Here is a 288358-nt window from a genome sequence, read left to right on the forward strand (position 1 = left end):
GCTTAGGAAATAAAAGTGTCAGTGAGCCAAATTTTCAATAAACTAAAATGAGGCTATGAGTCTGTGCACAATGGACCCCCATCAGCTAATATTTCATTGTTTCACCCAAGATCTCCTAAAGGCAAAGCATTGGTGCTAAAGTATATTTGTCTCACTTATTGTTGTGTATTATTCCCCAAAATATAATGATCTGATGATCTTATAAGCCACTTCAGTTCCTTTCAGCAGAGAGTTATTCTTCTTGCCGATTTCAACGCCCATATTGACATTCCTACATGTGAACTGAGAAATGCCTTCCTGTCTTTACTGAACGTTTGAATTGGCACAACTACAACTCGTACTCCTACTCACTCTGGTGGTCACATATTGGACTTGATCAATACACCAGTGGTTTGGGGCTCTCTGATCATAAAGCAGTACTTTTCACTGTCTCATTATCTCGCGCTCTCCCCTGACCTATAAATGTCACTTTTCTTTCAGAAACCTTAACATATCTGTCCTTCTGTCCTGGCTGAATCCATTTCTGTCTTCACCTATTCCATCAACACCAGATAGTCTTGTTGACTATTATAACTCAGCCCTTCGTTCACCACTAGATAAAACATAAGGAATTTTCCTTTAAGCGTTCAGCTCCAGATTATAATTTTCATAATTTTAGTCTATGAAAGGAGCTGTCCAATGTCTTCAGAGATGTCACACAAGACTGTCCTCACCGCGCACATCAAGGCTTCCTCTGACCATCAAAGGGCTTACAGGGAGGCACTAACTGCAGCCAGGAACACACAATATGGCAGATAAGCAGAAAGTGGCCATGACAATCCAAGGGTTTTGTTCTCTGTAGTTAATAAACTTCTTCAACCTGCTTCTGGCCCAATCACCTCATCTACTGAAGTCTTTGAAAAATTCCTCCACTTTTTCTATAATAGAATTTAAGATGTAAATAATTGAACTAATATAAATCCATCACCCATTTATATCTTTCTCTGTCTTCCCACTCTATCCAGCTCCTTTCTATATTTTCACCCAAGCAGTAGAGTGTTGTGCCGTGTTAGCCATAGAAGGATACAGGAGCTTGCATTTGAAATCAATTTAGTCAGCCAATAAAACGTCTATTTTCACCGTCACATGACCTGCTTTTTAAAATGACTTGTGTACTGGACCCCATCGCTTCTTAAGTCCTGCCTTCATGCCATAATCCTGACTGTTAGGACAATAATAAATACATCCCTTGTCACCGGCTTTGTGCCAGTCACTTTTAAGATCGCTTCTGTAACCCCAATGTTAATGTTGACAATCTTAACTATTTTCAGCCTATTTCTCACTTACCTTTTCTGTGAAAAGTTCTTGAGCGTGTTGTAGCCTCCCAAGCCATCAATTACTTAAGTTCTAATAAAATGATGGAACCCTTTCAGTTTGTATTTCAGAGCACAACACATCTTTGAAACTGCCATTTTGGGTAACAAATGATTTGCTTATGGCAGTAGACTCTGGGAAAACAACCATATTAATTCTGTAATTCTGTTACTTCTTAGTGCAGTTTTTGATAGTCAGGTTTGACCTTCTACTGTCCACAATGGAGAACATTGGTAAGGATATTCTCTGGCATTGCCATCCAGTGGTTTAAGTCCTATCTGACTGACAGGCAAGAGTGTGAATCTTGGCAATAGTAGATTCAGCTCTGCGCCAGTCACAAAAGGAGTTCCTCAGGGCTCTGTCCTCGGTCCTCTGCTCTTCTGTCTCTATCCTTCTCTTTGGCCACACCATTCATAGCTATGGACTGCATTATCATTTTTATGCAGATGATACTCAACTTTGTTTCAATGTTAAAAGTGAAACTTCGTCTGAGCTTTCATAGCTCAAAACTTACCTCACCAACCCACCTGTTCAGGAAATCTTTTAACTTAACCTATCACTCTGCCCCTTCTTTCTGTTTCCCTCTACGTCATGCTGCTTAGGATCATTTGTGTGCGTGTTGTATCTCAAATTATGTGATTTGTTCAGACATTTCTTTTACTGTTGAATTTAGTATCACTAGCCAACCTGCGGCATAACGTACGCTGCATAATCAGGCCTGTTTTTTAATAATTTTTAAGCACAGGGAGAAAATTAACATTTGAAAATTCAGTAATGTAATATATCAGTAAGAAAAGCAACATTGTAACAATGCACAGAACGAACCAACACACAACCGTCCGTGCGGCGCTCAGGCGCGGAGGGCGGAATGGGAGGAGAGGAGAAGGACGTCCACTCCGCTCCCTCCGTCATGCTAGTCTGCTGATTTCTCGTTCAGTATGCACTGCCTGCTCATGTGCCCACCTCCAACTTGTCACTCGAGTCGTTGTCGTCTTTGAACAGTCCAGATGCACCTTTGACTCACGTAGAGTTTTCATTGCTCTGTGCGGTTTTGGCTGCCTTTCTATATATAATCCACCAAGACACCCGACCACGGTAGTAGCGAGGTGGGAGGGGGGTGTGAACAAAGTGCAGGAGCATCTAAGAAGACGCATGTTTGTCGCGGATACGATTTGCTGTATGTAGCGTGTAAAACAGTTTGCTATGGTGCATGCAGTCGTGCGTTGTAACCGAAAACTCGCTTTTTAAAGACTGCTTACTTCATTGTGTATACGACTGTAGGTGAATGAAAAGATGTAACTCTGGAGAGGGCAACATACAATACAGCGTTTTACACGCTGCATACAGCGATTCACATCCGCAACAAATTGTTTTACACGCTGCATACAGCAATTCACATCCGCAACAAATATGAATCTTCTTAGATGGTGCTGTCGCATCCACCCATGCTCTCGAAGCACACACACTGCCTGGTCATGTGCCTGCTCGGAAGAGCAACTGACAGAGACCCGGCCACCAAGTCTAAGACCATGGGAAACCCCTCGGAAACTGTTTTACACGCTGCATGCAACGATTCACATCGCGACAAATTGTCTTACACGCCGCATACAGCGATTTACATCCGTGACAAACATGTCTCTTCTTAGATAGTCTTGCCACGTCCACCCTCGTTCTCGAAGCATACACACCGCCTGGTCATGTGGTGCCTCTGTGTGAACAGGTCAGGCACAGAGAACGTCAGCTGCTGAGAGAGCGTCTTGACTGTTGCAAGGCCTGCATTGGTGAAGCAGGTGAGACGGTAATGAAACAGAGGCACAGGGCTTATTGGTTTTTAAAGGCTGCTTCCTTCATTGTGTTTTAATCTCAGTTTTAAAGGATTGTTTTAAGGATCCCATTGGATACCCCTCGCAAACTGTTTTACATGCTGCATATAGCGATTCACTTCCGCGAGAAACATGCCTCTATGAAGAGTCAACATGGCTCAGAGTTGCATGTGGACTCTACGACAGACAAACATAAATGACGCCAGTTTTCCTGTGTCATCGTGTCCGAGTTGGTGGGCGTGGTTCTGCGAGTTGTCATCGTATCCAATGGTCTTAGAGTTGGTGGGCAGGGCTCCTTCCTGCGTGCGTCTCACTTGTCGGCGGCTTAGTGAATCCATGCCCCTTCCGGTGTGCTTTCCATGAGTGTCTTGCCTTAATGAATTATATATATAGATACTCTGATTTATTCCTTTGTTTACTCTATTTAATGCTTTGCCTATCCTGTATTTATTTCTTTTTCGGTCTTTGAAGAAAATATTTGTATCTTAAGCGAGTCAGTGATGTGAAATGCTTGGTTTAAATCTAATAACATAATTACAGTAGAATTTCCAACATTAGTCTTGCCATTAGCAATACAATACCAGTAATTAATCAAATAATTTGGAGAGGCTCCATCTTTGTTTCCTTGTCTGTTATAGAAGGAGGTCTCCAACCTTTAGAGTTATGTCAAGGTAACTGAAGCTCACTCATTTTAAAAAACAGAATAGATACAATTAATTTAGAGACACAAGATTTATAGAAATATAATTACTGCATATATACTGTATGTTGACACATAAGACAGGACACACACAGACATGACAAACATATAACACAGAAAGGCCCACTGTGTATCTGCTGTTTAGAGTTCTAATTTATCTTAGCACACGTAAATAGTTGTACAATACCAAGTCTTAAGTGGAGTTGTTGCTGTTGGTGGTAAATCCTCAGTTTCCTCTCTTCCTCCCCCTCCCAACCTCACCACCTCTGATGTCACTTCTGGTATCCATCCACCTGGATTTGCGTCTTCCTGCCTTGCTGGCACTTAAGCAGAAGTGTCACCATCTTGGATAGTTTAATTTGAGGCTCACGTCCTTAAGGACATTCTTTTCCTGAAAGGCTGCATTATTCACTTCCCCTTTACAATATGCGGGTTGTCATTGTGTAACCCTAAACCTTTTTCTTTGTCTTGTCTTCTTCTACAATACGTATACTTTGCCATTTTGTTTCATTTTTATTTTATAATGTTTTTGGATTGTATTCTTGTTTTTGTGACTGGGATTACTTTAATATGCTGTAAAGACTAATGATTCATGGATCCATTTACATAGGAAAGGTGGGTGCCTTACACTGTAAAAGAATGATTCTTTATAAAGAAGAAGCAATAAGCCTTTTAATAATATTTAAATTTACATCTGAATACACATTTGAACAAAAATCATTGCTTTATCTATTTGACCTTAAATAGTGATTCAAACTCGAAGTCCCCACCAGACACTCCAGTTGCTCCTTTATTTTCAAGCCCCCTGTTTGATTCTTTCTGTAATTTTTTGTTTGTCTCTGCTTTTCTAGCTTGGAGCCTTCAGTCTTGGAATGATCCAAGCAGTTGTTTTGTGTGGTGTTTCTTTAACAGTGCTGTGCCTTGACGCAGTGAATTTTGTGCCATAACTTCTATGTACAGTGGAATCTCAAATTACACAAAACAAACTAACACTAATTCAATTTTACCCAAACCAGTGACAAAATAAAAATTTGGGATATACAAGCGGGACTTTGGTTAAAAAGAAGTTCAATAGCTACGGACATTTTTAACCCGCTTCTGTATGTAAGTGGGGTATGCACTAAAAATGTTCAACCTTGGGAAAAATATCAAAAATAATGTATCTAAAAAAAAAAGTTCAAAATTACCAGAAAAAGAAAAATAAGGCAAAAATACTGTACTGCAAATAACAAAACATAAATAATCATGGGGGACTTTTACTACCCAAATATTCACTGGGCTAGCCTTACAAACAACAAAGTCTGACCGCTGTTTATACATGTAATGAGTGCCTGTTCAACGTACCAACACAGGGTGAGGAGGTCTTTCAAAATGTTTAATAGTTTGTAATCATCAGGGTAGAATTGAGGGCATAGAGGTGTTTGAAACACTAGGGTCAAGTGACCATAAAATAATACAATTTTTAGTGTTTTGAAAGAATGCAAATGCAAAGAACTTGCAAAAGATTTAACTTTGACAGAGCAAATTTTGAACAGATGTGGCTGCAAAGAAAAAAAAAAAACCAGATGACTAATGACTCCAGTGCAAATCATATGGTGTATGAGAACATGAGTGCAACCATTAAGAAAAATATTAGGAAGGCTAAAAACCAGTTGGAGAGGAATAGAGCAGATAAGGCGAAAGATGACCAAAGAGATTCTTTCAGTTCTTTAGCATAAAAGGACAGTCAAGGAAGAGATGAAGTACATCGAGAATATTCAAGGAAAATTAAAGAATACAGATAAGGAAATAGTAGATGCTCTAAACTTGCATTTTTGGAGGTTTTCCCATGAGAGGAAGTGGATAACCTCCTATTGGAAAAAGGAACTACTAAGGAGTTACTGAAGAATATGGAAATTGTAGAGGGTTAAGGGTTTCTCAGATTAAAGACTGAAATGAATATCACATGGACCAGATCATGTTTATGACAGAATGTTAAAGCGGTGAATTAGTACAGATATGAATCCTTGATGCATATTTTTAGGAATTCCTTGCTCACTGGTTTCAGAACTAGGTCATATTTTACTGTCATGTTGGATTTCCATGAGGAAGCAACAAAAGGCTACGACCAGAGTTTTGCATACCAGATGGTTTACCGCGGTGGGTTGGCACCCTGCCCAGGATTGGTTCCTGCCTTGTGCCCTGTGTTGGCTGGGATTGGCTCCAGCAGACCCCCGTGACCCTGTATTCGGATTCAGCGGGTTAGAAAATGGATGGATGGATTGTTTACCTTGTCTTTCATAAAGAATTTGCTAAAGTGCCACATAAGAGGTTGAGAATTAAACCCAAACAAGTATGAATTCAGGAAGTGGTGTGTAGAATGGATGCTGAATAGACTAAAATACAAGAAGCTGAGGGTGATGGTGCAAGGAACCTTATCACAATTGGCTGTTGTCAAGAGTGGCGTTCAGCAGGGTGCAGTGCTAGGGCTACCATTGTTTTTAATATGTAAAAATAAAATGGATAGGAATATTAGTAAATAACAAGTTATTTAGGTTAGCAGATGATAACAACCTTGGTGTATTGGCAGATACTCAAGAATTCATAGAATCATCACAGACAGACTTGGACAGCTGACCGGCTTAGGCAAATCTGTGGCAGATAAAATTTGATATCAGTAAATTTAAAGTATTACATGTAGGAAATAAAATGTTACTTTTGAATACATAATAAGATGAAAATTTAAAGTACACCTTATGAGGATTTCGGAGTCATAGTGGACTTGACAGTATCAACTGCTAGACATTTTTCAGAAGCCATTAACAAAGCTAACAGTATGTTATGTTATATAGTGCCCTGATGTGTAATGGACTGCTAAGGCCTCATTTGGAGTATTATGTTCAGTTTTGGTCTACAGACTACAAAAAAGACAGACTGTTAAAAAAAGTCTAAAGAAGAAAGAATCAAATGATGTAGCACTGTGGGGGATGAATTATGAGGAAATATTAGAAGCGCTAAGGTTTTTCATTTTAAGCAAATGGAGATTAAGAGGAGACATGATTGAAATGTTTAAAAATTATGAAGGGAATTAGTCCAGTGGATTAAGACAAGTTAATTCAAAACACATGAACACTGTTGGAAATGTTATGAGGATTTCTACATTCCCAGAACCACAGACACAAGCTGTAAGTGGCAGCATAGTGTAGTGAACAGTAGGACTGTCGAGACTTTTAAAACAAGATCTTATTTTTGAAGAATTGAGTGGATAGGATTGGCAAATTATGCTGGGGTGAATGGCCTGCTCTTGTCTACTTTTTTTAATGTTCTAATTTAATCTAAAGTCAAGAAACAGTTATGTCCATTATGTCAACTTTATGTTTAAATATCCCAGTTTTTAATAATGACACGTGACCATAAAAAGTTAGTGGGTTCTCATGCCATATTTATTTTTTATAAGGTTGTGAGATGCATGTGGTCATTGCAAGTGTCACCTTGCCTGCCAGCAAATGCACTCCCTGAGACGACATGGCTATGATGTGTATTTGGGATACTGGGAATGACAAGAAGTATCTTCTACCAATAAGTTGTTGATTGAGCGGCTTACCTGTGTTAAAGCATGCTGAGTGGCTGCCATTTACTTTAGAAGATGTCTCTTGCACAAATGCACAAAGTCACAAAGTATGTGTAATATTCTACTGCATTATGTTTTACCATTAGTGATGGCTGCTACATATTCATATACTGTAGGTCAAAACAAGTTCCATTTCTAATAAGGTGAAAAAAAATTAAGCAACTAAAATCAATCATAGAAATCCACTTAAAAGGGAAAATAAGGGACTTTTATACCATTATGATGATTTAAAACGGTAGTAATCCAAGACCCATCCATATACCAAGATTAAAATCAGTATAAGTGCATTTTTTTTAAGATGGTACAAGAAGGGCCTCTCCCACACCTACTGTGTCTTACAGCTTCATGTGGTAGTGTGAAAAAGATGGGGCTGCACCTCTGGTACTCTCACAATCACGATTGCTCCCACTGGAAGAAGAAAGAGAGAGGGACATTCTACTCATGTTTCACTCTGTCTCATCCAGAGCACCCCATAAACAACAGCATATGCTCCTAGGGATACTCTTGCTTTGTGTCACTCTCTCATCCTGGTGTGCAGTGCTGTGAGAAACAGCAAGATGTGCACTTCTTGAACTCGTATTTCCACACACTCATCACCTCTAGAAGTGAGAAGTGCACCACTTGTGCTTTCTCGTGATTTCTGTCAACTGCAGCTTTGCTTTTTCTGATCTTCTGCTGTAGCCTTGCATGTCAAGCCCAAGTCACCTAAAGAGCATTGTAGCTGAACATAGTATGTTGCATTTAAAGCTACTGATGTAAATGCATTCTGCACATATTAGAGGGCACAGGTGTAACCATGATTGCTACAGGCAGTGTAACACGTGGTCTACATGAGAATTTCCTGTATATTTGGTACTGTGGAACTTATCCCTTGTGTGACAAGAGGTTCTACTGCATCTGCTATAAAGCACAAGAACACGTGCCACACTCAAAAGATCTGTAAAATGAACAAATTGCATCACACTTACTTGAATACAAAGACAATATTGCCAAAAGAGGTCCTGCCATCAAGTATTTTGAAATGAGGAGCAGAACGGTTCTGTACCTTTATTAGTAACAAATAATACTGAAGTTATTTAAAATGTGTCAGCTGGTGTGTTTTTAAATGACAGGACTGTGTAAATGTCTTTTTGCAAACTGTGCACTCAAAGGGTCTTTGTCCAGTATGAATAAGATAATGTCTTTTAAACTTTGATGGGGAATTGAAACTCTTATGGCAAACAGCACACTGATAAGGGCTCCTGTTTGAATTCTTTTCTGTCACCTTTGCATCACAAGCCTGGCACTTATGTAGCAGAAGTTCCCTTTCTGTGCCGAAAAGCTTGGCACATTGAATACAGTGCATCCTCCGATTAAGACTGGTTGAACACAAGTAGTCTTGTGTGTATTTGGATTGTGAACTGAATCCAATGTCTTCTTGCTGCTCCAATAACATTGCTTCATCTGCATTCTCCGTTAAAGGAGATGAAACACCTTCAAACTCCATCACACACACAGGGGTCTGTAGTCCACCTGGAAGGTGATCTTCAGCCGTGTGACTGCTTTCATCATTAAACTCAGTTGGAGGTGCAGCCTCAAACCATTTTGCATGGATGCGCTGATGCACTTTCAAATGAGCAGCCTGTGTGAACATCTTGTTGCAGACTGAGCACTCAAAAGGCTTCTCCCTAGCATGAATTAGGTGGTGTCTTCCAAGTTTTGATTGTGAAGAAAAGCATTTTTGACACTCTGAGCATTGGTAAAGCAAATCATTTTTACACTTCACTGAAGTTTTTGCAACATTTAAATCTGAAGTTAAAGTTTTCTTCTCTAGGAAAGAATGAGGAAGGCATTTATCATTTACCTTCTTGTCTGTCTCAAGAGCTACATTGGATGAAATAATTTTAGAGTTTTCTGAAGCTTGTCCCGTTTGCTCCTGAAAGGAGGTTTCTAATAATCCATTAAAATCGGAATTGGCATCCTTTGAATTTGATGGACTTTCTTCTTGATGACTAAAATGCGCATTATTAAAATCTGTCTGTGAATTGCAGCAGACTTTCCATTCTGTGTGGGTGTTCAGATGGTTCTGTAGGTGACAGAGTTGTCGAAACAACTTGGTGCATATGTAACATTTAAAAGGTTTCAAACCAGTATGAATGAGAAAATGTCTTTCGAGTTTGGAAGGGGAGTTGAATGTTTTTGAACAAACAGAGCATTGGTATGGCTTTCCTCCAAAGGATTTATGGCTCGTGCCTTGGCTATAATTTGACATTTCAGCAGGGGGCCCTTCACTTGTCACACAGGATCCACAGCTGGCATCCATCTCTACCTGTTTTTGGCTTTGTGTGTGTTCTCTAGAATTCAACATAAACGATTGATCTCCAGAATTATATAACTCCGCATTTAGAGGGCCAAAATTAGAAGATCCACTTGCTGATATACATTCCCCATGAGTGCGTTGATGCATTTTTAAATGTGACAACTGACGAAATGCTTTAGAACACAAACTGCACTCAAAGGGTCTTTGACCAGTATGAATTAGGTAATGCCGTTCTAGTCGAGATGGAGCATCAAAACATTTCTGACATTCTGGACATTGATAACGTTTTTTGCTGCCTTGGACATTTTCAAGGTCTTCGGAAGCAAGCATCTGGTTTGCTAAAATCAATTCTCCTATTATACTCCCACTTTCATCAAATCTCTGACCATCAACTGCACTTTCTTTGGAACAGAAATAACCAACCTGAAAGTGCTTCTCATTTTGAATGTTCAGTTCATTACCAGGCCAGCAGCAGTCAGGCTTCTCAATCTGTTGCTCACTGCCTGTACCTGTACTGGCCACCAAAAGCCTCTTCTGCAGACTGCAATGTCTTAGGATCCTCTTTCGGCTGTGACTTTGCTGATGCCTTTTTAAATGTGTTAACTGGCGAAATTTTCTTCCACAGACAAAACATTTGAAAGGCTTCTGTCCAGTATGTGAAAGATAATGCCGGTTAAGTTTGGAAGGGCAGTCAAAAATTTTGAAGCAAAAGCAGCACTGATGCAGTCGCATTCTTAAAGACATTTTCTCGGTCTCACTTTGATGCTGTGGGGTCTCCTCCTCACAAGTCCTGATCAAATTTGATTTCAGACCTAACTTGGCAGTTCCAATTAAGCTCTGCTGGTCTGTGTTTAGTTTTTCCACATCCAATGAAAGGATGTCTTCCACTAAAGGTGGTAAATGAAGTTCATTTAAATCTTGAGGACTACAAGTCTCTAAATTATCACAAAGTCTACCTTTGCTAGCAGGAGGAGCGATGCGTTTCTTTAGCACTGTCAGCCTGGTATGAAGACTACCACTTCTTAAAGCCCTTAACTCCCTATGAGTGTGATGATGAGCTTTTAAATGTGATGCTTGTCTAAATGCCCGATGACAAAAACTACACTCAAATGGCCTTTGGCCAGTATGAATGAGGCAGTGTCTCTGCAACTGTGATGGAGCACTGAAACACTTTTGACATGTTGAGCACTGATAGACTCTTTTAATGCTGCTGGCAGCATTTTGGCTTTCAACGTTCTGCTCCTCTTGAACCATTGCTGATGTGAGGCCCTTTTCATTTAAACTTACTAACTCGGGCTTACTTTTTTCAGTGTTATTCTCATGAGGATCATGAGGCGGAGAGGCATCAGAGAGGCTGCTGATGCCAGAGCCCATTTCTTGGCTTCTGCAATTTATAGACTTTTGTTGTTGTAATAAACTTTTGAAGGTCCGCCATTTGTCATGTGTCCGCTGATGAACTTTCAGGTGAACAGCCTGTCTAAACTGCTTACCACAAGAAAAGCACTTGAATGGCTTTTGGCCTGTATGGGTTAGATAATGTCTCTGCAGCTTAGATGGACAGTTAAAACATTTGCAGCAGAAAGAGCACTGATGTGTCCTCCTCTTCATCATTTTACTGTGCCTGCGAGGCTGCTCATACCCATGAATGGAAAACAACTTTCCAGATGGTAAATTCTCAGAAGTCATACAACTTGTCTCATTTTCGGAAGATTTGTTTTGAACATTATCCATATTAGTAGGCTGCTTTGATGTTTCTACATCGTACTCTCCAGAGTCTTTTTCTGGCAAGAATTCATCAGATATCACCCGAATAGGATTCTCCTTAGTACAGGTCTTCTCCTGTGACACTAGGATTTTCATATTTGCTTCTTTTTTTAACAATGTCCGAGATAAATGGGAAGTTGAATGAGTACGTTTATGGAGTTTTAAATGTTCCAGCTGTCTAAAAGTCTTCTGGCAATCAGAACATTCAAAGGGCCGCTGGCCAGTATGTATTAGGAAATGCCGTTGAAGTTTATACGGGGAAGAGAAGAATTTGAAGCACACAATGCATTGATGAAGTTTCTTGCTGGTCTTAGCCATTGGCTTTTTATTAAAGCAGTCAGTTTCTTGCCTTTGTTGGGATAACTCATTGATAACACAATGCTCAGATGTTCTTGGGGTAGTCGCATTCGTATCATTAACAGTCCAAGGATCAGTCACCTCCTCGGGTTTTACAATAATGTTGAGGTCAAGCTGCTCCACCTGCAACAATTCATTGCTTACGTGATCCTCATAAGGACATAGCGTAAAGGAGGAACCATCTGTACTGTCTTGCTCCTTTTTACAAGCATCGGCATCTGCAGGAAACTTGCATAGCAAGTCGTGACTTTCAGTACAGCCATCCTGGGGGCCAGCAAGGCTGCATTTGTAGAAAGAAAATTTAACATCTACATTACTTTTTGAATGTTTTACTTGATGCTTTTTCAAATGAGCTGCCTGCCTGAAAGCAATTCCACACTCTGGACATTTAAATGGTTTTAAACCAGCATGGATGAGCTTGTGGCGTTCCAATTTTGAGGCAAACTTAAAAGATTTCAAACATACATTACACTGATTTACTTTCTGCCTTTTTTCTCCAGTTGCCTCCGCCTCATCTGCAGCACAGTCTAATGTCTCACATTCGGTTTTAAGTTCACAGCTTGTCTTAACCATTTTCAGATCCCCAAGGTCATTGACAACACTATTGTCTTTATTCTGCTGATTCTCAGAGTAAGCAGGCTCCTGTTTATACTCTTGTTGCTCAAATTGATGAAAACGGATTACAGAACTTATTTGAGCGTTGGGTGTGGCAAGATAATCCAATTTATTTTCTACAGGACTCGGGGGATTATTCAAGTCTTTGTTTCTCCCTGTGTCAAAAATCCGGCCATGCTCCTTGTAGTTTTCATGAGTTCCTTGATGAACTTTTAAATGTGTCATCTGCCTGAATGTTTTGCCACATTTTACACAGTGGAAAGGCCTCTGGCCCGTATGAATAAGATAATGTCTGCTTAGTTTGGAAGGAGAATTAAAACATTTTGAGCATACAGTGCACTGGTGTTTTTTCCGATTTCCTTTTATGGATTTGCAACAAGGATTCTGCACAGTTGTAATGTTTCTTTCAAGAGTTTCATATCTTTCATCTTTACTTCTGCCAAGACCAATTTCATCATGGTGATCACAAGGCAAGACATTATCCTTTCCGCTTTCTGAAATCGAGTCCTGCAGAGAATTTCCTTCTAGCTTTGATAGCTTACCTTGAATCTCACAACTGCTGTTGACTCTTACACTTTCAGACTCTCCACTTTGCAACCACTGTGAAGTACCTGACTTTGTGTGGGTGCGCATGTGTAGCTTTAAATGCACAAGCTGTCTGAATGATTTTGTGCAGGTTGAACACTCAAAAGGCTTCTGTCCAGTATGAATGAGGAAGTGTCTCTGAAGCTTATATGGCGAGTTGAAGCATTTCAAGCACACTGAGCACTGGTGTGCTTTTCTCTTCTCTCTCCCTCCTTTCCCTTCTCTTGCAGAGTTGAACCGATGCTCCTGAAGTATTTGCTTGATGGAGGTATCAGTTTCTGATCCTGGCCAATCAGATACTTCATAAGAACTAAAATCAACCCAGTTAATCCCATTTACATCACTTGGGACCACACCGATATTAAGTTCTAGTGGTTTGGATGGTCTCTGGTCCTGAAGTGCAGTATACAGCTGCAAAGAAGCAGAATGCGTGAAGCCATACTGAGGGCCCACACTACTCGTTTCACTATATAAGGCATCTGCTGGGTCATTCCCACTGAAGAAATCTTGAAGATTATCCTTAAAGGGATCCCATCGGAGGTGTGTTTCCTGATGCTTTTTTAAATGAATGGACTGCCTAAATGCTCGCCCACAAACCAAGCAGGTAAAGGGTTTTTGTCCTGTGTGAATTAAATAATGGCGTTCAAGTTTTGATGCAAATTTGAAGGACTTCTGACACACAGTACACTGATGAGTCAATTTGCGGTGGCTTATATTTTCAATGTCCCGCTGCTCCTTTTCAGTTTTAAAGTCTGTAGGTGAACAGTCTGTAAACACAGTGTATGATGCAGCTGTATGCTGGTACAAACTGGTGTGGTGCGCTTCGAGGCAGATGTTCATTTCAGACAGTGGATGTAGCTGCTTTACCGGATGATTTTCAGTCACCTTTTGCAAATACATTTTGGGGTCGTTTTGCTGTTATTTTGCTTTTAAGCAATTGACCAAAAAAAAAAGAAAAATCTGTTAAACTTAGCATTAAATGTTGGCTAGCTTCTATGCTGCCTCTACAGAAAAAATTCAAACATGCTTGAAGAATTACCTTCACGTTTCTCCCAGTTCACAAATATGAATGCTGTCATTTGCCATGTCAGCAGTTTTACTCTGAAAAACAAAGTTAACACAACTATTAATAGACTGTGAAATACAATTTCAAAAATTAAAGAACTTGCTCACTTACAAGATCTCAAGTCTTAAGATAGACAACTTTGCAGTACTTTAAAATGTAATATACAGTATTAGTAGTCCTAGCGTTATTTTCACAGGCTGCTGGTACAACTCACTTTCTTTACGCTGACTGTTTTTGATGCTACAACTGCTGTGTTGATAGGCACTTTTATGTTTATTAACTCCATTACAGTCAAAGGTTGATTTTTAAATTTTGTGCACAACTTTGTCCTTCAAATTTCAGTGTATGTGCCACTGAAGTGGTGCCAGGGTTAGCTATGTTGCGACAGGCATCCAGAAAACAAAGTTCAAATCCCAGTCACGTGTCTACAAGAAGGCTGCATATTCTCTGCACATTTGTTTGTTTTTCTGAGGGTAATCCTGCTCTCCTCCCTCTCCCTCTGGAAAAATAGCTGGAACACTAACCTCACACAAAATTCTTCCCATGTGAATGGATTTGGGAGTTTAGCTGACTGTACCTTTCTTGCAAAGCTATTGTCACAGTATCTGGCCAACGGCAACCTTGAACTGCAATAAACTACTCAGAAAATGGACGAATGTGCGTTGAATTACTAGTTTAGCTCTGTTACAACATGCCAGTGAGTTTACTGGACACTCTTTTTTGTGAAATTTAATTTGTCCCCTCCTTGAGTTTTTCAACCCCTAAAAACAGGTGCCTCATGCATAATGCCATGCGTGGAATTCACACTAAAACATGGCGTACGGACAAAAGCAGAAATTTGTGTATGCAAAAAATAAATCCAGATGTATAAATCTGTGCACACACCAACTTCCACATTCTTCCGCTCCATAAATCCTGGTCAGCGTGAAAAGTAACACTCATGCACATCCCTGCGCCCCACGCCGTCTCCTCCCAGAATTACAACTCTTTGAATATGCAAATTAATATAAACAGCCTATTAAGTTTTGCATTCTGTGAAAAGACAATGGCAAAAGCACGGGGAAAAAGAAGAATTTCAGCGAATACCAAGTAAAGGCAAAGAAAAACGTACTATTTGTTAGTTTAAGCAGTGATATAAACAACAAAAGGAAGTTGAATGAGCGACAGAGTGGCGGAGAAACCCGAAAATTCAAGTTCAGAAACATGCATGGTGCCCGAAATAAATAAGTGGTCAGACATCAAAGTCAGCGTGAAAAGGCAAGTCATAGAAAAAATAAATAAAAAAAAGGACACTGTGGGAAAAAAAAGTTGAAATTTCCACTTTAATCACGTAGTTTATTTTGTCCTTAAAGTGGAACATCATAAACTTCATCTTAAAATCGTTTAATAGTTTCTCAAATCCCGTCATAACTGAAGTGGCATGTTAAATGCTTAGTTTTCCATGTGTTCTTCTATGTACTCTTATGTGTGTGAATCACTATGTGCTACTTAAACTGACAGGACACAGAATGCATTACAATCATGACATTACAGCTCTCTGAGCAATTTAAATACTAAGATGTATAAATATCATTTTCATGATGATAGTAATTAAAGCATTTATTAAACATTGAGGCATGTTGGCACAGTGGTAGCGACAAGCTGGCGCCCCTTCCACAGATTGTTCCTGCCTCCTGCAAGATGCTTGCTGCCCTATGCGTGATCGTTAAAATAATTTACTGCATTTACTGCATTACTGTCTCTTTTAAATGCACTAACCCCCGATTCCTGTCCTTCCTTTTCTTTCTCCAGATAACCAATCGCCACGCAATCAATTGTTTAATAAATGTCAAGCCATATGCAAGCATAGAACGCCAATTCTTCAAAACTTTTAAAAAACATTGAAATATCTTCGTAATACATGTTTAATTATTCCATCCATCTATCCATTCAGTGTCGCACCAGCCACAGCAAGAATACAGCGTGAGCCAAGAACAATCCCTGAATGGGTGCCAGTGCATCGCTACCACTGCCCACCGAATCCTTGCATATTTAATCATTAACAACATACATTATTTAAATGAAGTTAAACTATCTCTAACCTGCCCTTCTTAAGTAAAATTCTAGAGAAGGCAGTCATTATGCAGTTAAATGACCACCTCACTAAACCTGCTATTCTTGATAAATTTCAGTCGGGTTTTAGAACAAATCACAGCACAGAAACTGCACTCGTTAAAGTAGTCAATGACTTGCGGGTAAATGCAGACAGAGGCCACCTATCTGTTCTCATCCTCCTCGATCTGAGTGCTGCGTTTGACACCATTGATCACAATATTCTTAGAAATCGCCTTAGCCAATGGGTGGGCCTCTCTGGCAGGGTCTTAAATTGGTTTGAATCCTACCTGGCAGGGAGAAAATTCTTTGTGAGTTGTGGTAATCACATCTCAAAGATCCCTGATATCCAATATGGTGTTCCACAAGGCTCTATCCTGGGTCCGCTGCTCTTCTCAATCTACATGCTTCCGTTAGGTCAGATTATCTCAGGGCACAACGTGAGCTACCACAGCTATGCTGATGACACACAGCTGTACTTATCAATAGCACCTGATGACACTGACTCTCTCAATTCACTAACAATATGTCTTACTTGTGTTTCTAATTGGATGAGTAGTAATTTTCTCAAGCTAAATAAAGAGAAAACTGAAATCTTAGTGATTGGCAATAATTGATATAATGAGGTTATTAGAAATAAACTTGATGCATTAGGATTAAAAGTTAAGACGGAAGTAAAAAACTTAGGGGTAACTATAGAACTATCGCATATTCATCAGATCACTAGGACAGCATTTTTTCACTTAAGAAACACAGCAACAGTTAGACCTCTTATATCATTGAAAGATGCTGAGAAATTAATTGACGCTTTTGTTTTCAGTCACTTAGATTACTGTAACGCACTCCTCTCAGGACTACCCAAAAAAGACATAAATCAGTTACGAGTGCAGAATGCAGCTGGTAAAATCCTAACTAGGAAAAGAAAATCCAAGCACATCACCCCAGTTTTGATGTTACTACACTGGTCACCTGTGTCATTCAGAATTGACTTTAAAATCCTGCTTATGGTTTACAAAGCCTTAAATAACCTCGCTCCATCTTATATATCGGAATGCCTGACACATTATATTCCAAATCATCACCTTAGATCCTCAAATAAGTATCTCCTTACAATTTCAAAAGCTAAACTTAAAAGAAGAAGTGAGGCGGGCAGGCGGCCTTCCTCTGTTATGCACCTAAAATCTGGAATTGCCTGCCAATAGGAATTCACCAGGCTGATACAGTTAGAGCACTTTAAAACACTGCTGAGAACACATTAATTTACCATGGCCTTTTCATAACTTCACTTTAACTTAATCCTGATACTCTGTATGTTCAATTCTTCATAATAACTATTCATGGTGGCTCTAAAATCCGTACGGACCCCTACTCTCTCTTCTATTTCTTTTTCCGGTGTCTTTGTGGTGGCAGCCTGCGCCAACACCACCTACTCAAAGCATCCTGATGCTCAAACAATGATGGATGGATCAAAAGCCAGAAGTCTACGTGACCATCATCGTCCTTCCGTGAGAACCCTAAATACAAAGAGGACTATTTCACTTAAGTTAGGTAGAATGCCCAGAGGGGCCTGGGCGGTCTCATGGTCCCGAATCCCTACAGATTTTATTTTTTCTCTCCAGCAGTCTGGAGTTTTTTTTTTGTTTTTTCTGTCCACCCTGGCCATCGGACCCTACTCTTATTCTATGTTAATTAATGTTGACTTATTTTATTTCCTTACTGTGTCTTTTATTCTTCTATTCTTTAATATGTAAAGCACTTTGAGCTACATTTGTTTTGTATGTAAATGTGCTATATAAATAAATGTTGTTGTTGTTAAACATTTATTTGTATAGTGTAATTTATATACTTTGCTGCATTTCATCTTAAAAATTATATTAAGAGCTCCAAGAAGATAGCGCCTGGAAATCTAAATTGACTTAGTAGTCAGTCGTCATCATCTGTAAATACAGGCTCTCTTCTATTGAATTGAATTCATTTAATGTTATTGTATGGTACAATGAAATTTCAATATGCAAATCCTCCATAAACTTATTTTCCTATAAATTAGTAAAACAACAACAAGAATAATAACATTAGGATTAAAATAGCGAAAAATATACAATATGAAAGCATAAGTGGCTCAGGATGTGCAATATTACAACTGTAATGCAAGTTTCCAGTGAGGTAATTGTACTTATAAGTACAAGCAGTTCTACAGGAAGAATTTGATAGACTGATTGAGTGTGTTTAGCGCTCATGGGTTTAAAACTGTTTCTGAACCGTGAGATCTGTGCAGGAAACGCTGTGAAGCATTTGCCAAATGGGAGAAGTTCAAACAGACTGTGTGCATGGCTTAGGCAGCGTGTGCCAGAAGCCAAACCTCGATATTTCTCCCTGCTCTTGACACAACCCGCTGTAGAGCTTTCCGATCAGCTGCTGTATGGCTGTGATTCCACGCTCAGATCCAATGGGTTAAAATACTCATAGTGATACACTGAGAGTAACAACACTAAAGTGGCTATGGTATTTTAAATAGTTTAGCCATTACATGCACCATTATATGGTTACAGGTTGATTACAATCATGTGCCTTAAACTAATAAACGATATGTGGCAAATTTCAGTGTATTTGACAGCCGCGCCAGGGATGTGAATCTAAAAAATAAAGGGAAACCACACAGGAACAGTGCCACTGCTCTGACGCTGGGTGCCACCAGTTTGCAAAACCAAGCCGAGAACTTGCGTATGCAAGGGATTGAGCTGGCGCAAAAATGTGTGTGGCTTCACACCAAGTTTAGTGTTTATACATTGTGATGCGAGCGTGGAAATGAGCATACGTAACATTTCTGTGTGTATGCACCGTTTACACATGAGGCCTCTGGTCTGTGAACTTAAGAAATTTACAGTAATCAGGCAAAATTAAAAGAATACGTTCTCTCAGTCCCCCTTGTACCTCCCATAACCTTTAACAGTTAGATCTTCTGAACATGGTAGTTTTAACATTGGTGTCCTAATTAGAGTTATTAAGGATTAAATATTGCTTACATTAACAGCTTGAACTAAATAATCTTATTATTTTTATAGCTAAATGTAATTTGATTTGGGAAGTTCAATTAACTTTGCATGATTGCCTGATACAGACTTACCATGAGACATGTTGTTTAATCAAACAGACACACTGGTGTAGAATTTTACATCCAAGTACAGAACAGAACCCTTCAGTGAAAACAAAGTGCAGTAAACATAGCATGGTGTAATAGTGCACTGAAATGTACGGAGTACCACATACAAAACAAACATGCCACTTGCCAGGTCTGACTTCAGAAACCTACCATAATGGGAAAAGCTACCAGAGAGGGAAAAACGTTGAGGACTGGTGGTGAAATAAAATCCCAAAAAGGGGGTTTGCTATGATAGAAGAGTTCACTTTACCAATGAACATAGTTTACACCAAAGGTTTTCAGCAATTGCCTTAAACCAGGGGGCCAATGTCATAAATAATTACATTACACTGTGACCCTCTTCCAGTCACTTTTTCAAATAATGCTACTTGCCTACAGCTCCTTGTTTGCGACAAAGACCCCATTACTATCATTTCTATTGCCAATTACTTGATAACACCTTATATTTATTGCATAATCAACGCCATTCATGGTTGACAATATTTTTTAGCAACTTGCGGCTGCTGTATTTTGCTATTATTAGATGAAAACGCCCAGGCAGGAACAGACATCTTGTTAAGTGCAGCAAGGTGTCTGTTCTAAAGTAGTTTAAGTGTAGAAAAGCTCAATCTCTGCTCTTCTTGTATCAGCAGGTGTCATTGTTTCCCCAGATAAATGACTGGTGTCTACTTCCCTTGAACTGAGCAGCCTTGTTTTCCTGCTACCAGTATCTCAGTTTATCTTTCCTTGCCTTGAAATGTCTCACTTCTAAACTGACAGTCCATCATGTCTAAACTACTCCTCATTTATGACTTTATCACTTTTACTAAAATTGGCTTGCTTTGACGTAACAGAACCCTGGCACCATTCTCTTAATCTTGCCACCCAGGAAGTCTGATATTTCAGTTCGAATGGCTGCAGTGGTGATGCTTCACATCTTCTTCTTCTTCAACTGATTCAGTTCCTCTTTTTTCCATCTTACAGGTCCTTCAAATCATGCTGCTACTCATTTCTGTCCCTCTTGCTGTTATCTACCAATCACCTCACTCTGATTTTACTTGCTTCTGACAAATTTCTGTTCTTCTGTCTGAACTGTGCACCCGCACAGAAAACATTTTTTGTGACTTTAGCATACATATGGAAGGCCCTTCAGCTGTTCTATAGTTTGATTTTTTTCCTCTCCGTGACTTCTTGGGACTTACATGCTTATAAATCCCCCGATTACCCCCTAGACATCCTCAATTCAGAAGGCCATTTCTATATAAATACATTACCATTTATCTGAACTGTCTGCCATCTCTTCTAAGATTACCTAACCATCTTTGCCATCTCTCGCTTGCACTAATATCATCTACTACCTGTAGAGACTCCATTCCACTCCAAATATCTCCAGCCTCATAACCTTTTCTTCAAACTCCTCCTGCTTTTCATCCACTGCTGCTGAGGCCATAAAATTTTAGAACCCCACTGTGAGTTTGTAACAGATTACTTTGAAATTATAAACCACTAGCCAACAAGGCGTAGTATACGCCATATATAATTATTTATTGATGAGTGAACACTTCCTGAAAGACACAGTTGTCCAAATGGGGAGGGTTTGAGGATACAACTGTCAGTGAATGAAAAGATGGAACTCTGGAGAGAGCAACATACAGTGCTTCTTAAGAGCATGAGTTGTTTTGAAGCATTGCTGGCAATGTTCAAATTGCAGCATTCGTTCAGTGGAGAGTTTTTAAATGTGCAGTGAGATATCTCTGCAGTCAGAAGGTTTTGGAACAAATGGTGCACTGAAAGTCCTGTGTGGAATGTGTTTGTTCAATAGATGGCACCAGAAGGTTATCACATGTGTATTTGAGAGGCAAGAGAACTTTGTAATGCCCATGATCCAAAGGATTGTAAACTCGAGGAGAGGCATGACGACTTTCCCGGAAGTGAATGGAGATAGTAGCTGGAAGCATTTGGGACATCGCCACAATTTCTGCCTCGCCACCATAAACTCTGGACATGTTCATGTACTAAACGTATTGTTGAGCAGACTATATGACTATGCTTTCGTGATTAAGAACAACGGACAGCACGTCCGCGAAGTTATCCCAATGTTGGCAAACAAAGGTTACAGCCATGCTGCGAAGTTCGAGAGCAACACTTTCGTCGATGACATTTTTCCAGAATTATCGTTGGCGTTGGCCATGGTAGGCAAATGAACAGTCAACGTGGCTCACAGCTGTATGTGGACTGTAGCACAGACCAAAGTGAGTGAGGACACTTTGACTTTTTGGGGGCGGGCACATGAGCAAGCAGTGCGCATGCTTTGAGAGAGATGTTAGAAGCCTGTGGAGGGTGAGTGTTGGCGGGCGGGGCCTTGTCGTGCGTTCCCCATGATGTGGGAGGAGGGTTACAGTGGGCATTTGTGGCTTTTTCATGCGTAACCCATGGGCGGGGCTATGTGAGTCGGCGGTCGTAGCTCAACGTGGCTCAGAGGTGCATGTAGACTTTTGCACAGACGAAAGTGTCTGAGGCTGTGTTTGGCGAGTTGTTGTGTGCGGGCACATAAGCAGATAAGCAGGCTGGACGCGGGAGGATGGTTACAGTTGGTGTATCCCATGGCGCGGTAGGAGGGTTAGAGTTGGCAGGCAGGGCTCTAATGCATGCGGGGTGTGGCAGAGTGCACTGACTCTTTTCTCCCTTGCCTGTAGACCATCCCGGGGATTTCACCTGGATCACCTGACATCACTTCGGGACTGAGCCAATGGAAGTCGGCCACACCAGCTCCAGTCCCTCTGATGTCACCTCCGCTCTGAGCCAATGGTGGAAGACCACGTGCGATCCATCGACCTCACTTCCTGTCTCCCCTTTAAAACCTGCCCCTTTTCCTTTGTTTCTTTAGTCTTGTTTTGGACATGGCTGCCCCAACTCTTTATCTGTCAATGTCTCGTTCTTGTGACAGTGGCGTGCGATGGAGAAGTCCCGGAGGAGAAGGGGACAGGACCTGCAATATACCCAGGTGGGGCGTGCGGGGCCGAGTATTCAGGCGGGAGGGTGCCCGTGGTTCGGCGTGACCGGTGCGGGCTCCGCTCCCGGCACTCATAACTAGCCCATCTGGAGGGCCAGGGAGTGTGCGGGTGGGGCTCACAGAATTGGGCTGCCCTGGAGGGGGAGGCAAAGGGACTCAGTATGCTCTCTTGGGGAGAGTGCCTGCCTCCCTGCGAAACCAAAGCCCCATTTACCACCTAGGGGTGCCCCAGACTGGCAGGTGAATAAAATAAAAAATGGAGGTTGGACCCTGAGCGGCCAACCAACAAACAAGCCTGGTCCTTATGGGCAATGGTAGGGCATTGGCTACGGCCATTTGAAAACACGCCCTACCAAATAATAGAGCAGGTAGCTTGCTATCTGCTCCTGGAAGCGCTTCCCGTGGCTTCACCCAGCCGGTTTGGGGCGGCGGTTTAAGAACCTCGAGAGTGACGCTGGGCGGGAGGATGGTTACAGTTGGTGTATCCCATGGCGCATGCTGGAGCTGGCGAGAGGCTTGGACAGGCTCAATACCTGACCACACTTGACATGACGAAAGGGTACTGGCAGGTTCCTTTAGCGGACTCCGAAGGAAAAACGCGTAGGAGGGTTAGAGTTGGCAGGCAGGGCTCTATCGAGCGTATCCCATGGTCTTAGAGTTGGTGGGCGTGGCTCTCTGTCCTGTTTGCACTCACTGTCTGCCCTCTAGTGAATTATATATATATATATATATATATATATATATATATATATATATATATATATATATATATATATATATATATATATATATATATATAGATATTAAAGCTAAACCACTCCCTTCTGTAAGCAAGCTCACTCACAAATGAATTAAGTCAAACTTGACAGATAATAAACTTGCCACATTACACATAACAGAAAGAATAACAATAATTACAAAGCAATCATGCTACATCAGAGATAAACAAAACATGTCTCAATCATTTCTAAACAGTGTCTTTTGCAGAAATAATCTATGCTGGCCTAGAGTGATAACTGAACAAACAGCCAACAGGATTCTCCAGTAAAAGAAAAAAAACACCCTTGTAAGAACAAATCCAATGTCTCCAGATGTTCTTCCACATAAGCAAATAATACAAACTTGACCAACATCACTTTTTATCATGATCTAAAACAATCCTTCTTCCTGGGTGTCCATGAAATGCTTGCCTTACCTGCCCTAAAACTTGCTGTTACTCTCCTTCTGATCACTTTTTCCTCTGTTCTTAAGCCAATGCCATGTTTGAACCCTTATTACTTCTAGTTAAATTATAGAGGCTGCAAACAGACAAACTTCCAGGGTCAGGTTTTCCTTCTAAAACTACCTGAAGACACTATACAAGTGCAGGTAATCAAATAGCCAAGACAAAATACATAGCCCATTATGAAGTATTTTGTACGTTGGTAAGATCTTTGCAACAGTTGATGGAATAATCATATCCATTGTTCACAGAGGAACTAGAAAATGTGAAGACCCTTAGGTTGAAGAATGGCACATAAATCGTGAATATCTGGTTTTTCTTACTATAAATCAATCAATTAACATTTATTTATATAGCACATTTTCATACAAAAAAAAAATGTAGCTCAAAGTGCTTTACAAAATGAAGAATAGAAAAATAGAAGACACAATAAAAAATAAACCTAAGTTAACATTAATTAACATGGAATAAGTAAGGTCCGATGGCCAGGGTGGACAGAAAAAACAAAAAAAAACTCCAAAGGCTGGAGAAAAAAAATAAAATCTGTAGGGATTCCAGACCAAGAGACCGCCCAGTCCCCTCTATAAACAAACCTGTTCCTCACATGGACAATGCAACCATAGTGTTTTACTGAACACAACTGGCCAGAACCTGCAGCCTGAAACAAAGGGAGATCTTTTATCAGTTCTAGCTGCGCCTCTAGCTTTCATGGTGTAGGATCAATGCTCACCTCTTTCTCTCCTGCGAGTCACACCCATTTTATTGCTGTACCTACTTCTCTCCATCCTTTTTCTACCTTCATGGTTGTTTCCCTATCTGATGTTTCTGACCTTCTTTATCATTTCAGGCCAATCATCTGGCTACGTCGTCCTTTGCTAAGCCTTCTTCTCAAGTGTCCCGATGATGTTGTTTTCCTTCAAAACCAGACAGTTCATTTTTCTTCTGTTCCTGAACCTGGTAAAAGCAGTTCCTATTTTGAAGAAACTGTGCACCAATCTATTATATAGTAGAAGTTTAGTTTACAAGTAACTTCAAATCTGACATTTACAGCTAATCAAATTCATTATGTAGTGTAGCGCAATGTTCTTTTCTTTAGAAACTGCATGAAACAGGAAATACAAAGACCTAATAGTTAAGTCAAGAAATAGTTGTGCTATGGTTTACTTCTAATTTTTGGAGTTCTTATGACTTTCTGCTTTTGTCCATCTGCAAAGTCAGTGTGTACTTGTTTACCAGACATGACTGGTTTTTACTTGTACTGAGGGTAGAAACAGACTTCTAATCATGTGCAACTCCTAGCAAAAATTATGGAATCACTACATTTAGTGGATGTTTGTTCAGCTGGCTTACTTTGTTGCAAAAAAAAAAAAAAAAGAAGAAATCACAGAAATGACACAAAACTATTTTATTTAACAGCTGAACATTCTGCTATTGTAAACCATACCTCAAAAAAAATACAAATAAATGAAACTGGTGTAATTTATGACACCTCTTTTGTTCAGACCAAGTAGAGGAAAAAATAGTGAAATCATTAATCTAAAAACTTACAATTAGTACTTTGTTGCACCTCCTCTGGCTTTTATGATGGCCTGAGCATGGACTTCAATAATGAAAAATGTCCGAAACGTAGCATATTACAATAATCTAATCCAGAAGCCTTTCAGAAATTGGCTATGAAATAAACGGCTGGACAATGGTAGTACTGCAAAAGCAATAGAAGGATATTTTAGGAAACTTTTTCATCTGTGCCTCAAATGTCATCTGAATGTCAAAGATAACACCAAGGATATGTGCATACATGATGGATGACACCTGGAAATGACCAATCATGATTAACTGCGTTGTACGTGAAGGACAGTCAACTGAAGTAAAGTAAACTTCATGTGAGGGTTTGTTTGTTTTTTTAAAAAAAAAGAACAGGGGCATCAGCAAAGGTCTCAACTAGCGGGCAAGTGAGCATTAAAAGATTCAGCTTGCCCACAACGACCCATCGCAAGGCATTATGCAAACTGACTATGTCCCATTTGGTACTAATGTCATTCACAGATCAATTTCAGACATCAAGCGACCCAAAATGGGTCCCAAAAACCCACTGTTTAAAAAACACTCTTCTAGACACACAGGTAGTCACGTTTTTATACACTTCAACGAGCTGAAATCAAAATGTGAAAAAATCCTAACCAGGATATCTTCCTAAGAAATGTGTTTGCTCCAGTGAGATCCTCCCACTAAGTTGTTTCTTTAATTTTCCAAAATTCAAATGCACCTTACTGAGTGCATCCATCTTCTATAATGAAACTGTGCATGGCATGACAACGTGATGAAAACAACTCAACATGATCCCGACACTCCACAATCACACAGACATCTTTATACTGCGACTGTAGTATTGCTAGGGTCAGAGTCCTTCTCCCCTCCACCAAAGTAGCAATGTTCTCGTGTCTTCATTAACTCATGACCAGATTACTGCGTTTCTCTTTGTAAGGACACCCTCAAAGCATTAATCAACTGCACCATTCAAAACATTGACGTCAGAGAAATGTAACGGACCAAATCAAAAGAAAACATGTCCTCAAATGACATATAGCTAGCTCATTTACAACCATTATTACATTATGTTCAAAACAAAGTAATTTATTGCAACACACCAGGCTACCTGACCTCAGTCGCTGAATCTTAACAGCCTACCAGACAAATCAGTTCAGAAACTGGCCGTTTCTTTAATCATAAGGTTTATTTCGCAACTCAAGGTGAACTGCCATTGAGCATAAGAGCTCCACTGGCAGACGCCTGAAAATCTCTATGTGCATTAAAATCTTTATATTAATGAAAAATAGAGAAATGTTTAGTTATTACAGCAAAGTACTAATTAACTAACAACAGTAGTAGTCAATAGCCTGGGTGGTGTTCACATTACGGCCCATTCTAAAAACTACATTTCCCATCTACCCCCAGTCATAATCAGCAGATGTGGGGAGACTGCAAGCAAACAGGGTCGTCATCAAGACAAGCAAATAATCAATTAATAATCACTACTGTGCCGAGCAGTGCTTTTAATGATACAGCTCAAAGGAAAATGCACCACACTGCTGCATTCATGCAGACCCCATCCGTGAAGCAGCCAAATTCAATCAAGTTTCATGTTAGTCACCATCCCACAATTCAGTTTCTACTATACTACACCAAGCCTGTGAGCACACAGAGGTGTAGCACCACCGTTTATACAATTCAGGACGGAAATGTCACAGCACCTCGCATTATATAGTACTGTGGCATGCAAACCTTTAGGCACCTTTGCTTAAAATGTCATTTACTGTGAATAGTTAAGTGAGCAGAAGAGAAGATGAACTGATCACCGAAAGACAAAGTTAAAGATGACAATTTCAGCATTTTATGCAAGATTACTGTATTATTTTTTGTTTTGTACAATTTTACGGTGAAAAAAGGAAAGAAGCACCATGCAGACACGTGTGGACCCCAAGATATAGGAGGTCTCAGAACTTAATTAGCTTGTTCACAGTCATCGTTAGGAAACCCCAGGTGATGCAAACTGCAAAGCTGCATAAATTCTCTGACTCGTCAAACTTTGTCCCAACAATCAGCTGCCTGGCACTCTGAAAAATAAAAGAATTGATGCTCACAAAGCAGAAGGCGGCTACAAGAAGATAGCAAAGTATTTTCAGGTAGCCGTTTCCTCAGTTTGTAATGTCATTAAGAAATGTCAGTAAACAGGAATGGTGGAAGGAAAGTTGAGGTCTGGAAGACCAAGAAAACTTTCTGAAAGAACTGCATGTTGGATTGCTAGAAAGGCAAATAAAAAATCCTCTTTACTGCAAAAGACCTGCATGAAGATTTAGTACACTCTGGAGTGATGGTGCTCTGATCTACTGTGCGGCGACACCTGAACAAATACGACCTTCATGGTAGAGTCACCAGAAGAAAACCTTTCCTGCATCCTAGCCACAAAATGCAATGCCTCAAGCTTACAAATGAACATCTAAACAAGCCTGATGCATTTTCAAAATAAGTGCTGTGGACTGATGGAAGTCTAAATAGAAGTGTTTTGCCACAATGTGCAAAAGTGTGCTTGGAGATCAAAAAGGGGCCGAATTCCAGGAAAAGAACAAGTCTCTAACCATTAAACATGGCAGTGGATCGATCATGCTTTGGGCCTGCATTGGAGCCACTGGCAAGGGATCATGTCATTTGTAGAGGGAAGAATAGAGTCAAATAAATACCAACAAATTTTGGAAGGAAATATCAGACTATGTGTTTAAAAAAAAAAAAAAAAAAGGGGGGGGGGGGACGGGTCCTCCAACAAGACAATGATCCGAAACACACCTCAAAATCAACAATGGAAAACCTTAAAAACAGCAAGCTGACTGTTATGCCATGGCCCTTGTATTCCCCCAACCTTAACATCATTGAATATCTGTGGGGAGATCTCAAAAGAGGACTGCATGCAAGATGGCCTAAGAATCTTGCTGAATTAGAAGCCTTCTTCCAGGATGAATGGGCGACAATACCCCAAATAAGAACTGAAAGACTTCGTTGGCTACAAAAAGCATTTACAAGCTGCGATACGTGCCAAAGAGTTAGGGTTAAGCTTAGGGTGAATGATAAATAAGAAAAAGTAACCTTCCTTAAAATATTAAAGATATGAGTCATCTTTCATTTTTTGCCTTTTGATAATCAATGCATCTTCTGTTCACTTAACTAATAATCACAGTCACTGATAATTTAAGCAAGTGTGCCCAACCTTTTGCATGCCACTGTATGTTTAATGAAATATACTTTAAAAACATAATAAAATGAAAGAAAGTAAGACACTATAGCAGCAATAGAGCTCTAGTGCTGTGGAGTGTTGCCTCTGAATGAATGGCACAAAATAAAATTGTCCTGCATAAAAAATAACTGCAGACCCTCTTGTCTTAATGTGTTAAATATTTAACCGAGTACAACACACATTTGACTTGTAGAAAAAACACTGACGTCACAACCCCAATTCAAACAAACAACCAATTACCAGCTTATAACGATGCATGGTTCAGTAATTTAAAAATAAGAGATTATAAAAAATGGGGCAACATCTCTAGTCATGCCCAGCAGTAGCCTATGAGGTCAACTTTCAAAACCCAAAAAAGAAGCAGAAGGGCATTCATAGAATCAATACAATGAAAAATGAATATTGCTACAATTTTTTAAATGTTACAATCAATACTTTAAGATATTTTGATTCTTTTAACAACCCTACTCAGGCTCAGTCTGGGGGTTCACTGGGCTGCAGATTTTGTTCCAATGCATCAGTCCTTCATTTTACCTGAAAATGATCTTATTGCTTAATTAGCATGTGATTTAAAAGAAGCTACAGTAGCTGAGTTGCCAGGGTACAAACTACACATGACCAAGCTCTATATCCTTAAACATGTTTAATTTAGTACATAACTTTTTTAGCATTGGGAAATGTCTTTGTATTTAATATTTTTGTTCTTCCTTTTGGGGAAAAGAACTCTAAATTTCATTACATTTCAGACAATACAGCAGCACCTGGGGCAGCGGGGTTAGGACAAAGATAGTAAGAGAAAGTGCATCATAAACATAGAATGTAAAGGATTAAAGTCCAACCTCAATTTACTGGTTGAAAGGCATGTGAGTAAACCACTCCACAACCATCAAGCCTTACACGGTGCTGTTTGTCTCTTGACAGATCACACTGGAGGATTTCTTGCCACTCTTTTGGCTCCACATTCCCTCAAGCCCCTGAGCTGGCCCTGTTTCACTCGTCATTCCCCCCAAATGGAGGGCGTTCAAAGCCCAAAGTTATACCGTAATAACCTACATTTTGGGGAGAAATCTGAAAAACAAAGTTGTGTATGAAGAACTACCAGAGGCTCTGCTGTACAAACAACTGTGACAATAAGTGAAGTGGCCACTGCACCAAAGTACAGTGAATTGTGGAAGGCTGCAGTCACCTCAGTGTCCGTCACTAGGAAATTATGGCTTCATTTACTAGAAGACTCAGAAAACCAGAATGAAAATGGTAGCAATGAAAAAAATTATGAAAAAGATAAAAAATAAAAACAAAAAAGACCCAGTAAATTATTATCATACATAGAGACCTTCAATATTTCAATAAAATTTAGAAAAGCAGTTTTGAAATTTCTGGACTGACACCGAGACACAGAAAAAAGAAAACAGCGGCTTCCTTAACTAACGCAGGAGTCCAATGAAAAGACGAAAACCTGCAGCCACCTGGGGATCCCAGGAAAGAACATGAGAAACACGGGTGCAAAATAAAGTAAAAATAGGATTACGTCTATTGGCTATAGAAGTGTGACTAGCAACCGGAATACTTTGTGTGCAGCCAAGAATAATGGCAATAAATGAATAAAATGGAGTGGTGTCCTCTTCAGCTTGCCCTGTATGACAATCGCTCCATGTTCCTGCTCAACCTATAAGATTCCATGTCAGTGGTACCCAAACTCAGTCCGAAGGGAAACCTGTGACTGGAGGTTTTTCATTCAAACAAATTTCAAAACCAATGTGTCATTCATAACTACCACTGATCTCGTTGATATGAGGACCTCTCCAATTTAATCTCTTAGGAATCCGGAAATATTTTGTTTTGTTGTCAAACCTTCAGATGCTTGCATGTCTTTTTCTACTGACTTTGCTCCCTTAATTGTATTCAAATACTGAAAACACTGAATGCTAAAGTAAATCAATGACTTCACTGTCATGTCACATCAGCACAGTTTAAGAAGCCGAATCTAATACTAGTGACATCTGCCTAGACATACGAGGTGTGGGAGAAAAGTAATGAGACTGTTTTTTTATTTACCAAAGTTTTTATTTTTTTTTTAAACATCAATGTTATCCCCTTCAAAGTAGTTCCCTTGGGCAGCTACACACCGATGGAGACGTTGTTCCCACTGTTGGTAGCAGCGCTGGAAGTCTTCAACCGGTATGGTCTTCAGCATGTCCGTTACACTCTTTTGGATGTTTTCTAAAGTCCCGAAATGACGTCCTTTGAGGACATTTTTCAGTTTAGGAAAAAGTCACACAGACTGAGGTCAGGTGAATAAGGGGCTCGGGAACCACAGGAATGCCGTTTGAGGTCAAACATTCTGTTATGAGAGGGCAGTTTTTCAACACCATTTTGGCACAGACCTTTCGCATGTGCAAATGTTCAGTCAAAATTTGATGAACGGTAAATCTGTTCAAATTTAATTGTTCACTCAACATTCTTAATGTTAAACAATGGTCTGATCTCACAAGAGTGTTCACACGTTCGATGTTTTCATTGGTTTTCGAAGTTGAAGTCCTCCCTGAACGATGTTCATCTTCAACGTGTTTTCTGCCTTCCAAAAATGATTTGTGCCAGCGAAAAACTTGAGCTCGGGATAAAGAATGTTTCCCATAGGCCTGTTTTAACTTTTCAAACGTCACACTTGCCGTTTAATGGCACAACGTTGCTCCAAATTCCGCTGTTCCATTTTGCGTGACGCACAACCAAAAACACAACTTCGCTAATAGCAGTCACAAAAATCACGTAATTAACGAAAGGAGGAGAAACTCGCACTGAGCTATGGGAGGGTACTGATACACGTGCTCTATCAAGGACAACAGCGCAGTGTTGCCAGTCTCATTACTTTTCTGCCACACCTCGTATAGTGGGCTATGTATGCGCAGTTCACTACATTACATGGAAAAATGAAGGTCTGGGTCTCTTCCTTTTAGTGTGCCTCGAAGGATCCCGCATACATGATAGCTTTACAGCACGTTCGTGGTGTAGTAAAGGCTACATTCCCAAAGGTTTTATGGGTCTTGGTTTTTAGGCAAGTTAGGAATGCCGCCTTGTCCATGAGCCCGTTTACACAGAAAGAGCTGCACCATAATTGCTCCGAAACAAAATGGACTCGGTGAAGAACAGAGGAGACTGAGTGCATGCTTGGACAGTGGAATAGATTTGTCGAAACAACATGAGCTCTGCAGCTCTCAGAATGACATTTACTGTAAATGCAAAACACCTCGTGCTTGAGAGAGGACCACCACAGTCCTCAAGAGGGAGGCCTATAAGTTGAGAACATGCAAGTACTTCATCTGAGGGGGCTGCACCATGCAAACAATGTGTCCCAAAAAAGAAAGAGAAAACAGAGAAAGCAAAAAATGCAGTTCAATATAAAAGTAGGTAGGATGTGCCCACCATTTTACAGGCTGAATATAAACCCATGCCTTGTACCAGTGTTCCTTTTGGCAGTGACCTCATGAGGGGAGAAATGAGCCAGCTTATAGTCCAGACAGTGACTTGAAGGTGGCAAACAAATAAAGTTGAAGAAAGGTACAAGGTGGAGAACAGGTGATGGGGACGTACTTCTACGTGCTTGTGAAACTAGCAAAAAAAAAAAACCATGCGACTACCTCCAGGCCTGAACATGAAAACCACAGCCCAACATAAACGAGATCCTGAGGGGCATGTCTGGCATCGACTTGGGGCGCCAACGTGGTCTCTGCACGCACGTGACAACACCTATGGTGTCACCTCCTAGCACTTGCACGGGAGTCCCGCTCCGTCACCCGTCCCAGTCTCGCATTCACAAGTCGCGAGCCGTCCGTTTTCCGATACCACGGCCCTGCTAGAATGAAATCGGGAATTGACACACGCGAGCAGCGCTCTTCGTCTGTGTGTTTAAAAGGTGGTCGTGAGCTCTAATCTCAGATTAAACAAAAGAATACATCCATTCTCATAATGTACTATTTAACGGCGAAAACTGAAAACTAGCACGGTTTGAACGTGACATATGTTAACACGATAACCAATATATTATTACATGAATTATCAGTAAGATTAATAACGCAATAGTTTAAGATGACACATAATTGAAACAAAAGAAAAAAATCATCCTACACCTTCAAAAACAGATGCAAATAGAAAAAATACCTTTTACTGACAAACTTCTACCACTGCCTCAAATAACAGCAACACTTAAAACCAGGCATGAGCAGCACAGTATCATTTATTTGTCCATTGGGCACTTCCGGAAGCACTCGTCTGCCAACGTTGTGGGCTCTTTACAGTACGTGTGGAAACAAAGTCTTATCTCTTTAGTTCCACCAGATGAAATTTATAACTACGCCGAGTCGACTTTGTCACAAACAAAGTGGCGCAACGTTTGTGGCAAGCATATGAATAAGGGAAGGGTATCCAAATTCGCCGTTTTCTTCCACATTACACGCGACAACTTAATAATTAGAAGGCACAACACGTCGTCTCGTTAAACTCTGCGCTAACGAAGACAAAGGCGCAACGTGCGATTGTCTCTTTAAATGACGGAAGATTTTACTCCAATGCGCTTTAAAAATTGTAAACAAAGCTAGCAAATGATTAAGAAATGGGAGAATATCGTTCTCTATCCTCTGCCTATAGAGGCTGTAAAGTAATGACAAATTGTTTGGTTTTAGTTTGTGGATATAATTTAATACCTTATAGACGCAAGAGCCGTATGTTATCAAGTTTAACGTGAGCTCTCATGATACCGAATGAATACTTCAACAGGTGCTGCACGAATGTCGTTGAATTCGCTTCACTCCACGCCACTGCTAAAGCCGCGTCAGCTAAATTACGTCTTCAGTGTCTTGCGTGCTCACTTCATTTAATTTATTTAACTCATTGCAGAGATCCAGCTAAGGCATGAAAGCAAATCACGGCGGTCACGTCATCTGCGCTTAAAAGTGACTTGCACGTGTATATTGTATGGGGGTTATTTTCTGCAAAAATGAAAATGCAATCTCTCTTTTGCAATTTTATTTTCAAAGTCTGCACACAAGAATGCTGCAAAAATTAAAATGAAATAAACCCATTTGCAAGTTCATTTTCAGCCTGGACTGCTATGAAGCTGCAAAAATGTAAAGTAAAACTCTATTTCTACTTTGCGTTTTAATTTTCAAGTTCTCAACATACATGCAACACGGGTCAATGGGCCGGGCTTTCCACCTCGGTTTCCTACAATTCTTTGTCCTTCGTAGCTGATCGATAGAACATAGACATAGAATTACTAGACGCCGCATGACCAGCAGCATCGTACGTCAACGTCGCCGCCATATTGTGAGTGGCACTGCTGTGGAGTGAAGTAATGGATAAAGATGCCTCACGCATGTGCTGCTTGGGATTGTACAAACCGCTGTACGCTCCAAACCAGATCCGGGGGATTACATTTCATAGGTAAGCCTGTACAATTGTTTTGGTTATATTTGTCCATTAGATAGTTCCTCGTGCTTTCAAACACACAGTTGTACATCCAATCTTGAAAAAACCTGATCTTGACCCTGCCGTTCTCTCTAATCTTCGTCCAATCTCCAAACTACCTTTCTTGTCAAAAATACTCAAAAAAGTAGTTTATTAAGTTTATGAGCAATTAACTCATCACCTACAGGACCATCAGGTAATGGACCTTTTTCAGTCAGGCTTTAGGCCCAAACTCAGCACAGAAACCGCACATTTACGTGTCCTAAATGATGTCCTTTCGGCATTGGACTCAGGACTACACGTGATTATGGTTCTTCTCGATTTATCTGCTGCCTTCGACACAATCGACCACGACATCATGGTCTCCCGACTCGAATCCTGGGCTGGTGTATCTGGCTTAGCCCTCGAATGGTTCAGGTCCTATTTCTGCAACAGAACTCTTAGAGTCATGCTAGACGATTTTTCATCTGAATCAGTCCCACTCCCATGTGGGGTCCCTCAGGGTTCCATTTTAGGGCCACTACTTTTTTCAATTTATATCCTGCCTTTAGGTGCAATTTTTAGAAAACATGCAATTTCATATCACCTATATGCTGACGACTGCCAAATTTATTTTTCCCTCAAGCCAACTGACTCCACCAAACCTCTCCTCGACTGTCTATCTGACATTAAGGACTGGTTGGCTGTAAACTTTCTTCACCTGAACGATTCAAAAACCGAGGTCATTGTTTTAGTCCTGACTGCAAACAAACTCCACCCCTTGGCCTCGACTCTTTTCCCATTCCAGTAACGTCTTCTGTCTCCAATCTTGGAATCAAAATGGATACGGTCCTGAAAATGGATGCTCAAGTCAATAGCACAGTAAAATCCTGCTATTTCCATCTTAGGCGAATCGCCAAACTCACGCCTCTTCTGTCTAACCACCTCCTGGAATCAGTAATTCATGCATTCATTACATCCCGGCTCGACTACTCAAATTCCTGCCTATATGGTATCAGTAAGGCCACTCTTTCTAGACTCCAACTGGCTCAAAATGCGGCTGCAAGGCTTCTAACTGGAAGCAGCAGAAGCCAACACATTACGCCAATTTTAAAAACCCTACACTGGCTGCCGGTTAGATTCAGAATTGATTTTAAGATACTCCTCTTAACCTATAAGGCACTAAACGGTCTAGCCCCCGCATATTTGAGTGTCTTGCTCCATCCTCACAATCCTCTTCGTGTTCTTAGATCCGCAGATCAGTTGCTCCTAACTGTTCCCATGGCACGTTTTAAAGCTCGTGGTGAAAGGGCTTTTTCCGTCTGTGCTCCCAGGCTCTGGAACTCCCTACCTTTAGTGGTTAGAAAAGCCACCTCAGTCGCCTCATTTAAATCACGCCTAAAAACACACTTCTTCACATTGGCTTTTACTTCTTAACCTGTCCCATTTCCACTTGTTTCTTCCTATTTCCCTATTTTATTGGGTCCTCTGGCCTGTTTTTAGTATCTCTGTTTTAATTTCTCTCTTAATTTTTGTGTTTAATATTTTGTTTTTAGTCTTGCTTCTTTTTAACTGTACAGCGCTTCGGTCAGTTGTAATGCTGTGTTTTTAAGCGCTCAACAAATAAAAATGGTATGGTATGGTAGAAAATCCCGTTTTATGCTCTTAACTTTAGCTAAGGCAGGCTAAGCTAGCAAAGCTATGCATGTATGTGCGGAAGTGAGCCTCCAAACAATGTTTTGGCTAAACGTATTTGGTCACTAACTATGTAGATTGTTGTGAGCTGTTAACATTTCTAAAACTTCAAAGGTTTCCCAAAGAAATCCACCTCAAGAAGCAGTGGGAGGTCAGGTAGCTCTTAGAGAGGATTTTGAGAAAACTGTCCTGTGACGTGTGCCATGCTAGTTTGGTAACAGATACTGAACCGGCATCATATGATCAAAGCTACCACTCGCTAACATTAAAAAAACAAAGGAGGTTTGATGATTCCTTCTGAGGGTCCAGTCAAGGTGGTCAAAGTAGCTGAGCGTGTTATCTGACAGTTGACATGAGGGCAAGCTGTCAGTGGATCTTTGATCTCATGTCTTTAGTTGTGTCTGTCTTCCACAAACTAAGGCTGCACCATATTGCTATGTAAGACGGTTCTGTTTCAAGGATTTTAGATCCTATCCTGTATATATTTAAGTAACCTCATTGTGTGTGTGTGTGTGTGGGAGAGAGAGATTGAGAGAGGAACGAGTGAAATGTTTTCAGAAATTATTAAGCCCATTTGTATACAATAAAATTGTTTATTTTTGTCATTGAGTGGATCATTTCACTGTTAAAAGAAAGACCAGACTGCCGGTTACAGTCTTACTATTTTGACTTTCAGACATTAGTCAAGTTTTTGTCTCAATAATTATTAATAATACTACTAATAATAATACATTTTATTTAATAGGCGCCTTTCTTAGCACTCAAGGTCACCTTGCAATAAAATTAAACAACATTAGTAAAATTAAAACAAGAGAATGATAAATCAAAAAGCAATAATTAGCAAACAAACATCGATAACTGGCAGTAACGTTACTGCAAAATTCACAATTGGTATGCCAGTTTGAAAAGTTTTGAGGGCAGTTTTAAAATGTGTTATTGAATCGAGCTGATGGATATGAGAGGGAAGACAATTCCCGAGCTCGAGCTGCCATAGCACTGAGTCTGACGTCTGGGACAGAAAGTCGAGCTGCAGATGAGGATCAGAGTGAGCGAGAGGAGTGTCAGTCTGGAGGAGATCAGCGAGGTGTGGAGAGCTTTAAATGTCAAGAGCAGGATTGTGTATCGTATTCTGTAGTTAACAGGGAGCCAGTGAAGTTGACAGAGAATCAGTGTAATATGCTCAGTGGATTTACAACAGCAGGTTATTATCCTGGCAGCAGAATATGGAAGAAGTTGTAAGTGACGGATACGTTTTTGTGGGATGTCAGACAGAATAGCATTACAGTGATCTATACGTGAGGTGACTTGGGCATTAATCAATATTTCAGTACTGTGTTGTGTAAGAACAGGACAAAGTTTAGAAATGTTTCAGAGATGGAAGAAGGCAGTCTGAGAAATGTTACTTATATGGGAGGAATTATTTAATAATAATAATAATAATAATTAATTGCTATTATTAGTGTATAAATGGATATAAATAATTGCATTTAAACGATTTGCCAAAATCTGTTGTATGTAAATGATACTGTTTAAAATGTTATTGTTTTTTCATCAGAAAACCCGGTTTCCACATCTACCTGTATTAGTTTAATGGCACTTTTGCTATTTGCAATATGGCGGACATGCTGACGTATCGTGTCGACTGGGCAACACAGTGAATGTGGCGTCTATCTCTATATGTCTATATATGCGATAGAATGCTTCTCACTTCGACTGTGTTTAATTCATGTGATTTTGATCTTTTCATCCCCATACTGTGAGCCTCAAAGCGAAATCGTCTCACGAAATCGGAAGATCATGCATAATTGTAGTTTTGAAGTAATTAATGTGCAATTTAATTACAATATTTATCATGACAGAAATTAGCCAGTTTTGTCGTGTGGTGGGTGCGGCAATGCAACGTACCAGTGCATGCGCCCCAACCTGACCTGCAATGCCTGTGTTGGTGAGCTATTTCTCTTGGCTGTACCAGTTTCTACTTAAAACTCAAATTCCTAACTGTATTTTGAAAACTGCTGAAATCTGCCCTGGTTGTAGCCAAAGCTTTGCTTTTCTATCTGATCTGAGTCATTTTGGGGCATATTACCAACATACAGATAATCAGCTTCAATTTATAGTTGATATCTTTAGTAATTGAATGATTATGTTCTGGTAATGCATGAAATAAAACTGACAACAATGAATTTATAAAATCCATATAAAGTTACAAGGTGTTTACTTTTATATCATAGTGTTGAATGGTGCTTGCTAGCGCTGACCCAATGAATTCATGCTTACACTGTAAAAAAATAACTAAAGGAAAGTTTCCTCAATGCGCCTGGGCCTTCTTGTTCATCAACTTTTTAAAATTTCTTTCACTTCTTCGTGCCTGCTTTGGGTTCCACTGAGCGCTCCTGGCTTGTTGCTCTCTCTGCTGGAAAAGGAATTGTGCTTGGCTGCAGCCAGTTATTTTCACAACTGGTATGTCATCATTGTCAATCTACTACTGGAGTTAATCAAGCAAAATATTTTGGCACTGTAATTTGGTATTCCCAACTTTTCCATGTCTCCTTCAGTATCGAGCTGACAGCAGTGGCAGATTGTTTGGTAATGTTATTGGTAAAAATCGAGAGGGCCACCTATTAGAAGGACCTTTGCATAGAATGTATTTCCATTTTTTGATCGTAATGCTGTTAATATTAACTGGTTTATTAGGTTACCTCATTTTTGTGTAAGTTTATGGTTCCACAAGTCCTGGAAAGATTCCAATTTGCCCTTATCTGTGTTTGCTCGCAAAAGTAAGAAAAAGTCCAATTCACTGTATTAACACGGACATTGCTAAAACATTTGCTCAAATATTCTTCTTCTTATTCCTTTTTGGCAATACTGAAATGTGCAGTAAATTCATTTTTTTATGTGTGTATTTGATTTACTGTACATGGCTACTCAAGGTGCTCATGCATCGGACTCGGCATCTTTGTGTCTGGATATCTTACACCGCATTGCTTATCCAGGCTGCTTTAGTAAAGAGCTGTTAGTATGTAACAGGACCCTCGCCCTGTGTAGGTAATCACATGACCCTGCAAGGTGCTGCTTCACCCGCTGACATTATTCATTTGTTTATGTGACAAACAAAATGAAAACGTACAGCTAGGACCAAACAAATCCTGCCAGCTCATGTGCAGAGTGGGATGTCTGAATGTGTGGAATTATTGCTAAAATACAGCATTATCATAAGATATGTATTCCCAAAGAAATGTTTTGAAGTTGCACTTGCATAAATAAGACGAAAAATTGCATGAGTTTAAAATTGCTTGTATAAAATGGTCATTCTTTGTTTTGTCAGCTTCAAGTGCACAGTAAACTACACCAGAAGAAGGAAAGTATCCACTTAAGTCAAAGGAATACGAATCTGCATTTTTATTAGGGTCCCATGCTGTTGTTTATGTGATGAGGTTGCTGGAGGGGGATATCTAGAAGTAAATGAGAGAATTATTAATGTTATGTATGGCTATTAATCTACCTATATAATACTGTTTAACTTTTTCTTTTTTTTTTGACTAATGCTGTTTGTTACACCAACAACAACTATTCCGGTAGCAATAAGCATTCAATATGGATGAATGTTTAAAACACTAGACTTTGTTGTTCCATATTTGTGTGACAATAAGATTTCAAAAGTACTTACTGCACTTTTCAGGTTTATGATTTGTTTGTGGAGTCACGCTGTGTAAAATAAAGGCTGCCTGTAGCCATTATCTTATCACCTAAGCCTCTCTGGGTCACACTTGATGTTTTAATAGTTTACTTGCCAAGGGTTTCATAAAAATCCTCCCATACCATACCGTGTCAGGGTTGATATCTGATCCGAATCTTATTCCATGATGATTGGGAAGTTCATCTTATTAACTGGTAGAATTACAAAACTAAATAGCTTGTTTTTTTGTATGAAATCATTCAACTAAGCTCCTTGTCTTCTTCTCTTCCTCCAGTGTCCTCATGCCATGCAAGCCGTATTCTCGTCCCCATGCTAACCAAGACACAATTGTGAATCATGACAGATGTGTGAATATATAGTATACTGTAACAGAACAACTGTAACATTTTATACAGCCATGTTTCACAAGTTAGCAGTAGATTTTATTTTATTTTTGTTTTTTCTGTCCTCCTTGGCCATCGGGCCTTACTCTTTTTCTGTGTTAACTAATGTTGTCTTATTTTAATTTCTTATTTTGTCTTTTATTTTTCTTCATTATGTAAAGCACTTTGAGCTACTTTTTTGTAATAAAATATGCTATATAAATAAATGTTGTTGTATTAATGAACTGTTTATATTTAAAATCCTATATATATTCAGAAGTTTGAGTTTTTTATTGCATACAGACTTGTTTTACTTTAATCATACAGTGTATAAACATATACAGATTAGCCATAACCTTGCAAATAGAAAGTGCTGTCTTAAAATATAAATGAAATTATTTAGGTGACTTCCATATTATTTTGGGCTAGAGATCCTAGTATTTTTTGTCTTGCAATTGTATTGTCAATTTTGCAGTAACTGTAGTTATTTTGCATTTAGTTATTTTTTATAGTTCATAAGCTGCACAGGTCTGTGCTGGCTTTCGAAGGATTACTCAGATGAACCTGAAGGGGACATTCCAGTATTTCTTGCAAAAACAATTCCCAGCCTTAATGAAGCCGTAGCAATCAAAAGGTGTCAAAGAAGAAGAGGGAATATAGAGGTTTTTGGAGGCATTGGATAAACAGGTTAGTTAAAAATGGTACTTGTCCGGATTTACAAACTTTGATTACAACATCTATAAATTACTTTGGACTGGAGAATTTACACTAATATGGTATGACTACGATATTCAGAATATACTATTTTCTCTAAAAACACAGGTTACAAATATTGCTGCATACAGAAGGTCAATGGGTCCTTGAGTTTTGAGTTCATTCCTGCATTGTGTTTAGTGCTGCCAGCCTATTGTATTTAATTTGGTATTAAATGTGCCGGAACCTTTTTGCTCAGGCACGGTTACTCCAGACGGAATTATTTTCACGCGCACTAAAGCTTTGGAAAGACGCGCGTTGTTGTTACGCACGCTGCCAGTTGTAATTTGACTTAATTTTGTTAACGGACGTGAAGTCACGTCGAACGCTTAGGAAGAAAATCGGTCCAGTAAGACCTGCACTGGTAAGTCGCTCCTGTAAACTGTTGCTGCTTCTGCCCGGTGCGTCCGTAGTTCTAGAAGCTAAGCTACGCAATTCGAGCGGCAGCCGGTAACTAGACGCTTGGCTTTATCTAGTCAACCTGTTACGTTTTAGTGTAGTAAAGCGATGTAAAACATGTTATGTAATCACGTTCGAATTGTATGTATGCTGATGTGTAGACTCTTCTTTAAGCGCTCCGTAGTATGCTGGGTCAAATCGAGCACGCTGACGCTTAACCCTCAAAGCTATTTCCGTGGAACGCAGTTATTAATACTCCGTCATAAAACGCCGAGGATGTGGAGGATGATGTCCTCAGATTCGCCACTGGAGAGCACGTACCTGATTGCGATGTGACAGTTGGCCAGTCCTGGAAAAGCCTGGTCTGTTGTTGGTGGGTCGGGAAGGACCCGCTGGGTCAGTGCAGGAGTTCAGGTAGCCCGCGTCTGGCTCGGCAGTGAGAATAAAGGAGACCGGACTGGTAATCGCGGAACGGGCACTGCGGGGCACGATTTCCCCAAGTAAAGTGGGAGCCTTGGGCCAAACGTTTAGTGGTCAGACTACATCTCCATCCACACCTGTTATCGCAGGCTCAGTGTGGTGATTAAGGGAATGTGACAGGACTTCGGCTGCCTCACTAGACAAGGTTGGCAGTTCAGCCATATGAAAAGATCTTTGAGAAGAACAGCTGCTGCTGAGTTGTTAGGTGCCAAGTGAGGCAGAACTGTTTTATGGTGTGTACATTTCTGGAAACGAGAGTGGCTGCTATAGATAATTAAAATAAGTGTTAGTGGAGCACTGAAAACTTAAAGCGCATTTTAGAAAGGCTTGTCATGTTGTAGATAACCAAGCACGGTTTGTGGAAACAGATGACCACAGGTAAAATGGAAATTTAGGGTTAAGCAGATGTCTCTACAGATAACTGGATTGGATTTTACTGGTTTTGGAATGACATGTTACATTGTTGAACTTTCTAAGGCGCCTTTTTGCTAAGTGATGAGTGGCTCACATTTAGAGCTGATCACATAAGTGGAATACAATATATATCTGTCTTGTTGCTCGCATATTGATCTGGCAAACGTTTACACCAGATGCCGGACCGGCACAAAGAAACATACTGGTTTGTGCATCCCTCTGTTGCTGGGGGACATTGTGATCTGTAACGAGAGTAGGGAGCAGGCTGAGGAGACCCTGGAGAGGTCGAGATATGCTCTAGAGAGGAGTGGAATGAAGGTCAGTAGGACCGCTAAGACAGAATACATGTGTGTGAATGAGAGGGAGGTCAGGGTGGATGGTAAGGGTGGAAGGTGGATGAGTTTAAATACTTGGGATCAACAGTACAGAGTAACGGGGATTGTGAAAGAGAGGTGAAGAAGAAGAGTGAAGGCAGGGTGATGAAGAGTGTCAGGTATGATTTGTGACAGACGGGTATAGTGAGAGTAAAAGGGAAGGTCTACAGGACGGTAGTGAGACCAGCTGTGTTATATGGGCTGGAGACGGCGGCACAGGAAGGCAGAGCTGGAGGTGGCAGAGTTAAAGATGTTAAGATTTACATTGGGTGTGACAAGGATGGACAGGATTAGAAATGAGGACATTAGAGGGTCAGCTCAGGTTGGACGGTTGAGAGGCAAAGTCAGAGAGGCGAGATGGCGTTGGTTTGGACATGTGCAGAGGAGAGATGCTGGGTATATTGGGAGAAGGATACTAAGGATAGAGTTGCCAGGGAAGAGGAGCAGAGGAAGGCCTAAGATAAAGTTTGTGGATTTGGTAAGAGAGGACATGAAGGTGATAACAGAGCAAGAGGACAGGAAGATATGGAAAAACATGAAAAAAAAAACGCATCTGTCTGTCTGGCAACTGTGAAGATGTCAGGCTCAGTTTTTGAAGGCTCATTTGCACAGGTACAACATGGGTTTAGCTGATTTTTTTTCCATGTGTACCCTGTGATAGAAGTGGGACTAGAAATTGCATTTTGTGATAATTCCTGTAATTTTGTCTTTTTTAGAATTAAATATACAAATCATGGATAAGCTACCCCAGACGAAGAAGTCCTTTGCACCTTCTGTTTCTCAAATAAATGCTGAATTTGTAACACAGGTATTTCCTTTAAATATTTAAATCATGTAATAACAAGACTGTTCAGGTAATTACTTTCATTGCCCTATTTTTTCCCCCCTTTAAAGAGTTTGCAGGGGTCGACAAATTCTAAATGGGTATGATAGTCTGCTGAGATACCAGCTTTGCTAACCTGCTCATCCAGGTACGCGCTCTGGTAGCCCAGCTTTATGTACAGGATGGACGTTCTGTGCAGCCCATCGTGTAACATTTATTGAAAATGTTTTGTTATACATGAGTGCACAACACAACACTCTTCTATCACAGTATCAACATTTGACACCTTGAAAGAGAATATGTTAGCAAACAGATGGGTTTTAAAGTTTATATCATTATTTCAGGAAACAAGTATTAGCATTCATAAATATCAAAATACACAGCAAGGCTCGTCTTTTAATGTGTGGCAGAGATGGGAATCCCCCAATGCAACAAGAAATGTGAAACTGTACTGTTGAATTAGTGCATTCCAAGGTGATTCGAGATATTTTCATTTAAATAAACTCTTTAAATCTGTTTGCTATTGTAAGCTTTATATTTCATCATTAACTGATTTAAAAATACTGCTAAAGAGTGAATTAATTTGGCTCATCTGTTAAGTATTACATTTTCAAATGAAACGGAAACTCCTGGTGCTTTTTTATTTTTTAATTGTCCCAAATAGGTTCCTTTAAATGAAACTTGTCAGTTTTACACAAATCTTTTATTTCAGAACTCGTGTAACTGCCTTTGTTTTGCCATTTTCAAGGTTTCTTATGTGTGTGATGCTTATTCCTGTGTATGAATCCAGAATGAAAAAAAATGATTGCGTTGTCATTACCTGTACTCACTGTGAGTAGTCAGTGTTACAGGCTTCAACGTACCATTCAATGTATGACTCGTGCTTTCTGTTAATTTGCCTTCAAAATCCAAACAAATGGCATAAATTCAGTGTTTGCAGAATAGTATTTAGCAATGAAGTGTGCTGTTTTGCTTGTCCGATTACACATGTTTTTAACAATGCACACGCGCTACAATTAGGGAGATGTGCCTTGTCCTTCCAAGCACTGAAATACGAAGTATATTTTATTTTGGTATTGACAAATGGAGCAGTCGCCGGTGTAGACGAGCTGAGTAGACACTTTCTTTGAAACTTGCCTCAGTTTTTACTTGCTATAACTGTTCTTAGTGCTGCCAGTCCTCCAACATCCCACAGTCTTCTATTCATAATTGATCCTCCAGCCCTAAACCTGAACTGTAACTGTAAATAGAGAATAGATGCTTAGACTGATGGACATCTGTAGAAGTGTTCATTACAGTTGGAGAATGAATGCCAATTCTTCTGTCATTTATCAGCACTGTGTAGGACACTGTATTAAAGCAATTATTTGGCCTTATGTTTTCATCTACTCTTACATTTGTGAGACAATACAAGTTAAACTGTTGCACCTCATCTGATCAGCAGTGTTTTTTTGCTGTCAAAGCATGGACAAATTCGTTTGTCTATTTAATATGTAATGGGGTAGAACTGGCAGTAATACGAGCTTGTTGTATGCGTTTTGTTTTTTATTTTAAAACGGCTACGGTCCCTGCACTCACACGTTTTAACTTTCCAGCACGGAACCAAAGCATTCCCAGACGTGACTTTTACTTTTCACCACGTGTTGATTCGGTGCTGTTACATACCACTGTTATCCATTTTATATGTAGTTTTTATCATGCGATATTCCAGAGTAATTTATCTACTTGCAGTCATGCACGAGTGCAGTACTAACATTCTCAGTAGTACCAATACTGTTAAAAAGCTTAGTACCATTATGTTTTCAGAACTTTTGCTCTCTCCACGTCACTCTCGATGGTGGCACCCCGCTTCAAGCTGCAGCCAGTGATGATCTTCATCCCATCCCACACTTCCTTCATGCCGTTATTCTGCAACTTCTGCTCCAGCTTTCTCCTGTACTGCTCCTTGGCCGCCCTGAGCTGGACTCGGAGTTCCTTCTGCACGCGCCCTGCGCTCATGCTGATCACCGCCTTTAAAAGCCCTTTTCTTCTGGTTCAAAAGGCCATTGATGTCACTTGTAATCCATGGCTTGTTGTTAGCATAGCAGTGTACTGTTCTTACTGGAACTCCAATGTCCATACAGAAGTTGATGTAGTCAGTAGTGCAGCTGTCATTAAAAGTGACACCAAAGCTAAGATCACCCTTGAAGAACTATATCCTGCTTTTATCAAAATGTTTGTGATAAGAAAACATTGCATTGACCAAATATCTGAAACATCTTGTAGTTCTCCAGGGCTATGAGTTTGTCAGTTGGTTGTCCTGAATTACACAGGTAGCCCCGGACGTCTTGACTAAAAATTTGTCCACCCCTTGTATGCATTATAAAGTGATAAGTTTACTGTAATGAAATTGTAGGTGAGTGTTAGGAGGTAAGGACAGCTGCATTTTTGAAGTCAATAAAATGTCTATTCATTTTTACAGATTTATGCAAAAGGGTAATAATATTAGGTAATAATGTCTCAAAATGTCAGTTTTATAAGTATTAAGTCCTGTCACTGTTTCTTTTTTAGCTGGCAAATAAATATTGGGCTCCCCATGTGAAGAAGAAATTGCCATTTGATAGAAAGGTACAGCATCTTGCTATTCATTTCCATATTGGATATATTGTATTGTACCTACAGCCTTTTCTTTTTTAGTTAATTAAAATAACCAACATATACAATAGAATTACTGTTATTAGAAGGCATGGTGAGAGTCTTCAGTTGCAGAGAACAACTGGTAATGCTATTTTCATGTAAGTTGCTATTATTTCGGTAATGTTTTCAAATATTATTTGTAATTACATCAACAAAAAGGCAGCCAGTTGACCTAAAGAAGAGCTCACAATATTTTAAAAGAGTGGAATACCCAAAATAGAAAAACATTTAAGGTAGGCCTTGAAGTGGGATTGCTATTGGCAGTCTTGTAATGCATCCCTTCCATTAAGTGCACTCATGCAGATGTCAGTTAATTGTCCAATAATACTTTGTTTTCTTGTTACAGGTGATTGAAGATGTATATCAGCAAGAAATTGTCAAGTCCAAGTAAGAAGGGGGTGTCTAATAGTGCTCTACTTTCTGCAGTTATTCCTTCTTTTAACAATGCTCTCTCCCTTCTTTTTTAAGGTTTGCTATCAAGAAAATTATGCTGCTTGAGTTCAGGTAGGTTTCATACACAAATGGAACAAAGAGCGCAGAGGTTCTGTAGTAGTTTATTTTTTTATTTACTGCACTGGTTATGATGATTTCTGTTATTTTGTTTTCCTTTTTAGTCAGTATCTGGAGAATTACCTGTGGGTTAATTACACCCCCAAAGTATCCAGTGCTGCATATTTAATGTCTATTTGCTGTATGGTTAATGAGAAGTTTAGGGAAAATGTCCCAGCCTGGGAGGTAAGATATTTCTTTCTCAATGTAAACCTTTGTTTTCTTAGAAGTGATGAAAGCCTTGTCTGGTCAAACACAACATTTGTCCATTATTAGTCTGACTTAACCAAGTTCATGGTCCTGGCCACGTAAATCAGAAGGCAGGTCTAACTGTGCTGTTCTCTGGAAGCCATACTGACACACAGTGCCATAATTACTCTTAGTCCATCTAGGATATGTTTTTAAGCTGCAGGAGGATAAACTAGAGAAGAACACCACTCCAATTGTGACCTGCACTAGAACTATGGACTCTCCAGCCAGGTTCTAATTTGGGCCAACCTTGAAATTTCTGTCTCTCTTACATAAGTGCGCAAAAGGGGGTAAAAAATAAATTGGAGAGAAGTACCTTCACCTGTTCTTCTCCTTGCATCTCTCCTGCCTCTTTCTTCATCTTTTTCCATCTGTTGCTTTCAAGTCACAGTCTGAACTAGAAGTGCGTTCATTTCTCAAGACATTAGATACCTGACATTGTCACACTATTTCCACTTAATAAAAAAAAAAAAAATATATATATATATATATATATATATATATATATATATATATATATATATATATATATATATATATGTATATATATATGTATATATATATATATTGTTTTAACATTTACTTAAGTGTTTGTAACAATTCTCAACATGTTTGTTTACAGACTTTCAAGAAGAACCCTGAACACTTTCCTTACTTTTTCAAATGTGTCCTGAATTCTTCTTTGACTGAGGAAGGTGACAGTTTTTCATTAAAGGAGCAAACGGTTCAAATCCTCTTCCTTGATCACTGCTTTAATAGTTTGGTAAGTACACTGATTCAGCCATACTCGCCAAGCAAACATCTGAAGGGAGAATTTTGAGAAGCAACGAAGTTTGTTTGTTCTGTACTTGTACATATAGTTGCTCTATTGTATTTTATATTACTTTATTTTAAGATGACATTCTGTTTTTCTCACAGCTGTATATGCTCTGTGTGTTAGCACTGTTCCATTTATTTGTGGTAGCCAAGTTAAGGAGCCGCTGCTTTGGGATTTAGAAAAGAAGCCTTGGTGTTAAATAGTGCATTTAGTGGATTAAATGAATTGAGTTACAACAATTAAAGTTGTCTGTTGTGTTTTCCCATAGTGGTAATTCCATAACATAACATTTTTCAAACACATTTAAGGATTCGAGAATTTAATTGTCTAAGGTGCTTTACATTGATTACACATGAAGACAAAATATAAGGAACATCTAAAATCAATAAAAAATGAGTTAAAAGACAAAAATAGCAAGAAGACAATTTACATGTAATAATAATAGAACAGAAATAAACATAAAAGCAAGGCTTATAAGTATAAATAGACTAGCAAAATAACCGCGCTTCGCAGCAGAGAAGTAGTGTGTTAAAGAAGTAATGAAAAAGAAAAGGAAACATTTTAAAAATAATGTAACCTGATTGTCAATGTAATTGTTTTGTGACTGTTATGAGCGTTGCTGTCATCAAGGATTTGATTATCATTATTTCTTTCAATCAGATTCGTATTTGGAGGACGTGTTGTGTTCAAGTTACATTCTGCGTTTGTCAACCGTTGTAAAGATAACAGGTTTCATTCATTGAAGTGTTCACTACCCAAATCGCTACTCGCAAATCTAAGATGTTTAATAGACATTCCCAGTATTAAGTTGTGGATTTGCCTGCAAATATTTAGCGGCAGCATGTCTATAAACTTGTGGAATTGCTTGCGAGTATTTGGCGGCAGCATCTCAAAGTTGTTTCCATCTAGCTGCATCACAAAATGTACCACGTCGTCTGACATGCCTCCTTTTTACTGTTTTCTCACAGCTTGGATTGCTGATGTCATAATCGGTTTGAGTTTCATGGTTTGTTTCAATTACGACAGTATTTGCAGGACTTATTGTGTTGAAGTGACATTTGGCATCTGTCAAGCGTTGTACGCACACAACCGGTTTCAGCGATAACTACGCATCCAGCTTTTGAGAGTTGAAATGTTCATAAACATCAAAGTGTCCACTACTGAAATCGTCACCTGTGAATCTAAGATGTTTAAGAGGCATTGGCGGTTGTCCAAAGGTGTAAAATATTTGGCTATTTCGGTACACTTGAAAGTGACAACCGAACAATTCAGCGGTAGCCATCAACACACATACAGATCCATAGGTGAAGGGCTTAAGCATTTCACTCTTCTAGTGTTCCTGTGTAGTCTAATTATCTCCTGTACCGTCATCAGTCCACACCTTGAACCTGTCGCAGTCATCCAATACATAAGACACAATGGATATCAAGAGTGAGCCTGATATAGATGTGCAATATGTAACACAGAGAATGGAAAAGGCAGGTGCCATTTTAGGTGCCATCTCCGGGCATGGAAACCACTCAGTAAGTGACAGTTCTTTGATCGATGGTGATCACCTCGATAGACATGTTAATGGGGGTACGGTTGGAACGATAAAGGAAATGGGTACCTGAATAATGTAAAGTAAGTCTAAAATACCTACACAATAACTATAATCGTAATAAACAAACAATAAAACAATGGAGAAGTTGTGGATTAAATAAAAATCCTGCAGTTATCAGCAGGGAGACATGAATACCGTGGTGAAGCAAGGAAGGGAATGAAGAGACCGGAGCGACGGACGGGCTTATATAGGCAGGCGCAGCCAACAACGTGGGAGGCGTTGGGATGGGGGATGCAATGCTGCCTCACACGGCGACCAAGCTTCAGGCTATGGACGTATATATGTATGTAAGTAGGATTTAGTTATGACCGTTATGCGTAGAATTTTGAAATGAAACCTGCTTAATTGTATGTATATATACATATATACACACATACATACATATACACATACATACATACATACATACATACATATATATGTGTATAATATATATATGTGTGTATATATGTATGTGTGTGTATGTATATTTATATGTGATTAATGTGTGAATGTCGCAGAGAAGATGTGCAGTATTGTTCATAATGGCACTCAGTTTTGTCTTCATTCTCTCCTACACCTTTACCTCCAAGGGGATCCAAAGTGCATCCCATAACTTGGCTATCCCTTTTAATTTAGCTTGCTGATTTGTTGGGCCTCTCTTGAAGTGATATTACCAGCCCATCACACCACAACTTAGAAAATCGCACCGGCCATCACAGAGTTGTAGAAGATGTCAAGGATGTCACTCCACACATTAAAGAAATGCATCCTTTTGCTGACGACCCAAGCAGCTGGACCAGGCCAGGGGATGCTCACGTAATACCTGACTGCGGCAGATCATTTCTAGAGGGTGGGACTGGACTGTGTGGCTGCCTGGGTGGGCTGCTAACCGGGTTCCCGAGGTGTTTTGTAATGTGTTGGATGTGGCTGTAACGTGCTGTAACAGTGCATGCTCCCTGACCTAAACCTCTTAAGGAAAAAGAGCCCGCTCCATCCTTTCTTGTATAGTTCCAATGTGTTATGAGACCAGTCCACCCTGTCACTGATATGAACCCCCAAATACTTGTATTAGTGCACCCCCTGTGAAAACATTCCCAGAGTAATGTCCAAGCATAGAGGCTTGTTGGTGTGATTAAAATCAATAATCACTACTTAGATTTTGTTGATTTTAAGATTCAGACAATTCTCTCTGCACCAATAAACAAAGTTATCTACCTGACTCTTCTCCCCTGTCTTATCCACCCTATAAGTGCAGAATTATCTGAGAACATGACTTGGTGTTGCATTTATATTTTAAAGTATGCAGAGTGAAGAGAAAAGGAGACAGGGGTGGTGTTCACATCCATATCAGAAATGCAGTCCTTGAATCTCATAAACTGTGGTGTGCCCAACAGATAGTCCATTATCCAGGACACCATAGTTTCATCCTCCTGCATATCTCTGAGTGTACCCCTTTATGGGGGTGGCTGTATGGTATTTGAAGGCTCTGGAGAAATCGGAGGACATAATCCTCACCGTGCCATCAGCAGATAGAAAATTGCATCCTCCCCTCCAAGCTTTCTCTGATAGGCAAACTTCAGTGGGTCCAGATGGTCTACTACAAGATGAATCATAAAGTCCAGGGTCAGCTTCCCAAAGGTGGTCTTAATCTGAGACCTCTCAGATTTCACTGGTCTGTAGTCATGAGGTGAAGAGGCGCCTGCCTTCTTTGGCACAATACAGGATGTTTTCCACAGTAGTAGCACATTCGGAAGTCCTAGGCACAGACTGAACAGGGGACAGAGGATACCAAAAGGTCAGTTAGCAAAGGTCTTAAGAATTAGATGACTGAATCTATCTGATCTGACGTACTAAGAGTTGTTGATGTAGTAGGGATGGTGTGGGTAGACTGGTCATTAGAAGAAGGTGGCAGTGGGAGGGAAAATCTATTGAAAAAAATGGTTCGCTTTGTCCACATTCCCTTCTAGCACTTGAACCCTAATTTCTTAATGTGTTCTGTGCACTGCCTGGAAGTTGATAATGACGAGTCCACGACGACTTGTAGCTCTTTCTCATAAGATGTAGTTTCATGTTTAGCACTCCCATTGTGTATTCCAACCTAATATTATTGTTTTACTGCCCACGTGTAATAATCTTTATTTACTTACATTAAATGCTCATTAGTGTAATCCATAAGTAAAAGCACACATTATGTATGTGAATAGCACTTTGAATAATGTATTGATGGTTCATAGTTATAAATTTAAGAATGACAGGTAATGACACTTCAGTTAATTTTCTAATTCTGGCTTTGCATACAGAGGTATAAGCACTAGCAAAGTCTACTCCCTTATGTAAGAAACCTTGAAAACAGCATTTTTTATTTTGAAATAAAAGGTAAAATTTGATTCCATATAGGTACCTTTAAAATTGGGGCAAATATGTTAAATAAATAAATAAAGGGACAAATTTGGAAAAGTAAAGTACAAAGAGCTTACGATATTTGAAAGTTGAATTAATTCGAGTCATTTGTTAAATATTACTCTTTGTTAATGTTTTTTAACCAGCTAATGATAAGTTTAACCTCCTTGGAATAACTCAGATAGTGACTTGAGTTTGGATATTCATGTTATTACTGTAAAGCCAGCTCGGTGCCATGTTAATCATGCCACTTATAGTGTTAACTTTGAAGTACTTTTGGGCAGTATTCTGCTGCCATCTAGTGGATGAAATAACATGATAAAAAAAGCTGTTCGGTCTCTGTATATATATATATATATATATATATATATATATATATATATATAGTGGTGGCTGGCGGGGTTCCTCCATGCTGGGAGGACCGGGGAGCCAGCCTATCCACAGCGGCATGCCTCCCCAGAGCTAGATGGCAGACCCAACCCCGCCCCTACCCCCACCCCCAAAGGGTTGCAGCAACACCAAGGACTCCCGCAGGGCTTCATGAGAGTTAGTTTGGTGCAGCTCTGTTGGGATCTGTGGGTGCTGCCAGGGGATGCTGTAGCTGCTGCTGAGCCCTACAGAGCATCCCTTCTATCACACCCGGAAGTGCTGCTGAAAATATGTCATAGAGCACTTGTGGGTGCGTTATAAAAGGAGCCTACAGCCACTACTTCGGGAGCCAGAGTCGGGATGAGGGAGACTAAGCTTGCTGGGAGAAGTGGAGGAGAAAAGGGAAAGAGAAGGAAAAAGGATTTGTGTATTGTGTGCTTGAGCTACTTGGACTTTGTTGTGCCTGGGGGAATTAATGGGGAAGGCATTTCCCACAAGGGAGAAGAAAATAAACTTGTGTAGTTTGACCTTGTGCCTCTTGCACCACTGTCAGGGTTGGCTCGTATATATAATCTATTTCTATGCATATTCCTACTCCAACTCCTCAGTCTTAATGAGTGGGTAAAGCTTTTAACTAAAACACAATGTTTAAATGAGAAGCTGCAAAGTGTATTTTAGAATAAACTGAAACAAAATAATCAGTTGAGTCTAGTGATAGTGATGGCAGTGTGAATTGGTCATCAAATGTTGACACGGCTAGTGAATCTGCATACAGCACTTAAGTCATGTAATGCTGCAGTGGGGCTGTAAGTAGATGCTTGTAATAAAGGTAAAATGATTGTGATCATGTTGAAGGACAGGAAAGTAATGACTCTTGGCACTGGGATAGTCTGAACAGTTAGATGCAAGAGAAATTCTTGTGGTGCAAATTAGCACATTTGCAGGCAGCTTTTATGTGAGTTTGAAGCAGTGGTTCAGGATCAAGCACAACATTGTAGGTCTAAAATGATTTACTTTGACAAACTTTCATCAGCTTGACAAATAAAAGGAAGATCATTTTAATCAGTGCCAGGTTGCAGATGAAAGGTCTCACAGAAACAAAATGGACCAAAAGCTGTTTTTAGGATTGTTTTAGCACTGTTGGGGAGGAGAATAAAAGTTTGGTCATATGAGTATAAGGTAACATCTAAATTTATTTCACTTAACAGGAAATGTCAGCTACTACAAGAAATGCACTGGATCAAAATGTCTTGTGTATAATTTATAAAGCACAGGAGCAAAAAGGGACATGTCATACTTTATAAAGGAGACATGAATTGCATCAAGGGAGCAATAGGCAGCTTTAAGAGAGTTCACTACTCCACTTAGATCAGCAGTATTTACACAAGTGAAGTCTGAAAGCATTGAGCCTGAAAAGCAACTGTAATCGTGTGTAGAAGACACAGACACAGTTTGAACGGAAGCAGCATTTGGGTTTTTAACGTTACTGATGAGTTGGCGCCAAGTCCCTGACAAAGTGCAAATGGAGGAGCAGGAAGAATAATAGCCTTCCATGGTTGTGTAAGTGAAGTTTTTTCATGTGTACTCAGTACAGTGAAATTCTGAGTTGCACTGTCAAAAAGGCAATACAAAAACTAAAAAATAACAGTATAGACAGCAATTGTGGGAAACCTAAAGTGAGGGTTAATCTTCATAGCAGTGGTAAAAAAGAATACAAATTCATTTTGTTGAGCTTCCAGCTTTTATGGAAGGCTTTTTTTAAAATATTCAGCTCTATTTCTAAACCTAAAATTGAGTTGATTGCCCTTTCCTTTTAGGTTTGTGTATTTCTAATCTCATCGATTTAAGATTACTGGTAAACAGGTAGAATTAAATTTTTTTTAATGATACAGATCAACATGTACTTCGATATACACTTTTGAAATGATCAATTTAGCTCCTCTATTTTGTTTTACTTATTTAGATTATCCCTTCAGTTGGAATGTGTTGAAGCTTCACCATTCAATATTTCCATTCTCTGAAGCAGTTTCTTCCAGTTGTGGCTCTTGGGGCACTAGAGAGAGTCCTGCCATCATCCAACACAAGGCAGACCTACACAGTGTTCCAGGCCATCACAGGCCACACTTGGCCGCATTCCCTCACCCTCTAGCACCACATCACTTTAGACTTGCCATCTAACCATACATGCAGGTTTTGGTTGCATTGAACTTTCCAAAGTGTATTTTAGAATGTAGTCAGATTTGATCTTATGGTAACTGCTCTTGTATTTTTGTCTCAAGCACCTGTTTTAGGCACTTCAGAATTCCGCAGTTGAAAGGTTTAAGGGTGCTTTACTCAAAATTGCTGCTTCTTTTGAGGTAGCGACTTGTGAATCTGAAGTGCCATTCTGTGTACAACCAATACATCCTAGCTATAGATGTTTGCCCATGATAATGGACAAATAAAAGTTTGGATTTAGAACATAATTATTTTTGAAATGCATTTTGATGGTTCTGTTTTGTTCAAGGCTTTTTAAAAAGACATTTATTACGTGGCAAGTTAAAATGATTGATAATGGATATGAATTGGTTCAAATATTGCATATCTTAAGGAAGGCAGACTGAATTAAAGAGTATCAGGATATGGCTGCTTTAGAGAAAATTTACACGTTGATTTTAATGTTTGTGATAAAATGGATGCTCTGTAGTTCTAAAATGAGTTCACTGTCTTATGTAATGTTAATTTGATTTTAATGCATTTATGCCTTATATATTTCAAAATGTATCTCTCAAATATTTTCTCTGCTTTTATAGGAGGTAGATTTGATCAGATCGCAAGTTCAGCAGCTGATCTCCCTTCCTATGTGGGTGTGTCTGTTACCTGTAAGTGGCATTTCTTATTAAAACTCCTCAATTTATATTTTGTTTAGGTCACCAGGAGGGTCCGCCATTGTGTCACTTGAAGGCAGATCTGGTAAATGGGTGATTTTTGTAGCAGTTTAGAAACTGGTATGTGCAATGGAGAAGAAAGGTGTACATTACTGAATCATAAAGATAATTATTTCTGGACACAGGGTAGTTTGTAAATGAAGCTTTCAAGATTTGTTTCAGATCCACCCTCAAGAATACTTTGCCCACCTGTTGGCAAAGCAGGATGTCCTGCATCCTCTGAGGATGGACTCCAAAGAACGTCTGTTGGTGACCCATTTTGACAATAGTTTCAATGTAATGTGCCCACTTCAGGTCATTAGTAATGGTGGCTTTATTAAATTTAAAGCTGCAGATCTACTTTTTAGCATCGTTAGCCTCTTACTTTCTGAACTCTTTGCTTGCCTGTTTGGTTTTGCTGATATTAGGAGAGATTTATGCACTTGCATCACTTTGTCAGAAAGCAAATCTGTTCCGTTTAAGCCATATCTTTGTTGATGATTAACCTTCTGATGATGGTTTGATCAGTACAGTTAGTGATGGAGATGGAGCTGTTTGGCTACACAGTCATAGAGAAGGTAAAGAAGAGGCACTAACATGGCCTCTGGGCACTATCCTGCAGTGTGCCTGAGCCGATGATCAGTAAGGAGGAAGTAGTTCTTGTTTCCTTTTCATTTTTCTGTTGTTAGAATTCTACCATCCTTCATTATAAAGAAAAATCATTTTATCTGCACTGGTTATTGGTACTAGTTATTAAAGTGCTTACCATCTGTATTATACTTCAAAAAGCATTATCAGTGCACCTTTAACAAGAATGTTTTTTCTTTTTCTTTTTAATAGGCAAGGCTTGAGCATGAGTTAAAAAAAGTACCAAAACTAAGAAAATTCTGGAACCTGATCATGAAGAATTATGCCAAACTGGATGAAAAGGCAGCTGAACAGTAAGGAATACTTTGTTTTCTTCTACCTTCACAACACCAACGTCCCTCAGTGTATTTACATGCTCTTCAATAACCTGGTTATTCACAGAAACCTGATTTCTAAAATGCCATGTAAACCCTTATTCTGGTTAGGGAAATTGTTATTAGGGTGTGAGCCTCTGAGCGACCTGGTCAACTTTCTCTGCAAACGACCTGATTATGTGGCCATGTAAACGCTTAACCGGGTTACTGTTAAGGATTGTGTAGACTGCGCATCCACAAAGTACATTTCCAGAGACAAATGTTTGGGTGATTGCATTATTCTTTCTTCTGGCTGAAACAATCTGTCTCGGTATTTCAGAAATCGGTACGTTTTTCTTGACAAGCTGAACAGTGGCAAACTCAGGAACCCATTCTCAGGATCAGTAATGTGTTAAGTGGTCTGATTACGTTTTAACATTACCAGTAACTTAATGTAATACTTATTTTATTAAAGGAAATATACTTGTATTATTATCATTCTAGCAGCACTAGGAGTAAGGCAAGAAGCACAAAGAATCACTGAAACAATCTGCCTCACTATTTCAGAAATCGCTGAATTTATGTTGATGAGCTGGATGTGCAGAGCTGAACTCTGCAACACACTCTTGAGTAGGTTAACATTAAAAGTAATGGCAGTGTCAGAGTCCGATTAAAGTAATGAGTAACCTAAGGCAATACTTCTTGACAAGTACAAGGCAAGAAGCACACGTACTGGACCGTTATAGTTCAGTTATATCTACTCCTGCCCGCAGCACTTCCACATTGCATTATGTTGGCCCTTCAGGACTGCAGCTGAAAGACATGCTATACATAAATTCAGTGGAGCATTTTGCCACCAGGGAGACCTGACACAAACAGGCACAAGGTGTAAATCTAGCACACACAAGTGGCTTTTAGTGAGGCATGGGAAAGACTTTTTTCTTTCGTTCCTCACTAATGCACAGTATTAAGCACACAGAAATGTCTTGTCGTCTTCTTCTCTTCTGCCTCCATTCCTCCTCCGGCAAGCTTTGTCCTTTTCCTTCCAACTCTGACTCCTCAAGTAAATTGAGGTGGTCCCTTTCATGCTGCACCTAGGAGCACTTTACTTGGCCCATCAGCATTATCTGGAAGTACTCCCAGGTGTGGTGGAAGTCCAAAGTACGGCTCTGCAGCCCCCATGGAACCCAGCAGGGCTGTGCCAAACCCCAATTCCTACGGAGCCCTGCGGGAATCCGTGGCACGGCTGTAACCCAGCGGGGCTGGCATGTAATGTTCTGGGGTAGGCAATGTCCTATGCACATCTGCTCCCCTGGTCCTTCTTTTATGACGTCCCCCTGGCTGGGAAAAAGCCCCGGGCATCTGTCACACTGTTGATAGCCTGAAGCCACAGTAAGGTGCTCACTCATGGTGGTTTCATTCTTCAGTATACCATGGACTGAAATGTTTGCTCACAAGACTAATTACCATGGCTCAACATCTGGAATTTCTGCCTCTTGTTAGTTGCTAGCAAACTTGTCAACATTAGACATATGGCTACATATAATCTGCCCTTCCATACTGAAAGCACAAGGGAATGTTTGGTTATTAATGTTCATATTATATGGTTTCTGTAATTTTCTGTAATCCCTGGTACACTGACTAGAGGGAAAATGATTGGTTTATTATGATAGATCTTACATTCTCATTTTAGTTGCCTGTCAGACCATACAATAAAGTATACCTATGTCACCTGAACATTAGAATAATGTAGACAAGGAAAGGCCAGTCGGCCCAACAAAGCTTGACAGTCCTGTGCACTTAATTCTTCTAAAAAAACATCAAGTCTAGTTTTGAAAGTCTCTAAAGTCTTACTGTCCACCACATATCCCAAGTGTCTATAATTCTCTGTGTAAAAAAGAACTTCCTAATGTTTATGTGAAATTTACACTTACCCTTTCCAGCTGTGTCCTCTTGCTCTTGATGAACTCATTTTAAAATAACAGTCTCGATCCACTGTACAAATTCCTTTCATAATTTCAAACACTTCAGTCATGTCGCCACTTAATGTTCTTTTGTGTAAACCAAAAGGGCTCAGCTATTTCAATCTTTCTTCATTATTCATCCCTTATAGCCCTGCACTCGGCCTCGTTGCTCTTCTCTGGATCTTTTCTAGCACGGATATGTCCTTTTTGTAGCGTGGAAAACAAAACTGCACACAGGACTCCAGAAGTCTCACCATTGTGTTATAAAGCTTGAGCACAACCTCCTTGGACTTGAACTCTACACACTGTACTATATAACCAACCGTTCTGTTAGCCTTCTTAATGGCTTCTGAACATCGTGTGGGAGTGGATAGCATAGTGTCCACTATGACTCCTAAATGCTTCTCATAAGGCGTGCTCTCGATTTTCAGACCTGTCTCACTGTGTATTCAAACCTAACATTTTTACTTCCTATGTGTAAATCTTTACGATTTATTGACATAAAACTTCATCTGCCACAAATCTTCTCAAGCCTGTATACTATCCATGTCCCTCTGTAACGATTTAACAGATTCTCTATTATCTGCCAATCCATATAGCTTGGTATCATCTCCAAACGTAACCAGCTTGTTACTTATATTTCTGCCCAAATATTTACATATATTAAAAATGGAGGTTGCCCTACCACTAACCCCTGTGAAATACCACTATGAACATCGGCCGTTTTTGATAAGGTTCCTCACACCATCAAGTTCTGCTTCCTGTGTCTGAGCCAATTCTGCACCCATCCAAAGAATCAACAAACCCCCAGTTCTTTTAGTTTGATGCCCAACCTCACATGTGGCACCTTATCAAATGCTTTCTGAAAGTCCTGATAATAATATCATCATAGCCTGATTTTGATAAACTTTTGTTGCTGCCTCATAAAATTCCAGCATGTTGGTAAAACATCACCTCCCTCTTCTGAACCCACGATGACTGTTTAGAAAAACTCCTGTACTTAACAATTTCTCCGCAATCTTATTCTTAACAATTCCTTCCATTTATTTTCCTGGGATGCACATTAAGCTTACATGCTTATAGTTGCTTGGATCTGCCCGGTCACTCTTTTTATATAATGGGGGTAGTATTTGCAGTTTTCCAGTTCTTTGGAATTTCCACCATTGTGCAGTGACTTCCAAAAAATATGCATCAATGGTTTATATGTGTTCTCACTACCCTTCTTAAGAACTCAAGGATAAATATTATCTGGTTCTGGAGATTTGTTGATTTCAGCCTATTTAATCGGAGCAGCACTTGTCTGTGTACAATTTCCAAATCAATCAGTACCTCCTCAGCAGTCCCATTTAAAGTGAGGTTTTCCACTTCCTCACTTGTGAAGAACTCAGAAAAATGTTTATTTAGAGCATCTGCTATTTCACGGTCTGCATTTTTAATTCTCCTTTACTATTGCTGATGCATTTCATGTTACTGAAAGAATCTCTTAGGGTCGTCTTTTGCCTTATCTGCTATATTCCCGTCCCAAATGTCTTTTAGCTTCCCTGATATCCTCCTTAATGGTTGCCCTCATATCCTCATATGCCCTACATTGGAGTAATTAGTCTTATTTCCCTTATACAGCTGTTTTTCCCTTTGCAGCTTCTTTTTTTAAATTCTTTATTAACCCACTGCAGAGTTTTTTTTTTTTTATTTCATATAAATTCCAAATGTAGGTCTGTATCTGTCCTGCATTACACGTAAAACATTTTTAAGCCTGTTCCACTGCCCCTCAACTGTCTCCACACTTAAAGTTTATCCCAGTCTATCCTCCTTAGACATTGGTGCATTTGATCAAAAATTGCCCTACCAAAGTTAAGTTTAACAGTTTTAGTCTTCGCTTCCTCACAATTCTCAGTGCTTTGTAAGAGTATTATATTAAGGTCACTTGACCGTAGTGATTCAATCACCTCTACACCCTTAATTCTGTCGTGATTGTTACAAAATACTAAATCCAGACAGGCTTCACCCCTCGTTGGTGCTTTAACATTCAGTGTTAAAAACAGTCACTGATTACTTCTAAAAACTCTTGTGCTCTGCTATTTGTAAGGTTATCCCAGTTCGTATTCAGATATCTGTACTTAAAGTCTCCTATCACTATAATATCCCCCTGTAAACTTGCCGCCTTTTTAATATTAGTAGAAAGATGTCTGTTGAAATTCCTGTCTGAATTGGGTGGTCTATAACACACTCCTAAAATAAGACCTCTTTCCCTAATGCTTTCTAGGCGAAGCCACCCGTCCTCACTAAGATGGGCTCATCGTTCAACTGAAGAGGACTTACATTTAAATTCTGTTTGACTTAAACAGAAACCCCACCTCCTTTTATGTTCTGTCTATCCTTACAAAAAATGTGTATCCCTCTGTATTATATTCATCCTTTACTGCTATAATATCACAATTATGTTCCTCTACATGCATCTTCAGCTCACCTTTGATGGTTTGTTTTATTTTTAATACTTCTAGCATTAAAGCAAGCTATTTTTAATGTGTTATGCCTTTTAATTTTTACATTTAAACATTGGGTTAGAATTTAAATTATTACACATTTTTATTTCTACACCATTGTTTGCTCCTCCATGTATAGATAGATCTAAACCTGGCCTGTCCTGTCCTAAAGTAAGGCCCCCCATATATATTCCAAAGTTTAAACAGTCCTTGACTCAATTACTTATACGCCTACCCAACACATTGGTGCCCCACCGGTTCAGATGTAACCTGTTATGGCGGGACAGGTCCCATCTGTTCCAAAAGAAATCTGAATGACGCATAAGCCTATACCCTTCTATCACGCACCAAGTTTTCAGTCAAGCGTTAAACCTTCTAATCTCCTCAGAGACTAAAGAATCACTGTTTCTGTGACTTATTAACTATAGCTACTACTCAGATTATTTACTTACTTATTTACTTACAGATGCCAGTAACAGCTACCACTGCTTTCTGCCCTGCCTCGGCAATGCTAGTTCAAATACAAATAAGAAGAATGAGTACATCTAACAAATAACTTCTCCAAGCACACCCCCAAACACCCAGCTGCTTTTGCTGCTGTGCGGGTAAAAAAAGAAGAAGCAAAAAACCCTTCAAGGTAGCTTTACAAATTCCCACACAGTTCCTTAGTGGTAACCAAAACCCAACTTTATAGGAGCAAAATGTATCTTTTAATTAACTTTCACACAACAGAAAGCACAAACTCTCAGCAACTCCCAGCTGCTTCTGTCTCAGTTACAAAGATGATGTCGGCATATCAGTACGTCTTTTGATGAAGCTCTCGGTTGCTATGTTGGTTGTCATCTCTTAGTGGACAGTACCTTGTACCTAATCCAAATTTAACAAAACTCGACAGTCAATTAATGTGAACAAATAACTTCTCAACCAATGTCAGTTGTGTCATCCTGCAAGGAGGTTTCCCTCTCTTATTGTCCTATTAGCCACATGAGACCTGTTTTTCCAGATTTGCATAGCAAATGAAGTACAGAAAAGAGCTGACCAGAAACTATGACCCTTGTGCAATGTGCCATAATTTTCATTGATCTGACAACTGAGATTTCTAATGATTATTTAATATCATTAGTCATTTTGTGAAATGGCCAAGCCAGTATTCCAGATTCTGCAGTCAAAGTATCTTTACATATCTTTAAATATCTTTAGATTACAACAGGACAGAATGTTTCTTAATATTTGAATATCAAACACACTTGTTCTGTATTCAGTGGTCGTTTTAATCTTATTTACATAATTTGTCATATTTCCTTTGATGAATGTCCTCTTCATAACTGCGTTACCCGCTGGGAAAAGTAAAATTGAGTAAAGCAGGTCTGCTTTGATATTTGGTAATCTTATGATTCAGGATTTAGCATGCTAAGAGTCTAGAGTCATTATTCTGAATAGATATGAGGATTTCTCTGCTTCATCCAACGAGTTATTAGCTCTTGAGGCTAAATGCTTACTTGTGTGTATTCAAGTAAAACATACTACATTTTTCTGTTTTTTTTTTTTCTTTTAAAGATATATATTAATAACTAAACCAGATTTGATTCTTTTTTTTTTTCTCTCTTCTTAGGGCTTCCAAAGAGCGAACTTTTCTTTCTTCACTCATCAAAAAATTTCTCAGAGTGCTGAAATCCATCCCATCATCAGGTCTTTCACTTGTTGGATCATATTTGTCAATGAATGTCTTTCTAAGTTGAAGGTGTTCAATCACCAAGTTCAGTTTCTCTGTGACCAGACCTTTTAGACTGCTTTGATATGTCAATTAGGTTTTTTACTCGTAACAGTTTTATCTTTCAAACTATGCTCTTTAGGACTGTCAGGTGATTGCTTTTGTAAACGTATATTGCTTTTTAGGGCGATAAAGAATTGTATTTCTAAATGGCGTTGCGGCAAACTGAACTTTTTCCATATTGATTCGAACTGTAGACAAGAAGAGAAAAAAAAACAAAAACGAGAGACGGGTGTCTTTTATGCAGCTGAAAATGTAACTTGTACGTAGTAGGGTTAGAAACAAATTTATGTGCAATTATTTAGACCATCTGCTAATCTTAAGGAATTAACAAGTCATGTGTTCAGAATGCTCCAATCTGAACACAAACGGGTACCAGTATGGCTGTTCATTTTTATGCAGAACATGAATGTATCTTCAGCCTCACTGCTCTTCTGAGCTTTACCTCAAAAAAGTCTGTGTCTAGATGTGGTGTGCTTGTGAGTCATGTGCTTACAAGCAGAGCCACTAAAGTTTTGTAGGCATCGTGGCTTTTCTTGCTGATTAAGTCTCTGTTTAACATGCAATATACACTGAACATCAATCGTTAAGAAAATGATCTAATGGGAGTGTGTGACGAGAGTGCCCACAAGAGGACAGAGCTGAAATTATTGGTGATTGCATTGCCAAAGCATATATATAAACTGCTCAAAAAATTAAAGGAACACTTTGAAAACACATCAGATCTCAATGGGAAAAAGAAATCCTCCTGGATATCTATACTGATATAGACTGGGTAATGTGTTAGGAACGAAAGGATGCCACATCGTTTGATGGAAATGAAAATGATCAACCTACAGAGCCCTGAATTCAAAGACGCCCCAAAAATCAGAGTGAAAAAATGATGTGGCAGGCTAGTCCATTTTGCCAAAATTGTACGCAGCACTTTGTATGGCCCCTGTGTTCTTGTATACATGCCTGACAACATCGGTGCATGCTTCTAATGAGATGACAGATGGTGTTGTGGGGGATCTCCTCCCAGATCTGGACCAGGGCATCACTGAGCTCCTGGACAGTCTGAGGTGCAACCCGGTGGCATTGGATGGACCAAAACATAATGTCCCAGAGGTGTTCATTGGATTTAGGTCAGGAAAGTGTGGTGGCCAGTCAATGGTATCAATTCCTTCATCCTACAGGAAATTCCTGCATACTCTCACCACATGAGGCCAGGAATTGTCGTGCACCAGGAGCCACTGTACCAGCATAGGGTCTGACAATGGGTCCAAGGATTTCATCCTGATACCTAATGGCAGCCAAGGTGCCTTTGTCAAGCCTGTAGCGGTCTGTGTGACCCTCCATGGATATGCCTCCCCAGACAATCATTAACCCACCACCAAACTGCTCATGCTGAATGATGTTACAGGCAGCATAATGTTCTCCATGGCTTCTCCAGACCCTTTCACTTCTGTCACGTGCTCAGGGTGAACCTGCTCTCATCTGTAAAAAGCACAGGGCACCAGTGGTGCATCTGCCAATTCTGGTATTCTATGGCTAATGCCAATCGAGCTGCATGCTGCTGGGCAGTGAGCTCAGGGCCCATTAGAGGACATGGGGCCCTTGGGTCACCCTCATGAAGTCTTTCTGGTTGTTTGGTCAGAGACATTCACACCAGTGGCCTGCTGGAGGTCATTTTGTAGGGCTCTGGCAGTGCTCATCCTGTTCCTCCTTGCCCAAAGGAGCAGATACTGGTCCTGCTGATGGGTTATGGACCTTCTATGGCCCTCTCCAGCTCTCCTAGAGTAACTGCTTGTCTCCTAGAATCTCCTCCATGCCCTTGAGACTGTGCAGGGAGACACAGCAAACCTTCTGGCAATGACACGTATTGATGTGCCATCCTGGAGAAGTTGGACTACCTGTGCAACCTCTGTAGGGTCCAGGTATCGCCTCATGCTACCAGTAGTGACACTGACTGTAGCCAAATGCAAAACTAGTGAAGAAACAGTCAGAAAAGATGAGGAGGGAAAAATGTCAGTGGCCTCCACCTGTTAAACCATTCCTGTTTTGGGGTCATCTCATTGTTGCCCCTCTAGTGCATCTGTTGTTGATTTCATTAACACCACAGCAGCTGAAACTGATTAACAACCCCCTCTGCTACTTAACTGACCAGATTAATAGCCCATAAGTTTCATTGACTTTATGCTATACTCTCATTAAAAAGTGTTCCTTTAATTCTTTTGAGAGTATATATATATATATATATATATATATATATATATATATATATATATATATATATATATATATATATATATATATATATACACACTTTACACATGCAAGTTATTCTGTCCTCTTCCACCATTTGATGTGGTAATTTTATGTGAAAATAATTTAAACTGAATCAGTCTGCACAGGATTACTGCTCATAGCTTTGTGCACATTTTTCCCTGTTTGTTCAAAGTATGTTAATATGATTATCAGGCAGAGTGGTGGCTCTGAGGCTAGGGATCTGCACTGGCAATTGGAAGGTTGCCGGTTCGAATCCTGTAAATGCCAAAAGGGACTCTGCTCTGTTGGGCCCTTGAGTAATGCCCTTAACCTGCAATTGCTGAGCGCTTTGAGTGAGAAAAACGCTATATAAATGCAAAGAATTAATTAATTATTATCTTGATCTTTAGGGCCGGTTTCAATGGAAAAAGTCCACTACTGTGAAAGATTTATAGAGCTCATGATCGATCTTGAGGTACAGCTTATTTCTTCTTGTAGTGTGTTCCTCAATAATATGTTAACTGGCTTCCTCATATGCCTTACTGATGAATCCTTTATAGGCTCTGCTGCCAACAAGGCGCTGGTTTAACACCATTCTGGATAATTCTCATCTGGTGGTGCACTGTTCCTTATCAGGCCTGGCCCAGAGAGAGAAGGAAGGACACCTTTTCTGTCAGGTAAGGTCCCATTGGTTGACTGAAGGTTTGGTTCAATTTACTTATGCTAAACTCAAGAACTTTCAAATAATAATAATTATAAAAAAAGTCTATCAAATGCATTCATCCATCGTCAATAGTGTTAATTAAGCATTTATAAGGCTTAATATAATATTTGCCAGGTGTTTTTATTAAGAATACATTTTACAAAAACTTCATCTGTGGAAATGTCTATACTGGTTAGGCTTAGGGTTTTATCAGTGAAATGTTGGCCCATACGCTGCATATATTGCATGCTTATTTACAAGTAATTGTTCCACATTCACTGTGGGGTATCTTGAAAACTCACTTTAGGATTGCTGTCAGCTTTAAATATGTTGGCTTACCTTTAGAGTGGTGATCTGAAGGTTTAACAGACAATGTTTTGCTTTCTTCTTAAATCCAATTATGGTTAGTAGATCCTTGACTGGATTCTTGAAACCAGAGCTATCATTTTAGTTAGATAGAACTTTATTTGTCTGTTGGTATTTTAATGCAGTGACTACTTAGAATTTGTGTTTAAGTGTATATTTTAATGACCTTTGGATATCCTTGCAGCTCCTGGACATGTTAAAATTTTATGCTGGTTTTGAAATTAATGATCAGACAGGGAATGCCCTAACTGAGAAGGAAATGACATCCATGCACTATGAGCGCATCACATCCTTGCAGGTACCGAGTTTTAACATTATTTCTTCAGCATTTGTGTAAGCTAATATTTATGTTTATCTCTGAAATATCAGCTTGTGTCCATTTGGTTTGGCTGATGAAGATCTGCGAATGAGCTGGGTGTAAGGCATGGTTTGAGTGAGCCCAGGAATGGACTGATCCTTTAGTTTTCATTGATCTCCACAGTCTGAAAATGGTAAGAAGAGAGGTTGGAACGCAGGTTAATGGACGGATGAAATGGAAGTTGCTTTTTGTAACATCTGACTCAAGGACTGAGTAAGGAATTTGAAGCTTTCCATAGGTCACCAATGATACAAGTATTCGTAAGGCAGACTTTTTGGGATAGAGGAGAAATGAGGCTATGAATGTGTTCACTTTAAAAGAATACTTTACTCAAAAATGATTTTTTTAAATGCTACATGTCCCATTTAGTTTGTAGTGGTGGTCAATGAAAACATGAGAATACGTTTTTTATGAAGAAAGGACATCATGATTCTTATTTAACTGGATATTTGATGTGGCAAAAAAAAAATACAATTCTTGTGGCATAATCCACATGCCTGATATCCATTAATATGGTCAGAATGTTCAATATTTGTGCATTTTGTGCTAAAATACAGGGTGGATCAAAATGATGTTGAGACTAATGGTACTGCTATGTTTATACTTATATACTTATAATTTGTGCTGACAGTTTATGTGCCACATATGGTCCATGTGTTGAACATGATGGTGAACAGATTGAGACATTCCTGTAGGTCATCTTGTACATGTATATCTTGTCCCTAACAAACACATTTACATCTCCGTAAGAAACCCATGAGGTCCTCTGTGTCCCTGCATTCCTGCCACAAGACCTCTGTATGTTTCGGGTAGTGTGAATTTTAATTATGAGGAAAGATTAAAAGAGCTGAGCCTTTACAGTTTAAGGAAAAACAAGATTAAAAGGTGACCTGAGTGAAGTGTTTAAAAGTATGAAGGGAATTAGTCCAGTGGATCGAGACTGTTATTTTAAATGAGTTCATCAAGAACACGGGGACACGGTTGGAAACTTGTTAAGGGTAAATTTTGCAAAAAACATTAGGACGTTTTTTTTCCCCACAAAGAACGATAGACACTTGGAATAAGCAACCAAGTAGTGTGGTAGACGTTAGGGACTTTCAAAACTCGACTTAATGTTTTCTTGGAGGAAACAAGTGGAGAGGACTGGCGAGCTTTGTTGGGCTGAATGGCCTGCTCTCGTCCAGAGTGTTCTAATGTGTGATGCTCAGAGCAGGACAGCATGGCAGCCTGACACTTTACTGGTAATTTTACTGCTCTGTTTTTCTTTGCTAATAATCTTTGAAGCTCACATAGACAAGCTGGAGATCATTTTTTCAAGCCGTTGTATAGAAGCATACATTTATTTGCCATCATTTAGAGACATGTCTAACCCATCAGAGGTACAGACCCTCATCCTGGCTTTTTGATTTATCAGGAGCTCTTCAGAAAATCTGTGAATGAACAGGTACCACGTAGTCCAACTGGTTCATGCTGTGAATGATTTCACGGGGAGCAGCAAAATCAGATGAGCTTTAGGTTCTTCAAAAATAGGGAAAACAAGCAAATAGACTGACCTGTGTATTTAATGCCCTCAATTAAATGTAATTTGTGGGTTCTAATGATGTAAATGTTTTACCACATAAGATCGTGTGACAAACAATTCTAGTAAGGATCAAAGTCTAACATAAGTTGCCTGTATACTTAGAAATATTTATAAATGTATTACTATTTTGCCCTGAATTGTAAAGTTTAAAATATATTTGGAGCATTAATGGGAACCTTAGACCAAGACTATCACTGGCCTTTTCAGTGTTCTGGCGGCTCAATCCATACCTGTAGTAACCCAGTGCCGTCTGCTGAAGGACTTGCATGAAAGCTCATCTTTGATCAAAATGAAAATGCAGATGTGCATACAAAGTCACATAAGCAGGCATGGCTGGCAGTGCGTTGGTTTGATGGCAATGGCAGTTGTGTGTGTAATAGAGTTAATGTAATAGCCTCTATAGCCGTTTGTTTCTTTTCAGGGTTAGTTTTTTGGATCAATAATAAAATGTTGCAATTGAATGCAAGAAGATAAATTCCTGTCCTTTATCCAGTATATGTAATTATAAACATCAGTTATTTCATTTTTGACTGTGAGGATGTATCAATGATTTGGAAAAATTTTAAAATATTTTGAATCACCAAAGTCTGATGATTTTGTAATGTTTTTCAGAGGGCAGCATTTGCTCACTTTCCAGAGCTTCATGGTTTTGCCTTGTCAAATGTAGCAGCAGTGGACACACGAGATTCTTTAATCAAACATTTTGGAATTCTAAGGTAAATGACACTACAGATTTTCTTTATTTTAAATGACAAACCTTTACTGCCTTTTGACCATCTCTTTGCAATTTCAGAGTCTTAAAAAACAAACCTAAACCTCCCTGTATATTTGCTGTTGCTTTTTTCTGTTTGCATTGCAGTCCTGATACTCTCCATCGGGTGGCATCATATCTGTGTCTCCTGCCTGCTCTGCCTGAAGGTGACATCACCACTTATGAGAAGGAGATGCTTTTAGAATTACTGGTAGGTGTGTGCGTCGGATTTAGAAACAATCGGCCGAGGAAAGCCAGCTAAATAAGCTACATATCTTTGCAATTTCAGTGGAAAGTTGTTTAATACTCTTCTACTCTTTTGTAAAGCACTTATTCTTCCTTTCGCTTTAATCTGTGTAAACCAAAACTCTTTGTGTAAGTTTCTGTTTCCTTAAATGGTATTCACTTATTTAGCACATTTTCAGCCTAATATGCCATCAGGACTAGATAAAGCTGTTAACTCAAGAAACAAATGCACTGTTTATGTAAAGCTGATCGAGTTTAGTCAGAAAACACAAAACCATTTGAAGCTTCACAGTTACAGTCCGGTGGAAATTTTATGATTAACTATTTACAATAAGGCTTCTGTCCTTAATCTGAGCTTTGCTGGGAAGCTTTTGAACAAGCATCTGATGGAACTAATGGTACAAGGCCAATTTATTTGTTAAAACACACCTTTGCCTGTAATTTATGGCAGTGAGAATCGCCTATAGTTGAATGTCGTGTAAAGAGGAGGGGGGATTTGGGCTTAGTGCAGTCTTCAATCACAGCCAAAAAGTATCACTTGAACATAATAACTACTAAATAATGGGAACCCCGGATGAGTCATTTCTCTCTCTCTTTAATTAACGACTTTTTAATATCAATTCAATTTTTCATTAATATTGATAGTCCCTTTGTGCTGCCATTCATACATTATCCATGATATTTTTTCCCAATGACAGGCATGAGCTGTCTGAGCTTAGAACAATAGCAGTGACACAGGCTAAGAAACCTCCTTGGTTGAGACATCCTGAATCAGTGTATTAATGACAAAGTAACATGTAACCCTTGATTTATGTATGGATGTTACTATAATTACTTCATGTACTCTTGTTTTGAGGCATTAGGTCATAGGTTATCTGTGTCCATGTCCAGCATTTACAAAAAGATTTACAACAGTACAATTTCCCCTTGGGATTAATAAAGTATCTATCTATCTGTCTGTCTGTCTACCCACCCACCTACCTACCTACCTACAGTGGTGTGAAAAACTATTTGCCCCCTTCCTGATTTCTTATTCTTTTGCATGTTTGTCACACAAAATGTTTCTGATCATCAAACACATTTAACCATTAGTCAAATATAACACAAGTAAACACAAAATGCAGTTTTTAAATGATGGTTTTTATTATTTAGGGAGAAAAAAAAAACCTACATGGCCCTGTGTGAAAAAGTAATTGCCCCCTGAACCTAATAACTGGTTGGGCCACTCTTAGCAGCAATAACTGCAATCAAGCGTTTGCGATAACTTGCAATGAGTCTTTTCCAGCACTCTGGAGGAATTCTGGCCCACTCATCTTTGCAGAATTGTTGTAATTCAGCTTTATTTGAGGGTTTTCTAGCATGAAGCGCCTTTTTAAGGTCATGCCATAGCATCTCAATTGGATTCAGGTCAGGACTTTGACTAGGCCACTCCAAAGTCTTCATTTTGTTTTTCTTCAGCCACTCAGAGGTGGATTTGCTGGTGTGTTTTGGGTCATTGTCCTGTTGCAGCACCCAAGATCGCTTCAGCTTGAGGTGACGAACAGATGGCCGGACATTCTCCTTCAGGATTTTTTGATAGACAGTAGAATTCATGGTTTCATCTATCACAGCAAGCCTTCCAATTCCTGAAGCAGCAAAACAACCCCAGACCATCACACTACCAGCACCATATTTTACTGTTGGTATGATGTTCTTTTTCTGAAATGCTGTGCTCCTTTAACTCCAGATGTAACTGGACATTTGCCTTCCAAAAAGTTCAACTTTTGTCTCATCAGTCCACAAGGTATTTTCCCAAAAGTCTTGGCAATCATTGAGATGTTTCTTAGCAAAATTGAGACGAGCCCTAATGTTTTTTGCTTAACAGTGGTTTGTGTCTTGGAAATCTGCCATGCAGGCCGTTTTGCCAGTCTCTTTCTTATGGTGGAGTCGTGAACACTGACCTTAATTGAGGCAAGTGAGGCCTGCAGTTCTTTAGACGTTGTCCTGGGGTCTTTTGTGACCTCTCGGATGAGTCGTCTCTGCGCTCTTGGGGTAATTTTGGTCGGCCGGCCACTCCTGGGAAGGTTCACCACTGTTCCATGTTTTTGCCATTTGTGGATAATGACTCTCACTGTGGTTCGCTGGAGTCCCAAAGCTTTAGAAATGGCTTTATAACCTTAACCAGACTGATAGATCTCAATTACTTCTGTTCTCATTTGTTCCTGAATTTCTTTGGATCTTGGCATGATGTCTAGCTTTTGAGGTGCTTTTGGTCTACTTCTCTGTGTCAGGCAGCTCCTATTTAAGGGATTTCTTGATTGAAACAGGTGTGGCAGTAATCAGGAAATTGAACTCAGGTGTGATACACCACAGTTAGGTTATTTTTTAACAAGGGGGCAATTACTTTTTCACACAGGGCCATGTAGGTTTGGATATTTTTTCTCCCTAAATAATAAAAACCATCATTTAAAAACTGCATTTTGTGTTTACTGGTGTTATATTTGACTAATGGTTAAATGTGTTTGATGATCAGAAACATTTTGTGTGACAAACATGCAAAAGAATAAGAAATCAGCAAGGGGGCAAATAGTTTTTCACACCACTCTATCTATCTATCTATCTATCTATCTATCTATCATATAGTGCCTTTCTATCTATCTAATATGAGAGGACAAAAGTATAAGTGGACAAAAAAAATTAAATGAATAATATATAAAGAAGTGTTTGTTAAAGCACATAATACTCGGATATTAATACAAAAGGCTTAAATATAAAATCCTAATCGATATTTTGTAATTGAAATTAGACACCTTTCGGTCACAGCATAAACTTGAATCCTAAGAGGCAGTCCAGTAACACTTGCCAGTTGAAGAAGTCCAAAACTCTAAAGCTGTTCAGATGTCACGTTGGAGCCGTCATTATTGTTGTTGCTTCACTGATCCATCATCCTCGATTCAAATCGTATTTCTGGTCAGTGTTTGTGGGACTTGCATGTTCTCCTCATGCCTTTTGTGGGTCTTTTTCTGGGAATCTGTTTCCCCTAACATCCCAAAGTTGTGAGCGTTCATTGGATTTGCATCCCTAAATTAATACCATGTGATATTAGATGAAGGATTATGGACACTTGAATGAGTCAGTGTCCCATTTAGCGTTGGTTGCTGCCTTCTGCCCAGTGGTGATGTGACCTACCTTTTGATATTGAACTGGAGAGCATGCGTAAAGATGTGTGGCTGCTGCTGGGACATCTTAAATGAGACTTGTTTAGTAGTTACAATGGTCATTGAAGCTTTTTGTATTTTTTTGTGTGTGTGGTATGGTCGTGGAGCTAATACCCAGTGGCAACAATATGGTAACTGAAATTATTTTATTTCATGAGGTGCTCTATTGTAGTCTGTAGGTTGTCCTTCAAAGAAGTGTAAATGTTGGTTAGTGCATTTGGAGGCAAGTTAACCTCCTAATCAGGGCTCACGTTACCGTAAAAGAAGTGAGGAAAGATTAAAAAATATATCTGAGATCAATGAGAAGTCAAGCAAAATGACACCATGTATTGGCTAAATATGAAGCTTCATCTAGGCACTAGCCCACCAAATTCAGGAGTTGGAAGACTGCATTTCATGTAGGACTGAAGTGTTTCTGAAAGCAGAGTCTGCCCTCATGAGCTCTTTGCTTTTAATGCTATCTAATGATTTGGGTTTGCGTTCTTCAGTTATTGAGTTGTTCTCTTTTATGGTAGGATTGCAGTATGTTTAGGTGTGGTTGTGTTTCTAATCAAAATTCTTTTTCCCCTCTCGTACTCATGAATTTTAGAGTGATACTTAGTTGTATACTTTTTTTATGTTTATTGTTTTAAACCATTTTAGTGATCCTATATGCATTTTTGTTCTCAGATGTAGTAATGTCAATTTTATGTCTTGAGCATGTAATTAAAACTTCTTTAGCAGTGTGTCATTATTCCTTTTGATAATGAATAGCTGGCTGTTGTATCAAATGTATTATACTGTATATCCCTTTACTAAATTTCTCATTTAATGTTATGCAGTTCCCTTTCCAACCATCTTGTGAACAGGAGCAACTGCTGCCATCATTTTGCCATCCAAATAATTCCCCTTTGAGTAACGGAATTATCCCTGTGACCTTGAGTTTGTAATGTGAGGAAGATTGGAAGGAGGCATTTTAATTCTCAGGCCACTGGTGAAAAAGCATATGCTGACTTAGACAGAGTGTTCACTCTTAGGCGTTAATGTGGAGATGAGTTACTCTCAGACCATGCATCGACCGGAAGTGAATTTCCTGTATTTGTTGATGTCTGCAGTGCTAGTTTTAGATGCATTATTAAAATTAATTCCTACCTAAATTGTGTCAGTGTCTCTCCTTTTACACATCTGACAGAGAGTCAGATGTGCATAAATCTCATTGTGCTTATTTGCAAAGCTGTGCTTTGGCTCGAATCGGGATTAACTCTGAGATTATAAAAATCTAAATGAAAATCAGAACAAATGAAATACTGTTTCAGTAATCAAGCCATGCTTTGCCCGTTTCTGTGTCCAATTAAAGTAATGGGAGAGTTTTATAGGAAACTCTGTGTCTTCTCTCTTTGATCCTAATACATTTTTTCCTTTGTTGTGTTTATGCCTTAACCTGGATAAACTGTAAAAGAAAACCAAAAGATTTTGTATTAAACATGTGAGACACAGCACCAAAGGCAAAATGCAGTAACTTATGTCTGTTTTAAAGATGGTAGCTAGGGCTATACAAAAATGAGTTCAGACATTTTGGGAAATAAAATGAATAAAGTTCTCATAGGTTGTTATTTTCTCAAAAGGTATCCCGGCATGAAAGGCGGATATCCCAAATAGAACAGCTCAATCAGATGCCTCTCTATCCTACAGAGAAGATTATCTGGGATGAGAATATTGTACCCACTGAGTATTATTCTGGAGAAGGTATGAAAGGAAGCACAATATTTTGTCTTAACTTGACTCGTACGGTTGGCCTGCTCCTTTTGTCTACTTATGTACTGTTTAGATTCACTGATTTTTATCCACAGCAAAGTTTAACCAGTGCACGTTTTTCATCAGCATCAGTAGAAGATGATGGTACCTAACAGAAATGAAAATAAAAAGTATTGATGATACAGCTCATCTTGTACATGGAATGTGCTCTAAAACATCCTTTACAATGGAAAAATCACATGTAGTAAAACGTCCTTCGACAACGCCATACCCTGCCTGTACAATAGCCACAAACTTGGTTTGCAGTAGCCATTGCAATGTAAAGTATGTATATGTCAGTAACGTGCATCCGTAGCTTTATTTCCAACTTGCCTGTGCACAGGAGTTTTTTTTAATGGCACCTGGTGCTCCATTCAATAAGTTATAGTAGAGGCCGACACACAGTAGGGTCAGAGTTAGAGTAGAGCATTGTTTCAGAATGACACTTTGCCAGTTAATATCAGCTCTTGAGAAAATACACACCACAAGTAAGCCAAAGAAATTAAGTGTTGTGTCGTGTGAGATGGGTGAGAGTACAACTGGCACATCTCCTTCATTCTTACACCACCTCATGCGACGGTGAGCGAGATGGTACAAGACTACCAAGAGAGAGGAGTGCGTCTTGCTGCTTCTCATCCTGCTTTACATGAGACTAAGCGAATGCCTCTCACCCTTGCTTCTGTCCGTGCATAGGACAGTGCAGTGGGGTGACATCTAGTTGTTCTTGCACCATTGCATTGTCACACTGGTGTACAATATAAGAAAGCATGAAGTCATCCAGTGCCATGTTATTATAATTTTTGCACTCTTTTCTCTTTGAATTCATGAACTGCCATCAATTTGTTGACGTCAAGTTGAAGTTGTACTGTAAATAACAGTAGATTGAGAGCTTTTGAAAGAAAAGTAGTAATATTAATGGCAATGGAGGCAAATATTTCAAATGATTGATAGAGTCTAGGAGCCCTCGAAGCCAACGGATCTCTTACGGTTGCATAAGAAAGCTGCTCTTGGCCTTCCAGATATTTCAGAGAAGATCGGTTGATTCTTGCTAAATCCTAAGTGTGAAGTGACACAATGATCTTGGCAGACCAGTCGAATTCTCAAGGTCTTGTGTGATTCTGCTGTCAGTAGGCTGGAAAGGTGCATTCAACACTAAAAGCAGAACGACGATGGTGATACCTGCATTGGAGGGTGTTAGAATGTCATTTATGATATTAGTTTTGGTGCCGCTGCAACTGGGGTTGATACCAGGCTGGGTTTTCTCTTATCAATTGCTCTTTCAGATGAGGTTCAGCTTTCAAGACTACAATTTAGGTTGAATCCTTGTAAAGAAATAGTAAATGTGAGGTCGGTCCATAATGATTAGTGGGTGGCATTAGCTGTTGACCCGGGAGGTTGTGGTGTTTCCACATTTTAAAGAAGGAACAGTGATTGTTGGGGGGGGGAGAGCTAATAGTTGCAATAAAATAATGAGATGAATGTCTTTTTCCAACAAAATAGAAATACATAAAAGTTCTTATTGTATTGCAGTAAACATTTACAAACAAAAAAAACATGCATACAAATTTGAAATCCTATTCGAAATGAACATGCCCATGAAAATTCGGTGTACCTCACATCTACAAGTTAAATTATTGAAGGGAGGCCAATTGCAGGAATGCATTTACTTTGGGGGACGAGGCGGAGATCATGTTATTATATGTCAAAGAAGACCGACTTCTCAAAACAACTTGCAGAGCTCTTTAGATGGGACGCACAGCATGTTGACAGGATGCAGTTGTCAAAATCTCGTCTCTTTCTCAGTTGCTGCAGTCGCATTACACAAGCAGTTACAGGTTAGTTCCTGAGTTTTCATTTGTATTCTGAGTTGCACTAAGTGAAGGTTATTTTGGCAGGCGATCAAAAAAAAAAACACAAATAAAAACTGGAGAACCACCCAAAAGTAAACGAGTACACACCATCAACAACTCGGCTGTCCCTTTGAAAATACACGGTGATTTATTTCAGTTTAAGATTGGATGAATTAACACTCACTTCAGGGAAGTTGGAGAAATACTGGATTAGGGTAAATGGCTGTCAGTGGCCACAACTAAAGAATCAAAAAAGAAGGTATATACTATACATATGTTGTTGTTGTTACATTCAGTATGAGCTGTGCCTCTCATTCTAATTAGGTGTTAACCGTCTTTTATGCTCAGCCATGTTTCTGTCCTCTTTCACAGGCTGTCTTGCTCTACCAAAATTAAATCTGCAGTTCTTGACACTTCACGACTACCTTTTGAGGAACTTTAATCTCTTCCGTCTTGAATCCACTTATGAAATCAGACAAGACATTGAAGACGCAGTCAGCCGGATGAAACCATGGTTTGTTTAAAAGTTGTTGCATGATTAAATACTATCTGAATTCTCTGTCCCCACTGACAGATCGAAGTAAGGAAATCATCGTGTGTACTTCAATGTAGTAATAGTCCTGTGTGCAGAGTAAAGTGAAATTCTTGATTTGCTTTTCTGACCAACATGCATCACATTGACATGAAAACAAGATGATTTAAAAAGACAGAACTTGATGTAATTTAATTGAAAAGTACGCCTGTTTCTATGCTTTCGTTTCCTGGAATCTGAGAAACATTCCAGAGTAGTTAGCATTTGCTGTATAATATCTAAATGGAATGTCACTAAATCAGAGGTGGGCATAAGTAATCGAGATCTCCATAGGGTTGTGTAATCTTTTGTGACATTTTGTGTGCTTTATCTCTTTTGCAAATTCCAGAAATTAGTTTTTATTTATATTTTATGCTTTAGACTTGCAACGTTTACAAAAAAAGGCAACTGGGACCTGGTGGAAAATAGAGAGAAAGAGAGGAACTCAGCAATGGTTGAAAGTATTAACAGCAAATTTATATTTTGTAAAGCATTTCTCTATTAAACTGCTACTGCAGATACTGTCTAAATGCTGTTTAACGTCGTTAAGATGAGTGCCACGTTTTATCATTCCTGTCTGCATTATGGATCGCCAGAGAGCCATAAAATAAGAAAAGGAAAGGACGTCTTATTCTGCTTATGTAGAATTTGTCACAACATGACAAGTACGGGTATGTGTTAAGTATCATATGCCCTGATAAACAGGACACAGATTTATTTCTTTATTTTTTTTGGGACAATTTTTTGAAATTATATTAATACAAGCACAGTGGAACGAAATTTGAAAATAAAAAAAAAAAAAAAGTGTGTAAGAAAGGCCTTGAGATTCAGTTTCAGCTCACCTGCAGATCACTAAGCACACTGGAGATAGCAGTTTGCCTTTCTTCTGTTGCCGTATTTCTACGTGGAAGCAGCATTTTGTAATGGAGGAGTGCTTGTATAATGCCTGAGAATACTGTTTGTGAGAACCTTGTGGCTTAAATATAACTTGCTGCTGTTTTAGGAGCGGCCTGCTTGGAGGGACAAAGGGAATCTCTTGTGGAGTTTAGTGAAGCTGATCACTCAGAAAGGACAGGATATGCGAAACCCCAGATATTTTCCTTATTATTTTATTTTTTTGTGTGTTAGGGAATTTTTTTTTTCTGTTCATTTGTTGTGAGTGTTCTTAAAGATTTATTTCCAAGAAACTAGCGTATACAAGTATGTATTTTGGATTAATTATTTAGTTGGAGAATGATGTATTCATATTTTTATTCTTATTAAATTTTAAGTGCATCACATTGCCATTTTGGAGTCATTTTCTTGTTGAGCTGCCAGGATATACTACACCATTTTTAAGTAATGTCGTGTCATGAAGGCTTCACTGTAAAAGTCTCTCTGTCTGAGATTATGGATGTAAACCTTAAACTGCATTACTTTTGGGCTCATAATGCTGAGTATTCTGGGTAATAGCGGGTAGCTTTCCTTTCCTCGATTTGGGTCTTAGCCTTGCATTTTAGTTCTGCTGATATTTTTGCAGTTTTGGTAGAAACTCTTGACGACTATAGTTTTGACTTTGCTTATGGATTCTGGATTTTGTTTTTGATAAAAATATTCAGTATTCTACAAAACTTGTTTTCTTCCAGTTTCTTGGAAATGTGATTATCTGCAGGTCCATTTCTAACAGCGTCTTTGTGATTGATCACAATCTACTGTACCAGCGAACAATTCAAAGAGGACAGCCGGAATTAAAAAGGGTTAGGCCGCTTTCAGTATTTGTGACTGGCGTGACACCAGAGTGGCTGTGGATTATTAAACTAATTTCATTTAAGCAGTGTTTGTTACTTTATAAAGTTCATCAGATGACAACTGATGAAGTGATAACTTTACATAATAAAGAGCATTGTGAACAGGTATAACAGGGTGATAAGTACCAAGCAAAGTTTAAAATGAGCTATGAGTCTAAGTTAGTAGTACTTGGCAAAACATAAGTGTCAGTGTAAGCAGCAATGCGTCATGGCATGTGCCAGCAGTACTGTATGCTGTGGAGTAGTCAAGAAAACATTGGACCGTCACTCCTCAAGGGAGATGGTAATCTGTGGAGTCATTTGGGAAATGCCGTTCAAATGCTTTGTTAACCTGAAAGAAGGCTCTGATGCCACATTAGCATTCCTGTGTGGTCAGCATCGTCTAATTTGAAAATGACACAAAGTAGGCCTGCGACAATAGAGAGTAAAATGGGTGACAGTATCGCTGTAGTGTTCGTGTATAACTGAACTGGCCCTACTTGTAACAGTCAGAAGAGGTGTCTTTATATGGCGATATCCTGTGTTATCTGTCACTGTGTTGTTCAGATTGTCATTGTCCACGCTGCTTTCATTTGAGTCCAGTGTTCATTAGCCCAGGTGAGACTGATGACTTGATCATTGAGCCTGAGATTAGCTGTCTTGTGCTGTTGATACTTTTGGCCTCTTAGATCCGTTTTAGAAACTTCAGTGCTGTTCTGCTATCATCTTGTCAAACCAAACTGTCATATCTGTATGGCCAACATTTGCCCAAAGGTCCAAGTAATAATAATAATAGTAATCTTTATATATAATTTGATATCCTTATATATAATTTGATACTATCCGTATGTATGGTGTTTGCGGCAATACCTCGACTCAATACAAGTTAGAACCATGCGATGCGACTCTGCCTCTGTAATTAGAACATAATGTGGCAAACGCGGACGCACTATTGCGTGATTGGCTAAGAATGTTCGAATGTTTCAGTGACGCCGCTGGACGGCCGAGTATAGTAAGTCGCTGTTGGTTCGAAGTCTAGTTGACTGAAAACAAAAGCGTGAATTAATTTTTCAGTGTCTTGTTAAGTTATAAGAGGTCTAACTTTAGCTGTATTCCTTAAGTGAAAAAAATACAGTCCAAGTAATCTTATTAATATGTGGTTTAAAATTTAGGATATAGTCGATAGTTAGTCTTAAATTCTTTACCTCCGACTTGACTTTTAAGCCTAATGGACCAAGTTTATTCCTAATATCCTCACTATGTCCATTTTTGCCAATAACCAAGATTTCATCATCAGCAAGGGGGGCTGAGAAGGTGCTCATATTCTTAAGCTGTCCCTTCGTGCCAATTAGCAGGACTTTGGTTTTGTTACCGTTTCATTTTAAAAAGTTATATTCCAACAAGATTTTAATTTCACTGAGGCAAGTTGTTAGCTGAAAAAGCCCTGAACTTTCACCTTTAACACTCTAATACATCTGAGTATCATCTGAATGATAACCCAGTCCCAAACGTCACCACGTTTCCGAAGAGCATGTAGATTCAGAATGACGAGGGACTCCTTGTGAGACTGGTGGCGAGCTGGACCTGCTGTTTCTAACGCTAACAAAGTCTTGCCTATCAGTCAGAAAGGAACCACTGGGGGACAGTACCAGAGATACCCAGAAAGGCCTTCATTCTGGTCAGTAGAATATTGTGCTTGACAATATCAAGTGCTGCCATAAGGTCTGACGGAATTAATATGCCAGTTTCCAGAGAATCTGCTGCCATAAGCAAGTCATCAGTTACCCAAAGCAGAGCTCCCAAGCCAGACTGAAAGGATGTCATTAGCTTATTACAAGTTAAGTAACCGGTGAGGTGGGAAGCCATAACATGCTGAAGGTGCCACATGAGAAGTTGGGCATCAAACTGAAAGAAGTTGGACTTCAGGGTTATGTTTTTAGAATTGGCTCAGACATTGAAACAGAGGGTGATGGTGTGAGAAACCTCATCAGAATTGGGTGATATTAAAAGTGGTGACCAGCAGGGATCAGTGCAGGGACCGCTGCTATGTTCAAAATATAGAAACGATTTAGATAGGAATATAAGTAACAAGCTGGTTAAGTCTGCAAATGATACCAAGATAGGTGGGTTGGCAGATAATTTGGGATCTGTTAAATCATCACAGAGTGACTTGGATAGCAGACAGGCTTGGGCAGATTTGTGGATGGTGAACTTTAATGTCAGTTAATGTAAAGAATTATACATTGAAAGTAAAAATGTGAGGTTTGAATACGCAATGGGAGTTTTGAAAATTGAGCATCCACCTTATGAGAAGGATTGAGGAGTCATAGTGGACTCTAAGCTATCGACTTCCAGACAGTGTTCAGAAGCCATTAAGAAATCTCAGAATGTCATGTTATATAGCGCCTTGATGTGTGGAGTACAAGTCACAGGAGGTTCTGCTCAAGCTTTATAACACACTGGCGAGGCCTCATCTGGAGTCATGGGTGTAGTTTTGGTCTCCAGATTACAAAAAGGGCATAGCAGTGCAAGAAAAGGTCCAGAGAAGAGCAACTGGGCTGATTCCAGGGCTACAGGGGATGAGTTATGAGTGAAGATTAAAAGAGCTGAACCTTTACAGTTTAAGCAGAGAAGTTTAAGAGGAGACCTGACTGAAGTGTTTAAAATGATAAAGTGAATCAGTCCAGTGGATCAAGACTGTTATTTTAAAATGAGTTCATCAAGAACACAGGGACACAGTTGGAAGCTTGTAAAGGGGAAATTTCACACAAACATTAGGAAGTTTTTCTTTGCACAAAGAACGATAGACACTGGGAATAAGCAACCAAGTAGTGTGGTGGACAGTAAGACTTTAGGGACTTTCAAAACTATTTTATTTTATTTATTTATTTTTTTAGAAGAATTAAGTGGATAAGACTGGTGAGTTTTGTTGGGCTGAATGGCCTGTTCTTGTCTAGATTGTTCTAATTTTGAACAAAATTAGACAGAAAAGATAAGTGGTACAAGAACTGAAAACTTTTGAGATTGTCAACATCAAACCTGGACTCGTTTTACATTAGTGATTTTCAAAGTAGCTGGCACCAAGCTGGTATCAAAGGATGTCTTTATTATTGTCATAACAGTCAGAATTACAGCATTTAAGGATGGTTTTGAGAGGTTCAGCAGGGATGGGGTCCAGTAAACAAGTAGTAGGCCTCATCTTACAGACCAGGGGCCTCATGTATAAACCGTGCGTATACAATGCTCACATCGTGATGTATAAAAATGAAGCTTGGCATAAAGCCGCGCACATTCTCATACCAGCTCAAACCATTGCGTATGCAAGTTTTCGGCTCGGTTTTGCAAACTGGCATCACCCAGCATCAAAGCAGTGCTACTGCTCCTGTGTTTCCCTTTTTTTTTTTAAGATTCACATCCCTGACACACCTTTATCAAATACACTGAAATTAACTGCATATTGTTTATAATTATTTTAAGGGATCTGATTGTAATTAACCTGTAACAATATAATGGTCCACAGAATGGCCAATCTATTCTAAATACCATAGCTGCTTTAGCGTTTTTACTCTCAGTGCACCACTCAGAGTATTTTAACCCACTGTATCTGAGTGTGGAATCACAGCTATACAGCTGCTGATCGCAAAAGCTCTATGGCAGATTGTGTCAAGAGCAGAGAGAATTATTGGGATACAGCTTTCTAGTACACGCTGCCTCAGCCATGCACACCGTCTATTTGAACTTCTCCCATTCAGCAAACGCTTCAGAGCCTTTGTGTAGGTACCTCGCGGTTCAGAAACAATTTCATCCCAAGAGCTCTAAATGCGCTCAAACAATCCATCAAGTGCTCCATGTAGAACTGTTTGTACTTATTAGTTCAATGACCTCACTGTAAATTTTCACTACAATTGTAATATTGCTCAACCTGAGCCACTTATGCTTTTATATTGTATATTTTTTATTATTTTACCATTTTAAATGAATAGTTTTGTGGGGATTTGCATATTGAATCTCATTGTACCATACAATAACAATAAAGGAATTCAATTCAATAGAAGACAGCGCTTATTTACAGATGGTCACGACTGGCTTCTAAGCTGATTTAGAATTCTAACCGCTATCTTCTTGAAGCTCTTGATATCTTTTTTAAGATGAAATGCAGTAAATTATATATATTACATTATACAGATACATTTTTAACTTCATTTCAATAATGTATACAGTTACTTGGAGAAAGAAGAGGAATTGGAGGTTAGCACGTTTGAAAGAGACAGTACTGCTGCTATAAATAATTTTATCGGGGCTTGCGCACCCCGTAGCAAGCATCTTGCGGGAGATAGGAACAATCTCTGGACAGGGCACCAGCTCATCAGTAGCACTGAAAATGCTATCAAGTATACGTACGTCTTAGTACTTAAATTGTTCAGAGAGCTGTAATATCATGAATGTAATGTATCCTTTGTCCTGTTGGCATAAGAGAAAGCCCGTTTAAGAAGTGTATAGTGATTCACACACAGAATACGAAGCATTTAACGTGCTACTTTAGTTACAATGGCATTTGAGAAACTAGTAAATTGAAGGATTGTAAGGTGAAGTTTATGACATTTTACTTTAATGACAAAATAAACTACGTGATTAATCTGGAAATTTCCACCTTTTTCCCCCACTGTGTCCCTGTTTTTTTCTTTTCTCTGTACTCTAATACGCTTCCATATGACACTCAGACTGTGGGCTACGACTCACCTTTTCACGACGATTTTGATATCTGACCCCTTCTTTATTTTGGAAACTGTGCGACTTTATGAACTTGAACTTTAGAGTTTCTCCGCCACTATATCAACTTCCTTTTGTTGTTTATCCCACTATTTAAAACCAACAAATAGTACGTTTTTCTTTGCCTCCACTTGGTATTCGCTGAAATTCTTCTTTTTTTCCTTTGTGCTTTTGCCATTGTCTTTTCACAGAATGCTAAACTTAAGAGGCTATTTATATTGATTTACATTTTCAAAGTGGCATAATTCTGGGAGGAGTTGGGGAGTGGAAGCAGGCACGTGCGTTACTTTTCACGCTGACCGGGATTTATGTAATGGAAGAACACACAGATTTATGCATCTGGATTTCTGTTTTTGTCCGTACGCCATGTTTTAGTGTGAATTCCACGCATGCCGTTATGCATGAGGCCCAAGGTCATTATTAACTGGAGATAAAACCTGAAAATTTAGAAAAGGAGCTGGATGGAGAGGTAACACGGGGAAAAATATAAAAATATATCAAATACAAAAGTGTGATATGTTGGACCTTTGGAAGGGTAAGTCCAGTGTGCGTCATTGATGGATCTGTGTATTGCCCATGCTTTTTGAAGTATATTAATGTTTCATTCTACAGTTCTGTTTCAGAATAAGCAAATAAAAAAGTGGAATTACTCCGTTAACGATGAGCATTTCAGTGATTTTTTTTTTTTTTTTCCTCTGCCCGTTCGTGAGAGTCAGATCACACCACTGTTTCTGTGTAAATTGAGATTTCACATAAATGTTCATTAACATATCCTGCCGTTAGGGGATTCTTATGTTTTCAGGGAGATTTGTCAAGGCCTTTCCATTACACAGGCACACTCCTTAGCCTGAGCTTCATGATATTGGGCTTTTAAGTTTCTTATCTTTGTCCAGTGTAAAGAGCCGTTTAAGCTGATCAGCGTTAGCTCCTATTGGATTGGGATGATTGGTGTAAGTAGCTCATCTTATATTTCAGCAAAATTGAAGTGGCGTGTCAGCAGTTTTTTTTGTGGCTTTTACTCGGATTACGTTGCCTCATGCTTGATTTCTGCCCTTTTAGCAGTTTTATGTCACTTGAACCTCAAAGTATTTTACTGTCATTTGTTTATACTATTTAACATTGCCATTAATTATAAATATTACATTTTATTCACTATATTTAAGCACTTTTAGCATATCTACTGGACAGATTCTTTCCGTTATTATTAGAATTTGCTTTTCAATCCCTTATTTTTTTTCCCTGGTCATCCTTGCTGATGATATGTATCATTTGACAATTTAAGTTTTTTCTGAACTGGAAATTTAGACTCTAGGCAATTTGTTGCAGGTGTGTGCTTTTAAATAAAAGAAAACATATGAGTGAATTCAAATCAAATTTTATTTGTCACATTCAAATGATGTATACAGTATAATATGTAGCAAAGTCTGTTATTGTTATTCTGTAGCTCTGTTGTTTCTCTAAGTTAATTTCCATTTCAAGTGCACAATGCAGTTATTGACCCTATTCTGCTTTCCATTTGCTCTGCCTGTAATACAAAAAAATGAATAAAATATCACACAGCAGCATACATTTTCATTTTCAAGTCTCTGGTTTATTTCTCATTTCCATTTATGGCTTTGTCAGGTGTAGAAAAGTCACTGCTGCCCATAGGCTAAAAATGGCCTGCTTCCTTGAGCAGAGTTATTTACCATTCCAGCTATCTTTGGCCAGACTGTACCAAGTGCATGGCCACCTAAGGCTATGCATTGTTGGAGGTTTTGGGCATTTTCAGCAAGGTTGGTAGCTTAAATGTCTAGCCATTGCTTCAGGGACAAGTGTGAGATGACTGTCAAGACAGGTGGTGGGCTGAGTAAGAATGTTTCCCTCTATTGAAGTTAAGGCATAGCAAAAGCAGCTGCACTGTTTTAATGTGTCTGGTAGTGCTTTTTGATTCTACTTTTTAGCCTTTTCCCTAGCCTTAGCAGTTTTCCTTTACGGATCCTGGTCTTTTTCAACATCACAAAGGTATGCTTTTGAAATGATTGGTAATTGTGTGTTCTTCAGGATTCCATAGGCGTATCCGGAGTTTTTACCATTCAGTTAACTTGAGGTCCTTTGGCCACATTTAATATAAAATACACGCACAGAGAAGAAGTGGAATGGAAAGATGACTAAACAGCGAGCCAATCGATGTTACAGCAGTATCTTAGTAAATATATTTCTCAATTTGAATGACCACTGATGACGTACAAGGCTTCTTCCACCCTAACCCATCTTTTGTAACGCAGGTGGATGTTGTGTGGTAGTTTGTTAGTACACCGCAGGGCACTTTAAAGGGTGTACTCAGACTGGCAATTCATTCTGTGCCCAAGCACGTTTGGCCGCATGTAACCCTTCCAAAGTCTCGTTCATTTGACTAGTGTGATCACTCTGTGCCGGGCCAGCCGTACCGTGCCCTGGTCTGCTTGGAAGGGGTGGGTCTGAGCACGGTTCAGTAGCATTCAGTGTGATCACGAAACGTACCCGAGCACAGAAAACTGACATGACATTAATGATGCGACAAGTCAGATAATGCAATAGTTTCCAGGACCCTGGGCTTTTAACAGCCTGGGCTTACACAGCTAGAAAAGTGTAAATATTTGGACTCTTAATTGAGTACTTTTTAGAAGACCCTTTGGCAGCAATTATAGCTTTGAGCCTTCTTGTTAACTCTCGATAAGTTTGCCCACTTGAATTTGGCAGTTTATCCCATTCCTTCTAACAGATCCTCTTAAGCTCCATTAGATTTGATGGGAAGAATCTGTAAACTGCCATCTTCAGGTCTGTCTACACATGAGCTGTGGGGTTTAAGTCTGGGCGTAAAACGTAATTCCAGCATTGTCTTGGCTGTGTGTTGTGGCTCATTGTTTGCTGAAAAGTGAACCATTGCATGCATTCTGGAGCAGATTTTCTTCAATGACCTCCGTGTATTTGGCTGCATTAATCTTTTCACTCAATTCTGACCAGTCTACCTGTCCTGGCAGCTGAGAAAGAATGATACTGGCACCACTATGTTGTAGGGATGTTATTAGGTTTGTGGTGAGCAGTACCTGGTGCTTCGACTTCTGCCCAAAGAGTTTAGTTTGTGTCTCATCAGACCAGAGAATCTTTTTCCTTTAAATGCCATATGGCATATCCACGTAGGCTATTACGTGCTTTCTACTCACAGTTGGCTTCCATTTAACCAATCTGTCATAAGTGCCTGATTAATGGAGCGCTGCTGAGAGCACTGGGCGTCCTTCCCACAAGTTTTTCCTTTGTAGCAGAGAACCTGTGAAGTGCTGTTAAGAGTGACTACTGGCTTCTTGGTCACCTCCCTGGCCAAGGCTCTTTTTGTCAGTTACTCAGTTTGACAGGCTGACCAACTATAGGAAGAGTCCTGGTGGTTCTAAGCTTTTTCCATTTCACAACACTTGATACCACTGTGCTTCTGGGAATGCTCAAAGCTTTAGAAATGGCTTAATAAACTTGGGATGAGGTATATCTATCTATCTAATCCCGTAGCCCTGATCTGCACCTCATCCCAATTTTATTGTGGAAGTCTACAGAGAGTTTCTAGGACTTAATGGCTTGGGTTTTGTGCTGACCTGCACTGTGAATTTTAGGGCCTTCTAAACGCAGGCACGCTTGTGTCTTTCTGAATGATATCCGATGAATTCAGTTTGCCACAGGTGGACTCCAAGCAAACCGGTTCCCCCATAACCATAATTTGGTGTTCCACGGCAAATACTTTTATGAATATGAGATTACAGATTTTGAATAAATTTGCAATCCTCGCTTGAGACAGGTTTCAATTTCTCACTATGTTTTTTGAGTGTACTGTAGATTGATGGGCAGAAATGTCAAAGTCATCCATTTAACCTTAAATATGGGACACAATAAAGTATGCAGAAAGTGAAAGGGTCTGAAAGATCTCTGAATCCACTGGAGCTAATAAGTAAACGGGTTTGCACAGAAATGTGCTTTGGCTTTGAACGTAATAATTAAATGCTTCAAAGCAGCCAAGTCGTGACCCTCATCTTAAGTGTCTTTTATTTTTAGTTAAAAGATCTGCAAATTGCCTGCTTATGATTGTGAATGGGCTTTTCTTTAAAATTTTATAATTGTATCTTTAGTGACTTAATCATCATATTCTTTTTTTAATTCCTGTTTTGATACTTGAAAAAGGATGTGTTTAAATTTAACTTAATTTTATATCAACAGTGTAAGTAAGAAATAGATGGGTACATTTTTGAAGTGGTGTAAAATGTTCTTTCTTCTTTCTCAATATCAACAGGCAGTCTGAATATGGAGGAGTTGTGTTTGGCGGCTGGGCGAGGATGGCTCAGCCAATTGTCGCCTTTACTATCGTGGAGGTAGCCAAGCCAAATATTGGAGAGAACTGGCCTGCCCGAGTACGAGCTGACGTCACCATCAACCTCAATATCCGAGACCAAATAAAGAATGAATGGGAAGGTAGGTAGTGGTCCTCTCTAGATAGATAGATAGAATATTTATTTGGTGTGTCTGTCTGTGTGTATATAGTGAGTGTAGAGTATATGTGTATATAGTGTCGTTTTTAAAATTTCTTCAATGTTTAGATTGGAAAGGCAAAGATGGGTATCACTGACCGTAAGGGCGTTTAATATTTATATAAATGCATCCTTGGCTCTTTCCTGAAGGTCTCCGTAAACATGATGTTTGCTTTCTCATTACTGTTCGTCCCACCAAGCCCTATGGAACTCGATTTGATCGCAGGGAGCCTTTTGCAGAACAGACTGGCCTCATGTATGTACGAGGGTGTGAAATTCAAGGCATGCTGGATGACCAGGGAAGAGTCATTGAGGAAGGTACATAAATTACAGTTTGAATTTGTTTTAAATGAAGTAAATTGAATTCTTGCATGATTAAATTATGTCCTTTTTGGAAATTATTTTATGGCTAAGAGAATTGATTTAATACTTCAACTTCTTACTTTATATTGCATAAAAGTCTGTCCATTATCCAGTACAAACTTCATCTTCCCTTCTGGCCCAATGGAAGCCTCTAGAAAGTGTGAAACATGATGTTTTAGTGAAGAAATCTTATAAAACCAGTACTGGAGCATTTTCAGTGGTTATATCAATTTTCAGCATTTTTTAATAGATGACTTAATTAATTCGTCAAAACAATCTGCATTACTATATTATCAGTTCAGTCAATGCTGACAGCACTACAATAAATAATACAATTCTGTGGCTTAACCTTGGACTAAGCTTGTAGCACTTTTGATGCTTTATAAATGATATCTGAATCATCCTCTTATCTGTCATTTATTCTTTGTTGCTGTAATGCATATGTAAGATTATAAGTAAAGGATATGAGTGATCTGTTCCTGTAAAACAAGAACATAAGAAAAAGTGGCCTGTGCTATGCAAGGAAAAAACGTCAAGCTTACAGTAGGCGTACAGATATACACCTGCACGATGGAAGAAACTGATGCGAGTACAGCAGAAGGTAATGTACAAGGGCGAGTTTAATGTTAAAGAAGACATACTTGGTATTTTCTCATTGTCCCACTCTGAACCTTTGAGCGGTAACTAATGCAGCAGTTCCCTGTCAAGTAAGATTTGAAGGACAGACAGGCTCTCCGTCTTTGCGTCTGCCTGATACGGTTACTTTTCTTTCTGGTAGAGATACATTGCCTCATACCACAACAGTCTACATGTCCAAATTTTAATGTGGTCCACTTTACTGGTATCTTGAAAAGACTTTAAATTTGTATACTTAATAATAGGGCGACTTCTCATGTCCATCCTGTTACATTCTTGAACTGAGGCCAATCATCCAGTTTTGTGTAAATACTGTAGATTGTTCCGTTTTTATTCTTCTTGCTGAGGTGTTTCAGCTATCTTTCGATCTGATTCTTACTGTTTTATCTCATCTTCAGCCTAAAAACCATTTCATTATATTTTACATGCCAGCTTTTCATCTTTGATTGTGTTGAAATTCCTAGTAATGATATGAGCTGCAACTCTCTGCTTCTCACATTGCTGTTCTGGATAAATACGCTTATAGTTGAGTGTGTCTACTTATCTCCTGTTTTTATCCCAAGCTAAAGTTGTTTCTTATGTGGCATGAATCATGATGGCAGCCTTAAGATTTGTTGTCGGACACCTTAATCTTTTGAAGTTGCAAACCCTAGTCAATTAACATCCATCACTTGCTTCACCACGTGAGAGTTAGGTTTGGGTTCCACAACATGCTATGTTGGAATAGAGTAAAAAAACTAAAAGCAAAGATGGTAGTCTTTTAAAATTATTATTATTTTTAAATGCAGGTCCTGAGCCTAAACCCCATCTCAAGGGTGATTCAAGAACTTTCCGTGTTTGGTTGGATCCAAACCAGTATCAGCAGGACATGACAAATTCTATCCAGAATGGTGCTGAGGATGTCTACGAGACCTTCAACATTATAATGAGAAGAAAGCCCAAAGAAAACAACTTCAAAGTTAGTTTGAAGTCTTGTTCAACCTTCAAATGTGTCGTCTGTGTATGTAATGACAGTAGTAAAATACCAACAACAGACACTGAACTCAACATGACATGATGATCGCCTCATATGAAATGCTGGTAATCGGTGCATTTCTGCTCAATATAGTCTTACTAAGCCGAATTTCACTAAGGTGGCCAGCAGACCACGAAGAAAAAAAAATCAGAAAATATAATGGTGAATCAGAAAGAGAAAAACATCAAGTAGTGTATTAAAAACATGCATGAAAAGGGTGGGTTATAAATAGTTAACCATATTTACAGCTGGTCGCCATGCAGGTTAACCGGCTTGCTCAAGGCCATGCTGTGAGTGACTAATGGGGAGTGATCCTCTGACCTTGTACTTTACACATCCACTCCCTAGCCACGAAGTCACACTACCTCTTGTCCAAATATACATACTAACCACATTGTTCCATACTTCTTAGGGAATGTAATGAAATTTGAACCATGACATATTTTTTCTCCACATTGTGATTGTGTTGTACGCCTGATGCCTTGGTAGAGATCTCTTTTAATGTAAATTAAAAAGAAAATGCAGACTTTGCAACTTTGTTCCTGTTAAGTCACACTATCTGGCCTCTTATTGGCTAAATTACACCATAGATTAAATAATAAAAAATTTTGAATTGCATCGATTCTGAGTTTGGCTCTGCTAAACACGGTTTGAAGCGCAGTGGCCTCAGCTGTTTGCCGTTGTTTAACGTTTTGTTCAGTATTTCTTCACAGGCTAATATACTGTATGTTGTGAGGTGAAGCCTATCTCAGATCTCTGTTACATGATCATCTTTTCTACTTGTGTTACTTCCCTGCTCTTCTGCAGGCTGTCCTGGAGACAATTCGAAATTTAATGAATACTGACTGTGTAGTGCCTGACTGGTTGCATGATATCATCTTGGGATACGGAGACCCAGGGAGTGCCCACTATTCCAAAATGCCAAATCAAATACCCACTTTGGACTTCAATGATACATTCCTATCAGTTGATCATCTCAAGTCCTCTTTTCCTGAGAATAAACTATCTGTTGAAGAAGAAAATATGTCCCTTCAAAAACCACCCTTCAGGTATGGATTACAGTATTCACTTTTCAGTGTGAGTAATAATGTGTTGATAATTAATAGCTGGTGTTTTGTGTTAATTGTCATAAACTACATGAGCTAACAAAATATCTGAGGGAGCCTGTTCCTCCTGGGAAAAAACAGGATGGGGAAGGCCAGATTTCTTGGAGATGAAGTTAGAAAAACTGCCAAAGCACAGCTGTTCAAGTTTGTCTGAGTGCCTAGCCAAGCATACATATATGGATGTTTTTCAAATTACCTTTTTAAAAGTATAGAAATATACTAATGCACAACTTTTATTTAGTTTTTTCTCTATATCTATCTCTCTGTCTCTCTATCTGTCTATCATTGATAGATAGATAGATTAATAGCAAAACGTCTCAGGCATTTTATTTATTTAAGTGCCTGTTTAAGGTGGTGAAAAATATTGTTGCATCCCGGGCCAGCAACGAGGTAACTTTGGTCAGGGTGGTATTTTCATGTAATTTTTTTTTTTTAAACCTTGCAAAACAGCAGTACAAAAAAGTTAAGTGTGTGACTAAAAATTACATATACATCTATTACTATATTTATAAACTACCTTAAAAAATTCTGTGTAATAAAGTTTTTGTTTAAAGTTTACTATTTCATAGAATGGGGTTTACAATGATATGCCACATGTCAATATGTAGCACTGGTGTTCATTTCCTTGATTTATACCTACTGACATAGAAGTAGAGGTGTGGGAGGAAAAAAGGTTTACGGTACTCCTGATGCAATAGAGAAGTTGTGAACGTAAAAGGTAGGCTGATTTTTTTCCATTTCATGTTTCTTTAAGAAGATCAGATCAATTTTGTATCACATAAGTGCTAAATTAGTTGTCTTTGAATGGCCCTAAAACCAAAATAAGTCCCTAGTGCTGACTGCCCTAATAGAGTAAAGACAGTTTTACTATTCCTAGTAGTAGACAATTGGCGAACTTGGCCCCGGTGTCCTTTAGAGAGATAGTGTGCACCCCCAAGGTGGTGCGGGAGGAGATTACAGACAGACAGGTAGAGATAGGTGGGTCACGGTCACAAGGCGTAGTGTAAAGGGTGCACACTGTCCTGGGGCATCAACCCCAGAATTAGAAGAGTCAAAATATTATCACATTCTTGTTGGAACAAATGACATAAATAAGGTTAGTCTGTCAGGTTTGCAATCCAAATTCAAAGACTTAGGTGGCAAGCTGAGGAGCAGAATTAACAAGGTAGTCTTCTCTGAAGTTCTGCCTGTGCCACGCTACAGTCCAGGTAAGATTGAGGAGATTAGAAGGCTTAATGCGTGGCTCACATCTTGGTGCAGGGTAGAAGGGTTCAGGCTTATGGGGCACTGGGACTCCTTTTGGAAGAGATGGGACCTGTTCTGCCGTGACGGGTTACATCTGAACTGGAGGGGGGCACCATTGTTTTTTTTGGGAGGCATATGAATAGGCTAGTCGAGGATTGTTTAAACTAGGGAATTGGGGGGGCAGGGAGTTTAGGACAGGCCTGCTTTAGATCTATACATGTAGGAACAAACAACGGTCAAGAAATAAAAATGAGTAGTAATATAAATTGTAAGCAAACATTTAAATGTAGAAGGAGCAACACATTAAAAATAGCTTGTCGTAACGCTAGAAGTATCAAAAATAAGGTAATTGAGTTGTATGTACTAGGGCCTAATTATGATGATGATATAGCAATAACGGAAACCTGGCTAAATAACAAAGATGGGGATGAGTGTAACAGAGAGGGGTAGACATTTATTAGGAAGGATAGGCAGAACAGAAAAGGAGGTGGGGTTGCTGTTTATGTCGAACAGAATTTAAATGCAAGTCCTGTTGAGCTGAATGATGAGCCCCATCTTAGTGAGGATGTGTGACTTTGCCTGGAAGATATTAGGGAAAAGAAGTCTTATTTTAGGAGTGTGTTATAGACCACCCAATTCAGACAGTAATTTCCACACACATCTTTTTAGTAATATCAAAAAGGCAAGTTTACAGGGAGATATTATAGTCACGGGGGACTTGAATTTTCCAAATATTAACTGAGATAACCTTGCAGATGGAGGAGCACAAGAGCAGGAGTTTGTAGACGTAATCAGTGACTGTTTGTTAACACAGCATGTTAAAGAGCCAACACGGGGTGAAGCCTGTCTGGATTTAGTATTCTGTAATAGTCAGGATAAAATTGAGGGTCTCGAGGTGATTGGACCACTAGGGTCACGTGACCAGAATTTAATACAATTGTCAGTATTTTGTAAGAGTGCAGATGCAAAGACTAAAATTGTTAAGTTGATGTTTGGTAGGGCTAATTTTGAGCAGATATGTCAAAGTCTAAGGAGGATAGACTGGGATAAGCTTTTAAATGTGGAGACAGTCGAGGAGCAGTGGAACAGGTTTAAAAATGTTTGACATATAATGCAGGACAGATACAGACCTAAAATTGGAATTAATAGGAAATAAAAAAAAAAAAAAACTCCCCAGTGGATTAATAAAGATTTAAAAAATAAGATGTAAAGGGAAAAAACTGCTTTATAAGGAATATCAGACTAATGACTCCAAAGTGAATTGTAGAGCGTATGAGAACATGAGGGCAACCATTAAGAAAGACATCAGGGAGGCTAAAAGACAGTTGGAGAGGAATAGAGCAGAAAAGGTGAAAGACGACCTGAAGAGATTCTTTAAACAGTAAAAGAACAGTCAAGGAGAAGGTCAAGTGCATCAGGAATAGTAAAGGAAAACTAAAAGTTACAGACAGTGAAACAGCGGATGCCCTAAACTTACATTTTTCTGAGGTCTTCACAATTGAGCAAGTGGATAACCTCCAGAGGTAACAGGGACTACTAAGGAGGTACTGAGGGATTTGAAAACTGAAGAGAGAGAAGAGCAGCTGAGATTAAATAAGCTGAAATCAAACAAATCACCAGGACCAGATAATATTTACCACAGAGTTCTTAAGGAGGCCAGCGAGTACAGATAGAAACCCTTGACACATTTTTAGGAAGTCCCTGCGAAATGCCATATGTAGAGCAACAAACATCAAAACAGTAGACCATTTCTCGCTAATCGTCAAGATTTGTGACATTGAATTGAGGAAGCTGTGAACTCGGTAACTAGGGACCAGTTGACTCGTGTGTGTGGCAAGAAATGATCTACCGTTTTGATGTTTGTCGCGCTACACATGGTGCTCATGTTGAGTGCATGCAACCTCAAGGACCTTAGGACCAAACTTTGAACTTTCCTCTCTCTATCTAGTGATCTGCGGAATGTGTTTCTGTCTTATACGGTTTGTTTGAAGTAAAGGTTTGTAATCTGCTCTTCCGTTTTGAATAGCCCTGTGTGTATATACACAAACACACGTTTATATTCACATTGCCATTACAGATCAAGTGATTTCTTTTAGCCTCACTAAAAACATGACGTAACTTTTGTCATGTCATAAGTTGTGTACTTGACGTTTCTAGCCTTCCTAATAACTTTTCACAACCTGTAAGATGATTTACTACTTGTTGGCTGTTGTTTTTTTAATCTGTCTCCATGTAAGTGTAGGAATCTGTTTGTCTGGTCGCAGTGACCTGAGTAGAACAAAGAGTTCACTTGCCATTCTCCAGTAGATTAATTCAATTAAAATAAATAGTTATGCACCAAATCCCTTTACATAGATATTTCAGAATGTGTATTTAAAAGAAAACAATGACAATTCTATGTAATGTTTTTGCAATCATTTAAAATCTCTGTTGCATCTTTTTAATGCAGAATTGCATTTCCTTTGAAAAATGCAAAGGTGAAGAAAAGGAAAGCAGAAGAAGAACAGGATGAGATGAATCTAGAAGATTGTACATTAAAAGTTGAGCCCCATGTCATTCCCAACCGAGGGCCTTATCCATACAATCAGCCAAAATGGTAAGATCTGGACAGACATTTCTGTCAAATTAATAGTTTGGAAATGTTTTTTTTACTTTTTCAGAGTAATAAATGAATAAGGTTACAAGAACTTTTCCGTGTTTGTGAATTTCCCCTTGGGATTATTAAAGTATCTGTCTGTCTGTCTGTCTGTCTTTTATACTGTGAGTTAACAAACATTTTAAAATAATGGACTAGATGTGTAGTAAACTGAGGCTATACATGGAGGTTCAAACAAGTAATTTGTAAATCACTATTTACTGAGTAAAACGTTAATTGGTAATTTGTTCATGTGGACTAAAGTCAATACCATCGGTTTGGTCTCTCGGACCAGATTTTGTACTTTTTAAATAGTGTGTCCTTTTGCATATCTAACAAATCTCCTGTTTTTTCATTATTTTAACAAGACTTTATTAATATTGTTGCTAAAGATGTTGCTGATGAGTCGTGGCCTGGCTGACTTTGGCAACGGCATTCCTATGTTGTTTTAAATGTGCTATATAAATAACTTGACATTGACATACTATCTGACACACTAATTGCTTTTCTGTATGCAATGATTGTATTTTTTTAACCAAGTGCTAATATTATTGGCAGGTAGTGGTGTGTAGTGGTTAAGGCTTTGGACTTTGAGGTTGTGGATTCAAATCCTGCTACTGTGAGCAAGTCATTTCCACTGCCTTTGCTACCATTAGAAAATCAAAATAAATATAACCAATTGTTTTAACATTTGTAAGTCATCCTGGATAAAGGCATCAGTCAAATACTAGTCACAGGAGCTGCTTATTCTCGAACATGCTATCCACGGTCGCCACTGTGCTCCTGAGAATGCCCAACGCTTCAGAAATGGTTTGATGATCCCCTTGCCCTGATCTGTGCCTCACCTCAATTTGATTGTGGAGGTTTACAGAGAATTCCCTTTGTACTGACATGCACTGTGAATAGTGGACCTTCTAAATGAGGTGCGATAAATACAGTGTGCACAGGTGGACTCCAAGCAAACAGGATCCCCCGTGGCCAGCAAAGGCTGTGACTGTGCTCAGAAAGAGAGTGCCGTTATGTCAGTCCCTACTTTGTACCCCAAACTGCTTGGATGGGATTTGTCTCCCTGATGATCCTGCAGTAGAAAAGGCAAATTCAGCAAAGAGATGATTGGTTACTATATGTGTCACACACCATGTGCTTGGTTAGGTAGACGTGCAATGTTTGAATGTCAGTTTAAAATAGCCGCCTTTGTTTGAATTATTTATGGAAAATATGCTGCACTAACTAACTTAGCAATCTAATTAAAAACAAAACACCTGTTACTCATTCTGTGTTTCTGGAATTTTATTTTATCTTCTTTTTAGCAATTTAATTCAATTCACTCCTACACAAATTGAAGCCATTCGGGCAGGAATGCAGCCTGGATTAACAATGGTGAGATTCCTACACTTACCTTTTTTTTTTTTTTCTCCAAGTCCTATTTAATAAATTTATTTTACAAATTTAAATGTGAGAAATTTGAAAATACTAACAAGTTAAGCTTTTTTTTTAATTTCAAAAAAAAAAAACAACCACCTTAATGCGAGTGGAGGAGTCGCACATTTAAATGTGGACGCAAAAATGTGTTACTCAGCCTTGGATTAAATACGGTGGCTTTTAATTTCATGGTGCGTATTTATATGCTGTGTGCGTTACAATAATCGTACAATTTATCATTTGTCAGGTTGTAGGTCCTCCTGGAACTGGCAAAACAGATGTTGCTGTGCAAATCATTTCCAACCTTTATCATAATTTTCCTGAACAAAGGACACTCATTGTAACACATTCAAATCAGGTAAGTAAAACGAGTGGATCTGCAGTCTACATTACAGTTTATTACTGTTGTAATCACATCACTTACCAGCATTCTTGACCTTAAAAGTAATTTTACATTTCCTAATACTGGAGTGTTTACAGCAAATATTTGATTTGCTACAATTATTGTGTTTTTTGACAGAAAAGTTGTTGATTCCTTTCAATTCTTGAAGGATTACAGAGCCATTTCTAAATGCTCTGCGCCCGCACACAGCCTGAGACGTTTCCTTATTTAATATTAGTCATATTGTTAACTGAGCCTGCAGTCCAGCTTGCTCCGTCTTGTTACAAAATAAATGCAATTCTAAAAGTACATGGAAATGCAATTGCATATACTGTATGTGTTGAGCATGAAATTTTGACCGGATACTTTTCATGTCATAATTTGAGAGACAGCAGTCTAATGACACATTGCTATGGAGCGTATTATGTTTCTTTCCACGACCATGTGTGGAAAATGAAGTAAAATCAAATGACCAGTCGGCATCAAGAGGCTTCAATGTTGTCTTCAATAGTAATGTAAGAAGGGGTCCCATTCACAACTGGATATTCTCTCAGTAATAAAGATGGTGAAGAGAGAGTTGACAGAGACAGCCTTGCGGCCAGTGCAATAAGGTGAAGACAGTCGGGATTGGTGTGCCTCTTGTCCCTGCTGTTGATGACGCTCATCCAAACTTTGAACTCCGGTTGATCATTTCAGTTCATGTAGCTTTGGCACAATTAACGCATGTCATGGTTGTGGAGATGCTTTGAGCTGGGACACAACTGTTTGGCATTAATAAAGAATTGAGTCAATTGTTTTCTGTATTAGATTGTTCTGTAGAATGTCTTCGCACCCATCTGTCAGCTAAAGTGAAAGTTGGCTAATGCAGTGAGCACGAACACTCAATAAAACTGAATAATAAAAAATCAAGTGGCAGTGAGATACAAAGAAGCAGATTCACCAGCGTTTGTGTCAGCTTTAATCCCTCCAGATCAGAGAATTTCCAGGTCCATTGTCTCAAAACACCACTCACATCTACAGTTACTCCCAGTTTCAGATAAAAAGTAACCGCGTCAGACTTGGGGGTGTTGTGTCGTGATAAAGACCGAGAGAGTAAAAGTGAAAAGAAAAAAAAACACGCTAACTTTTACAAGTACTATAAATTTACAGCGGCTGTTACAGACACAAATGAAATGTATGTTTTTATTGTATAATATTTATAATAACAATAAGAGCAGCTCACTACTCAAAACGGTAAATTTGCTGGGGAGCTGGTTTTGAACTCGCGACCTCGGGATTATAATTCAGCGGATCTTACCGCGGCACCACGGAAGCGGTCGTATTGTACTTGCACTTTTTGTGAAAGTGTTTATTTGATATTTGGCCTCAGCCTTCACACGTTATACAGTTCATGTCTGCATTTTGTTATTATGACTAAAACATGAAGAACGTTTCTGTTTTAACGATGTGTTTACATAGATTGTTGTAGACACAAAGCACACATCAAATTACTTCCCCTTACAATTCCGGGTAGCTCACTCCCAGATAATCAATCAAGGCAGGAACTGGGAGAACTTCTTACCCATTCTGAGTAAATGATATAGCAGGCTGCTTGGGCTTATCGACAAATTTGGAAGACAAAAGTCGCTGACGATGATGTGTGAAGGGATTTAAGGTGGGCCGGATTTACAAATTTTTTTCGTTGGCTCTGGTAATTCTAGTGTTAAGAGAGGAGCTGTTCGCGTGAGAATGCAGTTGTTTGTCAGAAGTCCAGCTCTTTTAAAATGATATTTTACTCATTTTTGGCATTAACGTTTTTGTTGAAAGTGAATTAGCCTGTTAAGCTGGTCCATTTAAACATGGCAGTTGTCGTGGCATGTCAACAGATTGTGACGAGAAAGGCCAGAGTTATTTGGACTGATGTTTGGCACGGCTGGCTTAACCTCTTTAGTGTTGCATTTTCTCTCAAAACAACATGTAAAATGTGTTGCATTTTTTGTGTTGAAAAATTACATTTTTATTAAATCTCATCTTTCTACCCTAAAACGTGTAAAACACTAAAAGTACAAAGTCAGAAGTGTCAAAAGTATAATAATGATAGTAATGATGATGCTAATACCGGGTATACGGTCAAAAGATACCTTTTGTGTGGTGTATCTTTGAGTGGGAAAACTGCGTAGATGTATGGCAATTTACCTGACTCATGAACAATTCTTTTGATCACGTCGTCATCAAGAAATAACTTCAGGTAAGTAAGTGGATCTTGGCTGTCAACATTCACTTTTATGTTGAAATCAAAACGAGGTTGTGCTGGTTTATTTGAAGCAGGGTCAACGGAACACCAAAGACGAGCATAACTTTCGGGTTCACTGTCCGTTTCAATTTCACTTCATCATGACTGCTGATAAGAGGCTCCTCAACATCACTGCTCATATTACTGTCAAGAGAGTGCAACACCTGGACTGCTGAAAAATGGTTTTTATGAGGCTAGGAGAAGATGCGTCTACATCGTTGCCCAAGTAATGCCCGGGCCTGAAACCTCTGTAAGACATGCCTATACATTGCCCACTTAATGCTGTTAGCATTTTGACAATTGAGTAATCCTCAGGTCTAACACTTATGCCAGTTGCCCCAGTAACAATCGGGACTAACGCTTTTAGCACTGTTTTCACAGCCTGAGTAACGTTCGGGTCTAACGCTAGGGAGGTTAACTGAGGCCTTACTGTTAGCTAGATGTTCAAAGAGTTGACTCGAGTTCTCTTTTAACTGTCTTCGGTATACCTTTGAGGGACAGCACTTCTCTCACACCAAACAGATGAAAAAGGCCCCAAATTTGGTGGAATTTTGTTTGTTTTTTCATCTCTCAAGCCTAACTGCATCCTAGTAGACCCCATCTGACCGAATAGAGAGTGACCGCCGACTACTCATGATTAATAAACGAACAAACAAGTAATTTCTGTAATGTAAACGTACAATAGCACAGACCATGTTGTATTTCTAATTTTGTGACCTGCTCTAATTCTATAAATAGAAAGTACATTACATAAAAAGTAGGTTACTGAATTACCGTCCTGTTACATTTTTTGCTTGTTTAACAGCTAAAACCACAAGACTCCTGTGGTTGCTTTGAAAAAATATTTAAAAAATAAAGCACGTTGTGGTATATCCTGCATACAGCTGGCATCACAAGTGGGCAATGCCAATCTAATGCTCAGAGTCTGTAGGCCTTATGCCCGAGTTCCCCAGGCCACTGAGCCTGCTGTCATGGGCAGTAAGGATCTTATTTTTTAGCTTATCTTTTACAATGTGCCCACTGACAGTTCCTTTTAGTTCATGCTAGCCATAACTGCCAGTTACACCATGTGAATCCTTTGCATTGTCACTGTTGGTTTCATGAAGTAGTTGCCATGTACTTCCAGAGCTTGCCCATGTTAAGCTTTCTTATATCAGTTGACAGAAATGTTGATGGCAGGAATGAGTTGTGAAATAATTTGTAGAATGAAGCTGTGGAGTCTAACATATGTCTGCTACATGCACCACCATTTGGCTGTGTCTTTGGCATCTCGGCCTCTTCTCTTGTTATTTAAATTAAACTCTGTATTATGTATGTTAGCCATAGCATGGAGCATTTCTGTAGGTATAACTACTTCTAGTATTAATCTTGCACACAGGAACCCTTTTTACCAAGCTCCTCAGAGTAATGCCTTCTAATTGCACCTTCTTTTTCCAGCTTGGCTTCTACTAGGCCTTAAATAATAATAATAATAATAATAATTCTTTACATTTGTATAGCACTCTTCTCACTACTTAAAGCGCTAATCAGTGTTTATTCAGCATAAACTTTCAAAGCTTTGTAGTATTGGGCTGAATCTCATGAATAAATTTAGTATTGATTCTATCTTGGTGAACTCATGCATTTTTCATTAAATTGATCCTTGGATGTGACTGCCATTATGAATCCTTCATTTGGTGCCTCAAGCATGTTACAGAACAAATCATTGGAAGGAACTTGTTGAGTTGCACAGCATGCCAGTCTGATGTAATATGCCTGAAGATCTCACCACCTCGACTGCGCCTGCCCTTTTAGGTCATTTTGACAGATCAGGCAGACCAGAGGAAGCCCCCCTGGCTTGTTTGAACAGCAGAAACCATTCAGTTCTCAGTTGTAGGTCATGTATTCTGGCCTCCTCCCACCAGTCTTTGCATTGGTCTCTTACCAGGACCGGAGCCATGTTTTGTAAATGCTGCACCTTCAATGCAGCTCATTTCTGGTAGGTCCAGGATCTGTCTTTCCTACGTGTTCATTTGCAGGTTAATGGGATGCAAATGTCATGATTGGTTTTATCAAGCTGTGTGCTGCATCTCTGCTCGTTTTTGAGGGAAGAGGCCAAATTTTCCAAGAAAATTCTAGTTTGACAGATATGTTTTTTTGCTCCCTGAAATTAGAAAAGAAGTCAAATGATCTGATGCATCCAAAGAATATTACGGGTAATTCTGCGTCTGAAAAGAAATATCGCTTGGCAAAGCTTGTCACATATCTAATAATGAAACTGCCCCAACCCTGACGTGGCTTGTCCTCCAGTGGTTTGAACTGCTTTGTCTTGATTGTAAGCATCTCTACATTGTGACCATCTTGCTTGTGTTTGTGGATTTGTCGCATCGTTTACTGCACCAGCAGATTAGGTGACACTTAAAAGGATTTGCTGTTTCGTAATGTGTCTATTAATTGGCCGGTTCCTGCTTACAGCAGTCATCTTCAGCTCTTCCGCCCAAAGCTTTCTTTGACACTTTTTAGTAACTCCCAGGACTGTGGACACTTCCATGGCTTGAAGCAACTTAATGACACTCCAATGTGGTGTGCGCCTTTTCTTTCTAAGTACATACAATAAGCAAACCAGCAAACGTTTACAGAATGTATTTAACAAAAGCATTTTTCTTGTTTGCTTGAGTGAACCTTCTCACTCCTTTTCATCCCTTTTGGCAGACGTGGTGGTTCCAGAATAATGAGCACCGAGATAACACAAGCGGACAAGGCACTGCTTTTGTGAGACTTGCTCTGATTGGATGAAATATAGTGAGCTTTATTAATAATCTTATTATTATATTATCTTAATGTTAACAATCTTAATCAGCTTAAGCGCGAGGCTGTGAAGGTGTATTTTGCACATTTTTCTGCACACACAGGTATTTGTGCATGTATGTTTGTATGTGTTGTTGTATCCTTTTGAATTATTTTTAAGGTCTACTTGTGTATTTTTATTGTTTTTTCATTACTTTTAAATTACACATACTATTTTCTGTTGTTCCAGTGCCCATTTTGTCCACAGATGCATAGAGCTCATCCTGCGAATGTCCCCCTTGTGTATATCACCTGTGCTAGTGGACCGTGTTTTCTTTAAAATTCCCTGCATCAAGCATGACCTTCACTGAGGGTGGGCCGTGATGACTAGGGTCCGCAGTCGAAGGCATTTTTCCATTCCACCGTTGCATCAGTGAACTTGTCTATGCTGTGATGGCAGCACTCTTGTTTGTTTTGTCTGATCCATTTTTAGGCGTTTAATTATGTATTAATGAAATGATTTTGCTGTGCAGGAAGACATTACTCAAGGTATGGTGACGTATCAACCTTGATGGCCTTTATGAGTGCATCAGGAGAATCTGGTTAGCGGTCAGCAGTTCTTGGAACATAACCCAGCAGACAGACAGGGTCTTCATCACAATAACCATGTGTTCAGTCTCCACTGCTCTTTAATAAAATAACAGTATGCCTGTAGAATTTTTTGAAATGCCTCATTGAAACACAGTAAATGCATATTTTGGTTAAAATAAAAGAAAATCCATTTATAAAGGATCCTTCACTTGAAGGTATCTGTGAAGAAGACGTTAAGCTATCTGATTAATGATTTTGTCTCTACCTTGCAAGTATTCTTTTGTGAAAATTCTCAACATGGAGGACAAAAGGGGAGCACTTTGTTGATGTGCTTTGTTTTGGCAGCTAAAACGCGGCGAGCTTTACTCTCTGCTCTGGTTTCCACATGTTAGACTCGCTTCCCAGAATGTCTGTCAGTCTTGCTTGTTTCTTGCGCCTTGAATTCTAAAAACTGCCTTTCCCCTGTCACTGTCAATCTGCCCAGGCTCTGAACCAGCTGTTTGAGAAAATCATGGCTCTCGACATTGATGAGCGTCACCTCCTGCGATTGGGTCATGGAGAGGAGGAGCTGGAAACTGAGAAGGACTTCAGCAGGTGAGCGTTTCTTTTGGTCAAGTTGAACTTTAATGACATGGTGGCCACTGCCACTGCTGCTTTACCCTTCTGCTATTCCTGGGGTAGACATAGATTTAGCAGCGAAGATAACAACCTGGACAGTAATTTATTTGTCACTCTGTTTTCGTTTTTCATTCTCGTCAAGCACACTTTTTCAAAACTCAGAAATGTACGTTTTTGCAAAAATATGCTTGTGTACTGTGTGTCCTTTAACAGTAAAGTATAATCATTTTATTTCAGTGCCAGCTACGCGGTCCTCGAATCAGTAAATAAAATTAAACAATTGAATACAGTGCTTATCCTGGTAGGATACATTAAAACTGGAACACAATTTCTTGTATTTCACAAGGAATGTTTAAAAGTTGACCGTGTTCAGCCTCTGAAAAACTAAGCAGTACAGGCCTAAAAAATGTGTGACGCCCAAGGGGAACTTCACAAAACTTCCAGAGAGAATTGACGCCGACCACTGACCAACTAGATACATCACACTTTATGGGTTATGTTTAATTCTGTAGTCCAAGAAATAAATAAGATAAAGACTGCAAGAGCTAGTTCCAGATTGAAACTAAATAAATCAATGGATGGCTAGGCGGATGTAAGGCATCAGTATCGTCTGTCGTCTGAGACCAGCACTGAGAAATGTTTGAAGTGAGCGTGCCTGCTGTGTTAAATATGACTGTCTTCTGTAGAAGCCAAAGCCTGGTCACTTAACTACTCGTATCTGCTCGCATTGCTCATTTGTGGTAAAGTATAACATTTGAACCAATGTATTGTGAAAAGTAACAATATTCAGCATGTGCCTGAAGCTCCACCAAAACTGCTGCGCCACCAAGGTCATTGTTAACATATAAACCATTGCCGTTTTTTGCATTATTAGATTGAGTGTTTCATTTATTTTCCCTTTGTCACTATAATACCTTATGAGTCTCCATGCTACTGATTGACATTTCAGACATCTGCATTCTCGTTGGTTTTCTTTTATGTGTTTTCAAAGAATAAAAATCACAACCGCCTACGATGTTATGCACATAACAGACTGGACCTCTGCCAGTCCATAGCAGGGCAGACATTGAACCTCCCATCTTTAGGACGGGACAGGAGCCTGGCAAGTCTAGAGAAGAAGGCTGGATTTGAGCCCAGTGTCCCTAGCTAAGTCTTCAGGCCATCCCACCATGTCTAGCCATCCTTCATGTATATTTAAGTTAATATCTTTGGCAGTTCTCATTTCATCTCTGGTTTTATGTAAAGTGCAGGGGTGGACAAATTGTAAATACATCTGCTGGGCTGCCACCTTTACAAACCTGGCGGTCCAGGTGTGCCTTTGGGGAGCTCAGGTTTGTCCATGGATGGCGGGTCTCCTGCAGTGTTTACTTGGAAAGTTTTGTTCTTCTACCAAAGTATAAACACAGCTGGTATCTTAGAAGATAATATTTTAGTAACTTTTTAAAGGATTGTGTCCTGTTGATGTGTGGTCTTTTTCCAATATACACAAAAATAATTTTATCAAAAATAATCTGGAATATTGTACTCTCAAATGTGGTTGTCGGCCCTGATTTTATGTTCTTATCAAATTGTTTTTGATGAGAAAATATTACACGTACCAAAGGTCAAAACTTGTGTCTGATCCTGTAGCTTGGTTGTCCGCAGTTTGTTGTCTTTTTACACTTCCCTAATCATCTCATTCTATTAAGAACCTTCATTTTTATTTTGAAAATGTAATTGCTGTTTATGATGTTTCACTGCATGTTACTTGAATATTGCCGTAGTCGTCGTCTATATTTTCACTCTGGTTTACAAGAAAGTGAAGCTAAAGCTCTGTTTCAGTTCTCTTTGCACAAACGTCACTCATTTTCATGTAATCAACAGCACAGAACCCCTTGTGCCTCAGTTGTTTCAGTCGTGTGAAGATTTTACGCAGCATGTAACATTGAGAAAGATTTCATTGATAAGCAAATCTCTTCACCAAGATGCCTTCTTTCTTTGCTCTCTTGCACCTTTGTGGTGCCTGCAGACTGATGGCTCATGGATGCTATTCCTGGTTTGGCTTTTACGTTGACACACTGTTCTCCTCAAACTCCATGAATAGAATATAAATCTGGCAGTAATGCAGTCGTTTTATAAACAGTATTTTTATGCAATTTGTTTTTCTCTTTTTAGGTATGGAAGAGTCAATTATGTCCTTGCTCGGAGACTTGAACTTCTAAGGGAGGTCGGTCGCCTTCAGGAAAGTCTTGATGTACATGGAGATGTCTCCTACACTTGTGAGACAGCTGGCCACTTCTTCTTGTATCAGGTAAAGAGAAAAACTGAAACCGCTGTGGCATTGATTAATATTGTTGAGTATTTACACAGTCCTCTTGATGTTTGTCCAGATCACTTGTATGTACAGCATTTTATAATGCGCACCATTTCAAAGTGAAGGCCAGTGTAGAAACAAAGTATCACAGAGTGTAAATTAGAAAGAAGCGGACAGAGAAAAGTCTCAAAATTAAACTTGAACATGGGAGTGGGTTGACAGTTGGAAGTTATAATACAGTAGAAAGACAACAGACGTTCAGAGGTGCTTTGCGAGAAAGTCGGGAAGCTCTGCTACTGAGCTGACATGATGAGGTGTGAGGATGGCAGTGACAGCCAGAGTGAGAGGGAGCTCTCTGCCACTGTGACTTATTAAGGAGCCTCCCTGGCATGAAGGCAAGTATTTATGAAAGCTGAGTGAGATGAAGGACGATGAAGGAGTAACATAAAAAGAAACTGGAAACAACATACATGATGATGATCAGGTGAATATGTGGAGGATCCAAGAGTGAGACGAAGATGAACTGGAGGCCATTGGAGAAACAGACTGAGGTGGGCATGTAAAGTGAAAGGCAGAAGAGGTGTGTTTGATAGAGGTTGGCATGGCTGGAGATGGTCTAGGGCAGGGCTATTCAATAACAAATTCAGCTGGGCAAGATTTTCAGACCAAGAAAGCTAGCTGGCCCAGACATTTTCAGCATCCAGTAAGCAGCAGGTAATAAGAAATTTGAAACCAACACAAATGAATGTATTGAAAAACAAGTAATTTTTATTCCCTTTTAAATTTGGTTGCATCTGACACTGGCACATCAACAAGTGCATAACAAAAATCTCAACCTAATTTGATGTGGTAGCAATACTTTTTTTCCACTTTTGAAATAGAACAGTAAACATTTTAATCATATCTGACCCAGGCACATCTCAAAGTGCGTAAAAACTACATAGTACACAGTATTAACAATCACATTTGTTTCTCTTTTGAAATAAAATAAATATTTTGGTCATATATGACCCAGGCGCACACATCACAAAGTGCATATAGCAGAATGAAAAAGAAACTGCTAATGCTATCAAAGCTATGAGTGCACAGACCCCTAACAAGTGTTAACAGTCGCTCACACACACGAGTGCAAAGCCTACTGCACACTGAGGTGTAACGTAGGGTTAGACGTTAGGGTTATGTGTGATTCGCGGTGCTTTTTCTGTTTGCAGAAAGGTGGCAGGTCGCATAGGTTACGTTTGGATTAAGTCTGAGGTACTCTGAAGGCACTACAGTGAGGTCCCTAAATATCTGGACAGACACCTTTTTTCTCATTTTGGTTCTGTACGTCACCACAATGAATTTTAAATGAAACAACTCCGATGCAGTTGAAGTGCAGACTTTCAGCTTTAATTCTGTTGGTTGAACAAAACGATTATATAAAAATGTGAGGCCACTAAAGAATTTTTTGAACACAATCCCTTCATTCCAAATATTTATGGACCGAACTGTATACTGTAGAGGCTGAGAGTCCAAGTGCTACATGTGGTGTTTATTGGGTGGAAAAAATAAAGTTTAAAATTTGAAATTGAGCGCTCATCAAGTATTCTTCACATGTACGTAGCGCTTTACTCACCGCACCTTGTGAATTCCACGGGGAGGACTCAGGCCCGGGAACTTAACATCACCTGAATGAGAGTCAGCGGCTCTATCATTGCGCCACCTGCATAGGTGAATCATACAGCTTAATATTGTGTTTGAAGGTTTAAAATTGCAAACAGAATTTTCTAAATCGTAGCATATTAACCGCAGGATAATAATGAGTTCTACATTCTACAAAAGGGTTATGCAGTCCCACGAAGCAATGGGTCATAATTTGATTGAGCTTTAAAGAAAATTCCAAACTTCTTGCATATTTTCATCTAATGCAGTCTTTCTAATTCGTCCTTTGCTTTGAGTGTCAATGGCTGATGATGGTCCTCTTAACAGCCATGAATCCCCAGGATCGAAACGAGTGAGTTGACAGCCAACCAGTTGCATGAAGAGAAGTGTGGAGATGGTGCTTGTCTGGAATGAGGCTCTTCATGGAGTAACAGATAATCTGTGAAAACCCACATTCGCACTCACTTGAAACTGGAATATAACTAAGACTCTGCACACAATTAATTCCCGAATCATTTGGTATGTAGTTGATGCTACAACCAGCTGTCGTGGCCGAAGTACCGTCGCACAAAAAAGAAAAAATCGCAGTATCAGAGCCATACTGCCACCCCTGCCAGACACACAAAAACGCGCTGCATTGTGGGTTGAATGTAGCCAGGCTACGTGGAGCGTCACATTCGTAGTCTGCACTACTGTAGGAATTTATGTAGGAATTTCTGAAAGCTCACCAAATGTGTTTTTCTTGATTTTTATCCTCTGCATTTCTGATGGGGCAACGGGGTTTGACCAGTGGGCCACTCGGAGGTTGCTTCTGGGCCACATGTGGCCCGCAGGGCGCTGTTTGAATAGGCCCGGGTCTAGGGTGAATCAAAAAGAACGTGTATGACCGCAGAGGATAACCGGGACTGCAGAGAGTGGAGGAAAAGATGTGGGAGTAATTGGCTAAACTGGTAAACCTGGAAAATCACTCTTTAAACTAGCGATGATAAAAAGTGGCGAGGAGCCTACTACCAAGGGTTGTGTTGATCAGTGAGATAGATTTTGGTCATTTATAGTAAAGAAATATTAGTCGTTAAAGTAATTTTTGTGAAAACAAATCACTTGCATACAAACATGGAAACATTTATTGGTACCCTTACAGCTCATTGAAAAATGACTGTGTGCCTCCTGAAAACGGATTCAATGAAGAGCAGTTTTCTCAAGTCTGTTTGCTTGCCTTTAGTGTGTCATTGAGTCAAGTGTGAAAATATGGCTTCTTCTACAAAGACGTTCTAAAATGGCCAGGACACATTTGCTGGTACCCCTAGATACCCTTAAATATTGTTTTGTTTTCCCCCAAATTTGCTGTTTTCTTGAATTTGGATCACACTTGTCTTCAGTCGGGCAAATAGTCATTCAGCTCATTTAAATGGAGAAAAGTCATTAACCCTAATTTCTGAGTATCTCACACTGGGCATGGATCAGAGAAAGCAAAGGAGAGAGGATCAGAAAGAAAATGATAGACAAACATGACAAACACAAAGGCCAGAAGACCAACTCCAAGCACTTGATCTTCCTGTGACAACAGTTGCAAATATTATTAAGAAGTTTAAGGTCCATGGGACTGTAGCCAACCTTCCTAATTAGGTACAAGAGAAAAATCCACCCCAGAAGGACAGTAAGAATCGTAGACAAAACCCCAAGGCCTCCTTCTAAAGAGATACAAGCTGAACTTGATGGTTAAGGCCCAGCAGCATCTGATGTCACAGTGACCAGTGGGCTCAATGGAAGAAGATTCAGGAGGACTCCACTGTTGAAATTAAAACCTAAAATGCCAGACTGGATTTTGCTAAAATGAATATTGCCAAGCCACAATAGTTCTGGGAGAATGTCGTTTGGACAGAAGACAAAACTGGAGGTTTTTTAGCAATTCACATCAGCTCTATGTCCACAGGTGAACAAATGAAGCTTTCAAAGAAGAGAACGTCAGACCTATCCTGAAACTTGGAGGAGGCTCCGTTATGTTGTTGGGCTGCTTTGTTGGATCTGGCATGGAGTGCCTTGAGTCTGTGCAGGGAACAATAAAATCTCAAGACTATCCGGACATTCTGGTGCCAAACGTACTGCCAAGTTGGCAATATCTCCCTCATTCTCAGGTCTCGCATGATAATAAGCCACATAAGCACATCTAAAATGACTAGAATGGCTAAGAACAAAACATTGGACTATTCTGAAGTGTCTGTCTAGGGTAGCGGATTTGAATCCTATGGAAAGAACTGCGACATGCAGTCTGTTGAAGACCCTCTTTCACACCTGACCCTGCTGGAGCACTTTGCTCAGGACATGTGGGCTGCACGACCTGTGGACAGGTACAGAGGTCCTATGGAGTGCTCCAGGAAAGGCTTGTGTGCAGTGATAGAAAAATCTGAAGGTTGTGCAACCAAATAGTAAGTTAAGGGTCCCATCATTTTTGTGTATACAATTTTCTTTTGTGCTATTATTTGAAATATTTTTTTGACTCAAAACTCTAATACAAAGTCTGACTTGTGTGTTTTTTACCGTTATTTTCCTTTAGCCTTTATGTGAACTTAGTCACGTGATCTGATCTCTGTGTGCTGGGCATTTGGGTAAACTTGCATTCTAGTCGAGGCGCCAGTAGCAGCCAGCGGCTGACTCTGTTAAGAATGAATTGTCCTTTTGCCTCTGGGAGATGTCAGGTGTGTGGGTGAAGTTTAGTGAAGCTACAGATGATCTTCAGACTGCCTTTAAGAGGTTCTGACAAACCCGGGAAGGGTACCTGGGATATCGCCTTGGCAGTTCTCAGCCCGAGTGATGATGCATGAACCTTAACTGAGGTTATCGTTGAGCGTTGAAAGGAGAACTTCGAGGAACTCCTTAACTCAAGAATCTTGTCCACCTCCTTGAAGGAGGCAGTTTGAGGAGCATTGGCTCTTTTGGGGTCTCCTCTGTGGCACTGCTGCAGCGTTCCTTGAGATCTGGCTGGAGGTGTTTAGCACAACCTCCCAGTATATCCAGTGCTTTAATGTTCCTGTTCAGTTTTGCACTTCAGCCTGATTGGGGTGGCTTCTTTGAAAAAGGGCTTGAAGGGGTGTTTTCTTCTCGTTAAGAGATCGCACTCCTCAAAACCCATGTGTGGAGTACAGGAGAGGCCTCTTCATCCACTAATTGATCTTCAAATTTGGAAGCAGCAACGGGGATTCTGCCGTAACCATGGACAGGCAAGACCAGCTTTTTCGTTCTTGTACAGACACTTGAGGTCAATGAAAGTGTGCTTTTGTATGTCATGCTACCTTGTGGAATGTCCTGCAAGATTATGGGATGCCGCAGGCCACTGCTGCCTGCCAGCTGGTCCCTGTGTTGCAGAGTGAGAATTGTGTTCAATAATGCATCAAGTCAAGATGTTTCAGGTTGGGCATTTCCTCTGCCAAAGGGGGTGTCATCTCTTCTTCTGTTCAACACTTCCGTGGATAGCATATCAAAGTACTGTCAAGGTCTGAAACCTAAACCAGTTTGAGAGCCTAAGAGTCTGCCCTCCAAATCCTGATCTCCACTGCACACTGGGATGGTTTGCAGCCTCGTCCTTCTTTCAGGAAAAGGAGCTATTCCTGGCAGGTGAAAATAAGCAGCTTCCATAGGTGAAAGAGTTCATGTGCTTCAGGGTTGTTCCTCACATGTTGCAGTGGAGTATGACCAGTCAATTAACCAATCGGCAGGTTAACATGCAAGTTAGTGCCATTTGTGTATTTACTGGTCAGCCTACGTCTCTGTTCTGGCCTGTGGTCACTAGCTGTGGATGGTGACAGATGAAGTACCCTCAGTGATGAGCTCAAGAACCTGGCAGTATGGGAGCAGCTTGGAGCTGAACCATTGCTCCTCCGGTTAGCGAGAAGCCAGTTGAAGTGGTTTGTAGCTAAAATGCCAACTGGTGCCTCCCCTGAGACGTGTACGAGGCCCACTGGGAGAAGACCATAGGGGTAGACCCACCCGGGGCACGTTACATCTCTAGACTGTCCTGGGAGAGCAGGGCTTCAGAAATTGACTGGGGACTGGGAGGCCTGGGCCAGCTGAGCATGTGGCTTCTGCAGAAAAGCAGAACAAAAACGATTGTGATCTGTTTTTTTAAAATGGCCCTTTTTCTTGATCTTTATCAGATATTCCGTCTTTGTGGTAAGCGTTAAATATCCTTATTTGTGCACATTTTGTTTCTTTCCTACCCCTAAATATTGGAGTGCGTTGTATGGAAACAGAAACTGCATGCATACTGGCTGGAAGCTTCCTTTTGCTTGATTATATGCGACGACACTAACCCTGTAAACCTTTATATATCCTGAATATGTTGGTGTTGTGACGTACAACTTATAACTGTCCAATTTGTGTCTTGAGCAACATGACAAGACAGTCTGTGGATGTCATAGTTGTATCAGGGCAACCTACGGAGTTATGGCGCTGCCACTGGTGCTGTGATTCTGATTTCTCGGTCTCCGTCTGACCAGCATGCTGGATCTGTGTGCTGACGTTCACTTTTGATGTTTCAAAGGAGGTCATATTATGTTGCGAAACTGCTGCTTGTCCTCCTCAGTACTCGTTTATTTGTAACATGGACAAGTGACACAAGCGTGGCTAGTGACACCTCAGATTTTAGTGCATGTATTCAGTACGTGCACCACTGATTCCAGTTCAGATGAGCTTATCCCAGCATCCTCGAGCTCAGACATCATCTCATCCCAGGGCATATCAGTACATGATATACGTAAAACAAATAAATCCCACCAGCTTTTATAAATAGGTTAACATTATTCTTCATTTGGTGAGATAAGACAGGCTGTTGTAAAAAAGAAAATGGTGTGTACACGCCTGAAAATCTAATCTCTGAGAAAATACACTTCTTATCATTTTAAACAACATTCAATAGAAATAACGAACTGGAAACCACAGATTTCTGTTTTCCAACAAATATCCCAGTGCTCTCTTTACCCGCGTTACAGGCTGCTGGGGCCAATCGTGGCAGCATCCATTCCCATATAGGATGCCCTTCAGCTCTCACAACATCTTTAATTTCTTTCTGTACAACACCTTCATGTAACAAATGTAGTGCAGAGTGCTTTACAACGTGTCAAAAAGAAAAAGCAAAGCCGTTTAGAAATCGCTAAGAATGAATAAGTGGCATTCTGCAAACAGGAGATGCACAAAAATGTAAGAGATAGAAAACAACAAGTGCTTATACAAAGATTTGCCTTTAAGCCTGTGATTAGATTTGATTCAATTCGATTCAGCTTTATTGTCATCTCACCAGCAAGTGCAAATAGTAGAGTGAGAGTGGGTGCAATACAAATGAGAATAGACTGTATATCATATGATGTTTGAATTTACAAGTGCATACAAGAAAGAGGACAGAGATAAGAATTGTGGTCATGGTATGAATACATAGAGGTATACAAAATGAGATATTTGTAAACGGTCCCCCAGCTCAATTGCAGTGTCCAGGATACGGCCATTTAAGCATGTTTCTGTGAAGATCCCACGAGCGTGAGGTTATCCATAGTCGTCGTTCATTGAGCTTGTTTGCCAAAGACCGAACACTGGCGAGAAAACTGCTTGGTAGACGATGATGATGATGATGTAGATGATGAGGGGTTTGCTGAAGCCTCACCCGAATACCTCCTTTCTTGACCATCTCCTGTCAGTAGAGCTGATTTGCTAGACCGCGCTGTCCTGAGTATCTCTGGAGGCAGTTGAACGTCGTCGTCCAGTGCTGCATTTTTACAAAGATTGTTCTAGTCTGCTATATGACTCATTTGCACAACGGTATCACAGAAAAATAAACCAAGATCAAACCATAATACCACTAATTTGCAAAAACTGCAAAGACACAGGGTGTCGCAATGCACACGTGCCACCGCCATGGTCACCATTTGTATGTCCAATGTTATGGTCAGGTGGCTGGAGGGGACAAAACCTGCAGAAAAGACCCTCAGTCTCCAGTGGGCATCCTACTTAACCTGAATGTACCCCAGTCATTTCTGAGTGGTGTTAAACGTCCCCCAAACTCGCTCCTGGAGACCCCTGTGGCTGCTGGTTTTTATTCCAATCAACTTCCGATTTTTCCTTGGACTCTTAGCCTAATTAAGTGAGTCATTATTTCCCAGTTCCCGTGTTTTGTCAATGTTAATGTCAAATGTATTTATATAGCACGTTTAGATAGATAGCTAGATACTTTATTAATCCCAAGGGGAAATTCACATTTAAAACGACATAGGAATGCTGTGGCCAAAGTGCTTTACAATAATAGAATAAAAGAAAAACATACAATTAACATTAATAGAAATAAAATAAATAGAAGTAACGTTACTGATGGTTTCCTCATTGTGATTATTACTGAAGGTCACGGAATCCAAGTGACTAGAAATGAGTCTTTAATCTCGTTTTGAACTGTAGACGACTCCTTTATGTGACGAGGTACAGAGTTCAACAGGCGAGGCTGCCAAAGTCCTGTCTGTCCCCCTTAGTGTGACACTCGGTACGAAGGACAACAAGAGACAACTGAGCAGAAGATCTAAGCACTCTGGATGGCTGATGTAGAACACACAATTCAGATAAATAGGCAGCAGCGAACCCACGTAAAGATTTAAAAACTAGCAACAAGATTTTAAAATCAATTTGAAAACTGACAGGCAGCCATTGTAAAGAAGCTAATATTGGAGAAACAGTCAGACTTTCTTCTTGACCCAACCAGAAAGCGAGCGGCAGCATTCTGGACCAACTGTAACCTGCATGTCAGAGATTTGCTAATCCCAGAATACAGCGAGTTGCAGTAATTGAGGTGAGAGAAGATAAAAGCAGGAGAAGCTTTCTCAAGATCCCTAGAAGATAAAAAAGGCTCGATCTTGCCTAATAAACGAAGCTGGAAAAAGCAACTCTTGACTACGGAATTTACTTGTTTCTGAACAGAGAGGTTACTGTCAAAGATAACACCAAGATTGTGGACTTGAGGTTTGCAGAAGACGGCGAGTCAATGTAGAAATTACAGAACTAGTTTGGTAGATTTTTGTATTAAAAAGTACTAAGCAGTTATATGGGGACTATTGATTTTTTTTTTTTTTAAAGTTGTTAACAGTATTTTCAACTTAATTTTCATTGTGCTTTTCCAGGAGTTCTGGTGATTTAATTGATTCTTTACTAATCGCTGTTGCGTTCATCATCCTGGGTGTCTGCTATGCTGGTGTCACTGTTGGGGTTAAATGAAGGGAGCGAACTACACAGGAAAAGGAGACAATAAAATAAAAGACAGTTAGGCATTTATAGCTTTAGAAAAAAATATTTGTAAATGTCTTAGAAATGTAAAAACCATACTGTTGTGTTTTTCTGAATGCAGAATAAGAGCTGATTAAATGAGATCGGTTGTAAGCGATGATCATCACCAACTGTGAGTCTGGCTGGACCTCAGCGGGTCCCCCGGGCCGAGTTTGGGAGTCGCTGCTCCAGAGGATTCGGTGCAGTTGGCCTTGTCCACAGTTGGAGTGGCCGTGTTTACTTTAGCGTATTATCTGGCTAACTGGCGCTTTGATCAGGTGTGGGTGGCACAAAATTCTACCACGGAAAAACAGTAAAAGGAAGCAGACACATGTAAAGATGAGTGTTTAGACGGAGAGAAAATGGATGTCTTTGGAAGAATTGCCGTCAAGCCATGTCCGGTATGTTGGCATGCTATCATGAAGCAGACCTTGAGGCTCCCATTGTGCCCGTCATCTAGCATAGGGTGAGAATGACCTTTGTAGATGAAATATGTTTGATTTAACTGTTTGTTAAATCAAAATAAAGGCAGGCTGTAAAATTAAGAGTGGAGATAATTGAGCATCTTTTAGGACAACTTTGTGGCTTCGTTGTGAAGAAATAAAGTGCCACCTTACTAGAAATGTCAAAGAGTAAAGACAGTCTGTATGTTCCTTATTATGCCAGCTCAGTCTGGCTCCACATAGTAGTTAAAGTTGGCATAACACATTTGGCAGTCTTTGCAAATGTGGATGAAGTCACATTTTTAAAAACTGGAGGAAAAGTCAAAAGAAAAAGAATAAAAACCAAACTCCTAAAATATCTAAAGCCATGTGTGCTTGGGCAAGGTGCCACATCATCCATTAAAAAGCTGCAAGTTTTTGGTTACCAAAATCTCCCTTCAATGCCAAAGATGTGTGGCAGCCTTTCTGCCACAAACGTTCTTGGCCAGTCACTTAAAATGGTGTCATGGCCTACATTTAATTAATGGGAGCGACTCGGGCCTCATAAATGAAGATGGTCTGTCAACGCCTGGTGGTACAAGAAGGGGCGCATCTTGCCTGTAATCGCCAGTGACTGCTTGCAGTTTTACAATATCCACAGAAGGCCCAGCATTAAACACGATTTTGTACGCTTTCATGTTTTGTTGTTATTTCGCAGATTCTTTTAATGAATTTGCTGTTCGTGGCTTAGAGATTTGCTTTATCAGTCCACAGGGTCTGCTTCACTTTGAAGGAGCCTCGCTCGATTAGGTCACAACAACCAGCTGAAGAGTCTGGTGTGTTAGAAGTGTGAAAATGCATTACTGCTGGAATAAGTGTTTGAAGTCTTCTGTGGCCATTAAAAGGCAAATCTGAGAGCAGATATTGTCCTTCTTGTCCCCAGTTGGCACAAGTGTGTGCTGTCTGATATCCAGTGGTGTAATGGCAAATTTCAAATGGTGGAAAAGGCATTCTTTAAAGGTATGGCGGCTCCTCCGGAGGTATCAAGTGACACGGAAATGCAGTTCAGTTCCAGTGTAAGGCATCGTGTGTTTTGACCACATTTTTAGTCATCTGATGTAAGGAAGGTGCCAAGTCTTGGACAGGGTCCTGCCTGTCCTGATGGACGCAGTAAGAAAATCTCTCGCTCTCTTTCAGCTTATGGGACCTTTAGTTTGTTGGTGACCTTGTGTGACTAATTAATAGAAGAGTACCGAGACACTCTGCACCAGAATGGGCTCTGGCTCTGGGCCTGCCACAGTCATCCATTTGTATTTATTGATTAGCTGCTTTGTGTCATATTAAGTATTTCACTTCATTGTCCAAGAGTAACGTTAATCAGGTTTCAGAATGCAGTGACGACAAAACATCTAAAAATGATAGGAACTTAATAATGCAGAGGCATTCCAGCCTAATATGTGACAAGAAATTGGTGTCTTGCAAGATATGTGGAATGTGAGACACCTGAAAAGGAAACCCATCAGAGTTTGGTGACATCTGTGTCACCGCCTCGCACATTTGGATCACCCTTCTGTGGCCTCAAGTGCAGTCCATTGTCATGCGTGTGTAGAACAGTGAAATCCTGACCTGCTGGCCTCTTGACGTACACGAGTCTTGATTCGTATTGCAGCCTCTGCTGCCAGCTAGTGGATGAATCGGACGGAACACTCGAGGCGACTTTGACGATTCTTAACAATGGCGTCAGCCTTCTGCACCTTGCTGTTGACTTTTGTTTGCCCTGAAAATGTTAATCTGCACTTTTTGATCATCTTTGAGCGTGCTGCTGCTATGAATGAGAGCTACTACAGTATACGTGAAACAAATCCAAGACATTTCTTTTACCCCTCTTTAATTGTTGAATCAAGGTAGTAACTGACCTCTTCATTCTTTAGCAACATAGCTTGTTATTTGAAATAAGGACCTGTGGTATTGGCTACCAAGGAGTAACTGTGGAGGAGAAGTTCCATCCATCCATTTATGGCACCATCTATCCAACCCGCTATATCCTGACTTACGGGGTCACGGGGGTCTGCAGGAGCCAATCCCAGCCAACACAGGGTGCAAGGCAGGAAACAAACCCCAGGCAGGGCACCAGCCCACCGCAGGGAGGAGAAGTTGTCCAAGCTATTTATGTAAGCCAAAGAGCCAAACTAAACTGATACGGCCATGTTACTCACAGACACCATAAGTACGCCCCAAGCTCATTTGCCATTTTGTGTTGGACCATGTGCCTGAGCAGAAAGTGCCAGCTAATTAGTGACTGAGGGGACAACCCACATCTCCCCTTACTTCATCTGGGCTCACCCGGGGTCTGTGGCATCTTGCGGCGGTCCTGTCAAAGCCCATTTAATATGCTGCTGTCTGCGTGCCTTACTGTGGCTTCTCCTTTTGTTATTGAGCCAGCTTGTCGTCGTGCATGTGCCGTCTCGCGATGCCAAGCTGATTGTGTGGGTCTCCATGTGCTGCCCAGATAGCTTGAGGCTGGGGTCCGCAGAGTGCTCGGGTTTAGTGCTGCCACACAGCAGAATTGCCTCTTTTCTTTTACCCTTCTGCCACATCCCTGAAGACGATCGATTTCTTTTGTGCTGTGAAGTTCCATTGATCTGCTCTGATCTGATCTGCTGTGCGTATTTTCAACTGTTATGGACACGTAAGCCACAATAAATACGAACAGTTAAAAGGGGCCGAGAGAGAATTTGAATGTTTGTGACCTCCCCTAATTTCTGGAATTCACGTGGGGGGATTTGTTTACTAACAATGGATTTTATTTCTTTAGCACCTTTTTAGTAACCGGTTTGCTTTTTACAGGTTATGTCACGTTGGGAGGAATATCTCAGCAAAGTAAAGGCAAAGCCAGGCAAGACAGTCGATGTAGAGGAGGTCTCCAGATATTTCCCCTTTCACAAATATTTCTCTAATGCCCCCCAACCAGTTTTTAAAGGGCGGTCTTATGATGAAGACATGGACATCGCTGAAGGCTGCTTCAGACATATAAGGAAGATATTTACTCAGCTGGAGGTATGTGGCTCCATATTTTGTACAAATAAAAAAACGGAATCCCACTGCGTTTAGTTTCCCCTTTGCTGCGGTGGCCTTGAGGACGTCCCATGGATTAGTGAACTGCCAGGCCATCACAGGCGTATGTAATTCACACGACTTTCAGTTTGCCGTTTGTGGCGCGCCATGTAGTGTCCTCATTTCTCTCTCTCGCTGACATTGTCCTCCTTTTTAATTACTTTCTGCTAAATGCTCAATTTGTAAGCTCTTTAGCTTGAGTGGTTAGTCTTTAAGCTTTGCTTCTCATCACTATTTTAAGGTCATTTTTTTTTCTTTCATTTATCATATTGTTGCCATTATTATCTACAGTACATTTTATCCAAACTTTTAACTGTTTTTCTTTTATTTCATTTGTGCAGTTCACTTTAGCTGTCGTTGGTATTTTGGCACACTGCGATGGTGTGGGTTAATCAGGGTGGCACCAGCCTGGACTACCAGGAGGCAGGGTAGAGAGAAGGATGTTGGCAAAGCTGGTGCCAGTGATGAGCGACTTCTCACACCCTCAGTGTGACACCTTAGTCAGAATGTGGAGTACCGTCAGGGCGCTTCATTGGCTCAGTTTGACTGGCTTGTGTGCCAGCTGGCGCGTCTTTTTTGATTCCCATCTATTTGTCCAGAAGCGTCGGCCCTACTGAATTCATTGGGTTCACTGGTGGAGTGAGTGACTAAGGGGGCACTTATAGGTGTTGTAAACTTTTTCCTTCATTAAGTCAAATGATTGTTTAAAGATTGTGTGTTGCCTTTACTCAGATTGTCTTTTGTATTAAAGTAAATCTGTCTGGAGATCATAAACGAGTTAGGGTTATGATTAAACAAAAATAGAGAAAATCAGGCAGGGGGCAAATCAATTTCCATGGCGCTGTAAATGCGCTTTTGCACATATCTTCAGCATACCAGCAACACGAGTACCAAGTCCCGCTTTCAACGCTGTGGCTGCCATGAGAAGCTGACGGCTCAGACGAATGGTGTGCTTGTCTGAACTTGCACTTGGTGGTCTTCCTTGGATTTTATTCTCCAATATTTTTTCCTATCCAGAAACTCTCCAGCTCTCCTATACTGGCAGCTGGATGAGCAGAGCGAATGGCACTGGTTCAAGTTTGCATCTCCGTCATCTCCACGGCATGTCATGTGTCGAAACACCATGCAGGCCTCCGTTTGTGAAATTCAGCTTATGGCTATTTATGCAACAAGACAACCAAATGCATTTCACGTCTGCCCTTGAAAGCGGAGTCCTCCTCATGTATATGGAAGTTTAAATGTCATTATGGCTAACGTTTATAAATGCCTTAAGGTTGCGGATATTCATGATATTAAATGTCATTTTTCTGAGTTTTCCACCGAGTCCTTTGCATCACCTCTGTATCTTCATTTTTCATATTGTGCTCTGTTTATGTGTGTATATAGTGAAAAGCAAAAATCCGGGGCCAGTGAAGCAGTCTGGGTTATTTTTGTTACATATTCATAAACTGCGTGTTCTTGGTGAACAATGATGAATATGAGACTAAAGTGCTGAATTTCAGCTTTTATTTCTGGACACTGTTTTATACGACACAACAACAGAATGGGAACAAAGGCCATTTGCTGTGTTTAGTTCCCCAGTTCCAGTTGAGCTGAAGTTTTAGGACCAATGAACGCGAAGCAACATAAAGTTAAAGCTGGCATTTAGCTGCATACCCCGTGCACAACATTACTGCCCAAGTCTCCGAGCCATTGACTTTACCAGGCTCTTGGTAACGTAATATGGCTGCTGCGCCGAGCCTCTGTGGCCACTTCTTTTTGGGGCCTTTCTGACTTTGGTTTCCTCTTCAGTAGGTGACATGCATTCCTCATTGGGTTTAAATCTGGAAACTGACTGGACAAGCCCATAACCTTCCACTTTTTCTTTCTGATGAGCTCTTTGCTGATGTTAGGGTTAGGCTAATTTGAACGTCGCTTGAAATCCTCTGCCTCTTGTCACTTTGCCTCTGGTTTGCCTCGCATCTGACTTTTTTTATATGGGCTTTGATAATTTTATTTTGTGTAAATGTTTTACTTTTATAAGAGGACTTTATGTAGACTTCATGAATTGACTGTTTTTCTTTGTAGGAGTTCAGAGCATTTGAACTTCTGCGCAGTGGGCTTGATAGATCCAAGTATCTGCTTGTGAAGGAAGCCAAGATCATCGCCATGACCTGCACACATGCAGCGCTGAAAAGACACGACCTGGTAGAGTTGGGGTTCAAGGTAAAAATGACATAAAAAGAAGTACTTGAGCTATCTATGCACTTGGACCCGTGAGTGGGTGCTGCACAGGGCACTAAGAGCAGGACGTTGGCATTTGGTGTCTGTCTGGCCGCCTTACCTCACTGTTGAGTTTGATGTTCAGGTTTGGACTGAAGTATAAATAATAATTAGTGATGACAGCATTGACACCTGATACCAGTCATTTGAGCAGGCCGAGTGTCGCCATCGAGGAGCCCAGGACACTGGCACACACGCCTTGGTAATTTTGTCTTTCTTTCTCTTTCGTAGTACGACAATATCCTAATGGAAGAGGCGGCACAGATTCTCGAAATCGAAACATTCATTCCTCTCTTACTCCAGGTAAATAAGCATTGCTCTTGGAGCCTAGAAGTCAATTATCTGATATTTTGCTGTTTTTATTTGATTTATTTTTATATTCAGAAATACCATTGCTGCTTTTCCTTTCTTTAATTTTGTGAACTTGTTTCCTTTTGTCAAGGGGCCCTTTTGTCCATTTTTTTTTTTTACGATAGGATAGGAGAGACCATCCATTTGGAATTCGGAGGTTATGTACAAAGTGAACATCACCTTTTGCAAGTTTAATTGTTAGGTTTCTCAGTTTTTCCCTTCACCCCTTGCTTTAACCCGCACATGTTTACATATTGCATTCAGATTTACCAGAAAATGAGTGCTTGATGGCTGTTAATCTCAATTGAGTTTAGCTGCAGACCTCCAGAGTTCCACTCCATGAAGGAGCCAATCATCCTGTGACGTTCAGCACCCTTTGCATTATGCGTCAGTGGTGTTACGCGATAAGCCCAATCATTTGCGCGTTTCTCAACACGCCCATTTCGAGGGCATACCTTGCACTTCATTCTCAGAAAACATCAGTACGCTGTTGTTACAGATTAGTGTTGTTAGTGGGTTATACGGCGAGTATCGAGTGGGCATCTCCTGCTTATTGTCCCTCATGTAGTGCTGTTGGCTTCTCAGACCTTCCGCCTTGTAAACCTTGTGACATAACTTCGTAGTCGAAGAGGTCTCCTGCCGGCTGTGTTCACTACCATGGCACATCAAGAGATGGCGCTGTTCAGCTCTCCACACTGCTAAATTCTTTATTTTTCCAATCTGTCTGCTCTCTTTGAGTCTTCATCGCAGTCTCCTTTCAGCCTTCACATGGGCTGCCTTAAACTGCCTCCCAAAATTTCTCGTCATTCAGACATCAGAGCATCAAGCACTCCAAACTTTGGGGAACCCAGATGAAAACATACAGGACCAAAAAAATAAAAATGGATTCGAAACTGCAGAGTGTAACATTTCTCTTTTAAAATGTTTAAGTCTTACTAAGCAGCATCTCTGCTAAATGAAAGTGATGAATCAAATATTAGTGTGTGATGCCCCTGTGCCCACAGCCTCTGTTGGGGCATCTTGTATTTTGTAGGCAAGATCCCCTTGTGGGAAAATGCGGCACTCGGGCTCTTGTCTGTCAGCACAAGTGCAAAAACACTCTTTTATTGAGAGGAGTCTTCCAGTTAATGACTGAATAGATTTTTAAATAAATAAACTCAAACCAATCCGATGTTCCAAGTGCAAGTCGTTACACTTAAAGGTCTCAAACTGTTTACGTTCTTCCAGTTTAAAGTGCAATATGTTGACAGAGTTCTCCATAGTAAAAGCACTCCGCTTCCATCGAGGTGGGTTTGCAGGCTCAGTTCATAAACGAAGTCCTTCACCTCCATGGTTGCATTCTCGTGCCCTCCTTGTTTTACCACACTGTTTGTCTTTCCCCTCATGACGCTCAAGGAATGAATCGGGCCTTCATCTTCTCCCTCCTCCTTCAAGTAACACTCACCACCAGTTCAGAAGACTGGAATGCAGCTCTCCCTCACACTCGAATCGTGTGGGAAATAAAGCACAATCACCAACACCTATCTGAAAAGTCCCCTCGCCCTTTCTCTTGCACTCGTTTACCCTGAAGAGAGAAGATTAAGTTGTGCCCAACTGCCCGTACTTATCTCATCCCTCACATGCAGTCTTTCTCTAATCGCCGCCTTCCCACCGGTACACAATGCTTTAACCATCTTTTGGACTCGTTTATGTGTGAGACCCATCTTGGCGGTCATCACTAATAATTACTCTTAATTCAGGCCCATCTTGCCGGCATTCTCCCTAATAGCGCCTGAAAGCTGGCACACAATCCCGCTAGCACATCTGTGCTGCTCTCGGCTCACTGGTAACATACAGGCACCCATAGCTAGTTAACTGGAAGAAACAGATCCTGTGACGTCAGCTGCCACCCAGTGAAGACATCCTTCAGGAAAGACCGATAGAGAGGCAGGGAGGGGACGAGGTGGGACGCTCGCTATACAGTATGTGGGATATTGAGACACGCAGGGGGGATTGTGTCCGAGTCACTGTGGGTTAAGCTGATATGGACAAAGTCTAAAGACATGAGGAGGCCATCAGATTGTGGTATTTCAAATGCAGCAAATTATTTAATCGACTAGACATTGTGGAGAGCAGGGAGGATTTCAGCGCGACTGGGAAGCCCCTCTTGGAAATACAGATGAGTAGACTGAAATGATGCTGACGGCTTCTGACTTTTATCACCCAGTTAGTTTCAAGCCCAGTGCGGGGTCAGCAGCTGTCAGATCTCATCTTTTCAAGCACAGAAGTTATCAATGCTTTACTCAGCAAAAGTTTTCTACTTTATACTAATTGAATGTATTGTCATATACACAGTAAAAACACAAGTTAAAACCACGTAATGACATTCTTACTTTGCTTGTTCACCTTCATATACAGAAAAGACAAAAGAAGTATCAAAATAAACAGCAATCTGATCCTGTCAAGTTCAAAGGTTACAAAGGAACGATTCAAATGGGGGTCTTCTGAACTGAGTGAATACACGGGGAGTGACGCTTAATGGAGAGAAGTGCAGAGTGCTAGCAAGTTTAACTTGAAAACGAAGAGGGGCGATTTGGAGCTACAGGAAGTGATGTCAGAAGCGGATTTAGGTGCTTATGTTGACGCACCCTTCTTATTGACCAGCCTGAGTGCAGAAGCAGCTGAAATGTTAGGCTACATTGGGGGTCCTCAATCGCAGTCCTGGAGGGCCGCAGTGACTGCCAGTTTTTGTTCTAACCCATTTGCTTAATTAGAAAGCAATTTTTGCCAATATTTAATTTCATGGCTTTTTAGTGCTTTAACTCTGCTATGTCAGGTAATTGTCATATCCTAAATTTTTCCCCTTTCTAAGGATATCATCCAAATGAGTTGAAGGCTAAAATGGATGAGTAATTCTCAGTCCTTCACTTTTTTCTCCTTATTTTTCTTCCAGTATTTAATTAAATCCAATAGTGTGTGAGAAATACACACAGAGGTATAAATGGTAACAAGCTGAATGGAGAAATGCTGGTCTCTTTTGTCATTTGCATGTTATTGCTAATTAGGAGAAATTAAAAACCAAGAATACGGCTGTTTAAGACTAAAATAAGCAATAAGGGTTCAAAATCTTAACAAGGGAGACAACTAAAGTGAAGTAGAAGTGCTACTTGAGCAATAAGTGCTTCGTTTTAAGCAGTTGGGTTGGAGCAAAAACCTGCAGCCACTGCGGCCCTCCAGGACCGTGACTGAGGACCCCTGGTCTAGATTATAAAAACTGTTGTGCAGGAGTCAAGGGATGTTGTGTTTCGACTGTAGGTGTCGCTAGTGAGGCGACTCTTACAGTTCTGGTCATAAAAAAGGCAAAGCAGCAGATGAAGCTATGCAGAGGAGAGCAACCAAGTGCATCATGGGACTAAAAGGTTTGTCCCACTGTGACAGGCACATGTGCTGAGAATTGAGAAACCCGTTTCTTTGGGTGTCTGAGCTGCAGACCTGTCAGGCTGTTTTGTATTCTCGTGACTGGAACAGAATCAGGGAGTTGAACTTGTTTTGTTCGGAGCAGAGGAGGCTGCTTACGGAGCTCTTTGAGGTCTTCAGAACAGCCAGAAGTCTGAATAAAGTGGATCCAACCAAATTCTTTCAGTTAAATTGTGAATCACGTATGTAAAAATGAAGAAGTATAGCAGTTAAGACTGACCTCGGGAAACACTTCTTCAGGTAAAGTCTTATAAATCGAGAACAAACAGCCCTTCAAAAATATCTGGATGCTATCGTGGGGAATCTGAACTATTAGATCACCAAATGAACACGACGGACTGAAAGGTCCTCTCTTATTAGTTATACTTACGTTCGTTTGCCTCACAGACCAGGACCCCGCTCTCCTGGTCGATTCGGTTGTGTAGTTTGTGTCTGTTCTTCCCGGGTCACGGGGGGATTCCCTCCCACATGCCCACCCCACCCAAAGACATGTTGGCTGTGCATGAGAGGATCCTGCCTTGTGCTCAGTGCTGCTGGGATCGGCCCAGGCCTCCCACAACCTTGTGTTATGTTACAGTATGTTGTGCGTGCGCCGCAAGTGTATTTAGTCACTGCAGCTTTTACAAAATGCAAGTAACAATTTTTGTGTACTTGTGACAATAATGACCCTGTAAATCTGTCAGATTTGTTTAGGCTTTATTGCAAAATAAGAAAGTAATGTGATTAGTAATCATTTTGGAAGGATTTGTTAAATATGTATTACAAATGAAGGTGAAAACATATGCCGTAAAATCTGTATTTATTTATATTGCTTCTTTTCATATTCGTTATTTTCTTTTCAGTATGCTTACTTGTGTTATCCTTTTTTTAAGTCTGTCTAATCCAACTTTCTAAGGTTAAACTGGTTTAAAAACATGTCTAAACTGATGGCGGGATTAATGAGAATTTACAGGTATATTATGTCCCCTTTTCTGGGAAAGGTTTCATAAAAGCTCCTGGTTTCATTTAGGAATTAGGGTTAGCATTCTTAATAGAGACTCCCAGATTAGCCGAGTGTCACTGTAGTGTGAACACCGCGGGCGTCTTTTGCAGTAAGAGTGGATTTGCGTTCTTCTCTAATCGGTTTAATTTCTTTCTGCAGAATCCACAAGATGGCTTCAGTCGACTTAAACGCTGGATTATGATTGGTGACCACCACCAGCTTCCTCCTGTTATTAAAAATATGGCCTTCCAGAAATATTCCAACATGGAGCAGTCCTTGTTCACACGCTTTGTCCGGCTGGGTGTGCCAACCGTAGATCTGGATGCTCAAGGCAGAGCGAGAGCAAGGTAAATATTCAGGAAGTCAATAATAAGATAATGGAGACTCGTCAGTCTATTCCTCGGATTCATAAACTTTCATTCTCAACAGCTTTAATCAAGCTGATCATTAAAGGACACACCGCGTTTTCTTCAGTTAACAGGGAAATGAATCCTCAAACAGTCGGGAGTCCTTAAAGAAGTGCAGGGCTCCAGATTGCGACTAAAATGGTCGCCAATGCGACTTGATTTTCTGTTTTGCGACTAGTTTTTTCATTCCAGTCGCCGGTGGCAACTCTCTCTCTCAATCTAAGAAAAGTTTTAAATTTAAAGCAGCAGAAATGGCTTTTAATTATGTGCGAGCACTCTCAGCCCGCGTCTGCCTTTCCTATTCCACTATCACGTGATTAAAACCAAACCGAAGCGAGGCATCATGTGACACGCCCACTCTGCTTCAAACGTCATCTCGCTAACTGCTGCGGATAGGGATCTGAAATAGAAGAGAATCGGGCCACGACTACTCCCTGAACTCCGTCCTAACTTTCCATGTAACACGCAAAATGGCCAAACGAAAAGTTTCCTCAGATTGGAGAAAGGAAAGGCAGTGTGAGGTAGACCGAAGAAACAATTAAACAATACAAGTAAATATGATTTGTTTATTTCACATTTGGCATGCGGTAGAGATTGTGGCTCCCAAAAAAAGCATTTGGCTCCTAAATATTTTGGGTTTAGGAGCCAATGGCTCCCACATTTTTTTTCTGTCTGGGGCCCTGAAGTGTGTATGTTACACACACGTAGAAGTAAAATCACATCAACTTTACTCTGTTCAGGCACTGCAACTTGTACCATCTGCCTCGACTAAGATCTTCGGCCAATTGTTTGTTTGTTTTTATTTTCCAGTTTGTGCAATTTATACAACTGGCGTTACAAGCACTTGGGAAACCTTCCTCATGTTCAGTTACTACCAGAATTTCAAAGAGCCAATGCGGGGCTTGCCTTTGATTTCCAGCTTATCAATGTGGAGGACTTTAATGGCATTGGGGAGTCGGAACCAAATCCTTATTTTTACCAGGTACGTGTTTGATTCAGTAAGATTTACTGGTTATGAGTTTGGCAAAAGTCAAAGGAGCACTAATTATATATACAAAGGATAAAACGTCTAAAGAAGTCTTTACAGATGGAATTCTGGGAAATTGCACTCTGCTTGAGCTGTTCCATTAATCCAATTCTGCTTTGATTTCCTTACCTTGTCAACAAAAAAAATGCTAAAATGCTCCCATAGTAAGTAGAGATGTTCTGAACGTAAAGTGCAGCGAAGAGCACGCAAGTCCAGCCATCTGGCCGTTTGCTTTTCTATAGGCTGGTCCAGATATAATTAGACAATTTTCATTACGCTATAACTTATTAAGTTTATTACATAGAAAATCACCCGAAAAATCGCGGACCATTGAGAGGTATGCGAACTGACGACATGAAGAATCGTCTTCGCGCCGAACTGGAATCATCCGTGCGTAAATCGGAGTCATCCAGACGATCTGGATCTGCATAATTAGATCTGGACCAGTCTGTACTTTCCTGGGCCTTCTGCCATCTTTGCTGCAAGTCGTTGAGTTTTATGGGCCTGCTATCGTAGTATGTGTAGATACACGGCCTTTGCAAAGCTCAGGTTTTTCACCCTTTTCTTCCATCCTTGTGGTTTCTGTAACCCGTTTCTACAGCAGCTGCGGGTTCAATAGAGAGGTTTTTTAACCTGCACCTTTGTTAGAACATGCCGGTCTCTGTTGAGTATACTTGAAGGTGCCAACTCAAAACGTCACCCGTGATGGCGTCTCTTCAGGACTTTACTGAGCCTGCAGTCGGTGGTTCCACTGTCAGCCCTGCGTGCACTCGGTGGAGCTAAAGTGGCGTCGCCCTTAAACTCCCAATTGCTGGATTTGCTGGGATGGCCTTGGTTTTGGAATGAAGCCCTGTGGGTGTCTTTCTGAAACGTCAAGTCTGGTCTGCTTGCAGGCTTATGCTGCGTGCGCTTCTTACTCTTTTGATCTTAGATGAGCAATAGTTTCTCAAATAATAACTGAATTATTAGCACTTTATGTACCAAAATTGATACTCTTAGTTGTGCTTCTTTGATGTCAGTCAGCCCTGGGCTTACATGTGTACAATTTTTTAAGATCATTTTTTAGTTTTTCTGCTCAAGTTCTTCAAATACAGTAAAAGGTCTGCAGAATTCTACCGAATGTTTTTGTGGTCTCTGCGTCCAGTTTTCTCACCTAATATTCTTTATATTTAACGGTTTTACAACTTGGTCTGCACCACTGGCATAGCAGGAGGTTCAGTAATGTCAATGTGCTTATACGTATGCAGAATAGTTTGGAGATGATTTTTCATTCAGTTTCTTGCAGGATGTTTGTAAGGGATTTGCTGCATTTTGACTATTTATTTTCTCCTCCCTTTCTGACATGTCTGTATTAAAAGAACCTTGCAGAAGCAGAGTACGCTGTGGCACTTTTCATGTACATGCGACTCCTGGGTTACCCGGCTGACAAGATTAGCATTTTGACAACCTACAATGGACAGAAGCACCTGATTCGTGACGTGATAAACCAGCGCTGTGGAAACAACCCTTTCATTGGCCGTCCCAGTAAGGTAGGCCTTGCGATTGCTCTGGATGATGAGACGTGCACTGTAGCTAAAGAGGACATTTTCATTGTTTAGTAAATTGAATTATTCCTTAAGGAATGGCCACATAACAAGAGTCTGGAAGAATAAGGGGGAACGATGGTAGGAATTGTAAGAATAACGAACTGAACAACGCTGGTAAAATGCCTCACTTCATCCATGTCACCTCCTCTTCCTCTCCAACTCTTTGGCCCATCTTATTTTGCCTTTCACACTTTTTTACGCACAGGTCATTGTAAGTCTCGTTTGGCTTTGCCTAATATGTCTGCGCCTGAATTAACAAAATCTGAGCAGGCTTCTTTTGCAGACAGGTGCAATATGTTTCTCGACTGTTTTTGATGGCTTTGGTAATTTTGAAGGCACCACTTGAAGAAATGCTGGAGCAAAGGATGCATAATCCATAAAACGAGCATACCAGAATTGGCATCGATTGCTTAGGTGAATGTTGAGTGTTTTCTGAAATCTGGATGAAGGCCTAGATGCCCATTTCAGAAACTTTAGTATGTCTAAGTATCTGATCACATCAACTATATTTTAGATATTTGTTTTTCTCAATCTGCTCTAAACTTATTAGAAGGATAGAAATGACCTCTTGGGCTGGTCTCCTGAGACAGATGGACAAAAGGGAGTCTCACAATTTCACATTAATTTAAGCGCAGCAAGACTTCGGCAATAAACAGGAGATGACTGTGCCATGGCCTGGCACACATCGGGTCATTCCACAGGTGGATCTTTTTCTTGTTATTTATGGAATGTGCTGTTTATCCCTGAGGTCATCAGAAAATGTGTATTGTTGGCTTTCCTGGTGCCCAAGCAAGTGTGCTTTTCACGATAAGCGTTGCCACTTGTAAGGTTGCCTGTTTAAGGTCGCATGGCTGCCTGGATTGAAGTTTCAGGTCCATGCTGATAAAGCTCATCTTCTTGGTTTCAAGGCCAGCACCGGCCCAGTGCCACAGTTAGCAGATGGCAGTTAAGGTGGTGCTTTGAGGGCTCTCTTGGCAATGGGAACTACTGTATGGAGGATCGCAGGAATCGTCGGGTAGAGGGGTCCTTTCATCGGATTGGCTGGCCCGGCGCTGACTCAGCAGGGGAATGGCCAATAGGGGGAGGCAGCTTGATGTCCGAGGTCTCCAGGACTCTAAACAAATCCAGATCGTATTATGGGATATCATCTCCTGTTGAATTTGGCTCTGTACTTGTAATATTTCTATTGTATTGAGGAGGACTTGTGTTCAGTTCTTTGTATTGTGTTGTAATTAGTTTTCTTTTTCTTTGACACCCACTGCACGCCCAGCCTACCTGGAAAGGGGTCTCTCTTTGCCGTTCCCAAGGTGTCTTCCATTTTTTCCCTACAAGGGTTTTTTTGGGAGTTTTTCCTCATCTTCTTAGAGAGTCAAGGCTGGGGGGCTGTCAAGAGGCAGGGCCTGTTAAAGCCCACTGCGACACTCCTTGTGTGATTTTGGGCTACACAAAAATAAATGGTATTGTGTTGTACACTTTAAAGAACGTGCCGGTGCCCATTGCGATAAACAGGAGCGCGATGTAGCACCGTGTAGAACGCTCCCCTTGTTTGGGGCTCTGAAGTTCTGTTTTATTTCTTCAGACACTAAACATGGCCAAGACCTTACGGTGGGGGAAATACGTATTCGAGCCCCTGCTGAATTTGTACAAAGAAATGAACAGTCTCTCATTTTCATGGAAGTTTCATTTTAACGGAGAGAGACAGAATGCCAAACAAAAATCCAGAAAACATTTTCTACATAAAAGTGATAAATTAATTTGCATATCTTTGAGTATTGTATCCCATACACCCACACTGAATTCTGACTCCCACAGATTGGCTGTGTGCGATTTCGATCGATCCTGATCTCAACTCATGATGTGTATAAAGCACAACTGTCCACAGAGTCAATTTCTTCCATTCCAACTTCTCCACCACCATGGGCAACACCATAGAGCTGTCAAAGGACGTCAAGGACAAGGCTGGAGTGGGCTACAAGACCATTAGGTGACGAGGACTGGCAAGGTTGTTAGGCAGAATGGCCTGTTCTCCTCAGAATGCTCTAATGGGAGGAAGTAATGCCCATATTGGCTCACATAAAAGGGCTGGTAGAAGCACATCTTGGGGTGGTACTCGCTGACAAAGCACTCGCCGTCCTCACCTGGTAGCCCATGTTGTGCAGCTGGGCTTGGCCTGAAGAAGTCCTGATGCCATTTTGTCAACTTCCTAGCTGCACGCTGAAATGTTGGTGTCGGGAGTAATTACACCTGAGTGACGGTAATAAGCAGGCATTGGCACACGTGTGAGCAAACTGGGAGTTGGGAAGTCGACCTGTGTAGATACACAAAGTCCGAACATATTGGTGAGAGGTGGTGTCTCTTTGCTTTTGCAGTAACCTTCATAAAGAGAGACAAAGAAAACAAATTGAGCAAGAGTTAACCTGACTCAGATCGCTTAAGTATTACTTGATTTTTGGAATACTTAGGATATGTGAAAAGTATAAAACTCTTAAATGAAAATACCTGGGAGGCTCCTATGAAATGACATCGCAGGGAATTATGGGCCAGTTAGCTTAACGTGATGGGGAATGTACTGGAAACGGCTTTTAAAACAAGAGAGAAGCAGCTGAGCAGCACAGTTTTGTCAGCAGTCAGTCAGAATGGCTTGAAGGGGGTAGCAAATGACATGTCACTGTTGTTTATGATGAAGCTTCGTGACCGCAGAGTGCCTTGTGACCTGGTGCTGATGAGTGCGGAATTTACAGGGAACATTTTCAGAATGAGTAAAATCTAAAAGGTGCCTTCTACACAGGTTAATGCTTGAGCAGTGTGATGCCCCAGATGCCTGCAGCCTTGGCAGCTTTCATCACCCTGGATATCAGTCATGGGCCGAGGATGGACTAGGACAGCGAGGACACAAACGAGGAGTTTCTGGTGCAAAAAGCGCAATTAAAAACTTAGCAGTGATCAAAGATGCAGGCGAGTTCTTCAATGCATAAAAACAGTACATTTGTAAATGGTTGAGGGTAAAAGCAATCATTAAAATATCCAATACTTGGGATAAAATCAAGAAGATTAAGCCAATCGTGACTTTGGTTTCAGAGTGTTCTTTTGGCCCCGCTCTCTATTTCATCTCCCTTGCTCACAGTCCTTGTTTGCTCAGTAGAGCTGACACAGCAGTGAGCGCGTGCAGTAAATCTCTGCCAGCTCTTGTCCCAACCGTCATCCTTGGGCGTTCATATGGGCGCTGTGAGCCCAGCTCCTCCTCCACACCACCATCGTTGATCGTATGTGGGACGACTGATAGAGCAATTGGCCGCTCCTGCTCCACTCCAGTGCTCCGCAGGAGCATCGCCACCACTCCGTTCGGGGCCTTCCGACTGCCTTGCATCCTTTGCCGTGTATCGGCTCAATCCAATACTCTCTCTATAGTCTTCTCCATCTTTCTGGAGTTTTACTTCCATCCACCCTCTTCAGTCTTTATTTCTTGGATTATTTCCCGTCATTCTTCTTTTTTTTTTTTGTCCTTAGATACCCTGACCCTTCTGGTTCTTTCACTAACCACCCATGGAGCATCAATGGGGAAAGGTAGCACTGCTCACTCTCTGAGATGGCCGAACAATCATCCAGTCCCCCACAATGCCTGAAATACACACCCCGACACACCTAGCCACAAGGAGCTGCCTGTGGTGCTAGTGGCAGCATCGTTACATTTGCAAATAAGACTAAATTAAGTACATTAGAAGAAACCCTAAAGACTGATCTGGATGACACAAAGAATTATGTGACTAATTTAATTTTTAATATAAGATAAAAATATGTTCCAAAGTTGTACTTTTACAGCCTTAGTACTAGAAAGAGCACTTTATGGAAAAAACATGGGGGACCCCTCACGAAGAGGGTAGTCACATTTTTAGAAAGGGCAGGGGTATAAGGATTAAGGAGCACACATGTGAGGCCACATCTGGATTATGGGTGTCGGGTTCCTTATAAGAAGAACTAAGAGATGGCATTGGTCAAAGTCTCATGAATATATACATTGAGATATCTTGGAAGACTTGCAGAATGCTTCAGCTGAATTGTGCCTTTGAGGCCTGTTCTTTTGTCAGTTGAGCGCTCTGACCTGATGAAGTCAGATACGTGTAAAATGTGTATCGAACTCTCCTCAAGACGTGTCTCGTTTTTGCACGGGTTAGCTTAAGCTTGCAGGAGTTTCATTTTGGATACCGGTGTTAATCTTGAATAGTAGTCTGGGCAGACTACTTCCATTAAACAAGCTGGTTACAAACTCCACTGCCATCTCTCCTAAACACCTCCATGCTTCCACAGGTATGTCATCTAGACTAACGGCCTTTCTGTTCTTCATCCTCTTCATCACTGTTCTTACTTCCTACTTGCTGATTCACTATCTCCACATTATCCAACCTTCTCTCTCTCATTCTCTTCATTCATCAGCCTCTCACAGACCTCTTTCCATCTGCTCAACACACTCTCCTCACTTGTGAGTACGTTTCCATCTTTCCCAGCTCGGTCCCTCTCTGTTTAGCCCACCGGTCCTTTTCTCCCTCCTTAGTGTCCAACCTCTCATACAGCTCATCATACGCCTTTTCTTTAGCCTTCGCCACCTCTCTCTTCACCGTGTGCCTTATCTCCTTGTACCCTTGTCTACTTTCTGCATCTCTCTGACTATCCCACTTCTTCTTCACCATCCTCTTCCTCTGTATACTCTCCTGTACTTTTCCTTTACACCACCAGGTTTCCTTTTCTTCCTTCCTCTGTCCAGATGTCACTCCAAGCACCCTTCTTGCTGTCACCCTCACTACATCTGCTGTAGTTTCCCAGCTGTCTGGTAATTCTTCACTGCCACCCAGTGCCAGTCTTATCTCCTCCTTAAACTCAACCTTGCAGTCTTCCTTTTTCAACTTCCACTATTTGATCCTTGGCTCTGCCCTCACTCTTTTCCTCTTCTTCATCTCCAACGTCATCCTACAGACCACCATCCTATTCTACTTAACTACACTTTCCCCTGCCACCACTTTGCAGTCTTCAATCTCCTTCAGATCAACTCTTCTATATAGGATGTCATCTACCTGTGTACATCTTCCTCTACTCTTGTACGTCACCCTATGTTCCTCCCTCTTCTTAAAATACGTATTCACCACAGCCATATCCATCCTTTTGGCAAAATCCACTATCCTCTGACCTTCTTCATTCCTCTCCTTGACACCATATCTACCCATCACCTCCTTGTCTCCTCTGTTCACTTCACCAACATGTCCATTGAAATCCTCTTCAATCTCCACGCTCTGTTCATCACTTCATCCAAATCACTCCAGAAAGCTTCTTTCTCGCCCATTGCACACCCAACTTGTGGTGCATATGTACTAAGAACATTCATCATCACACCTCCAATGTCCAGCTCCATCATCATCACTCTGTCTGACACTCTTTTCACCTCCAAACACTCTTGACGTGCTGCTCCTTCAGAATAACTCCTACTCCATTTTTTTCTCCCATCCACACCATGATAGAACAGTTTGAATCCCCCTCTGATCCCCCTGGCCGTACTCCCCTTCCATTTAATCTCTTGAACACACAATATATCGACCTTCCTTCTCTCCATCATATCTGCTGATCTCTCCCCTTACCAGTCATACTGCCAACATTCACAGTTCCTACCCTCAGTTCCACTTTCTTTACCTTCCTCCTCTCCTCCTGCCTCCAGACACGTCTCCCCCTCTTCTTCTTCTTCTTCAGCCAACAGTAACAGTAATTTAAAATAATTAAAAAAACGATAATTTAATTTTCCAAGGCAGCTTCATTTTCAACGGGGTGAATTTTAGGAAGCAGCACTTTGAACTGTAAGGGTGTAATTCACACACACCTTTCACGTTACCAGTTAACGGGTGTTTATAGGACTACTGTTGTACATACGTTAGGTACGTTAAACTTAATGCAAAATGTTCTCTTCACCTCTGTTAGAGATTTGGACTCGGTGTGTGCCATAATAGTGAGCATGCAATGGCTCGTTGTCATTGAAACTGCATTTTGCATACAACACTGGCATGGCACCGTATATGTACTCCCACCCAATTCACTCGCCCTTCATAACACCCTTGAAAATTGTAAGACCCTTGTCCCGCCCCTGTTATTTTCATGTTGACATTTCCAATGAAGCTTCAATGGCATTGTTTCACATGCCAACGCACTAAAAAGTATAATAAAAAGTGGCAGACGTATTACTCAGCACAGATGAGCTTTTGTGATTTTTGTACACAATCGTCTGGCGATCCATGACAAATATTTCGACATACAGTCTTAAGAAACTCTGCTCAAGTGCATTGAAGGGATGATGGAGGGTTTGTCCCCTATGGAGTCGACGGTGTGTCAGAGAGCAGAAGAAGAAAAGAGCTGATCATGAAAACTACGATTTACCTCTGATAGCACAATTCTCAAAATGCTGGTTCTGTGCCATGTTAAAAATGGGCTTTTTTGGTACTTTTTCAGCACCAGTATACCTGTCTACGCTTTTTGCCCACCTTGCTCATTTTAATAGGCTGTGCTCTAGAATGGTCTCTCACACACCGTTTTCTTCTGCCTGCTTCTCCTCCCTCCACATGTTATACTGCAGACCGTGCACCAGCCTACAGTCACAGATTCTTTGTAAAACTTGAACAAAAAATTTTAATGCTTCTTCTTCTTCTAGCAGACACATGCAGCCTTTGTGATCACCGATGGCACGACTTGATAGCAGAGACAAAATGGATGAAAATGTAAAGCCCTCTACACCAATGCTGTTTCTGCTGAAGCAGGCAGAACCGTTATAAACTCAGCAAAAAAAGAAACGTCCCTTTTTCAGGACTGTGTATTTCAACAATAATGTTTTAAAAATCCAAATAACTTTACAGATCTTCATTGTAAAGGGTTTAAACAATGTCTTCCATACATGTTCAATTAACCATAATCAATGAATTAACATGCACCTGTGGAATGGCCGTTAAGACCTTAACAGCTTACAGAAAGTAGGCATTTAAGGTCACAGTTCTAAAAACGCAGGACACTAAAGAGACTTGTCTACCAACAGTGAAAGATGCCCAGGGTCCCTGCTCATCTGCGTGAACGTGCATTAGGCCTGCTGCAGGGAGGCATGAGGACTGCTGAATAGATTGCCATGTCCGCACTGTGAGACGCCTAAGACAGCACTACAGGGAGACAGGAAGGACAGCTGATCATCCTCGCAGTGGAAGAGCCCGGATCTCAATCCCATTGAGCACGTCTGGGACCTGTTGGATCGCAGGGTGAGGGCTAGGGCCATTCCCCCCAGAAATGTCCAGGAACTTGCAGGTGCCTTGGCGGAAGAGTCGGGTAACATCTCACAGCAAGAACTGACAAATCTGGTCCAGTCCATGAGGAGGAGATGCACTGCAGTACTTCAAGCAGCTGGTGGCCACACCACATACTGACTGGTACTTTTGATTTTGAGCCTCCCTTCATTCAGGGACACCTTGTGAAACATTTTGAGTTTATGTCTTATGGTGTTGACTCTTTTAGTGTTCATACAAATATTTACACTTTAAGTTTACTGAAAGTAAAAACAGTTGAAAGTCAGAGGACGTTTCTTTTTTTGCTGAGTTTATTTAAATGGAAATGGACAAAGATGCAACTGGCGCACAGCTGGTGATCTGGTCAGTTCATTCAAGCCCTGCACGTGTGCCCTGTCGTCTGTAAGCTCCGGCCTAGCAGCACTACTGGTGTACCGCAGCCTCTTTTCTAAACGAGACATCTTTAGCACTGCTGTGTGTGACAGTCGGATATGCCTGAAGCGTAATGGTCAATGCCAAGCTGTCACGCTGATCTGCTTCTTTATCCCACACTGGACAAGCTGATTTCTGCCAATGAAGCACATTTTTACAAGACCGCCATGCTATGTCAGTTACCATTAGCCCAAGATGTCTGACTTTGGCTGTAAAGAGTTTGTCTTTGAAACCAAAGCCTCAGGCTTCAGTTGACAGGATGCCAATATGAAAAGAAGCTGGACAAATACTCACATGCATGTGCCAGGCCCGGTTCTGGGGATATGTGCCAGGGCCTTAAAGTTTGACGATTTTTTCATGAATCTCATGACACTGCGGCTTGTTCTGAAAATGCCAATACATATATTGGGGACAAAGCGGGCGCTCTGCTGTGCCTAATTTATGAGGGGCTGCTAACTGCATTTTAATGTATGGCGTGGTTGGGGGACAGCTGCCGAGAAATGCAGACATTGAGTCGTAGGTGAAATCGGCAGTCCGAGAAGAAGCATTCGTCTGGCACTGGTTAGACGTGACTTTTATTCTGTAGCTGAGTCTGACCCAAAAGTTTAAGTGTTTTTGGCTTCTTTTTGGTGATAAACGCAGCACCCTGATGTTTTTCAGAAATTTGACGTCTCAGTAAGGCATCATTGAGTTTTCAAGAGAAATGTGCAAATCTTGTGAATTTTTCTGTTCTGTCATGTTTAGGACTCAAATTATAAAAAAGTGTTTAAAGGTCCTTTATTTTGGGCGTCTGACTTGCTCTTTTTGTGACTTAAGCGGACCCCGTGCCCCTTGACTTGTGTGGCAGCAGTTTTAATGGCTTGTCAACACTCCCTCTCCCTCTGCTGTGTATTATCTGGTGGGCTTCATCTGTGAACATCCATGAGCAGATTGAAAATGCCGGGAAGAATTACAAGTTCATGGGAATTTTTTAATTGTGGTTGATGAGGAACGGCGCCTACCCAGCAGCACCGGGTGCAAGGCAGGAAGTGGCATGGCCCATCATGGTGTGCATTTGGAAATAGCAGTTCAAGTAAGAGATGTTGTATGAGGTTGTGGTAGGAACGACCTGGAGTAGAAAGTGCAGACTCCACATGGAGAGCAACCAGCCCCATGTTTCAAACCCAGGGTGCAGGATCTGTGAAACAGCAATGCTGATCGCTGCTCTGTGCTGCCGCCCTGCTTCTCCGTGACTGCAATACTTTTATGTGGTTTTATAGGTGCAAGCTACGTTTACGTGTAAATATAACAAAGATCACAAATATGTCTGAAGTCCAAACCGCGCTCACACCTCGATTACCTGCATGCTTCAAGCAGGTCATGCCAAGTAGTCCCAGCGAGTGAACGTGTTGACCGGTGCGGTGGAATAAAGATCTGCAAAGTGATGCAAGAGGAAGAACGTTTCAGTTTTGCTTCATGGCTGCTAGCTTTGAACACTTTGGAGTAGAGAAGAATCGGTTTACGAGTGAGGGACGTTGCAGGGACTCCATTGTGATGAATCTCACGGGGAGGTGCCTGTAGTTTTAGGGACATCACTAACACTTTGATGAGCACACGTCTGCTCTGGTGTCCACTGTTCAAAATGCCGGAGTCGACACCATAAGGCCTGCACACCTTAGGACTGGTGGAACTGTCGGAGGTTTTGCACGACTCACATTTGGGGTCCATGATGTCTCCCTCCGTTCAGCACCTCCTCCTTGCCATTGATTTTTTTAGATGTCTTATCAAAAGGCTTGGGATTTACCTTATGGCTTCAGAACCCCTTGTGCCAGTAAAAAGTGCAAACGGAGGCTGAAACCAGAGGGCACCAACCTGATTTGCCAGCGTTAAGGACTTAACAGCATGGATCCATTAACTGATTGTTTAATGGCAGTCCCCCAGCCGGAGGTCAGATTGGAGTGACATTTTCATTGCCTTTTTACTCTTCAGTCCCAGGTGTGCTCCTCATGTTTCCTTCACTGCAGGGACTCTCAACAACAACAACAACATTTATTTCTATAGCACATTTTCATACAAAAAAAATGTAACTAAAAGTGCTTTACATAATGAAGAATAGAAAAATAAGAGACACTGTAAGAAAATAAAATAAGTCAACATTAATTAACATAGAATGAGAGTAAAGTCCAATGGCCAGGGGGGACAGAAAAAAAAAACTCCAGACGGCCGGAGAAAAAATAAAATCTGCAGGGATTCCAGTCCATGAGACCGCCTGACCAGTCCCCTCTGGGCAATCTACCTAACATAAATGAAACAGTCCTCTTTGGATTTATGGTTTTCACAGAAGGATTTGATGATGATGATGATGATCACGTGGACTTCTGGCTTTTAGTCCATCAATGCTGGGGCATCAGGATGCTTTGAGTAGGTGGAGGTGGCGCAGGAAAAAGAAACAGAAGAGAGAGTTGGGGTCAGTACGGATTTTAGAGCCACCATGAATAGTTTTTATGATGAATTGAACATACTGAGTATCAGGATTAAGTTAAAGTGAAGTTAGGAGAAGGTCATGTTAAAGTAATGTGTTTTCAGCAGTGTTTTAAAGTGCTCCACCGTATCAGCCTGGTGAATTCCTATTGCCAGGCTATTCCAGATTTTTGGTGCAGAACAGCAGAAGGCCGCCTGCCAGCCTCACCACTTCTTTTAAGTTTAGCTTTTGGAATTCTAAGGAGACACTCATTTGAAGATCTAAGGTTACGATTTGGAATATAAGATGTCAGACATTCTGATATATAAGATGGAGCAGATTATTTAAGGCTTTATAAACCATCAGCAGTATTTTAAAGTCAATTCTGAAAGACACAGGTAGCCAGTGTAGCGGCTGTGCCATGTGGCGGACTGTGACAGAGGCCTGTTTAGGTGACATTGCGTTTGCCGGATTATTTCTTCCTGATTTCATGTGTTCTCCACTTGACGTTCAATAAGTAGTCCTATACTGTTAGCTTTTACTTTACCGTGGACGTTGCATATAAAATAGTTTTATCTTGAACATGTCATTAATTTGAAACTGAATGATATGCACAGGTGGTGTCTGCCTGATTTTCAGTCAATCGTATTTTGTTTAGCAGAGGAGATGCTGCCCACAGGAATACTAATCCGTAGGTATGGGAGCCATTGAATTTGTGGGACAAGTAAGGCCAAAGTCGCAGCTGGCACCACCATTTTGAATGTGACAGTTTGAGCCCAGAGGCCACCAAAAGCATAACAAAAGTGTTAGAAGTTATTCAAAGCAACTTACAAATGGAGTGGCATCAAGTCGGGGGGCTGTCTGGAATGAGAGTAGCAGCATGCGTCCCAAATGTTGATCACCACAAGTGACAAGCTATGAAGCCAGCACAATTAGCAACATTCCACCAACTAGGAGCTACACATGCAGAAGGTCTGGACTGAGACTTGGTACCACACAGAGGTGGCATCTCCAGACCTGAGGGGGGAGCCAACGTAGCGAGCTGAAGAAAGGAGTGACATGTGGCTGCCAGATTAGAGGGGCCACTGCGTTTTGGTCCATCGTCAGTGGCTTGATGGCACACGTGGGTCCTTCTGTCTGTAGTGAGTTGCAGTAATCCAGACGTGACAAGACCACATCACGGACCACAAGTTGTGCGGCACAAGCTGTCCGATAAGGTGAACCTTTATGAATGAGAGACAGTTGATACGTGGTCAGAGAAAGATGGCTGCTCATCAGTCACCACCCCAAGATTTGGCAGGTGTTCAGAGATGGGCACTTGAGCAGGCTGGCTGCCATAACAAGAAGCTCCATCTCCGTGCAGATGTGGGGAAGGTGAGACGGATGACGTTCTGTGATCTTGGAGAATCCTCTTCTGTTTTTCTGTTTCTTTTACACTCCAAATGTTTTTTGAGTAACATTAAGCTACTGTGCGGTTTGTGAGTTTCCACATTGAAAGTGTAGCAGTGAGCCTCTGCCAGCCCCTCCGCTGTTGCTGCTGGTATTGATGGCTACTGGCTTGCGAGATCTGCATTTGCAGGCTGGACATGTTGGCCGAGTTTGTCCTGCTGCTGCTGCCGCTGCTTACTGCTGCCGTCTTTTCGGTTCTGCTCTCGGGCCTTCCTTGAAGATGTTAGAGTCATGTAGGCGGATGTTCAGTTCTACGCGCTTACTACCAGTGACAGTCTGGCGCTTCCTGTGGCACAGCACTATACATTCGGTGTACTCCTCAGATACTCCTTGCTATGCCTGGGAGAGTCAAGGTGCTCTTTGGCCTTTCTCAGTACAATGGGAGCCATCGACGCTGATGGGATTGTGGCTGACTGTGTTCCCCCAGCTCTTTGTAGGCTTGGATGCCCAGCGCTCAGATGCGGACAGAGTTCCAATATGTCACCGTCGAGACCAGCCAGAAGAGAGCAGAATGTACTTCTCAAACCGTGTCCTGTTAATCTAGGAGACCCAGAATGATGGGAATGATACTAATATCGGTGAAAGCCGTTAGTGACGTTTCTCTTCTGACATATTCTTTGTTTTGAAGGGGCTGCACTTTGGGGATTTCTTTATTAGTAGGGGGAAACTGGGCAAGTGAAGTAAATAACCAAAGGGGTTGATGCCAGGCAAAGTACAGCTGGAGGCAATGGCTGAAGGTCTCCACTTGTGTGCACTTGTGCCAGCTGGCAGTGTGGCCTAGTGACTCAAGTGTCACATCCTAACCTCGTGCTCCCGGTGTTGGCCTTGGGAATCTCCTGTCCTACCTATGCCAGCTGCACCTTGTAAAATGATACAAACTATTTTGGTGGATTTGTATTGCGTGGTGCTCAATGTGGAGAAGTCACTATATAAAATAGACCCGCTTCTACACCTTAATGTAATGCTAATGTGCCAGTCAGGTGCCCCTTCCAGGCTTGGTTCCTGGCTTTTGCGCAGTACTGTCAGAACAGGTTTTGGCTTCCCACCAGCCTCTTTCAGAGTAAACAGGTCAGAACGTGAAGACAGAAGGTCCAGGGATTTGCTCATGAGAGGGACGAGAGCAGCAAAACTCGGGTTATAAAGATGTCCTCAGCAGCCGCGGTCTTCTCATTGAGCACTGGATGAACTCTTGATGCTCTCGGTTTCCAAGCTCCAAAAGAAGGAGTTGTCTTCTGTGTTTTATGGCATCACTGCAGTGATGACACCATAAAGTTACCAGATTATGACTTTGGTGATGGCCTGCTACTGCTCTTCAGCCTCCATGATAATTGCCTGCCGTCAGATGTTGTTCTGCTCTTTATTTTGAGAGTTTCTGATTTTGAACGCCATTTGCCGAGAGTCACTTGATCGTAAAGCACACACCCCGTCCCCTTTTTGGTTTTTTTTTTTTTTTTACCAGTTTTGCCTTCCAGGTATTCATTTGTCACGTCCAGCGTGCTTGTTTTGCCGCAGGTCTCAATGAAGCTTAGCAGGCAGTTGTCCGTCTTGGTCCTCTGTGACTATTCTGGGATTGTGGATTTAGATCAGATGGAGCCTCTGTGAAAAGAAAGAGTTGACCTGTACAGTAATTCTCCACCTGCTGCGGGCAAGGATACCTGCTCTGGCTTTGTGGGACCCTCACTGGTTACTGGTGATCTGAAGTGGTCACTTGCTGCTCCACAAAGTGACTTTCAGGTTTTGCTGTCTGCCCTAAAAAGACTTGGCTGTGCCTTAGACCAGTGACCCACTTGTGCCCTCCGTTAGGAGGAGACTGGCAGCCATCTGGTTATGTCATATTCTCAAAAGGGAAAGGTGACGTGAGCTGAGCAGTACCAAACGCCAGGCGAGTGTTGTCATTTGTGTGGCTTCCTTATAAATGACACTGAGTCACCTGCTCTTGTCGTTTACTGTGCTCAGTTGTGTTTGTTTTATCCAGGGAGTCTTTCGGGGTCCCTAATCCTGTTCCGGTTTGTTCTCGGTGTCCTGCAGCCACATTGACCAGTAGGGACAGCACCTGCCCGCCCAAGCAGACGTCCCAGAAACGGGAGCCGTGTCGTTAAACTTTGGTTCGTATTGTTGTGGCCCTTCTTTACTTTTGATGTGGGTGGCCAGCTGGTCAGTCGTCAGGCCTGTAACTTCATCGGCTTGAACTGAACGGCCTTCTCCAGGAATGCTTCTGGCTTGAGGTTTTCTTTTGCTCCTGCCAGTCATCGGGTGGCCAGGTCCCAGTTCTTATATTAATATTTGAATTTCTACATGCTGATGTTTTTATTTTATATGTGTCTGTGTGTGTGTATATATATAATATATAGAGATAGAGAGAGAGAGAGAGACTCCTACTGTGTTTGTTTGTATATTTAAAGACTTTTGCTTGAAATGTGACAGTACTCTCCACATCCTCGTATTGACTTTAATCAGGCAAATTAAAGATATACTCATAGAGTTGGTCATTTTGGGACGTTTGGACACATAAACTGGGATGGGGTGTTGTCTTCAGTATTTAATATCACATGCAGCATGAAGCAGAAGTACAGAGCATCCAGAAAGTATTCCCAGCGCTTCATCACTTTCTCCGCATTTTGTTATGTTACAGCCTTATTCCAAAATGGATTAAGTTCATTTTTTCCTCAGAATTCTACGCACAACACCCCATAATGACAACATGAAAAAAGTTTACTTGAGGTTTTTGCAAATTTATTAAAAATCAAAAAATTGAGAAAGCACATGTCCATAAGTATTCACAGCCTTTGCCATGAAGCTCCAAATTGAGCTCAGGTGCATCCTGTTTCCCCTGATCATCCTTGAGATGTTTAATTGGAGTCCACCTGTGGTCAATTCAGTTGATTGGACATGATTTGGAAAGGCACACACCTGTCTATAGAAGGTCCCACAGTTGACAGTTCATGTCAGAGCACAAACCAAGCATGAAGTCAAAGGAATTGTCTGCAGACCTCTGAGACAGGATTGTCTCCAGGCACAAATCTGGGGAAGGTTACAGAAAAATGTCTGCTGCTTTGAAGGTCCCAATGAGCACAGTGGCCTCCATCATCCGTAAGTGGAAGAAGTTCAAAACCACCAGGACTCTTCCTAGAGCTGGTCGACCATCTAAACTGAGCGATCGGGGGAGAAGGGCCTTAGTCAGGAAGGTGACCAAGAACCCGATGGTCACTCTGTCAGAGCTCCAGAGGTCCTCTGTGGAGAGAGGAGAACCTTCCAGAAGGATAACCATCTCTGCAGCAATCCACCAATCAGACCTGTATGGTACAGTGGCCAGACGGAAGCCACTCCTTAGTAACAGGCAAATGGCAGCCCACCTGGAGTTTGGCACCTGAAGGACTCTCAGACCATGAGAAACAAAATCCTCTGGTCTGATGAGACAAAGATTGAACTCTTTTGTGTTAATGCCAGGCGTCACGTTTGGAGGAAAATAGGCACCGCTCATCACCAGGCCAATACCATCCCTACAGTGAAGCATGGTGGTGGCAGCATCAGGAACTGGGAGACTAGTCAGGATAAAGGGAAAGATGACTGCAGCAATGTACAGAGACATCCTGGATGAAAACCTGCTCCAGAGCGCTCTTGACCTCAGACTGGGGCGACGGTTCATCTTTCAGCAGGACAACGACCCTAAGCACACAGCCAAGATATCAAAGGAGTGGCTTCAGGACGACGCTCTGAATGTCCTCGAGTGGCCCAGCCAGAGCAGAGCCAGACTTGAATCCGATTGAACATCTCTGGATGGAGAGATCTTAAAATGGCTGTGCACCGACGCTTCCCATCCAACCTGATGGAGCTTGAGAGGTGCTGCCAAGAGGAATGGGCCCAACTGGCCAAGGGTAGGTGTGCCAAGCTTGTGGCCTCATATTCAAAAAGACTTGAGGCTGCCAAAGGGGCATCGACAAAGTATTGAGCAAAGGCTGTGAATACTTATGGACATGGGATTTCTCAGTTTTTTTATTTTTAATAAATTTACAAAACCTCAAGTAAACTTTTTTCACGTTGTCATTATGGGGTGTTGTGTGCAGAATTCTGAGTAAAAAATTAATTGAATCCATTTTGGAATAAGGCTGTGACATAAGAAAATGTGGAGAAAGTGATGAAGCGCTGTGAAGACTTCCCGGATGCACTGTAAGCTTTGCAAGATATTAGCACATGAAGAGTCACAGTTCAACTCAGAAATAAGAAATATCCAGTAGCGAGGGAAGCAAAGACGGCAAACCGTCAGTTCTGCATCTGTTTGTGGCATCAAACCGCCTTCTAATTTTTAGTCATTTAAAAAAAAAAAATCAATGAATTGTAGAAATGGAAAATGCCTGCTAAGCCAATTTTTCCCCGAGTGTAGCGTTTTCGGGTTGATGGATTAAGGAGGGGAGTGTGTGATTAATCCGGATTCTCAGTTTATTATTGACCAGCAGCGCGTACCCAGCTGCTAGGCTTCATCTTTATGCAGGTGTGCCATCTTCCATTAAGTTGAACCTCATGCTGCTTCTGAGGATCACCACTTTTGGTGGAGGTTTGTTGTCCCAAAACTGAAAGAAGCAAAAGCTTGCGATTCTCTTGAATTCCCCTCCTTGCTGCCATTTTTAATTCTGTCTTAAAACAGACGTTTCCTTGCCATGTACAGACGGTGATAAACGTGGCTTTACCGATGCTGCCAGGGCTTCGTGCAGATAAAATACGTGACGGTGTGTGTACCCCAAAAACGAGATGAGTGCTGTCTCTGGGTACCCAAGTGTGAGTGCTGCCTTTGCCATTTCTAAAGCATTTTCAGTGAAATGGGAATAACAATTTCATGTAAGAGTGAAAAGCAAACGATTTGATTTCTGTTTTTGACCAACCCTCGACATTTTCACATGAAAGAGACTCTTCATGGCCTGATTGTCACCCCAGGCTTTATTTCTATATGGTGCCTTTCAGGAGGCTTAGCTCGCATATACAGCCTGAGTTTTTGAGAGTCACGCGGCTGCCAGCAGGAGTATTGAAGATGGCGGCCATCCTGCACAGTCGCTTTTCTCTCTCCAGCTTCTTGAGCAGAAGATTCACAGACCGCTTGTGTCTGCAGGTGACAAGGGTACAGAATCGTGAGACATAACAAGTGCCGTGTGCGTCTATCTGAATTGAAACAAGCATGCATGTATAAAAGGCGATATTTTGATTTATTTTTTATAAAGGGTGTATCAGTGCCCGGGTAGCTCATAGCTGCTCACCCACACGGCCACGATAACTAAGGCTGCTGCATCGAGAGGACTTTGGTGGAAATGATTCCAAACAGGCAGCAACATTTTAGATGATACAGCAAAGATAATTGAATGCGCTCCCTAAAGTCTGAAAAGTGCTGGTGTATGCAGATTAGAGGCATTGTGTGCAAATGGCCTGCCGCAGTGCAAAAAGAAAAGAGGCGAGAACCTGCTGGGGGTCCTGGAGGTCACGAGGGGCTGTCGTGCAGGCCAGCTGAATTTCTGTCCTTTCACAGAGACCTTGACTTGGTGTGTCGACCCCCGGACTTTCGGGGGGTTTTCACGTCTCATTGGCGTAACTCTGGAGTCCAGGGAGCAGCTGCCACACATCGGCCTTGTCTTGCTGTGTTCACATGTCCGTCCTTTCCTTTTTACACCCTGCCCTATCTGACTGTGGTTAGAGTTTCTTAAAAAGTTAGAGTTGATAGTCAGCTTTGTTTGTCATCGCGTGTCCTCCACGCCAAAGAGCTGCTTTAAGCACTGACAGTGAAGTAAAACGTCTCCATTAATGTCGGGGTGCACTGGGACTCTTCTGCCACGGAGAGAAGGAAAATGGGCACAGAAATGGCACGAATATGGAAGGAAAGAACAGAGAGTGTCAGGAGGACTGTGAATGACAAATGGCCTGTCAATAAGAATCTTTTCAGAATTTGAACGTATCGAGTTTTAGTTCTGGTTTATGCCCTTTGCTCCACTCTGGTGGTTCGTATCTACTGAGCGCATTCCTGTATTGCAAGAGGAAATGTTGGCTTCCGTTTGAAATCCGCTGTGGCGCAAGGCATACATACCGTCTGCCGTTATCTGCAGCTCCACCTTTGCTAGAGGCTGAACGCTACGACAGAACACACATATCTGGAAGTAAGAAGGCTGGCGTTTTGTTTGGTTGTATGATGATGATGATGATGATGGAGGGTAGATGATGAGAATAATGAATCAAATCCGTTTGTGTCATGGAGTGAAACCCTCTTTCTTGGTCCGTATTTTAAAGTGGGACTGTGAGTGGTCACTTCTCTGATCAGTAAAGGAGCTCTGCACATCCTGCCTTCATTTAATGTTTCAAAAATGTGAATTCATCAGCAAGTGAACGTCGAATGACATCCAAAAACACGAATGTGGATGAGGACAGATTTGAAAACCTTCTGAAGCCCCTGATGTTTGGTAGTAATTATTGGGGCTGAAGGCCAACACAAATAACGCTAAAGTATCGACGAGTGACAGAAGGGGACTTGTTTGGTCCGATGACCCGCCAGCTTGTGTGCCATCGAGTTTCAGTTTTACGTAAGAATCAAGTGTGACATTTCTCATGAATGAAGTATGTCCGGCCGTATTGACGCCGTGAATGCCTGCTCTGCTTTCTCTGGAGTACTTTTTGCACATCCTGTTGTTACCCTGTGGACCCTGAGCTTCGCAGGTTCGTCTATCTGTATACTTGTATATGGTTGAGATGACAATAAAGTTCACTTTGACTTTGATATTTTCCTGCAGGTGACGACAGTCGACAGATTCCAGGGTCAGCAGAACGACTACATCATCCTCTCGCTGGTTCGAACGAAAGCAGTGGGCCACCTCAGGTAAGCGGGCTTGAAAATCGACATTGTTAACGAACAAGTGAGCGGTCTGAGTGTTGAATTTGTCTTCACGGGAAGTAAATGAATCTCGGTGGGTGGGGAGATTAGGAGAGAATGGGGGGCTAGGCTCGTCGTAGTGGTCTTCTGGTGCGTCTCTCTCTACAGCCGCGGTACTAATAAAGTGTCGCCAAGTCGTTGACTTTTATTTCTACCTTCGTAGGTTGTGCATGCTTCTCGTGATCAGCCGACAGAGCCCAGTAGTCAGTGCTGCAGAGCTCTTATCGAGTGCCGTGGGGTCGTCCGTTCATTTTTCGCTTTTGTGTTCAAGTGCCTTTCATTTACAAAATAATAAAAAGTAGCCAATAAAGATGACCTCTGAAGATGAAACGAAGCGGGCCCGCTGGAAGACCGCCGACGCTGGAAATGGTGAACCTGAGCCTGTGTTTAAATGGAGAGACGCCATCCTGGTCCTCTTTAGCCAACTGCTCAAGATTTTTGATTCCTTGACGTGTTTATTCATTCATTCTTTTGTGACCCAAGTGAGTCAATCCTGGCAGCACTGGGCAAGTAGCTGGGCACACATTAGCAGACAACTGGGCCCATTGAAATCGTAATTGCATGTTCGTAGTGCCAGGCTGAGATCTCGGTAATCGGCCTAGTTTTTGTCTTTTAGGAGTTGTTTTTGGGCAGAATATTACTTAAAAATAACGAGGTTTCTTTTAACGTAGCGCGGCCTGCACTGAACACATGCTTTCCATTTCCATGTGAGTTGCGTACACAGAACGTAGTTGAGGGTGCGAATGCGTGCGCTTTAGTTAAAATTTATATATATTTTTTTATTATATTTCGATTGAGTCAGAGTGCCATTGAAAGTCATTCCGTGTGCCATGCTTGGTGACCCCTGCGTTACGCAGTTCTTCATTTTCTTTATCCTGATGGCGTGTTCTTGCGTCCATTTAAGAACCGTAACCCTAGTTAGCAGATTAATTTTTCACTTCACACGTTGCACAAATCGTTACTTTAACTGAGAAGAATGAAAAGTCTGTTTCTCCGTCCCCCTCGAGTCTAATTTTCTATGACTGTTTCAGCGCGGTTAGCTTTACTGTGGGGGCATAAGGGATGCCATGGTGTCCTTCGAAGAGCCCCAACTTTATCAGTGCAGCCAGAGCAGAGGAGCTGACAAAATTCAAAACAGAATCCATTTTAAGGCTCAACATGAAGGAGAAGCTGCATCCCCAGCTTACTTGAAGGATCGGTCGGCCATCTCACTCGTCGCCTTTCCACTCTGGATGAAGAGATCAGACATTAATGCCAAGTGCCCAGGAAGAAGAGACGAGACGAGACGAGACGAGAGGAAAGGATTACGAAGCAACTTTGGTGTGTGCAGCCATCGTAATGATAGGGCAAATACCAATTCAAAAAGGAGGACCTGAAGGCAGCGGCCATCCTCCCACTCCTTCTCCCAGTGCCATTCCGAGGTCTTTCCCAGTTTACCAGATGGAAGCTGCAAAACCAGGAAGGGTTTGCAAAGGAGCTGCGACTCGGGGCAGGGTCTGAGGGGCGAGTGCCGCTGAAGCGGAGGCGTTAATCCGTTTGCGTAGCGCGATTTGAGTCGGGACAGGGGAGAGGCGTCTGTGCCAGCTGGCAGTGTGGGAGGCTCGTTTTCATTTTTGCACACATAATTAAGGTTAAGTGGGGTTTGTGTGATGGTGCTAATTGTTATCTGGGTGTAAAGCGCCTTGTTGTGTATGTCATTAAAGAGCTGTAGTTGTGCTAATTAATCAGATTGTGGCACTTTAATTAAATGCACACGCAGCCCTTCGTGATGAGGGTCCAGAGAGATTGGTTTGGCATTTAGCTGATTAGTAGATTTAGGAGCTCTGTGGCTTACATGCTTACTCAGACCAAATCTCGGCCTTGTTAACACACGAATCACACTGACGCGCAGTCCTCACGGGTGACTTTTAGCAGAACTCTGACTGCAGGCATTTGGGTGACCCGGCGGAAAGCAACGCTTTGGGGACTCGCCGTCTCTCTCTCTGTCTGTCTGACTGTCTGTCTGTGGTGCGGTTCACTGGCGGCCACCCTGAACTGCACTAAGTGGGCTGAGGAATGTTCGGTTAAATAATAGATCGATTCAAAAAAAACAATAAATACGGCAAAAATGGGCTCTTTAGCCACACAGTCGGCTCTCGGTGCAAATGTATTTTGAGCCAAAGGATTTTTTTAGACCAGATTTCTTTAATCTCTCAAGTAATTCTGCATTTCAACTGCCATGTTTTCTATTAATAAATCTTAAAAGACTAATGACTAGTTAAGTCCTAATAACACACTGGGGGGAAAAATAACAGGCGCACAGCTGCTATGTTCTCGCTGAAGCACCATTAGAAATAAAAGCTCCTGCGAGGGACGGGATTTGAGTCTGTAATGGTGACATTAGAGAGGCGGCTTCCGTGCCGTGGCTCAGATCACATTTTGTACTGCAGTTTGCCCGCCGCCTGGGACTTTAATGGGTGGGCAGCACAAACTGAGATTGTCCACTGAACGCCCGACTGACTGCGTTGCTCTCCGTCCCTGTCTGTTCCACAGAGATGTGCGCAGGTTGGTGGTGGCCATGTCCAGAGCTCGGCTGGGCCTCTACATCTTTGCCCGGGTTTCTCTCTTCCAGAACTGCTTTGAACTGACGCCTGCCTTTAACCAGCTGGCCGCCCGTCCGCTGCTGCTGCACATCGTGCCAGATGAGTATTTTCCTACAGACAGAAAGGTAAAAAGGGGGGTTTTCATGGTGGGCTTTGAGTGTGAAAAACAAACTAGAATGGAAACAAATAGATTGACTAAGAAGACAGCAGCGTCTTATTATGGTTCCATCATTCATTTGGGTGAAATTCTTTGAAGTTAAAGCAGTTAAATGTGTCTTTGATTTTTTTTCGTGGGCTGAGCGTGGCCTGTGACTCACCATTGCACAGGTTGTCACAGGTGTGTGCCATCGACTGGGAGGCTGTGACATTTATGGAAGTGAATCGGTCAGTTTCAGTCTGCAAGTGGCAGGTTGAGTTGCCAGGAGAAATTTCAGATCAGATGCATCGACGCTGCCTGTCTGTTGCTGTCCAGCAGGGGGCGCAGGTCACAGGGCTGCCCCATGGTGGCAGAATTCCAAACTCCCAGGGCTGAGCTGCTCCATTGTGTCCGGGGTCGAGGCATTGTGGGGGTCTCGCCCTTTTTGACAATGTAAGATAAAATTATTTTGGTACAACAAGCCAATCAGTGCTTGACCAGGAGCTCCGCCCCTTTTGCTAGAACTCTCTGATGACGAAGAACTTTGTTAGCGTTTGTCATGGCAGAGCCCAAGAAGCCTCATAATGGTTAAAAGAAAAAGCAGGAATGTTTTCAGAACAGACGGAAAGCAATCAATTTAAAAAAATAATTAAAGTAAACTTTATACGCAGGCTAAGTGGGTGCAGAGCTGGGCGAACGCACGGACCACCATGGCATGTTTCATACTGATTGAACTTCATGGCTGCCTGCGGACTCGGTAAGCTGTCAGTGAGGAGTGCCTGGATGAAGTTCTTCTTGGGGATTAAAAATGTTTAAGCAGAAAACGCACAAACCACACCTGACGACTGCAAGAGTGACATCCTGCTGGAATGGAAGGTGACGTCTCCGTGTTTGGACCTGGAGGTGAAGGAATTGTCAGTAATGAGCGTGCCAGAGAGGTGGCTGCTGCTGGCGATGCCGTTGGAGTAGCAGGGTCTTAACAGGCGTTTCAACAGATACGAGGCGTGACATGATGACAGACAATGACATTTGTCTTTGATTAAAAAACAAAAATACGTTTTAGTCCTAAAAATATTTAGAAACGTGTCACACTGGTACAATCCCACCTTGATATGGACTGCTGGCCGTACCGTCCACTCCTCTGATGAGAGAAGGTTTCATTAGACTCCCGTAGTCGGAGCAGGCCTCAGGACATGAAAATGACGCAACGGAAAGAGCCAAGAAAAGTAATTCATCAGTCAAAACAAAATGGCGTCTCTTCAGAATGCTGGCAGGCGCAGTTGGAAATGGTGTGGGGACTTTAGTGTCGAGCAGGTGGACTCCAACAAGCATCAACATTTCGGACCACCTTTTTAACTTGCGCTCAGAACGCGTATGCACACGCAGCATGGCTGCCACGCTTTGCCAGCATTCACTTGATGCGTCCTCAGAAATCATTAAGACGCGCTAGCGAGTTGCAGTACCAGTAACAAGTTGGGGGGCGCAGTGTGTTCAAGTTGGAAAGTCTCTTTACTACCAACGTGTGGCAGCAAGACGCTCTGCGGGTCCTACAGGATGTGTGGTGAAGCAAGTCATCATCATCATCATCATCATCATCATGGAGCCTTTCTTCATCTATTTCTCGCATAGGCAATACAAGCGTCGCATATTCTCACCTTACGTTTTAAAGGTGTCACATACCATCTTCTGTGCTCCTCTACATCAGCATCACGGCGTATTTGAGCCACAGAGAAGACACACAAAGGTCTGTTTTGTGATTAACGTGTGAAGTTCGAGTTTAATCTCAAATTACTCGTGGCAAGAAGGGGAACGTGATGTGCAGCGTGAAGACGTGCTCAAGGCCCAAAGCATGACCTCCAGGTTTGGGGCGCTGCCTCCTCCCGTGTCTTGTATTTTAGGCACTTGGCAACATTCAAAGCAGAGCGGCTCATCGCCTCATGTGCCAGGGATGGGCAGTTGTCATCAGAATGTTGCACCGTGGGCACCGGGCCCGGCTCGGTCTAACCTCTCCATTAGCGACTTCTCATGAGGTGATCGCAGTTCTGAAATTCTAAATGTTTATTTCTGTTGCAGAATGGAGATCCACCACAGCATCAGGTGAAGGTGATTAAGAATATGCCAGAAATGGCCAACTTTGTGTACACCATGTATATGCACCTGATCCAGAGCAGTCACCACTACAGACAGGTAAGACGTGCCACGCGTGTGCCGCTCTGCCGGCTGCTCTGAAAGGAGGAGGTAAATGTTTATCATGTCGTCGTCCTCATGATCAGTTTAATGGCCGCTGTGCCACGTGAGTCGCTGTCTTGCACCCGGGCTTCAAGAAAACCAACTGTAGTTCAAAACCAAACGGGAGCGGCCACTTCACTGCACACAGACACAGCAGACGAGCAGTGACCTTCCCTGTCGTCCTTTCTGGATTCCCTTCTTCAGATAGTCCTCCTCTTCAGGTCAGTCCTGCGGCCGCAGATCAGCGGCGGGCCGGATTAAAGTACCCCCGTATCGGCGCTTGGCCGACGGAGGCATTGCACGGTGGGGCGGCAGACAAATGGCCATCAGTGGTTCAGGGACGGGGTGGTCTTACCCAGGTTGGCCAGTTGCATCAGGCCTGACCAAAGCCTGCATGGTCCGGACCACCCTTTAAGGTCAGAGCCATTCCTTTCAAGTCGCCCTGCTCCACTTGTAGCCATGTCTTCCTTGACCACTTCACACAATCCTCCCCTTCTCGTGTGCCACACGCCCTTGTCAGTCTGTGGCACTCCTCCTCCATCGTTCACGCCCCTTTCATAGGCCAGAGATGCCCCTTTAGAAGTCATGAAGGTGGCGATCTTCTGCGATTTCCTCCATGCCCCGCTGCCTTGCCCGCCCCTCAGTTTCACTACTCCATGGCCGTCGTCTACATTTCCACCGTGCCCTTCTCTCACACACTTTTCGACCGCCCTTTCCACTCCTCCATTGTAGGCCTTACTGACTGACATTAAGCCTACGAGTAATTGAACAATTTGGGTGGCCTGATCAGTCGTCATGTAAGTGGTCCGCTCTTGGTACGCTTTGAGGTGCCTATCGGGCACATTTTATTAAGGTGGGTGCACTGTAAACTTTTTATTGTTGGTTTAAGATTGTCTCTCCAAAAGCGAGCGTATCCTGGGAGCTGTCATGGCCGTCACATTCTGAGCTAACATTTCCTGGTCATCATTTATTTATATTTGTTTCTACTTTTAGCAGCAGCAACTTCTACCCCCTCCACGTCAAACACAAATGGAAGAATTGGGATCAGAGGAAGAGCAGCAGGAGGAAAAAATGCAAACTGAGAAGGACAAAGAGGCAGAAGAGACCAAAGACGCCGAGCCGACCAAAAAACCAGAGGAAGAAGAAGAAGTGCACAGCAAAATGCCAGAGCATCCCGGGCGAGACAGCGACAGCGAGGACAGTGACATCGAAGGAGGCACTCAGTACTAAAGAGCCTGTCATCCGCCATGTGCCGTCACCTCAGAGAAGGGACTGATGGCTTCAGACGTCCAAGACGTTCACTTTTCAAGAAATGTGTCGAAATGCATTTGCTTTCCTTTCCTCAAAGTGCTGCCCGGGCTCGGCGGGCGCTCCTGTCGTCAGGCCGTGCTGTTCATCGGTCCCGTTTTAAATGCAGTAAGCGACTTTGGTTCAGTCTTTATTCTCGTAAGAATCGTGTACTTCGTCTGCTGGTGGCCTTTGGGGGCAAGTCATCCATGAGGACCCTTTTACAAAAGTTTGACAATTAAATGAAGCGCTCAGCACACACATGGTGTCGGGTCTCTGAATTGGCGGGTAGTCCCACCCTGGGCTCATTGCATTTTCCTGTGATAAATGATTTAAAATGGAGCTGCAAGCGGAGTCCTTTCTTATGTCTTCACTGGGGGCTTTAGGATGAAGAAAGCAAAGCTGAAACACATCGACTGCCGTGTGTCCAGAGTGCCAGGGCCCCGACTCGGTGGCTAAAGCGGGGACGGCCAGTGGACGGGGAGACCCAAAGCAGGCTGGAGGGGGTCTCGGGTGGGCCTCCCTGGCCGACTGTATAGCGCCTTTCACAGAGTGCAGGCTCGGAGCTCTGTAGCTTAGTCATACAAACACGTTTCCCTCTGAGATGACCGTCTGCCGATCCTAAAGCGACACCAGTTCAAACGCACAGTACGCCAGTTTCAGACGGACTGGCGCCTAATGCCGTCTGTCCACTCCGCTTATCGTGGAGATCTGCAAAAACTCGGCAGCAGATGGACTGGAGAGAATAAACCCCTAGTGGTCCGTGGCCAAGTGCCCGCACACCCTCTGCTGGGCATTCCAAAAAGACAACAAAACGTTTTCATGCTTGGGTTCCATGGCTGCCAGTATCTGTGGTGTCCATCCCATAAGCAAGGCAGCAGTTTGGGAGTAAGAGCAGACTAGAGGGTTAACATTATTTAGTAACTACGTTTTGTGCAAATGACAGGCAAATGGATGCCATCTGCACAGACTAGAGTGGTCTGTCGTCGGCTGCAAACCGAAGGGGCATCTGTGCCACGGCCAGGCAGGTCAGTGCACAGTTCAGGGCCCTGGAGCCTGATGTTCGACCAACGTCTGTATTCGTCTTTAGCAGGCTGCCATCTTGAGACCTTACTGTGCGTTACGTCCCAACATGTTCAGGTCGGCCATGTAACTCGGCCCTAAGCGTAGCTGGCACACTGCATGGCTCTCTCTTTAGGCCCCACAGAGTTCCTCTGAAGCCTGATGAAAGCCCCTTCTAATTCTGAGGGTTAGATGCCCCCCTTCCCTTATCGCAGCCCCTGTGGTTCACCTGGCTGGGCTTCTCCAGTCATTTCTGCGCCTCCCCGTCTGTGTTTCCAGCCTGGACGTCTCCCGGAGGAGAGGAGGGAGCTCTGATGGCGGGTTAAGAAAATCCAAGTGCGGGTGACAGACGACGACTTCTTGTTTCGGCTGCACCCGTTCGGGGTCACCACAGCAGACCATCTTCTTCAAGTACAGATAAGACATCCTCAGACTTCATCGTTTGATGGCCTTCTGGGGGGAAGCAGACAAGCGCTTGGCAGCTGCTGTGACGGTGACAGAGGGACGAGAGACACTGAGGTCACAGGGAATAAGCATTCAGAGTAAAGGCAGAAGGGGCAGCAAATAAAAGACCCTGCCAGGGTGGCCGAGTGGCTCAGGGTCAAGACCTATTGGTGGGGCTTAGCATGGAGCTGATGATTAGGGTCGCTGGAGGAAACGTTTTGGAAAATGCAGTCCCGGCTGAGGTGGAGAAGGAGCAGGGACCATGAAGCCATTGATTACGCGGATTGGGGGGGATTTGTATAGAAAGGAGTAACGGAGTGAGAGAGACTGGCAGGCGAATGGGTAGAGGAGACGCCAGGCACCTTCTGTGGACTTTCGAGTGCCACAAAAAAAGGAGGGAATGTCAGAACGAGGCTGGAGATGTTGGAATTGGCAAACGCCGCCCGCCAGTTAGAAGTGCCACTGGGCGTACCACCTGGGTGTAGCCCCGCTGTTTTTATACCACATCTCGCCGATGGCGTTTACGGTAAGTCTGGGATGTCGAAATGGATGCTGCATTTAGGCCAAGGGACAGAAGTTTGGATGTGAAGGAGAAACCTGAATGTCACCCCCACGATGTGCTCTTGAGGTGTGTGTGTGTGTGTGTGTGTGTGTCCTCGCTGCCCGGTAACAGGTCAGTCAATTAGCCCAGTGGCCTGAGGGACCGACAGAGGGGACGCTTCTCTTGGACTCTTTTCTAACCCTAACGATGTAGGAAGTTTCTGAAATTGTCCTCCGTGGTACCAAAGTCCCCCTGTGCAGACCCTGCCAGAAGGGTAACAGCGTGGCATCAAGTGAGAGCAGCACATAAGGGTGTGAGGGGCCACGGTAGGAATGGGCGGCTTCCACGCCCCACCTGAGAGAAATCGGGAAGAGAAAACAGCGACTTTCAGCCTTGTGCCAACTGGAATGTCACCCATCACAGCAGGGCACGACTGTACCATTGACAGTGGGCTTTAGATGGTGCAAGGCATACCCTCGAAAGCTGCTTCTGAAATTCTGAGAGGGACTTTGGCATTTACATGAGTGGCACAGCACACTTGGCAGGCCACCCCGCAGTGGAGGAAGCCGAGAGTGACGTCCCTTTGGGGGCATGCAGCCCTTCTGTAATGGGGAGGCTGGGCACTTCTGTTACGTGGGTGTGTCGTGGGCTAGTGGCTTCAAAATACATTTTACATTTGTACCAGCAGCCTCCAAACCCAGATAGGATTATTGCTTATTTTTAAGGTGTGCCCATGCCATGTCATGCCAGGCCAATGGAGACTCTCCAGACCATGTTTGGGCTTTTAGAGGAGCCCTCAGAGAATCCCTCCGAGTCAGATGAGGGAGACGGACGCTGATGGGCACCAGAGCCTCTGAATTGATGTGCAGGGCACACCGCAGCGCCCATCATGGTGAAAGGTGAATGTGCTGCCTACTGTACCTGACGAGCCCCACCCCCCCCCTACCGTGGGCTGCTGGCTCTTCTGCATTTTCAGTTCCTGTTGCGTCTTCTCCATTCGATTGTCGGGCCTTTTAAAGAGAAGTGACAGAAAAGAAGTGCAGAATAACCGAAAAGTCGCCGTCTGGCCTCACAGGTTCCCAACGTATGGGTGGCGAGCTGTCTGGTGGCTTCTTATTTTGGGGTCCTCCTTTTTTTTTTTTTGTTTTTTCTCTTTGGTGGGCCAACTTGATCTGTTAAACTCCAACTTTTAAAATGCTGCACTCTTTAAATTCCTCACCTTGGAATTTTCCACTTTCAGACCTGAACGTCTAAATCTTAAAAACTCGCCGCTTGAGCTGAGCGGGCAGCTTTCCAGATCTGAAAGTGTGGCGCTCACGGAGATCCTCTTTAAGTCACGACCTTATCGAGTGGCCCAGCTGTCTCCAAGTGGTCCCAAAGCACAATGACGACGACAAGCTTTCTGGGCGCAGCGCCGTGTGACCCCTGGGGGCCGCTTGTCACGGTGGGTTGGCGTCCAGCAGCATCAGGTCTGAGAATTGAACCCAGACAGCAGAAGGTGGCAGTGCCCTTTGTCACCCTGCTCAGGTTGGTCCTGAGAGGCCATGTGCTAAACTATCATCAACTTTTAAAATTCTGTTGCATCCGTTCATCCTACTGCCCATTCCCTGCACCGTTAATGCCCAGTGGTAACTGGCACAAGGCCGGACCAGCTGTGGGTCCATTACTAGCCTATCGGAGGGCCCGCCACCATGGGAGAAGCTGCACCAGGCCAGGACTTGTACCCTCGGAGCTGTCAGACAGTCACGCCAACCACCTTGCCATCCAGAAAGTCGTATAGCGCCTTTCATGGCCGGCAGGCTCAGAGCTCTGGACCAGGGTGTCGTGGGGGGGAGTGAAACACAATTCCAAACTTTACAAATTCAATAAACCCAAAATAAATGTTTGATTGCAATTTAAGAACACACTGGATAGGTAGGGAGGTGACCACAGCCTCGGGCACAAGGTGAACAGGAAAATGACCAACGTGAGCACTGGCACACGGGCAGCAGCCAGTTTCAACCCTAGAAGTGAAGGACACACCCACAGTTAATGAGTGGGAGGAGTCAGCCAGCAGTTTGTACCCAACATCCTTTGACCGAGTCAGACGAGTGCGCCAGCCATCTCTGTCCCCTGTGGTGCTCAGTGCCAGTGGGCTCACTTGACCCTGCCAAGGGGTCTGTGTCATGGTGCACCAATGTGTAGTCCCAGTTTACTTCCTTTGTTCCAACACTGCGCCCCGCCTGAGCCGTTTGCACAAGCAGAAGTGGCTGCCCTTTCGCTTCCTCTTCTCGAGATTCCTTTTTTATTTGTCGCCGCGCAGCTCCGGCTGTTCATCCGAACGTCGAGAGGCGAGAAGACGAAAAGCCAGCGGCCCCCCAAGGTGAGCCCTCGTATTGTTAAGTTGCTTGTCTGCTTTAGCACCGTTAGATCAGCCTTTGCACGTCACAGTGCGGGCGCAGTGGCGGGCAGACCCTCGGCATGTGCTTCAGGGTAACCCGACCCTGCCACCGCTTTGCTGCAGCTGTCCCTTTGGCTGTGCTATAAAAAGGCGCCTGTGGCCCCCCAGCTGTTGAAAACTTTTATTTATGGCCTTCCTGCTTTGCTCTTGGTGAGCGGTAGCTGGGCGCCGCTCATTTCACAGGTAGCCTTGCCAGCAGGGGCTCGGAGTCCCTGCCCGGGTAGTCTGCTTGTCTTTGTATGTGGAATCAAAATGAACGGAATCCCCACGGTCTGCAACTTTTGAGCTGTGTGCCCAGTGGTGCCCGCTGCTGGCATCCGACTTGTGAGCCCCTAAATGTGCCCTCTGCCGTCTCAGCTGACTGGTCACTCACTTCCAGGCTGGCGTCTGCAGGTGTGCCAAGGGGCTGCTTTGATGTAATGGAAGGTAATAAAATGGACGGACAGACCTGACCAATCCCAGGGATGGCAACAGCAGGGGCAGGGCAGGAGTGCCAGTCCATTGTTGTGCCAGCTAATCTGACACACGTGTATTTAGAATAAGGTCAGAGCGCCATGGTGAGACCCAGCAGATGGTGTGGCACACCAGGCCAGGGCGTTTCCATGCCATCTTTTCTCTCTCGGTTCTTTCCAAGCATTTCACTGAAACGGGGTGGCACAGTAGTGCAGTGAGCCCTGAGCTCAAATGCCACTCCTGTCACCATCTGTGTGTTCTCCTTGTGGCTTTGTAAGTCTTCCTTACAATTTCACAAAGAGCATCTTGTTAGGCTGTGTGCCAACTCTAAATGTGCTCCATGGGCGTGGGCACTGCCAGGGTGGGCTCTGGATTGGATCACCGGAGTTGTAAGAAAATGAGATGAGGTGTTTCACGCTGGACCATCATCATGTGTACAAACTGGGCCAGGCCACTGGTTAGCTGAAGGGCAGGCCTTCTCATGTGACTGGTTAAGACCTGAAGTGACCACCGAGGCTTTGGAGTCGTCGATCTGAAAGGGCGGCCATTTAGCAGCAGCAGTGGGGCTCCAATTCATATGTGGAGCCCCCGCGGCCCCTCAACGCACCGCCAGGGCACTGCCGACGAGGTGTCCCTGTGCTGGATGTGGCATGACTGTCCTGTTTATGATGGGGACATCGATGGCAGGCTGCTGGCACTGCTCTCTCTCCTTATTCTTTGGGAGCCGACAGCCTTCTTGGGACCATGTCGGTATGCCACCTGTGTGATGCCATCCCTGATGACGCATCTGCAAACCATAAATGGCCAGCAACAGGTCGTTCCAATATCATGCCACTTGTGTCCACAATTCAATCCATGGGATATTGAAGGTCCCGAATGGGCACCTCCATCCATTATCAGACCCCCATAATGCAGTTCAGGCTGGTGAAGGTCCAGTCACAGGATTCACCTGAAATGGCACATCTTTAACCCAAAGAAATGAAGTTCCTGGGCACAAGACCACACGAGATGACCTGGCAAAATAAAAAGATGGCAGAAAGAGCCGGGGTGAGCGTCTTTGTCTTGCTCGGGCTTGGGGTGACGTGGCCAACTCCTGCCATGTGTCACTTTCTCATTTTAGCACTCGGTGGCCCTGAAAAGGCCGATGGCTCTTCCATGATGCCTTCCACTGAGCTCCAATGATCTCTTTGCTTACCCTGGGCCAGTGGTGGCACCACCTGCACTTGCCTCCCCTCGGGCCATTCGCCGGGCTCACCGGTGGCCAGACACTCAGGTCAGTGGCAGCTTCTCCAAAGTGGTAATTGTAGGGACCACCCACTTCTGGCAGCGCCACGCCTTCTGATGGCACCCGGGCAGCTTGTGTCTCCTATGTCTGCTCCGCCGAGGTCTGACGCTTATCGACTGAGACCAAATGTCACAAGTCACATTGTCACCTTTGACTTCAGGGGCTGTTCACGCTAAGTTGCCAAGAGGGAAACTCAGAACTCGTCCCCCCAAAGGCCCCCTGGGTGGGTCGGTCACTTGAATTATTTGTGGTTGTTGTTTTTGAACAGTCGAGTGACAAATGCAAGCCTAAGCACAGAATTCACGTCAGTCCTCGAGTTATTCCAAGTAGCCGGAATATTCCAAAGAACGCACTGTGCCTTTTAAAAGCCCTCCTCGGTCACCTCAGTGGTCAGTTGCCCCAGCTTCTCATCCACAGCCCACCTCCACCACTCCAGTGCTTCCCTCCCAGTTCGCCCAGCTCTTTATGTGTCCTACATGCACTTCCCTTGGCCTCCACTAGGTGTCCTCGACTTCCGAAGTCCTCAGGGAGGTCCCCCACTGCCCGCCTGCCCACAGCTCCGCGAGTGTGTATGAATGACGGCCGTCCAGTTCAGGGTTGGCTCCTGCCATGTGTCTGAAGCCGCTGGGACAGTTAAGCCGGAGAAGCAGAAGGTCCAGCTTGGCACTGCAGGCCCCCTCACAGTCATTGTGCTCCTTCTGGGAGCGCCCAGTGCCAACCTCGCCATGTGCTGCTCATCTCATTTTGTTTGTTTCATTTTTTTAATCTCTTCTTCAGGTTTGAGATGCCATCCTGCTCATCCCTCCTGTGGTCCCTCTTCTGGTTTATTGTTCTGATATTTCTGGCTTGGCCACTCAGTGTCACATTTGGTGGCTTTTATGGCTTCTTGTCACCCCTGACCACTTGCTGTGGGCTGGAAAAAGTCACTGAACTGCTGCTGCAAGGGGCGAGCCTGGGACGGACATGCGTGCAGTACATGCTGGAGAGCAAATCCCTCTGCTAGGCACCAGCAGGAATGTCACTAAATGATCGGAGACAGCGGGCACCCACCACCACTCAGTCAGTGCCAAGGGGGCAACGGAGTCACAAAATGTGGCCACCTGTCAGAATTTTGCAGTTGTTTTGTTCCTCAGGCACTTTGATGAGCTGGGCAGCCTTCAGCTCCAGTGGGCATCACTGCCCACATTTAATGTTGGCACATCAGCTTGGCATCTTATTGAAGATGAGAGAAACGAAGATGTTTTAGAGCAATAAAAACTTTAGAAATGACCGTTGTGACGAGGCGTTTGTCCCCATTTGATGCGGCAGTCACTGCATCTGCTCCTCGGAATATTTGTGAATATTGTGGGCAGCGTGAAAGGTGCTATATAAGGGTATTAATATTATTTGGGCAGCACTGGGTGCGGTTGACACGGGTTCATTCACCGGTGCCCTCATGAGTAGGTGACGACTCCGAGACCGCAGAGTCCTAAGATGATGAACGCTCCTTATTCATTCGCAGTCACAGTGAACTACAAATATGCCACACAGCTGACTATGGGTACTGCCCTCTCTTGGCCCACTGCTCTGTCACATCGTGCATTGCCCACCTTGGTGTGGCGTGGTGGGTTTGTTTTAGATTTGATTGTGCACATGGTAAGTGGCAGCCCATCTAATGTGGACTTTGTCAGGCTCTAATGTCTGAGGAGTGGGCTAGTCTGCTAAAATAAGAGCCCACCACAAGCACTTATACAGTAGGAGGCATCGGTGTTGGCAAGGCTGGCATGCCAATATGGCACTTTGTGTATGCAGCTGCTAAATAAGGAGATACCCAAGGTGAGGAGCGCATTGAGAGTGACCTCACCAAGGTGCCAGTCCATCACAGGGCACACCCACATGCCCACCAGCCTTCCTGCAGTACATCAATGTGACGCCAGACAAGACCCAACTCCATGCAGACAGTGGCAGGTCCCATAAGGAGTGGCACAGGATGCTGTGCCACCCTCTGTCACTCATTGAATTTGACCAGCGAGTCCTGGCACTCATCACATTCATGACAGTGCAGTGGGCAAGAGTGACCCTTTGGGACGTCCAGTCAGACGCTCTGACGATGCTTGTCACTACGCTGCACTTGTCCATCTGGTCTGGTCAGTCAGGTTATGTCATGGCCACATTAAGAGGCACATGGCCAGAGATGACAGACCAGTGACTAACTCATGTTGAGGGGTCCACACCTGCCCTGGTGGGGCTCAGCTGTGAGCACAGGACTCGTTTCTGTCCTCTTCAGATCACTTATAATGGAATGAGTGGGGGCCACAATGCCAGCTGTCTGGTCACCGAGTGGCCATTTAGCCACCAGAGCTGAAGAAACGAAATCCTGTCCTGCGAGTGCCCTGCTTTTGTTTATTTGGCCGGGTGGGCTGCCCGCCGTGACTTTTAAATGCCCCACTTGAGGATTGTGGGGGATGTGTGCCAACAAGGGGTCACCACTGGAGAAGGGGACAAGGACACAAAGTAGGGATTCAGGGTCACCACAGGACAGGGGCTCAGGGTCACAAAGGGGTCACCATGTGGACGTGTGGCCACCTCAATCAAGTGCCTTTAACAGCTGTATTCCAAGTGCACGTGGTGCCAACGTGAGGCTTCACACGGGGACTTGGTGATCTGACGTAGTGCCATGCTGTGCTGGGCTCATCTGGGTGGGACGTGGACTGGTGTGATATAGCGCCATGCCACATTACGACGCTGTACATGCAGCTGTGAAGACGAGTCGCCTTTCCTAAAGAAGTGACAGGACGGCAGCCAATAGGACAACTTTATTGGCAAAAGGCGCCAGAGCCACGGCCGCCCAAGAAGCGCTTCTGCTGCGTCCATCAAGAAAAGTAAGAAGCTGAACCCCCTAAAGTCTCCTTCAGATGACGGGAGTCTGTGGCTTGTGGCTCAGCTGCGCCCTGTCCTCGTGTCCCCGTGTCCTCGTGTCCCAGTCTGGTCTGAGCATATTTAGCGTCAGCCATCCCAGAAGGCCTTGCGACCCTCAAATGCCACCTCTACTGCCACTTAGGCAATCAGCTTGGGGACACACAAGGGACTGAAGTGACGTCTCATGGCTCTATATAGCGCCTTTCAGTGTGAACACCGCCTTGTAGCGTTATAAACACCCGACTCGCATGAAGGTCTCTGCACAGACTGAACCAGCATGATTGTTATTTTATATGGTGCCATCCTTGGTGAAGGACCCTGGACTGGATGCCAGCCATCACAGAAATCAGACTGGGACAGTTTAGAGCCACCATTTGCTATTCTGACTCCTCAAAAGACGACGGCTGGACTTGGGACTTGAACCTGAGGTTACTAGACTCCCAAGGTGGCAGTGCCATCCAGTGGTGTCCAGCCTTCAGCTTTTAGGCTACGCCGTCATCTGGCGCACTTCAGCCCACCCAGGGTGACTGGCTGGTCAGTGTCCAAGTACACTTTTTTAAAACTGTTCTTTACAAAGCTGCTGTGAATCGAGGGCAGCCTGGTGGCACAGGATGAACATCAGCCACATTTGTGACTTGCACCTGGCGCCCCATGCCCATCCTGTGCTGCTTTACCACCTAGTGGTCAGCGTCTCTACTTAAGTACGTGGCATGGCGTTGATGGTGGCGGGTAGTCTCTTGGCTCCAGGAGGACATTGTTCTCCAGCTGCCCGTCAGAAACGGGCAGTTTGGGTCACTTGGTGACTCCAAATGGATCTGACTTGAGGTAATGTGAGGGCAGTCATGTGTGGCGAAGAAATGCCCCTCCAGGCCTCCATCCTCAAACTTGCTTAACAAAGTCAGGCAGACCAAGGCAGCCAACGACGAGCCATCGGTGAGGTGGGGACAGAAGGTCATTGAAACTGAAATTTAAGGTACGGATGCACGGGGCCACCTCACAGTGACAGGGCCCTGGGTTAAAATCCTCCTCCTGCCCTCAGGCCTGTGGGCATGGTGGACTGGCAACGGTGATTTGTGGCATTGGCATGACTGGGCCCTGCAATGGCCTGGCACTCTGGACTGGATGGTTTAGGGTTGGTGGGGTTTGGTGGATGCCCAACTGGACTAAGTGGGTTTCAGGAGGGCACACTCTTAAGATTTGGAGTTTACTTGACAAGCACAGACTGGATGACGAGACTGGAAGCTGTGCCAACTGACGTTTGGGCAGCTCACTCTGTGGCACACTCGTGTCACAGCTCAGTTGGAAAGAAGACGTCCAGAAACGAGCCGTCCCATCCTTGTCCACCCCACGCTTCTGGGAGACATCAACTTCAAGTCCTGCCAGAGACCTGGTGTGATGAATGATGGGCATCGTGGCCCCAGGTCTGGTTCAACATTAAAGTGGGGCTGCTGGTGCTTGCTGTTACCCCAAATTAAGAGGGTGCAAACATCCAAGCACGCCGGGCACTATACGGCACGCAGACGCTCCTGAGATCTGCCTACACCAATCAGAGCACATACTGAACGTGGGGGGCCTGCCTAAAGCCCACTTGAGGAGTGGGTGACCCGAGGTCAAGCAGACTGCCCCATTAGGAGTGGGAAGGGAAAACTGGCAAGGAAAACGTAAACTGCTAAAAAGAGCTGTGGCCACCAGGGGCCTCCTGCCAGGGTCCACTCCATTACCACCCATCTCACCACACGCCACGCCTGCCTCACCCTACAGTGCGCTGTCCAAGTTCAGGATTGGCACACCTGGAGCAGTGCCACCTACTGGTGTGGAATCATATGACTGAGAAATCTGGAGCCACTCGTCCACCACCTCTGTGTTAGTGGGCATGTGGGAGAGGGGCTGAGGTGCCCGAGGGTCTTGGTCACGTTTTACAGCCCTTGAGCTGTTGGGTTGCCTGTCTTCAGATGCCACTGATATTCAGCATGTTGGCCTTCACAACATTAGAAATGTGAGGGACTGTGTGAGTGGAGTCAGCACACTCTCCCTGTGCCCTTGTGGGCTTTGCCACTCTGCCACTTCACCTCCTTCCACCTCCAAGACGCGAGGTGGCGTGACTTGTGCTGTCTGAGCCTAACCCTGCGGGGCCACAGCTTGAGGTTCTCCCCATCCCCATGTGGGGTGTTCTCCTGGGCCCCTGCTCATCCTCCCACATCCCAACTGGTTAGGTGGCCCCATAACTGAGAGGGGGCATCAGAGTGGCACCCCAACTCAGGTTTCTTCTAAGCTGTCAGGATCAGACCAGGAGGTTGGCACTGGGTGGACAACTAGCCCAGTGTGTGCATTGGTGTGTGTGTGTCTCCGTGCAGGGTGTGTGCCTACTGGAAAAGATCCTGGAGAGGGCAGTGGGAGTGTGGAGAAATAATCATAATTAAAATAATAATAATCATAATAATCATAATAATAATAATAATAATGCTCGGTGTGTCATAAGGTAACGCCATTAAAACCACCGAAACTCCGGCCCAGGGGCTGCACCGGTCACCGAGGACCGCGAGGACAAACGTGACCCGGTCGGGACGCTGCAGCCAAGCTCGAAAGGCGCTATACAGCGTAATGTCTGCACACACGTGGCGAGCATCGGCGTGTAAACCGCACACACACACACACACCTGCCTGCGGGCCGATCGCTGAAAGTCCGCGGCTCGGGCCCCCTCTCAACGGCGCTGCGCTCCTACCCGGCCGCCTCTCGTGCCCTTTCGCCCCTCCGACCGGCCGCATTTAGCCGTCATGCCTTTGCAATGCGCCTGTTAGCCGGCGCTCCGGGCGCCCCTCGCCGCAGGGCTCTCTTTCCTTACATGGGTTGCAGCCGTGATGCCACCAGCTGGACTCCCCTCCTGCCTCGCTCATTCCATTAATGGCCTCGCGGCTGACGATGGCGTGAAGGCGACCAAATAAGGACACGGTAGTCTGCTTTCCCCACAGGAGGCTCCCCGCGACTCCGACGCTTCTTGTACTATAAATTGGCCGCTCGTCGCTCGGCCGGCACCCCTGCTTTTTTTTTCTCAGGAGCCAGCAGTCGGTGCGGATCTGGTGAGTACGCGGCGAGGGGTCGTCAGACGTGCTCGAGAAAGTTAAACCGGTGACTGCACTTGGAAGAGAGAAGGCGAGGAATGGACCGGGAGCGCTCGAAGACCTCGCGGGGCCAACGAGCGAGACGACTCGGCGCTGCCTGGCACAGGCCGTGGGGTACAAATTCAAAGAGTAGACCCCACCATTAAACGTGCCAGGACTCGTTTTGAAAGTAGGACGCTTCTAGAAGCGCCACTGCCAGCGGCTGTCTCGCCACCCTCCTTTCAGACCGAATTATAAGAAGAAGAATGAACGGTGGAGTTAACAACGCTCGGTGGCGGTGCTGCTGGTGGCAGTTTGGGGTTCATCTGCTCGTTCAGGGTCGGTGCCACCTGCTTGTATAGGGCAAAGGTGGCAGCAGACCGGAGCCGTGTTAGAAGTTAACAAATGTCCGATGTTTGCCAGAACAGAAAGTGCAGCGCCATTGCTCTTCCCTATGAGGACAGTCGCCAGTGAAATGCCGTTTGGCTTCATCGGTCAACTTGATTCACGATGCAAGGCGCTATACACCGTGATGAAGGCTGACCCCGAGCTGCCCGTGTTCTTGGGTGACCCTGACTAATCTGTCAAGCCATCGAAGTCGCTTTCTGAGTAACTTCGGGCAGTGAGATTGGGTGGTCGTGTGGCCGACGGGTAGCAGTCAAGACCCTCAATTTGCTTTAAAGTTTTTTATTTGTTTTTTGATTTCTCTGACGCCTTCGCCCAAGTCGACGTTCGATTGGTTCCATGTTTTGTGCTTCCTCCAATGGGAGCGCAGGCAGGTGAACTTGACTTCCTCGGAGTCACACAGTGGTGGGCTTTGAACCCACAGCCTTCCCATTACGCCACACTGGGGGTTTACCCGAATGGCTTTTTGGGCGATGGTGGCGGATGTGTAAAGAGTGGCGCCTTTTCCCACGTTTTACAAATGCTGTGCAGCAGAAGTGTTCCCGTTTGCCAGGGGCACCCAATGGCAGGGCGGTGGGCACAAGTCTTTTTGTTGACTCGAAATATGTTTCTTTTTCTTCCTGTCTCCAAGATCCATCTCTATCACCATGTGCGACGACGAGGAGACCACCGCTTTGGTCTGCGACAACGGCTCGGGGCTGGTCAAGGCTGGCTTCGCAGGAGACGATGCCCCCCGCGCTGTCTTCCCATCCATTGTCGGTCGCCCCCGCCACCAGGTAAGCCTGTGCTTTGCCACGTGTGTTTGCAGGAACGCCGCCTCGGCTATTAAGTTTATCTCTCGGTGTCCCGCGCACCGTTAAGAAGATTAAAGGCTAATGGGCGCCGTTCGCCTTTTTCAATGAAATTGCCAGGCGGGCTGTCTTCACGTAGATAGGAGCCTCTCGCCGGTGGTCTTAAGTAACAATGAGGGCGAGGTGCGCACCCTAGCGGCCGTAACGACGCTCACACGCCTTCTGTCTCTTTAGGGCGTCATGGTCGGCATGGGACAGAAGGATTCCTACGTAGGCGATGAGGCTCAGAGCAAGAGGGGCATCCTGACCCTCAAGTACCCCATTGAACACGGCATCATCACCAACTGGGACGATATGGAGAAAATCTGGCACCACACCTTCTACAACGAGCTCCGCGTGGCCCCTGAGGAACACCCCACCCTGCTCACAGAGGCCCCTCTGAACCCCAAAGCTAACCGTGAGAAGATGACCCAGATCATGTTCGAGACCTTCAACGTGCCAGCCATGTATGTGGCCATCCAGGCTGTGCTGTCCCTCTACGCCTCCGGCCGTACCACAGGTGAGGAATGGGCACGGTGGGGGGTGGTTATTGGGGTGAGGGGTGTGTTGGGGGGCTGTGGTTTACAAAACCAATGGCATCACCAGAGGCTTTGTGCGGTTGAGGGGGTTTGGGGGTCGAGAGCGGGAGGATCGAGTGTTAGAAATGGTGAGAAAGCAGCACCGTTTACAAGATTAGGGCGTCGTGTCTCGGCATTAGGGGGCCAGGGATTGGACTTTGATCCATGGGGTCAAATTTGGACCAAACGCCAGACATGCACCTTAGACCAAACTGATGTTCCGCTGCTTCTGCTCGCCATGCCCGGGTGCCGCACGGTTTAAGCTTCGGCTCTTTGGGATGTCGACTGAGCGCTTTTTGAAATCGTGATGAGCGCAATACTTCAAAGGATTCCTTTAACTGCTAGTCTAATCTCTACATTTGTACCTAAAGCGACACTTTAGGAGGTGAGTGACACAGAGGTTAGCGCTGCTGACTCACACGGCCAGTGTCTCGGGTTCAGATCCGTCTTCTCCGAGTTCGCGTGCGCCCCGCCCGAGAGGCCTGTTGTCGGCTCTCAATTGGCCCCCTGCGCTCATTCCTGCTGGGACAGGCTGCGGCTCCCCGTGGCCCCGAGTCGCATTGAACGCCTTCGAGAACATTCGAACTTCCCAAAGCGCCACGAAGTCATGCGCTCTGCTTTGCCTTTTCAGGTATCGTTCTGGACTCCGGTGACGGTGTGACCCACAACGTGCCCATCTATGAAGGTTACGCTCTCCCTCACGCCATCATGCGCCTGGACCTGGCTGGTAGGGATCTTACCGACTACCTCATGAAGATCCTGACTGAGCGCGGCTACTCCTTCGTGACAACAGGTGGGTGGCCGGCCGGTCGGCCTGACCGAATCGTCGCGCTGCAAACGAGAAGTCGCAGCGTCTGACGCTCCATCTTGTCCTTAACTACAGCTGAACGCGAAATCGTCAGAGACATCAAGGAGAAGCTCTGCTACGTCGCTCTCGACTTTGAGAATGAAATGGCCACCGCCGCCTCCTCCTCTTCACTGGAGAAGAGCTACGAGCTGCCCGATGGCCAGGTCATCACAATCGGAAATGAACGCTTCCGCTGCCCAGAGACCCTCTTCCAGCCTTCCTTCATCGGTAAGGTGGCCGCTGCCTGCGACAAGTCCGCCGTTAAATATGAGGCATGACCTCGGCGGTCTGAAGGGGGCGCACTCCAGTCCATTGCTAGCGCTTGCGGGGAAGCCCCCAGTGACTGACAAAACCTCTTCTCTTAATGTCCTCAGGTATGGAGTCAGCGGGCATCCACGAAACTACCTACAACAGCATCATGAAGTGCGACATCGACATCCGTAAGGACCTGTATGCCAACAACGTGCTGTCCGGAGGTACCACCATGTACCCTGGTATTGCTGACCGTATGCAGAAGGAAATCACCGCCCTGGCACCCAGCACCATGAAAATCAAGGTGGGCGATAAGGTTCAGGGAATCCGGCACTTGCTTTTTATAGAAGGGGCGGTAATTCGGAGCTCGTAATGCGCTATTAGTGGATTAGACGGGCAGAGTACTGTGTATACGAATGAAAGGCACTATATAGTAGAAACGAAATGAACTGGAAAACGGGTGGATGAATAGATAAGGAAAGACTACATACAATAGATGAATAAAAATGAAATGTACTATATAATAGACAAGGCAGGCGTAAAAGGCACAATATAATAAATAAACAGACATGACAGGTCATTTACAAGAGATAAATATGAAGGACTAGGTAGATAGATAAGAAAGGCACTATATAATTAGATAGATGTGAGTGACACTATGTGAAAAGCACTATATTATAGATAGATAGATAGATAGAAATAAAGGAAACTATGTAATAGATAGATGTGAAAGGCACTATATTATAGATAGACAGGAAAGGCACTATATAATTAGATGTGAGTGACACTATGTGAAAGGCACTATATTATACATAGATAGATAGATAGATATGTGAAAGGCACTATATGATAGATAGATAGATAGATAGATAGATAGATAGATAGATAGATAGATAGATAGATAGATAGATAGATAGATATGAAGTAAAGGAAACTATATAATAAATAGATGTGAGCGGCACTACAGCAGAGATTGAACGTATACCGTAAATGTTCTTATCAAGTGACCTCCACTGAACATGTAAAGCTGCTCCACGTCACACACACACACACACATCAACAACACGGGCTTGAAGAGACAATCCCCACGCAGGTAAGTCCAGTGACCGAGGACGAGATGGCCTTTACTTTGATGGTACTTGTGGCGTGTTCGCCTTTCACGTTCTTTCTTCATTCCTGTTCTCCATTTCTTTCCAGATCATCGCCCCACCTGAGCGTAAATACTCCGTCTGGATTGGTGGCTCCATTCTGGCCTCCCTGTCCACCTTCCAGCAGATGTGGATCAGCAAGCAGGAGTACGATGAGGCTGGCCCATCCATTGTCCACCGCAAATGTTTCTAAGCTCTCTGATCCTAATTTACCTCTGACTGTGGCTGTCGAGATTGTGGCTCATGGACTCTGCAGGCGGCCCTTCCTGACCTTCCATGCAGTTTGTTTACACTCATGTGCAATTTCTTTATGGATATTTATTCGTTTATAAATAAACAAGACCCGGGACTTGCAACCTAGCCTTGTCTGCGTGTCTGATTTGTTCGGGGCCGGGGGGCTGCGCCAGAACGTTCTGACTCGGGGTCGTTCCCGGAGTGTTGCAGCGAGTGTGCGCACGCGTTGGCTTTACGTGGCGGCTGTCGGCTGCCGACCTGCCGCCGGCAGGTGTTTTAACTGACGAGACACTCGGATCGAGTTAATCCACTGTCCAGATGTGGGCCATTTACAGGAATGTGGGGCAGATGCTTACCTAAAGGTCACACTTCTAATAAAGAAGAGGAGTTCTGATTATTTTTTAACAGACCGGACTGCGAGAAGAAGTTGGATGTGCATGGCGGCGATCGTTCCAGTATCCTTCACAGGGCTGTGGTCCGCCTAAATCTCATATAGCGGCCATGAGTCACCAGCTCAGCCCGCGGCTCTTAAGGCTGCCGCGATTGTTAAATGCCGCCTGACGCGGACTGAGCCCGAAGTCCGCCATTACTCTTAATTCCCAGTCTTATTTTGAGGATCTGTCACCAGAACTGAAGCGCACATCATTTTATTAGTTTTAGCGGACGGTTTAACCCTAACCCTAAAGGCCAAGTGACAAATGGAGACGGAACTGCGTGGCATGAACCGCATACTGCAGGGGAGACACGGAATTTAACTGAAAAACACGAACGAGTCACCAAAGGCCACTTCTGATTACAACAGAACCTCTTAGTGCGACTCCGCAGGTGACATCGTGAGAAGCGCCGCGTGAAACCCACCGGGGGCACGTCCGGTCCACGAATGGATCCTGCTTTGTACCGCAGGTCTCCGGCGTTCGCACTTGCCCGGGACGTTGACCTGGACAGAACGGTACACCCCCCAGCTGGCTCTCGCGATGCTTTATAGTTACCTGGTATCCCCGCCCACTCCCGAAGGCGCGCAAGAGCAGCAGAGGTCGACCGAAGAGCTGACGTCACTCGTCAATAATAATGGAGGCGCGGCACATTCACAAAGTCCTGAGTCCTGAGACCCCTGCGCTTTTTACATTTCGAGTCACTTCAAGTGGCTTTATTGTCACACCATCAGTGGCACGACTACCGAGGCGCAACTTATCAACATTGGACAAGTCAGGAGCTGGTAAAGAACTGCATACAATAAGTAAATCCATCAATAATAAATAATAGGTAAGTAGATAGAAGTAATTTGAAACAGATAATAGTAAATCAATCAATCACTCAATCAATCATTTAAAAACACAACAGGAGCTACAAACACAACAAAAGTACTGCCTATAAATAAATGATCTGTGAGCAATGGGGCAGCGCAGAGCTCAGAGTCCGGACCACCGAGGGTTACAAGCTGGTGCAGACTCTTCTGATGCCATGGCACCTTCTGCAGGATGGACGTGGGACACAGAGACCCTGGGAGGGTAGGAGGGGTCCTCAACACGGCTTTGCAGATTTCATTCGCTGTCTTGCAGCCTTTGTGCTAAACTCATTTCAATTCCTTTGTTCCCTCATCAAGCAGCTCTCAACACCCAGGAATGACAAAGTGAAGACAGGATTTTAGGAATCTGCAGAAAACATCCATCCATGTATTATCCAACCCCCTATATCCTAACATAGGGTCACGGGGGTCTGCTGGGGCCAATCCCAGCCAGCACAAACCCCGGGCAGAGTGCCAGCCCACTGCAGGGCACACACACACGGCACAAGTTAGGATCACCAAAGCACCTGACCTGGATGTCTTTGGACTGTGGGAGGAAACCCACGCAGACATGGGGAGAACATGCAAACTCCACACAGGGAGGACACGGGCAGCGAACTCGGGACTCCTAACTGCGAGGCAGCAATGCTACCCACTGCGCCACCGTGCCACCCTCTCTGCACTAAACAAAAACTGAAATCTCCCAACCTTTCTCCAAACCTCTGCTTTGGCTCAGGTGCCTCCCATTCCACTGGAGATCGTTCAGTTGATTGGACTGAGTAGGAAAGACACAAACCAGACAATAAAGGGCAGCCAGGTGAGCAAAATCCAAGTCATGAGGTCAAAGGAATGGCCTGCCGGCTCGAGTGACAGGATGGTGTGGAGGCAGAGATCTGGGGACGTCTGCAGCATAAGAGCTGAGCGACCCGAGCAATCGGAGAAGAGAGACGAGCAGGAGGCCGGCGGTCACAGAAGCTGTGCAGAGATGGCTGAAGCGGTCGGAGGGACCACCGGCATCACAGCACTCCACTGATGTGCACTCTGTGGCCAGACGCGCCTCTGCTCAGTAAAAGACCCAAGGAAGCCCACTTAAAGACTGTGACAAAGAAGGTTCTCTGCTCTGATCAAACCAAAATTAGTGTCATGTGCGGAGGGTACACAGCACTGCTGGTCACCTGCACAATACCAATTTGTTGGTGACAGTGACAGCACCGGGGACTGCAAGACAGGTCAGGAATAAAGGAAAGCTGAACAGGACAAACGTCAGAGGAGTCCTTAACCTGGAACTTCCGACTGGACCTCAGACTGGGCCAAAGGGTCACAAAGCAAAGACGACCAAGGAGTGGCTTAGGGACAACTCTGTGGATGTCCTTCAGTGGCCGAGCCACAGACCAAACCTGAGAACTGCGGTCCATCCAACCTGACAAAGCTTGTGAGGATCTGCAGAGAAGAATGGCAGAAACTCTCCAAATCCAGGGGTGTGCAGACGTCCAAGAAGATCCCACCCGTACTTGCTGCCAAGGGGGCTTCAACGGAGTCTGAATGCTTTGATGGGTTTGAGCTGCACCTCTCCATTGTTTAGCAGACATTATTATTTCCTTTTAACGCTCAACGCGTCACCCCCTCGTTTTGGACATTATAGACTCGCTCAGGCCTGGCATCGTTAATAAACAAATGTGGATGCCACTGAGCTTTCCGACTTCACCTCCACACTTCATTTTCTTTCTAAACTCCTGGTGACGTTTGTCTTTGTACAGCTGCAGGCATTTATTTCTTAGAAGTTGTTGTCCTCTTTCAGTGTTCCTCTCTGTCCAGGTGCTCAGGGTGATGTGTGTGATGTCACCAATGATGGTGCCTCTTCTTCTTCTTCTTACTTATTATTGCCTCTTATTCTATTTTTGGTGCCTTTATCTGTTTTAATCTTCTATTCAGGAAACATCAGCTGCTCTTTGGATACGAGACTCTGTGAAGGGCATGGGAAGGCACTATATAAGTGACATGTATGACCCTGACATTCTTGAGGTACTTCTGTCAGGTCTGGAGGCACAGCAGAGCCAGCACTTCAGGGGTCCTAAATGGTCTTCTACTAGACTAGTTGGCGTCTCTGGGGCTCCTGCCATCTTCACCGTGGCGTTCGTCACCATGACATCGTCATCGTCTGACTTGAGCAGAATTGTTTGGCTCGTACCTGACAAGCGCACGTTTTTCAGCCAGCCTGGGTGACTTCTCCTCGTCCTCAGCCCTTCTCACCTGGGTGGTCTCCTGTAGGGATCTCTTCTTTCTTTTTCCACTGCATATGAGGATCCATTTTTAGAAAATCCAAACATCTCCTTGAAGACAAATCTTCCATAGAAACAAAGCAAAACAAGTTCTCTTAAAACCTTCCTGGAAAGACATTCACATCTGGGCTGCACTGAATGTTCTCAAATGTCAAACAGCAGGGATGTGTGTGGCTTGGACCACCTGACCTCGCCGCTGCTCCCCTACTAAGTCTGTCCTTCTGGTGATGTCTGATGGAGCCTTTGAGCTCACCAAGTGCGTCACTGAAGCCCGCTGTGATCAGACTCTCCAGTTTGAAGATCTCATCCATGCCTTTGTCTCTTCTCGGCTTGACTGTTCATTACACACCAGACTCAACCAGTCATCCGTGTTAAACCAGAAAGCTGCGGCACACGAGAGCACAGCTCCATCATGCCAGTCTCAGCCTCTCTGCCCTGTCTTCTGGGCAAGTGATTGGAGTGAAGCCGATAAGCGTAATGTTGGCTTGTAAGCCTCTGAAGAGTGGAGCCCCCTGTAATCTCCCAGACCTGTTGCCCCCCTAATTCTTCTCTTCTGAGGTGATGCTGGTGGTCCTGCCCTAAACTCATGCAGAGGTGGCTACCCAGAAGCTCTGGGGTTGTCTGCCCCTGCATATGAGGGCTGGAAAGCCCACCTCTCCTCCTTGGCAGGTGTTGTTTGTTTGATTTGATCTGATTTATTTATTTGGTGGTCTCCTCAGGACTTTGGCCAAACACGGTTCTTCTGTAAATAAAGTTGACTTGACTTGTGTCCATGGGGTATTTCAGGTTTTGTTTCTTTAAATATATTTCCAAAAATGCTTAAAGTCATCCTTTCTCTTTGTCTTTCTTTAGGAATTGAGTGATGCTTGATGACTGTGGTGGGCTGGCACCCTGCCTTGTGCCCTGTGTTGGCTGGGATTGGCACCAGCAGACCCTATAGTTAGGATATGGCGGGTTGGACAATGGATGGATGAATGAATGGATGATGCTTGATGAGGGGAAAACGAACTGAAATGATTTGAGCACAAAGGCTGCAAGATAAGAAAATGTGACCGAAGTGCGGGGTCTGAACGCTCTCTGAAGCATATTTACTCACAAATCACACGACTTCCACCGTCTTTACAGCTCAAGACAGGACACTTCAGCTAGCAGTCACGCAGACATACAGGTGTCACATGTCCAATTAATTCAGGGACAGGGGACGAAGGCTGCAGCCCCACCTTGGACCGGGGGGGTGGGGGACACATGCGTGACGATCGTCTGTTTGGTGTCACATGCTCAAGTCCTTCAGATTCGTCGATGCGCCCCTAGACCTTCCCGTTCAGCGCCCGACCCGTTTCGAGGTTGTCGGTATACCGGAGTCGAGCGTGGCAGCCCCGGGCGCCAATCATCCCGGTCATAATCAGAAGAGAAGACCTTACTGTGTTTCTGTTTCACCCCCACTGAGTCTTCACGTCCTGATCAATGCGAGCTCAAGAGATTCAGGCAGAAGTCTACAAAATGTCACCTCGAGACCTGCAGGGGGCAGCTCGGTAAACGCATGTGCGCCAGGGTGGGCCCGCTCCGAGATTTGAGACCCTCGGCCATATTCTGGGTAAACGGGACCTCCGCCTTGATACCCTCGACATCTCATCGCCTTAGCAAACATGTGAATGGCAAAGGACAGCCTCCTTGAACCTGAGCAAGTGGCCAGGTGTCTGAACAGATCAAGGCAGAGCAGGGCAGTCCTCGCATTAGCATTTGAAAGAAGCCAGCGGAGTAATGCAGCGTTTTAAAGAATCCCGGGCACGGGTGGACACTTTAGATGGCCTTCAGTGTCGTGCAGGTGACATTGGCCAGCAGTCCCGGTAGTCGGGTGGCGCAGCGCTCGGCGATCAGGAGGCTTCGCTCGCTTCCCGGCTTGACCGCCTGAGTTTCCTCTGCTGATGTCTGCCCTCCTCTTGATGGAGCTCGGAATTGACGCTGAACTGCAGGATAAAAGCGAGTGTGTGTGCAATCAACGGGACGTGTGTGTGTGCGACACCCAGTGAATTAAATGACAACCAGATATTCGTAAAGGGGAGCTGTGGGCCAGGCTGATGGCTCCAGAAGGTCTAGATTCTTCACGGCCAGCACAAATTCTGGGTTTCTCTCACCTCATGAAAACGCCCCCGTTATTTGCTGTGGTTATTGCAGCGAGTTTAACATTTCAAACATGAAAATTACAAAGAATCGAGGCACTTCAAGGCTAAAGGGTGTCACAATAATGCCACACTTCTATTCACAATAAAAGTCACGAATCAATTTGAAGCTGCATTGACATTCAAACTGGATTACAAATCACAAATTCCAGTTATACTGGTGCAGGAGCGATTCCGAGTCATAGTCATTCATATGTGGAAAATGGACGGGGTGGATAAAAGCTGTCGTCTTATTTAGCACTGCAGGACAGCCATTGTGAGGTCACCGTAAGGTCTCAGCCTCGCTCACAGCCCTTTTCAGGACAGTCGGCGTCCCGTTAAAGTCGCAGAATGGATGGCGTTTTACGGCGCACACGAAGCGAGGTGCCTTTCTCTATAAGCGCGCAGCTTGGCCGCAAAGACAGCAGAAGACAACGTCGCCTTTCGCGCTGCATGTCCTCGTTTTCACCTCATCCACCGATGGCGGATACCAAGTCCATGTCAACCAAGTTTTCGTATCCCTCAATTATCGTTATTACTAAGTATCGGCAGCACTACAGTCAGAATTGTTATTATTAGCACCATTGATTGTGCAAATGGAGCAGACGTCGAATTTGCATTTTAAATGCCACACTTCCTTCTCCCACTGCTGGCCAAATAAGTGCCCACTGTGCTGAAGAAGACTACACAGGAGGCGAATGACAACGCCGGCGGGCAACCAAAGACATCTGCGTGTTTTGTTGAACAAATGAGCACATTTACAAGTCAGTGGAGCGAACGGCTGTGGCTAGCGAAGCTCAAAGGGCTCCAAAGAAGCAGAAGCCAAAGCGCTGACCGGCCAGCGAGGCGGGGACGCCGTCCGTCCGGTCTCGTAGGACGCACCGCGCACGGGCCATCAACCGCCCCCGCCCCTTCTAATCCCCCTTTGGAGAGCCGCTCGGACTTGACTCTGCCTGCCACCGTTAAAAACTCCACAAATAAAACCAAAACCCCAGAGCTACTGCGAGGGAGACCCCCCGCCCCGTGCGCGGGGATTATCGCCAATCATTTTATTACAGATTAATCTGGTACCAGTGTCCAGAGAGTTTAATGAAAATGAGGAATGCTGGTGTTTTGGCAGCCCTCCACCAACCTGTCTGTCTGTGACGCAGGATGAGACTACTTAAAGGCACGCAGATTAGAGCTGGCAAGACATTAAATCCAGCCTCCCTCCCTCCATTCAGACGCTGCGCGGCTCAGCGTGCTGATCTGAAGATCGAAAATAGGAGGGCTTACAGTAATCGGCACTCGAGAGGCGAACACCGGAGAAGGCGCTCCAGCCGCAGACACCCATGGGGGCCGCCAGCTGAGACCTCGGCGCTGTCCGAAAGAGACTTTCCCAAGCCGGGTTAGGGATTCGCATCTCCGGATGAACAGACATGGGGGAATGGACCATCCTGGAGCGACTCTTGGAGGCTGCGGTCCAGCAGCACTCTACGATGATAGGAAGGTAAGGCGGCGGCCGGTAAGCTCTCGCCTTTCTCTCGGCGAAAGTGCACTTCAGATCGGCTCACCTCTTGGGATGCTCGGGAAATGAAACACCGGGCCGCTGGCTGATCGCACCTTCGCCGACGGGACTCTTCGGGACATTAAAAAAAAAAAAGACACGTGCCATTTGTAGAACAAGAAAAGCAGTGAAAGGGTGCCGGGGCACGAGAGAGTCATGGGGCACACGGTGGGCATTGGAGAACGGCGCCGTCCGCTCAGATGGCACGCGGCGGGCTCGCCTGCTCTCGCGGGCACCTCTAAGCGCGCTGCAATTCAGCACCGGACAGCTCCGGAGATCAGCTGGGCGCTCCACTTGGCAGGCAAATGTTACATAAATGGCAGGAGATTTAGTGCCAGCGGGAGACGATTGGTTGACGGGATGAAAGCAAATACACGAGCAAACAAAGTCGGGCTTCTGATGTTCCATACAGTCTGTACCCACGTGCCTTCTTCTGTCTGTTTGTTTTCAGGATCCTGCTAACGGTGGTGGTGATCTTCCGGATCCTAATCGTGGCAATAGTTGGAGAGACGGTCTACGACGACGAGCAGACCATGTTCGTGTGCAACACCCTCCAGCCGGGCTGTAACCAGGCGTGCTACGACAAGGCTTTCCCCATCTCCCACATGAGGTACTGGGTCTTCCAGATCATCATGGTGTGCACCCCGAGCCTTTGCTTCATCACCTACTCGGTGCACCAGTCCGCCAAGCAGAAGGAGCGGAGGTACTCCACCGTGTTCCTCACTCTGGACAAGGAGCAGGACTCGATGAAGCGCGAAGACAGCAAGAAGATCAAGAACACCATCGTCAACGGCGTGCTGCAGAACACCGAAAACCTAACCAAAGAAACGGAGCCCGACTGCCTGGAGGTCAAGGAGATCCCCAACTCAGCCATCCGAACGACCAAATCCAAGATGCGGCGGCAGGAGGGCATCTCCCGCTTCTACATCATCCAGGTGGTGTTCCGAAACGCCCTGGAGATCGGCTTTTTGGTCGGCCAGTACTTCCTCTATGGATTTAACGTGCCCTCGGTGTACGAGTGTGTCCGGTACCCTTGCATAAAAGACGTCGAGTGCTACGTCTCCAGGCCCACGGAGAAGACGGTCTTTCTGGTGTTCATGTTCGCCGTCAGCGGGCTCTGCGTGGTCCTTAATTTGGCAGAGCTGAATCATTTGGGGTGGAGAAAGATCAAAATGGCAGTCAGGGGGGTGCAGGCCAGAAGGAAATCCATTTACGAAATTCGAAACAAGGACCTCCCGAGAATGAGCGTGCCTAATTTTGGTCGAACTCAGTCCAGCGATTCTGCCTACGTCTGACCCCCCCCCCCCCCATCCCACCGCCATAACAGCCCACGGGCGCCGGACAGGCAGTTCGGGGAAAGGAAAGGACCGCCGCCAGCTGCAGTGTCGTCTTTACCCTTCGTTTGGAGTCGTACAGAAACTTTTGGGGACTCGGCACCGCCACGGCGTACTGCGCTCCTCGCACTCCCGAGTTCTGTACTTTGCACTACGTAGTGACACCTGGAGCCGCACCTGAGGGGCGTCCACTCGCCAGGCCTCCTCCGAATGGCCGCGGTCGCGCTTGTCTGCAGGGGACTTTGCTTTTCTTTACTCTCTGTTTGTATTGTTCATTGTAACAAAGCTCGGCTTCACTTTTATACGGATATGATTTTTTGTTGTTGTCGTTGCCTCTTTTCACACCACCGACCTTAACGTTCTGTAGTTGTTCTCCCATCGCAAGGCACAGCGCACGGCGGAGGAAGCGGACGGTCGGTCGGTCGGACGGACAGGCGGGGGTGCAGCCGGCATTTCCTTAACGAGTTACACACCAAAGCGGCCAGCGACCGACTGACTGACTGACCGACCGACCGACCGACCGACCGGGCAGTGGGGGGCTTTCGTGTATTCAAGTGCCATACTTGTACATTCACACCTAACGGGGACGCCGAGGTGGAAGAGCCCGAGCTGTGCGGACAGCGCTGCGTCCTCTCTTTCTTGCTTTAATTCGATTTATTATTACCGTTTCAAGGTGACATTTTGAAAGTGCGAGTTTTCTTTTTGCATTATTTGAAAATAAAGCTGCAATTTTTTAGATTTTCTTTTACATGCTTCTTATTATGCCAAGTGGAAAACACCATTGAGCTTGTAAGGGGGCGGGCTAGGGTGGAATAATAATAATATGAATAATAATATGAATAATAATAGTAATAACATGTAGAAATGTGTACGCCATGTAAAACAACACCATTACTATGACGATGATGATGATGATGATGTGATTAGACCCATCATGACTGGTATTGTCTTCATCCGTCTATCTCAGTGTAGAGCGCCTTTCCTTTCTTGGAGTGAAGCAAAGCGCATGGTGACTTGTAAGGCGCCACTTTGTGGGCATCTGCACTCATAAAGACAAAGTTGCCAAAGCGGGTCTTCACACTGATGCCACACGGGCACCATTTTTGGTTTCTCCATCTACACAAAGGTTCCAGAATGACCCTTCACTTATTTGGACCCGTAGCACGTTTATGAAATCCCACCAGGTTCCTGATTTAAAAAGGACCCTCGCTGCAGTCTGTCTGTCTGTCTGTCTGTCTGTCCATTAACAGCAGTCCTTAGTTTCTTACATTTTGAAATGTGTCGTCCTTAATGATGTGCCAGTCAAATCTGTGCCACTTCAGGGGAGTGGATTTTTACGAATGGCAGTCACATGTTTGCAATGCCCACCTTGCGCTAATGTTGTTCTCAATATGACACACAGAAGAGTGGCCACTGGACAAACTAAACTGCAAGACGTGTTAAGTCAAAAGCAGCAGCCGTGCCCTAAGTGGGTCTCTTGATTATATTCTCTAAATTAATATCACGAATCAGAAACACACAGCTGATGATGACCCCCAACTGCCCCGATCACCAACACTGCCCTCTGCTGTCATTGAATGGGATGGGCAAGCTTGCTGGGCTGAATCGTCACAGCTCTTCTACTGTATGGCAATGCCACATCTGCTGGCAGTGCCACAACTAAGAGACCCCCCACACCTGCACTTCATTTGTCACATTAATTCTGACCTTTGGGCAAACGTCACATCTGCTCCTCACCTGGCATTCTAAGCAGCCCGTCCTCGGGTAGCAGGTGACATTTATGAGCTTCTCTCGGCCACCTTCATGCAAAGGTGTTTTTGAGCGGCTCCACCCCCCCTCCATCCCCACCAATCAGATGTCCAGGTCTTGTTAAAGACGCGGACCCCCATGAGCTGCTCCTGTCCCCACACAGGTCAGGTGTTTCTGTTTGTCTTCCTCACGAGATCATCACATAAGCCGGCGTGCCAGCCCGGTCCTTTGTCATGCCAGACACATTTCTTCATTTATAAAATCGCTTTTTCATAAATAAGCAGGAGTTGTTTTTGGAGTCGGAATTCCTCGATTAAAAAGAAAACGTTGAAGACTTTGAGCAGTCTGGGTGGGATTCTGTTTTTGCTTTTTGGTGACAATTTCAATGTGCCCTGTGATAGACTGGCACCCTGCCCAGGGTTTGTTCCTGCCTTGCAGCTGGTGCCAACTGGGATTGGCTCCAGTCCATGTGACCCTGGTCTGAACTGAGTGGCTTAGACAATGACATGCAGTGACAATTTCGGTCCTTCAAACTCCAAAGGTGTCCATGTGTGCTCGGCTTTCCAGAGTCTCATGACAGCGAGACGATGTGTCGAGGGGACTACAAAGGAGCAGAGCTCAGTGAACACGAGTGGGGTGGGCACTGAGCGACCAGTCCGTCCAAAGCGGGCATTCAGTGTGGAAATAACGCAGAGCAGCGTGTCGACTGTCACATCAAAGGGTCCACTTCCTTCTTGGTGGCACTACTGAAATCCAGGCCAGTAATGCTATGGCATGAGTCTCAAAACCAGTCCCAGAGACCCCCTGTCACATGTCCTCTCTGTGTTCACTTTCATCAGGTACCGCTGTGTGACCCGACAAGGATGGGTGGCACAGCTGAGGTCACCTGCTGCCTCGTGTCCAATGCAAGATGGTCAGCCCAGGCCGGATTCTTATTCTCATTCTTACCCATCCATCCATCCATCTATCCCTCCATTATCCAACCCGCTAAATCCTGACTACAGGGTCACGGGGGTCTGCTGGAGCCAATCCCAGCCAACACAGGGTGCCAGCCCACCGCAGGGCACACACCAGGGACAATGTAGGCTCGCCAATGCACCAAACCTGCTTGTCTTCGGACTGAACATGCAGACTCCATGCAGGGAGGACCCGGGAAGCGAACCCAGACAGGTCTCCTTACTCGAGGCAGCAGCGCTACCCACTGTGCCACCATGCTGCCCTTATTCTTCTTATTCATTTCCTGAGCCCAGGTCCTCCCCAGCAGTTCATTTTCATTTCATCTTTTCTTGTTGGTAGTTTTGATTTACAATGGCAGGTGCCACGCAAACCATTCAAATATTGGCTGTAAGTGACACTCACAGAGTGTCCAAGGTGACTTTACATGTCCTGCTTGGCCCCTGGTCTTGTCCAGGTTTGACTTTTACGTGACAGCTCAGTAAACTGGCATTGTGTCCGCAGCTGCACATCGAGCTCGGGGGGCATCGGGAAAGGCTGGGCGAGCTGGCAAGTGAATCGTGAGGTGGTCACTCAGTCCACGTGCCACTCAGCTGATGGCTCCACTGACCCAATGCCTCGGCCTTTTTCCAGCCTTGTTTTGTCACTTGTGTCACTTGTGTCACTTTTGTCGCGTAGTGCCTTCCCTCTCTCTCTGTGTCTGCCTTTCTTACTCGTATTTATGTGTCACTGTCACGTCACCTCTTAGCCTTGCTGTCCCGTCTCTCCATCTGATGTGGTGTTGCTCCTATCGACTCTCAATATAGTGCCTTTTCCCAGCCCAGCCCTGGAGCCTCTTGTGACTCGCTGAGGGTTTCGTCCCCCAGTTTACCAGTCAGCCGTATTTTGCCCTCTCGTTGGTTTCATTTTGTTAACTGCTTTTTATTTTCTTTCTTTTATTCTTCATTCGGAAAAGCACAACAGTTGGATTTTCACATTTATTCGACATTTTTCTGCGCCTTTAAATGTTTTTTGTCCTTTGCTTATTAACCTGCTCTTTTTTTGGCCTACTTCGTTCCCTTAATTGTGTCCTAATAATGACAAACAGCAAGGAGCGGAGCAGACACGAGTGCCAATGACGCGGAATGGTGAAAGGCTGGTCTATCATATAGCGCCTTTCCTTTCTATCTCTGTTCACTTCTCCACCAGTTCAGTCTCACCCACCGCAGCCCCCTTCTTGCCCCTCGGCTGTTTGTCTGATTGGATCCTTTTGCGCTGCGGTGGTCTTTTTCTCCCACCCCATGCCCTGTACCCCTCATTTCCATATATTAGTGCCTTTTCAGCACTTCTTCAGTGCCCGCTTGTTCTTGCCCTGCCCTGGTTACCTTCATTCTCTTCTCCATGTTTCCTGATCTTCTTGTTGCCAGCCTGGCTCTGCAATCTCTGGTGTGCCCTGCCTGTCACTATCAGGTCACATGACAGGAGACTTATTTCAGTGACATTTGCCTGGAGATCCTGGGGGCTCATGCCATCCAAGTGTGCCATGCAGATTGGACCAATGGTGGCTGGAGGACTGGGCACGGCTGAGCCCGAGTGCCTGGAGCTCGGAGGCACAACTCATCTTATTGTGCTAAGGTTTGTGCCCATAGAATATTAACGGGGTGTAAAATACAGGAGACCACCTAATCGACCCTTTGATGCCTGAAAGCCTGAAAATCAAAATTCTGGGAGGCCTTCACTAAAAGTAATTAAAAAAAAACATATTAGGGTGTTGTAAATGACTCAGGGGTCAGTGAGTGGGCGCAAGATGGGAAGTGGCAGCAGGGAAGGAAATGGGGAGAATATGAGAAAGAAGGCAGAGGCACATTGATAGGAAATGAATACATCAGAGTGAGGGATGTAAAAGAGTGGCAGTGCCCGCAGTGCTCAAGGTGTGGACAGTGTGATGCCAAGGCAAGCCGCCATGTCTTGTTCCCTGTTCGTGTTTCACGTTTTGTTGTTTCCTGAAGCGCAACGTCCCACTGGGCCAGAGTAAGATTTCAGTGTTCAGCCAACACAGGGGCACTAATGTGGACCACCAGTTACCACTGCAAAGGCCACTGGGACTGCTGTGACAACAGTGAAGGTTAAGGATCACCAAATGAACACTGAGTGTCAAGCAGGTAGCCATTTCACTGTTTAATGTAACACAAGCTCCTCCAACTGGTTTAGTCATTAGAACGTTAGAACACTCTGGACGAGATCAGGCCATTCAGCCCATCAACGCTCGCCAGTCCTCTCCACTTGTTTCTTACAAGAAAACATCAAGTCGAGTTTTGAAAGTCCCTAACGTCTTACTGTCCACCACACTGCTTGGTCGCTTATTCCAAGTGTCTATCGTTCTTTGTGTAAAGAAAATCTTCCTAATGTTTGTGTGAAATTTACTCTTCACAAGTTTCCAAATGTGTCCCCGTGTTCTTGATGAACTCATTTTAAAGTCACCTTCTCGACCCACTGGACTAATTCACTTCATAATTTTGAACACTTCAGTCAGGTCACCTCTTGATCTTCTTTTGTTTAAACTGTAAAGGCTCAGCTCTTTTAATCTTCCCTCCTAACTCATCCCCTGTAGCCCTGAATCAGCCTCGTCGCTCTTCTCTGGACCTTCTCTTGTGCTGCTCTGTCTTTATGGAGACCCAAACTTCACTCAGGACTCCAGATGAGGCCTCACAAGTGAGTTATAAAGCCTGAGCGTCACCTCCTGTGACTTGTACTCCACACATCAAGGCGCTATATAACATGACAGTCTGTTAGCCTTCTTAATGGCTTCTCAACACTGTTGGGAAGTTGATAGCTTAGAGTCCACTGTGACTCCTTAATCCTTCTCATAAGGTGGACTCTCGATTTTCAGACCTCCATTGTGTATTCAAACCTCACATTTTTACTTCCTATATGTAATTCTTTACATTTACTGACATTAAACTTCATCTGCCACCAATCTGCCCAAGCCTGTCTGCTGACCAAGTCCTTCTGTGATGATATAACGGATTCCAAATTATCTGCTAATCCACCTATCTTGGTATCATCTGCAAACTTCACCAGCTTGTTCCTTATATTCCTATCTAAATCATTTATAGATATTAAAAGTAACAGCAGCCCCAGCACTGACCCCTGCTGGTCACCACTCTTAATATCGGCCAGTTCTCATGAGGTTCCTCACACCATCATCACCCTCTGCTTCCTGTGTCTGAGCCAATTCTGCACCCATCTACACACATCACCCTGAACTGCCACTTCTTTTAGTTTGATGCCCACCCTCTCATGTGGCACCTCATCAAATACTTTCTGAAAGTCCACATCAATAATCTCATCTGCTCCACTCTGGTCATCTCCTTTGTTTCCTCCTCACAGAATTCCAGCCTGTTAGTAAAACACGACCTCCCTCTTCTGACGCCACGCTGACTGTTCCTAATAACTCCTGTCCTTGCCATGTGTTGCTCAATCTTCTCCTTAATAATTCCTTCCATTAATTTTCCTGTGATGCTTGTTAAGCTTACTGTCCTATAGTTGCTTGGATCTGCCCTGTCACCCTTTTTATATAATGGGATGATATTTGCCATTTTCCAGTCCTTCAGAATCTCTCCAGTGCTCAGTGACTTCCTACAAATACGTGTCAATGGTTTATATCTGAACTCGCTGGCCTCCTTGAGAACACGAGGATGAATATTATCTGGGCCTGGTGATTTGTTTGATTTCTTTATCTTATTTAATGTGAGCTGCTCTTCTCTCTCTACAGTCCCTCAGTACCTCCTTAGTAGTCCCTGTTACTGCTCTGAGGTTATCCTCTTACTGACTTGTGAAGACCTCAGACAAATGTAAGTTTAGGGGGTCCGCTGTTTCCCTGTCTGTATCTTTTAATCTTCCTTTACTATTCCTGATGCACTTCACCTCCTCCTTGACTATTCTCTTATTATTTAAATAATCTCTTAGGTCGTCTTTCGCCTTATCTGCTCTATTCCTCTCCAACTGTCTTTTAGCCTCCCTGATCTCCTTCTTAATGGTTGCCCTCATGTTCTCATACGCGCTACGATTCTCTTTGCAGTCATTATATGCCTTATACAGCAGTTTTTTCCTTTGCAACTTCTTTTTTAATCTTTCTTAATCCACCGTGGAGTTTTTTTTAGTTTCCTCTCAATTCCAGTTTTAGTTACTGTATGTGTCTATCCTGCATTACATGTCAGACATTTCTAAACCTGTTCCACTGCTCCTCGACTGTCTTATCCCAGTCTATCCTACTTTGACTTTGACACATCTGCTCAAAATTTGCCTTATGAAAGTTCAACTTCACAATTTTAGTCTTTGCATCTGCACTCTTACAAAACAAACACTGATATTATATTCTGGTCACGTGACCCTAGTGGTCCAATCACCTCGAGACCCTCAATTCTATCCTGATTATTACAGAATCCTAAATCCAGACAGGCTTCACCCCGTGTTGGCTCTTTAACATGCTGTGTTAACAAACAGTCGCTGATTACTTCTAAAGACTTCTGCTCTTGTGCTCCTCCATCTTCAAGGTTATCCCAGTTAATATTTGGATCATTAAAGTCCCCCATGACTATAATATCCCCCTGTAAACTTGCCTTTTTGGCAGAAGGCGGGCACAAGGCAGGACTCGGCCCCAGATGGGGTGCCAGTCCATCACAGGGGGCACTCAGAGTCTTTGGGGACGTCAGAGGAAATCTCTAAGTGGACAATAACTGGCAGAGGATTCAATGCCAAGCTGCAGTGTGGCCTCCTCCGCCGTGACTCTTGAGAATTCATTGATCGGCCGACTTTACTCTTCAGTCTCTTTAGATGCTTTTTCAGAGCTCCCTTTGAGTCACAGCTGGCAGACTCCTATTCTGATGGCATGAAACAGCTCAGGAGGGGATGGCACAGTGAACCAGTCAAGACGTCTTCACCAAGGGGGTGCAGAGAACATTCACAGTTCCCCAGGTGGGACACTGGCCGATGCCAAAGGTGTGCCCTGTAACTGCCAGGAGTGGCGGCTCTGAGGCTCGGGATCTGCACTGGCAATCAGACGGTTGCCGGTTCGGATCCCATAAATGCCAATAGTGACTCTGCTCTTTTAGGACCTTAACCTGCAATTGCTGAGCACTTTGAGCAGTGAGACAATTAAAAAAAAGAACGATTTCAGTCGAATCCCGTGGAGGTGCCCAGTGATTGTGTGGTTTGCAGTCTTCACCAACTCCAAAGGTGACATGTGCTGTGCAGACACGTCCCCTGCCGAGCTTTTCTGAGTCCTCAATGATAACGTTACCTTCTCAATGGCGCCCCACTCAGGCCTGCTGGGGTTTCCATGCCTTCCCACCAGGCACACAAATGTGATGCCATCCAGTTGTCAAATGATCACACTTTGGCTCTGGCTGTGCCCCTGGTTCAGATGACTCAACGGTCTGTGTGGCGTGTGCCTGCTCTCCGTTGTCCCCCCACAATGCGGACGTGTGTGTCAGGTGAGTGTGAGGAGGTCCTGTGATGACCTGGAAGCCCACATGGTGTTGATTCCCACCTTGCAGCTGATAGTGCTGAGATGGCTGCTGGGACCAAACTTGACCAAGTCATTTGGGACAGCTTCGGGGGACACCCAGTGAGTGACTTGGACACCATCCTGGTGGTCCTGCTTTAAAGGCCATTTCACAGCCCCCACCATCAGGGCTGTAAGTGCTTTGGACACAGCAGCTTTAAAGGTCTGCTTCTGTGTGCTGAGACAACGCTCTGTGGCTTTTCTAGTGCCAGCTGCCACATTTCTCGTTAGATCCATCCTCATGTCTAAAACGAAAGGCTAAAAGTCACCGTCTGGTAGAAAATGTCAGAACATCAGCTTTACTTAATTGTGCCTGGGAGCGCCTTGAAAAGTTGGAATTGCCTGATCAACGTAGAGGAGAAATGGCCGGCTGACATTCCTCATTCTCCGAGACTTGATGGATGTTTGTGGTCAGCCTTGATGTCCATTACTGACAACGCTCAGTCCAGTTCAGCTTCGGAGACGGCGGCAGCCCCTCAGTAGACACAAACTCTGCAACTCTGAAGGGCAAAGTTACGCCCGAGACGCAAGTGTTTGGGAAGTGGGAGAGGAGAAGCCCCGAGAAAGAACACGTGGGCTGATTGTGACCAGGCCGGGATTTGAGCCCAGTCTCCTGAAGCTGCCATCTGCTATCTGAAGGGGGGCACATGTGGATGTAGAAGGGCCTACTGGCGCTCCTCGTTTTCAGTTTCTTTTCTTTCTTTTCCTGTCTGATGAGAATTTAAGGAGACAATTTGTTTAAGGAAAAAAGCCCAGAAATCCATCCATCCATCCATCCATCCATCCATCCATCCAATTTAACCTGCTTTTCAAAGCCAACTGGATGGGCTACCAATCCAGTGCAGGGCACATTCAAAGGCAGTGCATGGCACACTTCACCACACACCCACATTTGCCCTCAACAGATGACTTCACAGTCAACCAAACCTGCACAGTTTTGGGGTGAAGGCCCCGGTGGACATGGACAGAACATGTGAACTCCCCACAGGTGCTCAAATCCTCGCCCGTCTGGGGCTTACTTGGTCCTCTGGTGTTCCACTGCCACCCACATCTCACTGAAGTGCAGGCTGTGTTAACTGGGTGCGGGCAGGGGTGTGCCACGTCTTTTATCTTTGGATGAGTGAGACGAGACTGGCCACGTTCGTCACTGGACTGATCGACATGCACGCCTTAAGCTCAACACACAGACCATCACTCATCATTAATGCACATCAGGCCTCAGTGTCTTCAGCCCGAACAACACACGGGTGCCCCCAGACCTAAACACCACTTTGGTGCCCAAACCCAGTTATGGACCGTTACCATGCAGTGCTGTCTCACTTCTACCGCCCTGGTGCTCTATCACAGTGCGCTCCTCACCCTAAAGATTGGAGCAAATGGCCGTCTCCCCATCACCAGGCGACCTAATGTCCACTTTACTACTTCAGTCACTCTGGTGATTAAGACAAAGTACAGAAAGTGGTGTTTGTAAGACCAAGGTGCTACCACGCGTCCCCAACATATCCTGCAGAAGATGTGGGATAGTCAGGAGGTCCTCCCAGACTGGAAGACTGGCATCATCAGACTTCCAGAGAAGAGGGAGCTGGGTAACTGTAACAGCTGGAGTGACGTCACCACACAGTCACTCAGCAGAAAAGATTTCAGCCACATGATCCTCCAACAGTGGATGCCGTACTCTGTGAGCAACAAGTAGGCCACAGGAAAGGAAAATCTCGTCCTGAGCACATCTGGTCCTCCAGCAGATAGCTGAACAATCCTATAAATGCAACAACCTGCTTTATGCTGTGACTGTGGACTTAGACTGTCTCCCAGTGGAAGACCTTGTGGCTCTACGGCAGACGCTAATCAGCATCATATGGTCAGTGCACGAGAACTTCAAGTGCTGGGTCCTTCATAGGAACCAAATGGCAGAAGCATTCCAGGCTGGAGCTGGCATCAAGCAAGGCTCATCTTGTCACCTCTGATGTATTCCTTGGTTATGCACAGCATCAGGGGATAACATGGACACCCAGCACAATGCAGAAGACACCATGACACTTTGCTGAAGACTGAACACCTCGTCAAAACAACCAGGACCACCGGCCTACAAGTCAATACGTGGAATACACCTGAGTGGAAGACCCAATTACAGTGAAGCACTGGAGGAGGTCAAAGAGTTTGTTTACCGGGGTGGTAAGGTTACGACAAATGGCGACTGCAATCCAGAAATGAACAGCAGAGTTAGCCGAGTAAATCAAGCTTTTGCCGTTCCTGAAAAACATCTGGAGATCCAACAACCTAAACATCCACACGAAGATCAGGATATTTAAGAGCAGCAACCTCACTATCTTTCTGTAAGGCTTGAATGAAAACTGTAGTGTGTGTACCAACTACGCCAAACACGGTCTGAGATGAGGACCTCCGGAGCTGCACTGCAGTGGGACAGTCGTGTCACATCTGCTGAATGCCATCCGACTCCGCCCATCAGACCCAAAGAATCCTGACGTAGAAGAGTGGAAGCCGAACTGAGAAGACAAGCCCACTGCAGTGGCTGGTGGCACCGGACGGCGCACAGAGATGACTGAATGAACGGTTTATTAAAGGAGAAAAATTCCAGTAGAAGAGAGAGAAAATGACAGCAAATCTAAATTAATAGCAAAGACTGATGCATGGACTCTTAGAAAGCTTAGTGAAAGTAAATCAGCAATGTCAGAGGTGGGAGTTGTCCTGGGCGGCCATCAGAGTGATGTTCTCCATGGTGTCTCTCTGTTCTGACGCGTCACTTCTTCTGTTGTCACTCTCTGATCCCTCACAGGGACAGCTTTTATGTCAAAAATACACGTGGGGTTCCAGACCATGTGATGTCACCCACCTATGATTGGCTAGCTATCCCGGTGCTGGATGGATGGCTCCGCCCCAAAGCCTCCTGCTTCTCTGTCACCCGTTCTTTTACTATTAAACTGTGAGCCGTCTGACCATTTTAAACTAAAAGCACCATAAACTACTTAGAGAACAAGACACGGGCATTAAAGTTATAAACGACGCGACCGACCGACATGTCTGGGTCATACTGTACCTTATTAGTCTACAAGACAGGAAGAACGTCGGCGTTTTTAGAACGGATGCTTTCAGTGTAAATCGGCTTTGTACATTAGTTAGACCAGCGGCCTTCAGGGGTCTTGAAAATGTCTTTGTAAATGAGTTTGCTGTGATTTATAGCAAATCAAAGTTTGTTTGAGAAAAATGTAAAATATAAAACAGAACAGAGACAGTCAGTCACTACGTGACTGTCACTACGGTGTCAAAAATGATGATTTATCTTCCAGGACACCATGCAATGGGGTGGCAGCTCATCCATTCGGCTCCACGTTGGGCTCACTGGAAGCTACTGGGCCTGCAGCCCCCTGGACAGGCTTAGGTGGGTTTGAAGACCCTGTGGCTTGTGTCATAAAAGACCCCCCAGAAGTAAAGTCTGCATTGCAAGATTAACATTCAGCCCTTACTGGACTCACATTTCAAAGTCCCAGTTTTTAGCCAATGATCCTCAATAAAACCTCTAAGATGGTGTTATGGCACAGAGACACATCAGAAGCTACGGGCATCGGCGCCCACATGAAATGAAGGGAAGTCTGTTACCAGGAGTCGAGATAGATTTAAGAAACGAGTCCCAAATTGTGAAGGGCTTACTGTAGGTGGGATGGAGAAGAGAATGAGAGTGTGAAGAAATGTGAAAGAGAGAAAGAGACAAGGAAAGAGTAAGAGCAACGACGACAGCCATACATGTCCAGACCGGGAAGGAGTACAGAAGAAGTCATCTGCTGCAAGAAAGTCAGATCTGAGCTGCATGGCTGGCATCTTACAGCTGTGTTACAAGAAACATGACTGGCACAGCCCACAGACCACCAGTGGTAAATGGACCACACTCTGGGACCACCCCGAGACTGTGCTGGGGCTCGTTTATGGTGGGTGACCTAAGAATGGCTTTCAAGACCCGTGCCAAACGTCAGTGTGGCTGCCAACTCTATCTATCTATCTATCTATCTATCTATCTATCTATCTATCTATCTATCTATCTATCTATTAATTATATAGTGCCTTTCATATCTATCTATCTATCTATCTATCTATCTATCTATCTTTCTATCTATCTATCTATTAATTACATAGTGCCTTTCTATCTATCTATCTATCTATCTATCTATCTATCTATCTATCTATCTATTATATAGTGCCTTTCATATCTATCTATCTATCTATCTATCTATCTATCTATCTATTATATAGTGCCTTTCTATCTATCTATCTATCTATCTATTATATAGTGCCTTTCTATCTATCTATCTATCTATCTTTCTATCTATCTATCTTTCTATCTATCTATCTATCTATCTATCTATCTATCTATCTATCTATCTATCTATCTATTATATAGTGCCTTTCATATCTATCTATCTATCTATCTATCTATCTATCTATCTATCTATTATATAGTGCCTTTCTATCTATCTATCTATTATATAGTGCCTTTCTATCTATCTATCTATCTATCTATCTATCTATCTATCTATCTATCTATCTATCTATCTATCTATCTATCTATTATATAGTGCCTTTCATATCTGTCTATACCTTATAGGTGCCCCACACCTCTATCCATCTTTCTAATTCACTTGATTTTGATGCCATGCTCTTCACCCTCCTATCCACACAAGGCGGTCTGACCGCCCGTGTTTGTGCCCTCCCTAGGGTGGTGCCCAGCCTGGGATTCACACTGCTCCAAGGCTCTCCCAGACCCCAGCATGCCCCCCTCCGGGCCTGGCGTCAATGGCCCCTCCATTGCCCTTCCGCTCACTTCTCCTTTTTCCACATTCAGCAGCTTTGGCGGTGTACGGTTTCTTCCTTGACAAATTCCCTTTGGGCTCCCTTTTATTTATTTCTTTTTCTTAAATGAGATCCGTTTGTGAGCGAAACTGATGACTCTCACAGTGCTGCCTCTGAGAAGGATTTGCTGACACCTCGATTTAACGCTGAATAATTTGCAATTCTGAGAATTGACTTCAGTGTACTTCTCAGCTAAGAAACAGAAAAAAGAAGTGACCAGCTGTGGAAAACACGAGACACGTTAATTGAGGCTGAGACGGGTGTGAGCAACCTGCGGAGTACATGAATATCAGCACATGGTGCCTGCTGGGCAGCGATGGGCAGTGATGGGCACTGGGGTGACAGCAAGAGGGAAAACGCTGGACTGAGTGCCTCGAACCCGCAGTCTTAGGGTGCTCAGTCCAGGTGCTCGAGAGGTGCCCTGTGGTATTCAAATGAGTCTCCATATTGGACATCTGACTAGTTGTCAACCAGTCTGTGATTTATGAAGCCCCTGGAGTTGGAGAGAAAGTTCATAAACACTCAGGAGAAAAGGCTTTGTGACTAATTGAGTCGGAACTTACATGCTTGGTTCAGAATGCACACCGCCAGGTATGGCGCCCATAAAACACACAAATCTACCCTGGAGGGAAGTGTGAAGACCGGAAAAATCTGAAGGGAAGTCAGAAATGGAGCCCAGGATGGCATTAAAAATGCACTTGAATGGAGGAGAACAGCGGAAAATTGTCCTGAATATACTTTTGTCCATTTGGGTTGTTGAGGGCTGTCAGAGCCCATTCTAGAATATATAGAATATATATAGAATAACGTAACATAGGATAAGATAAGATCACATGAGATAAGACATCCTCACATCCACTTTGTCAAATTTGGTGTTGTCAGGGTTCCAAAAGCCATGAGGCACAAGAAACAATTGAGGACAGGGTGCCAGTCCATCACAGTGCCAGTTAAGACCCACCAACCGGCCAAACCTGCTTGGCTGAGGGGATGTGGGAGGAAAATTGGAGCAGCCAAAGAGATCCCCCATGGGGGACACGAGAACATCATGCAAACTTCACATTGACAGCAGAATGTGAACCCATGAGGCTGATGCATTGCTCCTTGTCACTCTATATTATATTATATTATATTACATTATATTACATTACATTATATTATATTATATTATATTATATTATATTATATTATATTATATTATATTGTTAATTCATCTTGTAGCCCAAACATTACATTGTGAAAGCCAGTTGATCCTTTATAGCGTCTCTGGGGGCCAAACCTAGAAGGGACAATAGTCCATTGCGGGTCCTTCAGTCACATCCTCAGGTACAGTTAATAATAATAATAATAATAATAATAATAATAATAATAATAATAATAATAATAATAATAATAATTTTAAAGCACCTTTCCAATGCTCAGAGCACTTAAATCTACATGAGTGTTTTTGGGGTGTGGTAAGAAAATCAGGGCACCTATAAAAAAAAAAAATGCTCAGATCCAGGAAGATCACACAAATGTGACACAGGCAGTGCCCAGGGTGAGGTCTGATGCCAGGACTTTGTGGCTTTGAGGCCGCCGCGCTAACCTTTGTGACACCCACCTTCCCTTATTGTGTTCAGACCTTACTGCTGCTCACTCATTTACTTTCTATCCCACATACTCCAGTTAAGGGTCACATTAAATGAAACCAACAGGAGAGCCTGGCGCTGCATGCCTGTGCCAAGTCCCAGAAATGCCTGTGGGGGGACACATCAATAATGACATGCAGGGGTGGTTGAATTTTGGCACAGCCTGTGGTCTTCTCCAGTACAACATTTGGGGAAATAGACTTAATGGTGTGAATCTGCATACTGAACAAATACACATTCATTATATTATATTATATTATATTATATTATATTATATTATATTATATTATATTATATTATATTATATTAAGCGCTGAACTTTCCAAACACTTGGCTCTTGGCGCTAAGCTGGATTCTGCCCCAGAGGGGATGCCAATCTATCACAGGGCATATATACTCACATAGTGCCAGTCGGCCCTATTGTTGGAAGCAGTAGTAATCGGAAAGAAGCCCCTGCTGTGTGTGTGTGTGTGAACTGCGGAGTCTTAATTGGCTGCCTGTGAAGGAGTGGGACATGTGATTGGCTGGCACCCGGTCAGCACCCTACTTTGGATTAAACTGCTCTGAGGATGTCACAGGTGAGCTGCTACTGAACGTCGTCCACCCTGACTCTGTGTGGACGTGGTGGACTGTGGCTGACCGATCCCATGCCCAGTTATTATTATTATTATTATTATTATTATTATTATTATTATTATTTTGATTATCATTTGTGGCTGACAAATCCTTTGCTCGGTTACTGTTACTTGTATATGTGGATGGGTCTGACTGTGGCTGACAAAAACTTTGCCCTGTCGTTATAATTAATTATTATATGTGGATGTGTCTGCTCGGATTATGACTTTTACTGTAAACTGATTATCATTATTATCCCGGGCTGATGTGGCCGATGCCCCTCCTTACAAACGTCCCGCTTACTCCACCGTCTCGACCCCTCATGCCTGACCCACCGACGCGGATTCGCTTATAACAAGTGACAAGCACGTCAGCCTCGGCCCCAGGCTCCCCGATCGTTACAGGAGCTCACAAAGGTATCACTTCCACGCCATTTAGCAGCGGCTGGACTCGCTGACAGATGTGCTGCAAATCAAGCAAAAGCAAAAAAGCAAAAAAAGCTCAGCAACCGGAAGAGCGGCGGCTCCGTGGAGCTCGCAGTCGAGTCTCTGGGCTGCCGGTCCGTACGACCCGACTGAATGCCCAAAGCTAATCGTCAGAACGGAGCGCACCGAAACGGCAGCGGCGGAGTCGGCCCAAGAGCGACGTCGTCTAACGGATTACGTTCACCGAGCCGCCAGCCGCCGCCGTCAGTCCGCCCAGCCGAACACAAAGCAGTGGGAGATGTTGAGCGAGCGGCGCTCCTGGGGTTTGTGTGGGGAGCCACAGAGGGGGTGCAGCGCTCGGCCGTGAGGGTCTCGTCAAGTTAGGGACGAGCATCTTTGTAAATTCACCAAAAATTAGAAAGCTGCCGGTGTAGTGCAGGGTTAGAAAGCAGGAATTAGGACAGAAATAGAAAATTCATTCAAATATGTAAAAGTAATGCACAAAAATAATATATATGTATATATATTTATGATGGCGTATAGTAAATAAGCCGGCACAACCGGGTCTACTTGGAATTTGAATTCCCTTTTCTTTTAATTTTTCCTTTTTTATTAATTTTAATTTTAATAAGACGCAGGTAACATTTCATACAATCAAGTCAAACTTAACAAAGCAAACAAAGGAAGCACAATTCAAAGAGAGGAGAGAAAGGAAGATGGAAGTTTATTCTAAAATGTTATCGATGAGACCCTAACATATTTTATAAAGCTCTTCACAGACCCTCTAAGTGAGAATTTGATGTTTTCCAATTATAAGTAATCTACACTCACCTAAAGGATTATTAGGAACACCTGTTCAATTTCTCATTAATGTAATTATCTAATCAACCAATCACATGGCAGTTGTGCATTTAGGGGTGTGGTCCTGGTCAAGACAATCTCCTGAACTCCAAACTGAATGTCAGAATGGCAAAGAAAGGCGATTGAAGCAATCTTGAGCGTGGCATGGTTGTTGGTGCCAGACGGGCCGCTCTGAGTATTTCAAAATCTGCTCAGTTACTGGGATTTTCACGCACAACCATTTCTAGGGTTTACAAAGAATGGTGTGAAAAGGGAAAAACATCCAGTATGCGGCAGTCCTGTGGGCGAAAATGCCTTGTTGGTACCAGAGGTCAGAGGAGAATGAATGGGCCGACTGATTCAAGCTGATAGAAGAGCAACTTTGACTGAAATAACCACTCGTTACAACCGAGGTATGCAGCAAAGCATTTGTGAAGCCACAACACGCACAACCTTGAGGCGAATGGGCTACAACAGCAGAAGACCCCACCGGGTACCACTCATCTCCACTACAAATAGGAAAAAGAGGCTACAATTTGCACGAGCTCACCAAAATTGGACAGTTGAAGACTAGAAAAATGTCGCCTGGTCTGATGAGTCTCGATTTCTGTTGAGACATTCAAATGGTGGAGTCAGAATTTGGCGTAAACAGAATGAGAACATGGATCCATCATGCCTTGTTACCACTGTGCAGGCTGGTGGTGGTGTAATGGTGTGGGGGATGTTTTCTTGGCACACTTTAGGCCCCTTAGTGCCAATTGGGCATCCTGAGCATTGTTTCTGACCATGTCCATCCCTTCATGACCACCATGTACCAATCCTCTGATGGCTACTTCCAGCAGGATAATGCACCATGTCACAAAGCTCGAATCATTTCAAATTGGTTTCTTGAACATGACAATGAGTTCACTGTACTAAAATGGCCCCCACAGTCACCAGATCTCAACCCAATAGAGCATCTTTGGGATGTGGTGGAACGGGAGCTTCGTGCCCTGGATGTGCATCCCACAAATCTCCATCAACTGCAAGATGCTATCCTATCAATATGGGCCAACATTTCTAAAGAATGCTTTCAGCACCTTGTTGAATCAATGCCACATAGAATTAAGGCAGTTCTGAAGGCGAAAGGGGGTCCAACACCGTATTAGTATGGTGGTCCTAATAATCCTTTAGGTGAGTGTAGAAGGTGAGTTACCTGCCGACTTAAGAGTGGTGAGCTGGGATTCTTCCACAAGTCAAGCCAGTGTGCCAGTAGTGCAGTGAAGGCCATTCCAGTTTGTTTGTCCTTCTCCACTTGAAGCCCCTCTGGTAGCCCACCCCACACAGCTGTCGATGGGTTAGGAGGGATTGGGACACCAAGGCATTTAAAGATTTCTGTCCAGAATGTTGTGAATTTCTGCGGTGGGCTGGCGTCCTGCCCGGGGTTTGTTTCCTGCCTTGTGCCCTGTGTTCTCTGGGATTGGCTCCAGCAGACCCCCGTGACCCTGTAGTTAGGATGGACTGATGTTGTGAATTTGTTGCCGGTCCAGAACATGTGGCCCAGTGAGGCTGGAGCTTGATCGCAGCGTTCACAGGTTGGATCTTGTCCTGGAAACATTCATTGCCAACCCTCTCATGGAGGCAGACTTAGCTGGCGTTTCATGGCAGATGGCTGAGCTGTTCAGTGGAGATGGAGATTATCCAGAAATCCACCTAAATACTCAGCCACATTCCCTTCCTTTTGGAGGTGGGTGGTGAATGTTCACCAAGCAGCCCTGAGGCCGACATGAATGGCATGGAATGACAGATGAACCCCCTTAGTGACTCACGTTGAGAAGAGTGAACCCACGTGGATACCTGCCAGTGTGCCCCTCTCTCGTGGACTCACTGCTGTGTCAGCCATCACACCAGCTCTGGTTATCATTGTTTTTAATATGTTAACAATTGACAGACATGTGCGCACGCGAGACGCGTTATGGGCTCCAACTGCAGCGTTTCTCAGCCGAGCCAGGGGTTGGCGCCATCCTCTGATGCTTTCTCCTTTTTTTCCTTCTGCAGACCATCAGCGGAGCACACCTTCCAATGACACGACAGCGCAGCCCGGTGACGTCACTTGCGTCATCTCCCTCGTTCTGAGTTGTCTTAACTCACGTGTTCAGTTCCTTATGGAGCTCACCTCTGAGAAGAGTCCGTCCCTAAACCTTATCACAACTCACCTGAAGACGTAAACACGGATTTGTCTTTTGGTACAAGAAGTCTGAGACACAAACTAGATATGGCTGATCACAGGGGGCACCCTGCTTTGTGAACGGCTCCTAAAGAGGACCCCGTGATGTGCTCCTGCAAGACAAGTCGTGGAGGCCATTTCATTTTTTTCTAATATGTGAGGCGTTTCACACGATACATGAATACATTTAAAATGTAAGTAGCACACTTTCATTTTTATAAAGTAGAGCTTGAATGAAATTTATACAACACCTCAGCTATGCAGAACAGGTGGACGGTGACACAGGGAGACATCAGCTGATGTCACCAGGAGGGGCTCCACTCACCGGGATCAGAGACGGACTGGACACACACGAGTGGACCACAAGACGTCGTGCGGAGCGGCGTTCCCAGGCTCAGACGCCAGAGCTACGTGGAGCGCTCCGTCCATCGGCCACTCTCTGAGCACACTGAGCGGAGCTGACCTCTGGCGGTGTCGAACGTGACGTCTTGAGACCGCGTAACTTGCGTATTACGGTGGTCTTATTCAGCTCACAGGGTGAGAACAACTGAATTTCAACACAACTGACTTTGCAGCATTCTAAAAATGTAAGAGAAGTCACGTGAGCTGCCAGTGAAGTTGGCACGAGAAGAAAGTGTTTAGTCCTTGACATGCATCGACTCTGCCAGCGCTTGCCTGTCATTCAGCATTTCGAGAAAGGTCTCCAGTTAAGAAACATCACTGGACTCACTCATTTCCTGTCACCTGTGGACTTCTTGATGAGCTGACAGGCAACTTCTAATGATGATAATAATAATATTAATTCTTATAAGATATTTTAGTTTGCTCAAGGAAAGAGATGTAACCGTGCCCGGGGCCGGAAATAAAGGACAAGTATTGTTTTTACAAAAGTTTGAAAGTGAAAGTGAAAATAATGTACTGTATATGTAACAATTCTCATGAAAGTAACAATCTCTTTAAATTGTATATCCGCTAAACCAAACCCGGGGGCGGGCAAGCGAAGCGAGCAGGGGGCAGAGCCCCCTACTTTTGTAAATGTCCTTTCCCAGATGTGGTGCCGCCATTATTGTGATTACTGGCACAAAAATAAAATGGAATAGGGGCCTGAAAAATACTAAAAACGCCAGAGGTGCCCTCTTTGCCCATAGCATTGTGGCAGATAGAGCTGGCAGTTCACTTCCTGCCCGGGTGAGTGAAGGAACTTAAGTGAGTGTGAGGGGCCTCAGTCTGATAAGGGGGGTCCTAAGCCTGAACCCCGGTGGGCCTGGAGAGGTTGAAGGAGCCATGAGTGTGTCAATTTGAGCCCCGACTGGCTGAATGTCCCCAGCGATCGCAGTGTGCGAGTTTTTCTTCTCTTAAGGTTTTCTGACGCATTTCTCCTTTTTAACTCGTACTCTGCGTTTAGTGCACCGCTTGCCAGTGGAAGGGATTTGAGCTGAAACTGCAGCATGGAGTTCAGTGGGAATTGGAGGGTGACAATGACATTCGGGATTACGTACGATCGATAATTCAAGTCTCGGCTTAACGTTTTTAAATTTGCATACTAAGTAAAGGAAAGGAAAACAACACGTCCAGGTGTAACGAAGCAGCGGCCGTCCTGAGCTCCTGCAGGACTCGTCATTTGTAACACGAAGGAAGCTGTGATTTCGGCAGGAGTCACCCACAAGAATTGAAATGTGTAAATTAAGAGTTATGCTAATGGGCATTCAGAGAAGCTCGTCCTTTAATGGCATTAGCTTCATTACCTGCGAGGAGCTAACAGACCTCCCATTGGCACACTGGAGGTGAACCCGCTGGCTGTTTGTCTTTGTGGTGTCGTAGCCAAAATAAATCAATGTGCGCACTCAATGCGACATTCAGACAGTTTAATATTCCACACACCCAGTATGGGATGTACTGTAAGCGGATTTACTGAGAATTTACAGAATGTGCCATCCCAGGTGGAATCAAACGGGGCCCAGAAAGACTGGCATCACCGAGGACGCACAATGGCGGAGGCGCAGCTCAGTCAAATGCTTTCCGAATGTGTTCTTAACTAAAACGTTGTCCTCAATGAAACACGCGGCTCCTGCTACTCGCGTCGTCCTTCCAGCCTCAAGTCCAGCCCTGGTCAGCCTGCTGGGTGGCTGGAGTGTAACGTTCACTCCTTACACACACACACACACACTTTATAAAGTCATTAATAAGCCATTGTCAAAATGTATATTTCTAGCACAAAACGGTCAGTTTAAACACGTGGGCCTGCAATGAATCAAGAAAAAGAACATAAGATAAGAAACGTGACCATCCGGTAAGGAGGGGACCATTCAGAGTGCCTGCCACTTGTTTGCCATCTCCACAGCTCATCCAGATGCTTCCTACAGGTTCTCAGGGCTTCTGCTTCAACTCCATCGCTCAGGAGTTGGTTTCACATTCCCACAACGCTTTGTGTAAAGAAGTTCTTTCCCCTTCATTTCCTCCGATGTCCTCCATTATGTGATTCACCAACAACAAGACCGCCATTCATTTCTGTAGCACGTCTTCATACAAATGATGGAGCTCAAGATGAAGAAGATGAAGATGAAGAAAGAGAAAAGAACAATCAGATTAGGCAACTCTAAGTAACAAAGAATAAAGTAAAGTCTGATGGCCAGGAGGACAGAAAAAACACAAAAATAAAAAATAAAACTCCAGAGGGCTGGAGAAAAAAAACAACAAATCAGCAGGGCGTCTGAGGCCACGAGACCACCCAGCCAGCCCCCACTGGGCTCCATTAAGTTGATGCCTTGGAGCATTTCGAAGACTTGGATGAGGTCTCCATGCTGTCTCCTCCACTCGACGCTAAACTCGTTTAAAGCTTCAAGTGGCGTGATGTCGTTCTTATACTGTGGTGACCAGAACTGCACACAGGACTCCAGATGTGGTCTCACTACCCTTGACTTAAAGTAAGCGGTTTTTATGATTTAACCCAACAGATTATTTGCCAATTTGTTTCTGTACATTTTGTTAGTCAATGAAAATCTTGTGTCCACCTAAACTCCACAATCCTTTTCAGAGGTCCCTTCCTGTAGCTCAGAGTCTGCCATCTTGTATTTAGAATTGACGTCCCTGTTGCTCCCCGTGTCGCACTTTGTATTTTTCCACATTCAGCTCCGTTGTCCAGGTGTTTACTCAGGTCTGAAGCTTCTGCAGGTCTTTCTGAATTCTTTTTGCTGCCTCTCAGTGTCTGCCATCCCTCCAATTTTAGTGTCATCTGTTATTGTGACATGTTTACTAACATCACCAGAATCAATGTCATTAATATAAATCAGAAAAAGTAATGGAGGGTCCGAGGACAGACCCCTAAGGGACTCCACTGGTGACCTCGCTCCATTCTCTTCTTCTCCGTACTCTTAATCTCCTGATGGTTACCAACTTGAGCTCCAGTTTTGTACGTGAGTCACTTCTGACGCCTACAGATTCTGATTTCAGAATTCATCTTTGAAGTCAAAGGCTTTGTGAAAGTCGAAGTAAATTCTGTTGTATGCTTTGTTTTGTCAGCCATGTTGGTTGCTTCTCCAGAAACATCTAAAAGACTGGTTTGGCAGGACCTCCCCATCATAAACCCATGATGGCTGCTATTCAGTATATTATTTTCGTTTAGGTACTTTTCTAATTTATTTCTTATTATAGTTTCCAGCACAGAAGTTAGACTTACTGGTCTGTAATTAGCAGGTCCATATTCTCTCCCTTCTTGAAGGTGGGAGTCCCGTTTGCAGCTTCATGTCCAGTCCTCAGGTGTTTCTCCTTTCTGAAGTGACTGCTCAGATTGTCCTAATCAGAGTCAAGAGATGACGTCTTTCATTTCTTTCAGTTCCTTTGGTAAGATCCATCAGGCCCAGGGGTTTTAGGAGTCTTCAGAGTATCGATGGCTTGAAGCTCAGCTGACTCTTCTATTCTAAAATCTAGAAACTCAAAGTTTGCTTTGACTTTTGCGTGAGGCCTTTGATTCGTTTCTTCCTTTATAAATACTTCTGTTAAATATTCATTCTGTTCATTCGTTATTTCCTTCTCATTTTCAATAATTCCTCCATTTGGTTTCTTAAATTCCCTTTTTACAAATCTTATCTTTATTTTCTTTTAATCGTGTTTTTACTGGAGTTGTGCTCTTTTGGTTTTTCTTGCTGTTTTCATTCTGGTTTCTTTTTTGTCTTTTCTTTTTGATCTTTTGCTGTAGTTTCACGTATTCCTTTAGGGATCTTCTGGATTTTTAAAAATTTCCTGGTACAGTTTTGTTTTTTCAAATAATGTTCACATTTGTCCATTTGGGCCAATTCTTTAGCCTTTTAGTTTTTTGAGCCTGGATCAGAGGACCTCTGAAGTGACACCAGCTGTCATTTCTAGTTGTTGAGTTTTTTGCTTTCCTGTTTCATGTTTTCCAGACTCTTCCTCATCCCCATAACGTCTCCCTTCCTCAAGTTTGAAGTCTTCGTTTTGGTGCACATTTGTGTGTTTCGACAGATGATCTCAAACTTGACCAGGTTGTGAAGAGTCAGTAACTTCTGTTCTGGTTACTCCATCTTTATTCTTTGAGAAGATGAGATCTCGACAGGCTTGAGACAAACTGGGTTTCAGTCATTTGCCATCTCACCATTTCAGTTTCCTCTTTTGTATTCCCAATAGGGGCTCCCTAGTCAATGTTTGGGAAGTTCAAGTCCCCCATGACCACTACGTACTCTTTGTTGCACATCTGCCTAATCTGATTAAATAATACGTTATTATCTAATGGCCTCTAACAAACTGCGATAACCCGATCTCTGCCTTTCTTCTTACCAGCTTAGCCTGCAGTGATGGTGACGCGTTTCCTTCTGCCATCTTGAAGACGGGGGCCTGAATATTACAGTGCTGCTCACGTGTCCTTCCTCCTGAAGCAGGTGTAGCCACTAATATTCTGCTCCTCTCCGTCACTCTCAGTTCGCCACGACTCCGTAATTCCTCCAATATCAGAGTCTCAAACCAATCCTGCGTCTCACATTAAGGAGTAAACATTTTAAACGAGGAGAGTTTCTTTCTGAGTTTGCTTTTCGTCGGTTTGACTGTTTATTTGGATTTTTGTGCATTTTCTTCTTACTTGAAATGTCTGCACACTTCCCTGAAGATCCTCGCTCCCAGATGTAGTCCAACTCGTCATGTTAAAAGGCATTCCAGTGAAAGCTTCTTGTTCACACCAGGCCTGCTGAATATTATTCTGTGTTCACGTACATTTTGGCTCAGGGAGAGGAGAGCGACAGCAAGCACCGGCCATCCAGATCTGCAGAATTTCCACTAAAGCACGCCATTTTGTAATGATGAGCCAAAGACCTCAACGCCTCTGAGAGTTTTAGGGGATTAAGATTGAAAAATGGGGCTTGTCAAGATGGAGAGCAGAAACATCAGATCTCCAGGGAAAGTTAAGGAGAGACAGACGAGAGGTCCAGTAAGAGAAAAATCTGAGGAAGGGATGGGATGTGAAAAACAGTCGAGAGAAGTTTAGCGATAGACAACCCAACACAAAGGCTCTCCTGGCAGAGGGGACAGACCCACCGCCACACTAAAAGAAGGGCAGCTGTTAAAGATTGAAGGTAATAGAAATCCAAGGAAGTGGCGGTGCTAAGGGAAGGTCCTGCTGCCTGAGGTCGACACGAGGCCTTGGACAGACGAGAGAAGTGGAATGGAAGGAAGAGCGCGAGATGGTGACGTCTTCAGAACGGACCTCACTTGTAAGTTAGGCCTTGTTCACACGGGCGTTAAAATCGAGCGTTTTTTTTGAGTTCGTAGCGTCCGGTGAGCGCGGATCAAGCGCCGAGTGTTTTCTACGTAGGAGTCAATGAGAGTGTTCACACGGGCTTTGGTGACGTGCGTTTGTCCGGCTGCGCGTTTATACGGCATCAAAAAAACGTTGCATGCAGCTTTTTCTTGCCGTTCAAAACCCAACGAACGCAAGGAAACCGCTTCTAGTTCGTTTTCTGCGCGTGTATTTTACGCTTTGGGTTGCATTTCAGTGCATAACCCCGGTGTAAGCGCACACTCGACTACTGTTTCCTTACCTCAAAGTGACAAGTAGTCTCTCTTCGGGCTGACACCAAGTCGCATATCGGTTGATCGGCGTGCAATGTGGCATTGCACCAGCTGCAGCAGACAATCAAAAGTGGAAACCGACATCCGACAGTAATTAAAAAACTTGCGCGGAAATTTTCGCATTTCTTCATAAAGCACAAAAAAACTTGCTTTAACCCGAAGTTGTGCAGTCAGAGGACTCCCCTACGTCTCTTCCTACATCGCCGTATTACGAGTATTTTTAAAACAAGAAGATTAATATCTAACATAGTGAAATGGTCCATATTGAAAGTAGGCACATCAAGTAAAACGACAAGGGCTCTCATATCCAGTTCCCGACACTGCCTCACAGGTTAACACACAAACTACAACTTGGGCTGCAGGCTGGCGTTAGACAGAGACAAACGAACGCCGGTGTAGAAGTCAATCGATCGCCACCACAAAATGCAACATAAACGTCTAGGACGTTCAGAGCAAGTTCATTTATCCAAAAACTTAACGCCCGTGTGAACAAGGCCTTAAAGAGACAAAAGGAAAAGCCAGGCTGCCAGTTTACATGGAGTTGCGCTAAAGACGAGATGTGCTGAGCTTCTGGTAGCACAAAGCTAACAAACGGCATCTGCGGTCGGGCAAAGGGAACTTAAAAGAGTGGCGGGCGTGACGAATAACAAATACAGAAAAGTAACAATGGAACTGAACACAGTAAAGTAAACGTTCAAGTAGGAGACGAGTGATGTTAACTGCTTGAAAACATTTAAAAAGCCAAAGATAACGAAGAAAAGCAAACCGAAATCTCAACAGGACTGCAGTTTTCAATCGCAGAAACCAAAGCAGAAGGTCACACTAAGTTACTAACTGAAGCTCAGAAAACCAAACAATAAAATCACAGAAGAGGAAACAAAAAAAACAACTAAACGAAAAAACGAAGGAAGCACAAAAAGGAGCCGAGTGGCAACAGCAAGAAGACACAACCAGTGGACGACGTCCTAATTGGCAATTAGTGAGCAAAGTTAGCAATACATCAATAAAACAAATAGAAAAGGTGGAGGAGAAACAAAATATAAAAACTCCGGAGAGCAAAACTGCAATCTTTACAGAACGCGTGGTGGTCGGACATCAGCAGCCAATCATTATGTTAAATGGACAAATCTGGACAAAGTGAAGATCTGGGTGGTGTTTGTCATCTTGTGGCTCACTGCGATTTTCTGAAATAAGTCGCCTGTTACCGCCGTGACATTACCGCCGTGACATTACCACCGTGATGTTACCACCGTGACATTATCACCGTGACGTTACCACCGTGACATTACCGCTGTGACATTACCGCCGTGACGTTACCACCGTGACATTACCACCATGACGTTACCGCCGTGACATTACCGCCGTGACATTATCACCGTGACGTCAGCTAAAGCTGTACTTGTGAGTGGGGCGAACGACAATGGCAGCTGAACAAACCGCCGAAGGTCAGTGGACTGACAGACGACTCCATAACTGAGAAGAGCCGATGAATTTTAGTCAGATGGTTAGGAAGCAAAGGTGAAAAACCCTGCACTGGAAAGGAGACTAAATGAAGAAGTGTAAACCTGGCTAAGTTGGTAACCGGCCTGGCAGTAACCTTCTAGAAGAATCTTTTCTATCCATCTATTTTCCAACCCGCCGAATCCAAACACAAGGTCACGGGGGTCTGCTGGAGCCAATCCCAGCCAACACAGGGCACAAGGCAGGAACCAATCCCAGGCAGGGTGCCAACCCTCCGCAGGACACACACAAACGGGCCAATTTAGAATCGCCAATCCACCTAACTGGCATGTCTTTGGACCATCGGAGGAAACCCACGGGGAGAACATGCAAACTCCACGCAGGGAGGACCCGGGAAGCGAACCTGGGTCTCCTAACTGCGAGGCAGCAGCGCTACCACTGCGCCACCATGCCACCCAAGAATCTTTTCCAGAAAGGGGAAATGGTTTATGTGTTTCAGGCGTCGGGTCTTCCATGGTGACGTCTCAGAAACTTAAGGACACAATTTTAAAGAGTTACAAATGACAAAGAAGTGGGACGCCGTCAGGGCCACGGGTGGGCACACCTGCTCATATTTCTGCACTGCTTTCACTCGTCTTTTTACAGCCGTCTGGTAAACGTTCAGGGCTGTCCTCCATATTTGAAGTGGGCTTATTTAAATGTATGCAAATTAGCACTCCGAAGCCATTTGGTTTGGATGTGAGGCACAGGGTGTTTTTTTCCTGTTGCTAGGAAGCAGCTCCCGGTTGCCAGGGGTGTGGTCTTTGAGGTCGTGACTTCTGACATCACAGGTGCCGGTGATGACCCTTTGCTGTCCGAGAATGCGGATAAAATGATTCTTTGCTGCAAAATTCTTTGTGAAAGTCTTTTTGGTTTCCTGATCTTTTTGCTCTGAATTTTGACTTCAGTTGCTATGCTTGGAGGAGCAGTGCAGTGGCCTACAGGCTCAGGGTGAGTGTGGCTGCGTGTGTCTCTGTGCCCGTCACCCTGAGAATTCCGCTAAATGTCGTAAGAGTAAAAATGAAACATCGTTTGAAACAACAGGCCGAGTGAGTTTGGAGAAAACCACCCAGAACGGCCTTCGCTGACCTTTACAGGCCACCACTGAGGCCGCCACTGTGCTGAGGTGAGACGCTGTTGTCGTGATGCCAAGCATATAAAGATGCCCGCTCCTCCTCTGGCCATATCTTGAGTGCATTCTGCGCCCCACATCGTACATAATTGATTTAACGATCCTTCTGCCAAAGCCTGTCATGCACGCTCTACAAGGCCGATATGTCACTTCATTTGGGCCATTTTTACAGCCCAGTGGCTCTGATGACAACTTGCAGCTATCATGAAGCACGCTAACTGCTGCAGTGGTGGCCGCTTGATTCACTCAGTTGCCCAGTGCTGAGCTGGCCGGCCATTTGCCGTCAGTTTGTTGGCGTTTTGACTTGGCAGGCAGGCGTGCTGTCCTCTAGTTGGTGTGGACCTGGCAGAGCAGATTATCAACTGGACTGTGCCCACAAGTTGTGGGTTTATTTGCCACCTCTCAGTCATTGTGTGCCTCAAATGTGTCAGCTCAAAGTGCCTTAGGATGGTAGTCGCTATAGAAAGGTGTTATATGAAATGAAAGCTTTAAGTTTAATCTTGACGGGACTGACATCTGAGTGCCAACAGACCACCACACAGAACTCTGCTGTCACCAGCCACATAACCACAGTGGAAGAGAAGACCACCCTGCCATTTCTAAGAGTTATGTGTGCCATGGCAAGGAGCTGGAAGTGGCCTATGGGGACGGAGACGTCACAGGGAGAGCTACCTAATGCAATGGTGTTGGCAAGGTGCATCAGCATGGGCATGACATCACAATGAATCACCAACACTATGAGCTGGCATCCCAATCATGCAATGAGCAGCTTCAGTGCCAGCTGTGGGTCAGCTTACAAAACTGCCAATCCTGCCAAAGTCACAACAGAATTCCATGAGTGTACCAGCTGCAAGTTTAAGGACAGTGAGCTCCATAAAGGAACGACAAGCCATTGGGTTGGCACTAACGGGCTCTATGCCATATCACTCACCGAGATAAGAGATGATGTCTATGTGTCTCTTTACGGTGGCAGTGGCACAATTATTAGGAGAGCTGGCATGGACACTTTAATTGAATTTCAAGCGGGTGTCATATGCCAGCCATGACAGGGCAAATAAACTACCCATGTGGCACCCAACCATTAAATGGCCCTCATTCTCAAATCAGCTACCTGCTCTTATCTTTCAGCTTGGGTTGTTCAATGGCTAAAGCTAATTGTTGAATATTTAACAGTTTTGTGGTTTTATAAACATTCATCTTTTGTTACTATTCATCTAATATAAAATGATGTTTTTATTTAATAATGTTTTATTTAACTATTTTATTTGTAAGCATTGTGTTGTCATGGCATCACATCACATCCCAGGTCACATGTTTAGCACTGTGGCAAGTGGTGATGGTTAGCCGGGAATCTGTGGGGTGGTCTGAATTACCAGGGACCTCAGAAGCAGCCCCCCGGTATGTGAGCTCCCCCTACTGGTCAGGCAGGAACTGCAGTGGTGACATCAGCTGAGCTCTCTCTCTCTCTCTCTCTCACTCACTCAGCTTTGTGATTTGTGGGTGCAGCTGCAAGGGGCGGGGCCACCATGACGGCATGGCTGAAGGTCCGCCCTCAGCCGGTGGTCAGAGAGAAGACTCTGCAGAGTCTTCACTACAAGTAAGTCCCAAGATGGGCCTCCTTTTGTTACACCAACTTGTGGAGTACCCTGAGTTACTGACTTTAACTTACAAAGCAACGTCTTATAATTTAGGTTCATTTACATAACACATTTTAAAGGATTTTAATTTACATCCGTCAGTACACCAGTAACATCCCAAAGCCATTAAGTAATCCCTAAAGTCCAGAAGTAGTCAAACTTATTAACAGCTGTGAGCAGCACGGTGGCACAGTGGCAGTAAAGTGACTGGGGTTCAAGTCCCTGCTGCATGTCCCTGGTTTCATCTCACAGTCCAAAGACAGGCGGGCCAGACGGGTCGGTGACGCTGTGGTGTGTGTATGATCACCCTGGCATGGACTGGCGCCCGCTCCAAGTGTTGGTCCTGCCTTGCACTCCATGACACCCTGCTCAGGATTAAGTGGGCTTAGAAGTCAAAGTCAAATCAAACTTTATGGTCACCTCAACCATATACAAGTATGCAGACAGACGAGATTGTGAAGCTCAGGGTCCACAGTGTAGCAACATGAAGTGCAAATCAAAAATGAAAATGAAATTAAAAATAGAATTCAAATGAAAACACAAACAAGAAAAGACATTGGGCAAAGACAAGATTGATGCAATGTCTGGTATTATGCAATCTAGAGAGATAAATAGAGTCAATAAACATGTCAGTCAGTCCTTACCCAACCCGCTATACCCTAACTGCAGGGTCCCAGGGGTCTGCTGGAGCCAATCCCAGACAGCACAGGGCGCAAGGCAGGAAACAAACCCTGGGCAGGGCGCCAGCCCACCGCAGGGCACACACAAGGGACCATTTAGGATGGCCAATGCCCCTGACCTGCATGTCTTTGGACTAATATAATAAATAATAGATATAGATTAATAATAGAGCATGATAAGAATTGTTTAAGACGTGTAAACCAGGTGGGAGTGTTTCAGAGAGTGCAGGGTCCTTGAAGGTCAGAGTGAGATTCTCAGTTCTTTTCTACCAGATATGATGGTATGAAATACCTGATTCACAGAAATACCACTTCTTATATGCAAACTGTTAGCAGAGGACAAAATATAACATTCAAGTACTGTACTGTGTGGCAGGTGGCTGGTGTGGCCAAGGCTGGCATCGGGTGAGGAGGAGGAGGAGGACGAGGTCGTGGCAGTGGCGGCGAGGCGAGGCGAGGAGAGGCGAGGAGAGGCCCGAGTGTGTTGTGCTTAAAAGACAGTGGCCAGTGAGAGCCTAGACTTTGGGGAGCTGGGGGTTTGGTGGCAGTGCCCTTTGTAAATATCGGGAGTAAACGTAGTGTCCGCCTGTGTGTGTCCGGGCCGCCATACTTCACAACTAGAAGATCAAATGCAGTGAGGATGTGCTGGTTTGACAGGCAGGACGGAAATTGTGAGGCTGAATTGTGAAGGTTGAGCCTTCAGTGGCTCGTTGACGCCAAATAGTTTTTTATTCATTTGCTTCTGCGTTTTGAGAGTTGGATTCTCGGATTACGGGTTTGGACCCAGTTGTCGTGGGTTGCCTTACCTGTTGCCTTGTGGTGCTCTTTTGTCCTTTTTGAATATTAAATGAAAATCTTTATTTATAAGATTTCATGTTGGATTTGACTCCAGGCCAGAGGTTTTATGGCTCTTCTTCCTTGTGGTGAATTTTTGTGTTTGGGACATGTTGAAATTTAAAAGCCAGGGCCCCATTTTAGGCCTTTGTCAGCCAAAGCCTTCCTCGGTAGTTAGGGCTTGGATGGCAGGGATGAGGCCGTATCTGGGCATGGTAGTGAAGGTCCTGAAAGGCCTGTTTAGTGGAGCTTTTTGGAAGCCTTTCACCGTTCCACAACCCCTCTGGCATCTTTCTTTGACGCCCACTTGCTGATGGCAGTTCAATCTGTGACTGGGCATTTTGAAGTGGTGGCACACTTTTTATCCTCCTGTCATACTTGGCATCTCCTGCTGGGTGGCGGGTCTGTTGAGTGTCCAGCACCGTTAATCATTGTAGACCAAATACACCTTTAGTCCAGCTCAATCAATCAATCAAATTAATTAAAATAAAATAAAAGGCACCAAAAGCCTATTAACTCAAAAAATGCCCAATATGTCAAAACCTACCCGCATAACCCCTGGCACAGGAAAGAGAAATGGTGGTCATCTAATTAAATCCAAGATTTCAAACAAACAAAGGAGAAGGTAAACCCAAATGACTAAAAGTAGCCCTCTAAGCCAAGAGAGTGATCATAAAATGAAAGAGAAAACCAAAGTAGCAATCCAAAGAGAACTCGCAACATGAGCAGAAACAATAAAAAATGACAACGCGCAAAGTCAAAACAGAAATGTCCAAGATGACGGGGCGTCCGGTTTTGGGCCTTTCTGACAGGAAGAGGCGGGTCCAGGTGGACGGACACTGGAAGTGATGTCAGAGGCGCTGGACGCATTACTGTAGGACGGAGCGCTCTCCCCTGTCACTGGAGCCGTTCAGATGTCCCCAAGGTCAGGGACAGAGGCCGAAGAGCTAAGTGACCCCTGAAGTGACAACACCTTCAGCCCATCAGCTGACTTCATGACCCCCGGGCCGCACACACAAAGGGCCACAACTTCAAATTCTTCAAATCAAATCCGTTTACTTAGGAATTGAAGTGATGTCAGATTTTTAACTCGGCCGGTTTTGAAGTTCATTTTGTCGAGAGACACACAAAGGCGCCGCTTTTGTGCACTTCCTGCTTTATGGCGTCAGGAGTGGACTTTAAAGGGGTCCTCCATCCAAAACTGGTCCAAATCTTATCTGTTACTTAGCCATGTTGCTCACAGCTTCATCTCATGGGCTTTAATGGGGGCAGCGTGGGCCGAGCAACACTGAGCAACGCAAACAATAGGAAACTGCCCATCAAACAAACGGAACGTGCGTGCATTGGCATCGCATAATCCACATTTCAGCTATCCTGTTACAAGCTCTCAGCACAGCACTTGTGTTTTTGTGAAATATTGGTAAATAAATCCTTCTGGAAAATCAGAGTCGTGTCTGCAAGGGAAGTGAGCTTCTGCGTTGAAGACAGGAGTCCTTGACCAATGAATGGGGGGCACAGGCTGGCAAACGTGGGTAAAGGGGAGCCACCCGCACACTAAGGCTACCATGTGATGTTGAAGGTGGTGAAATGGTGAGAGGTCCTCTGAAAGACCCCAGAAACTGGCCAGGGCTGCCCTAAGCCTGCAATGAAATGGGCCTCACCCAAGACAGCCTGGCCCCAAACTCTACTGGGCAGACTTCAGCTTGACCAGGCCCTGAAAAAGGCTTCTAAAGTTCACAAATCACTTAAAAATCAAAAATATATCAAAATGTCCCTAAGGGGAAAGGACAGCTGAAAAAACACCTTTGACTTGAGAAAAAGTCCACAAAGAATCTTTATAAAGAAGAAACGTATTTGACAAAAGGCAAAAAGAGCAAGGAAAACAGCAAAACAGAAAAGACAAATTCTGTAATCATAAACCCAAACAGAAAATGGAAAAAGTGAAGAAACAGACGCTCAGTGCCTACGAAAACGCAAAGTCCGAGGGAGCTTCAAGGAGGACCTGCTGTGTGCACAGCTCACTCTCGCCCTCTCGCCCTCTCGCCCTCTCGCCCTCTCGACCTCTCGATCTCTCCCTGCCGCTATCGAGATAAAGAGCTGGGCGGGCGCTCAACGGTGACATCAGGGTGGTCCCGCCTCTTGGGGCTCCAAAACACAATAACAAAATGTGCAGAATTCATGAAAACATCAGAAACAACAGAAAGAAATAGAAATCAGCAGAAACGGGGCTGCAAACACAACGCAACACAACACAAAGACTGGACGACACTCAGCTAAGCGGCGGCGCCTCCTGCTTGTCTGACTCTGGACTGCAATGCCAGGTAGAAGCAGCAGAGGCGGCTGACGTTTCAGGTAAGCGACGTGTGTGTAAAAGCTGCTCACCTGATCGGACTGTTTCATGGTCCCTCCATAGGACGCAACGGCGAACCTGCAGTGCCTGAAATACTCGCCAGGCCAGGTGGCCCCACCTCATTGGGTTCAGCTTGCAGGAGACAAGGGAGACAAGCCAACTGAAACCATCTTCACAAAAGACAGAACTACAAAATAAGAAACAAATACGGCAATGCCAGAAAAATACAAAACGCTGACAACAAACAGTCCTGACAACCACATACACAAAATAATATTCAAAAATCGCGAGGGCTCTCCCCTCGGCTTAATACTCAGATATCGGGATGGATATTTGTGGAGTGAACCGCAAGACAAGGATTCTATGTTTATATGCCATCAACCAGAAAGCAAATCAAATGAATAATATACAGAACAATTCTTATAAAAGTAAAGCTGAATAAAGCAGACTCTGAAGCTGCACGAATGAGAGGTAGAGGACCACTGCCAGCTAGCAGAAATCACCCAAAGGTTGGTAGAAATCTACGTCTTGTCACTCATTTGGTTGACCTAAGGTAAAGCGTACTCAAGTTATCGCGTTTACACACACACGACAGACAGACAGAGCTCTAAAAATGGTATTTTCAGACTCGAAAACGTCGAGATTCATCAAAATCTAAACAATGAATCTTTAGATGATTACAATACTCTCCCTATTCTTCATATACAAGAAAGTAAAAAATCAACACATGTGAGCCATTGAGGAGACTGTGGCTTATATAAGGGGCGGGGCGGTGCATCATCAGGCCACGCCCCCACACGCTCAACTCATAGAGGACGTCCATCTATCGTCCAACCCGCTATATCCTAACACAGGGTCACGGGGGTCTGCTGGAGCCAATCCCAGCCAACACAGGGCGCAAGGCAGGAAACAAACCCCGGTCCGGATGCCAGCCCACCGCAGGGCACACACACACCAAGCACACACTAGGGACAATTTGGGATCACCAATGCACCCAACCTGCATGTCTTTGGACTGTGGGAGGAAACCCACAGGGAGACACGGGGAGAACATGCAAACTCCACGCAGGGAGGACACGGGAAGCGACCCCAGAAGGGTCTCCATACTGTAAGGCAGCAGCACTACCCACTGCGCCACCATGCCGCCCAGTCATAAAGGACAAAGAACATAAAAATAACAAAACGGGAATTGTAATTAAAAAATGATAATAATGTGAAGTTAAGAAACTACATAAAAACCTTCATCCATTTATAAAAGACCAATGAAAAAGCAGCTACTGCCCAATTAAACTGCCTGCTACTGACCCTCAGCTCAGACCGTCCAATCAGAGCAGTGCTGGACTCAAGGGCAGAGACCCCCGTGAGTCAGACTGGGAGGACATAAGACACTGTGGGTTACCAGGATGGGAGAGTGGAATGATAACACCGACGGAGGGCCGACCGACAGCCCTGGAGCGGCAGTAGAGTTTCCAAAGGTCAGTACTGGCAGCCGAGGGTGCGAGTTGTTGTGACGTCACACACGCCGAGGTCATCCCATGTGGCAGCTCCAGTGTGACCTGAAGGTCGCCAGTTTATAACTGGTGAGCAGTACTCAGATCTGCTGTCTAATATTGATGTCCATCTTATATGTCATGGAGTCCATGACGTCATAGGTCAGATGTGCTTAGCAACCACGCAGCATCATAACGACTATCGCCCACAGAACCCCAAAACGCCAACGGGCATTCAAAACAAATACTGTACCCAAAATGGCAACACGGTGGCATCACTGGAGCCTTGACGTTGGTAAGCCACGGGTTTAGTCTCAGTGTAGTTAATGAAGTGTCCATTTCAGACCTCGACGCCTTTGGTCCTGCAGGGCAGTTTGCCCACTCGCCATACATCTTCTACTAATAGCAGGAAACAAGGGCAAAGGACAAAGGACAGCAAAGTGCGAGTCGTCATCTGGCAGTCAGAAACACAATCGTCAAAGCCAAAACGTGAAACCAAATTCAGAGTGGAAAAGAAAGCGAGCTGGGAGTGAAAAACGAGCAAAGCAATGAGAGAGGAACCTCGGATCTCGTGAAGAGGGTCACAGCGTCACCTTATGAGTCATGACGTCTAGGGACGAGGCCACAGCAGCACGTCAGAGCGTCATGGGAACTGGCAAAACACAAAAGAGAGCAATGACAACGTGATTCTAAATCAAATCCATCATGAACGCAAAGATCACTTTCAACTCTCAAAAACACCTGAGGAGACGTATTCCTGACACAAGACGTTCATCACATTTGCCCAGTTGTACCAGTATGGGCAGAAGGGCCCTGTTGGGTCCTATGAGTCTGTGCCAGCTTTATGGGCCATGTGACCAGATGTCGAGGTGTGGCTTCTCCTGGTGACCTCCTGGGGCAGAGACTCCAACCTCTGATCTGGTCCTCTGCCAGAGGCCCTCGGCGCCCCCCAACGGACGGGCTGGTTGAGCAGGTGGAACAAACCCTGGCATGGAGTGACAAAAAAGAGCCCTGAGTTCACGGCAGCTAGTCACGGTGATCCCTCATTTCAGGTTCAAAGTAAATCCCAGAGATCCTTCCTGGAGCCATTTACAGTGCAGTTGTGCCCCCCAGACCTGGCAGCGGTCCGACTCGGCTAAGCAGACAAGCGAGGGCGGCTCAGCGCGTTGGCTTTGCCAGCGTCCTTTAGTGATGTTCTCCAAGGTGAGCCTCTGCGTGCTCGCTGCGTATTAGCATTAAGACAAGTTGGGGACACCTGGGGGTCTCCCTTCAAAATCTTCACCAGTTTATTTAGTAATTAGAATCCCCTCCAGTGCTTCGGCATAATGTGCGGGCAGTAGCCTTCAGATTGTGCTTCACTGCCTTGATCCGCAGAAGCATTCAGATGGCTGCCCTCAAGTTTGCCTTAATTAGCTACCAAGCGGATTGTTGGAAAATGTCAAAAAGTATAAAAAGGGGAAAGTCGCGCATGTCACCGTGTTCTCTCCGGGAAGAAGTGACCGCATAACGAAGGGAGAGGAGCGTCTGGAGTGCCCCCTCATGTGTTCAGTGGGCTGCCTGCCTTCCTGTAATGAAACCCACACGGACGGCATGTGATTATCAGAGCTTAATAAATAAAGAAATAAAGCTTTAAGTGGATTAGAGCGCCTGTGGCTGGGATGGGACTGGCATGGCTGGTTGGTGGTGGAGCTGGAATGGGCTGGCATCAAAGCCTGAGAATGAGTGCAGATGGCACCGTGCTGATAGCTCTAAATGACAGGAGGCAGACTTTGGGAAAGTGACATCACATAAATGGTGAGTTAATAAGGCCCTCACTGGGCAGAACCTCCAGAATCAATCAATCAATCAATCAATCAATCAATCAATCAACATTTATTTATATAGCACATATTCATACAAAAAAAATGTAGCTCAAAGTGCTTTACAAAATGAATAGAAAAATAAAAAATAAACATAAGTCAACATTAATTAACATAGAATAAGAGTAAGGTGGTCCGATGACCAGGGTGGACAGAAAAAACAAAAAAAAACTCCAAAGGCTGGAGAAAAAAATAAAATCTGTAGGGTTCCAGACCACGAGACCACCTGACCAGTCCCCTCTGGGCAATCTACCTAACATAAGTCAAACAGTCCTCTTGGTATTTAGGGTTTTCATGGGAGGACCTGATGATGATGATGGTCACGTAGACTTCTGGCTTTCAGTCCATCAATGTTGGTGCATCAGGATGCTTTGAGTAGGTGGTGGTGGCGCAGGAAAAAGAAACAGAAGAGAGAGTTGGGGTCCGTACGGATTTTAGAGCCACCATGAATAATTATGATGATGAATTGAACATACAGAGTATCAGGATTAAGTTAAAGTGAAGTTAGGAGAAGGCCATGTAAAGAATGACTCGGAGACCACCGTACATCATTCGTTTCTTTCTTTCTTTCTTTCTTTCTTTCTTTCTTTCTTTCGCTTTATATGATTTCTTGTTCTTTTTAGCACACCCCTTGGGGTCAGAGTGCAGGGTCAGCCACTGGACAGCACCCCTGGAGGAATTGCAGGTTGGGGGTCTCGCTCAAGGGCCCAGCAGAATAGGGTCTCTTTTAGCAGTAATGGGGATTCGAACTGGCAACCTTCCGGTTACCAGCGCAGGTCCTCAGCCTCAGAGCCACCACTTCACCCTCCAGCAACTGTCTACAAAACACCAAAGTCAGGTGACGGAGTCCTCAGTGCAATGTCCCCACAGAATGGTGACAATGACACACGCACTCACACCAAACACACCATTTACTGCAGATGCAACATCTAACTCACCAGAACCAAACTCTGGATGTCCATCTACAGATGTTGTGGACTGTAGGGGCTGTTGAGCTAAAACACCAGTACAGGACCCCCAAAAGATAAACAAACAGGCTTCATTAACAGAAGGCTCAGGCACAACAAAGCAGGAAATGCCCCCCTGGCCTGGCTAAAGAGCAGTGACCCCAGCTGCCCTGACACCCCCTGGCCACCTGAGTCCTCCTTCTGGACACCCCACTGGAAGCACTTCCAGGGTCCCAGCTGACATGGCCAGTCTCCAGTGTTGCATGTTTCTAGCTCCCCCTGGTGGTACTTCACAGCAGAGGGGTCCACACAGGTTACAGCACACTTCCCCCCCAGCAGCCCCCACACAGAACCTCGCAGTCAGAAACAGAGCTGCGATGGGAGTGCCCCCTGGTGGACATGAAGGGTACCACTGCCCAGATTAACTTCCCGAATGTTATGAAGTACCATAACGAGACCTCCAAAAGCTTTTTGTACCATGTGACTGGATGTCACCTTTCAGGGAATGGCTTCTCCTGGTGACCTTCTGGGGCCTCTGACTTCCTCCAAAAGGCTTCACTGCCTGAAAAAGGCCTCACCCCAGTGGGCTCAACCCCAACTCCACTGACTGGCCTCGGCCTACGCAGAGCATCAGAAAAACACCAAAAAACTTAAATACCCCCAAACATTCAAAGTGCCTGGGAAGGGAAAGGAAACTGGGAGAACCCTTTGACTTGCAGAGACCAGTCTGCCCACTCGTCTTTCTAAATGAGGAATTTATAGTCAATCGCAGCACACAACCTGGAAGAAGAATCTAAGAGCAGCGTGAAAAACAAAACCAGTAAACCCAATAAGAAAACCCAAACAACTCGTCCACAAGTCGCCTCTCCTGAGCTTCCTAAATAGCCCGGGGGCGGGCTAAGGGCCGGTGATGTCACTATGGCCCCGCCTCCTTGGGTAGCACCTACAAAATACAAAGGACAAAAGAGAAGATAAAAAATACTATCATGAAACAAAGAAGTTACAAACAGACAGACAGCTAGGATTTAAAAAACAACAGAACCATTCAACAGACAAGTAAGGAACGTATCCAGGGCTAAAGACGCGCCTGGCGACACCAAAATAATAGGCAGCTGTATGCCCAGCACGTATGCCCAGCAGTGAAGCCGCGGCCCAGTCCTTGACACCTGGTGGACTATCGGTCTGGTGCTTAAATCTGATGGGACAAGCGGCCTCTCATTGAAATGAATTCAGCAGAGCGGACCCTCAGTCCGCCACATCCACAACGTCCATCTCAACATGCTCTCTCTAGGGCTCTGCCGCCCTCGACACGTCACATGGGCTTTCATTCCAACAGATGGTGCATCTAAGAAAGGAAATATTAACTAGAAAGGGACAACGTCCTAATCCCACCGCATGGTTTGACTTCGGGGGTCTCACAGTCTGGTCCTTTTTATGACTGCTATTGAAACTTGTTATTTATTTACAGACATTTCCTGCTGCTCACGTTTTTCTACCAGGATGTTTAATGGACCCCGTTGAGACCAGCACTCCCACTGTCACTGCGTCATCTGCCTCTCTGTTGCCTCAGTTTTGTGACCTTTGCTTCCGACACTGGCGCACTCCGCACACATTAGCAACGCTGTTAGGAGTCCGAGAACACTGCAGGGCTCAGCTGAGTCCTGACAGAAGAAAGAAATCGGCACTGGCAGGGATCTCACATGGGATGTCAAGATGATAAGCGTCCTAATGCCAGGGGGCAGCATGCACTTGTATTCAAAGACAGAGCCGCTGAACACAAATGGACCCCTGAGGTGGCAGCAGGCAGCTCCTGCTCAGTCCCAGTGTGCCCCTAAGGTCCTCAGAGAACGGCAGCAGCCTGTCAAGAGAAGATGAGGCTCACAGTTAGGGGGCATTCCTGATGAGGTGGTCAACCCCAGAGGAGATCCTAGCCCAGCATTCCCAAAATCGAGAGGGATGGGCAAAATGGTGAACGTGAAGAACGATGCAGAACAGAAGAAAAGTAAGTCTCACCCTACCACTGACTACAAGCGTCTGAAGCCCCTGTCTACCTGAAAGGGTGTGCCCCCTCAGGAGGAGACCCCATGGCAGAAGGGACAAGTGAGAGCAGCGGTGGTTTGTAAAGCGGGGTGCCAATGATATTTTAAAAGCTCTACTTAAATTAATTAGGTAACGTGAAATAATCATAAAGTGAAAGTGTTTGCCTGGTGTCAGTGCAGCCAACACCCAATCGGTGCCAACTTGTATTTGTTTCATTTCTGTGTGAGTATCTGGTCTCACTCCCGGACTGAAGGACGCCGGCCAATGGGAGTCCATGCAAGTCCTTCAGCTCTGGGCAAGCAGGTCACCTGAGGCTGCCTTTAATTAGTTGTTTCTGATTTTTCAGACACGCCCACATTTATTGGCAGCGAATCAGCATTGATTTAGGCTTTTTTAATCTATTGTGATTGGACAGTTGATAACGCACTATCTCGTGTTGATGCCAGTGGTCCGCAGATCCCATCCGCCTTTAATGTGACGTAACTACAGAAGAGTGGATCTTCAGAAATTAAAGAAAATTCGGTTATTTCTTTAACGAAAGACCCCTTCGTAAATCAAAGAAGATAAAGGAGCTTGGACTGGAGTGACCTGACCTAAGAACTGGACGATGAGCTCACACACGGAGTCGGCTAACTGGGTGTGCTGGAAGGGGGGCCTGTCTCTGCTTGCCCTGTTTGCCGTTTCAAAATGATGAAGTGTTGTGGACAACGACGGGGGTCCGAGATCAAAATCATCTTTCTGAAAACTGCAAATGGCATGAAAGTGGCCACAGCCTTCTACACGCGGGCAGGAGACTCCTTTTGTTTGGCAGGCTGAGCAAGGCACTATATAATAGATAGATAGATAGATAGATAGATAGATAGATAGATAGATAGATAGATAGATAGATAGATAGATAGATAGATAGATAGATAGATAGATAGATAGATGTGAAAGGCACTATATAATACATAAGAGTGTCTTCAGTTTGTTTCCCGAAAAGCTGTGCCCCCCATTGTTTTTCAGATTAAACAACAGCAAAGGTCCAAACACTGGGATCTCCCCAGATGTGCCTCAGCCTACAATCACAAAAGCTTTTAATAAAGGAATCCAAACTTCAAATAGCGTTCGCGATGACGTCACAGACCACGCCCACGTGACGGTCCAGGACACACCCACTTGGCCACAAATGAGCATCACAACTCTAAGCAGCATGGACACTGAATAACGGCAGCATGAAAAGTAAAATTAACTGAAAAACAACAACAACAACAACAACAATAAAAATACCAAAAGCATTGAAATGTCCATAAACACATAAATAAAATGAGTGTAACTTCAGACACAAGGCAGGCGCCCCCTGTGGCCAAGTTCAGGGTTCACTCCAGGGGTCGGTAAGCGTCTTCCTCTGCTGCAGAGTCACCGGCCTGGAGCTCCCTCTACAGGTCCTTTGTGTTACTACACCCGGCGCCATCATTCGCCTCCCCCAGGGTGGTCCTCCTCTTTATTATTTGCTCCTCTCCTATCATCCCCAACAGAGGACTGTATGCCAGTCCTGCTTGAGCTCATCTTTAATGTCCACCAAGTTCTCACCATGCTGACCACTGGTGCCCAAAAAGTTTCGGAGCCTCTCATCGTCCATGTCTGGCCTCCATGTCTCTGACACCCTGGCCCCTACTGGGTTGGCTCTCTGGAAGGAGAAGACTGCTTGGACTCACCACTGGCACATGCCAGGCTCTCCTGTACTGGCGTCCCAGTAGACACCCACTAAGTGTGCAGTTCTTTTTCATCGCTCGTCAGGTTCTACTCACCGAAGGTCTTCATATCTGATGTCCTACCATCTGCTTCTCTTGCTTGTTAAGAACCCATCACACATGTCATTCTCATTTGTGGTGAGCCGCGCTGCCCATTTGAACCGCGCCACTGACGCTCAAATCAGGGAGTGAAGCCCCTCAAACAGCCCGCTCTTCTCAAGTATCTGAGCTCGTTTTATATATTTTACGTTTATTTTGACTCACGCTTCTCACTGGCACTTCATGTTATACTTTGTGACATCATTGCCATTGCCACCACTGGGCCATCTTTCATGGGTGTGGCCACAGTGTGTCTTATCAACTGCCCTACTGCTGCACATGTGTGGTCACCCTGTCACATCCCTTGATGTCATTGTGCCTGCCCAACTGAAGATGGCAGTGCCATGGAGAGGGGTCTTTTGGGCAGGGCCTTTCACTCGTCCTCATTTCTTGCCCCTTCATTTATTTTTCTCCCTGCTGCTGATTCAGCGCAGACTCCTTTGGGCTCCAGGGGGGCTCTGCAGCTTTGCCATCCCGATGAGCTCACGCGCCCGTCACCCTCACTTTGTACCTGCTGGCTGTCGGAGGTCCGGGTCACCGTGTCAGCTCCACAGTTTGCACCTCCAACACTTGGACCTTTGAGCCCGTGACACAGGATGGCCGCTCGCGTGAAGGAAGCTGTGCAGCACAACGAGTAGCGAGGCGCATGACTCAGGCTGCTCACTCCTGTTGCCGAAAATAGAAAGTGACGGCTTAATCCTGGTTTGCTAGATTAGAGCCTCATGGCCGCTGCGGCGGGGGGCAGCACACTGAGCCCGTCTGTCTGCATCTGTGTGCCCATCTTCACTTTTATCTGTGGCAGACGCCATAACTTTGTGTTTGAAACATGAATATCATTTTAGAACATTCAGAAGAGCTAAATATCAAAGTGAAATGATGAAGTGGCACATGGGCACACGAAGATCAGCGAGCATTCACCTTCAGTAGGACTCGCGATTGACTGGCATCTCAGCCTGGGTCCACTTTGTGCCCATTAGGTGCCAGCTCTGAAGACTCTGAACTGGTTCACTATGATTGCTACCATCAGAGTTTATTTGGGTGACAGCATAGACACCCAGGTGGCATGGGTGGCACTTGAACCAGCATCCTTCTGCCTTGGACAGTTCAGTTAAACAAGAAAGGATGGAATCAGATTCATTGACCGAGTCCGTATTCAATCTGCTAAATCCACTTCTGGATTTTGGAGGGGAAGGGGTCCCAGTTGGGCATGGACCCCAACTAACTGATGCGGGTTCAAGTGACAAAGACCAGACAACCCAGCACACGCGTCTGGAGTACACGGTGAAACGGCCACCTACACTCAGGGAGAAGACACAGGACTAGCTGGCAGTTGAACCCAGGGCACTGGACTGGCATCCGTTAGTATCATTAGCGTCAGGTGCGCTTCACCTCCATTTGCCACGAGGTGCCACCTCAGTGTCACGTTATGGACAACTTGTCTGGGAGTTTCAGCTCCTAAGGATTTCTCCTCATTGCTTCTCACCGATGCCAATCTGATCTTCACATTCAGTGGTGTTTTACAAATGGACGATGAATGGCAAAGCCCTATGTGGGGTATCTGTATTAGAATGGGCAAGCGAGCAGATGCCCGGTCCACTTTGTATCTTTGCTCCCACTACCCACCATCGTTAGCTGTTTTCTTGAGTCCATTGGCAGGATTTTCGGGACTTTCTGCCTGTTACCCCTTTGGGAGCCCTAAACTCCATTTTCTTTGAATGAAGTGGCACAGCTCGGCGCGGACACCGAGGACACCTCCGCGTTAATGGCGCAGCCCCTCGCTGCCGCGGTGGGTATTTTTAGGTAATCAGCTCCAGGGCTTCGCTTCATGTAACACGGCGACTCCCGACTGATCGGTGCCTCAGCAGCTCCCTATACGGGGGGCTCGGTTTTCGGTTTTACACCAGAAGGAGGTGCGCGGAGCCCCTCTGCCTTTTGGGGTGAGTGCTGCTCCACGCCCGCGGCTGCCTTAACGGAGGTTAATCCGTCACACCCCCCCATCCCTCCGGGGGCCTCGAGTGACCTGTGGTGACAGACGTCGCAGCGGCCAGTCAAGGGGCCCGCGAGGATTAGCGCCAGCGCGCGACTTGGCGCGTTCACGGCGGTGACGTCAGCAGCGAGGATTCCCGGTCGTTGAGCTCAGCAGCGGCGCGGTGGTCCACCGGACGCGCGGCTTTAAACTTTCTTTTCTTTCCTTCTGCATTTTAAGGGCAGGCTGACATGAATCAACTTCGATCACCTGGAAAGCTGCGAAGTCACAAAAAAATCAAAAGTGTGCCGGAGTGCGTTTTCGTGAATCCCCCTGGAGCAGAACTTCAGCGAGAGACCCGTCCGGCCGCACCGCGCCACGCCACTGTCCCCTTTTGTAAACGGCACGGAGAGCTGCAGACTGGCACCGGTGGTCCCGAGATTTCTATGATGCTCTTTATTTAATAGACAACAGGGGGATTCGCTCTTCGACTGGCGTGAAACCCCCAAGGAGACCCTCAGCTCTTCACTTGCCGCTAAACTACAAAGGGGTACAAATGTTTTACCCAGACCCGGCATTAGCTCTTGACACTATTGGCACCACTGGGCATGACCCGGGTGCCATTCCATGACAGGAAACCCCCACAAAGTGCACCCCTGCTGACATTAAAGAGCATGTGGAGACCAGGAGGGCATACGAAATTCACACAGAAATGGAGCGTCTTCACGTCCAGCCATGCGCTAGAATCCATCCTTCCATTAATTGTCTGACTTCCTCTATCAGTCCGTTATACAAAATTGATACATTCATCCATCCATCAATCCACTCATACATTCTTTGAACCAGTCCTTCCAATATTCTGTCCAGCCAGCCATGTTTTTATTGAAGCTAATTCATCAGTTTTTGAACCAGTCCATCCAACTACCCATCCATCCTTGGAAAGAATCCTTCCTTCCATCCATTAAATGAAACAAATTCATCTGTTACTATACAATCCGATCTGACACGTACCTATCATCCATTCAGTCCATCCATCCATCCAGCATATTAACCAATGCATCCGTCCATTCTTTGAACACATCCTTTCTTCCTTCTCTCTGTCCATTTTTAGAGCTCATTCATTCATCCATCCATCCACTCACCCTTCATCTAATCTGGAGGTCCACGTGGTGCACCTTTCTCGGTCTCCTTTCCATTTCTCTTCCTTTCCATATTTTCCTCCATGATGATCTTGTTCTTTGATGCTGGGGGTGGAGCCTCTTGAGCGCCAGCTCTTGGCCCCGCCCCATCGCTGGCTGGTAGCCCAGCAGACCACAAGATGGCCGCCACTGGTGCATTGGCTCCGGCGTTGGTCATTCGGCTCCCTTTGAGTTGAGATTGTTGGGATTCTCTTGTTTTTCTGCAGGGTTTCCATTTAACAATTTAAGAATTTCTTTTCCAGACTAACGTCTAAGGCCTTCCTGTTGGATTCATTTTTTGATTGTTCTTTCTGTGTTTATTGCTCTTGGATTTTCTGTTTGAAAATAAATCTGCAAACATTAAAGAACATTGTTTGTCGTCTGCCCCTTCCAGAGTTGGCATTTGACCAGTCTGCCAGTTTATTGTGGGCCAGTGCAGCCCCTACAGTTTGGAGCTCTCAGAGGCAAAGCCTCAATTTGAGTTGCGTGAGCTGGCAAGGAGCCCTGGCTCAGCTCCCTAAGATGTGCCACCCAGTCCATGCCGCTCATGCCAGTGGAACATGGTGACCTCATGTAGTATATTCTGCCAAGCCGCTGCTGTCACAAGGCTGGCATGAGTGGCAGCCAGCAAAGTTCTGCTGAGGCTTGAGGGGGTTCTGGGGGTAAGCAGAATGGAGGAGTTACCCTGGTGCCAGCTCCAGTGCCAATGAGCTGAAGCTGAAATGATGGATTTCACTTTTTTATTTGCTATGTTTAGCTGAGTCCTGTAGAGGGTGAATGGCAGAGCCTCCTACGGGGGGGCGCAGGTGCCCTGGTCAGCACTCTCACCATGGTGGCCATTGTGGTGTTATGTGTCCTCGAGAAGTCCATGAGAGCAGGGTGCTTCATCATCTGCCCATGGGGGTGCTTTTGTTCGGAGCCCTGCAGTCTTTGTCTATTTTATTGTTGTTTTTCATTGTCTTATGGATTTCTGTCATGTGACTTGTGTCTTGTGGGTGGTTCTCTAAGAGGCGGGGCCACCTGCCTATCACCATCAAGGCCCCGCCCTCAGCCCTAATAAGAATGAGAAGACAGGCAGCGGCTCACTGCATGGGCTTGGTGCTTTCGGAGAATTCTCCGGTGATTATCGTTGATTCCGTGGACTTTTCTCCGTATTTTGGCCTCTCTGCTGGATTTGCTTTGGGGTTTCCTATCTCAGGCAACTCCTGCTGTGCCTTCAACGTTCCTCGGAAAACATCACCCCAAGCACTCAGCTTGTGTGTACGAGAGTTGTGTTTGTGGGCAAGGCATTGAATATAACTGAGGGCACTTCATGGGGTGCCTGTCATGCCTGGGCACCGTCTGTGTGCCATCTGCAGTCTCTCTCTGATTTCTTGTCTATTTCTGTCCGTCTGCTCCGCTGGCCCTTCCAGATCTGCAGACAAGCCCCATGACTCTAAATCAGCCCACTCACATCCACACCCACCGTGCCAATTTGTATTTGCCAGTTAATGGGGGAGAGAAGACCGGGCTGCCCAGAGGGAATCGGAAATCGTCCTTTGGAGAAGGTGTACTGAGGTGGCAGCACAAACAAGTGAAAAGAATAAAGAAAAGTGACAGCGTGTGAAGGCGAGTGGCACGTGCCATTCTGCTTGTCTGTTCAGTGCCCGTTGAGGTGCAGTGACTTACCACTTGAATGAACTCATCTAACCAGCTCTGGCTGGAATGCTGGGTCATAATGGGGGTCCCCTTCAAGCAGGTAAAACAATCGCAATCACCTTGGGATGGAAGCCGTGCTGAGACCCTGGGGGAACGTGCAGACAGACAGACAGACAGACAGACTGGCATCCCGGACAACAGAAACCGTCATCTGAGAAGTGCCTCGAGATACGTGCTTCTCTTTATTCATTTGTTTGTCGTCTTTAAAGCCGCTGCTGGTGCTCATTTGCGTACCTCCCTAATCCAAATGAAGACCATCACTGGGTGGCCAGAGCCTATGCTGGAGGCACTGGGTGCCAGGAAGGAAGCAGCCCATCAGGATGCCCAGTGACCCTCACAACCCTCCTGGGCCAGTTTAGAGTTGTGGGGATGATGTAAGAGGAACGCCACACTGACACGGGACTTGAACCCAATACCATCTTAATGCCTGGGCACGCTGGGCAGTTGCCCACAGGGCCCCATGCTAATCTATGAATGTTGTGACTTGCTGAGTGATTGTGTGTGGGGGTCCCAGTGCACTGCTTTGCCCGGGGGTCTATAATGCTGTTAAGACAACCCTACTTGAACCCAGGACTCGACATCAGCAAGGCTGACCACCGCACCAGCTGCCTCTGCCAGTGCCATGTTCACCACTTGTCTGCTTAAGCATGTGCATCACCAGGAGGTGGCGCTGCTTTGGTTTGTGAAGCTCCCATTTTAGGTGGTCTCACAGACTGAGAGAAGACACGCATTGAGGTGCCAGCCTGGTCGTTCCTTTTAATAACCAATGAGTCTCACTAAGTAAACAGGCACTCGGTGGCATGAACAGCAGAAACAAAAGGCCAACCTTGCCTGGTAAGGCTTGGCATTGATTCAAGGCTATGTAGGGTGGTCACATCATTTAGCTGGAATTCTGTCTGGTGGTCTGCTTTTTCTGGAATAAGTTGACCCCTGCTGGGGATCACTGGTGAAGTCAGCTGTCCTCATTGGGTGGTTTCTCTGAGCTGCGGGTAGGAAAAGTGAGAATGCCATCAGCGCCAGCACCCCCTTGTGTCACAGAGTGGTAGTGCCTACCACTGATGAGCCAGAAGGTGACCCTCTGATGCCTATGTGTGACAATGGCAATCCAATGCTGTGGGCTATCAGCACACAACATGCCAGTGGGCATGAAGCCTGAGTTGTGTTTGGCACCAGTAATGATCTTGGAGCTTATTGATGGCCATCAAGCTTCTTATCTGAGGCTGGTGGCACAGGACATCTCCACACTCTGTAAAAGGGGCAGCCCGGTGCTGGTTATGGTAAAATGGAGTGCAGAAGGGCATTAAGAGTGCCATCCGTTAGGCACAGCTTTGCTCCGATAAGCTCCGTCCATTATGACTTTAACACTCTTGTGCCAACCACTTGAGGGGCTCCAGTTATATGAATGTGTCCATCTTTGAAATGTGGCAGGAAAAACAATGCAGTTAAAGAGAGAATGTGCCAACCAGGCTGGGATTTTAACCATGGACTTGGGTACCATGCAGGCAGCGGCCTTATCTACTGTGCCACCTACATCTGTTTTCAGTGCCCACTAAATGACCATCCATCCATCCAACCATCCATTATCCAACCCACTATGTCCTAACTACAGGGTCACGGGGGTCTGCTGGAGCCAATCCCAGCCAACACAGGGTGCAGGGCAGGAAACAAACCCCGGGCAGGGTGCCAGCCCACCGCAGGGCACACACACACCAAGCAGACACTAGGGACAATTTAGGATGGCCAATGCACCTCACCTGCATGTCTTTAGACTGTGGGAGCAAATCCAGATCTCCTAACTGTGAGGCAGCAGCGCTACCCACTGCGCCACCGTGCCGTCCCATAAATGACCAGATAACTTTAATTTATTGACTTTTCTCTAATGGCAGCCTTTCCCATCCATTTCTGTGTTTGGGTTGCTGGGAGGCTGGCACCTTATTGTTAGTGAGTGTTGCTCCAATTAGACACTGGCAAGGATTGCATTAACCCGCCTAATTAAGCTGAGAAGAGCACAGAAAGTCAGTCGCTTTTAACTTGCAGTTTATTTTGGCAGCCTCAGCAATATGTGAAGAGGCTAAGCATGTTGGGGATGAAGAAGAAAAAGCCACCCAAGCAAATGTGGCAAACAGCCATCTGGCTGGTATTAAAGTGAAAAGAGGTGTGGAGATCGTTAGCTTTGGGCATTCAGGCATGAAAGCATCTTTAACAGGCTGCCATGAACTGGTGGACCAGCTGGGGGCGCCTGCTTCACCCCGTCACAGTCACTCAGTGGTATTGGGCTTGTTATCTAATGAGTCCAAGGGGCCGATCAGACATGAGGTGCCCACAGTAGTACCCTGGCACAGGTACACAAAAACTCATTAAGAGGGAGAAGGAGGAAGATGATTAAATATCAGCTTCATCGATGATGAATACAGTCACTATATGGTAGATATACATGGAAGGCATTATAAGACAGAAATGAAAGGCACTATATTAAAGAGAAATATGTAAGGAGCTACATAATATTTATATGGATATGAATGGCATTATATAACTGGAAGATAGATAGATAGATAGATAGATAGATAGATAGATAGATAGATAGATAGATAGATAGAGTGAAAGGCACTATATAATAGATAGTGTGAACGCTGGTCCCGGCACAGACAGACGGACAACATATTTTTGCCCAACACACTGTTTATTTACACTGGTGCTATTTACAAGAGTCACGTGCACTCACACAAACCCCAGTGCCTCTAGCACTGATTCCCCCAAGTCCAGGGCCCACAGTTCTGTGCCTTGCTTCCTGGCCGCCTCCTGTCCTCGCTCTCCAGCTCAGTCCGCTTCCTCCCGACTTCCACCAATGACTGGAGGGAGGCGGCCCCTTAAATAAGGCTCCCGGATGAGCCCCAGGTGTTCCGTCCTTAGCCACGCCCCAGCGTGGCGGAAGTATCGGCTGTCTTCCTGGCAGCTCTCCGGGTGCCACACAAAGTCTTCCCCCCGGCACTTCCTGGTGTGGCGGAAGTGCCGGGCTCCTGGGATAATTAGGCACCGGGGCGCCGCCTGGCGGTGGCCACGGGTCCCTACAGGGCTGGGCTTCAAAGCCCTGTACCCGAGGCCCCCTGCCTAACCAGGACGGACGCCCCACTCTGTCTGGAGGAGGCACTCGCCTCCTCCGGTCCTCAAGCGTCCGGCGGGCTCCAGTCCTGACCGGCAACCGCATGGGATAAACCGGCATCGGCGCGCCTGGCGGTGACCACGGGCCCCTACAGGGAAGGGCTTCCATGCCCTCAACCCGTGGCCCCAACAGAACCAGGACGGACGCCCGCGGTCTGGAGGAGGCACAAGCCCTCCTCACGTCCTCCTGGGCGTCGGGCGGCCACAATAGATAGATAGGGATAGCCACAATAGATAGATAGATAGATAGATAGATAGATAGATAGAGTGAAAGGCACTATATAATAGATAGATAGATAGATAGATAGATAGATAGATAGATAGATAGATAGAGTGAAAGGCACTATATAATAGATAGATAGATAGATAGATAGATAGATAGATAGATAGATAGATAGATAGATAGAGTGAAAGGCGCTATATAATAGATAGATAGATAGATAGATAGATAGATAGATAGATAGATAGATAGATAGATGTGAAAGGCACTAGATGATAGATCCTGCCATTTGATTTCCATTTCTTCAGTGCTCTCCTGCTCTCCGCGGACTTCACTCGGTGGTCCGATTGGGTGGCCGAGCCTTTTGCCTTTCGCAGTTCCTTGTGCCAGCAGGTTGGGGGCAGACTTTTGCTAACGCCACCCTTTCTCTCTCTTTTCTTTTTCCCTCCGCTCAGTTTTATTTATATAGTGCCTATTGTCACCTCAGGGGCCTGCCCGAGTCCAATGTGGCCCATTAATGAACGTGCCACTGAAGACCCTCAACACGGCACGCTTCTATTCGAATTTCTCCACGCGTGTCCCACCGTCGTGTCCTGCTTGGCTCTCCTAAGCGGGGGCGGCAGGGAATTCCTGAAATAGAAAAAAAATTTAAAAAAAGAAAGAACGAAAAAGCTGAGAAAAGAAAGAGCAGATGTGTGCGGAGCGCCTGAGCTCTCGCGTGAGCCCCCGACGTGCCCGTTTACGTGTCACTGGCTCCGCCACCTTTGCTGTCACACGGCTCAGAACGTGTGGCGCCGACAGCACTTGACCTTTCCGAAGCAGATTTGTTGTTTCCAGTGGTTAGCGCTGACATTAGTGGTCGACTTTCCTTCAGATTTTTGTGGATTTCTGTCGGGTGGGTTTCTAAAGTGCTGGACTGGGGGGATACTGGGTGGCATATTCAGATCATGCTTAGCGCACATTTCTGGACCTCGGTGAGTGTCTGAGTCAAATGGGCGATGGACACAAACAGAAGAAATGGACACCCAGAGACCCTGCCTGCCAACACCTCTGGGGGCGTCTGGATGAAGCAGTTCCACCAGCTCTGTGCCAGCAGCACTGAGAGTAAGGCAGGTACCACCTTAGGGCAGGGTGCCAGTCTTTCCAGACATTTGTAATGTCACTTCACACTGAAAACACAGCAGAGCACAGCAGGCCAGATCAGGGTGGCAGCTGCACTGGGTGCAAGCCAGGAAACTGTGGGTGCCAGGCCAGCAGTGAACACACACACTGGGCCTGTTACGGACTGCCAGTTGACCAACATATCTTTGGGAGGACACAGGGAGAATGCGCAAAGTCCACACAGATTTGAACCCAGCAGATCTCACTAAACTCTGTGGCACTGCTGGCACAGCCATTGGCGAGCGTCTCCCTCAGCATTCAGGTGGGCCCCCCCGCCCCATCTCCTGCCCCTGATGGGCGCCTGGTCCTCGCACGTTTCTCAGAAAGTCTCTTGAGTGAGAGTGCCAAGGACGCAAACCCATTTGGAGGAGACCTGGACATTTACCGAGATGTTCCATTGCTCTACAATTTGCATCCCTGAGTGTCCAACCTGATTTAATTGGTTTGATTTTAAGTGATTTGAACCCGTGTTCAACCCAGGACTCACAGGGTCATGTGCTCAACCACAAGCACAGCTTTGGAAGGTTGGCTAGAGAGCCCAACTCTCCTCCTGTGGACATGAGTGGGTCCCAAGAGCGTCGAGCCCGCAGCACTGACAGCTGTGCCACTCCGCTGCCCACCTCGACTTTCTGAAGCAGAAGGATTTCTAATGAAGCATTTCTCTTTTTATTCTTCCTGAGGCTCTCCATTAGCCGATAAGGACGATGAGTAAGTGATCCTGGAATTTTGTGTGTCATCTTTTCCGAGGTTTGTAAATGACTCGAGGACTTTGTGTCATCTCGAACCCTTTAGCTAAACGAGTTTGTGTTTCGCTTCGTCCCTCTGCTGTGGTCCTTGTGCTCCTCCTTTTGAGTAAAGAAAACTCAGCAGACCAGTGGAGGCCCTCAGGACTCCGACACCCGGCTGGCTCTGCGAATGCCCGTCCAGTTTATACTTGACTCTCCCGGTTCTGGGCCACAGGATGCTGGTGCCCACCCTGCCAGTCTGGCACAGGGCACACATCTATGAGGTTAGGCAGTTGAACCCAGGACACGCCTCACGTCAATAATGTAAGGAGGAAGACGGGTCAGTGTGGGCGGAGCCTAGATGACACTGTGGCATAGGCTTGACCAGAGGGGGCGCCGCTCGCTTACATGCTGAACCAGTTTAGCTGAGGGGCCTGACGCTGGAATGAGGAGAACCCTGACCTGAATCAACTGTATGGTGGCACTGATGTTAGAGATGCCAGCTTGGGTGCGGAGTGGAGGAAGAAGGTCAAGTACCTGATGAGAAGATCAAGCAGACATGGGGAGGAGAGTCCACACAGTTAATGATTTGCTGTGGAGATGGCAGAGACAGCTAAGGAAGTACCTGGCAATGCCCATGAGGACCCCACACCGACTTTAAGAGAGCGAGTTTGAACCCAGGAGATGTCACTGCAGCAGGTATGCATGGAACCAATCCTGGGCAGGGTGCCAACCCACCGCAGGACACACACAAACACACCAAGCACACGCCAAGGCCAATTTAGAATCGCCAATCCACCTAACCTGCATGTCTTTGGACTTTGGGAGGAAACCCACGCAGACACGGGGAGAACATGCAAACTCCACGCAGGGAGGACCCGGGAAGCGAACCCGGGTCTCCTAACGGCGAGGCAGCAGCGCTACCACTGCGCCACCGTGCCGCCCGTGACCCAAAGTCTCCCACCGGAAATCGCTGATCCCGCGGCCTCATTCTGGCCATGTGATTGTGTCGGCCCCTAACGTCCATTCTGAATCCTGAATGGCTGACCCTGGGCAGCAGGGGGCTTTGCTCCAGGACTCGCGTGATTTGAAGCTGGGCTGTCGTGCGCCCCCAACAGCCCGTGGTGGTGCCACGTACTGAATACATATGAGGAGGTGATCAATTGCACTTAACGCCCCGTTGTCACCCTGACATGATGTGACACGTGGCTATTGTGGTAGGACATCTCCAGGCGGTGACGTAAAACATGAACTCGCTGCTCATGCCACTTATGCTTTTGTGAACAATTGTCTCCCTTTCCTTTACCTGTCAAGAAAGCCCTGCAGTGAGGGGGATGACAATCAGGCGGGTGGGCCCGAGTCACCATCAGTAAAATGGGACCCTCTTTACTGTGGCACGGCTCACTTGGGACTTGGGATTAAGACATCAAACGTGACACAGGCTTTTAAGGTACTGCAGTTGGCGTAACGGCCCCCTGATTAGCTGACTGTCTGCTGTGGCTTCAAAGTAGTTTGTCGCTGGAGTCCAATGAGTCAGGTGGCACTGCCACATCAGCTGAGGGATGACAGACTCAAGGCTGCTTAATCCAGTTCAGACTCACGGGGTCCACAGCCTATCCCAGCAACACAGAATGCAAGGCAGGTGCCCCACCCTGAGAGGGAGGCCAGTCCACCACAGGGCACCCTGACTCGCAGACACCCACCATGCCCAAAAAGGACCAGCAGGAGTGAGATTTGAACCCAGGATGTGGACCTCGAACATGAAGAATTTATAAAGAGTAAGAGCGCCACCTAATGGGCAGGGCGCTGCAGCCCAGAAGACAGTGGCCAAATGAAGATGGCGTTGCCCCCAGTGGTGAAAGTGCTGGACTGACGCCCTTAACTCGGGCTGCCATCACTCTTTCGTAGGGAGAGTGCTCAACGTGAAAGGCACTATATACAGTCACACAAATCTTTTCTTACAACAATCAACACGGGGGCTTCAGGTTTGGCACCCAGTCTTGGGGTCTATAAGTCAAACTGGGGTGTGCCTGTCTGTGCGTGGGCACTGCAATTTACCCTGCACCTGATACTGTTGGCAAAGGCACTGCTAGACTAAGTGGCTTTAATAAAGAAGGGATGGCATGCCCATTGGATAGGCGCTATAAAAGTGGTCAGAAAAAGTGACCCCTGGGAATATTCGGCTCTCATTGAAACAGGCCTTCAAAAATGAGATCAAAATTTCACTGCGAGGCCCCCTGGTGGCTACAGAGCTGGGCTGCAATTGGGCTGCCATGGCATGACGTCAGCGTGTTAAACTGCAGACAAGTGAATCACTTGGGGTGGAAAGGCACTACATGTGGCAACGTCTGTCATTTGGGGAAAAACGTCTTCAGCACGTTCGGTCTGTCGAGCAGATGGCCACCCGGTCGGTCAACACAACTGGTTCACTGTGGCACTCCTTCTTAAACTATTGTCCCATTATTGTTGTATTTTATGGCATTGGGTCTGTGATGACTTGCAAAGCTGGGTGCCGTGGATTGCTTAAGCATCGACATTAATGATCGCGATGATGATGATCCTTGATTAGCTCCCTGACGATTGTCTACGACTCTCCAACCCTAATTCAGCTCATCACTACAGGCCGGGCTGGTCCTGAACCACAGGAGTCCTCTTGTGAAAGACCACTGGGGCCTGCTGGCTCAAGGGCTGTGTGAGCAACACTGGCGCAGCACCCAGAATGGCCCTGTCACCTCTCCTGTCCTCCCTCTCCGTGTCGTCCCAGCCAGTCAATTCTACACTCAGTTCAGGCCCACAGGGCTTGTTTATGACTCGAATGTTTTATTTACATAAAGCAATCCAAGCCCCCCGTCCACTGACCGGGCACTTTAACATCCTTGAGACGTGTCGTCCATGTCACCTGCTGACACAAGGACGTCACCCCACCAGGCCTGACGGCCCCACCATCACCAGGGGCCTTATGCATAACGCTGTGCGTGGAGTTCACACTAAAACACGGCGTACGGACAAAAGCAGAAATTTACGTACGCACAAAAAAATCCAGATGCATAAATCTGTGCGTTTGCCAACTTCCATGTTCTTCCGCTCCATAAATCCCGGTCAACGTGAAAGTAACGCACGTGCCTGCTGCCGCACCCAAACTCCTCCCAGAATTACGTATCTTTGAATAGGCAAATCAGTATAAATAGCCCTTAAGCGCAGTGTTCTGTGAAAAGGCAACGGCAAAAGCACGGGGTTAAGTAGAAGAAGATCAGTGAATACCAAGTGGAGGCAAAGAAAAAGTGGAAAACTGTGGAATTAACAAGAAAAGGAAGTCGATCGAGTGACATAGCGTGTTGGAGAAACTCGAAAGCTCAAGTTCACAAAGTCACACAGTGCTGGAAATAAAAAAGAAGTTGTCAGATATCAAAGTCACCGTGAAAAGGGGAGTCACAGCCCACCGTCTGAGTGTCACATGACAGCTTTTTAGGGTACAGAAAAAAAAAATGGGGACACAGTGGGAAAAAAGCAGGAAATGTCAACTTTAATCACGTAGTTTATTTGTCATTAAAGTAGAACTTCATAAACTTCATCTTAAAATCATTTCATTCACTGGTTTCTCAAATCCCATCGTAATTAAAGTCGCACATTAAATGCTTTGTTTTGTATTTGATCTTCTTTGTGCTCTGTGCGTGTAAATCACTACGTGCTTCTTAAACCGGCTCTCTTCCTCCGACAGGACACAGAATCCATGACATTCGTGATATTACAGCTCTCTGAATAACTCAAATACTGAGATGTATACTTGAGATCATTGTCATGATGATAGGATGTTATTGAACATGGGCACACGGTGGCGCAGTGATAGTGACGAGCTGGCACCCCTTCAGTGATTGTTCCTGCCTCACTCAAGATGCTTGCTGCACGACCTTCAATGATATCATTTATTGCAGCAGGTCAGTCTCTTTCGAACGTACTAACTAACCCAATTCCTGTCCTTCCTTTTCTTTCTCCGAGTACCCAAATCGCCCCACAATCAGCTCTGTAATAGACGTTAAGCAATCTGTAAGCTGAGAACGCCGATTCTTCAAAACTTTTAAGGAACATTAAAATATCTTCGTAGTACGTGTGGTTTTGCAGACTGGCAGCACCCAGCGTCAAAGCTGTGCTACTGTTCCTGTGTGGTTTATCTTTCTTTTTCAGATCCACATCCCTGACACGGCTTTATAAATACACTGAAATTAACTGCATACTGTTTAGTAGTTTAATGCATCTGATTGTACAACAACAACAACATGTATTTCTATAGCACATTTTCATACAAACAGGAGCTCAAAGTGCTTTACATAATAAAGAATAGAAAAATAAAAGACACAGTAAGAAAATAAAATAAATCAACATTAATTAACATAGAATAAGAGTGAGGTGGTCCGATGGCCAGGGTGGACAGAAAAAAGGAAAAAAAAAAAAAAAGAAAATCTGTAGGGATTCCAGACCACAAGACCACCCAGTCCCCTCTGGACATTCTACCTCACATAAATGAAACAGTCCTCTTTGGATTTCGAGTTCTCATGGAAGGACTTGATGATGATGGTCACGTAGACTTCTGCCTTTTAATCCATCCATCATTGTTGGAGCCTCATGAAGCTTTGAGTAGGTGGAGGTGGCGCAGGAAAAAGAAACAGAAGAGAGAGTTGTGGTCCGTACGGATTTTAGAGCCACCATGAATAGTTATTATGAAGAATTGAACATACTGAGTATCAGGATTAAGTTAAATTAAGTTAAATTGAAGTTACAGTAATGTGTTTTCAGCAGTGTTTTAAACTGCTCTACTGTATTTGCCTGGCAAATTCCTATTGGCAGGCTATTCCAGATTTGAGGTTCATAGCAGCAGAAGGCCGCCTGCCCGCCTCACCACTTCTTTTAAGTTTTGTTCTTGGAATTCTAAGGAGACACTCATTTGAAGATCTAAGGTTACGATTTGGAATATAACGTGTCAGACATTCCGATATATAAGATGGAGCAGATTATTTAAGGCTTTATAAACCATAAGCAGGATTTTAAAGTCAATCCTGAATGACACAGGTAACCAGTGTAGTGACATTAAAACTGAAGAAATGTGTTCGGATTTTCTTTTCCTAGTTAGGATTCTAGCAGCTGCATTCTGCACTCGTTGCAAACGATTTATGTTTTTTTGGGTGGTCCTGAGAGGAGTGCGTTACAGTAATCTAGTCGACTGAAAACAAACGCGTCAACTAATTTCTCAGAATCTTTCAAGGCTATATGAGGTCTAACTTTACTTATGTTTCTTAGGTGTAAAAATGCTGTCCTAATGATCTGATTAATATGCGATTTAAAATGCAGATTACAGCCAACAGTTACCCCTAAGCTTTTTACTTCCGTCTTGACTTTTAATCCTAATGTATCCAGTTTATTTCTAATAGCCTCATTGTATCCATTATTGCCAATTGTAATTAACCAGTAACAATATAATGGTCCACAGGATGGCCAAACTATTCTAAACACCATAGCTGCTTTAGCGTTGTTACTCTCACTGCACCTTCTTCTTCTTCTTCTTCTTTCAGCTGCTCCCGTTAGGAGTTGCCACAGCGGATCATCTTTTTCCGTATTCCTCTCACTGCACCACACGGAGTATTTATATCTCTGTATCTGAGTGTGAATCAGAAAGAGAATTATCAGGATACAGCATCAAGCACACGCTGCCTCAGCCATGAGCACAGTCTATTTGAACTCCTCTCATACGACAAACACTTCAGAGCCTTTCCTGCACAAAGAGTTTCATCCCAAGAACTCTAAACGGACTCCGTCAGTCTATCAAGTGCTCCTTGTAGAACTGTTAGGACTTATTAGTACAATCACCTCACTGTAAACTTACACTACAGTTATAACATTACACAGCCTGTGCCACTTTATAAAGCACGTATTTACATATGATGACGAGATCATTTTTAAGATGAAATACAGCAAAATATGTTTATTACATTATACAAATAAAATGTTAACAATCCATATTGTTAATAATGAAACATGTGAGTACACAGCGCCGCAGTGCTAGTGATGATCTGGCGCTCCGTTCCAGCCTCGCGCTGTATTCTTGCTGGGACTGGTGCGACACTGGAAGGAGAGATGGATAGAATAATTAAACACGTACTATGAAGATATTTCAATGTTCCTTAAAAATTCTGAAGAATCGGCGTTCACAGCTTACAGATGGCTTAACGTCTATTACAGAGCTGATTGTGTGGCGATTGGGTATTTGGAGAAAGAAAAGGAAGGACAGGAATTGTGCGTTAGCACATTTGAAAGAGGCAGGACTGCTGCAATAAAGTATTTCATCGAAGGTCGCACACAGCACAGCAAGCATCTTGAATGAGACAGGAACAATCACTGGACGGGGCAATTTCGAGATTAATGTTGACATTCCGTTCTTTTTTCCCTACTGTGTCCCTATTATTTTTCTCTGTACCCTAATAAGCTTTCATACAACACTCAGACGGTGGGCTACGACTCGCCTTTTCACGATGACTTTGATATCTGACAACTTTTTTTTTATTTCAGGCACTGTGAGACTTTGTGAACTTGAGCTTTCGAGTTTCTCCGACTCGCTATGTCACTCGATCAACTTCCTTTTCTTCTTTATCCCATTGTTTAAACCAACAAATAGTACGTTTTTTCTTTGCCTCCACTTGGTATTTGTTGAAATTCTTCTAATTTATGGAGGCAGGAAGAACGTGCAAGTTGACGTTCGCACAGATTTATGCATCTGGATTTCTTTGTGCGTACGCACATTTCCGCTTTTGCCCGTACGCCGTGTTTTAGTGTGAATTCTACGCACGCCGTTATGCATGAGGCCCCTGGACATTGACACAGATTGATGAATATCCACAAGCCTGGCCTGCAATAGAATTAAAATCTTTACACTCTCCGCTCTGTGCCCCGTTAATTCAAATTACCGTCAATTCAATAATAATCCAATTGGCCTTCATTCGCTCAGAATTTGGAACCAACGTAGGAAGCACATTAAGACAGAGAAGCTTTAATCTGTTACACTTCTACATAACAACCACCCTCCTGCACCCTCTCAACCACACACACTATTTCAAGTCTGGAAAATGTCCGGGATTAAAACACTTTGAGACTTGCACATAGATCTTGTCTTGGCTTCCTTCAAACAATTACGCATCAAATCCAGCTCCTCATCAAGACAATTCCTCCATTACTTTCAAGTAGAAACTTTGCTAAACAGAACCTGCCCAGTTTTCCTCATCTTGTTCAATTCCAGAAGAATTACTGATCCGTCTTGAAGATTCAGATGGCATCGCCACAATTTATAAAAATATGTTAAAGTCTCGTCCTTTCAAAGACCCCACAGTACATCGGGGAAAGGATCTGTCACTCAATATTTCAGAAGAGGAGTGGAAGGAAGGCAGCCATGCACAGAATACACTCGAGCTGCATATGCGCACAGCATTCAGTCATTCAACTTCAAATCTTTTATCGAGTGCGTTTATCTCATTTCCAATGAATGTTTTCAGGTCAGGATCCAACCTGTGAACATTGCAATCGAGCTCCAGCCTGGGCGTGCACCAAATGAACAACATTTTGGATAAAAATCTTTGCCTACCTGTCAGACGGCCTTGGTGTCCCAATCCCTCCTGATCCACTGACAGCTGCGTTTGGTGGGCACACCGGGGGGCTTCAAGTGGAGAAGGTCAAACAAACTGGAATGGCCTTCACTTCGCTACTGGCACATAGACTTGTCTTGTGGAAGAATCCCACCCACCTCTCTTAGGTCAGCGAGTAACCGATGTTCTAAACTACTTGAAATGGGAAAAAACCAAATTGTCACTTTGATGATCTGTGCAGGACGTCTTTAAAGACCTCTCATCAATAATATTTTAGAAGAAACTTCCAGGATTCCCTTCTCTTCTTGCTCCTTTTATGGAGTAGCTGCGGTTGCTGGCTCTCCTCTCTTTGTCTTGCTTTGATTTGTTACATTTGACGTGACCGTATGGAGTGTTCTCTGTTTCTAATTAAAATCGGAAAATAAAAAGGACTGACAATGAGGGAGGTCGTGATTTTACAGCATCCTGAGCGGCAAGTAGTGACGTTTTACTACCAGTAATATTTCATCTGAAAGATGATGATGATGATCATAATAATAATAATATTCAAAGTAGAAGAAGTAGGGTAACATAATCAAGTAGGATGTTGCCCTAAGCTGAATGTATTTGCCGTCGTATTTATCCAAATCCCACTCTGCCTTCCTTTTTGAACCCGTAACACGAATGTCCTGCAAGTTCATGGGAGTTCAGACTCACCTGTGTGACATTTTGCTGGTCCCATTTTTGGGCCTGTGTATACTAGAGGCTTGTCATTTGAGTTTGGTGGCCAGCCTGCCTGCCTGGGGAGAGGCCCGTCCTATGGGCTCAGATCTGAAGCGCTGACCCTTTTTGTGTTTCACTGTGTCAGAAATCCCAGTAGGGTCTGATCAGGTACCCTAAGGGGAGGACTATTTTGGGTGAGGCAAGAACTTGCAGATTGAGGCCACATCATTGGTTTTGCACCATTTTAGGATTTTATTTTTTTGCTTTCTTTTTCATTAGGTTGCTTGTCTTTGTCATTCTAGTTATGACACCATCTTGACACCTCCTTAGCGGTTGTTGTAATTCTGGCTTTGTGTTCATTTATTGTTAATTTGTTAACATCACCACTTTGAATGTGTGTTTTTGCAGCTGCTGCTGCATTATTTATGGATACAACACCTCATGTCATGACAGCCTTGATGTTTCACCTTGAATTTGGACACACATGGGGTGAGATTTATAAAACTTGTCTGCAAAAACAGAGCCCTGAAATGTATGTACGCAAATGTTGGGACTGATAAAAGACAACTTGATGGGGGTCATGTGTATCTTTATGGCAACACTCAACACTCCAGAAAAACGGGGAAACGTGGACATCCATGATAAATAGGGAATGCAGCCAAGCCAGCTAAATGTGTGTAAAATGTGTGTGTAATTCACGTCACCCAGCCATTATTAGAAGGTGCCTTGATGTGACAAACACGCTAAAGCCTGAAGGTGATGATCACGACTCCCAGGATGTATTTTAGTTGCCAATGCTGGGTATTTGCACTGAAGATTTTTTTTCATCAGTTTATATCAGCTGTCTGATGTCACTTCTCAGGGTACTGGCAGACAGGTCAAGACAGCTCAGCTGAACACCCTTTGTGCTTTAAGCCACTAACTGACCGGTGAGACGCTACATTCACGGTGTGGGTATACATACCAGAAACAGGACTCGTTTTTGCCAATATAAAAAAGCAATTTGCAGCCGTGTCCAGTTCTCCTAATGTATTTGGAACAATTTAACGCTCATATTGCTATGAGGACACCTAGCAAGAATGAATCGTCCGTTATTAACCGTGAGCAGTGACGGCTCATTACCTCACAGGTCACCTGTGATGCCAAGATGAGACTGGTAAGCGTTGTGGCCTGGTGGCCTGGGCCTATCTAGTGAGATAAAGTAGTGCTGGAAGAGGACTTGTTGAAGATGCTGCACATCATGGCTGGCCTGTTGGTAATTATTGGAACAACAATCACCTCATTAATTGTAAAAGTGACAATGGATGCCCACCTTGTGCCTTTCCCGGACCCCCAGTACACAGACAACACAAGGCCGCCCACACCCTTACAGCACTGGACTCCTGAATTGCAGGGGTGGGGTTTTGATGTGTCAGGTGGATGCATATGTATGAGGTTGATTAGCATGCTCCATATATGGTTGTTTCAGGGTACCAACCTTGGCGGGGTTTGAGGCGCATTCACAAGATGATTGTGATTTATGAAGGATTAAAGACAGAGTGACAAGGACAAAAACACAGTCAGATTTGAGATAAAGTTTGAAAACACACACCAATGAACATCAAAATGAAGACTTCTAACTTAAAGAAAGCTGACTTTATGGGGATGAGGAAGAGTCTAGAAAACATCAAATGGGAAAGCAAAACACTCAGAGCTGGAAAGGACACTTCAGAGGTCTTCTGATTCGTTTACTCCGACAACCCAAAAAAGAAAAAGACTAAAGAATCGGGCCAAGTGGATAAATAGGAGTATTATGATAAGAGTAAAACTGAAAATTGAATAAGCTAAATAATTCTAACACAAAGGAATACGAGAAACTACAGCAAGAGATAAAACAACATTTGAAACCTCAAAAGAGAAACCAAAATATAAATTGACAGAGAAGACAAAATAAAAAGCTAGTAAAAATATTAAGTCCTACTCCATTAAGTAAACGGACCATCAAAAGAGAATTTAAGAAACCTTAGGGACACGAATGGAGAAATCCCTGAAAATGAAAAGGAAATTACAAATGAACCTAACAAATATTTAACAGAGGTATTCATAAAGGAAGAAACAAGTGGAAGGCAGAAGTAAAAACAAACTCATACATTTTAAACAGTTAGATTTTTAAAGTTCATAGATCGTAAAATAGAAGAGTCAGCTGAGCTTCAAGCCCTCGATACTCTGAAGACTCCTAAAACCCCTGGGCCTGATGGATCTTACCAAAGGAACTGAAAGAAATGAAAGACGTCATCTCTCGACCCTGATTAGGACAATCTGAGCAGTCACTTCAGAAAGGAGAAACACCTGAGGACTGGACATGAAGCTGCAAACGGGACTCCCACCTTCAAGAAGGGAGAGAATATGGACCTGCTAATTACAGACCAGTAAGTCTAACGTCTGTGCTGGAAACTATAATAAGAACATTAGAACAACCGAGACGAGAACAGGCCATTCAACCCAACAACGCTCTCCAATCCTATCCACTTAATTCTTCTAAAAAACATCAAGTCGAGTTTTTAAAGTCCCTACAGTCTTACTGCCCTCCACTCTACTTGGTCTGAAGGACACATGCTGTGTTAACAAACAGTCACTGATTACTTCTAAAGACTCCTGCTCTTGTGCTCCTTCATTTGCAAGGTTACCCCAGTTAATATTTGGGTAATTAAAGTCCCCCAGGACTATAATATCTCCCTGTAAACTTGCCTTTTTGATATTACTAAAAAGATGTGTGTTGAAGTTGCTGTCTGAATTGGGTGGTCTATAACACACTCCTAAAGTAAGACCTCTTTCCCTAATGTTTTCCAGGTGAAGCCAGACGTCCTCACTAAGATGGGCTCATTATCCAACTGAAGAGGACTTACATTAAAATTTTCATCTCCACCTCCTTTTCTGTTCTGTCTATCCTTCCTGATAAATTGTGTATCCTTCTATGTTACACTCACCCCCATCTTTATTATTTAGCCAGGTTTCCGTTATTGCTATAATATCATAATTATGCTCCACTACACACAGCTCCAGCTCACTGGCCTTACTTTTGATACTGTCACGGTGGAACATGTCCCATCTGTTCCGAAAGGAGTCCCAATGCCCCATAAACCTATACCCTTCTACCCTGCACCAAGATGTGAGCTACGTGTTAAGCCTTTTGATCTCCTCAGTCTTACCTGGACTGGCGTGTGGCACAGGCAGAACTTCAGAGAAGACCACCTTGTCAGTTCTGATCCTCATCTTGGCACCTAACTCTTTGAATTTGGAACGCAGAACTGACAGACGACCCTTATGTATGTCATTTGTTCCAACGTGGACAATGACAACTGGATCCACCCCCGCTCTAGCCAAGAACCTATCCACCCTTCCAGGGAGGTCCCCCACCTGCAACACACCATGCGAGACTCTCTCCCTCTGGAGCACACCTGCGCTTCAGTTCCTCTAATGACTGAGTCCCCAACTATCACTACCTCTCTCTTTCTGGGTACTGGTTTTGAGGTGGCCAGTTGGGGCTCCTCAACCCTGCCTACCACCTCGGAATTATCAGAGTCACCGTCCAGCTCCACAAGGACATGATAACGGTTAGACACTTCTAATTCTGGGGTTGATGCCCCCGGACAGTGTGCACCCTTTACCTTACGCCTTGTGACCGTGACCCACCTATCTGTACCTGTCTAGTCTGGAATCTCCTCCTACGCCACCTTAGATGTACACACTATCTCTCTAAAGGACACCAGGGCCAGGTCCACCAGTGCTCTACTACAATGCAGGTCAGGCAACTCCTTCTCCAGTTCAGCGACCCTGAGCTCAAGGTGCTGGATCAGCTGGCATCTCCTGCAGATGTTGGCTCCTCTAAGCCATCACCTACAAATTCCAAAATTCAACCGGACTTCCATGGCACCAACCTTACTAAAACTGCTTACACTTTTTTTTTTTTAAATTTAACTTAGATGGTAAAACTTAAAAAATTTAAGCCAAAGAAATTCAATTATAGAACTGCGAGTGCTATCTGACACCTTCTGTCCCTTTAAGCTCCTGTACTGTTTCACCTCTCAACTGCCTTCCTGTTTGTCCTTCTATGAGGTTCATTTTACTTTTCTGTCTGTCTTTCTAACTTTGTGCTCCTCTTATTTGTTACTCAAGAAGCCCTCCACTCACAATTTGTATTCCCCCCATTAGTGAACCCTTATGCTGTCACCCACTTAACTGCTCTACTTCCTGACCGCTAAGAACTGTTCAATCTAAAATAAATCAAACAAACTTAGTGAATATCTGCTGCTAGTTCATTTCTTACTTACTGTCTTATCGACTGCTACAGCCTCTCTGCCTGATTGGGGGTCTTAATGCTGGCTGATTACCGCTGAGCCTTCTCTTTATTGCTTTGAAGTTGGCCGTGGCCATTTTTTTTAAACTAAGAAGTTGCTGTTTCTGTCATTTTAAAGTATTTATTGCCCAGCCACTGAGGATGCACAAACCAGTGCGTTTCTTCGTGCTGGTCCAAAGCCCGGATAAATGGGGAGACATTAGGGTAGGGGATATAAGCCTTGCGGCAACACATGGGTACACTTTTTCCAGGGTTATGTCAGGAAGGGCATCCGGTGTAAAATTTTGCCAAATCCATATGTGGACAGATGATCCACTGTGGCAACCCCTAATGGAAGCAGCTGAAAGAAGAAGGAGAAGAAGAAGAAGAAGAAGAAGAAGAAGAAGAAGAAGAAGAAGAAGAAGAAGGAAGAAGAAGAAGAAGAAGAAGAAGAAGAAGAAGAAGAAGAAGAAGATTGCTACAATGAAGTAATTTACTTACAGATGCCGATTTCAGTTACTGCTGCTTTCTGCCCTGCCGCTTTGACAATATTTCAAACACAGATAAGAAGAACAAAGGCACACACAAGTAACAAGCATGCTTTCCAAGCGCACCTCTAAACACCCAGCTACTGTACCTTTGCTCCTGTGTGGGTGAAAAAAGCAAAATACCCTTCCAAAGGAAAAAAAAAGCTTTCAAAATTCCCACACGGTTCCTTAGCGGAAACCAAAAGCCAAGTAGGTAGCAGCAAAATGTACTTTTAATGAACTCTGACAGCACAGAAAACTCAAAAAGTTCTCTCGTTTACAAAGTTGACATCAGCATGTCCTCCCAAACAAATTAGAAAAAACCTAAATCTGAACTAAAATCATATACTAAATAGCAGCCATCGTGGGTTTATGAGTAGAAGGTCCTGCCAAACCAGTCTTTTAGATGTTTCTGGAGAAGCAACCAACATGGCTGACAAAACAAAGCATACAACAGAATTTACTTCGACTTTCACAAAGCCTTTGACTTCAAAGATGAATTCTGAAACGGGAATCTGTAGGCGTCAGAAGTGACCCACGTACAAAACTGGAGCTCAAGTTGGTAACCATCAGGAGATTAAGAGTACGGAGAAGAAGAGAATGGAGTGACGTCACCAGTGGAGTCCCTCAGGGGTCTGTCCTCGGACCCTCCATTACTTTTTCTGATTTATATTAATGACCTGGACAACCTTTAAGGAAAACCTGGAGGAGACATGGAGACGGACGGACGGCTCAGCTTTTAGCTAAAGAAATGAGCCTGATGGGTGGAATGGCCGCCTCTCATTTCTTCTCTTTCTTCTGCCTGAGTCTATAAGTCTGAGTTTGCTCGTTTTTGGCCCAGTGATATGTCTTATAAAGAGACCCCCGTTATTATTGGTCCTTTCCCCCGAGCTTGGGTCCTGAACTTGAATTTTCTGAGCTCCTTTTCGGATTTCCTTCCTCTTGCTGTCCGTTTCTTCCTTTTGTCGCTGATGATGTTTTTCCTTTAGGCCAGTTTTTCTTTTTGTCCTTTTCTTCGTTGTATGCTTGGCTGTTTAATTTATTTGTAATTGAATTTGCCTTCAGTAATTCAGCAAATGGACTTTTATCTCTTTATTTTGGGGCTCTCGTCCATTTTAATAACCAAAGTGCGAGCTGAAATGCCAACTAAGGCCACAGCCGGAGTCCATATTGGGAAACTCAAGCGAGCGTTGAATTAATCGCCACTGCCTGGTGAACATCTCGTATGTTTTCTGTTTTATTAAATATTTCCTTTGGATGATTTCATTATATAATGTTTGAGATCATTTATTTTGAAGCTGCTGTCCTGGATTGTAGGTTTGGATTGTTCCTGTGAAAAACTGTCTTAAAGGATGAAATTGTCATTTTGTGAAACTGGTTTTTAAATTTCACTCAAATGAAGTTGAATTTGCTGTAAAGCGGAGTTCACAGGACCCTGAAGGCCACTAGTTTACACTGAAAGCATCCGTTCTAAAAACTTCCTGTCTTGTAGACTAATAAGGTACAGTATGACCCAGACATGTCGGTCGGTCGCGTCGTTTATAACTTTAATGCTCGTGTCTTGTTCTCTACGTAGTTTATGGTGCTTTCAGTTTAAAATGGTCAGACGGCTCACAGTTTAATAGTAAAAGACCGGGTGACAGAGAAGCAGGAGCCATCCATCCAGCACCGGGATCGCTAGCCAATCATAGGTGGGTAACATCACATGGTCTGGAACCCCACGTGTATTTTTGACATAAAAACTGTCCCTGTGAGGGATCAGAGAGTGACAACAGAAGAAGTGACGCGTCAGAACAGAGAGACACCATGGAGAACATCACCCACCTTCACCTTCATCCATATCTATGTACACATCTGGACTTTGCGATCTGCTCATAATTTCCTTGATCGTTTCTTCTACTGCTCTTATTATATTTTAATAAACACCACATTGCACGGACGTACACTTCTACATTAAGCTCCTGGCACCTCGGACTGGCAGGGTTATCAGGCAGAAGAGGGCAGTGACAGTGAGTAGCACATCGTTGGCTGCTAAGTGGCCTAGAACTGCACGTGTTTAGGATATTCTTGGGGACCAAAGTGACATTTAGGCCTCAGTCCTGTTCGGGAACACCTGCACATTGTCACCGTGTGGAGAGCCATGACAGGCAGGGAAGCCATCACTCAGAACGTACGTACAGAAGTTGTGTGTGTGTGTGTTAAAGCTTCAGGTGCGAGCGCAGACCCATCCAGTAGTGACCACGGTGACACTCGCTCGTCACACAACAGCAGACAAGCGGTCAGCCTGCAGTTGTGCTTTAATGACGTCCGTAGAAGACAATCACAGAGGAGTAGATGGCAGTGAAAGGAAAGGAGAAAGCTGTCTGGACCGCAGCAGGATCAACAGGGCAGCTCCTGCCATTCTGTGGGCTGTGAAGGGACCAGGAGGAGAGACAACGTCATCCAGCTAAGCTAAAGTCGAGAGCCTAAAAAAACCAAAGCAGAAAAGCAAAACTCCAAAGTCCGGTCTTTGATCTCCTGTCTCAAATAATCCAGAATGTGGGTAGACCTGATGGTCTCACGGGGTGTGACTTCCTGTCATTGGACCCCACAAAATAACGGCTCCTGTGAAGACCAAAATGGCTGAACTCCTTCAAACTAACACCACACGTCAAAAAGCAGAACTGCATGCAGAAAATCTAAAGAAAGGCTTGAAAAATTCAAAAAAACAAAGACTTTTACTTTGGTCGGCCGCGTTTCTGACGATGACATCCGTTTTTTGGGACCTTTTCTGTTGTGCCAGTTTGTTGCCCCACTCTTTCCAGGTTGCTCTGCCAGTCACGTGACATTCAGAGTCCCGAGGTCCTAAACCCGATGCTCAAATTTTCAGATAAAAAACAAAACGAATGTCCGGGGCGTACTTACTTCTTTTCCCAAGCTTTTGCACAGCAGCTCTCGTAAGTTATTTTGGGCTTTGGGATTTTGGTTTTGGTTCCTTTCCCTGCGTTGACCTCGGCCCGTTTCAGACTCCAGCAACTCCCTCGCAATTTCTGTTCTTTCTTCTCATGGCCGTCTCCATTGTCCTTCTTCTTTGAGGCAGCACAGGCCGTTCCTTTTACCCTCGAAATCACCGGCCCGGCCCGCCGCGCTCTTAACTAACTGGAGCTGCCAGGCTAGTCTGTCAGTTTGGCCCTCGGCTCACCATAACCTCCATCTGCACGATGAAACAGCCATGGCGGGGCGTCTACTGCACGTGCAGAGGGCGTGTGCGTATTTTAAAAGACAGCACTGCTGATTCATCCCTCAGTAGCCCCCAAACGAGACCCCCAGTCACCCAATGCTAAAAATGATGACTTCCAACTAAAGGCACTTTGGTAGATTTCTGAATTTAGGCTGCAATTTGTTTTCCACACATGAAGTTTGCATGCTGGCTTGCACTTGGCTTAGTCAGTAAATAAAGCAGAGTTAGAAGCCAGTCACCCGCTGTCTGCCACCCGAGGTCATTTTAGGACCCTCGTAGGGAATGGGAATCACACCACAGTGTGTTTTGAAATGTGTTGGTGTCAGTTCTCTGGTGGAGACGCATCACCCAGTCCTGCCATATGTCACTTTTAAAAGGCGCTATATAAAGCCACACGTCTGTCACTTAAGGCCCCCATTGCACTTTGTGTGTTTCTGTTGAATTTGCATTCATTTTAAAACAGTCTGGAGAAACAAAACGTGTTTGTGTTATGCCAGAGAGAAGAGAATCAGGAAAAGCCGCTCAAAGCAGCTCAGTCCAGTTCAAGGCGATGTGGGGCGGAGCCTATCACCGTGGCAACTCACTGCCCCCAGTCCACTGCAGATGACCAATGGAGTAAACGCAGATTTGATGGGGGCTAAAAATCTAGAGAGAAGCCCACCAAGACTTGAGTGAGGGGAGCATGCGGACGTCGTGCTGTTAATGTTAAACTCCGGACGTGTGGAGTTGATGTCAGTCGGTCAGTCAGTCAGTCATCGTCCAGCCCGCTATATCCTTACACAGGGTCACCGGGGTCTGCTGGAGCCAATCCCAGCCAGCACAGGACACAAGGCAGGAAGAAACCCCGGGGCAGGGTGCCAGCCCACCACTGCGGAGTTGATGTGCGTAATTTGTCAGTTATTATTTTTCATATTTCAGTGAATTTTCTGTTACTGTTGTAATGATGCACTGTCTTTCTAAACGGGCCTTCATTCCAAATGTTGTGTGGGTGTGGCCTCAGGAGGCGGGGACACTCCGACATCAGCACTGCTGGCTCCTCCCTCTGCCTTTACCTGGAGGCCACGTGAAAGGACCAGCCAGTGGGTCATTGGTTTATATTAGGAGTCTTTTTGCAAGTATTATTACTATTAGTATTACTATTACTATTATTATTATTATTATTAAGTTATCATTATTATTCCGTGGTAGCTGATTACTGGCCTTTTTCCTGCGTATCTGGATTTGTATATAAGGCCTTTAGTACTGGGGTGTTGTACCGTGTTGGCCATTATGGATGTAGTGAGAAGTCAAGCAGAATGACCCCCTTTATTGGCCAACTAACAAGATTACAAGATGCCAGCTTTCGAGGCAAGTCAGGCCCCTTCTTCAGGCGAGATGTTAGGGTTAAAAAGCTGGCTTTTTAGTTTTATGAGGCTTTTTAAGCAAATCCTTTTTGCCCTTTATGAAGATATTTTGTTGCCCTTCTGTTTACAGGCCAGGGGTTTGTGGTGATCCCCCTCTTGCAGTGCACTTTTGATAAAGTTTAGGACATTTCTTTATATCTTGAAGCTTTGAAGCCAGCTTTTCCCACCTTGGGCCCAGCCAGGCCAAAGCGGGCAGGTAGTTTTGTGGGGCAAACTGAATCTATGCCAGCCTTGGTGGGTCATTTTGGAGGCCTCCACCCCGTCATCCTGCTTTTCATGACATTGGCCACCATACCACCGGGTTGAGGATTTACTTCACAACCATTCCATCGTCTAGGGGCAAAATGTCAGTTTTGGTAGGACAATCAGACGGCCATCTCTTTGAGGGGTCCTTGCCACCTGACGAGTGCATATACAGACACATACCATCCATCCATCCATCCATCCATTTTCTAACCCGCTGAATCCGAATACAGGGTCACGGGGGTCTGCTGGAGCCAATCCCAGCCAACACAGGGCACAAGGCAGGAACCAATCCTGGGCAGGGTGCCAACCCACTGCAGGACACACACAAACACACACTATAGGGCCAATTTAGAATCGCCAATCCACCTAACCTGCATGTCTTTGGATTGTGGGAGGAAACCGGAGTGCCCGGAGGAAACCCTCGCAGACACGGGGAGAACATGCAAACTCCACGCAGGGAGGACCCGGGAAGCGAACCCAGACGGGTCTCCTAACTGCGAGGCAGCAGCGCTACCACTGCGCCACCATGCCGCCCGACACATACCATACCATACCATACCATATTTATTTGTTGAGCGCTTAAAAACACAGCATTACAAGTGACCGCAGCGCTGTACAGCTACAACAAGCAGGACTAAAAGCAAAATATTAAAAACAAACATTAAGAGAGAATTAAAACAGAGATACTAAAAACAGGTCAGGGGACCCAATAAAATAGAGAACATAGCAAAAGGCAAGTGGAAAATGAAACAGGTAAAGAATTCAAAGCCAATGTGAAGAAGTGCGTGCGTTTTTAGGCGAGATTTGAACGTGGCGACTGAAGCGGCTTGCCTAACCACTAAGGGCAGGGAGTTCCAGAGCCTGGGTGCACAGACGGAGAAAGCCCCTTCACCACGAGCTTTAAAACGTGGTAGACACATGGGCCGAGGGGCTCGGTTTGGCGTGTCACGGTCCTGCTGTCCCTTCCCTGTCATTTGTGAGGTGTCCGGAGTCGTCACCCTTTTGGAGGAGCACTGAACTGTCACGGGACTGCGCTGAAATTTGAAGTCAGGTGTACTTTTAATTCTCAAAGAAAGAAGACACCACTGGAGATAATGAAGGGATTTCCCAGCCAGTCAATCTCAGTTCACCTGCAGTGCCCCCTGCCAAGACCCCCATTATTTCTCCGGTAAAAATACACACGTGTTTAAAAAAAGACAACGTGAAAGGCAAAGATCCTAAAAATAAGGCTGGCAGTGAACCCGGTGCCAGTGCTGCCAGATAATGAACGGCTGACGCTAAACTCGCATCACCCCTCTTAATAATCACCTAGCGTGACAACGCGGTGTCAGGAGCACAAAGAGCGCCGGGGACACACAATGGCGGTGCGTGGCGATGTCACCTTCTGCTTGGCTCTATGCAGAAAAGCACAGATGGCTGCTCTCCTTTCTTCATCAAGTTTAATGACGTGAGGTTCAGCCGAAGCCACGACCGATTAGGGTGCCCACCTGACCTTTGACCTCGTCGCCTCGTCACAAATTGATGGTGGCCTGGTGTCCCACCCAAAATCTGACACAAAACAAGCAGGATCATGAAACAGAGGAAGGAACAAATTCACCCCTAAAACATCTCAAGCGGCATCAGCCGTGCATCCCACTGTGTGCTGAAGGGAGGACCCTCTGTGACGTAAGTGAGCCCCCCTCTCATCGTTTAAGGTGAGGCAGAGCCCAAAACTCCTGCTGTAATGGAGGGCAGGGTTCTTTTTTTATATAGCGCCCTTCAAGTTGACTACCATGGCAGAGTCAATAGGGGTCTGAAGTGGAGATCAGGAAAGAAAAAAGACCCCATCTGGACTTGGCCTCCTAACTGCTGAAGTCACTAATCCAACGTCCTGGGTTCAAATCACACATGTGGAGTCTTCACACGCTCCCTCTGTCTTTGGGGGTCTTCCTTTAGATGTGTGCGTGGGAGGGGGCACTCCTGAGCCCACCACAGACTGAAAAAGAGACAAGGACACCAAAGTTATCTAAAAAGACCAAAATATTCAGTGAGACAACGGCTGGAGGGACTTGGTGAGTCCGTCATCTTCTCGCAGTTGATGAGTTCTATGGGCGCCAGGATGGAGAAGTCGGAGCAGAGTGTCCTTGACGTCCGTCACCTGCTCTGAAGACAGAAGGAGAGAAGGAGTTGGTGACAGCGCTGGGCGCTGAGTGGCACTCAATGGCATTCCTCTGCAGAGCCACGTTTAGACCGTGTGTGGCATTAAATCATATCGATGTTCCAAGGGTGTGGGCTCGACAACACAACTCCCAGTGGTCCTGGACATCCTGCACGTAACTGTGTGTGTGCGTGTGTGACATGCTACGGGGACTTTTCATTCTTGAGTGTTTTTGTCACCTTTTCTGTGGACACATGACGAGCTGCCTTGACGTGACTGGAGCTTGAACTTGTAAATCTGCTGGCTTCTCAGAATGCCTTGGGGGTCCTGCATTCAGAAAGGGGGCCACAAAAGCAAACAGCGTCACGGCTGGATGTTTAACGTGTTAAGAAGATGGCCTTTGCTTTCTCTTTGGGTTTTCTTGGACCTCCCTGGCACTGGTCTCACTTCTGACCTCTCAGGGACCACCAGTCTCTCTGATTACAGTAACAGGGGGCTGGCGTGAGTGTGACCTGGTGCTTAAGAGCCATTAGAGAGGTGTGGTGCTTAAGCAGTTGTGGACAGCAGGGGTCTCCCCACACCCCAAAACCTGACCACCACCACCACACTGACACCAAAGGATGTCTTCCTTCTTCACAGTCTCTCAATAGAGGAGATGCCAGCAGCAGAGTCACCACACTGATCTTTGTCCTTCTCCTCCTCTACCCAACTCCATGGACCTGGGGGTCCCTGTGGTCTAGCAGAAGCCCACTTTGGATACACTTGTGGATGTCAAAAGCAGCTCCGGGGGTCTCAAACTGCAATCCTCATGCAGCCATGCTGGAGGTCTGCTGCCACCCAGTGCCCCTCGCTTATTCCAATGGGGATGCAGTGTCCGTAATCCTGGGTTCAGGTTCTCGTCCTGTCTCCACCTGCATCAACTCTGCTGGTTCTCCTCCATAGACCCTAAAGACATTTGAGACTCCACACCAGCCTGGGGTGTTGGACAGGCAGCCCCTGCAGGTTTGAGGACCTCATGTGACGTGGGACCCTACCTTGTGGTGGGGCTGGGATCAGACGAATGGATTCACGTTTGGTTTTCCTTCGGACTTTGCCGTTTGCTCCTTTCTTGTGATTTAAACTCCCAAGTAATGGGAGCTGTCAGGTTATTTTGGCCCCCCAGCGATGAGAAGACACAGATAAGAAGTGTAAAGAGTCTCTGAATGTGCCCGCTGCTTTACCTCTCTCAGCTTGCAAATGCCGAGCCGCATTTCTGCATGCCACATGCTGGCTGTGACATTTTTGGGACGGCAGCTGACCAAGTGGTGGCATCACCGAGGCTTCCTGGGGAGTTCTGACCTGAAAGTAGGAGCCGCTTTGGGTGTGGAGGACAGAATGTCAAGTGCACGTCATGTGCTGGAATGAATGCTCGACTGGCACTGAATGGTGGGGGTAGGGGTCTGCTGCCCCCCTGATTGAAGGATTGAGAAATTCAAAGTGGAGTCAAAATAAGTGGATCCGCAGTCCATTGGGTGGGCAGTGGCTGAGAAGGGCCTCTTGACGGGGCACGACTAGTGCCAGGCCCGCCTACTATAATGCTGAATGTGCCACATAACTGGGCTTCACAGCAGAGCTTCCATGTTTTAATGGATTGGCACATCTCCGTCTTTGTTCACTGCCATCTCCTTCTCTATGGGCAGCATGAGAAGATCAGACAGCCATTGTGAATTTCTACATTTGGACCTGACCATAATGAGTGCAGCAGGGTGGCGTGGACCTTCAGCCAATGAAACAGCGAGTTTGCTTCAGACACTGTGAACACACCGAACTTGTGCCACCAGGGACGGAGGAACTGAAACGATCAGCTGTAGAAAGCAGGAGTTCATCAAAATCAACATGTGAAGCAGACCTCAAAGCCAAGAACACTCAGCCAGAGGACCATTAAAGGGCAGGACAGGGCAGCAGCCAGAACCCTTTATCCCGTCACTCCGATGACGTCACGCGCCACACAGTTCTGATGACAAGATGGTGTGATGGAGGCAACAAAACAAGAAATGAACACAATAATCGAAATGGGGGCTTGGGAAGGACATTCGGAAAAGGACATCCTCTTGTCTCCAGGAAAGAAAGAATTCCTTTGATCTTACGAGATCTGCTTGTCTTCAGGTGAAGATGGGCTCTTCCTCCACCACTCCGCCAGCTTATGTCTTCTTAGAACTTTGTTTCGGACTTTGCATGGCATGTGGGATATCGTTATACCCAAGTCTGGTCTTCAGTGGAGTCTTTTGGGGTTCGGAGGGCTCTGAAAGCCCTTACTATAAATATGAATATTAATGAAGAAGACCCCCAGTATGCTACCTTAGGAATAAAGCTGTGATGTGCAAATGGAGCTGGGGGGTCAAATGTGGGGGGTTTGATGACAAACTCCAGCGCATAACAAAGACAAGTTTGGGTCCGTCCATTCCTGTTCTTCTTGCTGTTCTGAACTTCCTTCTGTTGGTTGCTGGATGTCATTTGGATTTTGCTCTTAATGTGTTGTCAGTGACTGTGCTGATTGATCACCTGTTGTCATTGTCATTACTGCACATTCGCGTCCGCTGAGCACTCTTCCATTAAATGGAGCACACGTTACGTTAGTCTGCTGAGGTCTCAGCCCCCTGTGTCTTTATTTACGGACCCCGTGCCAGGTGGGCAGGTAAAACACGACAATTCGCCACAGTCGTTCTGCTGTCTAGAGGCATCTGACTTAAAGCTTGAAGCTATCATTGTCTACCGTGGCCTGGTGGTCTTAGGTTTGCTGTGCTTTACCTTATTGGTTTCTTTATGCCAGTGGGCTGCTCTTATTTCTGCTGTCCCTTTTGTCATCACTATGGCCACTCGAGTCATCATTTGGGTGCCACCTCCAGTCTACACTGTCTTAGCCTGCCATCATAACATGGCTGAAGATGAGATGACATTTAGGTCCAGAAATGTCCACACAAGCTGCCCCTCTCATGACCGTGACAACAGATGACCTGAACGTGGGATGTCCTGAACATGTCACTTGGCCCAGCTGCACGATGGAGACGGGCCAGTGCCCTACTTTGAATGTATTAAGTTGCAGGTGTGTCTGTGGCGCTGCTCTCCACTTTCCAGAGGGATTTTCCCACTAAGCTGTCTGCGATTGAGAATGAAAGGACAGATGACCTTGGGACAGCACGCCGTGCGCGGCACATCTGCTTTTGTTTTTACAATCTCCTTTTTCAGCTAAATTATTAGGAGGCCTGTTGATGGATGACGGCAAGAGCCTGTTAGCAAGATTAGATCTGAAACTGGCATCTGGGCACTGGCACACTGCGACACAAATCGATTGCTACCCAGTGGGTGGGACCTTAGTGTCATTGACAAATGAACTCTGCCACACTGCTAAGACACAGAAGTTGCAGGACGGGGTGACACCAGGGAAGCACAAATCGCTAAATGAAATTTCAACAGGAAAACACCGTGTCCAGTGAAAGGGGCCTTTAGGGCCGTCAGACGCCATTAATGGCACAACCTGGAATGCTGGGATACATGAAGGAAGTTACAGAAAGGCCGAAGGTAAGAGGCCCAAGAAGGCCATGAAGCCACAGCGCTGGGTCTCTAACCTTCTTCAGCATGGAAATAACCGTTCACTTTCCACCTCTGACATGTGAGCAGGAAGCTCTTTAATCATGAGGGGCAGGCAGGTGGGCATTTGGGCATCAAGCTGTCAATGTTCATTATAAAACAGAAATGACTCCCTCACTTTTAATCTATTATATAGTGCCTTTCATCTATCTATCTATCTATCTATCTATCTATCTATCTATCTATCTATCTATCTATCTATCATATAGTGCCTTTCATCTATCTATCTATCTGTGTGTCTGTCAGTCTGTCTGTTTATAAAATTGACCAGAAAGGACCCCACATTTCAGGGTCACCCTACGATAAATGCTATCTTAGATTTCAATTATTCTAAATACTAGCAAAATACCCGCGCTTCGCAGCAGAGAAGTAGTGTGTTAAAGAAGTTATGAAAATGAAAAGCAAACATTTTAAAAATAACGTAAGATGATTGTTAATGTAATTGTTTTGTCATTGATATTGAGTGTTGTTGTCATATCTATCTATTTATATATATATATATATATATTTATATATATCTGTATATATCTGTATATATATATTTATATATATCTGTATATATATATATATCTGTATATATCTGTATATATATATATATATATATATATATATATATATATATATATATATATATATATATATATATATATATAAATATCTGTATTGGCAGTGGAGAAGTAAAAAGAAAAGGAAACATTTTAATAATAACGTAACATGATTGACAATGTAATTGTTTTGTCATTGTCATGTGTGTTGCTGGCATATATATATAAATATATATATATATATATACATCTATACACATATATATACACAGTTATATATATATATATATACATATACACACATACATATATATACATACTGTATATATACATACTGTATATACACATATACATATCTACATATATACTGTATATACACATATATATACAAATCTACATATATATATCCACATATATATATATATTAGGTGGGACTCGATTAAAAAATTAATCCAATTAATTAGAGGCTGTGTAAGAATTAATCTTGATTAATCGTATGTAATCGCACACGTAAATTTGCCCCAAATCGCTAAATGTTTTTTTTAATTTAAAAGTGTTTTAGTGGGCGACAGAATCAAATAATAGACATGGACATGAATATTGTAAACTGAAGCTGTTTTAATTTCTGAAAAAAAACCTTTAAACTGCATTTGAATTCAAAACAGAAACAAAAATATCATCCCTGGTTAAAATTGGGCAGACTTAAAAATAAAGTGGTAGTTTAAGTACTTTAAGTAGATTTTCAGAATAGTATTGTCTTTAAATAATAATAACCAAAATTTCAACATAAAGTGCAGTTTTTCTTCTTAAAAAAATAAGTCAGAAACATAAAAGGTAATTTGACCAACTTAATCTTTAAACTCTGAGTAACCTTAGCCAAAATTATTTTGTACATTAGGCTAAAACAGTGTGATCATTGAACATTTTGTAATTAGATGTATTTAGAATTACTAACGGTCACGGAAGTCCAATGATCCCCAGTAAGAGCCACAAAGTCCGCTTTCTGTAATGCATCTAATTTTGCTTGCTTTTCAGTGTGCACAAAACCATGCTTTTATCAAGGCTTCGCTCGGGTAGTCGAAATGATCAGTCGTAGGAACGCGCTTTATTCCGACTCTAACATTTTTGTAGCTGTGATGTGTGCATCAGTGTAATGGATGTACCAGGAAATCATGCATTGACAAAAGTTCCCTCTTGCTTGGAATTGAAAGTGTGATTAAATGCGTTATTTTTAACGCGTTATGGAGTACATGCATCGAAGCTTCTCAGCTGTGCTTGTGCTAATAAAGGGAAACATTTTAAAAATAACGTAACATGATTCTGTTAACCGAATATTTTTCATACGTCCCAAACCAAGGAGATGCGAAGGTAAAATGAATCAGTAGCGTACATACTCAGTGCATCCCTCTCGAATCGAACCTCGGCATTAGAGGCTTAAGACTCTACAATTGAGCCACAGCATGTGGCTTGTCTATGTGAGAGTATGTACTGTAGATAGGGGTATATATATACATTTAAATATATACCCGCGTATCGCAGTGGAGAAGTAGAAGTTATGAAAAAGAAAAGGGAACATTTTAAAAATAACGTAACATGATTGTCAATATACAGTAATTGTTTTGTGAGTGTTATTGAATGTTGCTGTCATCAAGGATTTGATTATCATTATTTCTTTCAATCAGGTTCGTATTTGTAGGATGTGTTGTGTTCAAGTTACATTCCGTGTTTGTCAATCGTTGTAAAGATGACAGGTTTCATTCATCGATTCGTTTCTTACTGCATCAATAAACAGCTCGTCTTCTTCTTTATCTGAGACCTGACACACTGCATGCACGGGTTTTTTACACTGTCTTCCTTTAGCGGACATTGACTTTTTCCACCGTGTGCTTTGTTTCCACAGTAGCTGCATTTATGAATATGCTTATCAGACGCTTCATATTTTTTGCTGCCTTTTCAATTGTGTAATTCGGTTTTGTTCAGCGCTTTTGGAACTGTTGCTTTTATCTGTGCACTGCGTCAGTTCACGTGAGCCACTGTGTACTTGCATCGAAGGTTCCCAGCTGTGCTGGTGCCATCTCGTGCTATGTCCATAGCTTATTTAATGTTACCTTAGTCCTGGCACTTAAAACTTTCTCTCGCAGTTTCGCTGAGTTTGTGTCAAACACCACCCTGACCATCTCATCTTCCTCTCCATAAGCACAGTCCTTCACCCGTGAATATTTACCCGTGGCAGTTTGCTATTGGATTGCCGCTGACGGACGGCCTTATATGGGCAGGCACTAAATTACAAACGCCAGCGGCCGCCTGTCTATGAACTTAATTTAAAGTGTAGGTTTACATCGTGCTTTGTTTCCGAAGTAGCAGAACTCGCTTCTTATTGTTTCGCTGCCTTCTCAATTATATAATGCATGTTTTCTTGAGCGCTTTTTGAGGTCTTCCTGGTTTTCTATGTACTGCGTGATTACGTGGGAGGCGTGATGATGTCACACGAAACTCCGCCCCCACGGCGTTGAAGCTCATCTCCATTACAGTAAATGGAGAAAAACTGCTTCCAGTTATGACCATTACGCGTAGAATTTCGATATTAAACCTGCCCAACTTTTGTAAGGAAGCTGTAAGGAATCAACCTGCCAAATTTCAGCCTTCCACCCACACGGGAAGTTGGAGAATTAGTAGTGAGTGAGTGATGAGTGAGGGCTTTGCCTTTTATTAGTATAGATTATATTGGCACACCCCACCTTGCTTTGCTCACCCTACTTAAATCATTTTAATGAGATAATAGGACAGTGTGAACAGATGCCAGCAGGCAGGCCAGACAACATGAAAATGTGAGGTACCACCCTGGTAGCCCCCCATTTACGTTTTAACTCAAAAAAAGAAAAACTGGAAACAGAAAGAGAAACAGGCCCAAAAACATAAACAGAGACGTTAAAGAGCTGAAACTCAACGGCATATCTAGTAGGTAACTCTGCTCTCCTCAGGGGTCCTCTTCAAGATGACGTCACCTTCACGGGGTTCCGCACGAGAAGGGGCGGGACTTTCCTCTGACCATACAGTTGTGATTGGTTGTGATTTCTGAGCTGTGACAGTGGAGTGGAGAGCTTTACTGACGGTGCCCCCTCTCGCCCAGGAGTGGAACTGAAGCCCCCGGTTCACATGTGTGACAACAGGAAGTCATAACTTTAATTTGCTTGTCCCTCAGACCAGTTGAAATGAACTGGTGAAAGCTGTCCTGTTGTCACCCATCCTTAGTCTCACCATTAACTCAGGACTGAATGGCTCAGTTTGTGAAGCCCTAGACGTGTTACTTACAGAGCGGGACACACATATGCCCACTCCACGTCACAACTTCCTTCATAAGTTAATTCCAGTCCGGCTTGTGCGCCCGTCACAGTACAGAAACGGCCCTCACCCGGCTGGTTAAGATGAAGGCAGCGCCCCTCGAATTCTGCTGTTAGCCTTTGGTGCCACTCTGTTTGACTACACTGGCTGGACAGGCACGTTGGCTCACAGGTGGCGTCCATGCCTGGTTTAGGGATAATGAGCGCACTTTTAATCAGTTGGAATAATAATAATCATAATAGTAACAGTAATACATTTTATTTATATTGTGCTTTCCCAAGCTCATTAACTTTTGTGCCCAACTTAGGTCCGTTTCCGTTGACACCAGCATCTGCTTTAAAGCCCACGTTACTAAATGATTTTCCATCCTAAACATTGTGATGTTTACTGAACATGCAGGACTCTGCGACATTAACACACACATTTAGTTTTAGTAAGACGACGACTGCACCGCATAATTCACTGAGTGCCTGAGTCCTTTTTATACATTCTGTTTTATTCAGATCATTCAAAACGCTGCTACAAGAATTATTACAAGAACTAGAAAGGAGAAACACAGACCGGCAGTCGTTTAGTCGTCACAGCGGCTCCCAGTCCAGTTTAGAGCCGATTTCAAATTCCTCCTTTTAATTTAGGGAGCCTGAAACGGCCGAGGCCCGGCTGACTTATCTGAACACATCGTGACTAACAAAGATCGAGGTCTCGAGATTCCGGCCTCCTTAAGATTCTAAGGAAGACTAAAATAACAGTGGGTGGCTGAGCTTTTAGTACCAGGACCCCTAAGCTAGGGTATAATTTAAGAGGAGCCCCCCGGCATACCCTGACTAGAGCTGCTGATTGGCTGTGCTTACTGCACGTCTGTTTGTGAAGCTCTGGTATAAAAGAGAAGTGACATGAAGTGTTACTAACCCTCTAATGGTGTTGCGCTCGTCCATGCCAGCCGGTGCCCCGCTTTATCACCTGCCGTAGGTGGAGCCATGGAATCAACAAGTGGAAAGACTCGACAGCCAGCACAGACTCCACTGTAGAATGGGGGTCTCCAGGGTATCCCCTGTTAGGGCTGACTGTGGACCCCCCAGAAGTTTCTTTGCCCCCCATTGATGCTGCTGAACGAGTTTTTATCTTCCGTTGCTAACTGGCCGCACCATTCGTTTATGGACGGGCACCGCTGGGCTCCATTTCTGTTTTTCAGTTTCAGCTTTTCTTTGCGTTTTTCTTTGTCTGCTTTACGCCGTTAGTGTTTGTACCTGTGCTCTAGGGGGCGTGTCTTGTTCAGATGTGTCATATGAGGACCACCAGATCATGCGCAGTGGAGGGGTCTCACATAATCAGCACGTACAGTAAGTGGGCTTCCCGACACTTTCAAACGTCCCGTCAAGACCCCCTTTGCAGCTGCTGCCCACCCAAGCTCTGTGTGCGTCGTTGTCTGTCGTGGTCTCGCATTTTGGTTAGGAGCTTTTTGACTTCTTGCTTCTTCAGGAGATGGCAGGTTTGCTCTTAGAGTTTGCTGCTCTCTTGCTGCTTCATTTTCTTGGATTGGAGTCCTCCTGATTATTTCTGTTTTAGGACTTTTGATGATTTTTTCTGTTGGTATTTTTGATATCCTTTATTTAATTTAATGCATGTAATTAATGGATTGCTTCTGTAGTAAGTTTATCCATCCATCCATCCATTATCCAACCTGCTATATCCTAGCTACAGGGTCACGGGGGTCTGCTGGAGCCAATCCCAGCCAGCACAGGGTGCAAGGCAGGGCGCCAGTCCACCACAGGGCACACATACCCACCAAGCACACATTAGGGACAATTTAGAATCGCCAATGCACCACCCACTGTGCCACCGTGCCACTCTTAGTAAGTTTATGTCACGTGAAATTACTATAAACTGTTTACTAGCTATTTGAAAATGTCTGCCCTGATATTAGCGTGCAGACCCCCGATGTCTACCACTTCAGTGGTCTCCTCAAAGTCACCTTCTTGTCCTTCTGCCTTTCTTCTGTCGTGCAGCTGGCAAGGCAAACGTCACAGAACTGCAAGTTTAGGAGACTCGTCTGTCACGACTGAGCCAGGCGTTCATGTTGGCCGCTCTTAGTTTGTGATTTTTTCATTTTTTATGCCAATGAGTTTAGTTTTCTTGTTTTGTTAAATCCATTGTTCTTTCGTCGCGCGCCTTCTCTCTCCTTCATATGTGGAGGCACGCAGTAGACGTCTCGTTCCCTTTTGTATTTGTGATCTCCTGATTTTTCCTGTGATTCTTTCTTCACTGGACTGTGGATTTTGACTCAAATCTGACCTCGAGAACTCAGCAGCTGAGCCAGGGTCCGCACGGTGCTCCCCGCCTTTGTAGGGTCAGAATCTCCAAACAGGAAGATAAATGCACAACACAAGAGGGCGATGCCCATGTCAGCAAAATGGTGGCAGTTGTGAGGTCACAAATGAAATGAAAAGCACAAAAAGGTCAAACACACACAATCAGCTGAGAAAGCGAGCAGAGAGTGACAAGCAGCGTGGAGACGCCGCCATCTTCACCTTAAAACAACAGGAAAACGCGGAGGGCAGAGACAAAGAGACCGAACTCCATTACGAGTCGACAATCATCTGGCCACCTGTTTGATACACTCACCTGCCAGCCTTGCACTTTTAGAAATGTCCCAGTCAGAGAATCTCTCGTGAGCTGCGAGCCACCAATCAGCCGAGTCACATTTCCTAAAAGTGACGCTAAACTTCATTTCATATGTGACAAAGTGACAGTCTTGTTCACACCTTTGGGTTTTTAATCCTAATTCATTCACACAGTGCGTTATTTAAACACGCGACGCGCCAAAACATACCAGGAAAATGCCCATTCCCTTCTGTTACCTAGCAACCGCCAGTCACTCGTTCTTGATTTTTGCACATATTATGCCCGCTTCAAGTGCCATGGAGACATCTCTGAGACATCTTTAGGGTGCCAACTACCAGGACTTTATAACTGGCAAAGCGGATATCGGACAACCAGGGCACAAACCAACACATGTCTCACCACTCAACAAAGAGGGCACTGGCACACTGCGACGAGCCTGCTCACTCCATGTAAACACTAAATGGCCACAGATGCATTGGGAATTTGTACCAGACTGGAGCTGAACGCCTGCCTCCCTCTGCCAATGATGTGAGTTTTGCTGACCCTAAAATTTTGCCCAAGTTGCTATTAATGAAGGCAACAGAAAAAATATTAGTACCCATCTATTGACAGTCAAAGCATGTGCTCCATTAATACGATGAAAGCTGAATCCCCATTGGCCAGGAGAAGGAGGAGGGGATGGCGGCTTTCAGGACCGCAGACTGGCATGAGGGTATGAGAGTCACAGCCATATTGGGGCCGACCAGCCCATAGGACAAGAAGATGGGTATCCATGCTGTGCTTCAGCCAGGGCTTGTTCCTTAGCCTAAGCAGATTGTCATTGTTTATTATGTGGTATTTAGATAGATAGATAGATAGATAGATAGATAGATAGATAGATAGATAGATAGATAGATAGATGAAAGGCACTATATAATAGATAGATAGATAGATAGATAGATAGATAGATAGATAGATGTGAAAGGCGCTATATAATAGATAGATAGATAGATAGATAGATAGATAGATAGATATAATAGATAGATAGATAGATATGAAAGGTGCTATATAATAGATAGATAGATAGATAGATATGAAAGGCTATATAATATAGATAGATAGATAGATAGATAGATAGATAGATAGATAGATAGATATGAAAGGTGCTATATAATAGATAGATAGATAGATAGATAGATAGATAGATAGATAGATAGATAGATATGAAAGGTGCTATATAATAGATAGATAGATAGATAGATAGATAGATAGATAGATATGAAAGGCTATATATAATGATAGATAGATAGATAGATAGATAGATAGATAGATGGATAGATATGAAAGGCACTATATAATAGATATAGATAGATAGATAGATAGATAGATAGATAGATAGATAGATAGATAGATATGAAAGGCACTATATAATAGATAGATAGATAGATAGATAGATAGATATATAGATAGATAGATAGATAGATAGATAGATAGATAGATAGATAGATAGATAGATAGATATGAAAGGCACTATAGATAGATAGATAGATAGATAGATAGATAGATAGATAGATAGATAGATAGAAAGATAGATAGATAGATAGATAGATAGATAGATAGATAGATAGATAGATAGATAGATAGATAGATAGATAGATAGATATGAAAGGCACTATATAATAGATAGATAGATAGATAGATAGATAGATAGATAGATAGATAGATAGATAGATAGAAAGGCACTATATAGATAGATAGATAGATAGATAGATAGATAAAGGCATAGATAGATAGATAGATAGAAAGGCTGTAGATAGATAGATATATAGATAGATAGATAGATAGATAGATAGATAGATATGAAAGGTGCTATATAATAGATAGATAGATAGTTTATGTATTGTGTATTCGTGTTATTTGGTTTTATGAGTGGAACCCCCCAGGAGGCGGGGCCACCATGATGTCACTGCTGGAGGACCGCCCCAGCCTATATATCAGGTGATGCCATCCTTTATACTCCTTTCTGTTTTTGACCTGTGCCTGAATTTTTGGCCTCAGTTTCTACCTCCTAGTTTTTACATTTATTTTGTTTCCCAGTTTCTCTTTCTCTTTTGTTAATTATTAATAAATTCTTTATTTATAAAGATTCTTCATTTTCCTCTCAAACCAGAGGTCTGATGTTATCCTCTCCTGTGAAGGACTTGTTTTTAACATCTTAGTAGTTTGGAACTTTTGAAATCCTGGGCCCTGTTTTGGGCCTTTGGAGGCTTTGAGTTTGGTGCCAGGCTCCCTGGGGTGAGGCCTATTCCTGACCAGTTGACTATTTAACATTGTGGCTCCAAAGATGTTCAACTGAGATGCTCCATAAACAAAGGAGCACAAATAGGAGATGATGGCTCCAAAGGTAGCATGGATGGAGCAGAGACAGAAGAAGAATGTTTGGGTGCAATGGCGGAAGATTTGGTCTGCGTGAGTCTGCAATTGGCCGTGGACTTTCCAAAATAAAAGTGTAAAGTTGGGATTGATGTCAGGTCCAAGCGTGGCTGCAGTTCTAAAAGAACGCAGTCACTGGGAGCAGGAATGGCCTGCTGGATGGGGGGTCAATAAAATTTGTGACGTGAACGGTCATTGCAAGTTAACTGAAAGGAGCTCAGAGAAGGTCCAGGATGTGCTCACAGCCATTCATGAAGATGAAGTTAAGCGAGTGACAGAGAAAGGCTTGTGTGGGCTCCAGTGACAGGCGGTGCAGTGGTCTGGTGCTGTGGTCAGCTGAGCCCTCGCCCCCTACACCTAGCTGGTGTCTGTGCCTGTGTCTGAATAGCGTTGTGTGCCTCCTCGTGTGCCTTCTGGTTATCCTAACTGTGTTTGCCCTTCCAGATCTTTACGTGATTTTGCTGAATTCATTCCCTTTCTTGCCTTTCCAGGTACGTTGCATTTTGCTAGAAACCTTTCAGAAACGTGGTCATATTTTTGAGAAGCCGATTTTGTGCCGGGACCCTTCACTCTGTGGCTCGATCCGCAGTGCTGGTTGCAGCTGACGTTTCCTTTTTCTTTTCCTTTTACTTCCTTCCTTCTTTCTGAGTCTCTCCGTGGAAGCTTTCACTTTTGACTTTGTTTCATTTTTAATGAAAGTTGTTTTCTTAAATGTCACCCTAATCTTGCCAGAGGGCACATTCGACAAATGAAGGTAGGCTGATTTGGAAGGGAGAAGTTGATCCGTGCTGGCGGGGGTTCCATTCACTTTGGAATTAAAACAGCGGATTACTGCGGATTTGGTTTCTTTTGGGAATTAGAGCTGACAGTAGCTTAGCCTCCGTGATACAGAAGCTTTAAATGAAGTATATTGCTGTCTTCTAACTCCATCCTTCACCCGGTGTGACTTCGCTGTGACTTCAAGGAAGTCACGAGAGCTGAGAGTTGAAATGGCAGCGAGTGGCGCATGTAGACAATGAGGGAAGGGGCTGTGCCAGCGGCATCGCTGACCCGCATCATCTGACAATCCCTCCTGAGGACCGGAGAAGTCGCAGTCTATTAAGTATTAGAACAATATGGCCAACACTGAAAGACGTCTTAATTGGCTGTTCCAGCTCATGGTCAGATGGTGTGCCACCAGCATCGGGTTCCTGGACTGGGCACCCACGGTGGAGCTCAGAAAGAGGCGGAGTCAGGATAGGGTTTGAGGCCCTCCTCCTCGTGTGCACTTCGTTTTTGACCACGCCCACGAGGGGAGGGGTCAGTGAAGTCAGAAGATAAACAGGGGAGGCCCTCAGCTGAAGGCTGCCCTCTTGTGGTCGTCGTTGGCTTCTGCTTGAGTGGCTGCTCTTTGTTGTCATTTGTAGGATCCGAGCACAGAGAAGAAGGCCAAACTTTTCTTATCAAAGCCCAAGGCACAAACATGCAGTAAAATCAGTCTGTAAACTCGGCAGTAATTAAAGCATAACCGCAAATAGACAAAGAGCAATGACAGAGAAATAGTACAAAAAAAGGGCGTCGTAGTCGGGGTCCTGGACCCTCTGGAGCCTCCTGGGTCAGACTTGCTGCTGGTGGCACTAAAGGTGATTTCTAGGACCACGCCCCCTAGAAACAGGTCTCTGTGTGACAGCAGCACTGCCACTGTCACGACTGTTGTTTTCATTAAGTTTAAGATCTCGGCATTGACAGTTGCTATGGCAATTTACCCAGAATCCCCCAGAAAAGCGGGACATCATCAGAGCAACAGCATTATGGTGGGCCTGTGCCCCTGTGTAGAGTGAAAGAGGTGCTGGCATCTGCTTTTGGCATTTAGGTCTTTGGTGTTTGATGAATGTTTTCATCGACTGACCAGTTAGACGTCGGCTCATCTTTGTGACTGCATGTCATCTCCTGCTGAGTCAGCACATCCACAAAACGCAAATCGAAATTAGTGAATTATAAGAACACAGGCAGGAAATGAACTCCAGGGGCCTCATGTATAAATGGAGCATACGCACAGAAATGTCACGTACTCCTGTTTCCACGTTCAAATCGCGATGTATAAAACTTAACTTGGTGTAAAGCCACGCATATTTCCACGGTAGCTCATACCCTGTTGTATGCAAGTTCTCCACTCGGTTTTGCAGACTGGTGGCACCCAGCGTCAAAGCAATGCTACTGTTCCTGTGTGGTTTATCTTTCTTTTTCAGATCCACATCCCTGACACGGCTTTATAAATACACTGAAATTAACCGCATATTGTTTATTAGTTTAATGCATCTGATTGTAATTAACCTGTAACAATATAATGGTCCACAGGATGGCCAAACTATTCTAAACACCATAGCTGCTTTAACGTTGTTACTCTCACTGCACCTTCTTCTACTTCTTCTTCTTTCAGCTGCTCCGGTTAGGGGTTGCCACAGCAGATCATCTTTTTCCAGATTCCTCTCACTGCACCACTCAGAGCAGCTGATCGGAAAGAGAATGATCGATATACAGCATCAAGCACACGCTGCCTCAGCCATGCTGTCTGTTGAACTGCTTCTCACACTGCAAATGCTTCAAACCTTTCCTGTACGGACCTCGCGGTTCAGAAAGAGTTTTATCTCCAAAGCTCTAAACACACTCAATCGCTCCATCAAGTGCTCCTTGTAGATCTGTTAGTACTTATAAGTACAATCACCTCACTGTAAACTTGAGATACAACCTGAGCCACTTTATAAAGCACTTATTTACATATGATGACAAGATGAAATGCAGCAAAATATGATTATTATATTATACAGATAAAATTTTAATTTCATTTAAGTAATATATATGGTTAATAATTAAAGGACACGGTGTCTCTACGGTAGCAAGGATCTGGCACTCTGTTCACGGATTGTTCCTGCTTTGTACTGTATGCTTCAATGGGTCTGGCGTGAAGGATAGAATAATTAAACACGTACTACGAAGATATTTCAATGTTCCTTAAAAGTTCTGAAGAATCGGCGTTCACAGCTTACAGATGGCTTAATATCTGTTACAGAGCTGATTGTGTGGCAATTGGGTATTTGGAGAAAGAAAAGGAAGGACAGGAATTGGAGGTTAGTACGTGTGAAAGAGACAGCACTGCTGCAATAAATTATTTCATCGAAGGTCGCGCACAATCACTGCGCCACCATGTTCCCATGTTTAATAACATGCTTTAACTCCTATCATCATGAAAATGATATCACATATACATCTCAGTATTTCAGTTATTCAGAGAGCTGTAATATCACGAATGTAATGGATTCTGTGTCCTGTCGGAGGAAGAGAACGGCGGTTTAAGAAGCACGTAGTGATTTACACACACAGAGCACAAAGAAGATCAAATACAAAACAAAGCATTTAGTTACAATGGGATTTGAGAAACTAGTAAATGAAATGATTTAAGATGAACTTTATGATGTTCTACTTTAATGACTTTAATGATAAACTACGTGATTAAAGTTGACATGTCGAGATTGAAGTTGACATTTCGTTCTTTTTCCCCACTGTGTCCCTATCTTTTTTTTCTCTGTACCCTAATAATCTTTCATGTGACACTCAGACGGTGGGCTACGACTCGCCTTTTCACAGCGACTTTGACACGTGACTTCTTTTTTATTTCCGGCACTGTGAGACTTTGTGAATGTGAGCTTTCGAGTTTCTCCAACACACTATGTCACTCGATCGACTTCTTTTGTTGTTTATTCCACGGTTTAATTAAACAATCAGTACGTTTTTCCTTTGCCTCCACTTGGTATTCACTGAAATTCTTCTATTTTCCCCCGTGCTTTTGCCATTGTCTTTTCACAGAAGGCTGAGCTTAAGGGCGGTTTATATTGATTTGCATATTCAAAGAGGCGTAATTCTGGGAGGAGTTGGGGGCGGGACAGCAGGCGCGTTCACGTGCGTTACTTTTCAGTCAGCCACCAATGCTCTTCAAGGAGAGCCGCGCCGTAGTTGAGATCTTTGCAGGCACATTTGGGGTCCAAATTTCAAGAGAGGCAGTCCAGCAGGAGCGCCCAGACGGACGGACAGCCGGACACTCGGCTCACTCACTTTATAGAAGCACACCTGAAAACAGGTAAGGGGAACAGGGACGTGAGAAGAGGGGGCAGAGGCCGGAGTGGGGGCCACGTGGTGCCCGACGGGTTTTTGGATTTCTCTTTGCTGGACGTCTTTTCATTTTTGCCCCCATCCCACACTTTCACATGTGTTGAGCTCCTGCCCACTCCTGCCCGCTCCTGCCCGCTCACACAATTACCTCCTCCTTTCACAGCGATTTTGATGTCAGTTGGAGGCCACGCTTTGGGGGAGCCCACGCCGGTCAGTGCTACTCTCTGACCTCTGCCTGCCGCTTCTTACTGCTCAAATGAAGTTCTGTTTGCCCCCCATGGCATCAAGTCTGGTTATGACTGGTCGTCTCATCATCTTCCTCACTCTTTTGTTGTTAAGCGGCGTATGGTTGGTCAGTTTGTGTGTCCACTAAGCTCCTCCCATTAGCAGACCAGACAGTTTTTGTTGAAAAATCTCGTGTGATTCACGACTGGCAAGAAAGCCAAACTGGCACACCTGACTAGTGTTGACCTGCGCCCTGAGTCAGGAGGGCCACCACAGTCTGGCGCAGCTGACTTCTGGGAGGTGTGGGCCTCAAATGTAAGGCCTGCACGTTGTAAATGACTGACTGTGGACTCCTGCCCCGTCCTGCGGATTCTTTTGTTTAATTTATTGACTTATTTTTGGCAAATGCAAAGTGACCTGAAGTGTGAGGCTGCCCACAAAATGCAGAGTGAGGATGGCATCTGGCTGGCATCATCACTGAGCCAAGTCTGTTCAGTACAACCGAGGATCAGAAGACACAGCTGCTGGACAGATGTCTGCTAGACGGATCTTCTTTGAAAATTCCCGTTAAGCTTTACATGAATGAAGTGAAGACGAGCCGAAGCTGCCAGGCCTCGTGCCCTGATGTCGTCTGCTGCAGGAAGCCGTAATTACGCCTCAAAGCGCCGGATCGTGGGGCTTCGGCTGGGATGGGCTTGGAGTGTCGGCAGTGCCGCCAAAGCTTCTTAGTCTTCCATCTCAGACAGGCTGCCATGGGATGATGAACTTGAAGTGAACGTCCGTCTTCCATGATATTATTTGTCAGCCTTGTCTATTAAAAACTTGTTCTCAGTTTTATGGGCGCTGGCGTCTGTCGGTGCTGACAGCCTTTAATGGGCCAAAACATGAAGCTGATTAATGCGATGATGGAGACGATTTGAGAAGAACTGCTTGAGGGGGCCGCCATGCCGTATAATGAATGGCAGTGAGAGTGAAAGGAGCCTGGGAATGGGATTTGAGTGGGCAAACAGAAGAGGCTGGAGAAGGTCTGCCCATCTGTCTGCCCGTCTGTCTCTTGTGTAGCCCTCACTATCTGTGATTACACACAAAGTCCTAGCCAGTCACGAGGCCAGGCACTACGATGACTCACTCAGTGTGATCCATCGGCTCTTTCGGGGGTCTGGATGTGGTCTCGGCTCCCAGTCCTCGTCTCATTCCGACAGAGCGCTGGCACCAGGGTGATTAAGCAGTTCCCGCTGTCCCGAGCGTAAGGTCCGCCGGTGGACGGCGCAATTACTTTACAGATTTATGCAGGCCTCCTTCCCCGTGGTAATGCGCATTCTTGGAAGCACAAGTGTAACAAATGGCGCAGTCAGGATTACTTGACAGGACGTTCATTAAGATCGGACCGTCGCATTAGCCTGCCGGATGATTTACACACTCGCAACAACAAATGCCGGAGGATTTACTGTTTTGATTTGCAAGCACAATTCCTTCGAGTCAAAATAAAATCATTTCTCAGAATGGCCAGCGTAGCCCTGTCATGGTGTCTGTGGGCATCGCAAACGCCTGCAGGTCCACCGGGCCTGTCAGGTGCTTTACACGACTGACACTGTCCCTTATGTGAATGGAACGCTGGCACCTCCGAGGCCCCTTCACAGGCCCTGCTGGCACCCAATCCTGGCATGTACCCTTTCCTGATGCCACCTTCTGTCTTTCTGCCAGCCTCTCAGCCTCTTCCTAGAACTCCACCCCCCCAGTTTACCTTCACAGGTTTCAGGTCCAGGTGACCAGCAACCTTTCAGTGCTGTCTGTGGATGCCACCTGTGCAGCTGCCATCCAGGCCCAGGTGTTACTTCATTAATTTGCTCCTCTGAAGTGTGAGGCTGGCTTTTCCCAAAGGGGGCTCGTCTTTGAGTGACGTCAGTGGATCAGTTGCACCTGACTGGATGGGTGACGCTCACTGGGTCACAGAGTACGGAATACGCGTCACATAGACGGGCGCAGGTCCGGCCGACATGAGTGGTCTTCATCAGCAGGTCACCTTTCTAATGCGTTATTCATTAAAGCTTCAGCATCCAGGGCTTTCCTCAGGAGTCTGCCACCTCTTTAGATGCAGGTGACAACTGTCACGCCTACCGTCATGTGTGTGGATTTAGGGAGCATCTACAAGGCTCTGGTGAGGTGACACCTCCTCCTCTTCAAGCGCCTGAGGGGTTCCAGCTGCTAATTTCTCCTTTGGGGGCTCCAAGACAACATCTGGTGTCACTTCTGGGTCCTTCCTCTTCTGCCCTGGGATCTGTTTAGCATTCACTTGTGCAAAGGACGATTCAATTCTTCCAGTAGAAGAAGAGTCAGCAATGCCAGCCTGTGAAGGGCATCAGATGGCCAGGATTGTCTCTGGACTTTTGCTTTTCTTTTTCCTCTTCTTTCGTTCTTATTGAACCGAGTGACCAGATGGACCCCAGACCATGGTATGGTATGCCAGGTGGATAATTTGGGGCTTGAAAGGGTAATTAGGGGCTCAGGTGGCAAATCTGTTAGGACCACACCTGTGAAATTGGGGTCCCCAGCCCCTGAGCTCAGAAGAGGAAGACGAGCTAAGAGAAAACAATAAAGGAACAAAACGAGGATCAGCCAAGTGCAGGACAGCAGAAGGAAGTACGCAGTAAAAACAAAGACCGTAACCCAACAGACGTGACGGACCACAAGAGACCAAAGCAAAGAGGGGGCGGGGCCTCAGCACACACCCAGGTGGGAGGGGCAGTGAGGGGCTTGAGGGGCGGAGCCACAGCGTTAGCTCCTGCCCTGTGGTTACTGCTGTCAGGATGGGGTCCGGCCAGAGTGGGTGGGCCTGAGCTGAACAAGCAGTCCAGAAAACGGAGTAGCGGGATTGGGACCCTGCGTCTGATAGGAGCGCCAGTCCAGATTCGGTTTTAAAAGCCCCCTCTTCATGAAATCTTTACAAGTGTCTGGCATGAGATGTAAGCCCCCCACGGCACATGAGGACCATGAAGAATGAAGAGGCAGACATTTCATTGAATGAAAGGGAAAGGGTGCCACTGTAGACTGGCGCCATCTCATCGATGCCATCTCCCCTTCTCAGTGTCTGCCTGATCAATCTGATGATTGCTCTCACTACTTTAATACAAAGCTGGAATGAACTTCTCGAGCTGTTCTGTCACATGTGAATCGGTCCAAAGTGGGCACCTTGTCACCATGCTGCTGGGGACTTGGCACTTCCTCTCTGCTTCTTGGATCCCAACAGCTCCAAGCAGCCCTCCATGACTGGGGGAGATGGTGGACTGGCGCCTGTTCAGGGCTGAGCCAAGCCAAGTGCCTGGTGCCACACACAGACTGGCATGACCTGGGTTCAGAGAGTTTGAGAGTGTCATGCTGTGAAGTTGGTTCAAGCGACCATCCTGAAAGGTCCGCTTTTGTGGGACTCAGAACTTCATCTTCTCCTTAAATTGACGTTTCAGGTTGTTTGACAGTAACATGGAAATCAACGTCAGTGAAGGACAATAAAGATCTCCTTTGGCTTGACCTTCGTGAATCTCGCCATCCATCCATCCATCTCTCCATCCATTCATACATCTCTCCATCCATCCATCCATCCATCTCTCCATCTCTCTATCCATCCATCCATTCGTCCATTCATCCATCCATCCACCTCTCTATCCATCTCTCCATCCATCTCCCCATCCATCCAACCACCCATCTCGCCATCCATCTCTCCCTTTGTCCATCCATCCACCTCTCTATCCATCTCTCCATCTCTCCATCCATCTCTCCATCCATCCATCCACCCTTCTCTCCATTCATCCATCCATCTCTCTATCCGTCCATTACCTCTTGTAATTCTCGACCTTCATGTGCTTTGTGTCGGCTTTTGAGTTTCTCGTTTGTTTCTTTTTTTGCTTTTCTTTGTTTCTATGGGGTGCTGATGTCATCTCGGTGAGGTCGGAGTTCACTTTGGCGGCCATCTTTGTTGTGGCTTGCGTGACCGTTTTTGGCCATGTGACGTACAGTATATGAAGATGGCGCTGCAATGCAAATCTTGGCTTGTGCTTCTCTTTTCTCGATTAGTTTGGTTGCCGATCTCGGCTCCGGTTTTTGATTTTGTTGTCTTTCTTTGTGCTCAGTTTTGTCAGCTTTTCTTGTTCGGACCCCTGGCCTTTGGTGACTCGTTTCTCCCCTCTGGTTGTCCTCAGTTTAGATGTGTCACTGAGCGCGACCTCCCTGTCTTAGCGCTGACACGGGGACAACACGCAGTGCCACACAGACAGCCAGCGCTCGGAGGGACCGTCGAGTCCAAGGGGTCTGTCAGTTTAGGCATTAAAGGCTTTGAAACAAATGAAACCCGCTGTGGCGTTTATTATAATCTGCTGTCTCGTTGGTCAGATATGCGACTTTATATCGGCGTGACAAACGCGTTCCTTGTTACGTTGACCCTGAGCTTTTAGTGCATTGCTTCCTGGGGGCAGACCCTCCAAAGCACAGTATCATATAGCGCCTTCCCTAAATCAGAAGGACCCTCGGGCAGCGGCCCAGCAGTTTAGGACGTAAAGAAGGAAGACCCCCGTGTGGGTGGCATTTATATTCCTCATCTATGGCTGTGAGTTTACACGAGTCCATCATCAATGAAGAAATGCCTTTGATCGTTAAAACACAAACACTCGGAGCCCACCTTGTGGCAAACAGAAAGTCCGCGATTCTTACAAAGACAAGTGCAGACCACTCAGGGGGGATCCTCTCGGGTGGGTGTGCCGCCATCACCAGCATGGCACTGTTTGGCTGTAACTGTTTGCCATCCACTTTGAGCTGCATTTTATTGGATGAAAATGTGCTATATAAATAAATGTTGATTGATTGATTGATTGGTCCACATGCCAGGATGAGAGTTTCCATAAGAATCGCCCCTGCCAGGAATCACACAAGACACGGGGGTTTGTGAGCTTCGGACCCCCAGGGTGGCCCAGTCCATTCTTTGACTTTTACTGTTTGCTGCTCATAAAGTATATAACCTATAGATATCCTAACTACAGGGGGTCTGCTGGAGCCAATCCCAGCCAACACAGGGCACAAGGCAGGAAACAAACCCCGGGCAGGGCGCCAGCCCACCACCGGGCAAACACACCAAGCACACACACTAGGGACAATTTAGGATCGCCAATGCACCCAACCTGCATGTCTTTGGACTGTGGGAGGAAATCCACGCAGACACGGGGAGAACATGCAAACTCCACACAGGCAGGGAGGACCTGGGAAGTGAACCCAGACGGGTCTCCATACTGCGAGGCAGCGGCGCTACCCACTGCGCCACCGTGCAATAAAGTAAAGTAAAATGAAATAAAGTAAAATGAAATAAAATAAAATAAAATAGAATAAAGTAAAGTAAAATAAAGTAAAATAAAATAAAATAAAATAAAGTAAAGTAAAATAAAATAAAGTAAAATAAAATAAAATAAAATAAAGTAAAGTAAAATAAAATAAAGTAAAAAAAATAAAATAAAATAAAATAAAGTAAAATAAAATAAAGTAAAATAAAATAAAATAAAGTAAAATAAAATAAAATAAAATAAAATAAAAAAAAAAAGTAAAATAAAATAAAATAAAATAAAATAAAGTAAAATAAAATAAAGTAAAATAAAATAAAGTAAAATAAAATAAAGTAAAGTAAAATAAAGTAAAATAAAATAAAATAAAATAAAATAAAATAAAATAAAATAAAATAAATTAAAGTAAAATAAAATAAAGTAAAATAAAGTAAAATAAAATAAAATAAAATAAAGTAAAGTAAAGTAAAATAAAATAAAGTAAAGTAAAGTAAAGTAAAATAAAATAAAATAAAGTAAAGTAAAATAAAATCAAGTCAAGTCAAGTCAAGTCAAGTCAAGTGGCTGGAGAGAAGACAGTGACAGAGTGACGCCAGTCGAGCTGCAAAGGGCCATCGGCCCGACACGTGTTTGGCTTAGAAAGACGTCTTCAAAAGTCCCAAAATGGTGACGGGGACGCTGAAATCTCAAAGCCAGCAAAACTCCAAAGTGACAAGGAAACCACGGAAAGTGAGGACGACATTCTCAAATTCAAATTACAAAGCAAAAGATCAGAATGGAATACGAAATAAGAGAAGAAATCAAAGAAACAAACCTGAAAAGGCCAAGAAACAGAAGAAAAGACGTCAAAAGCCAAAGAGCAAAATCGATAAGAAAGGAACAAAGAAAACAGAGCAGAAGAAGAAGAAGGAACGACGAGGAGGAGTAGATGGCAGTGGTCCAGTCGCACGCAGGGGACGGGGACAAAACAAAAAGACAAAGGATGTGAAGAATGAAGGGAGTTGCTGATTCCCAAAGTGCCAGCCCGCCGCCGCCAGGTGGGTCACGGCTCCATTTGGTCTTTCACCTCACAGTTGCTCATTTTTAACGTGACTCGCTCTCTTGTAGCTGCGCCCCTTAAAATTGCCTACAACTCCCAGCAGCCCCGGCGGCCCTACGCCATTGGTCAATATTCCAGTCTAAATTAGTAAAATAATAATAAACAAATTGCAGCACATGCTAACAAATGATGGGACCCCCCTGCCACCGCTGTGTCACACGTCACCTTTGGGCCCCACCCTGGACTTTTTGTGCTCATAGGAATTCCGTCTCAATTCTTGGAAGTCACTTCTGCTTTGTTTGTCTGGCACCTCCTGACCCCCCATTATGACATACCATCGTGCCCCCCTTTTTGGTCTTCTGATTGTATTTTGTGCAGAAAGTGACCCCCTTATGATAAAGAGCCAAACTGATCAGAAGTTGTGGATCTCACCTCAGTCGACTCCCAGGGGTTCAGGTGACACGAGCCTGTGGAGGGTCCCTTGACGCTACTTTGAGGTCGCTGATCACCCGTATGGTCACATTGTCTGATATTTGATTCTGACCCGGTGGTCCTAGACCTCCAGGAGCACGTGGGCTGTCATTTGGGATTCTTACGAATCGCTTGTGATTTTTGATCCTTTGCCAGCCTTCCATGGACCCGCATTAGGGGGTCTCAAGTGTCTCATTTCTGTGACAATCGAGAAGATGTGCAGTAGACTTTAAACATTGACACTGTGACGTCTGAAACGCCTGGTCGTTCCCTCCTGAAGACCACCCTGGCATTGCTTACAGACAGGGCGGCTCACGCTGGCTCACGCTTTTCTTTTCTTTTTCATTCCATTTTCTTCTTTTGTCGTTTTTCCACTGTGTCCGTTTAAATGTCAGCCCAAGGTGATGAGGCCTTCACTCAAAGACAAAGGGTCCCTGTGGTGACGAGTGGCTGGTTTTGGACCCGGAGGTCTCCTCGTCTCTGACGACTCCATTTGCTGTTTGCTGTTTTTGGACTCTGCACGGTGGCGGCCATATTAGCTCACTATTGCTATGGCAGATGCAGGTCAGGTGACACTGGGGTCATGTGACAGTGCGACTGAAAAGACACCGGAGCGAGCGGCAGTGGCAGACTGTGTGACAAACTTGAAGTCCAAAGTGCAGCAGGAGAGCCGGAACTCGAGCACCATGGCAGACTGGGCATCGGCCCGTTCAGCAGAGCGTCTGATGGGTTTGGTCACCTAGAAAGCTGCTTGGCCTCGGTGTCCGTCCCTCACCGCCTGGCTCACCGGCCACCCCTGTGTCAGTGGCCCCCATCGTGAGGTGACTGCGTGACAAAGCCGGTCACTCGTCCGTACCTTTGAACTGCACGGGCAGCACGCCTAACGTTTGGAGCTTTGACTCTGGGATGTCTTGGGTGGTCACCTTCTGCTCCTCCTGATGAACTCCAGGGACGAGCCAATGGATCTTTGCCAGCCGAGCCACTTTAGAGAGAAGCCAAAGAAGAAAATGAACGAGAAGGCCGTCCTGGGCAGGCCAACAGCCTCAATGGATGCGAACCTCACAGAATTCTTTGGCTTCTTCTGTTCTTTTGGGAATTTAAGAACATTTCAAAGTTTTGACCTTTCTGGGTAAACCTTAGCAGTTAAGGAGGACCTCACATAAGCTGAGAAAGGGAAAGTGAACGATACAAAAAGAAATCTGCGCTTGTAAAAACCCAACAAAGAGTCGCTCTGAGCAGAGGAGACAACGCCAAGCGCCCGCCGAGGGTCTCCGTCCTGGCCCAGTGGCAGCTGCACACCACCTGAGCTGCCATCCTCAGTTGCCAGCTGAAGCAGCAGAGGTGGGCAGACGCAAACCTTCAAAGATGGCACGCTGAAGAAGAAGTGATTCATTAGCAGCTGATGCCCGGGCCCTGGCATTGGCACATTGGCTCCGTGTGAGGGCAGTTGGCCTGCAAATGAACGTCGGATGATTTGTCTGAAGGCAAAGCCACCGCTGAGGCCGAGCTCAGGCAGCAGATGCACTGGGAATTTTGGGACGTCCTTTAGTAGAAGAAAGTTTAGAGGAACACAGCAAACGTCCTCACAGATGGGACAAATCGGGGCCACAGGAGGACAAATTCTGCTTTGGGGACGTAGGCCAGCAGTTTATGGCACTCGTGTGCTCCAGCGTTCCTGGAGTTGGCCTTTCCAGATGCATCACTACACGGCTTGATGGCCGTCAGCCCTCCGTCAACGAACCAGAAAACTGTCCTGAAGAAGAAAAAAATCAATCAATCAATCAATCAATCAATCAATTTACACCTCCAGAACCGAGGAACCGAAAAGGGCCCGGCCCCAAAGTCAAGGGCCAGGCTTCATGGGCTGTGCAGGCCTAAAGGGCCGCGCCTGGGGAAAACAGGGTGCCATGCTGCAGAACTGGCACGAAGATGTGAAGAAACACCGCGCTCAAGGTTTACGACAAACGAGCCAATTTATTCAAGGAGGCCACAATTCCCATCAAGAGGGTGCGTGTTCTGTCCCTGTGCCTAAAGACAAGCAGGTTTGGTGGTCCGTGTGTGTGATGGACTGGCACCCTGCCCACACATGTGCCCTGTGCCTGCTGGGTCTGCCTGCAGCACTTTGATGGATGAAACTCCAAATTATTTACGCCCATAAGAACGAAGGGCCATTTTCCTTATCGTGTCCCGGGACACATCAGCAGCCCCACAGCGCCCTGCCCTCAGCGTGTGTAGAAGTGCCAGCTGCTTTCTGCCACTTCACCCGCACCGCTGTGTGCACACAGAGACTGTCCAAGCTTGGCATCTCTCTGTCTTTTTAAACTGCCCCGTCAATGGGCAGCAGACCCCCAGACAGTTCTGTTGATGCCACTCAGCCCGCTCTCTTGGTGCTTCACTGGCACGCCGACTTTCTTGTGTTGCCAGAAGTGGGACGTTACAATGCAGAAATAGAAAAATATAATAATGGATGGCATGGGTGGGCCGGTCTCCCTGTTCAGATGGGTTTTAGTCCCATAGTAATCAGTGGGCCAGAGAAATGGCAGCACGTTCCTTGCCAATGTAGATATGCTGGCATCCCAAGAACTCTTACCCGACAGGGAGAGAGGGGAGTCTGGGGGGAGTACATCCTCTCTCGATGCATTAGATGGCAACGTCCCCGGGTTTCACTACCCGTTCAGACACCTGGGTCTCCTACTGGGAATGGTAGTCCTGTGGGGCAGCCCCATTGGGGTCCATAGGTGCCAGCGGGGGCAGCTACTGGGGATTGTGAGCCCTACTTTTGGGGGCATCTGTTTGAGCCAGAAGTGCTTCCAAAGGGTCCGAGCTGGAGTCGGGAGTGGAGGACGAAAATCGCGTTGTGTTTGTGCCACTGGCAGAGTCGGCCTTCTGTGTAGACCCGGACCTTGTGCCCATGCCATTGTGACTGGGGTTTGGGGTGCTGCAGTGCCCCCCAGTGGTCACAAGATGTAAAAAGGAAGGAGTAGGAGACCAACAAGGACCCCAGGGCCCTTCTGACAAAAGCAGAGGTCCTTTATACTTTAAAGAGTTTTATTACCAACAAGACGATCACAAAGGCAAAGCCAAGCCAGGACCCCCGGTGTGTAACTTAGATATCCTGATCCTGCGAGGAGACGTCAAGAAGAAGAAGCACGTTAGACAACCCTAAAACTCAAGGAGCGAAGCCTAAGCCACCGTGTCCTGGCACCAATGCCAACTGGAGGGCCCACCCCCTTTGGCTCAACACCTTGAAGACAAATCAAGATACACACAAAGCACAAATGAAGAAACAAGGCACTGTTCACCAATGACTGTCCAAAAATAAAACCAGAAAAGCTACAAACGTCTACTGAGAAGAAAAAGGAAAGACACCTGAGAGTCCAAAGTGGTGTGGCGGGAGACCTCAGGCTGACGAAGAGCCTTCAACGAACGCCAGCAGCAGAAGGACACGAGAGAAATGAAGTCTCCAAAGACCCCGAAAAACAAAGCATTAAAAAAAAGGCACCCCCAATAAGCTGTACCCACCACATCACCCAGTGCCAGTCTGGGCAACCTGAGCCCCTGCCTGCCTGGAATGCTAAAGCAGTGGGCTGTCCGTCACAGTGGCCCCGCCCCTTCTTTAGGCGACAGGACACATCACGAAACACAAAGCAGATGAGCCAAACGACATCCCAAACATAGCAACAAAAAGACCACCAAGAATGACATGGCAGTGCCCCCTCCAACATCTGTGTGAATATCAGAAAGTCCAAGCTCAAAAGTGGGCATGGCCATGAGTGTAGGGCACCAGGACGAGCAAGATGGGTGGGCAGAGTGTTTGGTACGACACAAGTGAAATTCCTGCTTCTGAAAGATTCCTTGTCAGTGGTGTGAAATGGCCCCAGTGCCCGCACAGCCTGCCAATGCCACACACTAGGATCGTGAGACGCACTCCCCTCATGGCTGCAGGTGCCCACTCTACCACGATGGAGTGCAGTTCAGGACTTTCGACAGACTTTACTTCTAATTAAAATGTCATCACACTTGACCAACAGGACGCTTCACTGCGCGCTCTGGCACTGACGGGCATCATCAGCATCATCCACGACCGCAGCGCTAACGCTGGCAAAGGCGTTGACTGACACGGCCTGCCCGCTCTCAACTGGGCACCTTTCAAGTCCTGTTCATCAGCGGCCTGTGACAGCAAATGTTCAAGTGACTTTGGACAAAGTAAGAGAGATGACGCAGCCATCATTAGCAATCAAGGCAAAGAGAGGAGACAGTCGGCCTGAAAAGAGCCAATCAGGTCAGCGCCAACGCAGGAGCTAATGACCGCAGCATGAGCCACGCGGATTAGTGTCGCCTCCTGTTTAGTAATGAAGGCCCTCGGGGGAGCTTTCTTCATGACTTCATCCTTCTGCAGGCCCACACTGCCAAGTGCCCACTGTGCCCGTGGAGCCCAGTGTCGCTGCAGATGGCACTTAGATAGGAAAAAGGGGTGTCCGTCTGCATTCATCTCAATAAAGAGAGCCAGCTGGGCATATGGAGACTCGGGGTCACCTGGCCTCGCCAAGTGCAAAATGGGTGACAGGAGCTGTGACGGCACAGAGAGCAGACCCTCAGAGCAGTCCCGGACCACCATCCTGACTCGAGGGGTTCACCAATGGCGGGGAGTTTGTGGGCAAATAAACCTGCAAAAGATGAAATCAGGAGCCACCTTCAGGCTAAGTGTCAGGGTACAGGGACATGTGACTTGAAAGGCGCTATATACTGTCACATGTACAGTGAAATTAGACAGACACAAAGCCATGAAAGGCACCGTATAGGGCAGGGAGAGAAAAGGCGCTATATAACCACAGAAAGACTCGAACAGTGCTACAGATTTGGTGTGCCACAACTGGAAAGCCTCAGGGGTTGGCAATGGTGGGACTCCAGTGTGCCCGTGGTCTTGGGGTCCTCAAATACCAGGGTGTGCTAAGACTTTTTGGTACAATCAGCCAAGCCATTCTGAATGGGGAGCTCTGTACTCTTGAAGGGTCTTGGAGACCTTCCTGGCATTTCTCTTGGCACATCCCAAGACTGGCAGAGCAGAACAGTGAGAATGTGTGATAAAGTGGAGAAGCGAGCCTTTGAATGAAATAAAGATGGCCCACGACCTCGGACTACGTGACAAGTGGGACATGTGTGCTCTGATGACTTTCTACTCTTTGAACTTCCTCACAGTGCCACCTGACATCATTCTTCTTCTCCTCTTCTTCTGGTCCAGGTAAGCCCTCGTCCTTCCTTCCTTCACTGCCATCTCCAAGCCCACCTGACTCATTTCGAGAAGCATCTTTAAAAGCTGCCAGCGCATTCATCCTATTGATGAGGGCAGGGAACTCCTTGAGGTCACCAAAAGTGCCACCTGTTCCCACTGCATTTCAAACAGGACCCCAAAGTAGGACATCACCAGCCATATCCTCTCATCCGGCAAAGTGGGCAAACATTCTGCCCTGGCATGCAGTCCTGCACTGCCCAGCCATTATATCAACATGCGGTCTGAGGACGGTGCCAACAGACCCCCACAGACCTCCTTCACATTATGACTGCAGAGCTCAGAGAATACACAGACCCCCGTGACACGTTGACTATTCAGACTGCCATCGCTTCACGTGACGCCACTGGGCATTCTGATCTGGGCAACTTAAAGTGAGCTGTAATTTCTGAAGGCCAGTTGTGACGAGAGCGGGCTGTTCAGCCCACCGAGATCGTCTTGTAGCAGGGCAGCGTAAAATGCCGTTGTGCTCCTTCGATGTCCTCAGGTGTCGTGCTGCTCTGACCTTTCTCTCATATTTTTAAAAACACCTGCAGATGGAAGCGATTGGCACCACAAAGTGCCAGGATGCCACCAACAGCAACACTCGGCCTCATCTGGAGATAAAACGACAAAAAAAGTAGAAAATAAACAGAAATGACGGGACGACAACGGCTGCTGTCATTCGCCGAAAGGACCGTCGGTCAGCTCTCACCCATGCAGCCACGCGTGGCCCAGGGGTCTTTCCTAATGCGCTGCCCACGACTGTTGCTCGGACTCGTCAGAGTCTCCCCGTTTAAACTGCCGTCCAGTTTTCATTTCCTTTAAAGTGTGTTTGCTGTTCGTCTCGTGATGAGGGTTAGGCGTTAGGGTAGGCTTAGGGTTGGCACTCCGGTGGAGTTTTTACTTATTTTAGGACCCCCTGCCCACTCGCACTCTTCAGTCAGGTCTCATCCGAACGCCCATTGGCTTAAAGTCTCGGCTCCCTCGTATCTCCTCGTCCTTCACGGCTCTTGGTCCTCTGGACCTTCTGCTTCTCAATGTGACATGTAATACGGAGACCACAGCAGCCGGTATCTTATAGTGCCCACATCAGGGTGCCATGGCTAACGGGGGGCACATGCTCTCCCTGATCGCCTCCCTTTAGAGCTGCACCTCGTTCTTGAACCATTCTCTGTTACCTCTGCAGAGACCACTGCATGCCCGTCTCTGGAGTCGGAGGCCCGGTGGGACGACTTGTGTCTGTCCATTTAAATGTGTTACCCGGGGTGGGCCCTGGCAACCTTGACCTTGGCCTGGCAGGTGGGCTGCAAAATGGTTAGAGGGCTGCACTTAGTAAAGCTCTGAATGAAATGGGCATGTCCTTGATAGCGGGCACCATGGTGTGTGATGCACGTACTGACTGCAGTGAAAACGGTGACCAGGATTGTGATTATCAGTGAGCAGCACATGGACTGATGCCACCTTGTGATGATGCAGAAATAATTAGGGATTAACAAAGCAATTTTAATAATCCCAGTCAAGTCCTGACACTTTGCAAATCCATCAGAAGTTCATTTTAATTTGGGTTTTGTGCTTCAAAAGGAATATTAAAAGCACCCACGCCACGCACACACATGGCACATGCACGCACGGCGCATGAAGGGTTAAACGCCATGACCTACTTCTGTGCTCAGGCAGCAGAAACGAAACACGAGACGAGATGAGAGACACCAAGATGAAGAAGAAGCCACAGACAGATGGGCACGGCAGAGTGGCACTGCAGTGCTGGGCACCCACAATTTACTGCAGGCTGAGGCCTGGGAAGTGCTGGGCAGACAATCGGTCACCGTAATCGAGGAACAGAGCCGGAGAGCCAGAGGTGAGATTAGGGTAGGAGAGAAATGACAGACAGAGGGACAAAGTGCCAGGCAGAGTGCCAGGCACGAACATTAGAGGTGTGCCCCTAATACCCTCATTGAAGGTGAAGCTTGCCAGTCACCAGGTAGTTTGGCTGCCATGTGGGGTTTACCTGAGAGAGTTGCTTACCAAACTGGTTTTAGCTCCGCTTGCCCCCACAACCCTGCCATAAGATTCACTTCCTGATGCCATCCTAAAGACTGGGGGGGTGAAAGTCCATCAGTGAAATGAAACCCAAAGTTGTAAACCTGAGCGCACATTAAGATCTCAAGATGGCGGCCTGCTTAGGATTCCAAGGATTAATAAAATAGCAGGGGGAGGTCGAGCTTTTAGTTCCAGGACCCCCTAAACTGTGGACTGGTCTGCCTGCTACTCCAGCGTTTCTCAACCTTTACGTTTTCATAACAGTTTTAATCGCCCCCCCCCCTAACATTTTTTGAAATGCAGATGCATATTTTATTATACGTACTTAACTTTTATCAACCTCTCTATGTATTGTTCTCGTATCAGAATGTAGTTTAAGTTCATTTGTTTTGGTTTCAACAGATGTGTTTGTCATATTTTTGATTCTTGTTTTCTTTTTTTCACATCTTTGTGCCCCCTTTTTGTTACTACATGAGGGCCCACCCGGCCCACCACTCCCCACCCCACCCTACAGGCTGAGAACCACTGAGTAACTGTTAGAGATGCCCCTTCAGTCTCAGCTTTCAAAGACTCCCGACTTCAGTTTAGCACACCCTGACTAGAGCTGCTGATCAACTGGGCAGACTGGCATTAGCACTAAAACACAGAAGTAACAGGACAGTTCTGATTTGTTACTCACCCTCACCTGTTCTGGTACTCAAATGTGCCACTTGGTGCCACTGCCCACCTGCCTGTCTCAGGTAAAGTCATCTCTGATGGAGGATCGCAGGAATCGTCTGATAGAGGGGTCCTTTCATCGGATTGGCTGGCCCAGCACTGACTCAGCTGTGGAATGGCTAATTGGGGAGGCAGCTTGATGGCCGAGGTCTCCAGGAACAAATCCAAGTCCTATTATGGGATGTCATCGACTTTTGAGTTCTGCTCTGTACTTGTAATATTTCTATTGTCTTCTGTTCTGTTCTGTTCTGTGTATTGTGTTGTATTGGCCCCCCTTTTCTTTTTGACACCCACTGCATGCCCAGTCTACCTGGTAAGGGGTCTCTCTTTGCCTGTCCTGAGGTTTCTTCCATTTTTTTTCCCTACTAGGATTTGTTTTTGGGAGTTTTTCGTTGTCTTCTTAGAGAGTCAAGGCTGGGGGGCTGTCAGGGCCTGTTAAAGCCCACTGCAGCACTCTTTGTGTGATTTTAGGCTTTACAACAATACATTGTATTGTCTTGTATTGTCTTGTATGTTGCTTTTGCTTTGTCTGACTTCCAAAGAATTGATCAGCTTGCATACAAAATCTCACACCACAGCAGCACGCAGAGAGAACTGAAAGGCACGATATAAGGGTACGTCTGTTCACTCCATTTTGGGTAGAGACCTTTGGGACCCCCCCTTCACTTTGAATGCCCCCTGCACTCAAATCGTCTCCCCCTCCTCCTCCTCCAGACAGCACAGTACAGCAGTGGTGCCTCTTTGTTGTATCTCAGGGTATCGAGGGCCTCTGCTGTGACACTTGACCTGTGGCTCAGGAGCCCCCCATTCTGCTGACCACCTCTGAGATGTCATTCAGTGGGTCTGACCGATCAGCACAAGGACACACAGCGGACTGCAGAAGGACCTCCGAGCGAACCAAAGTCAAGCCATGAGGTCCCAGGAAGTGCCACCAGACAGGAGTGTGACGAGGCACTGAATGTCCCCAAGTGCCCCCATAATTCCCACCCACGGCTCTTACTGGCCAAACTTTGAACTCAGTGGTGCCTTTGGCTGAGCTGACCTGTGTGGAGATGGCGGAGACTTCCAGAAGGACCCCCACCACTGCAGTAGTCCACCAACCTGGGCAGAGTGGCCAGAGAGTCCCATTAGTGAAAGTCCACTTGAAGTTTGCCAAAAGGCCCCTAAAGGACCCTCAGAGTGTGAGATTCTCCGGGCTAGTGAAGCCAACTTTAACATCACGTCTGGAGGACATCAGCCGGTGGTCTTCTTCCAGCCTGACACAGCGAGGATCTGAAGAGAAGAATGGGCACAAATCTTCAAACCAGAAGGGCGAAGCTTGGGGTGTCAAACCCACAAAGACTCCGGACAAAGGGGCTTCAGTGACATCCTCAACCAGGGGTCTGACTTATGTGTGTGTCGATGGGAGAATTCAGTTCTTTATTTTTAACAAACTTGTATGTTAAATGGGGTTCAGGGTCCTTCTTCTGTGTGGACGGTCAGCCCTCAGCCTCTGTCCATTGGTCACAACAAGTTCTGTTGCGTGACGGTGCCCGCGGGGTGCCCACTCTGCTATGGTGACTCCCTGTCCCTGTAGGGCTGAGAAACCACAATTTGACACCAGGAGAGGACAGTTGCTAGGTAACAGGAAGGCTTTCTGGCAGGGTCAGCATGACTGGCACGTTTTGGGGCATCTGCCACACATGGGCACGAGAACAGAGCTGTGGTGACTGGCACTACTCGGCTGTGTGAAGAACCAGAGGTGCACATGAGGTCACACGAAGCCACTCAAGGCCACATGAGTTCACACGAGGTCAGACAAGGTCAGACGAGGTCACACGAGGCCACATGAGGTCACAAAAGGCCAGACGAGGTGACACGAGGCCAGATGATGTCATACGAGGTCACACAAGGCCACACAACGCCACTCAAGGCCACACCAGGCCAGACGAGGTCACAAAGGGTCACACAACAACAACAACAACAACATTTATTTCTGTCACACATTTTCATATAAAAAGTAGCTCAAAGTGTTTTACATAATGAAGAAAAGAAAAATAAAAGACAGAATAAGAAATTGAAATAAGACAACATCAGTTAACATAGAAAAGGCGTAAAAGGAGTAAGGTGGTCCGATGGCCAGGGTGGACAGAAAGACAGCTGGAGAAAAAAATCAAATCTGCAGAATTGCACTTCTGCTCCACGGGAGGTTTCTGGCCTCCCTGAGCTCACCTTAGGGGTTCAGACCACGGGACCACCAAGTCCCCTCTGGGCATTCTACCTAACATAAACACGAGGCCAGACGATGTCACACCAGGCCACACGCTGTCACACGGGGTCACACCAGGTCACACCAGGCCACACGCTGTCACACGAGGTCACACCAGGCCACACGCTGTCACACGGGGTCACACCAGGCCACACACTGTCACACGAGGTCACACAGGGTCACACCAGGCCACACGCTGTCACATGGGGTCACACCAGGCCACACGCTGTCACACGAGGTCACGCCAGGCCACATACACCACCGTGCCCAGTACTCCAGCCTGACCAAACGACTGCAAAACTGAAGACACAGTGAGTTTCACCTTCAGGCTTTTTTACCAGTCTGCACGTATTTAGCACGTGCCCGCCACCATTTTGTTTTCTTGGCTGATGCCATTTCGCAGTCTGGAAATGTGGGCATTGCTGATGATGTGATGCCATCATGCTGGCACTCTATCAGGTGTATGCCAGCTTTTCTTAATCCTGTTACATTGCGTTTTACCAACAAGCCCTCTGTGGAGCCCCTGCCTACTAGAACTGAGGAGAGACCCTGGCATCGTCATGGATCCCCTGCTCTCTGGTGTCCTTATGGGGGGTCTCTCCTCAGAGTGTGGCCCACCTTCTCACTCTCATACACTGCACGTGACAGGGACCCCCAAAGAGGCTGCAGCTGATTAAAAAGGTCTAAGCGGGCACACTGGCACTATCAAACACGAACACACTAAAGTACAGAACAGAGAAGCTTAGCTAATGTACCCAGCAGACCACCGAGTGCCACTGCTTTGAGGGCCACAGATCACCCACTTTGGAACATTTCAGGAATTTCTGCACCAACATGAAATCACATGGCACTGTCGTCACCCACGTGGGCCTCACTTTCCTCAGGTGGTCTCTTAGGGGAAGCCTTTGTGCTGCTGCCATCCTGCCACTTTGGTGCCATATCTACTGTCTGATGGGTATGTGTGTGGTACTGCTGCTCTCTGATTGGCTCCATGTGGGTGATTTGGGGTGTTCATGAGTGGGCACTGCCCCAGACTCATATCCCACCAAGGATATCTGCCTGCCACAAATCCAGTTCTGTGGGCACAGCTCTACAATGGGGTCAAGATGATTCAAAGGAGGTTAGGTGGCATCAAAATAAAAAAGACATAAAAAGTGGTGGGCTGCCATCAGTGACCCCTTCAGCAGTTCGGCTTTAATGGCAGGAAAGAATCCAACGCATGCAGAACAGACCACTGGTGCCCTTGCCCAGACATGACGGCCACTTGGTGTGGTGAGGGGGTCAGAGACTTGGCAGTTTAGTGACAAATGCAGCCTCTGCTCAAGCGTTGGGTTGTGAAGCTGAAGAAAGCAGCAGAGCCGCAGGATGAAACTCAGATAAGGTGGGCACTACTTCATAAGGCTAAGTGGCCACAGCGTGGTACGACCTTCAAGCACGCCTTAAAATGGTTCACATCATATGAAGGACAAAGGAAGTCTTTGAGTGAGTAATCAGGCAAACAACGATGGCTGTGTCATGTTACCCCTGTGCCAATCGGCTGCCCTGTCCAAAGCTGTTATCGGCTTTGTGCTGCCAGGATAGGCTCTAGCACCCTGCACCCTGTAATTAGATTACTGAGGTCTGAGGAGATCATATTCTGTGGATGGCACAGGACAGGGCCATGGTGAAGCTGGAGTCCAAGCAAGCATCGGGCACAAGTTAGGAACAACACCTGGACAGGGTGCCAACCCATCACAGGGTGAACACACCAAACACACAGGCTGATGTGGCATCTCCTGTCCAGTTAACCTGCATGTCTTTGGACTGTGGGAGGAAACCAGGGCACCATACGGACCCAGGAAGAACATGCCAACTCTACCTGGGAACTGTGCCACCCTCTGTAACATGATATGGCATGCAGTCTCTGGAGAGGGTTCAGGTAAGATGAACAATGCCACCACTGAACAGAGGAGGGCGCTGAAGATAACTTTATCTCTCGCTTCCTCCATAGTGTCAACCAATTGCCAGGAGAGGATGCCTAGCCACGCCCCCACTGGGCACCATAAGCCCAACCCCTTTTAGGACCAGAGGCATATTAGCAGGGTACCTGACTATGGGGGTCTTGTTTTGACTTACTGAGGACCACAAAGATGGAGAGCTCATATCGGGAGCCGAATCGAGATTTTAAGAGCTTGCAGGTGCAGTTTGGACTTTTTATTTGCTGTGTCGTTAAAATAGGGTGGTCAGGTGGGCACCCCAACCTTTCTCAAAGCTTCAGCATTCTGCACTTCATGCCATGTATGTATGAACTCGTTATCGCCATATGTGACTACTCGACTAATGAAGTCCATCCTCCATTCACACAAAGTGCCCACTGTGTGTGTGTGTGTGTCATGTAGCTGGTAAGTCTGAACTCGGCCCATGAAGATGTGTGTGCAAGTTGGCACCGTGATGGACTGGCATCCTGTCCAGGATTGCATCCCCCTTGTGGGACTCCTTGGGGACTTATTGTGACCTTGAAATGAATGAAGTAAGTCTGAGACAATGCTGTATTGTATTATATCATATTGTATTGTATTGTATTATATTATATTGTATATTATATTATATTGTATTGTATCATATTGTATTGTATTGTATTGTATTATATTATATTGTATATTGTATTATATTATATTGTATTGTATTGTATTGTATTGTATTATATTATATTGTATTGTATTGTATTGTATTGTATTGTATTATATTATATTATATTATATTATATTATATTGTATTGTATTGTATTGTATTGTATTGTATATATCATATTGTATTGTATAGTATATTATATTGTATTGTATTATATTGTATTATATTGTATATTATATTATATTGTATTGTATTATATTGTATTGTATTATATTATATTATATTATATTGTATATTATATATATTATATTGTATTATTATATTATATTGTATTATATTATATCATATTGTATTGTATTATATTATATTATATTATATTATATTGTATATTATATTATATCATATTGTATTGTATTATATTGTATTGTATTATATTATATTATATCCTATTGTATTGTATTATATTATATTATATTGTATTATATTATATCATATTGTATTGTATTATATTATATTGTATTATATTATATTATATTGTATAGTATATTATATTGTATTATATTATATCATATTGTATTGTATTTCAAACTGTCTTCTTGCTGCTGCTCATTTTGAACGCCTCTGCCTTTCAATGGCCAGTAACGATGGCCCAGTCTTGTAAGGCTGCAAGTGCCAGGCTTCAGTGGGCAGCCTCAGCTCCAACTGGCACAAAGCACAAGTGGCAAATGAGCAGCGAAGTGTGGGCGATGAACAGTTCAAGGACAAGAAAGTGCGTGGCATGAAAAGGCCCTGAAGAAGGCCCAAGAAGGCAGAGGCCCGAGTGCCAGGGGGCACTGCGTGTGAGGAACGGCTGACGATGCAGAAGATTCGAGCAGCGGCTCACTGGACACTTCAGTCACCTCGGAGAGCACATCAGGGAGGCCAGCGACGCGGCCCTCACCCCGTGTGTCTTAATGAGTATGGTGCCCCCCCCTTCATCTTGATGCCGGCTGGGCATTGCCCCACTTGCAGGTTCTGCTCTGATGGCGCCGGAGCGCTGATGCACGAGACATGTGCCCGCTGTCTGCCGCAGGTCCGTCTAGAGAGGCGCCGTTGGCGGGTGGAATCAAGCAGGGGCTTCGCCTGAAGTGAAAGTCGTGCCGAGCGGCCAAATGTCTGAGAAATCGAGCGAAAGGCACGGCGGTCTTCAAATTAATGTCATGCCATTCAAGATGCCCCCGAGACACGATGGTGCAGGCGGGGGGTACTGCCATTGATTATCTAACCTGTTTATGCAGTTCAAGGTCACAGGGACTGGAATGCCATCACAGTAGCACCAGTCCTGGTCCTGATCATCGATGTTAGGTAGAACGCCTAGAGGGGGCAAGGTTGGGTGGTCTCATGGCCTCGAACCCCCTGCAGATTTTATTTTTTCTCCAGCCGTCTGGAGTTCTCTTTGTTTTTTCTGCCCTCCCTGGCCATCGGACCACCTTACTCTTATTCGATGTTAACTTTGACCTTCATTAATTGTATGAAAATGTGCTACAGAAATAAATGTTGTTGTTGTTGTTGTTGTCCTGGACGGGATGCCAGTGTATTGCCTGGCACACTATTACACTTGCACCCATTCACACTGAGCTTTTTAGAGTCACCGTGTGGCCTGACACTGAAGGCTTTGGGGACATCGGGAGGAAAAGCCAGAAGAACCCGAGGAGAGTGGGCAGAATCCACACAGACAGGAGCAGGAGTGGAGATCAAAGCCAAGGCGTAGAGTTCGTCCCTGTGCCCCCACAATGCCATCTACACTAGAAGGGAGGCTCAGTGGGTGAGTTCTGTCCCAGCCACGTGAAGGTGTGAGTCGGTATGGCGGTGTGTGCCCTGCAATGGACTGGCATCCAGAAGGCTCCCCACTCAGGCGGAGAGCCACAGACACAAGTAGTGTGGTGGGCAGCAGGACTTTGGGGACATTGAAACTCATCAAATGGTCCTCTTCATGGCTGTGGGCCCCACTATCATGGGGGGCAATGACTGATGGCAGACCTCTGCCAGGCCCCATGCCAGCTGTTCGGTGGTCTGGTTGTGGTGGGCGTGAATGATTACATTCTGCTTTTCACCCTGATGTCTCTTTTGTTTTTTTATTCATCCCTGTGTCATTTTCTCTTATCTTAAGATGAGACACAATGGCCTTCCTGTCCCCTGTATGTGCAGCCTAAGGAGGCAGGGCCACCAAATTCTACCCCCCGGGTTCTGACTGACCCAGCAGTGGTCCTTTGTTTTTAGAGCTCCACTTTTTGACCTCTGCTTTGTCTAAGGGGTCCGCGTCTGTTTTTTGTGATTTGTCACCTTGGGTCACTTTAGATTTTAAAAGGCTGGACGCCTCGCCCTTGGGTTTGGGGCCTGGCCTGTTCATGGAGGCCTTGAACCTCAGCGTCTTATCGATGTCGGACTTCACACGACCGTCTGGAAGAAGACGCACTGCAGGGCGAGCCACGGTCAGAAACTCGTCAATGGCACACTGGGCACAAACATCGACGCCATGGAATGAGTGAGCAGGTAGGGGGCACTAGGGACCCTCACGTCTCGACGATGTTCTCTAAAGCCATCGTGGAGAAGGGCACTGAGTGGTGTGCCCACCTCTGACGCGGCCTCAGGGCTGAGATCGATGTCCAGGACTGTCACCGCAATGATCGCTCAGAACAGCACCACCCAGAAATGCCACCTGACAAACGCCTGGCAGAGGCGCAGCACCAAGCGTTGCCCGACAGCACCAAGCGTTGCCCGACAGCACCGGTTGTGTTTCTTTCTGGGCTCAGCTGTGAATTTCTCTGGTCAGGAAACGCCACTTGGGGGACGAGTTCTGTGCCAGCTGTTTTTGCCAGCATCCCCAACTTCCACTCAGCATGGTGGTCTCCATGGCAGGTAACGAGCCACCTGTGACGAGGGTCTGCAGAAAAGAGGCGGGGCCATTAAGACAGACGTGGACAACAAATTCATTTAATTATATTTGATATGCAGGACGGAGGAGCTGAAACAGGAAACAGAGAATCAGGTAAAGAGAAACGAGAAGACTTCAAAATGTCTGAAAACGAACGAGGAGGGCCAAGGAGGAAATGTGGCATCGGAAAAGCTAAGAAGGAACAAAACAAACGAAACAAAGGCATTAAAATAAAGAACAATCAAGAGAAGAAATGGCAAACAGCTTGAAAGGCAGGGATAGAGCCCAGTGAGCCCCTGCCAGGCATAACGTGGCACAGCACCTTGCCCAGGATCAGGTGGGCACAGCATAAAGACAAGCAGGAGGGCCATTGCCAACTCCTTTTAGAAGAGCTTAAGGTGACTGAGCTGGCACTCCCCTGGTGTGTGCCCAATGTGTGCCCAACGTCAGACCTTCAAAAAAGCGGAGTGGTCCTGAGGTCATGAGCCACTGCAACATCAGCGGAAAATAAAATGTGTCAATGAATGAAGACAAACGAGACCAACGCAAAGGCAAGGTGCCACCTGCCAACCTTGAGGACACAGCTGGCAATCGCAGGGGGCGACGTCCTTAGGCCTCCTCAGCGCCTGACCTCGCTGAATGCTGACAGCTGAGTTGGTGTTTGGCTGGTGTGACGAGTTCAGCCGCAGTCTCGTCTTTGTCCTTCTCCTGTTCTGTGAGTCATCAGACTGGTGCCCATCTCTTCTGTTTACCCGCTCCACATTCCAGGTGCCCGTCTCTTCTGTTTACCCACTCCACATTCCAGGTGCCCATCTCTTCTGTTTACCCGCTCCACATTCCAGGTGCCCATCTATTCTGTGTGCCTGCTCCACATTCCAGGTGCCCGTCTCTTCTGTGTGCCCGCTCCACATTCCCGGTTTTCCTTCTTTCTTTCCAACCCCGTCTGCTTTGCACTTGGGGCTGAGACCTCCTGGGTTGTCACATGTCACCCCCCCAGCAGCCATCCCCTCAACTTGTGGCTCATTTCAGACCCCCTAAGATGGCCATGTAGGTGAAGAGAGGCTGGCAGCACGTGCTGGCACAGCGCTTTGCCACAGACTGGTAAATGAATACAGCGACTCACGAGTGGCCGGAAGCTCAAAAACCCCGTGAATTACTGGAGCAGCTGAAGGCCGACTGTCCGCCATAGTAGCGTCACCAAACGAGACACGGTGGTCTACGGTCCGAGAGCCCATGGCACACGAGACGAGTTGTAATTTACGACCGTCCAAGTCTGCGTCCTCAGCACGGGGCAGCGA

General features: G+C 44.4%; 4 protein-coding genes across 5 annotated transcripts; 3 read left to right on the forward strand and 1 right to left on the reverse strand.

Annotated features, from left to right (window-relative positions):
• Positions 1-4037: 4037 nt before the first annotated feature.
• On the reverse strand, positions 4038-32715 carry LOC120518494 (zinc finger protein 729-like). The gene is made up of 3 exons (XM_039741311.1): positions 32579-32715; positions 14146-14207; positions 4038-14032 (listed from the first exon to the last, which is right to left on the reverse strand). The coding sequence occupies exon 3, from the start codon at positions 14004-14006 to the stop codon at positions 8559-8561; it is 5448 nt and encodes a 1815-aa protein (XP_039597245.1). The 5' UTR covers positions 14007-14032; positions 14146-14207; positions 32579-32715; the 3' UTR covers positions 4038-8558.
• Positions 32716-40587: 7872 nt separating this feature from the next.
• On the forward strand, positions 40588-151256 carry aqr (aquarius intron-binding spliceosomal factor). Of its 2 annotated transcripts, none has more exons than XM_039742126.1 (36): positions 40588-40733; positions 42753-42844; positions 45410-45466; positions 45882-45922; positions 46004-46039; positions 46150-46270; positions 46956-47096; positions 54297-54365; positions 55251-55351; positions 61411-61487; positions 64227-64291; positions 64377-64493; positions 65070-65183; positions 67438-67541; positions 67685-67787; positions 72624-72744; positions 75015-75156; positions 86044-86222; positions 86429-86596; positions 88066-88235; positions 89100-89341; positions 93093-93239; positions 94589-94658; positions 94948-95058; positions 101196-101305; positions 103484-103619; positions 115823-116032; positions 118157-118294; positions 118583-118654; positions 123300-123487; positions 124358-124529; positions 125933-126103; positions 144541-144626; positions 147213-147387; positions 149472-149585; positions 150624-151256. In XM_039742126.1, exons 2-36 carry the CDS (start codon positions 42770-42772, stop codon positions 150855-150857), a joined length of 4377 nt encoding a protein of 1458 aa, XP_039598060.1. In that variant the 5' UTR covers positions 40588-40733; positions 42753-42769; the 3' UTR covers positions 150858-151256. The 2 variants fall into 2 exon arrangements, with proteins under 2 accessions (XP_039598060.1, XP_039598058.1); XM_039742124.1 differs by having other exon boundaries at positions 40589-40733; positions 150621-151256.
• An 11752-nt stretch (positions 151257-163008) lies between these two features.
• Positions 163009-167556, forward strand: LOC120518305 (actin, alpha cardiac muscle 1). The gene is made up of 7 exons (XM_039741030.1): positions 163009-163115; positions 164173-164317; positions 164567-164891; positions 165581-165742; positions 165833-166024; positions 166171-166352; positions 167246-167556. Exons 2-7 carry the CDS (start codon positions 164189-164191, stop codon positions 167387-167389), a joined length of 1134 nt encoding a protein of 377 aa, XP_039596964.1. The 5' UTR covers positions 163009-163115; positions 164173-164188; the 3' UTR covers positions 167390-167556.
• A 6502-nt stretch (positions 167557-174058) lies between these two features.
• On the forward strand, positions 174059-176351 carry gjd2b (gap junction protein delta 2b). The gene is made up of 2 exons (XM_039741991.1): positions 174059-174642; positions 175151-176351. Exons 1-2 carry the CDS (start codon positions 174572-174574, stop codon positions 175992-175994), a joined length of 915 nt encoding a protein of 304 aa, XP_039597925.1. The 5' UTR covers positions 174059-174571; the 3' UTR covers positions 175995-176351.
• Positions 176352-288358: the final 112007 nt, after the last annotated feature.

The sequence above is a fragment of the Polypterus senegalus genome, chromosome 18, assembly GCF_016835505.1.
Source record: "Polypterus senegalus isolate Bchr_013 chromosome 18, ASM1683550v1, whole genome shotgun sequence".
Lineage (NCBI taxonomy): Eukaryota > Metazoa > Chordata > Cladistia > Polypteriformes > Polypteridae > Polypterus > Polypterus senegalus.

Bases quoted from the DNA above. Each gene is read 5' to 3' on its own strand.
- LOC120518494 (XM_039741311.1), bottom strand. From the start codon at position 14,006: ATGTATTTGCAAAAGGTGACTGAAAATCATCCGGTAAAGCAGCTACAT.
- LOC120518305 (XM_039741030.1), top strand. From the start codon at position 164,189: ATGTGCGACGACGAGGAGACCACCGCTTTGGTCTGCGACAACGGCTCG. The intron at 164,318-164,566 runs GTAAGCCTGTGC...CTGTCTCTTTAG, and splicing joins TCGGTCGCCCCCGCCACCAG to GGCGTCATGGTCGGCATGGG. The intron at 166,025-166,170 runs GTAAGGTGGCCG...TAATGTCCTCAG, and splicing joins CTTCCAGCCTTCCTTCATCG to GTATGGAGTCAGCGGGCATC.
- aqr (XM_039742124.1), top strand. From the start codon at position 42,770: ATGGATAAGCTACCCCAGACGAAGAAGTCCTTTGCACCTTCTGTTTCT. The intron at 61,488-64,226 runs GTCTTTCACTTG...CTTGATCTTTAG, and splicing joins GAAATCCATCCCATCATCAG to GGCCGGTTTCAATGGAAAAA. The intron at 144,627-147,212 runs GTAAGCGGGCTT...TCTGTTCCACAG, and splicing joins AAAGCAGTGGGCCACCTCAG to AGATGTGCGCAGGTTGGTGG.
- gjd2b (XM_039741991.1), top strand. From the start codon at position 174,572: ATGGGGGAATGGACCATCCTGGAGCGACTCTTGGAGGCTGCGGTCCAG. The intron at 174,643-175,150 runs GTAAGGCGGCGG...GTTTGTTTTCAG, and splicing joins CACTCTACGATGATAGGAAG to GATCCTGCTAACGGTGGTGG.